General features: G+C 57.6%; 4 protein-coding genes, 2 long non-coding RNA genes and 1 pseudogene across 11 annotated transcripts in view; 4 read left to right on the top strand and 3 right to left on the bottom strand.

Moving 5' to 3' along the window:
* Positions 1-10,341: 10,341 nt before the first annotated feature.
* On the bottom strand, positions 10,342-122,257 carry ATXN10 (ataxin 10). Its single transcript, XM_084878145.1, has 12 exons — positions 121,925-122,257; positions 98,982-99,173; positions 95,999-96,081; positions 84,436-84,532; positions 82,481-82,639; positions 75,090-75,170; positions 71,521-71,686; positions 65,476-65,581; positions 63,711-63,880; positions 29,837-29,900; positions 11,616-11,800; positions 10,342-11,230 (listed from the first exon to the last, which is right to left on the bottom strand). Exons 1-12 carry the CDS (start codon positions 122,038-122,040, stop codon positions 11,228-11,230), a joined length of 1,422 nt encoding a protein of 473 aa, XP_084734271.1. The 5' UTR covers positions 122,041-122,257; the 3' UTR covers positions 10,342-11,227.
* On the top strand, positions 16,581-24,242 carry LOC311619606. Its single transcript, XR_014794541.1, has 2 exons — positions 16,581-18,076; positions 21,649-24,242. It is a non-coding gene; the product is annotated as an uncharacterized lncRNA (long non-coding RNA).
* A 639-nt stretch (positions 122,258-122,896) lies between the features above and the next one.
* Positions 122,897-128,971, top strand: LOC311619594 (small ribosomal subunit protein eS8-like; annotated as a pseudogene). The gene has a single exon. The product of its transcript is annotated as a small ribosomal subunit protein eS8-like (transcript).
* A 24,986-nt stretch (positions 128,972-153,957) lies between these two features.
* Positions 153,958-204,439, bottom strand: FBLN1 (fibulin 1). Of its 3 annotated transcripts, XM_084878125.1 has the most exons (17): positions 204,210-204,437; positions 196,023-196,128; positions 194,929-195,061; positions 192,556-192,727; positions 189,699-189,758; positions 188,528-188,629; positions 187,880-188,017; positions 186,633-186,770; positions 182,467-182,610; positions 180,890-181,018; positions 180,285-180,410; positions 180,051-180,170; positions 179,178-179,309; positions 177,467-177,590; positions 163,520-163,662; positions 162,557-162,688; positions 153,958-154,290 (listed from the first exon to the last, which is right to left on the bottom strand). In XM_084878125.1, exons 1-17 carry the CDS (start codon positions 204,277-204,279, stop codon positions 154,151-154,153), a joined length of 2,109 nt encoding a protein of 702 aa, XP_084734251.1. In that variant the 5' UTR covers positions 204,280-204,437; the 3' UTR covers positions 153,958-154,150. The 3 variants fall into 3 exon arrangements, with proteins under 3 accessions (XP_084734251.1, XP_084734253.1, XP_084734252.1); XM_084878127.1 differs by lacking the exons at positions 180,890-181,018; positions 182,467-182,610 and having other exon boundaries at positions 204,210-204,439; XM_084878126.1 differs by lacking the exons at positions 153,958-154,290; positions 162,557-162,688; positions 163,520-163,662 and adding an exon at positions 170,432-170,870 and having other exon boundaries at positions 204,210-204,435.
* Positions 170,879-173,642, top strand: LOC311619608. The gene is made up of 3 exons (XR_014794544.1): positions 170,879-171,295; positions 171,358-171,417; positions 172,986-173,642. It is a non-coding gene; the product is annotated as an uncharacterized lncRNA (long non-coding RNA).
* Positions 204,440-231,765: 27,326 nt separating the features above from the next.
* On the bottom strand, positions 231,766-244,926 carry RIBC2 (RIB43A domain with coiled-coils 2). 2 transcript variants are annotated; one of them, XM_084879950.1, is made up of 7 exons: positions 244,637-244,926; positions 243,840-243,921; positions 241,207-241,551; positions 237,931-238,049; positions 235,795-236,022; positions 233,233-233,387; positions 231,766-232,131 (listed from the first exon to the last, which is right to left on the bottom strand). In XM_084879950.1, the coding sequence occupies exons 1-7, from the start codon at positions 244,748-244,750 to the stop codon at positions 232,053-232,055; spliced, it is 1,122 nt and encodes a 373-aa protein (XP_084736076.1). In that variant the 5' UTR covers positions 244,751-244,926; the 3' UTR covers positions 231,766-232,052. The 2 variants fall into 2 exon arrangements, with proteins under 2 accessions (XP_084736076.1, XP_084736075.1); XM_084879949.1 differs by having other exon boundaries at positions 231,974-232,131; positions 233,221-233,387.
* Positions 244,927-245,067: 141 nt separating this feature from the next.
* The window catches only part of SMC1B (structural maintenance of chromosomes 1B), a gene marked incomplete at both ends in the record, with an annotated part of 45,615 nt that continues 41,497 nt past the window's right edge, over positions 245,068-249,185 (top strand). For both annotated transcript variants that reach the window (XM_084878121.1, XM_084878120.1), the window contains 2 exons: positions 245,068-245,176; positions 247,302-247,490. In XM_084878121.1, coding sequence (XP_084734247.1) covers positions 245,068-245,176; positions 247,302-247,490 — 298 coding nt within the window. The remainder of the gene's footprint in view (positions 245,177-247,301; positions 247,491-249,185) is intronic.

Here is a 249,185-nt window from a genome sequence, read left to right as displayed (position 1 = left end):
GGATGGGGCTGCGCGGCTGAGCCTCGGCCGCTGACAGGCCAGCCCCCTCTGGCCCCGAAGAAACGGAGCGAGTCCCGCTCCCTCCGGGCAGGGCCCCTGGGGGGCGGGCCCTGGCCCTGCGGGCCGGGCTGGGCTGCGGGCAGCAGGGGAGCGGCAGGAAGGCCCAGCGCCTGGGACTGATGGGGCCACCGTCCTGCCTGAGCCCCCGGGCGCAGGGGCTGCGGGGACCCCTCCCCGCACCGAGGCTGGGGCTCCCCGGGAGAGCGCCAGGTGCCATGGCGGGGTGGGGTGGGGGGTGGGGGTGGTGGTGGTGGTGAGGAAGGGGGTGCAGGAGCCCCCGGGCCGGTCTCCGCAGCCGGAGGGCTCTCCCGGAGCAGCACCGCCCGCCGCTCAGCCCTCACTGGGAGGTCCGCTCCGCAGCCCGTTCCCACTCCCGCCCGTCACACGCCCTCCGCGCTGAGCCGCTGCTGCCAGACCTCGGGCGGCCATGAGCACGGACCCCTCCTCCCTGCGGGGACGGCGGCCGCCCGAGGCCACAGCGGCCGGCAGCCCCCGCCCCTGCACAGGCCCCCTCAGCCTCGGGCACCGTGACCTTGTCACCCATCAGCCTTGGCCTTTGGCACTGTCCCGGGCACACGGTGGCCACATCTCCAGGGCCAGCCCACACGGAGGGTGTGCAGGAGGGGAGGGGGGAGGGTGTGCATGAGGAGGGAGGGGGGAGGGTGTGCAGGAGGGGGGAGGGGAGGGTGTGCAGGAGGGGGGAGGGGGGAGGTGTGTAGGAGGGGGGAGGGGAGGGTGTGCAGGAGGGGGGAGGGGGGAGGTGTGTAGGAGGGGGGAGGGTGTGCAGGAGGGGGGAGGGGAGGGTGTGCAGGAGGAGGGAGGGGGGAGGGTGTGCAGGAGGGGGGAGGGGGGAGGGTGTGCAGGAGGGGGGAGGGGAGGGTGTGTAGGAGGGGGGAGGGGAGGGTGTGCAGGAGGGGGGAGGGGGGAGGTGTGTAGGAGGGGGGAGGGTGTGCAGGAGGGGGGAGGGGAGGGTGTGCAGGAGGAGGGAGGGGGGAGGGTGTGCAGGAGGGGGGAGGGGAGGGTGTGCAGGAGGGGGGAGGGGAGGGTGTGCAGGAGGGGGGAGGGGGGGAAGGTGTGCAAGAGGGGGGAGGGGGGAGGGTGTGTAGGAGGGGGGAGGGGAGGGTGTGCAGGAGGGGGGAGGGTGTGCAGGAGGGGGGAGGGGGGAGGTGTGTAGGAGGGGGAGGGGGGAGGGGGTACAGGAGGGGGGAGGGTGTGTAGGAGGGGGGAGGGGGAGGGTGTGCAGGAGGGGGGAGGGGGGGAAGGTGTGCAAGAGGGGGGAGGGGGTAGGTGTGTAGGAGGGGGGAGGGGGGAGGGTGTGCAGGAGGGGGGAGGGGGAGGGTGTGTAGGAGGGGGAGGGGAGGGTGTGCAGGAGGGGGGAGGGGAGGGTGTACAGGAGGGGGGAGGGGGGAGGGTGTGTAGGAGGGGGAGGGGGGAGGGTGTGCAGGAGGGGGGAGGGGGAAGGGTGAGCAGGAGGGGGGGACGAGGAGGAGGTGCCCCCCCCCCCGGCCTGGGCACTGCAGCCATGGGGGAGGGAGCTGTGCGAGGCCCTGGAAGGCAGTTTTCCCACCTTTGAAGCCAAATCTGTGCCCCACGGAGCCCGCCCTCAGGTGAACGGTGGGGGCTGCGGTGACACCTGTGCCCAGGCCACCTCTGTGCCCGCCCTGCGTCCCCAGGGTCCTGGCCCCTCCCCGTGCAGGGCAGGGCAGCCAGGGAGAGAGAGAGGAGAGAGAGAGGAGAGAGAGAGAGGGAGGAGAGGGAGAGAGAGAGAGTGAGAGAGAGGGAGAGAGAGAGAGGGAGAGGGAGAGAGAGAGAAGGAGAGAGGGGGAGAGAGAGAGAGGGAGAGAGAGAGGAGAGGGAGAGAGAAAGAGGGAGGAGAGAAAGAGAGAGAGAGAGAGAGGGAGGAGAGAGAGGGAGAGAGAGGGAGAGAGAGGGAGAGAGAAAGAGGTAGAGAGAGGGAGAGAGAGAAGGAGAGAGGGGGAGAGAGGGAGAAGGAGAGAGGGGGAGAGAGAAAGGGAGAGAGAGGGAGAGAGAGATGGAGAGAGGGAAAGAGAGAGAGAGAGGGAGAGAGATGGAGAGAGGGAAAGAGAGAGAGAGGGAGAGAGAGAGAGGGGGAAGAGAGAGGGGGAGAGAGAAAGAGGGAGAGATGGAGAGAGGGAGAGAGAGGGAGAGGGAGAGAGAGGGAGAAGGGGGAGCAGAGTGGAGAGGGCGCAGCTGGCAGGGGGAGGGCGGGAGGCGCGGGCGCGGCCGGGCCCTGGCGGATCCATTCTTCACGGGGCCGCCGCCGCGAACAGCCTGGCGGGAAGCCCTCCGAGTGCCAGCTCGGAGCCTCGGAGAACCCGAGGGAGCGGGACTGGGAACAGAGCCCCACGCAGCACCCGGGGGGGGGGGGGGTCCCCGACTCAGGCCTCACACGGCCCAGGAGCCGGACGCCTGTGAGCCACAGGCTCCCCGCCCGCTGCGGGGGGGGGGGGGGGGTCGAGGAGGGGGGTGTGGGCCGTGGGGCCTGAGCAGCCGGCGCCCAGGAAAACGCCTGGTCCCCCTTGGTCCCCCCTGAGGGCGCTGCCCACCGCCCCAGCCCCATCGCGGCCCAGCCCCATCGCGGCCCAGCCCCATCGCGGCCCAGCCCGGGAAACCCGAGACGGTGCCAGCTGGGCCGGCGGAGGGCCCTGGCCAGGCTTCTCCTGGCAGAGCCGGGCGCCCAGCCGCCAGCCCTGTGTGGTCCCGGCGTGGAGGTGGTCGACACCTCACCGCCAGGACACGCAGGCCCAGCAGGCGGCCTGGCGGCGGAGGGAGCCGGGGGAGCCGGGGTGGGGGGTCTGGGTCGGCCACGTGCACCCCCTTGGCCACTGAATGGTCACCAGTGGGCCCTGCGCAGCCCATCAGCCTCCACGGAGCGGATGCCCGTTTTGTCGATGAAGTTAAGGGTCCGAGAGCTGCTCACCGGCTGCTCCCTCGGCTCCTGACGCAGCTCCTGCCCCGGGGCTCGCTGCCTGGTCACCCTGCGGGGCTGCCGCACACACATCACAGACAGGCACACCCGCACACCCGCACGCCTGCCCGCTGTGCCTGCAGACCTCGGCCCAGCGGGCGGGAGCGGCGCTGGCCACCCAGGAGCGGCTCTCCCTCCTAACCAGGAAGACGTGTTCTGGAGTAAGAACCGCATCAGCACTTTCATTTTCAAGTTCAGACAAGGTTTCTCTCTTCCTCCCCGTCCCCTCCGCAGGGCGAGGCCAGCTGCTGCCCTGCCGCCAGGCCGGGCTGGCGGGAGGGACAGGGACACCGCGCGGGGCCCCCTCCCGGCCTGGGGGGTCAGTGAGGCCACAGTGTGCGACCGCCCGCGAGAGCGACCCACGTGGCCGCTCGGTCCGAGACACATGCAAAGGCTGGTGGCTTCCCGCTTCCTCCCCGGGCCTGGCAGGCGAGGGTGTCCCCAGGGCCCGGTGCTGGGAGCCGGGAGCCGGGAGCTGGGTGGTGGGAGCTGGGAGCCAGGAGCTGGGAGCTGGGTGGTGGGAGCTGGGAGCCGGGCGCTGGGAGCTGGGTGGTGGGAGCTGGGAGCCGGGTGCCGGGAGCCGGGCTGGGAGCTGCGAGGGGACCCTGGCCACGCTGCGCCCTGGGGGAGAGAACTGGGAGCAGCAGTGCGGAGGTGAGGGAGGGGGAGGGAGGGACAGGCCGCGGCAGCCCCTGAGCCTGAGCTCTGGAAACCTTCCGGTCAGGGAGCCGGAGGCCGGGCTGGGGACAGACGGCCCGCGGGGAAGGCTGGCGTTCTGCCCCAGTGTTTTCTGTTTTCTTTATTTTGAACCTTCACTGTGGAGAGTACAAGAGGCCCCATTCCCCCATGCCCCTCCCAGTTCCATTCAGATTGGGTCTCTGCTCCGGGGTCTGAGATGGACCTCTGCTGGGCCAGGGGCTGTGTGTGTGTGTGTGTGAGGGGGGCGGGGCAGGCGCCCCGCAGGAACTGGCCTCAGGTTGGGGAGATCTCTGAGAAGCCACCGCGGCAGAGCCGGAGGCGGAGTCAGAACCCCAGGAGAGGACCCCCGGGGGAAGCCGAGGCAATTCCTCAGGCGGGACTCCAAGGGGCTCCCCGGCATCCCCTGCAGGGGCATCCCTCCTGGGCGGCCTGCTCCCAGCACTGCTGGATGTCTGAATCCCAGCCTCTGCCCATGAATGCCAGGGACACCCTATGGTGGTTGTGGCAATTCATGCTCCCACATTCCCAATGCCCCCTGGTGGGGGTAGGCGGTACTGCCAGGGTAGAAGTGGGGGGGTGGGGGAGAGAGAGAGAGAGAGAGAGAGAGAGAGAGAGAGAGAGAGAGAGAGAGAAAGGAAGAAGGAGGAGGAGGAGAGTCAACGAGTGGATGGATGGAGGGAGATAGAAAAAAAGAAAGGAGGAGGGGAAGGAAAGCAGGAGGAGGAGGGGAAGAGGAGGGGGGAGGAGGAGAAGAAGAAAGGAGGAGGGAGGGGAAGAGGAGGAGAAGAGAGAGGAGGGAGAGGAGGAGGAGGAGAAGAAGAAGAAAGAGGAGGGAGGGAGGATGAGGAGGAGAAGAAAGAGGAGGAGGGAGGGGAGGAGGAGGAGGGGGAGGAGGAGAAGAAAGAGGAGGGAGGGGAGGAGGAGGAGGGGGAGTGGGGAGGAGGAGGAGGAGAGTCAATGAGTGGATGGATGGAGGGAGATAGAAAAAAAAAAAGGAGGGGAAGGAAAGCAGGAGGAGGAGGGGAAGAGGAGGGGGGAGGAGGAGGAGAAGAAAGGAGGAGGGAGGGGAAGAGGAGGAGGGGGGAGGAGGATGAGATGGGGAGGAGAAGAGAGAGGAGGGAGGGGAGGAGGAGGAGGGGGAGGGGAGGAGGAGGAGGAGGAGGAGGGAGGGGAGGAGGAGGAGGGGAGGAGGGGGGAGGAGGGAGAGGGGGCGAAGGAGGAGGAGAGAGGAGGAGGAGGGGGAGGAGGAGGAGAAGAAAGAGGGAGGGAGGGGAGGAGGAGGGGGAGGAGGGGGGAGGAGGGAGAGGGGGCGAAGGAGGAGAAGAGAGAGGAGGAGGAGGGGGAGGCGGGGAGGAGGAGGAGAAGAGAAGGAGGGAGGGGAGGAGGAGGAGGGGGAGGAGGGGGGAGGAGGGAGAGGGGGAGAAGGAGGAGAAGAGAGAGGAGGAGGAGGGGGAGGGAGGAGGAGGAGGAGGAGAAGAAAGAGGAGGAGGGAGGGGAGGGGGAGGAGGGGGAGGAGGGGGGAGGAGGGAGAGGGGGCGAAGGAGGAGAAGAGAGAGGAGGAGGGGGGGGAGGCGGGGAGGAGGAGGAGAAGAGAAGGAGGGAGGGGAGGAGGAGGAGGGGGAGGAGGGGGAGGAGGGAGAGGGGGAGGAGGAGAAGAGAGAGGAGGAGGAGGGGGAGGGAGGAGGAGGAGGAGGAGAAGAAAGAGGAGGAGGGAGGGGAGGGGGAGGAGGGGGAGGGGGAGGAGGAGGAGGAGGAGGAGGAGGGGAGGGGAGGAGGAGGAGGGGAGGAGGGGGGAGGAGGGAGAGGGGGCGAAGGAGGAGGAGAGAGGAGGAGGAGGGGGAGGAGGAGGAGAAGAAAGAGGGAGGGAGGGAGGAGGAGGGGGAGGAGGGGGGAGGAGGGAGAGGGGGCGAAGGAGAAGAGAGAGGAGGAGGGGGGGAGGCGGGAGGAGGAAGCCAGGGGACATGAGTGGGGAAGGATGGAGGTTGGGTTGAGGCAGGCAGCACCGGGTCAGGTTGCCTGGAATGCCCCCCCAGGGAGCGAGCTGCTGAGGATTCTGGGTGCAATGACACCGCAGGGGTTGCTCTGGACAGATCCCTGGCGGCAGGGGAGGCCCCTTTGGAGGGTGCTGAGCCTGAAGGCGGAGGCTGGGACTGTCTGTGGGAAGGTTGATCACACATCCAGTTTGTTTTAAAGAGACCGAGCTCTTTGAATTCCCTTGATAATTCATGTCTTTCACAGAGAAAAACTCAAGCTTTTCAATATTTTTTGACAAAGTTGTTCATATTCCCCAGTCCCTTGTTTTTCTTTTAATATCTGTAGGGTTTGGCCGAAACTGGTTTGGCTCAATGGATAGAGCGTCGGCCTGCGGACTGAAAGGTCCTGGGTTCGATTCCGGTCAAGGGCATGTACCTTGGTTGCGGGCACATCCCCAGTGGGGGGTGTGCAGGAGGCAGCTGATCGATGATTCTCTTCATCGATGTTTCTAACTCTCTATCCCTCTCTTCCTCTCTGTAAAAAATCAATAAAATATATATTTAAAAAAATATCTGTAGGGTTTGTAGTGATGCCCCGTCTTTCGTGGCTGATGTGGATCACTGGGGGTTTCTTGAGCAGGCTCATTGGAGATTGACCTCCTTCACTGACCTTCCAAAGAGCCAGCTTTTCCTTATTGATTCCGCATTTGCTCATAACTGGTTTCGTTTGCCCTCTTCCTGACGCCCCTTCACTGGAAATCCAGATCATCGCTCTGAGGTCCCTCCTCTCCCAACAACGCGCCCTGGAGCTCCACATTCCTCAGCACCGTTCTAGCTGCTTTTAAGGAATTTTATGTGCTGTTTTCCTTATCATGCAGATAAACAGACTTTAATTTAATGCTCTCTCCTTGCACCCACAGGTCAGCTAGGAGTGCGTTTTTAAATTTCCCAATATTCGTGCATTTTCCCGGGTATCTGCTTGCTATAGATTTTGATTTACTTCTGTCGTGGCCAGAATGTAATTGTGTCTGTGCAGCCTGCGTGTCCTGAGTGATTTCGAGCGTAAAAATAACACATTAGGGTGAAGCTCTGCGAGAGAAAGGACGGGAAGGTGCAGATTCCAGAGGGAGAGTGTTCCCGAACGTTAAAGAAAAGCAGCCTCGTTTTTAAACGGGTGGAGGGGGCACAGCTGTCTGTATTTTGACTCCATGCTCGGTCACCGGAAGGACAGCACGGCTGTTAGAGTGTCTCTGACATCAGCTGCCAATGACAGGACCTGCAGCTGGGAAGACGTCCAGGGAGAACTTAGGGATCGACTGGACACGCTGGAGTCCATCTCCCCCAGTTCCATTCGGGAGATGGGCACAGAGTTTGAATGCAGCTGGGTCCCCTTCAGGGTGGGCAGGGCCCGTGCCTGCGGGGGGGTGGGGGGGGAGGCGGCGGCTGGGGACCTGGCCAAGGGGACGCGAGGGCGGTGGGAGGCGGGGAGGGAGCCAGTCTTGTTTGGGGAAGGTGGGGGCGGAACTGGGGTGGCCCAGCCCCGGGGAGCTCGGGGTGCTGCCAGGACGACGTACAGGCGCTGCGTTCGCCCGTGAACCTTGGTCTGTGTGCCCTGTACCCGGTGACCCCGCTCCTCCTCCGTTAACTCTCACCCCTCACGCCCAGGCTTTCTGCACGAGCTGCGCCGACAAGCCCGGAGTGCTTTGCAGGCATTTCCTCCCGCCTTTCTCCGGGGCATTTCACTGGCCTGTCCCCTTCCCTCAGGCCGAGTGGAAGTGAAGGTGACCGACCTCGCCCTTTTCTTAACGTCCGAGGAGCATTTGGGCACTTCCTCTCGCCGGACCCCGCTGTAGCTTAGACTCCATCCGAATGAGAACTCCCCTCTCCCAGCCCCAGTGACCTCCTCTGAAACTCACACCACAACTGATGCTGAATTTCCTCGTACTTCTGTCTGAATTGACCATGATTTTCGGTTAATGCTGTGAAGTTTGCTTTGAAATACCGCTCTGCCGACGTGCATCTCCAAGACGCATCTGCTGTGCCGTGCGCGGGCGGCCGGGACCCGTGTTCACAGGTGGGCCGGCCTCAGCGTTTTTCTCCTCCTCAGGAGCCTCACAGAGGCGTGTCTGCTCCCTCTCACTGGGAGACTGTGTGACGGGCAGGACTTCCTAAACGGGGGTAGAATTTGTTGATGAAACTGCGTTTAAGTCTTAAAGATTAAACATGGAAATATAACCACGTTTATATTGCCTTTAAGAGCAAAGCTGGGGACGACAAAGGCGCCATGTCCCTCATCTGATCCGCTCGCAGACAAAAGCCCAGGACAGGGCCAGCCTCCGCCGCCTTCGCCGGGGGCGGAACATGGTGTGTGTGTGTGGGGGGGGGGGGGCAGGAGGCGAGGAGGGAGAGGAGGCTTGGGGGACATGAATGGCGGCTTGACTCCAATTGCTGGGATGTTTGGAGGCAAAGTTGCTCTTTTTTAAATACATTTTCATTGATTTCAGAGAGGAAGAGGGAGAGATGGAAACAGATGATGAGAATCATGGATCGGCTGCCTCCTGCACACTCCCTACTGGGGGCCGAGCCTGCATCCCGGGCCTGTGGCCCTGACGGGGAATCCAGCTGTGACCTGACTCCTAGGTCGACGCTCAGCCCCTGAGCCACGCAGGCAATGTTGCTCTTTTCTAAATCAGACACGTCTCAGAAGAAAGCCCTTGGCCCTGACCTTCCCTGACCCCCGGGCGCTGTCTGACCAGACCTGCCGTGTCCACTGGAGCGCCCCAGGGAGAAGGACGGCTGGTGAGGTGGGCCTGGCCGCGGCCACTGCTTGGATGACGAGAAGGGTTTATAGTGGGCTTTCCACTCGCTGGCCATGCAGCTGGGACTATCAGAACCTTGGACAGCACCGTGGGGGGTTTCTTCTCCAAAGGACTGGTTTTGTGTTAAATCTTTTTAAAAAAATGTATTTTATTGATTTTTTTACAGAGAGGAAGGGAGAGGAGATAGAGTCAGAAACACTGATGAGAAGCATTGATCAGCTGCCTCCTGCACACCTCCCACTGGGGATGTGACTGCAACCAAGGTACATGCCCTTGACTGGAATCGAACCCGGGACCCTTCAGTCCGCAGGCCGACGCTCTATCCACTGAGCCAAACCGGTTTCAGCATTAGTGTTAAATCTTAAATGTTAAGGTTCGCCCTCAACTTCCCTGCATTTTAAGTCTCGAACGGATTCCTTCAGGTTCATGTGCAGAACTTCCCGAGGAGAGAACACACTTTCAAAGGCCGCCTCCTGTGTGTGAAACTGGCATTTTGTTCCAGCATCTGTAATTCATTTGTGGACAGACATTAAAAGGTAGTACAAAAACATTTAAATGACATTTAAGTCATAGGTGTTATAAGAGCCGTATGTCTATGCCTTCAAGATAACGGTAGAGACATACAAAATTTAAATTTTGACTGAAAATGTAGTGATTGAGCCTGACTGCATGGCTCAGTGGCTGAGCGTTGACCTATGAACCAGGAGGTGTCAGTTCTATTCCGGGTCAGGACACACGCTCAGGTTGTGGGCTCGATCCCCCGTGTGGGGTGTGAAGGAGCCGATCAATGATTCTCTCTCATCACTGATGTTTCTCTCTCTCTCTCTCCCCCTTTACCTTCCTCTCTGAAACCAACACAAATATATTTAAAAATTTTTTTAAATTAAAAGAATTTTCTAATTGGTAGCCCAAATGACCACAATCATTTCTCTATCTCCCATTTTGCAAGCAGACATCTCTGAGTAATTTGCAAAGCCATGTTGTTAGACTTATAAGTTATTGAACACAAGATGCATCTCAGTATTAGCATCCCTCAAAAACCCCAACCCAGGAGACATGTTAATATGGATCTACACACACGCGTTTATACATATACGAAGAACTCACTAGTATGTTACTAAAATCGTAACGAAACACCAGCGTCCGCTGTGCAGGACTTGGTGAACGTCACCTGTAGGGATGGGGACTTGATGGTGGGCAGAAGCCCCGCCTGCAGCGTCAGCCCTGAGTGGCCTCGCCGGTTTGCCCTTGGCAGCTCGGTCTATGGAGGCGGCCTGCCCCCCTTCTCCTCTCTCCTTCTCAATGGCGGACGGAGGCGGAGATGTAACCCTCGGCAGCGTGTGAAGCGAGGTGCTCAGCGCTGTCCCGGGCGGAGGGCGGCAGCTGCTGTGGGAATTAATGCGCCTCAGTATCCGCAGCCACAATGCGGTCAGCGGGCTCCCTACGAGCCCCCACCCCCCATTCAGAGCACACACCCCTCCCCCCCGTCTTCCCACGGCTCCCTTTATGGCCGTTTGTTATTCCCGCTCCACGGCACGTCTGTGCGGTGCCCGGGTGCACAGCCATGAGGGCGCAGTGTCTATTGCAGCCTGTTCAAAGGGAGGGACCCCGCTGGGTCCCCTCCGCCCGCCTCCATCCAGAGACCGTTTAACTCCTTGTGCCCCAGGACAGAACGCCGCTCTGGTTTGGAATTCTGCAATGGCTCCTCCCCTGGTGGGATGCCACAGACAGAGAAACGAGTCTGCTTGCCGATCGCCGATCCTGGAGGCTGACACTTCTCAGAGCGACACAGGACACGGAGCACAGCGGACAGCCTTTATTCATGCTCAGGCTGCTTACAAAGCGGCAGGGCGGGACAGGGGGTGCGGAGGCGCGGACTTCGGGACAGCGTGTCTGGGCGTCTGCTGGCTCTGCTGCTCTGATGGAAGGCCCCTCAGGCTGTGCAGGCGCTCTGGGTCTGCCTGGGATCAGGCTGGTGGGGGTGAGCTTCCCGCACACCACGGCCTCCCGGCAGAGGTCCCGACGGCCTCAGGCTGGTGCTCACTCACCAGCTCTACTCTACGAAGAAGACAGAGAAGGGAAAGCGGACGGACAGACAGGTCCGGGTCAGGTCGCCACCGGAGACGGGGCTCACGGAGGACAGCCGTCCCCGGACGCAGACCGCCCAGGGCACCACGGGCCGGCCAGCCAGCAGCGCTCCACCCGGGCCCGAGGAGCCTGTTCCCGGACGTCCGGGGCCAGAAGAGTTAACGGCCTCCCGGCTCCCGCGGAATTCCGAGGGCAGCGCGGTGCCGGCGCAGAGGGAGGGCGCGCAGAGGGCGGGCGCGGCGCTCTTCAGCATCTCTCGAATTAATTAGCTGGAAACGGTCTTGTCCGTGCTTGGAGGGGCGGAAGGGAGAGCGCGGCGGGAATGGATCGGTGAGCGCTGCCAGCTGCCGGGCTCGGGGGACCCGCGGGGGAACAAAGGGGGCAAACGGGACCCCAGCCCGCGTCTCCCCACCGCGGCCTCACGGAGCCCCAGTGCCCGTGGCCAGGGGACGGGCGGCGGACGCTAGGGTTTAAAGCACAGAAACAACAGAACACGTGTGTACTCTCACGTTGACACGGAAACACATGAACGCTAGATCTAAGCATGACGAGCTCCTGAATCGGGCCGAGTCTTCACACGCCAGGCTCCGGGGAGGCCGTCACTGCGGGGAAAGAGAACTGCGTGGAAGCACCCGTTTCCGAGTCACGGGTGTGTGTGTGTGTGTGTGTGTGTGTGTGTGTGTGCGCGCGCACGCGCGCGCGCAGCAGGAGCCGCCTCTGCACCATCTCCTTCCGGCCAGAACCAGACCGACAGGGCGACGTGGTCTAGAGTCGTGTGTGTCCCCCCCCCCTCCCCCCCCCCCCCCCCGTGAGCCTGACATTGAACTCGTCAGAAACGACAGCCAGAAGCCGGGAAACGCGGCCGTGGGTGTCAGGCCGCCTTCCCGTTCTGGGGGTGCAGCGCCCCCCCCCGCCCCCCCCCCCCGCCCAAGCCGGAACCCTGCTGTCCGAGGTGCCGGAGGGGGGACCTCCCTGCGGCTTACTCACCGGCGGGGGGGTGCTGGTGGCTTTCAGAACCAGCTTGTCGCCGCTCTTCTCCACTTCGAACCCCATCTTCTTCAGCAGGGACGTGTCGGCCAGGCCCTGCTCCTCCATCTTGGCGATGAGGTCCTGGTTCTGGCTGTGGTCCTCGGTGAGGTTCCGGATGGCGTACACCACCCACTGCGTCAGGACTGGCTCCGAGTGAAGGAAGCTGCCGCACGTGTGCGAGGGCCCCGCACCGACTCACGGACGCTTTTCTGGAGGCTGTGCTACAACTATGCATCCCAAGCGGAAACACACACAACAGGGCATCACACGTGTCCCGTGTGCGATGGCAACATGTGCTGATGAATGGACGCAGAAGCAAAGGCGCAGAGTAGCCACTCTGAAGTTTACGCACACGGGCATGTGCGCTCATGTACACTCACACACATGCACGCACACACACAGGGAAAGGACCAGACAAGGAACCCTCTCTCCGAAGGCAAGCCCACCGAGGAGCAAGGTGGCTTCCCAGGAGCCGCGTGGCATCCCCCTCCCGCGTCTGGTCCGCCAGGAGCCCTCCGGGTGTGCTCTCAGCCGCCTCGCGCCCCCCCTTCACATGCTGTGCACGCAGCCCCCACAGCGACAGAGCTGCCCCCGGAGACAGAAGCTGTGTGACCCCAGAGGCCTGCGCCTTCGTCCCTGAGCCGTGCACACCTACCCCCCCCACCTCCGTGTAAGGGCAGGGGGCCACACCTACAGATGCCCGTACCCCAGCTCTGGCTCAGTCCCCACACGGCACGGATCACGGATACGCAATGTGAGCTGACCACCTGTGTATGGCTGCCTGCCCAGCGCCCGGCTGGACCTCCTCAGCAAGGGGATCCCTATTCCCCCCGGCCCTGCTCCAGCCCAGTGCTGGCAAGTGTCTGCCCGTGTCCCGGTCACCGGGGAGCGTGTCTCCCACCCCCGGGGGCGGGGCCGGGGCACCACAGACCCACAGCCCTGACTCAGGCTCCGCAGGGCTGAGATCAGAGGAGAGCGAACCAGGCAGACGCTGAGCTGTGCCCATAAAAGGCCCTGACGACAACCTCAGGCCACGCGGACGGGCACAGCGGGGACTTGAATCATGTTCGTCTGGGAAGGCAGCGCCACATTTGTGAAAACACTGCTGCTTGTTTTCTGTCACGTTTCCCCGGCGGCCGAGGCGCCGGTTCCTGAGGACGGGCCTCCCTCCGGCGCCCGGACAGCCTCGCCTGGAAGGACGTCCGGCCTAATGAGCACACGAGCTTTTATTAGTGCAGATTGCTCTCAGAGAGGAAGGGAGAGGACAGAGGAGGAATCACTGATCAGCTGCCTCCTGCATCGCCCCTCACTGGGGCCTGAGCCCACAACCGGGGCCTGTGCCCGGACTGGGAATTGAACTGTGAGCTCCTGGTTCCTAGGTTGATGCTCAGCCACTGAGCCACGCTGGCCAGGCTGTTATGGTATTTTAATGGCATTTCACTCATGAAGGGTTTGGGCTAATTTCTGCTGAGCTGACCCGATCCCCACCTGGCTTCAGCAGGAGCGCAGAGGAGGTGAGAGCCGACCCAGCGCCAGGGCCCGGGGAGCGGACACCCTCCGAGCAGCCCTGAGCGCACCGAGGTGCGCTTCCCGCTCTGCCACGGCTGGTCTCGGGGGGACACGGGGGGCAGGGGAGGGAGCGGAGCTTCTCGGCACCTTGAACACCAGACGTGTCCGCATTCTTACCCACGTGAACTAACCCCGCTTCCTCTGTGAGGAGTCCGTGCCCTGGAGCGCTACGTGTGTGTGTGTGTGTGTGTGTGTGTATACACACACACAATGTGTATGTGATTTGGTATATGTGCTATTTTGTATTGACAGCAAGCTTCTAAACTTCCTGTCAAATTTGCTGAAGATGTTAACATCATAGATATTTTTATGCTTAAAAATGTTGAATTTTGTGCCAAAAAAGAGCATTTGTGGTAAGTCCTAATTCATTATTTTGAAGAAAAAGTTATCGGGAAGCTTATGGTGAGCATGCTCCACTTCAATATACTTGTGACCGCTGGTTTAACCACTTTAAAAGTGGTGATTTTGATGTGAAAGACAAAGAACGTCCAGGTCAACAGAAAAAGTTTGAAGACCAACAATTGCAAGCATTATTGGATGAAGATGCGTGTCAAACTCAAAAACAACTTGCAGAAAGATTAAACGTTGCTCAGCAAACAATTCCCAATGGTTTACAAGCAACTGGAAGGGTTTTAAAGGAAGGAAAATGGGTGCCACATCAACTGAACGAAAGACAAATGGAAAACCGAAAAGTCATCAGTAAAACGTTGCTTCAATGGCAAGAAAGAAAGTCTTTTTTGCATCTAATTGTGACTGGCGATGAAAAGTGGATTTATCTTGAGAATCCCAAATGCACAAATCATGGGTTGATCCAGGTCAACCATCAACATTGACTGCAAGGCCAAATCTCTTCAGAAAGAAGACAATGCTCTGCGCTTGTGGTGTATCATGAGCATCTAAAACCAGGTGAAACCGTTAATACTGATCGCTACTGACAACAAATAATCAATATGAACCACACTTTGATCGTAAAACCACCACAATGGGCCAGAAGACACAGCAAAGTAATTTTGCTTCATGATGATGCCATCACACACCTCAAAACCATTTGAAGATGCGTTGAAAGATCTTGCCTGGGAAGTAGGAACCCCCCGCCGTATTCACCAGCCTTCGCTCCTTCAGATGACCGCTTGCTCCGATCGATGGCACACGCACTTTCTGAGCAGCACCTCAAAACGTACGAAGAAGTGGAAAATGGGGTCTCTGAATGGTTTGCCTCAAAACAAAAGTTCTATTGGGATGGTATCCACAAATTACCTGAAAGATGGGGAAATGAGTAGCTAGCAATGGACATTACTTTGAATAAAGCACTTTTGATGTATCTCTTGAAATTACTGTGTTTTCTTTGATTACAAAATCCCCCATTATTTAATGGTACACCTAGTATATATATATAAAAAGCCAACGACCTGAACACCATAAAAGACAGGTCGCCATGACACCACTGCGGCCAGCAAACCAGCCCGATCTGGATGTGAGGCTGGCCAGCAACACCCCCACTCTCCCCTTCCCCAAACCCCATCAGCCCACCCCACCCGGATAGGCCCACAGCCCCCCCAACCTCCTGCAGCCCCTCCCCCTGGCCAGTCCCGCCCCTGATGCTCCCCACCACCCCAATTAGCCCACAGGCCCTCCCCTCAGCCAGCTCCACTACCGACCGGACACCGCCCCCCACAATTGGGGGTGAGGCTGGCTGGCCAACCTCCCACAGACCCTCCCCACAGCTTGCCTGCCCCCAACCAGCCCCCTCACCCCAAGAGGGGACAGGGCCCGCAAGCCAATCACCTGTGACCCTTCCTCCCAGCTAGCCTGGCCGGCCAACCGCCCGGTCTCCTCCCCACGACAGGCCCGCTAGGCAGCCGGAGCCCACCCTGCACGAATCCGCACACTGGCCTCTAGTTTATCTACAATGTAACCCCTCACGACAGAGGGATGAAGCTGATGCCCATGTGTCCTGATTGTCCCCACGTCAAGAGGACATTACAGAAGTACAGGGGTCTCCAACTTCATCGTAAAGTAAAAACCAAGCCTTAGTCGTTGTTCCTTTGATAAAACCAGCCGGCAAGAGAAACGGTGCGATAGAGCCGTTATGTGCTGCCCCCTCCCCGGCCCCCGCCCCCGCCCCCGCCTGGCTCATGGGAACGAGGCCTCTGGTGTCTGAAACCCAGACCCTCGAGTGTGACGGAGAGCAAAGCGGCCCTCCCAGTTAATATTCACACTGCCCTCTGTTCCCTCTCCACAGACAGCAGAAAGGAGGGGGGGATTAAACAGCTTCTAAAGCTCTAACCCACCGGGACTTCAAGCGCTTTCTTGTGTGCCTCGCTCCAGGAACAGCGCTTGGAACGTTGCCATAGCGACTGCAAACAGAGGCAGGGGCCTGTGTCACAGCCTCCGGGAAGCACCTGCAGCCAGGCTGGAGGAGGACACCATGAGGCCCCTGGGTGTCTCCAAACAGCCCAGACGACAGGGAGGCAGCCTGGGGGTGGCTGAGCCTGGGGGGAGGGTGAAAGCCCGGGGATGGCCGAGCCTGGGGGGGGGGGGAAGCCCTGGGATGGCAGAGCCTTGGTGGGGGGGTGAGAGCCCGGGATGGCTGAGCCTGGGGGGGGGTGAGTCCCAAGGATGGGTGAGCCGGTGGGGGTGTGTGCAGGAGGCAGATGATCAATGATTCTCATCATTGATGTCTGTCTCTCTCCCCACCCCTCTGAATTCATAAAAACATATTTTTAAAAAGTGCTCACTGAAAAATATGTTATTTAAATTAAAGACATTTAAATATTAAAAGACTTCACTCACTTCCCAGGATACATATGTATGTATGTGTATATATACCTTGTCTACAGATGTATAATGCATCTGTATTTAGTGCTTTATATAACATCTATGTTTAATTTCTGCTTCCAAGATAGGTTTTTTAGAATTGTTTTAGACACCATGCCCACTGCTGGCGAGGGTCTGCGTACTGCCCACCTTCCCCAGTGCCCGGGCCCACCGCAGACCCCTCGGTGAAAGGCCGGAGCCAGGCTGCTCGGTGCCTGGCAGCCCGGCCTCCCGGTCTCAGAGCCACGGGGTGACGAGCGGAGGGAGCTCATAGTCCGTCTCTGAACGAGTGTGCTCCCGGACCGAGCAGGCCTGCAGAACTTTCCAGAGCATGAAGAGGACACACACACACACACACACACACACACACACACACAGATAAACTGCCTGCAAATGCTCAAACCCCAATGCTCCCAGCTACGCCCATTTCTGTCAGCCAGAGAGAAGCTGTTCTTGGCCTCAGGATGAGGCTCCGCAGACACGACACACTCTGCCCTCCCTCCTCCCCCACCCCACCCCACCCCACCCTACCCTCCATCTGCAGGAGCCCTACCTGCCCTGCAGCGCAGCTGGAGACATGGGCTCTGAGGGAGGGAGCACTGGTGCCCCGGCTCTGCCCCGGGGAGGACCATCACCCACAGAGCAGGAGGAGGGGAGGGAAGAACGTGCCAGGCTGGGGCAGGGGAGGGCGGGCGGCTCAGGGTGAGCATGGAAGTGGGGCGGGCAGATGATGGTCCCATGGGGGAGACCTGGAACCCCATTCTGTTCCCCGTCACAGCGCCACACGCTCTGTTGGGCGGGTGAGCCCGTCTTTACACTCAGACTTCCCCTGCGCAGCTCACACCTCTTCTGCCTCCACCTGCCACCATCACCTTTGCTTTCCCCTCTCTGCAGGCCGTCAGCTAACCCGCTCCTCCGCTGCGGAGGGCCCCGCGGGGCTGCCCCCAGCCCCTGCCTGACGCTGAGCAGCATGTGTCAGCACCACCACAAACCGCCCATCTGGGCTGCTTCTTCCTTCTCCGAATTGCTGGTCTATGTGGTGTCTAGTCCCATGTTTTTGTAGTTAAGTCTGAGGGACATGTGTGGTTGGTGTGTTCCAGCTGCGCTGACGCGCACTGCTCTGGGCTCCGCAGGGCCCCCCGCACACCGGTGACCAGAGCCCCTGGAGCTGCCTGGGACGGCCGGCTGCTGGCGCTGAGCTGGTGAGAAGGACGGCCAGAGGCGGGACAGCGGGCCGGACCTGCAGCACAGAACGCCATGGGGACAGAGAGGAGGAAGCCGCTGAGGGCGCCACCGGAGGGCCCAGGGCACCTCAGCACTGCCGGGGGGTCGCCTTGGAAAACGGGTTCTTCAAACGCAGCCCAGCGGGTCTCTGCCTCTCACTCCCAGGAGCCTGAACGTCAAGACACACGTGGCAGAGGCCCAGCGCCGGCCGACACCGCCGCGTCTGCCAGGACCTGGAGCCTGCAGGGTCGGCCAGGAGGCCCCGTCCCTGCGCAGTCAGCACTGTCCACGCGACTCGCCCACGTGGCCACGCACTGTCCTCACAGGCAACTTCCTGCCCAGAAGCTGACCCCTGAAAGCAGGGGTGGGAACCTTCTTCCTCCCAGGGCCATCTGGATGTTTATAACGTCACTCACTCAATATAATCACTTCATGCACCCTCAGGCTGCTATAAAAAAGCTCCCAGGTTTACTGAATTCTGAGTCCCGCCTGTGGTTGCCGTGGCAGGGCCAGACCAAACGATTCCTCAGGCCTCATGCGGCCCGCAGGCAGGGTGTCCCACTCGTGTTAAAGGGAGAGAGCGGCTATGCCCTGGCCAGTGTGTTCAATGGTTAGAGCATCTGCCCATGCACCGGAGGCTCTCAGGTGTGATTCCGGGTCAGGGCACACACCTGGGTTATAGGTTCAATCACTGTCTCTGGTAGGAGTGTGTGTGGGCGGCAACCAATTGATGTGTCTCTCTCATATTGATTTTTCTCTCTCCCCCTGCACACCCCCCCACTTCCACTCCCTTCTCTAAAAATCCTCAGGTGAGGAGGATCCAAGATGGCTGCTCGGGTAGACACCTAGCCGCAGCAGCTCACAACAATTTCAATGGAATACAACTAAAATGTAGAGTGGACATTGCCCAGAGCTACAGGCAGTCGACTGACTGAAAACTCTACATTAGGAAGGAGGGAGAAAACCAGAACGAAAATCAGAGGAGCTGAAAAAAAGCCTAAGGTACGGAGACATGCTGCGCGCTCGCACGCACGGGCGCGCAGAGAGGTCGCAGCCGGAGAGGAGGAGAGGGCTGGGTGCTGCCTGGCGTTCCCTAGCAGGAAGGAAATAGAACCCCCAGCCTGGGCTGAACCCCCGAACCGGCAGCGCTGAGCCCCAAGTTATGGGCCAGAACCTGGGGACCCAGGCTCCGGCAGGGGGAGACGGGGCTGTGAGGCGGAATCCCGGCGAAAGGCGGGGCCCCCGGAGTCGCGCCCACATGGCGCGCAGAGGACTGAATGTTGACTCTGATGCTGGATTACCCTAGCCGGAAGAAACAAAGCCTCCGGCGGCGCTGAGAAACAAAGCCTCCGGCGGCGGTGCTGAGCCTCAGTCCACACCGCCCCGAACTCCAGGTCTGGGCCAGTCCCTGGGGACCCAGGCTCAGGCAGGGGGAGACGGGGCTGTGAGGTGGAGCCCTGGGAGCGCGGCGAAAGGCCGAGCCCCCGGAGTCACGCACACTGCGCAGAGGACAGTCTGTTGACCCTGATCCTGGACTCCCCTAGTGGGAGGGAGAAAGAAAGCTCCAGACTGGAGGAACGCGACGAGGAGCAGGAGCCCCTGCCGGACACCGGCCAGCCGGGCGCCAGCAAGGAGCCGGGCGACGGGGCCCCCGGGGGGGGGGGGTGCCCCTGAGCCCTCGACTGCTGAGCGCGGGCAACGGAGCCAAGGACGGGGGCTGCTTCCTGGGCGGCGCCGACCCCGGTAACAGGCTGAAGCAGCGCAGGAGCCTGCGGAGAACAAAGGGGTGCCACAGGCCAACCTGCTGAGCTCCCAGGACAAGGAGGAAGAAACCAAAGAAGTTCTCAATGTGAAGAAATCAAGTGAGAGCAAATGATAGTAAAATTACTTAAGAAAGAATACAAAGAAGATCTTGAAAAATCAAAGACTAAGTCAGAACTCAACGCACCAGCCAACATTGCAACATAAATGCGTTTTGTTTTTTTTTTAAAAAAAAGAAGAAAAAAAAAAAGAGAAAAAAGGGACAGAATGTTGGAACAGCGGCGACCAGGCCTAGAGTGGCCAGGCACAAGGCAGTGACAGCTGGGCCCGGAGCAGCAGTGGCCAGGCCCCAGAGCAGCAGCAGCCAGAACAAGAGCATCAACGGCCAGCACTGGAGCAGCCAGACCTGGGGCAGTGGCAGCCAGGCCTGAGGCAGAGGCGGCCAAGCCCAGGGTGGCCAGTCCAGGAACACCCAGACACGGAGTGGCCGGGCCCGGAGAAGACGGGCCCAGAGCAGCCGGGTTGGGAGCAGCCAGGCCCAGAACAGCAGTAGCCAAGCACGGAGCATCCAGGCTGGGAGCGGCCAGACTCGGAGCAGCCGGGTCTGGTGCGGCCAGGCCCGGAGCAGCGGCTGCCAGGTTGGGAGCGGCCAGGCCCGGAGCAGCAGCTGCCAGGCTGGGAGCAGCCAGGCCCGGAGCAGCCGGGTCTGGTGTGGCCAGGCCCGGAGCAGCGGCTGCCAGGCTGGGAGCGGCCAGGCCCAGAGCAACAGCTGCCAGGCTGGGAGCGGCCAGGCCCGGAGCAGCCGGGTCTGGTGTGGCCTGGCCCGGAGCAGTGGCTGCCAGGCTGGGAGCGGCCAGGCCCGGAGCAGCGGCTGCCAGGCTGGGAGCGGCCAGGCCCGGAGCAGCCGGGTCTGGTGCGGCCAGGCCAGGAGCAGTGGCTGCCAGGCTGGGAGCGGCCAGGCCCGGAGCAGCGGCTGCCAGGCTGGGAGCGGCCAGGCCCGGAGCAGCCGGGTCTGGTGCGGCCAGGCCCGGAGCAGCGGCTGCCAGGTTAGGAGCGGCCAGGCCCGGAGCAGCAGCTGCCAGGCTGGGAGCAGCCAGGCCCGGAGCAGCCGGGTCTGGTGTGGCCAGGCCCGGAGCAGCGGCTGCCAGGCTGGGATCGGCCAGGCCCAGAGCAACAGCTGCCAGGCTGGGAGCGGCCAGGCCCGGAGCAGCCGGGTCTGGTGTGGCCTGGCCCGGAGCAGTGGCTGCCAGGCTGGGAGCGGCCAGGCCCGGAGCAGCCTGGTCTGGTGCGGCCAGGCCCGGAGTAGCGGCTGCCAGGCTGGGAGCGGCCAGGCCAGGAGCAGCCGGGTCTGGTGCGGCCAGGCCAGGAGCAGCGGCTGCCAGGCTGGGAGCGGCCAGGCCCGGAGCAGCGGCTGCCAGGCTGGGAGCGGCCAGGCCCGGAGCAGCCGGGTCTGGTGCGGCCAGGCCCGGAGCAGCGGCTGCCAGGCTGGGAGCGGCCAGGCCCGGAGCAGCCGGGTCTGGTGCGGCCAGGCCAGGAGCAGCGGCTGCCAGGCTGGGAGCGGCCAGGCTCGGAGCAGCGGCTGCCAGGCTGGGAGCGGCCAGGCCCGGAGCAGCCGGGTCTGGTGCGGCCAGGCCCGGAGCAGTGGCTGCCAGGCTGGGAGCAACCAGGCCTCGAGCAGCGGCTGCCAGGCTGGGAGCGGCCAGGCCCGGAGCAGCCGGGTCTGGTGCGGCCAGGCCCGGAGCAGTGGCTGCCAGGCTGGGAGCAACCAGGCCTGGAGCAGCGGCTGCCAGGCTGGGAGCGGCCAGGCCCGGAGCAGCCGGGTCGGGTGCGGCCAGGCCAGGAGCAGCAGCTGCCAGGCTGGGAGCGGCCAGGCCTGGAGCAGCCGGATCTGGTGCGGCCAGGCCCGGAGCAGCGGCTGACAGGCTGGGAGCGGCCAGGCCAGGAGCGGCCGGGACCAGAGCAACCGGGCCCAGAGCAGCCGGGTCGGGTGCGGCCAGGCCTGTAGCAGCAACAGCCAAGTCCAGAGCAACTAGGTCGGGAGTGGCAGTGACCAGACCCGGAGCAGCTGGTTGTGGAACGAACCAGAGCAACAGAGGCCAGGCCCGGAGCAGCCAGGCCCAAAACAGCTCGCTCCTCGCCTGTACCTGCCCACGGCTGCCTCTCAGACATGGCTGGAAACTTTTGCGGGAACTTGAGGGACTGCTGAATCAAGTGATGAAGGCTTAGATCTGGATGTGTTGAGTTAGTATAGCGCTGGGGTGTTGATCTGTGAGTGCCTTGGGTGGGGCCTGGATGAGGCTGGTTGACCTATTTGGAAATGTCTTTTGTGTGAAGTGTATCATTGGGCATGTGGAGGTATTATTAATATGAGAAAATGCTAAGTAACAGATTTACTATCTGAAAAGGGATTTACTATCGGGGAAAGGGAGGGAGGAAGAGACTGAACATAAACTGTGCACCTATGGATGAGGACAATGGGGGATGGGGAGGGGGCGGAGGGTGGGGTGGGAACCTGGTGGAGGGGGGAAGAAATGAGGAACCTTTGTAATAATATGAACAATAAAGATTGATTTAAAAAAAAAAAAAAAAAAAAAAAAAATAAAAAAATAAAAATCCTCAGGTGAGAACACACACACACACACACACACACACACACACACACATAAAATAAAGGGGGGTCAGCCGTTCAGGTCATGGTGGGTCACCGCCCCATCAGAGGCCTGAGCCAGCTCTCCATTTCCCCAGGCCCCCACTTCCGCAGTGCCATCTCACGGGCACGGGAGGACCAAGGAGGACCAGGGAGGACCGGGGAGGACCGGGGAGGACCGAAGAGGATTGGGGAGGACCGGGGGAGGACTGAAGAGGACAAGGGAGGATCGGGGAGGACCGGGGAGGACAGGGGAGGATCGGGGAGGAAAGAGGAGGACCGGGGAGGACCGGGGAGGATCAGGGAGGACCGAGGAGGACCAGGGAGGACCAAGGAGGACCAGGGAGGATCGGGGAGGACTGAGGAGGACCGGGGAGGACCGAGGAGGATCGGGGAGGACAGAGGAGGACCCGAGGAGGACCGGAGAGGATCGGGGAGGACCCGAGGAGGACCAGGGAGGACCGGAGAGGACCGGCAAGGACTGAGGAGGACCAGAGAGGACCAGGGAGGACTGGAGAGGATCGGGGAGGACCGAGGAGGACTGGGGAGGATCGAGGAAGATCGGGGAGGACAGGAGAGGACCTGGAAGGCCAGGGAACTGCTGCCCGCCCTGGGCCTGGGTGGACTGTGCGCGAGTCCTCTCCAGCCCCAGTTGTGCACGGTGCACACACCCAGATGAGCGGGCACAATGTGGCGCTGCTGTCACCCGATGCGCACCCACAGCTGGGGAGTGACGTCATGGGGAGGCCACACGCACCCCCACCCCAGAATCCCTGTGGCCGAGCGGCCACACTCGCAGGCTGCTGTGAGGGATCCCGCGCCCAGAAGCTAACTCCGTGTGTCCCGCTCTGGAACCGTTTTACCAACCACTTCAAAGCACGGCGTGGCCGGGCGGCCGCCGCCTGTTATCCCTGTCCCCCAACAGGTTTCGGGATCAGAAACAACCAAGACCACTTCTGACTCTACCACACGAAAGGCGGGGCCACAAGTGCTTCCGTTTGTTCCCGGGGCAGCTCTCCAACCCCTGCCCAGGGGCAGGCCCAGCGCGGGGCCGCTCGGCAGCCGCCCGGGGCTGGGCAACGGGAATAACCCTCAGCCACCATGCAGGGCGTCTCCCTCTTGCCGCTCGTCACCCTCTGTGACTGTGACCCCGACTCCTCCCAGCGTGCCGGCCGGGAGGCCCGGGAACTGCCGCTGCCCTGGGCCGGGGCCTGTGCGCGATCCTCTCCAGCCGATGTGCACGGCGCACGCGCCCAGAGGAGCGGGCACAACGTGGTGCTGGCTGCCTCCCGGTGCGCAAGCCCACAGCAGGCAGTGCGCGATCCTTGTCACTGCGCACACTCGGGTCGGCATGCTTCCCGCGTCTGCTGGGGGGCACCCCGCTCTCCGCTCCCCTCTCCGTGGACGGGGCCCAGCCCCCGGTCAGCTCCGGGCTGGCGGTGCCCAGTGCTCCGCAGCGCCTCCACGCCACAGGGAGGAAGCGCTGGCAGAGGCGTCCGGACGCCAACTTCCAAAGCCAGCGCCGCTGCCCGGTGCCCGGTGCCCCGGCAGAGGGCTGTGGGTGCGGGCGCCAGTGGAGGAGCCCAGAGCCAGGCAGAAGGGTGGCCAGCGATCGGGGAGGCCAGCGATCGGGGAGGCCGAGGAGGATGCACCTTCTCTGGGCAGGGGCGACCCATACAACGGTCCGACGGTCAGCTGGTTTGCCCGCAGGGAGCACCCTGCAGCGGAGGAAGCAGCCCCAGGGAGGGTGTCCCCGGCTCTGGGGGCACACGGGAGAGGTTCTAGAGGTGAGGCTGGGCTCCTTCCTCCAGGGGAGCCGAGTGCCTGTCCCCACGCCGGTCTCACGCTGGGCCCGCCCCAGGAACACAGGCGGTGCCACAGCTGAACAGTGCCGCGCCGCACAGATGCTCAGAAGAGCAGAGCGGAGCATGAGAGTGGCAGACAGAGATCGACCCCGGCCACACGGGGACAGGACACGCACGAGGCTTTAACGTGGAAAGGCTTCACCCTCGGAGGACAGTCACAGGAGCACGGAGAGCAGGCGGCACGGATCGCCACGGGAGCAGAGCGCACCGAGCCGGCAGGGCCACGCCCGCGGACAGCGGGGACGGAAGGGCTTGCAGAGCTGGGGAGAGCCAGGGCTCGGCATGGCAGGGACCGCAGGGCCCACTGGACACTGCGCCTCCGCTGTGCACCCGATGGAAACTAACTTCCGGGAGATCACAGACCCACAGGAAAGGCGGGCACTGCAGCGTCCAGATGAAAACACAGGCCCGGCCATGACCTCGGGGTCTTGGTGAGACACAAAACCACTCACCACAGAGGGGAGAAAACTCATCAAAACACCAGCGCGGCCAGAGCAGCGTCAGCTGTGGGCCCGGTGTGGGAGGAGGGCGGGGATGCCCGTACCCAGCGGGGTGGTGGCGTAGGGGTGGACCATCTTGCATTTTACTATATGTAAGTACCTCTCAATAAGAAACACATGCTATAAAGAAAATGAAAAACAAAACAAGCCACTAGGATGGGAGGGACTATGTCAACCCAGAATTGATATCCTGAACATAAAAGTCCTCAATTAAATACAGGCAACAAAACTGAACAGCTTTTTCATGACACAGGAAACCCAAATGGCCAATAAACACATTGCTAATTAGAGAAATTAAAATTACCCTCACAACAGCAACACATGCTCACCCGACAGGCAAACCTCCACAAGCCGGACCGCACCACGGGGGGCCAGAACGTGAGCGCAGGGCACTCTGGGCCCCGCCGGAGGGGTACCAGCGGGCACAGCGGACTCTGGGGAAGTTCGGCATCGTCGGGAAGAAGCTGGAGCTCCACCAGCCGCACAAGGTCCACACCCAGGACACGCACGCTCACGCCCAGGACACGCACGCAGAGTGCTCTCGGCAGCATCAGCCCCAATGGCCCCGAAGTGGGCATAAGCCGAGCGTCCGCCCGCAGCTGAAGGAACAAGTGCGGAATCCTCTCGCCACGGACACGTCACCGAATCGCAATCATGGTTCTGAGGCCGATGACAAAAGGGGAGCGGTGACGCCGTTCACACGTTTAAACACGGGCCTCCCCGCAGCACGGCGGGCGCGGGCTAACAGGCAGGGCGGGCTGGGCCAGCCGGTTTCGGAGCGGCTGGACGGGCAGGGCCCTGACCTGGGTGGTGGCTCCTTTGTGATTCTTTGCAAACAGTGCACACACCCCTTCGCTTTCTGGTGTGCGTATGGTGTTCACAGTGAGTCGCTGTGAGGACCTGGGTGACGAGGGGGGGGAGACCTGAAGGGCGGGCCAAACGCAGTTCCCGGCCCCGCGCTGGGAGCGCTGCCGACACCGGAGCGCCCGGGGCCCGGGGCTCAGAGACGTGCGGCCCATCCACCGCCAGCACAAGGTTTCTGCTGTCTTAAAAAGCCTGCAGAGAACACGGCACTCCCGCAGAGAATGAGGATCTCAGAACACAGCAGCAGCTAAGAGTTACTTAACGTGCTGTAAGGGTTGGATGCCGAGGTTTTGCCCAGGCCCTGGCTGGCATGGCTAAATCTGGCCAATGTCATTTTAGGCAAAAACACTGACATTAGTCAGGGTCGCCCGGAACTTGTCTCTCCGTGCCAGGCTCCGGCGACCCGGCCTCTCAATGTCTTACAAAATACAGATCCTGTGGAATGGTATTTGAAGAGACAATACGAAAAAGTGAACACAGCCGAGAGGCACCAGGCTTTTTAATAAAGCAGAGGCAAAGAGGGAAACTGGCAAATAAGAAGCTTTGTAAGGAAATACACACATCTCAGCACAGCCCGGGCCGGGCCACACCTGCTCTGCACGCAGCCGCGTCCTGGCCGCTGGGTGAGGGGCCGAAGGCCACGCCGCGTGCAGAGCGAGCCGGCGAGGGATCGGCGAGGGCAGACAGGGCCGCCGCACGCTCACCGCGCACAAACCGCTACGCTCAGCTCTAGCTTTAGACGCGACACTGGGAAGCACAGAACTGAAAGCCACGTGGACACAATTGCAAGCATTTCATTCCGTGTCATTTTAAAATAGCCCGACTTCCACCCAAACACCTGGACAAGGAGACATTCCCTGTGTGAAAGCCTCACGCGTTACATCACATCTGATCCTCCCAAGTCGGCTCAAGCCCTGGAGGAGTTGTTCATCCTAAAATTCCTACGTTCGCCGAGACAAGGTGCTAACGCCGGCACTCCCACACGCACAGGGCACGGGGAATCTAACTCCCGCAGGAAAGACTGCTCGCCCTGGCCAGGCGGCACCGCGCGGGGCACGCCCTCTGATGGGCACATACCTGGGGGTGGGCTGCTGGCTCCCGGGGCAGGTGCCAGGACGTGGCACGCTCAGGCCACTCTGGGCCCCACCAGCACCCCTTTTCCCTCTGGGCCCACTGGTGCCGCTGCACCTCCGATCCTGCTGCAGCCAGCTCTCCCGCCGTCACCGGCACTGCCTGCCCGCGCGCCTTCCGGCCGCTCTCACCGTAAGCCGAGCCGGCTCTGCCTGGCTGTCGGGCAGGAGCCTTTACCCGCTATGGCTCTGAGGCCTGTCAGCTTCCGAAATGCAATTACCTTCTCATAGGTTTTTCTCTCATGGTTAGTGCTTCTCCGTTACAATTCTCCCATTTTGTTTTAAAAGTCTTCAGCTAACCCAAGGTAACAGCCTTGTTCTTCTGACTCCTCACATAAGCTTTTTGGTTTTCCCCTTCACGTTGAGGTCTAGGATTCGTCCTGAATTAACGTTTGTGAAAGGATTGAGGTATGGGTGATGAGTCTTTTCCATTAAGGATTTTTTAAAAATCCTCACCCGAGGATATGTTTTTATTGATTTTAGAGAGAGGAAGGAAGGGAGAGAAACATCAACTGGTCACTTCCCATATGCGCCCCAACGGGATCAAACCCACAATCTGGACATGTGCCCTGACTGGGGATCGAACCCACCAACTTTGGGTGTATGGGATGATGTTCCAGCCCCTGAGCCACCCGGCCAGGCCCAGCATACACTTTTAACTGGTCTCACACTATTGATGGGAAAAACCTGTCCTTTTCTCGCCAAACCACACCGGCACAGCGACCCATTTGTGTCGCTGTGCACCTGTGTGCGAGCTCACCGTTCTGTTCTGTGACATCACCACCACCATCATCATCACCACGGGAGCTTTCACACTGACTCGGCACCACCAAGAGGGGCATTTACACCTCTCTCTGAGGGAGCAAGAGTTACAATAGGGTCTCAGTACAAGAAGATCTATTCGTTGAGAAACTACACGCTGGGCAATTTACTAACACCCACCACACCCTGTGGGACAGAGGCTAGAGCTCAGAGGGCTCAGCGAGGTGCTCAGACTGTGAGAAGTGGCAGAAGCAGGGCTGTCTGCTCCTGAGATGATGCTGTGGACACCACGCTATCTGACTCTGGAGAAAGAGTCCGCTTGTTATTCCCACAAACCGTTACATTGCTGTCTGCAATACAAACAACAACAACAACAAAAAGGTAAAGAAAAAAAGGAAGGAAGGAAAAAGAAGAAAGAAAATAACAGAAAAAAAACAAAACCCTGTTTGGACTCTCCTTCTGTCCCTGTCCCCTCCCCCTCCAATAAAAACAACATAAAAAAAGCCACATCAAGGATGCTGATCAAAACAGATCAAAAAAAGAAGGAAAGGAAAACATTTCAAATAAAGCTCAGCTGTTTCTATTTGGAAACAACAACAAAAGTCCCCTCGCCACAGACCTGACCAATAGGACGGCCTCCGCGGCCGGGCTGGAACTTTCCCATGGCATCTGCCTGTGTCATTACTGGGGCCCACAGTGCGGGAGCGGACAGCTGGCCGCTGGCTGGTGCCGCGAAGCAGCAGCCCCGGCTCGCACCCGCCGGCCACCCGGGGACGATGTCTTCCCGACCCTGGGAATCCCTCAGCCTCCAACTGCCCCGGTGGGGGTCAGTGCCTCCCAGCCCGTCACCAGCGGGACAGCCTCTCTGACATGCAGCCTGGAGTCCCCGGGCCCCGCGGTGACCAGTCAGTCCCGGGGGGTGGCCAGAGGCCGCACAAGCCCTCCCCTCCCAGGGAGGAGGCTGATGGGATGGCCGATGACCCGGATGACCCGAGAAGGGAGGTACTGTTTATTAACTGGTATCAACACCAGAACTGCTCCGAGTCTAAGCACACCCAAACATCTATTGCTTTTTAACATAAACGATTGAAGTTAAAGTTCACTAAGAGCTTGCCTGTTGTTAATTATCTGAAGAGGTTAAACCAAACAAATCTGAAAAAGTATCGATGCCAAGCCGCGCTTAATGAAGTGACAACAGAAACAACTCTTGGGAGAAACTTCTTTTGGCAAAACACACACATGCACACGTCACCATGCCGCCATGCCGTGTCCATTCCTCCTTTCACCGGCAGGAACAGCGCGGAGAGGCGCCCAGGCTTCCGGCTGCGGCCCCTGGACGACGGAGGGTCCCCGCTGGCCAGGACAGGCGGCTGGGCGGAGGCAGGAAGTCTCACCGGACATGTGAGCTTGGGACGTTGGTAAGACACAGGCCTAATGGTAGCAGGGAGCTGGGTACACGCCTGACACTCGGCAGCGAAGCCTGTCTGGAGATTCCGTTCAGGTGACGCTATGAAAGCCAGGAGAATGCTCAGAGCACAGTCTCCCACCGCCAGGTCCCCAGGGCTCCAGCAGAAAGGTCACTTCCTGCCCGGAGGACGGCACAGCCCCGGCAGGTTCCGTCAGTCCCGGCCCAGAAGCGCCCGGGAGCAGCTCCTGCGGCCTCTGCCTGGGCCTGCCTCCAGGGGCTGGTGAGGAGGCCGTGAGGCCGGTGGCTAGGAAGCAAGCACACGGCACACACCTAGCTCAAACCCGGCCTGACCCTTAGGGCAAGTGGCCGGGACTCGCAGTGCAGTGCTCATCTGCCAAGGGCAGGTGAGACGGAGTAAGGAGGGAGGTGTGCAAATGCTCAGCAGGGCCCGCTGAGGTTCCCGAAGGAGCTCAGGGAGGAGGGAGGGAGGAGGGAGGGAAGAGGGAGGGAGGAAGGGAGGGAGGATCTGGGCAGCCGGGCGGAGACCTGCGCAGGAGCCCCGGGAGCTGGCGTGCTGTGGGCAACAGCCTCCCGCCGGCGGGTCTTGGCTGGAAGCTCCAGGCCACGAGACGGAGCTGCTCAGGAGAAGGGCGGTCTGGGCCGGGGGAGTAGCCTGGCGAGTGCTTCTCTGCCGGAAGCCGCTTCCCTGCGCCCGCTCGCTCCCCGCTCCGGCAGAAAGCGGCCTCTCCTCCCGCCAGGAGCAAGCGAGCGGGCTCTGGGCCTGCCTCCCTGCGGAGCGATGGCTAATCAGACAAACGACAGTTCTTTAGCATAAGCAAGCATTTTTCGTCCACTTACTTTGAAACGTGTGATTGCCATCAGCTCCTTTTCGGTTCTTCTTTTTTTAAATATTTTTTTTACTGATGTCAGAGAGGGAAGGAGAGGGAGAGAATCCATGATGAGAGAATATCATGGATCAGCTGCCTCCTGCATACCCCCTACTGGGGATGGAGTCCACAACCTGGGCATGTGCCCTTGACCGGAATTGAACCCGGGACCCTTTAATCCACAGGCCCATGCTGTATCCACTGAGCCACACCAGCTAGGAGTCCTTTTCTGTTCTTGACAGAAACCACTGTGCAGGGTTTTACTTTAAATTTAAAATGCCCTCCCCCCATCTCCTCCATCCTCAGACAGCCCCTCACTGTCCCCTGGGGTTCCACTCTCCAGTCCCCACAGCAGCCCGTCTGCCCTCCCCCCGCTGTCAGCGCCAGGCCGTGCGGAGAAGGGCCAGGACGGGGCTGCGTGCGGCTCTCACCAGGAAAGCTCCAGAAATTGGTTTCTCTCTCAAACCGAAACGGCGGCACGGGTCTGGGGTTCCTCACTGCACCAGACCTGCTTCCTATAGCACCGCTCCTTGGGGACACGAGTGCCAGACACCCCGGAACACACCTGGACTAGAGGTGAGGACAGGAGCCAGGCCCGGGCCAGGCCAGCCGCCGAGAAGGGCTTCCTTCTCAGGAAAAGCCAGCGGGCGAGCAGGCAGCTCCTCAGCCCAGGAGCGGCAGGGCGGACGGGCGGGCACGCCGAGGCGCGGGGTGCGGCCTGCGCGGGGCTCCCATGCAAGGATACAGGGGTTGCTGTCGTCCGGGCGGCAGCTGTCCAGGATCAGGGGGATGGCGTCCAGCTCGTTGACCTGCAGAGAGGAGAGCACGGAGTTACACACGGAGTTACACCGGAGCAGCCGGAGCGCCGGGGCCACGGGGAGGGGTCTGTCTGTCCGTTCTCTTTCCCTGCTCGTGCTGTGCTGCCTCCCCCTCCTCCCCCTCCTCAGAACCGGGTGCCCGGAGCCCACAGACAGGAGCAGATCGCCTTCCCAGGACGACGCCAGCGGGCCGAGCGCGGCCTTTCCTAGGTTCGGAGCAGGAAAAGCTTCTCGAACTGGATTCGAAAGCCAGAAGCCGCAGGAACAGGTTTGACTGGGTTTTTTAAGAGGGCAAATGGAAACTGGGAAAATGATTCGTAAGCTATCATAGGCAAAGGTTTACTATTGTAATACGTATTATTTTAAACTTCTAAAAATTGAGAAAAGACCAACAATCCAATAGAAAAATGGATGAAATACATGAACAGAAACGACCCTGAGGAAAAAAAAAAGAAATGCAGGCGGACCATAAAGATACCAGAATATGCTCAACTGCCGTCAGAGGAGGGCATGCTCCTGCCGGGGCCCAGTGCTGCTGTGACACCAACTGTGGGAGGGACAGGGACGGGAGCCAGGCACACGGAGCGGCGCTGGGAGACTAATCCTCATACCAGAGGAGGCACCCTTTTAATCCAGGGGACTTAGTATGTTCACCAAGCGTGTCGCCGTCACCTCTCTCTAGCTTTAGAACCTTCCCATCCACACCCCCAGCAGCCCTCTCTCCCCCTCCAGTCCGTCTTCAGGATGTGCAGGACCCGGAGGGTCCACGCCATCGGAACCACAGCGCGTGGCTCCTGTGTCCCTGCCACTGAGCACAGCACCCGAGTCCTCGGGAGGTGGCGGGCGGAGTGCTCCGTCCCGTGATGGCTGAACCACATGCCCCTGGTGCTGTGGCTGCACCACATTCACTTGCCCACTCGCCTGGCAACGGGCACTGAGCTGTTTCCACCACCTGGTGTGACGGTGTTGGTGAACGCCGGTACGTGGTCCTGAGCGGACCTGAGCGCTTCCTTCCCCTGGTGATGTAGCTCAGGGATCCTCAAACTTTTTAAAGTGGGGGCCAGATCACGGTCCCTCAGAGAGCTGGAGGGCCGGACTATATGAACTACTAATTCCTACTGTAACACCTCGGCTGCGCTCACTGCCCAAAAAACCTGGCGGGCCGGATCAGACTCCTCTGCGGGCCACATGTGGCCGGCGGGCCGTAGTTTGAAGACCCCTGAATTGTAGCTGGTAGCAGCAGCATCGCCAGGTTTTTAGGAAGCTCCGCAGGGAACAGACTCTTCCAGAGTGGCTGCCGTTTCCATCCCCCTCCTCGGGAACAGCTGCCGTGGCCTGTCTGCTGGGGTAGCCGGCCTGGGTGTGAGGCGGATGTCACTGCGGCCCATGTGCACGTCCCTGATGGCTACTGGCCGGGGGGGAGTGCCGGCATCGGGCAATGGCCAGCACCGTGGGGCCGCCGCAGCCGCCGCAACCCCGCTGGCCAATAAGCGAGGGAGGGACACGGAGGACGCAGGGAGCTGGGCAGTGCACGGAGGTCACTGCGTCTGCGAAGGGGTGGCCGGACATGAGAGCATGCGAGAGCGCAGGTGCAGGGAGGGAAGCGCGAAGCTGCGCTGTCTCCCGGAGGCACAATAAGCACGTGTTCTTGCATCCGAACACCACAGCGGCTCAGTGAAAGCAGGGCTACCCAGCGCGGAGGAGAGGACGGAAGACACAGATGGAGGCAGCCTCTGCGGTGCCCTGCTTGTGCACTTCTGGCTTTGGAATCCTGGGTGTGTTTTACATAGTTTTAAAAATCAAACTTACAGCTAGAAAAACAAGTTAATCTGACGACATATGAAAGGAAGAAAACTTGCTTCACAGGATTAGGCTGGTGCTGGGACTTCACATCTCGGTGAGAGGCGCCCTGAGCTCACAGACCCCACACAGGGGTCTTCAAACTACGGCCCGCGGGCCACATGCGGCCCCCAGGGGAGTCTGATCCTGCCCGCCAGGTTTTTTGGGCAGTGAGCGCAGCCAAGGTGTTACAGTAGGAATTAGTAGTTCATATAGTCCGGCCCTCCAGCTCTCTGAGGGACCGTGATCTGGCCCCCACTTTAAAAAGTTTGAGGACCCCTGCCACAGGACCTTCCATGCACTCGGCCTCTGAGCAGACCGCGGTGGCACTGCTGTCTGGACCGTTCTTTTTAAATTTTAAATAAATCTTTATTGTTCATATTATTACAAATGTTCCTTTTTTTCCCCCTCCTTTGCTCCCCTCCACCAGGTTCCCACCCTACCCTCTGCCCTTTCCCCACCCCCCATTGTCCTCATCCCGAGGTACAGTTTATGTTCAGTCTCTTCCCGCACCCCCCACTACCCTTTCCCCCCAAGAATCGTCAGTCCACTCCCCTTCCATACCTCTGATTCTATTATATTCACCAGTTAATATTGTTCATCAGATTTTTTAATTCCCTTGGTTTTTAAATTCACTTGTTGATAGTTACTTATTTGTTGTTCATAATTTTTATCTTTATTTACTTTCTCTTCCTAAAGAACCCCCTTAATTCTGGTTTGGGGGTTATGAACTCCTTTAGCTTTTTTTTATTTGTGAAGCTCTTTATCTGGCCTTCAATTCTGAGTGATAGCTTTGCTGGGTAGAGTATTTTTGGCTGTAGGTTCTTGCTACTCATCACCTTGAATATTTCTTGCCATTCCTGTCTGGCCTGCATGATTTGTTGAGAAATCAGCTGACAATCCTATGGGTGCTCCTTTATAGGTAACTACCTGCTTTTCTCTTGCTGCTTTTAATATTCTCTGTCTTTTGCTCTTGGAATTTTAATTATGATGTGTCTTGGTGTGGTCTTTGGATTCCTTTTGTTTGGAGTTCTGTGCGCTTCCTGGACTTGTAAGTCTATTTCTTTCACCAGGTGGGGGAAGTTTTCTGTCACTATTTCTTCCAGTATGTTTTTGGTATCTTGCTCTCTCTCTTCTTCTGGGACTCCCATAATTCTGATGATGGTTCGCTTGAAGTTGTCCCAGAGGTTTCTTACATTATTTTCAACTTTCTGGATTCTCTTGTCTTCTTGCTTCTGCGGAGGAGTGTCTTCTGGGTGATCTTCCAAATCTTTGACTTTTATTATTTTTTTTTTGGTTTGCAAGTAATTTAAAACTTTCATTTAAATAATGACCAATTTACAAGGGATGTAACTACATTGTTGAAATACTTAAGCTGGTGATACATAACAACTGAATGCAATGAATGAACCTTAAGTAGATCCTGAATAAATTTATTTATTTATTTTTAATATATTTTATTGTTTTTTTAAAAAAATTATTATCTGTGTACATATTTTACCACTGGCCTCCCCTCTCCCCCCCAAATCTGACTTGATTCTTGTGATCTTCCATTCTGTTTTTAGGACTCTGTATAATATTTTTTATTTCAGACACTGTATTTTTTTTTTTTTTAATTGATTTTTTACAGAGAGGAAGAGAGGGATAGAGAGTTAGAAACATCAATGAGAATCATCGACCAGCTGCCTCCTGCACACCCCCTACCGGGGATGCAGCCGCAACCAATGTACATGCCCCTGACCGGAATCGAACCTGGGACCTTTCAGTCCGCAGGCGGATGCTCTATCCACTGAGCCAAACTGTTTTTGGCCAGACACTGTATTCTTTATTTCTAGTTGATCCCTTTTTATTTCTAGTTGATCCCTTTTCATATCCTCATAAGTCTCGTTTATCGGCCTTTTCTAGGAAATTCTTAAAAAAAACTTATAAGCGTGGTTTTAAGCTCTATATCCAGTTGCTTGTTGTCCTCCATTTCTTTCGTTTGTAATCTGTTTCCTTGTCTCCGTATTTTCCCAGCTTCCCTGAGTTGGTAGGGTGGCTTTGTATGCTAAGGTCTCCTATATGGTTCAGTGGGTCAGCCTCCCCAGTTACCTGAGGTGGGCACACTTGGTGCACCCCTTTGTGGACTGTGTGTACAGCCTTGTGGTAGTTAAGTCTTGATTGTTGTTGGTATCGCTGGGAGGAACTGACCTCCAGGCCAATTGGTTGTGAGGATCAGCTGTGTCTATGCCGGGAGATAGCCTTATTCGACTAGACTTGGAAAATTGCAAAAGCCTCTGTGTTCAGCTTGGATGGGGCGGAGTTTCAGGGTGGAGCCTACAGCCTTGGCTTCCTGTCAGCCCCGCCCTGTGAGTTCCTGAGTCTCAGTGTCCCTCAGTGTCCTTTGGTACTCGCTGCAAGCACCTCTGAAAGGTGCCCTCAAGTTTCGCACACTACTAGACAGTCTAGTCTCTCCCCCAATGAGCCCGGAACTAGGGTTCAATGCAGTTGGAAGTGGGGTTGGAAGTAGGATTCAGTGCAGCCCGGAGCTTTTGTCTCCTTCCCGCTAGGGCAATCCAGTGGCACAGTCAACAGTCCATCCTCTGTGTGCAATGTGCGCAACTCTGGGGCTCTGCCTTTCGCCGCTCCCCTGAGTTTCCACCTTACAGCCTAGAATCCCTCTGTATGAGCCTGGGTCCCCAGGGTCTCGCCCAGAACTGGGGTTCAATGCAGTCGGAACTGGGGCTCAGCACAGTCCGGAGCTTTTATCTCCTTCCCGCTAGGGAATGCCAGCCAAGCACTCAGCTGCCCCTCCTCTCTGACTCCGTCCTCTCCCCACGTGCACTCCGTGTCTCCGTACCTTAGGCTTTTACAGCTCCTCTGATTTTCCTTCTGGTTTTCTCTTTCCTTCTAGTTGTAGAATTTCCAGTCAGTCAACTTTTCTCTAGTTCTGGAAATGTCATTTTGTATATTAGTTGTATTTTTTTTGAAATTGTTGTATGAGGTTGCAGTTAGGTGTTTACCTACGCCGCCATCTTGGTTTCTCTCTGGACCATTATTTCTATGTTCAGGCTAAAGCAGCAGGCAATTCATCATTAGGAACCAAGCTTTTCAGCATAAAAGAGTTAATTTTACATTTCAATTAGAAACGTTTAGCATGTATTCACGAGACATTTTTTTTTTTCTAAAAGCATTTGCTCCCGAGCTGTCACTCCCCTCTGAAAGGCCCAGAAGCCACAAGCACCAGCTGCACGGTCACAGAGCCCTTGTCCCGAGGCCAGCTCTCCAGGGCCTGTGCGCAACCTGCCGGCGGGGTCTGCCGGAGCACGGAGGGGACACACCCGCTTCCTGCCGCTCCTGGAGCACCGAGGCGGTGGGGACGAAGGTCTGCAACAGGCACTGCGGGTGCTCGGGATGACAACCCGGGGCATCCCTGGCTCCACGCACAGACCGGAAGTGAGCCTCCCTGTCGAGCGCTTCCGGGCCACGTACCAATGAGAGTCACTGGACCCCTCAGACTTAGTTTTCTCCTCTGTAAAATGGAGATGACAGGGCCATTCCAAGGGTGATTGCGTACAGCTGGCACACAGGGACTTCCCGTGGAGGCACGGGAGTGATGGCGACAGTCGGCAGCGTCCTGCTGCTCACTGCAAGAAATCAGTGGCCACAGCAAAGAGGGAGCAATGGCCCCTGGACGCCGAGAAACTGAGGGAGACTGGCCACAGCCCAGAACACAGTCCTCCTGGGAATGAGACAAAACAGTAGATTCCTTTAAAAAACCAGGTTTCTTTTTTGGGGGGTTGGGGGGTAAGGATCCAGGACCTTTATTCAATGCAGGAGAAGCATCTCATTTTCCTGGGAGAAAGAATTCTCAGATATACTAAATGGGCAAGTGTTCGCTGAAGGAAGTAAAGTCACCGCTGAAAACCGAAGCAGAAGCAGAAATAAGAGACGGTCACCCGGGCGCGGTGGGACTGCATATGCTTCCCTAGATAAAGCTTGTCATTCACACCGATGAATTAGGAAATGAGACAAATAAGTTCTTATAGAAATTCATTTAATGTTAAGTGACCTATGACAAGCAGGTCACTTAAGAATGACACAGGGCAGCCCTAGCTGGTGTGGCTCAGTGGATAGTGTTGGCCTGCAGATTGAAGGTTCCTGGGTTCGATTCTGGTCAATGGCACATGCCCGGGTTGTGGGCTCAATCCCCAGTGGGGGGCGTGCAAGAGGCAGCCAATCAAAGATTGTCTCTCATCATTGATGTTTCTATCTCCCTCTCCCTTCCTCTCTGACATCATTAAAAAAAAAAAAAAAAAAAAAAAAAGGAACGACACAGGACAAGGTCACGTGGAGGGCAGGGCAGAGCGGAACCCTGAGGAGTGAGGGGGCTCGGTGACTGCAGCTCGCGTTCACTGCTGCGCGGAGCTCTGGGGGCAGGGGAACAGTAGGGCATTAACCGTTCCTCTGTTCGCACTTCGTAAAACACGTTGTTTTTTCACGCGGCGTGTTGGGAACGGCGCCAGCCCTGGTGAGTCACGGCGGCAGCTCCGGTGAGGAGCGAGCTCTCAGGCCTCCCAGCGAGCACCCGGCCAGCCAGCCACCGCACAACGCACACGCACCCAGGCAGGTGTGCCCAGGCCGCCGGCTGGTCGCTAACCGTCCTCCCACCCTGGCCAGCAGCCTCAGAGCGCGCCCCTCCCGCCTCTGAGCTCCTGGGCCACGGGAGGGTGGAGAGGAAACAGCCTCATTGTCCGAGCTGTTCTCCGGCCGAAAGGAAACCAAAGGAAAACCAAACCCGAAGAGGCGCCGGCCCCGCGCACACAGGACACACGGGACGGAGCCTGACCCGTCGGGTCCAGCCTGACACCGCGCCTCCAGCAGCACAGAGGGCCCGGCGTCGTATTGACGGGGTCCACGGGGGCGGCAGGGCAGGCTTCTTGGGGACGAGGCGTCCTCGGACATGGCCATGCTGGGCGCTCCGCACCCTCGGGGCACCCCCGACTCCTCTGCGCCTGCCTGGTGCCTGCTGATGTGGAGCTGTGTTCAGGGCGCGGCCACCCCACCTTTGGCAAAGTGCTCCCCACGCATTCCGCCACGGCCACTCTGAGCAGCGATTCCTCAGATAGCAGCGTCCCTGGGCCTTAATTTTTGTTTTCTCCACAGTGTTTCCTAAGACGCTAACTTTCCATGCAGACGGAGAACAGTTTTCCAGTTTGACCACGCGCAGCGCTCGGTGCAACGCCGGGGTCTGAGGCCGCGCTGTGCTGGGGCCAGGACCCAGCCGGGGATGTGCCTTTCCCTCGCCGCCTGCTGTCCGGGTTCACTGTGAACGTCACTCTGTCAAATGCCTCCGCTCTGCTCACTGAGCTCATCCTCTCTCCATCCCCTTTCTTCCGTTAACGCTCCCTGGTGCTTGATTTTGTGATGTGGACTCAACAGCGCCATTGTTGTTAGCAATGCACTTCACTTTATATAGGACACGTCAGTTAATATTTTGAAAAAATAGTTTTCGTTCATGATTCTGTTAACGCTTATGTTTCTGTAGCTTGGTTTTCCTTGTAAAGCTTTGTCTGGACGATACACAGACCGATGCGCCGCTGGCTGCATAAATGGGTTGGGAAGTGTTCCCTCCGCCCTTGTTTCTTAAAGAGAAACACCGGCCCGTTTTCCTTCTCAGGTGATTCAGAGACTCCCACCGAAGCAGGGCGCCCGGGGATTTGGTGGTGGGCGCTTTTAATTACAAACCCATTTTCTAACACGTTGGCTACGGAGATTTCCTCTTTACTCTTGATTTGGTGCCAACGCTGTGATGTGAGGACTCACCGGAGACCACTCCCTACGCTGTGCACGGCTGCCAGCTGCACACGCCGCTGGCATCTGGGCACCTGTGCCCTCGTGCATTTATTCTACACCCATGTAAACCTCCACATACACGCCTGTCATGAATGCATCAAAGAGCCAATCATAGTTTAAACAACCAAAAAGCGAGGGGGAAGGTGTTTTATTTTTACCCACATATTTGATTTCTTCGTCTGAATCAGATTCACCGTTCGTCCTTGAACGTTTATTACAGCACAGTTCTGCTGGCACATTCTCTTTCCCTCTGACGCCTGGGAATCTCTTTATTCTGCCCTCAGCAAAGGAGGGGTAGGGAGGGCCGGAGCGACACGCCCAGAAGGGAGAAGCCAAGGGCGCAGAGGTTGAGTTTGTGCAGTAAATGCAAGAAGGCGTCCATGTTTCAGCCACCAGAGCTCAGCTGTGAGCAGGCTTACAACAGCCAGGAGGAAAGAGAGGCCAAGGAGAGTGAGACCCAATGCCACAGCCACCACCTGCCACAGGTGCACCGCAGACCCGGAAGCCGGAGCCAACACCTCCCCGGTGCCAGGCCGCAGCGGCCTGCTGTGGTGACGTGCGGGCGGGCTGCCAGCAGAAGCCCTGGGACAGCTCGGTCCCTGACTGGGGAGCAGGCTTACAGCAGCCCGTGCCCCGCTCACTGATTTTAGGAGGTGAGGCACAGCAGCGACCTGTCCTGGGCTCCTGAACCCCGACAGGCCGCAGCTGCTCCGAGGACCCGCCGAGCAGGCCCAGGTGCGATGGAGCAGAATGAAGGTCGAGAGAGCAATTTCTTCGAGTTTCAGCTCACACGGGCAGAGCACTTGACTTTAATTTAAAATGAAATGTCATCCTTGGATTTTAGTATTTCCCTGGGAATTTGATTAATGAGATAGAATTAATATTCAAATATAGAGTATCTCTTGTGGGCATTTTATTACTACAGTGAATTTAGGCCTTTCACTGCAGTATCTTAATATGGAATGAATCCTGCCTTGAGGTCAAAGTGATTTGGGGGTTAATTTGATTCATGTATTTGTCTGACCCACTTAGGAGCCCTCTGGGGGCGGCAGCGGCCGGGGAGGGTGGCTCCTGGAGGCAGGAGCTCCTCTCCCCGCACAGAAAGGATGCGGAGGCAGAAGCTGTGGATGGAGCTGAAGAACACACTGCTCCTTGGTCCAGGGGTCCCTTGGTCCCAGCTCATGGACCTTGGGGTGATGGTCCAGGCACATACACGCATGTGCATGTATGTACTGTAAAAGCTCCGCAGGTGGCCCAGTAGGGTAGAATATAGCCTTGAAGTCAGGAAAATAATTTCGATCTTTTCCAAAGTGTAAAATGAGCCTCAAGGCTTTATGCAGGGGAATGAAATCATCAGCCTGGACCTTTAAGAAGATGCCCTGCTGCCCAGTAAAGAGGCTGGAGGAGGGGCTGTGGCAGCGAGACCTGCAAGGCGGCGCCACGGTCAGAGCTGAGCGGTGGCTCGGGCCAGGCCCGCGGGTGCTGTGGGCGGAGGAAGCAGGCGGCGTGAGATGCGGTTACGGTACATCAGGAGGAACTGGCTTCAGTGGACGCAGACACTGGGCGGTGGAGCTTGCCCGGGGTGGGAATGGCTGGGGGTGTGGGGGGGACAAATGGGGAGAAAGGAGACTGATATAAAGGAGAAAATAAAACAACAAAAAACACACACCGAGTTCCCGCTCGGCCCCATCTTACGGTCCTGGCACAGCTGCTTCCTCCAGCTCAGCTTCCGGCCAGGAGCTGCTGGAGGCTCGGTCTGCTCAGGCCTCCCCATCAAATTCACTGCCAACACCTCTTACAGCACCTGTCTCCCCGAGCTGTGACACTCTCCTCTCTCCAAAACAGAAAGAAAATTAACACCTGTCTTAGAGCACTAGTTATACAATTTTACCTATATGTTCCCAAAAATTCTCGGTTAGCACTTCCTAGGCGGGATTCAGGAATCTGTATTTTAACAACTCCACCAGGTGATTCTCACGAGAGAAGTTTGGGAAACACGGCACTAGAGGATCCAGTCCCGAAACCTCCCGAGCCCAGGCGGGGGGCTCCCGGGGAACCGACCCCTTTCTTTGGAGGCGAAGCACACCCCCCCCTCCCCCCCGCCCCGAAGTAGGGACGGCTCTACCATGCACACCTTGTCTCTTTCCTCAGACCGAATATCACACACACACACACACACACACACACATTTTCAAAGTATGGTATCATTGTCAAATGTCCGCTATCGCATATCTTTCCATATAATAAAAATTCTTTGAAAAAGTGGGTTTTTTTAATGGCATACACTATTCTATTCCAAGCCACTGTGATTATTTCACTTTCACCTTCTCAGGACATTTGAATCCCTTCTAAATTTCAGCCAACAACATAATGAATATCCTTACCAAACTTTTCCTTCTATCACTGATGGTTTACTTTGGAGAAATGCCCAGAAGCACCACCAGGTGAAAACTCTTAACAATTCGCCCGCCACACGTGCCAGGCTGCCCCAAAGGGCCTCTTCCAGCTTCCTGCCCCCGCCGAGCTGCCCGCCCTCCTCAGCAGAAGCACGGGGTCTGGGAGCGGGCACTGCCCACCTGCCCCCGCAGGGGAGGTCTGGGGATCAGGTCATCCGAGCTGCGCTCAGACTGCAGGCAGGAAAGCCTCGCCCAGTTTCCCGGTGACAGACTCACAGCACCTCGGGCCCCCATGGTCACTGCAGGGACCAGTGAGAGCCAGCACAGCCCGCCTCGCTCAGGCTGGAGCCGGAAGGACCGAGGAAAGTGTGGCTCCTCAGTAACCGGGGAGCCGGGGCTGGACTGCTCGCGGAAACACAGGGGCTTCTCCAGAACAGCAGGGCGAGCCTCTGAGGCCCCCCCAGGACAGGGACAGTGATCATACAAATGTGTTCAGTCCAACCACCCATGGTCCTGGAGCATCTGCACCTGAATTCGGTGCAATTTCCTCATGACTTCTTCACCAGCAGATAAGATCTGTTTAAATAATGAGTGAAGCGAGATGGTTTTAAACAAAATGGTCTATTCTGCTCTCCAGACGGAAAGAAAGGTGTGTGTCCCTGTGAGGGGAAACTGCCTCCCACAGGAGGGGGGCAAGTGGGCACCGCGAAATCACCTCGCTCCGAGCCACACCTGCTCCCCAGGCCCGGGGCGCAGCCAGGCCCGGGGCCACCCGGTGCTCCCGCTGGAATGTGAAGCATCCCCAGGAGCCGGAGCTCAGAGGCGGCGGAGCGTGTCCCTAAGGGCGTCACACCCAGTGCAGCCCTGGCTCCCGCCCCAGCCTCCTCAGCTCTCACAGTCGGAGCCCCAAGCGGGCCGGCTCTCCTCTCGGCCACTGGCCCGGCTGCAGGGGCAGGAAGCGGGCACAGTGAGGGCCCTCCGGGAGGACGCTGTGCACACCGGGCTCTGGCCAGTGCTCAGTGAGGTGGCTGGTATCAGCCCCGCCCCGCTCTCCCCTTCCTGGCCCACAGCACGTCTGCTGCATTCTTCCTAAAAAACCTTGAAACTCGCTGAACCTTATTTAAGCAAAATGAGAGAAGCTGACCAGTGACTGAGGAGCTAGATGAGACTGTTTTTAAGCAGAAAATACGGATCCCAAAGTGCATTTATCGCGAATGCGCTCACAAGGGGTGACTTGAAGCCTCCCGAGTCCCATGAGGCCAGACAGGATGCCGGGACCCCCGAACCCCGAGTCCGCAGGGAAACGAGGGTGCTCCCCCGAAGCGGCGTCGGCACGTCTGCGTCCACGCAGAGCTCTGTGCACTCACAGAACACACGTCACATTTCCAGAGAGGCGCACGTTTACCGAGGACATGATCCCGCCTGGACCCTCCTAAATCTCTACTTCTATTTTTTGCCAAATTTGGTACCGTTTTTTTGGAAACATTTTCTGGCCGCATTCTCTTTCCTGTCTCCTCCGGGAGTCTGGTGACAGACCACCTATCCGAGCCCTAGTGTTCCCGGCCCTGCCAATCTCCCCTGTGCCTGCCCGCACGGCCAGGGTGAACCTGAGGGGAGAGGGTGGCGGCGAAGGATCAAAGCAGACAGACAAGAGAGGAAAGCTGGGGCTTGGTAGGATGCTGCCCTGAGTAGAGAGACAGCGCCAGGGCCTGCGGCCGAGTCTTTATTTTTTAGCCAGATTCCAGGAGGCAGAGTAAGGGCGTGAGCAAGATGTTTACAATGTTCTCCCGGGCTTCAGATCTACTCAATCCCATGCACCTGAGCTCCACCCAGCCCGCATCACAGCCTCGTGGGCCCACAGGTTCGGGCCCTGAGGACCTTTGGCTCGAACTGGCTGGGACTTGCACGAGGCTTCGCCAGGAGGACCGTGCCCTCTCCTTAGCCCGAGGCGCGACCCTGTCCAGTGCGGCAGCCGCTTTCCACACCATCTGCCCGCTCTGTCTGAGGCTGGTGCTTCTCCTCCGCCCGCGCCCGCCGCCTCCTTCCTGTCCTCTCGCTGGGCTGCGGAGCCCGAGACAGATTTTAAATGTTAACTCGGTTACCACATTGTTCAGCCTAAAATGTCCATGTGGCTTTCCTTTCCATCTTGTTTCTCTGCTGAGATTTCCCATTTGTTCCAAGTTTCAAAACTGCTCCCTGAAACCCCCCGCCGGTGTCCCGCATCTGTGCCACCCGGTGCGGCGTGCGGACTGCCTCCACATCGGGGTGAGCTCCCGGGTCCTTGGTCTACCCCGATTTCTGACTGCACCCCGCATTCTGGGTGCGATGGCAGGAGGCTGGACCTTGTGCACCCTGTTCCTGCCACACGGGGTGACAGTCCGGGCCGCTCTGACCCCCGAGGTGTGCGGCCGGCCGAGGAGCCCCTCACTGCTGGGAAGAAGCAGTTTTACCCCCTCTCCCTCCCACAGGCGGTCCGGCTTCCCACGCGCCTCCCTGACAGCTGTGCCGGGAGGGCGGGCGCCTGGTTACAAAGGAGCGGATGCAGGTCCTGGCTCCCCACCCAGCGGGGTGAGCGGCGCCTCACTGTATGGGGTGAGGGGTAGCCTACGCTCCCTTTGCTGATGTGGGGCTACATCCTCCGGGTGTTTGTCTAAAACAGGGTGGGCACCGTCTACAGTCTGTCTTGACAAGATGCCTCTTAGTTCTTGACCAGCTTCTGATGCGTCTTCCTCCCACCCCCACTGTGTTCTGGGTCAATGTTCTGGAACATCAGCCAGAGGAACCTGCGCTCAGGCTGCCTCCGCCGGGCCCCCCTCGGCCTCGCTGTCGGCTTTAAGCAGGGCTCAGGGCTGTGGTGCGTGCCCTCGGCAGTGGCGTCCAGAGAGGCATCTATGCCATCTGGATCCGGAGCCCGAAGGGCCATTCTCAATGTGCTGTTTCCAAGACGCCACCGGACTTCCATCATTAGTTATTAGCAATATGTTTTTGAAAAATCACTGACTGAGAAAGAAGAAAAATATAATTTACCTCAGTGGTTGGAGAGGAGGAAGTCAGCGACGCAGGCTAGATCTCAGAAGGAAGACCAGATGCACTTGTGCAAACAATTACGACAGTTAATGTTTACTAGGCTTCCCCCGCTGCTCACACGCCATGAACCCCTGACTTACCCCTCCGGAGAGGCACTGAGGCAGGACTCCTGCTGCCCTGTTTTCCAGGGGCAGTGGGCTCACTGCGGCCCAGAGCAGGGCAGGGTGTGGGCCTACGTCACTGCCCAGACTCCTGACCTCCATAGTGACGCTCTGCAGGCCACACTGTCCAACAGGCAGAGGCAGCCTGGCCTCACGTGAGCACTGCCGGCTTCAAACACGCCCTCAGCTCAGGCTCACGGCCCACAGCTCCACACAGAGCCTGCCCTTTACCTACGCACCCTCGCTTGCTGGAGTTTCATTAATTGGGAACCCTAGAGCCATTAAAAATAGGTAATATTAAGCCTAGTAATGTCATAGACAGGTAAGATTAACTTTACACTTTTAAAGGCACCGACTCCTGATTGGTCCAACCACTGAGGTAAATTATATTTTTCTTCTTTCTCAGTCAGTGATTTTTCAAAAACATATTGCTAATAACTAAGTATTTTAAAAATGAAAGTTCTAGAAAAATGGCATGTTTTCATATAAAATACAAGTGATTTTTATTTTCAAAAGTATATAACTCTTATTTAATCTCTACCAGATCACAAGCTACAGTTCCAAGTCTTGGTTTTCCCACTGTGATTACGTGAGGCGGTCCGAAGGGTCACTTTCCACCCCGTATGCTTCGGGGTAGATCTTTCCCAAGCTGCGGCCCAGGGCAGGCGCTATAGAAAAAGGCGCCGCCCAAACCACAGGAAGACCACGGGGCCTGCGTCACTGCCGGCACAGGCGCGCACGCGCACAGCGAGTCCAGCCTCGCCCGGCTCTGGAGGTTTCCCTTTTCCACCTTAAACAAACAAACCGACAAACTAGCCTCAGCCCTCTTCCTTCCAGCCCGTCTGTAGTCTCCTGACCGTGACCCTGGACCCCAGGCCGCAGACTGGAGTGCCTGTGGCCCATCCAACGTCCTCTGCTGCAGGCAGGTCAGGGAGGCCGTGCTGAGCAGGGAGAGGACGACGCTGACTCCTCGGCAGACCAGGGCCTGCTCTCCCGCGCTGTGCTCTGGGCTGAGAGCATGGGTCCCACAGGTGCCGTCCTTCCCCTTGCTCTGAGCCGGGCCCAGTGACACCATTTCCTTCATGGAGACCACACGCTTCCACGAGCTGTTCTCTCGGGGCTAAGGCGCCGCACAGTCCTCTCAGTTCTCCGGCTACCCAGGCCTCAGCCCAAACCTCAGGGCCAGTAACAGGGAGCCATACGGTTCCAACCCAGCACTGAGGTTCCCCTCTGTCTGCACATGGGGCACAGTCCCCTCAGGATCGCTGTGCCCACAGGCACTCCTCCACGCTGCCTCGGAGCACTGCTGCCCTCCTGAGCCCAGAACAGTGCCTGACCCACAACCGGCACATGCTATTCACTGACTGGATGGGAAAATGACGTTTGTGGAGAAGAAATTAGGGCACAAAGAGGTCACAAATCATGATCACGGCCACAGTTACCAAGAGGCGAGCTGAGACTCAATCACTGTTTTAAACCATCCTATCAAGGGCCACACACTTTCCTCTATAGGACAGGGAATGAATACTTTCGGCTGTGTAAGCCAGGGGGGTGTCTCTGTCGTAACTACCCAACTGTGCTGGGCAGCATGCGAGCAGCCATGGGCAAGACTACAGGGACGGCCATGACTGTGGCTAAATGCAGTTTTACTTTCAAAAACAGGTCCAGTTTGTAGTCTGCCAGCTGCGCACTAAATCCTCAGAACAGGCGAGCAAAGTAGATCATGGAAAGCACACTCAGCTACTAAGGGCTCCGTCCACGGTCCCACACGCTCATCCACGAAGCCCCCGCTCTCACTGCGGAGACGGCAGACCTGCTTCCCTCAGAAGCTGCTTTGGGCGTTTATGCTGCGAAGCGAGCCTCCCCTCTGGCCTGGGAATGAGCCGGGGCCGGGCCGGGCCAGAGCTGTGGGACAGGCAGGTGTGAAGGGTGCGCACTAGCACAGCGTGGTTAATCCACAATCTGCCTTCACCAGAGAAGCTGACCTTCCGTGAAGCACCGTGATCTGGAAACAATGGGGAGACCCCACCCAGGGGGCGGCGGCCGGGGATTGGCCGTTCTGTTCTCGCAGGAAGCGGCCCGACCGCAGCTAAACACTAACCTGGTTAACCGTGAGGCTGAGCACGGCGGGCGCATTAATCATCACACAGGATGAGAAAGCCAAGTATGCAGGCTCGCTCCCCACTGTTTACTACTTCTGTTTTTCTTGGAACAGAAGCGCATTTTATATATTATGTGAACCTGTAAAAAACACATACCTGGTGAAATATTTGAACACATACTCTGTACCAAGAATATTAAACATGAAACAGTCCCTCATCATAAAAGAATTGAGTTCACAGAAGTTTAAGCACTCCGGCTATGGTAACCTCTCCATACCGAATCGGAAGTGCAGGTGATGCCGCCTGGGTGATGACCTGGATCATCTCAGGCAGTCTCCTATGTAACGAAGCATGGAAACGGCTCCTTTTAACTCAAAATACACTCACCCAGGCCGTGGTATTTTGTGGAAGAGCCACACTCAAGGGGCCAAAGAGCTGCAAGTGGCTCGCGAGCCACAGTTTGCCAACCACTGTTATAGGGGAACCAACTTCCGTTTATGTTGCTTTCCTGTCAGCATGGCTCTTCAAATTAATTCCTCCCAGGGATTCACTTTTCCTTAAGAAAATGCATCTTGTAAAAAGCAGCTTGTTAGAATTAACTGGCCAGTGACCGCCATGTGATGGTCCAGGCTGGGCACAAACAGTCAAGTGTAAAGTGGACAGCGCCTCGGAGGCCGCTCGCCCCACGCAGGCGGACACGCTAGCCATGTGACCCGGAGAACAAGACGTGTGAGCAGCGGAAGTGTGTGCAGTTCAGTGACTGCGCAGCTTCTAAATATGTTTGTGGTTCTGGGATTGTTATTTGTTCCATCCAGAGTCTCATTTTAACAGTTCTGAATAAAGTCTTTGCTTGTTTAAAAGCATGCTTAGCTCCTCTTCACCAAAGCATGCAAGGTCTGATACCAAAAAAGAGAAAACCCTATCTGAGCTTCAATCTACCCACAAAGGCTGAGGGGGGAAAAGTCAACACAACGGCCACTGGCGCAAAGGCTAACGAACAGCGAGTCCAGTTTGGTGCGGGAAGAGACAAGGCCAGACAGGCCTGGGTCAGCCAGATGCAAATAGGTGCCCGCGAGCTCCGGCCCCAGGCGGAGGCACACACAGGCCGGAGAGCCTGGCTGAGAAACCCTCCCACCAAGCCCTAACTTGGCACTGACCAGTGGCGAGGCCCTGGCGTGGGGCACGGCTACAGCGTTCGGACCGGTCCAGCCTCGGACTGATGAGAGGGCACAGTCCTTCCGTGGCCACGTGCAGGGCCCAGCCTGGAGGGCAGAGCCTCCCAGCACCGTGATAGCCAGCAGCTGTGGTTGTGAGCTTGACCCTGTGGTCCGAACACGTGGCCCCCGCGCCTGAGTGATAGAGGCAACAGGTAAACAAAGCGTGATCAGGTGCGTGTAGTTGAGTAGGATCGAAACCCAGGAGAATGCTGTAAACATCTTGGCCACACCCCCTCCTTTGTCTCGTGCATCTGCTGTAAAATAAAGGCACGGCTCGTGGGCGTGGGCACTGTCTCTCCATGAGGGAGCAGCGTCACGCCGAGACTCAGCTTCCATTCTTGTCTGTCTGCTCTAAGCCTTCCCGTCGCCCCCTCTCAGGGTCACCCTTGGCCATGCCAGCATCAGGCCCTGGACTGGGAGGGGGGGGGGCTGAGGAGACCTCTGTGCAGAATGGGTGCTTCACGTCAGCGGGGGAAGCTGCTGGAAGGGATGGAAACGAGCCCAAGTGAAGCGGTGCCGCCTCCTCACCAGGGTCCAGAGGAGCTGCAGAGGGAGGCCATCTGTCCGGCGGGCGGAGAGGCGGGGCGGCCACTCGGCGCCGTAAGCGGGAGGAGGAGGAGGCTGAGGAGCAAGGAGGCCAGGAGAGCAGGCGGAGGGCGCGGGGAGGTTGTGGCCTTGCACACCGGGCAGCTCTGCGTCCTGCCGGCTCGGCCAGGGCCTGGGGTCCCGCAGCTCCTGCCCAAGGTGCCGTGCCCACAGCAGTAAGCAGGCCTTCACTCACCCTCTCCATGGGCTTGGGGCCCACGGTGAGACGCTGCCAGGGAAGCCCACTTGGCCACAGGCTAATGGCCACGGCAAGAGGCCTGCTCCTGAGCTCAGCAGCGCCTACAAGCCGCGTCTGCTCCGAGCACCAGAAGGAAGAGGCCCGACGGACCTCCAGCCACCGGGGCCGCACCTGGTCACGGCCGAGCCCAGCGGAGTGCGAACTCTTCCTGGGAAACTAGTCAGTGTGAAGACACATTCGAAGTGTGTGCGTGTGTGCGCGAGCACACGTCCCTGCAGGTGTGATGAGCAGCCTAAGCACAGAACATGCACAGAACATGGTGAAAGGAGTCTGTGCTCCTGCCGGACATGGTGTCCCCACGGCGGTCACTGTCACGGAGGTAAGGACAGCGGCCCTCCTCTCGCTCCGGCAGGGGCCGCGCTCAGAGCCGGAGGGCCATGCACACACACAGGGAAGGCAGCGGGACCTGCCCTGGGCCAGGCAGACAGGCCCATCGCGGGACACACAAAGGGAGGCTGACCCAGAACCGGCTCCGAGATGCTCAGCCAGGCCAGCGCGGATGAGGCCATTACCTGTTTACCTCAGGAGCCGACACGGTGGTAGCTGGTAAGAGCATAATGCTGCCCTTTGTGCATACGTTCTGTTGTTCGGCTCACTCAAACCACACACTGAAGGAAGAACATGTGTTTAAACAGGACTTTTTTTAAATGAGAAAAACCTGGGAGTCAGAGACTCTTAAAGGCTTACCTGGCCCTCCACCTGCTTAAAACCGGGACCACACCTACCCCAGCCCAGACAGATGTGGTTTTGTAAAAAGCCAGATCAGACTTTAATCCATTTAAGTACAGTTTCACCCTGACTGCACTTAATCAGCCTTCTGTTTTAGAGAACATTTAAAAACTATCTCCATCATCGGGGCCTACATTTCCCCCAACTTTAATTAAAGACCACTTAGACGAGCATCCAACTCCTGCTACTCCGGGGGTGTAGCTTTAAACAGGTTTTTATGTAATTGCTAATAATGACTGGGCAAAAGCAGGAAGAGGTGTATGATAACAATAGAGCAATGAATTACATAAAATATTCTATGCCCTGGATTCAGGTTCACAGAAGGGGAATGTTTCCTAGCACCCATGATTCCAATGCTTCACTACACTAACCTGTGCCCTCTAGAGGGGTTTGTAGCTGTTCTATTGCATTATCCTCTCAGCAATGATCCTTTTTGCGCCACGCTTCCTGTAAAGGTTACAGGGAAATCAGCAGCCGCAGTGGCATTGCATAGGAACACAGACATGTGACTGAGAAAGGATCCGGTTCGGAATCCTCACTGACCTGCCTAAAGAGGCACAGAACACGGCCCAGGGCCGGCACTGCGCTGGGCCTGGGCCGGAGAGGGAGCGTGAGGAGTGAAAGCAGGGCCGCAGCCTCGGGGTTTGAAATGGTTTTTAGTCTCTGCTCTCAATCACCAACATAAAGAAGCTAAGTAGTAGGCAGGCCTTGAAACATTGAGGCAACAATAAGAATCGAACTTCCCCAACAGGTGACAATAATCAGGGACACAGCCCCAGCCCCAAGTCCCAAAGAGAAAAAGGCTCACGGGTTCCTGTCTTCCTCAGTCCTCCCCCTGGGTTCCTGTCTTCCTCAGTCCTCCCCCTGGGTACCTGTCTTCCTCAGTCCTCCCCCTCACCCGCTCTCCCGCTTCCCGCCTCCTCGCCCAGGGCCCCTCGTCCACTCCAATGGTTCCCCTCGGGTGCTTCCCATCCCTCCCACCCCCTGCTCTGTCAGGATAGGCTAGTTCATGCTGCAGCAACAATCAACCCACAAAAATGCCAGTGGCTTGAGGAGGCTTATTTCTTGCTCAGGCCACGTCACAGCAGTGTGCTCTAGAGCACATGATTTACCTTCTCTGGCCCTCAGTTTCCCCATCTGCAAAATGGAGACAGTAACATGAGGCCCCAATGAGCTGAGAGAGAGGTCCGAGTGCTCAAAGCACTCCTGAGCGGTGACTCTCAGCCCTTCGCTGCTCCTCCCGAGGCCTCTGCCGGCGCCATCCTGATGAGCAGCTGCCGGGCTTCCTCCCTCCCTCTGACCGCACCGCAGCGCCACGCGCAGCTGTCTCACAGCGGAAGCTGCTTGAGCATACGGAGAGCTCCTGACTCCACTGTGAACTCAGAGCTTAACAGAGTCTGGCAAACAGTGGACCCTAAGGAGGGTCTGCTAAGCTAAAGGGAGAATGTGGAATGATCACTGTTGCTTGAGTAAACCCCACGGGAGCTGGGTCTACGCGCGCACACACACACACACACACACACACACACACACACGTGCTGGCTGCAAGGGGGCTGACAGAAAGCACGTGACGGCGGTCGGATGTCGCTGAGATGGCCAAGACTTGCTGTTGCCTGTGAGGCACCGAGTCAGGCCTGGAGGAGCCGGACCTCCAGGACCTGCTCCCTCCCAGGGAGTCCCAGCAAAGGAATGCGGCGTATCAGCACCCAGCCATCTCCACCCGCCACCCTCTCCGCCTCGGAGAAGAATGTGCCGGCTCCACCCTGTTCCTCATTCCTCCCCGGCCACCAGCCCCGCACTGTGGGGCAGCCCCGGGGCCGCGGACTGAGGAACCGAAACTGTGGTGCAGACCTTGGCCGGGCAATGGTCACACAGTACGTGCACATGCTGGAACTTACCGAAACATCAGAACCTGTGCATTTTATTGGATATAACGGGGGGAGGAGTGGTACCAGCCACGGACACTACCAACTGCTCTATACACCTGCGGTCTCTGTGCCGTGGAAGGAGGAAGGGGCGCGGTGACCTGTGTGAGCAGTCAGGCAGCCGGCCTCTGCGCGTTCCTAAATGCCACTCACGCTGCAGGCCTGCAGCGCCACCTCCTGGGGGCCCCTCCTCCGAGCTGCACAGGCCCATGAAGAGGGGATCTCTGCCTGGTCCACCCATCACCTCCCTCTGAAAACACTTCCCAGACGCACACCTCCACTGGCCTCCATTCCGCCTGGCCTTGGCACTGAGCAGGGCGCTGGGCACAGGGCGTTTCTCGGCGCTGGCTTTGCAGGCTACCGTAGACACGAACCCCACTCCTGCAGGGGATCTAAGTGACACCGAACCTCAGGCGCTTCGTGAAGGCGGGTCTCCCCTCTTCCTCGGGCCGTGCAGACTGTGGTCCTGGTGGACTCCGAGTCATTAAAGCCGCAGAGGCAGCCTGGCCCCGGCAGCACTGGCACTCCCGCTGCAGAGGGCTGGGCCTGGCCTGGGAAGTGACCGCGAGAAGCCGCATCACAGCAGGGCTGGCCCCGGAGCAGTGACAGCACAGCTCCCGCACTCTGCTCAGTGTGCACCGCAGCACAGGCCGGGGCGTGCTACACGAACGCTCGGCAGCCCCCAGACATCTCACAGGCCACGTCCCGAGCAGGACACGCTGCACAGCCCCGCACTCCAGGCTGTGGATGGCAACAGCGACAGCCAGCCGGGAACCAGCGATGCTCCCGGAACTCAGGCTTTAAAGATCTGGAACTGGAGTCTAATGTTTGGGCCAGAAACCCTGACGCACAGCCCACATGGAGGCACCTCCGGCCGTAGTGTGCCATCTCAGAAGGCGGGCTTCTCCGAGCCCGGCCCGGCCCTGAAATGGCCGGAGCCTGCAGCGGCCCGAGGACCTGCGGCGTGTGGGCTGTGCTGCCACTTGGGCGGTGAGGCGCCCCCTCTGGCAGCAGCCTGACTGGGACCCGGCACCCCCATTGCAGATGAGGGAGCCCAGGCCAGGCAGGAGCAGCGGCAGCTCAGGGCGATGGGGGGGGATATATTGGGGGGGTTGGGTGCAGGATGCGCCAGGGTCCCTCACTACTACGCGGCCTTCCCCGCGCCACTGCGCTGTCACCGCAGCTAAGCAGCACCAGCCCTGCGGCCCCAACTCTGGTGACTCTGCATCTGGTCACAAAGCTCAACTCTGTTTCATCTTCTTATAAATTTAATGAAGTTACTAAGCAGCACTCACAGACACCTAATAAATGCCAAGTTAAATGTGGCCTCCATGAGTATGACTGACTGGAGGAAGTGTACCAGAGCTTAATTTTCTAATAAATCCGAGCTAAACTGTTTACCAAAACTACAAAAGATGATAATGCATAAAGGAGGACAAAGTACCAGTTACTTCCCAGGAGAATGCTGAGCAGTCTGACCACGGGGTCAGCAGAGCGAGCCGGGACCCCGTAGCCGTCTCCACAGCTGCCCCGCTCTCCTGAACTACCACTGCCTTCCCCAGACCAGGCCAGCTCCGCCAGGGAGAGCACGGGAAGGAACCGGCGAACCCACCTCCCTTTGGGAACATTCTCCAAGGACCCCCAGGGGAACGGTTCTTAATCTGACTAAGGCCCTGCCCCGCCCCAGCCTCGGCCTCAGTCCCAGCCTCCGGCTTCCGGTGCCTCTCCTGGCGCCGCTGCTGTAACTGCGGGGGAAACAGAGGCAGCGCCTCCATGGCAGGAACAGAGCAGCCGGCGCTCCCCCGTGGCACTGGAGCCGAGGTGCTGGGTGGGGGCTGGGAAGGCGGGTGACGCTGGAAGTTGCCAGGATTGAAATTCCAACAGGCAAGACGGGCCCGCAGGGCCTTGCTCTGGGCCTGCCAGCCTGATTCTTCCTGTCAACACCCCCACCCCGCCCTGCTCAGCCGCCCCGCCGCCTCCTCTGCACCCCACCCCCAGGCCCCAGGCCGTCCACTCCGGCGCAGGTGCAGACCAAAGCCATGGCGGCCAGGGGAGCTCCGCTCAGAGCGCTGCGGCCTCCCTCCCTCCCAGCACTGACCCTCCCAGCACTGCCCGCGGCTGAAGAGAGCAGCTCAGCTCCAGCCCCTCCGCACCCCTTCTGCCAAGAAATGATTCTTTCTCAGTTACCTGTTGGGTTTTTCCAGTGGGTGAATTCACTGCCACTGATCTACGGAGTAAATAGCGATGAATCATCCCAGAAATTAGTCTCATGTTAAACCAATTATTCAAATGCTGGAGAGAAACACGAGCTGAGGGCCACATGGGGAAGGATTTGTAACATAAGAGGCACAACAACACAAACAGTGCAGCCACAAAAGGACAACTGCACCTGCCTCCATGCGCGCGCGCGCGCGCGCGCACACATATACACACACACACACACACACACACACTGCACACCGCCTCTACACATACACACACACACTCTGCGCCCAGCCTCCACACACACACACACTGCGCCCCGCCTCCACACACACACACACACACACACACACACACACACTGCACCCCGCCTCTACACGCACACACACACACACACTGCACCCCACCTCTACACACACACACACTGCACCCCGCCTCCACACACACACACACACACACACACACACACACTGCACCCCGCCTCTACACGCACACACACACACACACTGCACCCCGCCTCCACACACACACACACTGCACCCCCGCCTCCACACACACACTGCACCCCGCCTACACACACACTGCACCCCGCCTCTACACACACACACACACACACACACTGCACCCCGCCTGCACACACACTGCACCCCGCCTCTACACACACACACACACACACACACACACACACAGTTGCTGCTGATGCCACTCGGCGCTGCCTGTAGGTCTACAGAGGGCCCGCCCGGAACGCGGCCCAAGGCCTCCCCAGAAACCGCCTTTACGAAGTTCGTCACCGCCAGTTGGCTGTTTTCTTCTTCAATTAAAGAACATACATTCATTCCTGCTTACACATGTACGTATAGTGTATGTTAGCAGACACCATCTTAAGAAAGGTTTTTTCTGACATCAGCCAGGCTGCACAGCGTATCCGTTAATGACAGGCAGTCCGGTTGCAAGGAGAATCCCGGCCCGCTGTGTGCCCGGGAAGGCCGGAGCGGACATGCTCCGCCTTCGTGTGCAGCACGGAGCCCAGCCTGCGATGGCCGAGAGCTGGAGGGACCCTCGTGCCGTGGCCGCCACGGCCCCGAGGAGCATCACCGGGCCTGGCCGAGCCCGTGTGCCAGCAGGGCGAGAGGGGCCTCCCTGAGGGTCCGGAGGGAGCCACGCACACCAGGCACTTTTCACGCCCCTTGTTCTACTCCCGGAGACCATCCTTTTCACACCTGCCCCCCCCCCCCCACGGGAACTCTGGGGCAGCCTGGCAGACCCCTTTCCACTGGCCGTGTCTGGGCCTGGCTGGCACACAGCACACGCAGACCCTGATCGCTGAGCTGGACTGGGGGTTCATTCCTATTGGAGTTGGACTTGTCCCCGCTGTCGCTGCAGCTCAGCTCAGACTTAAATTCACACCGGAAGCCGCAGCTTGAGACTCAATCTCACTCCTGGTCCCCCAGGATGCAATGGATGACATTAAACCATCAGAACAAGAAACAAGAGGCTTTAGGCGGGAGGGGGAGAAGGGATGGGAGCGCGATTCTGACGCTGATGAAAAAAGTCTCACTGGAACGTGACTTTGATCCTCTTAATAGTCAGCGCTGCCAGGGAACACACACACACACACACTAACTATGCTAGAGGTCAGACCGTGTCAGATGTGTGACAGGCAGGCCCGTTCCGTTTCCTCAGAAGAGGAGAGAATCTCCAGCCTGTGAAACAGGAGCTCCTTCATTAACCGAAGCAATGCGCCGGGAGGCGGGAAGACACTCACGTGGCAGAGCGCTCGGAGGGCTCTCCACACCCGCTCAGCGGAGCCAGGCTCCCGCAGCACCCCTGACCGTGTCAAAGGGTCCCGTTCAAACTCCGCTCCTTTAAAAGGGAAAATAACGCTGTACCACTGCCTCCTAACCTCTCTCTCTCACACCACCACCACTTACCATCCCCAGCTCAGCTGCTGTTTGTGAGCAGCTCTTATGCTAATGTTTTCATTTTTAAAATCTTTCAATTAAAATGTAACTACAGTTACACCTGCCACAGCCAGGCCTTGGCCAAGGAAGGTGGACTACAATGGAGGCAAAGTAAAGAATTCCTCAGTCACTAATGAGCCAGCAGTTCTCTTCCATCCCAGAGAAATGCGGGATTCTAGACACAGTCCCCTTCCCCTTCATTAGTATCTCCTTGTTATTATTAAAGTGACTCACAGCCACTACAGAGACTGCGAAAGGCTCACGGAAAACACCCCGACCCTCAGCCTCACCAGCAGCGAGGCCGCCGCCGTTCTCACCGGGCGCTCCTCTCGGTCACCCAGCTGCACCCACACACCTGCGGACCGTGAACAAACATACAACACACACACGAGTGGATGAAAGCAGGCTTCCTGGCAGCGTGCCGTGCCCGGCTCTGCCCTTGGCACCATGAGCCGGGCAGCAGCACAGGAAGTGCCCCGGACCCTGCTGCCGTTGCTGGGACCTTTCCAACGAGGAAACGAGGCTCTCACTGACAGGACTGCGTGGGCACGTCTCACACCCTGACATGACCACTGAAATGACTGTTCTGGTTGAGTACACGGAGTCACGCAGGGGCTCACTAATCCGCTCAAGGCTGCCCAGCTATTGGGTCGGCAACTAAGTAATTGCGGGTTTCACACATATATGGCTTCAGTTGAATTTTTAGGTTTGCAGACGTAGTACAAATGTAAAACACATTTTGTATTTGATAGTTGGCTATTCAGCTGTTAATCAGTAAAAAAAGTTTTTTGATCTGTTTTGTAGTTTTTGTTTGGCGTTCGTTGAAAAATGGAAAATCAAAAGGAACATTTTCGTCATATTTTGCTTTTTTATTTCCGCAAGGGAAAAACGCATCACAAGCTCATAAAAAGTTATGTGCTGTTTATGGTGACAAAGCCTTAAAAGAACAGCAGTGTCAAAATTGGTTTGCCAAATTTCGTTCTGGTGATTTTTCACTCAAAGATGAAAGACGCTCTGGTCGTCCAGTTGAAGTTGATGACGCCCTAATCAAAGCAATAATCAATTCGGACTGTCACAGTACAACACGTGAGATTGCAGAGAAGCTTCATGTATCACATACATGCATTGAAAATCACTTAAAACAACTTGGCTATGTTCAAAAACTCGATACATGGGTTCCTCACGAACTGAAAGAATCACAGTTAACGCAACGCATTAGCAGCTGCGATTTGCTAAAGAAACGTAATGAAACTGATCCATTTTTAAAACGACTGATAACTGGCGATGAAAAATGGGTTGTTTACAACAATATCAAGCGGAAAAGATCGTGGAGCAGGCCAGGTGAACCAACTCAAACAACATCAAAAACTGATATTCATCAAAAGAAGGTTTTGTTATCAGTTTGGTGGGATTACAAAGGAATTGTCTACTTTGAACTCTTACCACCCAACCGAACGATCAATTCTGATGTCTACATTGAACAACTAACGAAATTAAACAATGCAGTTGAAGAAAAGCGGCCCGAATTGACAAATCGAAAAGGTGTTGTATTCCATCATGACAATGCAAGGCCACACACATCTTTGGTCACTCGGCAAAAATTAATGGAGCTTGGTTGGGATGTTTTGCCACATCCACCATATAGTCCTGACCTTGCACCATCTGATTACTTTTTGTTTCGATCTTTACAAAACTCCTTGAATGGTAAAAATTTCAATAATGATGATGATGTCAAATCGTACCTGATTCAGTTTTTTGCTAATAAAAACCAGAAGTTTTTTGAACGTGGGATTATGATGCTGCCTGAAAGATGGCAAAAGGTCATTGATCAAAATGGGCAATACATTACAGAATAAAGTTATTTAGTTCCATGAAAAAATTGTCTTTGATTTTCTTTAAAAAATCCGCAATTACTTAGCTGCCGACCCAATATTATTTAATAGAACCAGGCTCACACCTATTTGGGCAGGTTTAAGCCCAAGTCCCCCATTTATTTATAGTCAAATCTATGATAATCCTTCAATTTTTTAAAATATATTTTTATTGATTTCAGAGAGGGAGAGGGAGAGATAGAAACACCAATGATGAGAGAGAATCATTGATTGGCTGTCTCCTGCTCGGCCCCTACTGGAAATTGAGCCCGCAACCTGGGCATGTGCCCTTGACCGGAATCAAACCTGGGACCCTTCAGTCTGCAGGCCAATGCCCTGTCCGTTGAGCCAAACCAGCCAGGGCATCCCTATTATTTCTAACTTATAAAACATTCTTGCTTATTCTGAAAACCCGATGAATGCCGTTCCAGGTTTCAGGCTCCATGTCTGACGTTCTGTCTGACTCAGCCGGTCTCTGGGGGCTGTGATGGGTGAGGGGAGCTACTGATACGTCACCTTATAACCAGCCTCCTCTGCTTTGGTCCCGGGGCAGCCCTGCAGCGTCAGCTTCTCCGCAGACTGCTTCCCTCCGCCAGCCTGTCCCCTCTGTGCATCGTAGACTGTTCAGCTTTAAAAATTATTTAATACTGCTGAAGCCATTCCCCAATGCTTTCCGTTTTTCCGAATGCCTGTGTTTTTGCCTTCAGTAGATTTTGACAGGTCTAGCAACCAACAAAGACTGAGACCAAAAATAACTGACACCATGACAAGAGTCTGCACTTCCATCGGGACAGATGCGGCGCCCCGATGTGGCCCGCCTGAGTGTCGGGCACTTCTTGCCGAGGATCCTGGGACATAAGCACTGTCCCTGTTAGATGCCACCGAAGCCTGCTGTCCACCGCTCCCCACGCGGCACAGCGAAGAGCACGGAGCGCGGCTAAGAAAGGGGCTCCAGGCGCTGACCACTGCCCCGTCGCCATGGTCCAGGGACTCTGGGGCGTCCTCTGGGCACCGGGACCCATCACTGTGCTTCTCAGCAACGTGAACGTCCCGCCGCGTTCCCTCCACACCTCGGGGAAGGCAGACCCCCCAGAGGGTTCAGGCCGGAGGATAGCCCAGCAGGAACTGAGATGTGATCGCTGTCAGGACCACTCCGGCCGTCCCGCGCGCGCTGCTTTACAGGCGGTGTCCGGCCGCGCTAAGAACTCAACCCAGCTGGTCAGAGCTTCCGCAGGGCGAGCCTGGATGTCTGTTTTGGTGAAGGCGCACACAACAGGGAAAGCCCGGGCTCCAGAGTCAGCATCCCGCTTGATGTCGCTCCCAGCCAGGAGCTGAGCCGCTGGAGGCGTGGGTCATCAGTGAGGGGGGCGCTCGCCCACTGTCCACACCAGCGCGGCAGGCGCTGGGCCGGACCCGTGTCCCCTTCACGGAGCCCACAGCCCAGTGAGCGAGCGGGGGGAGGGGGCCGGGAGCAGCAGTTAGTGCTTTCAGACTGAAGCCTGGTCAGCAGGCAACAGGCACAGCGATGACAGCTGGACCTTGTTACATTTCATCCCCATACCGGTATTTAGTATGTTCCTTCCTTTTAAATAATGTTACACCTTTTCTGCAAAAGAATAAGCTGATTCCTCCACCACCAGATACAGTCTGTGGGTCCTTAAAAAAAATTTACAGCTGCAACAAACACATCCCTCCCCCCAGATGTGTCCTCCGATAGGAATTTTAATTTCATTTACTGTAACAGGAACTGCAGGTTCAGGAAGCAAATGGTGACAGGTTGATGTATGAATTTTGACATATTTCTTGAACTGGGATTACATTACAAAAGAAAGTGGAATTTTCAGCAAGTCAGATCTTGCCTGTACACTCAATCTTCAAATCAATATTCTGAATTCTATGCAGCTTGCCTCTGACAGGAAAGCAGCCGAGAGGCCACGGCCTGCAAGTGCGAGCTCCCCGCCTGAGGACCGGCTGGAGCGGCGCTGGCGTCCGCGCAGAGCACTCCACTCCTGACCAAGGCCAACAAAAGAGAGAGTGCCTCAGAAAGCACTCCTGCTGAAGCTGACAGGAAAAAAAATGATTCTCCCCGAAGAAAGTGCTCATATTTGCTTTCACTCACTTCCTCCGAGAAGCCGAGAGGAGGAAGGCAATGTACACAGACCGGGAATGTGAGAGCTACTTGAAGCTTTGTGAGTGCCCAGAGCTAGAGGAACATTCATTTTCACTTTAAAAAGTGACTTTATTTTCACCACGTCTTTGTTTGCAAACGCAGTCAGGATATTTTATAGTAAAATACAGACTACTTGAAAAGGGGGGCTGTGTCTTACCGGCTGTGTATTTTCAGAACCTAAAACTGCGTTCAGTATGCACCAGACACTCAACAAATATTTTAAAACCAAACTCTCATTCAGGAAACCTTTACTGGATGCCTACTGTGTGGCAGGCACAGTTTAATGCTGGGGACAGCACAAGAGGTAAAACATTTCTGATGAAAATGCTCACAGAGATTTCCCACGTCTATAAATGGACCTCCTTTATACAGACACTTTTGGATCAAAGTGGACAAATAGCTGTTTACACAATGACTTCTCACACAGCACCAACTTATTTCTAAAATAAAGCGATGCCATACTGGAGGCTGTTGTGTGCATGTTTGGACACATGGGATCCAACACACATGTGCATGCACAGAACCTTTCTATCGGGAGGAGGAGACCTGAATGGCACCTCCATGGAGCCTCCGGCGGAGGGGACTCAGCCCAAACCTGGTCAGCTCATCTCAGCCCAGTCAACCGTTCTGGGAAAACGAGGTCCCTGCCTGCCCACGGTGAAAGAACGCACGCAGTTTTATGAAGAAAAGTTTGGTCTATTTCCCTAATAAAGCATTCCCTTAAGAATCTATGACAACAGCAAAGAAAGTAGCATGGGGAAGGAAAGAGCAACCGTGCGTTCCTATTCGAACCAAGAAGCCGGAGAACACCTCTCCAGGTGTGCAGAGGGCACACCCCTGGGCCTCTCCCACAGAAACCCCGTCAGGCTCTCCATTCCCGCCACAGGGTGCACTTTAAGGAAAGCCGGTCCCACAGATGGCCAAGGAGATGCGCGGGAGTGGAGAACAGCACAGAGGAGCAGAGTCAGAGGGAGCACCTGCCTGCGGGACTCCGGCACCGGCCGGGCTTACACCTCAGGACGACCCAGCCTGCCGTGTGCCGACCTCCAAGCTCACGGGGAAGCCGGGGAGACCACAGCCCAGCTCCCTCCATCTGGTGCCGCACCCCCACGCCCTGAGGACAGCCCGAGGGCACAAGCACAGGCAGGGCACCCCTTCCAGGCCCGTGGAGCTCCGGAGCCCGCTCACGCGGAGGCTGCTCCTGGCACAGCCAGCAGGGGAGGCGGCGCTCACCTGCTCCGCCCGACAGGTCCCATCGGGATGTCAGAGCCGCTCGCACTCCTGCGGGAGCTCACTGCGGGTGCGGTCCGCTCCGGAGCACGCGCCCGAAGCAGCTGCCACTCAATGGCCGGCAGCCGAGTCACATCGCCGCCTGTCTGGTGTCTTCCTTTAAAGAGGGTGATGATCACCCTCCCGGCCTGGTCCAGGGCGGCCCCAGGGCTCCAATGGACTAAGTGCTGAATGACAGGGTGGGCACCACACTCCGTGCAATCAATGAACATCCAGCACAGAGACTGCGCTGGGCTAAACGGACTCCCGACCAAACCGCAGAGCAATCAAGTAATGTGTCATAGATAATGCAGGAATTCCAGTTGCGAGGCCAGGGTGGCGTCTAGATGCTCCTGCAGTGACAGGCTCCTGATGGAGACGCCCGCCCGCCCCATCCAGCAAAGGCCCCCACGCTGGGAACGGCCCTGCGAAGAGGGAGGAACCGGGACAGAGACGTGCACAGATGTGTCCTCACCAGAGCGCAGCCCTGACCGAGACGGGACTGGAGAGGCCTGGGGCCCACGCACACCACTCAGCACGGTCAGTCTGAGGTCCGTGAGGAAGTCCTCCCGGAAGCTCCCCAACGGGAGGCCATGGTCTGGGCGGGGAGCAGGCGCAGTCACGCTCCCAGGCGAACGGCTCCCTGAGTGCGGGGAGAAGCTGCTCGCAGGGCCAACTGCGAAGCCTAAAGACAAACCCTGTCACTCAGCGAGCACAGCAGGGACGCAGGGCACTGACCGGGCCCTCGGCCGTCTCCTCCGGGTGAAGGAGCTAAATGAGATGTACAAGCCCTCGCTCACATCTGTCTCAGAGCAGACAGGGCTCCGCTCCCGTTAGGGCCTCTGTGGGCAGGAGCAGGACCATCCCTGCAGGCGATACAATGAGAATGAGTAGACAGGCTATGCCAGTGGTCGGCAAACTCATTAGTCAACAGAGTAGCAAACTGAGGTTCACAAGCCAGTTTGCCGACCACTGGGCTATGCAATCACCGTTTCTCCAAAACCAGAACCAAAGGCACCGGGTGCCAGTGAGCTCCTTCCTTTGGGCAGAGCCAGGACCTGCAGCGCGCGCTGAGATCAGGATCTGACTGCGAGAACAAAGCAGCTCCAGGACGATCAGAAAAGACTGCCGCTGTCTGACTCTAGGAGGAGGAAAACGCCCAAGGGCCTGCTCTCAGCCGAAGGCCTTGTCGCTCAGGTAGGAAGGGGAGACAGGCATTCCGCTCCTCAGAGGAGCTCCTTCACCGCCGAGTGTTTGCTCAGAACTCACAGAGCCATTAGCAACAGCCGCGGAAGGAGCACGGGCCTTCCTGGGCGCCCGACCTCGCGGGCGGCCGCGGGCACACTCCCTGTTTGCTCAGGGCGCAAGCCTGTGAGTCACTCCGCAAGCCTTTGAAGGGTAACTGCATTTATTCCATAAGAGCCATCCAGAGAGCAACAAAGGACAGCCAAACACGAGAAAAAGCGCCTCCTTTGTGCTCCGAGAAAGAAAGTCTTGGTCATTAAGGAGGTAAAGAGTTCTATTCTGTGTGAACTTTCTCTTACAAACACCAGCCCGGTAATTTTCCAAGGAGGATTAGTGGTCTTCCTGCTTGAAGGTGAGGAGGAGTGGAAACCGTGTACACACACAGTGAAAAGCAGGTTGCCAGGCACTGGGTTCTGTGCCATGTGCTGTAGGAATTACTCTCATTTTCAAATGCTGCACACACGGCCCCCAAATTAAGCATCTTAACATCAAGATTTTATTTTCAATCTTTCTCTCCTCTGTTCTTTAGACTAGATGATTTCTACTGATCTATCTGCACGTACACTAACATTTGTTGTTGTTGTTAATCCTTACCTGAGGATATTTTCCCATTGATTTTTAGAGATTGGAAGGGAGGAGAGAAAGAGAGAAACATCGATGTGAGAGACAGATAGCGACTGGTTGCCTCCCGCACGAGCCCCAACCAGGGTCAGGGATCGAGCCTGCAACCGAGGTATATACCCTCACAGGAATCGAACCCAGGACCCTTCAGTCATGGATCAATGATCTATCCACTGAACCAAACTAGCTATGGCCAGACTCTTTTACTCTGTCATCTCTATTGAGTTAAGCACATTCAGTAAAAATTTTTAAATTTTAGTTTGGATGCTATATTTTTCAGTTTTAGAATTTCCAATTGGTTCATATTTTTATAGTTTCTATTTCTTTGAATCATACTATCTTTCCCTGCATTAAAAGGATATTTTCCTTTATATCATTGCACACGATTATAAATGCTTTAAACTCCTTGTCTGCTAAACCTAGCATTTGTGTTATCACAGTCAATCTCTGTTAATTATCTTTTTCTCTTGAGAATTTCCCTGTGTGTTAATGAGTCTGGATCCTGGATGCTGCAAGTGCTATGTTGTGGAAACTCAGCATTCTAGTGCTCTAAAACACTGTTATGCTTGTTTTAGCAGGCAGTTATCTCAGTTGGACCTTAACTGTAAATTCTTTAGGATGACCGTTCAAATCTCAATACAATTATTCCATCCTTCGCTTAGCTGCGTGATGCCTGGCCCACACGAGTGATTCCACATCAGCAGGGGTGAGCCGTCAGCACTGAGAACTGGGGCTTGCTTTATCCTTCCCAGGATCACCTCCCTCACCTTCCAACGCTGTGGCTGCTTCACACTGTCCTTCATTCTTTAAGCAAAAGGTCTAGAGATTCCCATCCGAGTTCTAACTGCCCTGCATCTCACACACCTCTCTCTCTCACACACACACACACTCACACACACACACACACTCACACACTCACACTGTGCCTTCTTCCGCCTCAATTCAACTCAGAATCCGCTATTTGGGTCAACTTTGAGTGTCTTCATGAAGCTGTCTTTTGCCCAAGTTTATAATTATTATACAGGGCCATTACAAAAGCAGAGCTTACAACTTAATTCCCTGCCCCATTTTCCCTTTTTCTCACAACGCTGTGGGCGGGGCACTCAGGAAGAGCTTGCTGGGCTGGCTCTCCTGGTTCCCGGGCATCCGCTGGCACCGGGACACCGAGGTCAGTGGCTTCCGAACTGGTGTCTCACATGTCTCATGCCTCGTTCCTGAACTGGTCTCTGTCCCCATACTGCCTCTCCTCCTCTCGGCACGGTGAGCGCAGGGCGTCCGCTCTGACATGCTGACGGCGTCTGTGAGGCAGGCAGCGGGCCCGCCAGGCAGTGTGCGCCACCACCGCGGTGGCGCTGGGCCACCCCTACCACATTTTGTTGTTCAAAGTGGTCAGAGCTCTATCCCCCAAATTCAAGAGATGGGCAGTGGCAAGGTCACATGTAGGAAAACAGCAGATGATAGGTCTTTGTGTGGCCATGCTGGAAAAGTGGAATCTGCCACACACATATTCACTATTTGATGAAGCAAAGTGTGAGGAAGATACAGGCAGTAGTTCAACATGAAGCCTGCGCTCTAATTCTCCTGCCGTCGTTTTTTATCACCTTCTCAAATTACTGATATGATTACCTCTAAGTTATTCAGCACAAAATAGGTTTCTAATGCAATCTACGGAGTTTCCAAAGAATTAATATTATATCCATTTCAAAACTCCTAGAAGAAATGCTTATGTTGTATAATCCAAAATGAGGGTAAAGATACAAATTAAAATGTATCTGTTTTTCTTAAGATAATGTCAGTAACTGCGGTGCCTCGCCAGAGCAGCTCAGTGGTTGAACATCGTCCCATGCACTGAGAGGCTGCCAGCTCGATTCCCGGTTAAGGCACATGCCTGGGTTGCAGGTTTGATCCCTAGTCGGGGGAGCATATGGAAGGCAACTGATCAGTGTCTCTCTCTCCCTCCCGTTCTCTCTCTAATCATGTCCTCGGCTAAGGATTAAAAAATAACTAATGTTTACTGTGTCTACTATGTGTTTGACGGTTTCTAGGCTTTTTAAATACCTGCTTTTATTGACTATTGGCTAAGGACATTAGGTTGTTTAGATGCATAGGCATAGGACGAAGATCAACAATTTATAAGAAAGGAGACTGACTCAAACACACTAAGGACAAATACAATGCAAATAACAAAAATACAAACCCTAATACAAGTAATTGTGGCCTTTGATGTTTATCTGTGGGAATACATATACACACATACACATATCTGAAACTACTTTCTAAGCGCTGTAAGCTTTCTCGCCAAAAAAAAAGTGATTATTTTCTGATTTTAAACATTACATTCTAAACGAAGTCACATATGTCTGGTGCACAGTAAGAAACAGTCTTACCTTGTCTTGGTTATCTTTGTTCTTGTAGCACATGTTTCCGATCAGACGGATGAGATGAGACCGAAAGCCCTCAACCATGTTGGCGACGTCCCCGTCCGCCCTGATGCTGGCACAGGTGCTGAAGATGTTGGTGGTGTCATTGGCAGTTACGTGGATCAACCGTAAAAGATCTATGAGGAAAACAACAAACTTCATTTGCCACAGGAAAATTTCCAGTAGGTGGTACCAGTTTCCCACAAACGAATCTAATTTATGTTGATGGATTAAAATCAAATGCAGGTAGAGTGCTGAAAGCTGCTTTTAAATAATGATTAAAAGGCTCTTCTAGATTTGCTCTACATTTTTCATGACTGGCTTTGGAGACAGAAGCCATCATGACGAGCCCAACTTGGCTTTCCATTTATCCACAAGGAAAAGTCAGCTGCTCATTCCCACCATCTTGTTCAGAAAGAGGTGTCCAATCTCAGCTTCCTGTGTAAGAACGGCTGAGGCCACGGTCAGCTGCGTTTGCACACCTGCTGTCTGTGAGGAGCCACACCACACAGCCGGGAGCACGGTGTCCTCTGGCCAGGCGATCAGAGGTGGCACGTGCTCTCCAGGTGCTGTGTGACTACATGAGAAGAGCTGATTAATGCTGTTAGACTGTATAGACACCGTAAGAGCCTAGAAAAGAAGCTGTATTTGAGTGTTGGCACATTATCTCATTTAACCCGCTCAGCCAGCCTATTAAAGGCAGTTAGTTGTCTCTCTCCCAATTCATAAGATGGTATCAGGCTGAGAGAAGTTAGTAATTTCAGAGCTGAGATGGCAGCCTGTGCGTGCCCTGACTCCAAATGCCTGCTCTTCCACAATGACTCGCTGCCCAGGTCTGTGGTATTTTAATGATCACTAAAAGCAATTTATTCAAAAATAAAACACCGATGTGAGATTCTAGCTATTGTCTACAGCTCCCTAAGAGCTCGTCTACCCATCTAGATCCAAATTCATCTCTCTTGGCATTTGAGTTTCCAGAATAATTACCACCTTTTCTAAAGAAACACGCAGCAGCCAGGGAATGGCAGCAGCATGGCTGACCACAGGAGCAGGCTCCACTGGAATTATTCCGCAAACAGTTTTTTGGCAAAGAAGGTAACATTTCACACACTGGCTTCTTGCTTAAAAACAATCCTATTGTATATAATAAAAGCATAGTATGCAAATTGTCCCCTGGACCAGGGGTGGGGCTGGCCGGGGAAGGGAGGGAGGCCCCGGCCAGCAGCTGTGGTGACAGGCAGCCAGGGGAAGCGAGGGAGTACCGGCCAGCCGCTAGGGACCCTACCAGTGTATGAATTTCGTGCACTGGGCCTCTAGTTTTCTAACAACATCAAAGACACAGTAACTATGTGTAAGGCACTATTCTTCACGCCCCATACATGTAACTAGGAAAATTTTTAAAAACCGATTTGGTAAAACTACAGTGATATTAAAAATGCTATCATCATCAAAACCGCGCCCTTCATCATTGCAGGCCCTGGCAATGAAACCCCCCAGAGCAGTGCGGCAGGCACTGGACCTCACAAGCTGCTGAGGCAGCCTGAGTTACACAGCAGGGCAGGGGCAACAGCCTGAGCTGTCACCAAAGATATCCCTCTAGAAAAAATAGCCCCTCAAATCTCAGAAATATAACAATGCCCTGAAAATTACAGACCCGTGTTTGAACTTACATGAGAGTATGAAAGTGAGAGATTTCTCGATTAAAAACAATGGTGTGCACTGGCTCACTCACCAACGGCTCTGTCCAGCAAGCCGGGGTAGCCCTGCAGGTAGCCGAGCAGATCGGTGTTGGCGGTCATCTCACACAGGACGTCAAGGAGCCGGATTGTAGCGAGGGCCTCGGGAGGAGAGGAGGAAACACACATCTAAGTCAGGCTAAGTGATCTGACTGCTTTGACCAGCTGTGAGCTCTCACCGTAAGTACTGAAGTCAGTGCTTCTCACACATCGAAAGAGAGAAACAACTATCAAAACCAAAAGCGAAGCATCAGAAACGGACACGAACAACCGGCTGCGCTACACGGCCATTGAGAAAGCAAGATCATGTGTCTTATTGGAGCAAAGAACCAGAGCAACTCTGATCCAAGCAAAAACCCCTTCCAGCAGTGGGTGACTGTTCAAAATTACTAGCTATGTACAGAACATTAATGCAGATCCTTTCTTTTTAAAGCGTTCCCAGCAAGAGTTCTACTTTACAGATACAAATATACCATGAACTACATTAATTTCTTGCCCACAGGAATCCTATAAAACGCTGTGGTGGAAAGAGCATTGGCAACAAGAATCTGCATTATTTCTGGATAAATACAGACCTATATACAATATCTTGGTAAGCTGGAATTTATCGTTTGGAAATGCTAGTTCACATAGCTACTGAAGAGTTGATTGCCAAATAGACTACATGCCCAAGAAAATACCAACTACCAATGACATTGTACTAGAGAATCAAAATCTTAAAAAAAAAAAAAAATATATATATATATATATATATATTTCTATTGGTTCAGAGAAAAAGGGAGAGGAAGAGATAGAAACATCAATGGTGAGAAAGACTCATTAATTGGCTGCCTCCTACATGCCCTACACTAGGGATCAAGGCGGCAACCCAGACATGTGCCCTGACTGAGAATTGATGTTCAACCACTGAGCCACAACAACTGGGACAAAATCTTAAAATGCAATTTTTGTATAGATTTTGGGCCTCATTTTTAAAGTGTACATTAGTTAGCAAAATGTAGTAGATGCTATAAATTTAGGTCATAAAGATAATATTCTTTAAAAAAATGTCTTCTTTTGTTAATTCTAATTGCATTTACTATTCTGTAATTCAGAGATTTAAAATACTATTTGTGTTGCAATCTCAACATAAACAGCAAGAAACAACACACATTTTTAATGCTTGCATTTTAATTTGATTTCATAGCTTCAATTGCTAGTTAAAAAGTTAGGGGGTAATACTTAGATGAGAAGTCTGACATTACACCACGTTTAAAAGACTCCAGCAAATCCGTTAACTGCACGGCTTCAGCTCCCTCTTTGTTAAGTGCGTAGGTGCCCACAGTCATCTCCCAATACCCTTTCTCCTTCAAGAAATGGCTGCCTGGTGCCGGGTGCGGGGCAGATTCATACAGGGTAACCCAGGACATCTGCAACACCGGGTGGCAGAGGCGCTAATGAAACTCCTAGGATCAGGTCAGGAGAAACCAGAGCGACCCGAGAGGCCCCGCAGCAAGCGTGCATTAGGACATGGGAAAGAACCACGCTGAGGTGACGGAGAACAAATCAAGTGGGCATAAAGCCATCTATATATATAAAAGCCCAGCGACCTGAACGGCCAAACAACCAGAAAGACCGAAACAACTGGTGGCTATGATGTGCACAGCCTGATCCAGACCCCAATCGGCCTCCAACCCCAGCCAACCTTGCTCCCGATGGGCCCCCAACGGCCAGTCAGGGACAGGACTGGCCGGCCAACTGCCCACAGCCCCTCCCCCACCAGCGTGGCCCAATGTGCCCCCATCAGGGAGGGCTGGCCGGACCCCACCCATGCATGAATTTGGGCACCAGGCCTCTAGTGACTGCATAATAATGAAAGCAAAACAAGGCACGTGTCATGGCTAGGTGGCATCACAAAACCAGCTCCTGACTCTGAATATTGGTTATCAAGGAGGGGAAATGAAATGTATCTTGTACACTGCTCACCTACTCACTGATTAGGGAGAGACATCTTTAGAAAATACTATAGCTGACAAATGAGAAGTGAGTGCTATTTCACAGCCCCTAACTACCGATGGATCTAGGTAACAATCATTAACACTGGCTAACCTCACAAAAGAGACAACCAGACATTAGGAGCCTCTTGATGAATGAACGTGTCACCAACAATGAAACGCAACTAAAAAAAAATCACAACAAAAAACAAACCGGAATCTGAATAAGCGTCTGGAGCTAATTATCATTCACAAGAAATTCAAAGAACAAAAGGCCACATTAACCACCACCATGGAGATCCACTCATCCAAATCGAAACTGTAGAAAATGCCACAGGTCACACAAGCCAATGTCTCCAACAAACAATGAGCACAGGAGAAAGGAGGAAGAGGGATGGGGTGGGGTAACCTGCACAGGAAAGGAGGTTTGAGACCTATCAACCTACTGCAATGTATGAGGGCCCTTATCTGTATCCCAATTCAAAGACATGAATTTTGGGGGAAAGTAGACAATGGGGATAATGTAAGTACTGTTTGATACTAAAATTTAACATTTTTAAATGTGCTCATTGTACTTCACTTATGAGTGAAGACTCCTTATCTGTTAGAGATGTATATAAAATTAACTGATGGCCCTAGCCAGTTGTTCAGTGGTTAGAGCGCCGGCCCAGGGACCAAAGGGTCTCGGGTTCAATTCCTGGTTAAGGGCATATACCTCGGAAGTATGCAAAAATATACCAAAAGACAGAAACAGGTATATTAACATCATAATCTAAGACTATTTTTATAAAGGAAGAGATATGGATAAAATCTTAGGATCTTAAAGCCAAAGGAATACATAAATTAAAAACCAGATGCTATACAAATGACTATTCTTGCTGAAACCGGTTTGGCTCAATGAATAGAGCGTCGGCTTGGGAACTGAAAGGTCCCGGGTTTGATTCCGGTCAAGGGCATGTACCTTGGTTGCGGGCATATCCCCAGTAGGGGGTGTGCAAGAGGCAGCTGATGGATGACTCTCTCTCATCAATGTTTCTAACTATCTCCCTTCCTCTCTGTACAAAATCAATAAAATATATTTAAAAATACTTCATTCCGATTTTTCAGACATAGTATATGAGCAGTTACTGGTTATCTCATTCTTAACTATCACAGGTGGGTAAAGGCAGTGGTCTGCTGGGAAACTGGCCGATTCCCACGGCACAGATACTCCACGAAGGCCGCTCACAAGCTACCCATCAGCTCACAAATCCCGACCCTCAGGCATCGGCGGCAGCCACACCAGCACACCGGTGTGTTTAAACGCTAAGGCAGGGGATCTTGTTAACAACGCCCATAGCTTTTTAAACTTGTAAGTGAAAGGTTACTATATGTACACTAATATGCACAAGTCATGCATGTAATGGACCAATACATTATCAAAAAGTGAACTATTGGGGCTTTTCAAACGAAACTGTCTACAGTTTTCTATCAGTTAACACAGCGTTTTTCAACCGCTGTTCCGCGGCAGGTGTGCCGTAGGTGCAGACAAGACAAGAATTTTATAATTTTTCACTATTTTGTTTACTTAATATTTCATAATAAAGTAATTATAAAATACTTTCTTTGTGTTTATTTGATTCCTATTCAAGAGAATTACTTTATATATAGTCAATATAGGCACAGAGTTAAATTTTTTTAACATTTTCTAATGGTGGTGTGCCTCGTGATTTTTTTTATGAAACAAGTGTGCCTTTGCCCAAAAAAGGTTGAAAAACACTGAGTTAACACATTAAGTGGCCTGTCAGTCACCAGTAACTGACACTTTCCATCCAGGAGACAACAGGCTGGCATTTAGCATGTTAATATATAATAATTTCTCCCACTTCAGAGAAAAACCTCTTTGGAGGAAAATGTAAAACTTCCTAAATACAGTTACCTCAGGTCACTGATTACAATATGAACTCATCTACACTACAAATAAAGAGCCAGGAAAACTTAGAGCTGAGCTGTAACAAGCACTGAGCTCCCCTCTTCCGTCCTGGAGGTTCTCTAACCTCCTAGAAGCTCAGCTCGCTGCTTCTCCTGCTGGAGCTGCTCCTCCTGCTGCAGCTGCTCCTACTGCTGCAGCTGCTCCTCCCGCTGGAGACACGCAGCTCTGTCTCCAGGAGGGACAGGCGGCCTGGAAGAGCGGTGCTCTCTCCCCCCATCCCACCAAATGGCACCGCTCACACTGGCTTTCTCAGGGAAAAAGAAATAGATAAAAATAAAGAGACTTTCTAAAGCAGAGAGGAGGGAACCAGAATCAGCGTAAGCTAGCCAAGCAAAGGAAAGCCGGGAAGGACGTAGGTAGGGGCTTGGAGAGTGGAAATGCCTGACGGAGCCAACCAGGTGGTTGTGAACAGGAACCTCCTGCCATGCCAGAAGAAACACGCTCTGGCAGGCAGTTTACAAACGTGCACCCAAAGTTTCAACACGGGGTAACCGCTTCCGCCAGCAGGCCACTCCGTCCGGGGCTGCGCCGGGTTAACGAGCACGGAGGTGTGCAAAGATGCTGCTGCAGGGACAGTCTATAGCTCTCCTACAACCAACGCACACACGGACCGACCCCTCAACGTCCAACTCCCCGTAGCTGGATACGTAAATGCTGATAAATTCTTTACTGAGAGTGCTACACTGGCACTTAAAAAGCCATTAACAAAGTATTGTTCATTCAGAAAATATTTGCTAAATGCCCACTATGTACATAGTACTGCAAGCTTAGCCAAAACTTCCGTATGCATGGAGCTTACATTCAGAAGAAACAGGAATTTACAAAAAGATGGCATAGAATCATTTCATTTTTAATGTTTGTGTGTACACATGTGTACATAAGCATGTGTCTATTTGATGTTAATATATTTATCAGCTTAGATAAATATATTAACTGGAACTGTAGTCATTAACTCTGAATGGTTGTGAATAAGGATATTGTTTTCCTTTATCTGTACTTTCTTTACTGTTCTAAAATAAGGATGCAGTTTTAGTCTATTTAAACTGCTCTAACAAAACACCATAATCTATATATATAAAAGGCTAAGTGACCGTCCGACTGGCTGGTTCCTATAACGTGCTCTGACCACCAGAGGACAGACACTCAGTGCAGGAGCAGCCGAGCTGTGGTGACTTGGCAGTGGCAGTTCTCGGGTGACGTACCCCGGGAACCAGAGAGGAGGGAGCCCGATTCCTCTTGGGGCCACGTGATTCCACCGTCGGCTGTGGGTTATGTTGTTTCGGGGGCACTGTCGGCCCGGATCTGGATTACTACTCACTTGTGTTTGCGTTCCACACCCTGTACGACAGCAACTTTGCAGAGTGCCCTCTAGCACTCCGAGACCCCTTGGGGGATGTCAGAGGAGAACTGGTTTTGGCCCGATCCCCGCAGGCCAGGCCGAGGAACCCCACCTGCCAGAAGGACCCCGCTCACTCCACAGATGACCTTTGAGCTGCCCCAGGTGAGGCTGGCCGGGAGGGGCCCCGGGAGGTTGGCTCCAGGGTGTGTCCCGCCCATCTTGCCCAGTCCTGCCCCGCGGCCACCACCTAGGACTGCTTCACTAGTCCCTGCACTGGAACCAGCACCGGAGCCAGCAGACCCGAGCGTGAGTTTTCTTTTTCTCCCCCCCTCACCCCACGCAGATGCCCTTCAAGCCTCAGCGCTGCCCCGAGAATTCTAATTAATTCCCTTTCAATGTGCACGAATCCGTGCACCGGGCCAGGAGTATGGCTTATAAATGAGGGAAATTTATTCCTCACAGTCCTGGCTATTGTATGTCCAAGGTCAGGTGCTGGCATGGCTGGTTTGGGGAGGAAGTCTTGCGGGTTGCAGACTGCCGGCTTCCTGCTATGCCCTCACGTGGTGGGAGGGGGGAGGGGTCTTTCTGGGCACTAACCCTATCCATAAGAGCTCCATCATGACATGATCACGTGCCAAAGCCCCACCTCCTGACACTATCAACTCTGTCATTAGGTTTCCAGCCTGTGAAGGGGGAGGACTGTGACATTATGTGGAAGATTCTCCTCGGGGACCGTGGAGGGAAGTCTGGCTCTCACCTCGTCGTCGTCATGCTGCCCGTCAGTCAGCTTCAGCACCACCCGGCACTGGTCCACGAAGGTGCTGGCCACGAGCTCGGCGTGGCCCAGCAGCGCAGTCGTGTCATCCGTGGTCAGAGGCTCCTCGCCCGCCAGCTTGGCTATGAGGACGTCCAAGAGGGTGACCCTGTGAAGCAAAGACTTTCCAGGAACACGCAGTACCGGGACGCCCGGCACTGAGGGTACCGAGAGACTGCTGTCAGAGGACATTTTACTCTAACTTCCCGGACTCTGCTCACAGCGTCCAGCTGGGGAAACAGATTTGTGAATAAAATTAACCCTCAACAATCATCTGTTTTCCACAAACATCTTGATTTCTTTGATATGGTGAGGTTACAGAAAGAAGCGCCTTTTATGCATTACTTGGAGCTCTACAATAATTCCAGCTTCAGCACCGCTGCCAGTTTTCTGGTACATCAACAACAATAACAATAGCAGAGTTAAATGGGCAACATGCACTACTTATTTTTTTAATTTTTTCGGGAAATATATACTCATTCTCTTGAGTGATCAGAACTATAAAACCAACACTCACTACTCACTACCGCAAAGCGCTCCCACCACGTTCTCACTCGGTGCACACAGAGCTGCGAGGCAAGCCCCTCACGCACGGCGGGAGAGGCTCACGCCGGCGCCGTGCCCAGGGCCCCACCCTGAGAGCCATGGCTCCGCACCTGGGTCGGAGGCCTCAGCTTTCATTCTACTGTATTTCTTGGGAAGGTTGGCTTTTTTGTTGTTTTCATCCTTTCAGTTTACAAAAACATCAATCTGAAACCCAACCTATGCCATTTTTTACATTAGTATTTAAATTATCAATAAATATTTTTATTCAACAATCTTTTTCCTTTTCCTAGAAAAAACAAATCATACACAGGGCAGTCTACCAGCATAAACCAAGTATGTTCCTCAAAGCCCCATTCTGCCCCGGGATTGTGTGTGCAAGTCTTTATTTCTGCGCCAGCCCCGCTCCTTACTCCGAGTGGCCAGATGGATCTCAGTGTGCTGGCTGGCCAACCTGCTTCCACGTGTGTCCACGTGCCACTCGGAGGGCATGAGGGACAGAAGGACAAACCTAACAGCAGGATATTTATGCTTGATGTGTCTTGAAAACCAAGTTCGCAGCAACTAGAAATCTGGCTGAGGCCGTATAACTACATGTAGTATGAACCTCAGACCCACCTCCAGCAAACCTGCCTTCCAACGGAGCGGAGGGGAGGCTGTCACTCGGGTCTTCATTCACTCACGGAACTAGTAGCGGCTGTCTGGTTATGACGTCTAAGCCACCACGGCTGACACATCAGTGTTGGAGAAATACATGGTATTCAGGAGAAATAAGCCGCCGACGAGAGAATGACTATCTTGTCGTAAAGGTACCACTTCCAATGTTCTCGGACAGAGCACTGCTGGGTGTCTTTTACGTTTTTACACCCAGCACCAATGTCACCCTAGCCCCATGGTCGGCAAACTGCAGCTCCAGAGCCACATGCGGCTCCTTGGCCCCTCAAGTGTGGCTCTTCCACAAAATCCCACGACCTGGGCGAGTCTATTCTGAAGAAGTGGTGTTAGAAGGAGTTAAAGTTTAAAAAATTGGGCCCTCAAAAGAAATTTCAATCGTATTGTTGATATTTGGCTCTGTTGACCAATGAGTTTGCCGACTACTGGCCTAGCCAATGGCCTTCCAGAGGCAGCACAGGGCAGTGTTACTAAGACTGACTCCAGAGCCAAGCAGCTGCCCCCTGCAGTGAGGCCCCCTGAGGCCTGGACAAGCCACTAAGCAACCTCTCTCCCTGCGTGTGTGCACCTGCCACGCAGGACAACGGGCGAGCCAGCCTCCGAGCTGACCGTGCCCGCGCTGCCCCGGTGGTGCTGGCGACAGGGCCTGACTCACCTACAGGAGCTGCGTCCAGATTCGGAGGAGAAAGAACTGTACATGCCTCCCCTGACCACGTACTCACAGTAAAAGCAAGGCCTCCCCACAATGCCCAGTGCAGACGAGGGGGGGGACGCTTAGAGGCATTTGCAGATTTATTCAGGATGAGGTCATTAGGGGCTAACTGTCTGACACACCTTCTTGTGTAAACAAGCTTTTTGGTAAGAGCCAGGGCTCCTCCCAAACGCCACCCCCCACTCGCTGGGCCTGGGGGCGGTCACGGGGTGTCCCGCAGAGGCCAATGCCCCGGAGAGTGAGGCAGCGCGCAGAGACCAGGTTCTCTCTCGCACCCTCACCAGCTGCTAGAACCCCTCCTGAGTAAGCAAACCCCCCGACACTCAGGCTGTCATTCAAACCGTGTTCTGCACCTGTCTGTGCCGGGCAGCGTGGAGCAGAAACTGACGCGCAGGAGGGAAGCAGAGGCTACTCTGTCATATAAATAAAAAGGAAGTGCTTGGTCTGTCCTCCTCACTTGCTTAGCTAATGATTAGGTGAAAAACAGATTACTTGATAGCAACGCAAAAAATACAAATGTGAACATTAAATCACAATTAAACTATGGATTCGTGTACTTGTGTGTTCCTTACTGCAAAGCAATAACTAATTTCTAGCAGTGCTCATCAAGTTACTTATTTTAGGTTAAAAAAACCCACAAATAATTCTCTTTCAGGAATAAACATACATATGTGGCAGTAACAGGAATCATGGATTTATAAACATGGCATTTAAACTCACTTTATGAGCATGAACTTTTCTTTTTTGTTAACGACATTAAAGAAAAATCACTACTTAACACGACTCCAAAGGAGTGCATAAAGCTTAACGCTAGACCCAAACTCACAGGCAAACTTCCAAAACCACAGCAAGTATAAAAATTGTGACTACAACCAAGAGAGTAATGTTTTTCAAGTTTTTAACCATTATATCAGTTTCTGATCATCAGATTTCTCAGTAAGTTTTATTTTCCTAAGGCAGCATTTCCAATAAGGTTTGGAAAAACACATCCTATTGGAATGGAAAGAGAACTGTGAATCACTGTGTTTAATCCTCTAATTTTATAGGTCAGGGAACCGAATCCAAACATGATAAAAACCTGACCACAGGCACACAGGATTGCTATGGCCAGGCAGGCAGGGGCGGCTCGCTCTCAGGGCACTCTCTGCTCTGCCCTGCAACAGAGATGGCAGCCGGGCTCCGGCTTCCTGGGTCTGAATTACCGACCGGCAACTGCCCCCTGGGAGAGTGTGCCCCAAACTACCGTGTCAGTGAGGAGGACGGTGTGCGCCCTTCGCACACACAGCGCCAGCATCTGGCTGTGAGTTCCCAGGATGAAGCCCGGCGCAAGCACAACCTTTGCCCGGACAGCTCTGAACATGGCTCCCGGACAATGGCGCCAACCTGGCTTCGGCAGCCCGCGCTCACCACTGCCTGCTGTGGCCAGGCTGTAATGTTAACCAGCCAATTTAAAACCATTACTGACACAGAAACATGTATTTAGAGATGCTGTGCCAACTAAGAAACCACACTGTTTTCAGCCATGTGTACAGGATACCCTGTATGGAATGCTACAGACTCAAAACCACACTGGCTTTGGGGTTACCTTTCTTGATTGCTCATTTTGGCATACATGGCTCTCACCAATTCCGGACTTTTCAGAAAATGGTCTGTAATAATCAAGAACCTAAGAAAAAAGGAGAAAAACGTTTGGTTACCAAAACATAGTCAAACAGACACGGCCTTATCAACGTGATAGGCGTCTCTTACACATAAAAGCACTCCTTTTCACTGAATTCCGGACTAGCTGTCATCTTAAGATGTGTTCAGAGGTTCACATACTATTTTCTATTAGCAGCTAAAGGAAAATTAAAGCTCTCAAAATATTTCTCTCCAGTTTCATTTCTGAGACGTTCACTGAGCCGATCCCGCTCTGCCAGCTGGAGCAAGGCCCGCTCGCATTTGTCAAAGCTGAGGCAGGAAGACACTTCACGGAGTCAAACAGCGAATGGATCTAGCTACCCGCTCAGGAACAGACAGAAAACCTGTTAGCTGTTTTAGCCAGAAGCTCAGTGTTAACAGAACCGAGAAGTAGCACATGCCAGCGCGCAGCAGTGACACTGGCTCCCGTATCTCCTCGGGGAAGGCGTTCAGGTTACCAAGAAAACATCCTCACTGCCAGGCTGCGAGAACCCCAACTCAGAGATCAATGTGCTCAGCCCCGGGCACAGATTAGAAGCATATTCTTCAAAGTGCCACTGTGACAGCTCCAAGACGGAGCGGCTTATTAATGAGTTCTGAGTCGTAGTTGCCAGAGGGCATCTGAAGACTGAACACACTGTCTATTCCAAGGCCAGAGCAATCCAAGTGGCTATTAGACAGTCAATATATTTACAGTCATAGTTCATTGAATTCCTTCCTAACAAATAAAGCATGGCTCTCAGAGGATAGCAGGATGAAGCACATCAGCTACCACCGCACGCTGTCACTTCCCATAAAAGGAAACCCAGACCCCTGCTCTGCTCCTCCGCAGTCCACGCGGCAATGGGGAGGCAGTGCTCTGGCCGCCACTGGACATGGCCGTGTAAGTGGCTATCAACTCTGCAGAAGTTTTTCTGTGGCAGATGCTCAGAATATTCTTCTAAATATAATATATGCACTCTCCTCGCCAGGGTGCTGCATAAATTCTCTATTTTCAGTCAAAATTCACTGTCTTTACTTTCTTTTTAATATATTTTATTGATTTTTTACAGAGAGGAAGGGAGAGAGAGAGCTAGAAACATCGATGAGAGAGAAACATCGACCAGCTGCCTCTTGCACATCCCCCACAGGGGATGTGCCCGCAACCAACTACATGCCCTTGACCTGAATCAAACCTGGGACCTTTCAGTCCGCAGACCGACGCTCTACCACTGAGCCAAACCGGTTTCAGCTGCCTTTACTTTCTTACCAAATACCGACTCCAGAGAAACCACAGGTGAAAACTTTCACAACAGAGACTCAATCACGCTCCATCTTTGCCAATCACACACTTTAACTTGTGATTAATTTTTCTGCAGAACTATTTCTGTAAATGCAGAAATGTGGTGGTGATTCTGTCACAGGAGGCAGGGTCCCACTAATTTACAACCCAACATGCGAAGGACAGCTCTCAGAGACTGTGAGGAAGGCTCCGGTCGGCCTCCCCGTCTGTGCACAGAGGAGGACAAACCGCCTCGGGGAGGGTCACAAACACATCCTCTCCACGAGGCAGAAGTCAGAGCGGAAGGGGCACCGAGAATCCATCTTTATTTCACAAACAGGAAAAGCCGGAACTCTCCCTCAGGTCCGCTGCCGGCGCTTTGGGGCCTGTTTTCCCTCCCACCAGAGTGGACCCCAGGCAGATGGAGGCCGAGCGCGGTGAAACAGGGAAAGTCCTCACTGAAATGTAATTACAGACACCAGTGTTCACAAAGCAACTTGTTGATGGCACAGCACTGACCAGTTTTACAGTCTCCACCCTGGCTGCCAGCCAAAGCGCATGCAGGCCCCTCCCTCCTCCCTCATCTCTCCCGTTTGTAACTGGTTCTGAAGTATGAGACCAGCTACAAAGAGAGGGACCACGGTCCGCGCTCGGTGCTGACAACCCGGTAGAAGGCGGCTAGGCCAGCTGTCCATCGGGGCACAGGCAAGGACCGGGGACAGTGACTCTGTCATTGAGGAGGTCACCCTAAAGTCAGCGTTTGAGGGAATTTTCTGAAAATGAGAGCCACTTGTCGCCATTTCCATACACAAGTCTACAATGTCAAAGCTTACCGTAACATATATAAATCCATTTCATTGACTGCAAAAAGCCTAGAAAATGTTCGCACCGCTCACTGGCTGAACAAGGATCTGGTGTAAACACGCTCTTGGAAACGAGTGCCGCTCTATGCTGCTTTGGGACCCGGGAACTCCCCCACAGCGGCTCCCCAGCCACCGGGCGAAGCTGCCAACGCTGCCACACACTCAGCCCCCCGCTCCCGGTGACATTTCCAGGCTCCCGGAAGCACCCACACACAGCGCCCATCGGCCCGACGGCCCGGCAGAGCTCCCTCTGACAGGCTGGCACCGGCTGGGCCCGAGTGCCGCCGGGCAAGGCCGGTGCCGGCCGTTCTCCCACACACGCGTGTTTCTGCCCCCCTCTCCTGCCTCCCGAGAGAAGCAGACACTTCAGTCGCAGAGAGAAGTCCTCACCCCCTCGGTCTCAGTCCTCACCCCCCCGGCAGCGGCCACTGGACACGGGACCCACCTCTCAGCGCACAGCGTCCTATTTCTCCAGCTGCTAGTAACAGCCTCAGAATGCAGCCAGCCAAGTAAGAGGAAGGAAACACTGCACTTCGAAAGCAGAACAATGAAAACGATTCACACATGAGACACTGACTGAGTCCTGGTGGGTGTCTGCCATCCCCCTCATGTCCCTCACCTGCTTCAAATAACGAACTTCCTTTCAAGACAGACCCACGCCTGCCAGCGGGGCGCAGGCACAGCTCCGAAAGCTCCCCGGAGTGAGCACGGGCCCCGCTGGACAAAGGCGGACCGGCCAGGACAGGAGCCTGAAGGGCCACGCGCACCCTCACAGACTGCGGAATAGCCTCCTGCTGGAGATTCCCTCCTTATCCCACACTTCTCAGCACAGTGCCAGCCGGGCGACAAAGAAAAGTTTTCACTTACACCCTGTGCACACAAACCACCCCAAGTTGCATTCCACATGCGACTCCAGGTCAGAGCTGCGTGCAGACGCCGTGAGCAGCACAGACTGCGGGGCAGCGTCCACAGCCGTGCGCGCACGGGGACACACAGGGCTCCAGGGGGGCCAGCTCGGTCCTCTGGGCGACTCTCGGTGGCACGAGAAGCAGACAAGCCTGAGGCCACTGGAGGCCAAGGACACCACCATCACCAACTCCTCCCACAAGCCCGACACAGCAGCGCTTCTCCTGGAGAGCCTGGCGCTCACCATGGGAGACCATGGGGCCACGTCTCTGCCCCTCCGTCTGCCGTGGTGGCGAGAAAGCAGCCCGAGGCCATGAAGACACAAGCTAATGAGTACAGCTGTGTGCTGAGGAATATTTATAAACTCGGGCCCTGCCACTCCACGCAGGGGAGGAGCACGCCACTCAGAGGAGGAGCACGCCACTCAGGGGAGGAGCACAGAGGGAGGGCAGGTGTCAGGATTCAGGAGAGAACAAACTCAGGCAGTTCAGAGAAGCAGAGAGCAGCGGGAAGGAGCGGGGAGATAAAACGACCGGAAGTACATGAGCTCAGCCGGAGCGGACACGGCAGCTACTCCCACGGCTCCTGGAGCTGGAGCCCCGGAGGGCCTCCCGAAGCCCCTGGTGTGGCCGGTGGCAGGAAGCGAGAGCAGGTCCCACAGCCGCTGTCTCCAGGAGGCGCTGCCGAGCAGAGGCTGTGAAGCAGGGACCTTGGCAGAGGGCCGGTGCGTGCAGCGGGGACAGGAAGAGAGGCAAGACCAACGCTCAGGTTCGGCCTCAGCACCTCAGCACGAGGTGAAAAGGGAAGGGGGTCCCAGAACCAGTGAAGACGGGAGCCCTGGCAGCTCCGAGGGAGGGACTGAGGTCTCCGTGGGTGTGAGACGTCGCTACAGGCAAGCCAGGGGAAGGAGCTCTGGCCAGAGGTCAAGGCCAGACACGTACATTTGGAAAATATCAACTCAAAAAGGAATCTTAAGCTGTGGCACTAGGCAAGGTCGCCCGGGAATGAGCATGACAGAGAAGGCGGCTGAAGATGGCCATGGGCCATGCCATCTTCGGGCCAATAAAGAACAGGCGCTTGCAATGCGGGCGGCATGGCGCCTGAGAGTGACAGGGCAGAGGAAGGGGAGACAACGGGCCCGCACCGCCGGTCTGCAGCCCCGCGCCCACTGTGCCTACAAAGCCGGAGACTCCAGGGCGGTCCCGGGTACAGGCGGTGAGTTCTCTCTGCGCACTGCCATCTGAGCTGGACTCAGAAGCCTCAGGACCAGGCTCAGGCCTGTGCCAGGCCAGGGTCATCCAGGCTGCCAGAACCCACAGCGCAGCGCCCTGCCGAAGGTGCTCCCGGCCTCCCGGACAGGGGCACCGCTGAGAGGAGAGTGCGCAGGAGAACAGAAGAGGGGCAGCGGAGTCCAACCTCGACGGGGAAGATATTACATTTATCTCCCTAATAGCTTTATAGCGAAGGAAATAGTGAAATTTATGTCCGAAAGGCAAGAAACATCCCTTGAGCAAAGGAGATAGCAATCTGGGAGTGAAACTCTGTCATGCAAAATAAATCAACTAGATAACCCAAATATGACCCAAAAGTAACCCTCCACTCTCAGTTATAAATTCATGTTTGTGGTGACACCGCAGGGTCAACAGAAAGAGAAAGTTTGTTCTGAAAGAGGCCAAGCTGGAGAGCTCATCACTCACCTTTCAACTCGGCCTCCTCCCGAGCTGTCCTCCCAATGGCGCTGGCACAGCCAGGAAGTGCGGGCCGACACGCACCTGCGTGAGCCTCAGGCTCTCATCTGTCCGCGGGGGCAAAATAATTCCCAGGATGGCAGCAACAGGAAAACAAGACCCGACACACTGCACCCCTCAGCACAGGGCAGCCCGTGGCCGCCCCACGCTCTCCACTCCGCAGTGCCATCCTGACCCCCTCCCCCCACTACCCTGTTTCCCCGAAAATAAGACAGTGTCTTATAATTATTTTTTCTCCCAAAGTTGCGTTAGGTCTTATTCTCAGGGGATGTCTTATCTTTCCATGCGCTAGGTCTTATTTTCGGAGGATGTCTTATTTTCGGGGAAACGCGGTAGTAACGCACATTGGTGGGCTGTCAGGTCCAGATAGATTCAAAGGCCAAGCTTCAAGCCTGGACTGACTCCTCCAGGGCTGTCTGAGCAGAAGCACATCTTTCACACCAACAAGCAGAGAAAGCAGCACTGCTGGAGGAGCCCGCCACGCAGCAGTAACGATCACTGTCCCACTCACTCAACGGGGAGTGCCAGCCGAGGCCTCTTCCCTCCGCTCCCGTGTGAACCCAAACAAAAAGGCCCCCATTACTGAAACCGCACATTTGTCCTTTCCCAAGAGAAGACACTAAGCCTATGAGTTCTAACGCATGTCCTTTTGTGCTCCCTGTAAAACATCACTCTCAGAATTTTAAAATTAGGTATAACTTCAATACAACAGCGACAATCGTGCTCAAGAGGCCCAAACTGGGCGAGTTCCTGCCTGTGGATGTTCTCGCATGCTGCGAGGTGAGAGGACAAAAAGGAGTTTTTTCTCTAACACCCAGGGCTGGGCTCATACTGAGCGGTGAAAGTAGCCATCCTGCTGGACATCTCTGGGTACCTGTGCCCCGTTTCGTTTACCGAATACAGAGTTCCGCTCACGTCAGTCAGAGACCGTACAGCAGACAGCTAGCTACCACTGCCCACCCTCCTTGTCTCAGCCCCGCTAGTGACCTTTCATAACTCTAACTGGAACTGTCCTGAAGTAGATCTTACATTCTGCCATTTACCATCCTTTTCCCTTTATTCCATGCTGCTAAAAAATTACAGATGGTTAAAATGTAGATTGCCCTGGTCAGTGGGGCTCAACCGGTTGAGTGTCGTCCCATGCACCAAGAAGTCACTGGTTTGATTCAGGTCATGCCAGGGTTGCAGGCTCCATCCTCCATGGGAGCACGCAGGAGGGCAGCCGATCCATATTTCTCTCTCTCTCTCTCTCTCTCTCTCTCTCTCTCTCTCTCTCTCTCTCTCCCTCCCTCCCTCCCTCCCTCCCTCTCTTTCTCCTCCCTTCCTCTCTAAAATCAATAAAAAATATATTTAAAAATATTTACATAAAATATAGATCCAAGATACTTACCAGATGAAACAGAATTAGACTACAGAAAATGTCTCTTAATAACCTGACTAGTGATTCCCTGTCATGTGAAAACACCTGCGTGACTGAGGGAGCTTTTCGAAGTCCAGCACGATAACAATTGTCCATGAACCAACTTCTGTTTGTGTGCAAGTGGCAATGCAAATAAAATAACTGCCCATACATAGAAATTATTTTACAATGCCGTACACCTTCAACAGAACAGTAATGTTCATACTTAAAGAGGCCAAACTGGGAAAGTTCATGCTTGGGAAATGCAAGTGGGATGGCTGGCAGCTCGAGGCTACGGCCCAAGACAAACTGATCCGCTTTGTGGAAAACAGAAGATTTTAAAGAAAGCAGGACACTAATAAAGAAAAACAACGAAATGTCTGATGAGTTTATGATGATGCAAGAGCCCATTCCTCAGAAGACATAGCAATTACAGACTTTATAGCAATTATGGACCTGCCGCCACAGGCTGAGTGAGTGAAGCACACCAGACAGAACTGAGGAGAAGCAGCAATCCTTCAGTAATGAGTAACACACAGCAGACAGTCAGGGCGCAGCAGACAGAACACTGAGCCACCAGACCTAGCGGAGCGCTGTGCCAACTCCATCAGAAACGACGCGTGCTCTTCTCAAACACGGAGCATCCTTCACGACAGGCCCGGCGTGGGCCATGAAACAAGCCTCTGTATATTTAACTGAATGAAATGACAGTGAGCGTGCTCACCGACCACCAGTGTGACAGGACAGTGAGTCTCTCTGAGCGCTGCCCACAGGGCCCGTCCTGGCCTCTGACCTTCCAGGGAGCACCCGCTGCAGCACAGCCATCTGACCACACGCTCCGCAGCAGCTGCCGTTTGCACGTGGCGTTGCTTCACAGACTGAGTGCCCTCACCCTCCTCACCCCTTAAAAACTTGCCACCCCTCAAGGACCTGCTCAAACCTCACTCCCCTCTCACAAAGCCTCCGGCGGCTGCTGAGGAACTTCTCTTCTTTTGTCAACACGTGTCATTTTAACTTACTGTCCAATTACTGTAATTCAAATTTTTACTTAAAATCTCTATTTGGAAAGTGATCTGTCAGAATGTTCCTAAGCAATCTAATTCCTAAAATGATACTCACGGCCATTCTGATTCAGGCTGCTTTTGGTGAATTTCTATGACATCGATTGCAATATTGAGGTTTTCTTCCAGTTCTTTCATTCTTTCAGAATTAAGGGATGTGAACAAAATCATTGAACAGTAGGCAACAATTTTTTTGTCTGGATGATTTAAGCAAGACCTTCCAAATAAAGAAATGAAAGTGTTAGCCCAATTTAACATGATAAAATACGATTGAGCAAATAAACAATAACAATCTCAATAACAGCCGAAGCCGGTTTGGCTCAGCGGTAGAGCATCAGTCTGCGGACTGAAAGGTCCCGGGTTTGATTTCAGTCAAGGGCACGTACCTTGGTTGCGGGCACATCCCCGATGGGGGGTGTGCAAGAGGCAGCTGGTCGATGTTTCTCTCTCATCGACGTTTCTAGCCCTCTATCTCTCTCCCTTCCTCTCTGTGAAAAATCAATAAAATATATTTAAAAAAAGCAACAATCTCAATAACAAATTCAGTACATACTGAATTTTTAAGAATTTAATAAAGAATTACAACACTTTGAAACAAGTACATTATTTACTGCAGAAAAGGCCAATGTAAAATTAGTCTCAACTTAAGTATCCATTAGCGGCCATGAAGAACACACTGTCTAAGGTAGGGGTGTCGAACTCAATCAGAGAAGGGGCCAAAATCTAAAATCCAGCCTAAATCGCGGGCCGAATGGTTTACTGAACAGTCATAAACTGACAATGTCATAAACTGACAGCGGAGTGCAGTGATGACAGCGCGGTGCGGGCCACATTGCAAGGCCTGGCGGGCTGGATTTGGCCTGGGGGCCTTGTGTTTGACACATGTGGTCTAAGGGAAAGGTGTCTACGGCAAGAAATGAAATGTGGATCCAGAGCCCACTGTACGCCCTGGATCATCGGCCGGATCCTAGGAAGGTCTCAATTTCGCTCTCGTCAATTACGTCATGGGTCATGCATGTGGCAGAATTTTATTTTTTCATTTAAACTTTATAAGACTCTTCTGGAGAAATTATTAGCATTATACTTCTGTAACATGAGTCCCACAATTCTTTCCTTCCACCTAAGCTCAATTATTATTAATCATACAGATAAGAGATATATATGCCTTCTACTCTACTTATCTTTGAGTGACAGTTATACTCAGGGCACCATAACTCTACAAGTGATGCAGAAACACGTACGCAGCTAGGGAAGGATTTAGGCAGCGAGGGGGTTACGTCTCTCAGGGCTGAGCTCCAGTTCCCGCATCTGCCCAAACACGGACAGACGTGCCCCGGGGCCGGGCACAGAGCAGCTCGGGGCACGGGAACAGCAGCTGTTCCGCTTCCGTGTCCCACCCCGAAGTCACCCCCTCAGAGCAGCACAGCCGGGATGAGGACCAGGCCGACTCCCAGCATGCCCCTCCTCTCCCTTCCTCCCGCACTGCTCCCCTTTGTACAACGTCCACTGTGGTGAACTAGCGGAGCTGCTCACGCAGAGGAGGTCACCCAGAAAAGTACCCGACCACGCTGGGGGCGGGCGGAGTCCACACTGCCTTCTCCACCCCGGCCAGCCTGGCCGCGCACACAGGAAGTGCTCAGTGCACACATGAGCGATGACCCGCTGCCCACAGCTCAGTGTTTTATGGCCTTTTCTTGTAAATTACAGTATCCGCTAAGGACAGTATTTCTCATTTTAACCAAACTTTTAATTTCTTAAAGTGAAACTGACATACAACAAGACACAAATCAAAATTTTAGACGGAATGAATACAGCCACGCAGCTGCCCGATGAGGATGCAGAACGTCTGCAAAGCCCAGAGACTGGCTCGGTTCAAATGAGGATAATGAACCCAAACCACTATCCTCATTTCTATGAGCAAAGGTTCGTTTTTCCTGCTTTCGAGCTTCATGTAAATGGAATGATATAACCACAATTTTCTCAGAAATTAGAAAAACTCAGCAATATACTCACAGGAAGAGTTCCGGGAAAGCATGCACCCACACGATGGCCTGGGACGCTTCATTCCGTGAGGCGATGTTGCCTAAGAACTGCAGGCCACAGCGGAAAGCTGAGGATTTGAGAGTGAAGAAGATGTATGATTTTTAAAAATTTTAACATAATGAATAAATTCATCGTAATAAGAAATATTCCCAACGTTTTTACATAAGAAGTTTCTGTTAGCTTCTTTTAACTATGAAGGTCTCTGGCCCAGGAAACGGCACATGACCCTAACATTAAATGCCTTATCAAAACAATTGCTATACAAAGTTAACTAACTTCTGGAAAAGATTATAAATATAAACACATACACCTGTAATTAAATTAACTATGGGATATGTGCTCCAATTTTTTAAAAGCTATTCTTAGACTAGAGTTTTTATAAAGCATAGTAAAAAAAGAAAAAAGAAAAAGATACACTAGGCAAATACCATCCTAAAGAACATCACAGACCATATAAAATCAGACATAATAAACCTTAAGGCTAATGCTTAAGGCAAAAAGCATTACTGAAGATTTTTATTAAGTCATTTCAGAATGAGTTAATTCACCAGGAAGATATAACAATTTTAAATCGAAATGACCTAATAACATGGCCTCAAATATGTAAGTAAAAGAAAGATTGGCAAAATATAGAGAAAAATCCACATTAAATTGGGCAATTGTAATACAAACAAAAACATCAGTATGTTTAAAAGAAATGAACATGGTTTATTGACAACCTTGCTGATGAGTTTGAATATTTTATCAAATAAAAGTGCAGAATGCCGCACAAAGTCTAGAATGCTGACGACGGTGCTGGTGAGGATGGAGCAGCAGGCACTCCTTCGGTGCTGGGGAGATGTACACGGTGCAACCGCTTGGGGACCGTTTGGTGATTTCTTACTAAACGAAACATACTCTTAGCATGCGATCCAGCAATCTGCTCCTCGGCATTGGCCTAAGGGAACTGAAAGCTTACGTCCCACAAAGCCTGCACACCAATGTTTATAGCAGCTTTCTCTGTAACTGCCCGACTGGGAAGCTGCCCAGGTATCTTCATAGGTGACCTGATGAGCAATGTTCCATCCGACAGTGGAACAGCATGAGAGCTAAAAAGGAATGAACTATCGGGCCGAGGAAACATCACTGCATGTGACTCCATGACGAAGCCCATACATGCATCGTGTATGTTTCCAACTACATCACGTTCCGGAAAAGGCAAAACGATGAACACGGTGAAATGATCAGCGGTTGCCAGGGGCTCAGGGAGGGAGGGAGGAGTAGGTGGGAAATAGAGAACTTCAGGGCAGTGACACTGTCCTTTATCACACCACTAAAGGCCCGGTGCACGAAATTCATGCACGGAAGGATGGGGGAGGGGGTCTCCTCAGCCCAACCTGCACCCTTTCCAATCCGGGACCCCTTGGGGGATGTCCGACTGCCGGTTTAGGTCCGATCCTAACTACCCCCTGGGCGGCCTGGCCCCCCTCCTGCTTGCTGAGTTACCCCCAACTGCCCTCACCCCCCCTGCCAGCCTGGTCACCCCTAACTATGCCCCCTGCTGGCCTGGTCACCTCCAACTATCCCCCCTGCTGGCCTGGTCACCTCCAACTGCCCCCCTGCTGGCCTGGTCACCCCTCATGGCCCACCCGCCAGCCTGGTCATCCCAAGCAGCCTGCTGTTCAGTCATTTGGTCGTCCTTCACTAACCCCGATGGCCTGGTTGCCCCACACAGCCTGCTTGTTCAGTCTCTGATCGTCCCTCACTAACCCCCCCTGCTGGCCTGGTCGTTGGCAGTCATCTTGTGAGGGTATGATGGTCAATTTGCATATTACCTCTTTATTATATAGGACAGTGGTGGGTACATATCATGACACATTTGTCCCCACCCACAGAATGTACTGCACCCAGAGCGAACCGAAAGTAAACCTTGGACTCCAGACTCCGGGTGACATGATATGTCACTAGAAGCTCATCAACTGTAACAAATGAACAACGACTCTGGTGCCAGACGGTGGTGGAAAAGGCTGTGCAAGTGCGGGGGCAAGAAACACATGAGAAATCTCTGTACCTTCTCTATTCTGCTGTGGACCTAAAACTGCTCTGAAAGATAAAACTTTATTTAAAAGAAAGAATAACAGTAAATAAAACTATTTAGTGACACACGAAAAAAGACGGCCCGAGTTCGATTCCCAACTCTCAGTGTGAGCCTGCACAAGTTACTCAACTTTCTCAGATGCATGTCCTCACCAGCGGATGGTGCTGACAGAGTACTGTAGGTATGAGCTGTGAGCTCACTAAATGCTCACCTGGCCACCCTCTCTACCTGCACATAATATACACGTGACAAACGGCTTAAAAAGTCAGATTTTCAAAATTCAAATTAAGACATGTTTGGGTCTATAGTCAGACTCTCAATGGAACCCTTGAGTATTTGATGTGTAAATCCTTATAAGAATCTTACTGTTGAGACAGGTATGTTTATACTCATTAGAGAGCACAAGAAACCAAGACCCCCACAAGTTATCAGTAACTTGATCAAGTCACACAATTAATTATAAAGAATCAATTCTGGATGAACCCCTGTGATTCCAGCAACCCAATATGGTCTGAGTGTTACCTCAAGCTTATCCGAAGCTCCTAAACTACTTCGTAGTTATATACGAATTTAATTAATAAAAAGGGAATTTAAAAATCTGCAGCATATGTAGTCTTCCCAAGGATATCTGCATGCTGGAAGACAATATTCCAACACAGGGGTCCTCAAACTTTTTAAAGTGGGGGCCAGATCACGGTCCCTCAGAGAGCTGGAGGGCCGGACTATATGAACTACTAATTCCTACTGTAACACCTCGGCTGCGCTCACTGCCCAAAAAACCTGGTGGGCCGGATCAGACTCCTCTGCGGGCCGTAGTTTGAAGACCCCTGTTCCAACAGATAACAGGAAATGACAACCTCAACACATTTAAAGAACTAATACATGGACAATGCTCACTGTAAACTAAAAATAAAACCCCCAAAGAATTAAAACATCTCATAGTTTAAAACTAAGAGAGATAGTTCTAAATAACCCATAGGGACAAAAAAGAAATCATAATACAAATAAAATATTTGAAACAGAATGTTAACAAAAATACTACACACTAAAACTTTTAAGATGCAACTAAAATGGAGAAGGGCAATTTGTAGCTTTAAAATGCATACGCTGGGAAAGATAAGCAATGAAGATAAATAAGCCAAGTAAGCATTCTTCTCCAGAAACTAGAAAATAGCAAAATAACACCCCAAAATGAAGAAAATTAAAGATGAAGAGAAAGAAATTACTAAAATTGAAAACAATAAAAAAGAAGAGAATATCAACAAACCCAAAACTGACTTCATCAGGAAGCTCAATGCTGACCAGCCTTTGGGAAGACTGATCAAAAGAGAGAAAGGGCACAGATAACAGAGGAAACTTTTCAGAAATGAAAAGGACGATGCAGCCGTAGCTGGTTTGGCTCAGTGGTAGAGCATCGGTCTGCGGACTGAAAGGTCCCAGGTTCGATTCCGGTCAAGGGCATCATTGGTTGCGGGCACGTCCCCGGTAGGGAGTGTGCAAGAGGCAGCTGGTCGATGTTTCTCTCTCATCGATGTTTCTAACTCTCTATCTCTCTCCCTTCCTCTCTGTAAAAAATCAATAAAACATATTAAAAAATAAAATAAAAAAGGAGGATGCTGCCATAGATCTTGCAACATAAAAAAAAGAAAATTATAAGATTATTACAAATAATATCTGAATATCTTAAATAATATTTGGCCAAAGTATTTGAAAATGTAAATAACATAACCAAAACCCGAGAACATAACTAACAAAAACTGACTCTGTAAGAAATTCTGTAAAATATTCAGGAAAAACCTGAAGAGTCCTCTAACCATTAAGGAAACTGAATCAGTAGTCAAATATTTTCCCAAAAAGAAAACCCCAGACCAGACTGTGGCCAGTTCACATTCAAGGAGAGAGCAATTCCAGTCCACACAGCTCTTCGGAGAACGCTTACAGAAAGCGGGCGGAGGCTCCACGCCAGCCTTCTGAGCCAGCGGAACTGCGACCCCATCAGAACGAGGACAGTATCAACAAGGGAACCAACACCCGGGGCTGACCAAAGGGCTCCAGAAACATGTCACATGACCGACATGTATTCCTGCCTTAAAGGCTGCTTTAACATTAGAAATCCAAGTTTATAACTGACCACGTTAACTGTGAAAGACAAAATCATCTGATCATCTCAGATACTGAGGACAACAGATTGGATGAAATTTAACACCCACTCATAATTTAAAACAAAACAAAACCCCTCCTGGGCACCAAAGGATAGAGGGGCCTTCTTTAACCTAAAAATGGGTGTCAACAAAAGCCCAGGCACACGCTATAATTAACTGCGCTGCAGACAAAGGCACTCCTTCTGGAGGGAGCGAGTGCCAGCCTGCTGTTCCCGCTCCTGTCAACGCCGCCCTGAGATCTGTCAGCGAGACCGAGGCATGGAGGCCACGGAGTGAAGAGGAGAAACCGAACTGTCACTTTACCCAGAGGTGAAATGCCATTTCTTTCTTTTTTTAAAATATATTTTATTGATTTTTCACAGAGAGGAAGAGAGAGGGATAGAAAGTCAGAAACATCGATAAGAGAGAATCATCGACCAGCTGCCTCTTGCACACCCCCGTACTGGGGATGTGCCCGCAACCAAGGTACATGCCCTTGACCGGAATCGAACCTGGGACCTTTCAGTCCGCAGACCGATGCTCTATCCACTGAGCCAAACCGGTGCCGGCTGAAATGCCATTTCTAATCTGGAGAGAAAATATGAAAGTGGAACTATGGTTATACCATGTTCACAGACTATAGGACTAGAAAGAATATACAATTCCGGGCTGAATCACCACAGGTGTGTATGTGTAAGTGTAAGTGTAATTCTGTGTCTATGTAATGTGACAACACGATTCTAAAGGCTGGGTGATGACACAAAGGGCGGAAGCACACTTGTCTTCACCGAACAGCCAGCCGGCGGTGGGCCAGGGTCTGGCCAGAGGGGACACAGCGATAGGACAGAACGGGTCCGGAAGACGCAAGCCTACGCTGACGTGGGACTGAACAGGGATGTGACGGCAGGGGACGGGGAGAGACAGTCTTTCCTACAATGACACGGGGACAGCTGGCTCCAGGACCAAAGAACCCAACACAGAGCATCCACTCCAGGTACTAACCTACGTGCAAAAAAGCCCAAATAGGAAGGTTTTACAAACAATAACAGTTAAGAAAGATTTTAAAAACCAAACATAAATAATATCCATAAAGGAAAATATTAATAGACTGCATCAAACTTATATAATAGACTGCATCAAACTTAATAACATTTTTTCCTCAAGACACCTCAAAACAACAAAGAAAACAAGCCCTAAAATAGAAAGAGATGCGGAACACAACTGAAGCAGCGTCGTGTACAGAGCACATAACGGGCTCTTAGGAAGCATTCAAAAGGACAGAAAACCCATAGAAACACAGGCCCCAAACCAGAACTCAAAACACACTTACTGAAGCCGGACAGGACAGCCCAAGGCAAACACACACGGCGCACGGAGCAGTGCTCGCCCGGGGAAGCACGAGGCTCTCCCCTCCCCACGGCGGGGAAGGCCGGCAGGAACCCCGCACAGCGCGGGCCTGAGGCCACAGGAGCCCCCGCACCCCAGCTCCCAGGAGCCTGCTCCCCGGCTGCGGGCGCCGTGTTTGTGAGTGGGTACCGGCACCAGTGCCTCCGGCGCCCGCTCAGCGGGAGAAACACTGGGCCTTCGACGCCTCCCCTGGCGGGGGCACGGCCAGCCTTGGCGACAGAGGCACAGGGGGCGGGGGGACAGAATTTCCTCCGGGCTCCTGAGTGTTTCCTGGTGACAAGCTCCCGCACAGGTGACAGCCAGCCTGTCCACACAGCCCGTCCCAGGAGCACTTGAAAGCGGGCCCAGTCGGACCCCTCCCTGCACCCTGACAACTGACATGGGGGGTACTAAGAGCCTCCCCCTTTCCGCAGAGGAAACCGCAGTTCCAGGGTCCGGGCTCACTCGGACAGGAGCTGCCCTGCTGGGACGGGAGCTGCGGCTGCCCAGAGGCCACAGGCCCCCGAGAATCGGAGGGGGGAGAGTTTGCTGCGTTAAAGGAACCCCCCAGGCATCAACCAGGAGACGGGCCCAGGGCAGCGAACCCCAAAGCCCTCCGCTTTCTAGAGCTCTGCTTTGCCAGAAGAGAGGAGCTGCCTGCCACGCCAGCCCGAGCTGCATCCTCTGACCTCGGACCCCGGGCCGGCCTGGGCCTTCCCTTCTCACCCTGCGGCCCGAACCCTGGCCGCACCTGGCTCCGGCTCCAGCCGCCGCGGCAGGGCGCTGGCAGGGTGGAAGGCGAGGTGAGTAACGGCCACACCACTCACTCACTCACACTCCCCAACCGCCGGGGTTCAAAGAGAAGTGCAAACCCGTGGCCAGAAATCAAAACACTGACACGTACACAGTGGCCCGTGGAAACGGTGAGCCAGAAACCTCGAAGCCGAATTCGCCTGCTGTGACCGTCACGGCAGCACGCAGGTCCGGAGCGGCACACGCCCTGCCGCCCGCCGCCTGAGAATGCCGGGAACCAGCCCGGGTTGTCTCATGTAGCCTGCATAAGATCATTAGTTTTCTTTCCACTTTCCGGAACTTCTTAGAATTACTCTATAACAAAATTATAAAATGCTTATAATAAAAAAAAACTCTTCATTTTTAACCTTAAGATAAGTTATAACTTAAACGGCATATTCCTCCTGAGTGTTCTAGAATATGGACACTCAAACTTTGTGAAAGTGAACACATTAAATAGGGCAACAACGTAAGCTGGTCCGAAAGCCAACTGACCCAACAAGCCACCGGGAGCCGGAGCCGAGCGTGTGAACAGAACTCAGTCCGGGAAGGCAGGGTTTACAGACGGCCCGGAGACCGAACAGAGCTCCAGACACGGACAAATGACAGTTTACTTTACCAAACAGCTTACCAAGTGATCTTTATGTAAATACTGCAAATGTTACCGAGTCCCTCAAAAATCCCAACATTATTTTTACAGATTAGAAAAGAATAAAAGCCAAAAATAACACCAATAACTCAATTAAAATAACTCATGCTTGTGTTTACACAAAATTTGATGAGCATAATATATTCGTCACACCACTGTAATTATTCTCTGAAAATAATACTCTAAATATTATTTTGACAATGTAATTATAGTTCTTACCTCAAAAGTGGTTACAAAACTGGCACAGACACCCTGCTAAAATCCTACCACGCATAAGGTTCTCACAAAGAAATAGTCAAAAAATAGTGTAAGAACTTTATTAGCAACCAGAACACCTTTTAAAAGATTTGCATTAGGTTTGAACTAACATACTATTGCATAAATACTTTTAAAGTTTCATTGTTGAATACAAACTTCATTCTTGAATGAAATTACTTGGGATAAAATTCAGTAATATTGGTAGCTGCCTTTTCTCAGGAAGAGCGAGAAAACTCAGCTTGCTTTCCTCTTTGCCTCTAATATCCTTGCAACTTGGCCTACAAGCGTAAATTGTCTGCTTGAAATGGATACAACTACAATATTAAAGACCTAAAACAGCACATGTTCCATACTCACAGGCTGGAAGACACTATCGTTAACATGGCAATTCTCCCCAAAATTCCACACCATTTCTACCCTATTTCCCTGAAAATACAACAGTGTCTTATACTAATTTTTGCTCCCAAAGATGCACTAGATCTTATTTTCAGGGGATGTTTTCTTTTTCCATGAAGAAGAATACGGTACACATTTATTGTTAAATGAAAATAAAGGAAATTTATTACCTGTATACGGTACGGTAGTACGGTAGTTGTCAACACAAACCAGACAAACTGTGAATCCTACAGTATCAAGAATTTACTCATTTATTCAATGACAATCATGTCATCATCTTCTGGAACATAATCATAACAATCCAATTCCTGAGTTTCCTGGTGAATTTCTTGTGACTCCATTTCTTTCAGAATCAGTGGACCAAATCTCTCGTGTGTAGCCTAAGGGGGGAGGGCTTATTTTCGGGGGATGCCTTATATTTTACTCAGAAGGAAACCTGTGAGTAGGTCTTATTTTCGGAGGATGTCTTATTTTCGGAGAAACACGGTAGTATCTGTGATATATAAGTAACTCCTATAATTTGACAAAAAAAAAAAAAAAAAAAAAGGCAACCCAATAAAACCTGGGCTAAGGGCTCGAAGAGACATTTCCCCAAAGAAGACTGACAGCCAACAAGCACAAAAGGTATTTCACATCATTAATCTTAGAGAAATGCAAATCAAAACCACAATGAGGACCAACAAGCACATAAGATATTTCACATCATTAATCTTAGAGAAATGCAAATCAAAACCACAATGAGGACCATTTCTTAGCCACAGGATGATTACAATCTAAAGAAAAGAAATTTTGGCCAGAATGTGGAGAAACTAGGACCTTGAACATCATTGCAGAAAGTGTAAAATGGCTCAGCTGCTGTAGAAAAAGTCTGGCAGTTCCTTAAAAATCCTATATAATAAAAGCTTAATATGCAAATTGACCAAACAGCGGAACGACTAGTTGCTATGATGCGCACTGACCCCCAGGGGGCAGGCACTCAACACAGGAGCTGCCCCCAGCCTGCAGGCCCCAAACAGCAGCAGGGGATGGGGCTGGCGAGTGGGCGGCTCCAGGCCAACCAAGGTGGGTGCCAGCGGGGACCCCCCAATTGCCCCACTGGTCGCCCCTGATCACTGGTCAGGCCTAGGGATCCTATCTATCATGAATTTTGTGCACTGGGCCTCTAGTTTAAATAAAATCAACCCAGCAATTCCACTCCTAATATACCCAAAGGAATTGGAGGCAGGAACTCAGACAAGTACATATACATGCATGTATTTATAAGTGGCACAACAGTGAAATGGTGGAAACAACACAAACAGTCATCAATGAATGAATGAATGGCTAAAGAAAATGTGATCTGAGCATTCAATGGAATTATTCAGGCATAAAAAGATAAAGTTCTGATACATGCTGCACTATGAATGAACCTCAAAAAAAAGTATGCTGAGAAAAAAAGCCAAACACAAAAGATCCCATAATTGTACGATTCCATTTGTGGGAGATATCCAGAACAGGTGAAGCCACAGACTAAATGCAGAATGGGGGGCCAGGGGCTCAGGGAGTAGGAGATGGACCACAGCTGCTCAGAGGGCCCGGGGCTGCCTTTGGGGTCATACACATGTTTTCGGGTAGAGTAGCACATGTACAGCCCTGCGAATGCACTAAGGCCACTCAGCTCAGTGGTTATTTTTCTCTTCTGTCATGTCACCAAGAAAGTACTTAAGTTGATACAACTGCAGCTACCTCCACTGTGGCCAGCTCTCAGACCTCTCACAGACAGGTCTGTGAAGATCCCGTCTCTCCAGCCTGTGGGTATCAGTGAGCAGCAAGCCCAAACCAAACAACCAATGTCCCCATCCATTCCAAACCAGTTCCTAAAGTCTCACAAATCGCCTCCTTTAAATCTGTTGATAGATCATCCGCTGGCTTCCGTGAAGAGAAAATGGATCCTCCGAGAAGGATTTGTTATAGACAATGAAAAGCGATCCGCAGCAGGTGTGGGAGAGCAGAGGAAGGGATACGGACTAGGAGACTGGGGAGATCAGGAGATGGGAAACGGGGGCACGTTACACTCGGATGGAAACGAGAACAGCGAACAGCTGAAGAGGCGGCGAGGGCTAATTTCAGGGCAGAGATCTGCGTGTGGAGGGAGGCCTGGGCCGGCTGATGGCCGTTTAATCGCAGCGTCTGCTCCCAGGGCACTTCCTGCAGCGCCTTATTTCGGGCACAGCGTCCCGGGAGAAAACTGCTGCCACCACAGCTCGCGGGATGCCAGGGCCACACTGCCCACCTCGCTTGCATCTCCCAGCCATCACAGAGCTCAGCGCCTCCTGACCGCTCCCTGAACCACAGGCCAGACTTCCAAAGCGGCTGCCCTTCCCGGGAGACAGAGAACCGTCTCTGACTGCCGTGCTGAGACCCCCACGAGCACCGGGGCTCCTGTTTTATGAAAAAAACAGAGCAACCAACAGAACTCTGTAACATCTCAAAGGCAAGCCACAGCCACACCCCACAGCCTGCCCATTTCTTGAGGATATGTGAAACATTCGTGCTGTTTAAAACACTGAGAGCAACCACTCTGGAAATTCTTAACTTAATTCAAAACCATGCCCAAAGGAAGAATTCAAAATCGAACAGGAAATGCAGGAATTTTAACAAATGAGCTTTAGATAAAAACACTGATAAATCACAGACTAGAATGAAGCTGAGACAAGCCAGGCGGCATATGTAGCCGCGGAGTTAGCCCAGCTCACTGCGCGCCTCAGCCTCTTGTCCGTACAGACCGGGACCTCCGTTCTCTGCCCACTGGCCACGGCGCATGACACCCTCACGAAGGGGAGGGTGCTCACTCATGTAAGTGTAGGCTTTAAGAACTGTATGCAAGTCAGCTTATAGATCAAGTCATTTCAAGTATGGCTGGAGATTTCTCACTTTAAGAAGTATCTGTTGAATTATGTTATACCTTCTTTACTAAAAAGAATTTTAACTACAGCTTTTTAAAAGCCAGATATTTACATTGGAATTTTCTTATTAAGTGACTTGGGTTTAGCCATCAAGTATTTTAATTCTGCGTAAATACGTCATATATTAAAATTCTGTTTTTTAAGCATGAGGTTAAGATAATAACCCTCACTCAAAGACAAGTGTTGATGCCAGTAGTTCAAGAACCAAAAACCTAGAGAAGCTTCCTGGCCTTCCATGTAAGAGGCGTGGTTCTCCTCCAGTCCCACAGCAGCTGCCACTGGCGATCGGCGCTCACCTGCCATTCTGTCCCCCTTTCTCTCTCTGTCTGACAGCATCTGGCTCTCCTCCATGGAACGGAAGCACCTGAGGGCAGGGTGTGGGGTCCCTGTTAGGCTCACCCCAACACAGACTGGGGCCTTGAACAACCCAAACGCCTGTCTCATGGCCGGGAGGCTGAAGAGAGAGGAAGGTGTGGGCAGGGCATCGCTCCGGAGGCCTCGCTCCTTGGCTGACACATGGCTGTTCACGCCTGTGTCCTCACACGGACGGCCCTGATGTCCTCTACTCATAAGGACACGGTCACTCCGGATCAGGGCCACACACGTGACCTCACTTTACCTCCATTAACCTTCTTAAAGGCTCCGTCTCCAAATACAGTCACATCTGAGATACTGGGGTGAGGACTCCACCATGGGAATTGGGAGGAACCCAGCTCAGCCACAGAGGTAAGAAAGGAAGTTGCTACAACTTTTTAAATAATTCTTAGTACCACTAATAAAGTCTCTCTGCACCGTCACAGAGCATTTGCCTGAATGAATGATTAATACCATGTTAAGTTTGTAAACCTTTTCCAAATATATAAATAATTCGTGAGTCCACTGGGCGTACCTGTCAGCAGGGCCTCCTGTTCCACTCGGAGTTCCCGAAAAAGAAGAATCAAGTCAACAGCAATGCCGATTGTATCCAAGTTCCTGTACCGTGATGTTAAAGAGACAGAGTTAGGGACATTCCCAAGCCCACAGGTCACGTGATCCAAAAGCAGCGCGGAGCCTGCCGGGGACAGTGCCTATGGCCAGCGGAAAGAACAATGTTTTCCAAAGGAAGAGTTCAGAATGTGCTGCTTTCTGTGACTGAACCATCAGCCCATCAGCTCCCAAACCTGGGAGTGTGACCTCACGGGGCCTGGAGAGTACGAAGGGCCTGGGGTGGGCAGTGTCCTGGAGTATCAGGCGGGGCCACGGAATCACAGGGTGCTATGCGAGGAAGAGGGAGGGGCAGGGGCAGGGGCAGGGAGGAGGCCACGAGCCCAGAAATGCAGGCAGCTTCTCAAAGCTGGAAGACGTTCTCCCCAGAGCATCCAGAAGGAACCTCCTGTCACCTCAGCGGGCCCAGCAGACGCATTACCCAGGAAGCTCCAGGGCAGCCCCTCCTGCCTGCTGGGAATCCCTGACACCCATCGAGGCCCACAGGACTGAGGATGTTACACAGGAGAAGTGCTGCAGCTTGGACAAAACGCGCAGAGAAAGAATGGAATGAAAGGCAGGCAGACGCCCAAAACCCTACAGGTAGGCAGCAGGCTGATAACCACTCAGCTGCCAGCAGGTGCTATCCTGAAGAGAAGGAAGGATGACCAAGGGCGGGACTATGGGCAGACCCAAGCCGCGGAGGCTTAAAGCACGGCCTTGACACTTGAGTTTGCCCAACTGGATTTTGAAACCACCTGGGGCCAGTGCCACCCCTTCCCATATTTTCTCCGCTTTAAGGGCAATGTCTAACACTGCTCTCCCATGCCTGTTACACGGACGGCAGTCACACACACAGGCTGTTACAGGGACGGCGGTCACACACACAGGCTGTTACAGGGACGGCAGTCACACACACAGGCTGTTACAGGGACGGCAGTCACACACACAGGCTGTTACAGGGACGGCAGTCACACACACAGGCTGTTACACAGACGGCAGTCACACACACAGGTGTTACAGGGATGGCAGTCACACACACAGGCAGTCACACACACAGGCTGTTACACGGACGGCAGTCACATACACAGGCTGTTACACGAATGGCAGTCACACACACAGGCTGTTACACGGACGGCAGTCACACACACAGGCTGTTACATGGACGGCAGTCACACACACAGGCTGTTACACGGATGGCAGTCACACACACAGGCTGTTACACGGACGGCAGTCACACACACGGTCAGGGATGTCTCGGGCTCGTCATGGTGGCTGCTCTGAGCTGAGCTGCAGTCGGGAGTCAGAGGGAGGTCCGGGCCGGAGTGATGACTGCCTGTCGGACAGGTTCCTAACCTGAGTCCCCAGCTCCTCTATGAGCAGATGGAAGCAGCAGCACACTCTTACTTTTCTTCACGTATGGAGCCATCGCACAGGCGATCCAATAACTATCAGGCCCCGCCAGCAGCAATCACGTTGGATGTGGGCTGCCTGTGGCTGCGCCGTAGCATACCATTGATGAATTTGTTCTTAGGGTTACACAGGGCAATGCAGTCAAGCCCGGGGGTTACAAGCCCGGTGGTTACAAGCCCGGTGCTCAGGGCCGGCGCCCAGAATGGCCGCTTCCCTCCTGAGAGGCTGCCGCGCGCTGGGCCAGCCCACCAGCCCCGCCAGTGTCTGCTCTAACTCCCCTCCCTCCCCCGGCGCCCGGAGCTCCTCCTGGAGAGGGACAAAGGACCCCTTCCAGCACACAGCTACCCTGTCTCCCCGAAAATAAGACAGTGTCTTATATTAACTTTTTCTCCCGAAGTTGCGCTAGGTCTTGTTTTCAGGGGATGTCTTATCTTTACATGCGCTAGGTCTCATTTTTGGAGGATGTCTTATTTTCGGGGAAACGCGGTAGTTATGTTTTTAAATGCTGACTACTATTATCAAGGTTATAATTGTTTCTATCCATTTGTCTGCAAGAGGATGGCAGGCCTGGTTTAGAACTGAAGTTAAACAACCCCGGCTCTTCCCTCTCCTTTTATCTTAAAAAGCCATTCATCACAGCGAAGCCTCGGGTGGCAGAGCTGTCTGGGCAGCGCGGGCGGCCCCTCAGGTGGCTCGGGCCCAGCCCGCCTGCACCCGTCACGGAGTGACAGGAGGCCCGGAGGCTCGTCTGCACCCAGTCCGGACAGAAAGGCGAGCTTGCTCTTTGAGGCTCTGCCTTCATCTCAAGTGAAAATCTTTCATGAAAAGCAGATTCCATAAAATCAAAGAGGAAAGGTGCTCCGTGCTGGGAGGAGAGAGCAACAGGTCAAAGAAGGCGCACAGCGCCGGGCAGTTTCTGCTCAGCTTCTAGCCACGTTACCAAGCAGGCAGACCGGCCAGCGTGGCCCAGGGGGTGACAGTTGACCCATGAACCAGGAGGTCACAGTTTGATTCCTGGTCAGGGCACAGGCCCGGGCTGTGGGCTCAATCCCCAGTGTGGGGCATGCAGGAGGCAGCGGGTCAATGATTCTCTCTCATCATGGATGTTTCTATCTCTCTCTTTAATCCTTCCTCTATGAAATAATACAAATATTTAAAATAAATAAATAAATAAAACCGGTAGAAGTGGAGTCTTAAGACAGGTCACCTTAGGCCTTTACAACACCTGCTCCCTGTCCAAAGCGAACACCAGCGCCGTCACTAATAAGTCTCTGGAGCGAATGGAAGCACTGGGAGCTCAGACACGCGAGGCCCAGGCTGCACATGCCGTGGGCAGTCCGGGGTCAGTGATCAGAAGGCAGTTCCCTCTGTGCTGTGGGAAACCAGTGCCTCACACACGTAAGTGCCAGGGAGACGCCTGAAGACCCCGGGCTAACCGCCCTCCATGCGGGCCCCCGTCCCCGTGTGCCCACGCCCCTCCCGCGCATCAGCCGCACCGGATGGCGTCCTGGTTGGCGGAGCACTCGATGCAGGCGTTGCGCAGGCAGCGGAAGCACTCGGTGATGAGCTGCAGGCTGGAGGCCAGGTGCTCCACGCGGGGCGGCTCCCCGCAGGCCAGCTCCACGGCGCGCGCCGACCGCTTCAGGATGTCCAGGACCCTCGGGAAGATGGTCCTGGGGGCGGTTTCTCTGGAAGACGACAAAACTGTCACAAACCAGAAAAAAGCACCCTGACCTCCCGACGCCCCGTGCGGACACCCTGTACTGACTTCCGGAGGGGCGGGGTACCTGCTGTGCCAGCTCCTCGTTCCCACACGAAATGGAGGGGCTGCCGGCACGGAGCCCGCACGCCAGGCCCGGCCTCACCGGCATTTCACGTGCTTAGCGTGTCGCCTGGCCCTGAGGCAGCACCGGCCTGTCCAGTTTACAGACAACTGAGGAGAGGGGCTGTGAGCACCGTGCCCAGGGCAGCCCCGGCAGAGCCCAGTTCCGGGGGCAGTGTGACTGTGCTCCCCTCCCAGGGCGGCCCGCACCCACTTTCCAGCTGTCCGCGCTCTGGCTCTGCCCTCAGGCCAGCGGCACAGCTGCACTGTGTCCCGGACGGAGCGCGGAGCCAGGGTGCCTGCAGGCCGCCGCCGGGGCCCAGTGAGGACGGAGGGGGAGGAACAGCCGTCGCTCTGTCACACCGGGGAGAGTGTGTGCGGGCACGTATTCACTCAGCCCGCGGGGGGAGTGGGGAGGGAGAGACCGAGCCGTGCCCAGAGGGGGGGCTATGCTGTCCCCTCGGGCCCCCGTTCCCACATGCCTCTCATGCCAGGAGCGGGCCTGCCCCGCTCTCATCCCGAAGCTATGCAGGAAGAATGCTGTGTACAACAGGCACCTAAACGCCCGCCAACTTCCTCATTCCGCCCGAACAGCCTCCACTCCGGCCTGAGAGGGAGCGCTCCCACAGACCCATCTGCCCCGGGCTTGTCTCCTTTCGCTCTCACCCACAATCACAGCGCCCCACGTCACCCCGGGCCCTGCCAGCGCCTGGGGAGCTGCCCGCTCCTGCGAACTGTGGCTGGAACACAACGCAGCCTGTCCCCTCAGCCCCCCTGCCGCCGGGGAGACCCCCCCGAGCCTCAGGGCCGCGCTGGTGCTCCAGGTGGTGCGTGTGCGTCCACAGGCGGCTCGTAACCACCGATGCCCCCGCTGCCCCTTAAGGTGCCCGCAGCCTCCGGAGCAGCCTCCGGAGCTCACCTTTAGCGCTGAGTCCCAAGGCGTGACTTCAAGTATTAACCTTATGTTGCCCCAACTGGCTTTCCCTCTCGCCCTTTTTTTTATTTTATTTAACTGTTTTTGTATTTTCAGGTGCTTCGAATCTGTTTTTGGAAAGAGGCAGAGTGTAAATTAACCCATTAAGAATTGAGAAATCGGGCATAAAATAAAATAATCTGCCGCATCTCCGCGGCCAGCGGGGTTCAGCAGTGCTGAGTGCCCCGGTGACAAAGCTGAGGGCACACAGTGCCGCCTCCGAACTGGGGCAGCAGGGAGGCGGTGCCCACCTTCAGTGACAACATGCCACGGGACAGTCACTAACTCTCTCCAGAAGCTTTAAGGAATACAAACCCAGCGGCGCGGACATCACTGTGCTGAGAAAATACCCGAGTCAAACCTTCAGAGCCTGCTGATCTCCACAGCCAAGCACACATGTACCACTTCTCCCGTCCACAGGGAGGAGGTGCCCCTGAGCAATCTGCAGGCAGCTCCGCTCCAGGGGAAGCGGGACGGTGCTCACACCCGGGAGGAAGGAGGAGAAGCGGACGGTGCTCACACCTGGGAGGAAGGAGGGGAAGCGGAGGTGCTCACACCCGGGAGGAAGGAGGGGAAGCGGAGGTGCTCACACCCGGGAGGAAGGAGGGGAAGCGGTGCTCACACCAGGGAGGAAGGAGGGGAAGCGGAGGTGCTCACACCTGGGAGGAAGGCGCCAGTGTGTCTTCTCTCCACGGGGCCTCTGGGAGTTCCTCTCCGCGGGGGCCAACTGCCCACCGCGAAGGTCTCCCCGGAGTCACTCCGAACCCTTCACCTTGGGTTTCCTCAGAACTGGTGTCCAGCACAGCACAAGCTCCAATCAAACCATGGCGGACCACACACAACGGGAGAAAAGCAGCTTCCTAGGGAAAATGGATAACTGATGTCCCAGCAACGGAACAACTCATTCCTGAACCGCCCGTGAGGGTCCCCATGTCACAGGTGGATCTGTCACTCATGCGCCACGCCTTCTTCTTTTCTTTCATCCTCTCCCAGGGGTACGTGTATTGGTTTTAAAGAGAGAGGAAGGGAGAAACATCCATCGGTTACCTCCCATCCACACCCTGACCAGGTGTGGAACCCACAACCTAGGCATGTGCCTTGACCAGGAATCTAACCAGCAATCTTTTAGTGTTAGTGAACGGGATACGCTCCACCACCTGAGCCACCGGCCAGGGCCAGGCCTTCTGTATTTATCACACTTTCAACCAGAAGGAAATGTGTAACTGAGCTAGCCAATCAAAAGGCTCCTGAACCAAATAGCTATGGCCAGCAGCTAACGAGGAGCCCTGGCGTCCATCGGCACCCAGTAATTCCCACCTGCGGTCAGAGAGAAGGGAGTGGAGCTCTGACCACTGCCCTGTCCTGCCCCGGGTCGCACACCCACCAACTCCTGAGCATGCCCAGCCCCTGCCCCGTGTCTGCTCACAGTGCGCCCGCCACCAGAATGCCCTCCACACCTTCCCGGCCAGCGCTCTGCCTGCGAGTCTGTGGGTCCCTTCACTCTCAGCCCGGGGACTCCCCACTGGTCCCGTGAACCAGTCCCACCCACACACACTGGCACTCCGGCCAGATGCAATGGCACCAACATCCAGCCTATGAACCCCCATAGAGCCTATCTTATTTATTTCTCTTCAGCCCCAGGGCCCGGAGCTGGCATTCATTAGCTGCTGTGTCCAAGTCTAAAGTTAGTGATGAGACTCTCTGCACGCAGAGTGCCTCTGACTTGTGACCCAAAGCCCGGGAGCCAGGCCTGAGGCCCCAGTGGAACCAGCGCCCGGGAAAGGGAACTACGAGGCATCAGCTCCCCTCTTCCGTTTCCATTAAGAAGCCACATACCCTGGACCCCAAACATGAAAAATGCCCCATGATAAGAGGCAGAGATCTGGCTGCAATTTAACAAACACCTCCTTTCTCTCCTACACTGCGCCCTCAGTGGATAAGTACAAAGGGGGAGGGAGAGGAACTGTAACCCGATTAACTCCATTTATAATTTCTCGAGAGCAGAGACGATTTCTTAGACATCCGTATCCCTCCATAAAGGGGCAGGGAGAGGCTTTCTGGACTCCGGGAATACCCGGCTATGGGTTTTAGTCACAATACTGTGTACAGTGTAACACATTAACAGCCTCCATCAGACTGGGACAGGAGCTTTTACTCACCAACAGTACAACTCCTCCACAATTCCTTACCTTCTGAACGGCCTTGACAGAAAGCGTTTTTGGCATTACAGACCCAAAGTAGTTAAAATGTACTCGGTCTGCAAATTCTAAGTTCACTGTCAAGACAGCACAGCTAAGTATGTGTAATGATTAATGACAGTGAAATAACTAATAACGATCAGTCAATCGTTCCTATATTACAAATGTTAATAACAAAAATTGCTGTCATTTCTGCTTTAACCAAAGTAACACAAAATATTCACAAGGACTTAAAAAAGCTTAGCTACTTCATTCACAGAAGGCAGAAAGTACTTAAGAGGACAATTAAATTCAACCGTTAGACATTCCTATTAGGTAGGAATGCATACCCTGAAGACAACATATAAATGAAATGTTACATTACACACACACACACACACACACACACACACACACAAAAAAAAAAAGGCCGCAAAAAAAGCCTTTGAATTATACAAAAGGTAGAATTTCATTTCCTTCAAGTTTGAACAGATCGGTAGGTATAATCTCGGCAAGTCCTGTTTGAGCAAAATTAAAGAAAACTACCCATGATTACATGTAACAGGTTGGAGAGGTCTAATAAACTCTATGTATACACATTTTACAGGCAATTCATCAGGTGGAACCTCCTACTGAAAGGAAGCTAAATGCTAATCATTGTAATGTATAACTAAGACTCTCACACTTGCTAAAAGATTTATTCTAATATCTTAGATTTAATTAAAAACTGGCATATGCGGTTTAGAGTAGTTTAACCACTGTCACTAAGAAAAACTATTAAAATGCATACAAGTTCAGAGATTAAAGGAACAATCACTGGTTGTTATTTAAAACCATAAGTGCTGCCTCCTGATGTGCCTGGGCTGAATGAGCAAAAACAGAAAATAAAACATTTCTCTCCTGCCAAACGCAGCCCCGGGCAACATTTTGCAATTCATCTCTGCAGCCTCAGACTCCCCTTTGACAGACTTTTCCCAGCTTGTCACACCCAGGACTCCCCAGGTGTCCCCGTCAGCCCGACCACCCCTGTCCCTGGGCCGGGCTGGCAAACTCTTTCCGGAAAGGGTCAGGGACTCCCTTCAGGCTGGGAGGGGTGACAATCTGTCACAACCTCTCACCTCTGCTGCTGGGACAAAGGCAGTCTTAGCCACACTAACCGGCTGTGTCCTCAGGAAACCATTTTTATGGCACCGACACTTAAGAGTTCACATAATTTTCACATGTCATGAAATTTTATTTATTTTCCCCAACCATTTAAAAATGTAAAAATCATTCTTTTTAAAAATATATACCTATATGGCCGAAACCGGTTTGGCTCAGTGGTAGAGCATCAGTCTACGGACTGAAAGGTCCCAGATTCGATTCCGGTCAGGGGCATGTATATTGGTTGCGGGCACATCCCCGGTAGGGGGTGTGCAAGAGGCAGCTGGTCGATGTTTCTCTCTCATCGATGTTTCTAGCTCTCTATCTCTCTATCTCTCTCCCTTCCTCTCTGTAAAAAATCAATAAAATATATTTTTTGTAATAAAAAATAAAAATAAATATATATGTATATATATTATTGATTTTTTACAGAGAAGGAGAGGGATAGAGAGTTAGAAACATTGATGAGAGAGAAACATCGACCAGCTGCCTCCTGCACACCCCCTACCGGGGATGTGCCCGCAACCAAGGTTCATGCCCTTGACCGGAATTGAACCTGAGACCCTTCAGTCCGCAGGCCAGCGCTTTATCCACTGAGCCACACCAGTCAGAGCTGTAAAAATCACTCTTAACTCAGAGTCCATAGACCTAAACTGTATTAAGAAGGGACTTGTTGCCGAAACCGGTTTGGCTCAGTGGTAGAGCATCGGTCTGCGGACTGAAAGGTCCCAGGTTCGATTCCGGTCAGGGGCATGTACATTGGTTGCGGGCACATCCCCGGTAGGGGGTGTGCAAGAGGCAGCTGGTGGATGTTTCTGTCTCATCGATGTTTCTAGCTCTCTATCTCTCCCTTCCTCTCTGTGAAAAATCAATAAAAATATATTTTTAAAAAAAAGAAAAAGAAGGAGGGACTTGTACCCTGGCCAGTGTGGCTCAGTAAGTTGAGGGCTGTCTGTCTACCAAAAGACCATGCACCAAAAGGTCGCTGGTTTGAGTCTGGGTCAGGACACGTGCCCAGTCCAGTCGGGATGTGTATAGAAGGCAATCGATCGATGTTTCTCTCTCCCTTCCTTTCTGTTTAAAAACAAACAATAACAAACATTTTTAAAAATCACATCGTTGAAATGCCTTGTTGTTGTTTAACTGCAGTAATGCTGAGTATACGCCGCAGTCCTTACACAGAAAGAAGGGAAATGAGAACATGAGGGGAAAGGGACAGTAAATAGGAAGCAGAAGGTTCAACGGTGTAAATGAAAAGTTTTAAAAAGGGGGGGAAAATAGAAAACCAGATTGTGAATTTTAACAAAAACCATGTAGAGATTTTATTTTGAAGGTCACTGAAACCATAGCTCAGTTTTGGGAGAATGGATGTCTTTATTTTTTAGGTTTCCTATCGTATAATGGTAGATCTCACCATCCCAGTGTTCTTTCCCATGTTTTGATAAAGTTTTCTAACACTCTCAATGGTGGTGACAGCCACTGACACTGACCTTGTACTGATCATGTGCCCTGCACTCCACCACCCTCCTGGGCGCTCTCCTCAGGGCTGTAGGAGTGTTGGTTGTTTACACACCATCACCAACTCTCATAGGACTTGTCTAGGCTCGAGGCCTTCAGAGGGTTGACTCAACCTAGAGCTGGCCCCAGGGTTCCTCTGCCTTTGAGTGAGTCCTTGCCCACAGTTCCGTGGCCACACCCGTGGGGCCAGAGACCACTACAAAAGCCTGGAAGAATGAGAGACTGAGAAACTCCGCTGAGGTTACTACTGGTCACAATTCTAACCTTATTTATTTTGATTTGCTGGCTCTAACTTTTTCCTGTCTACTGTGTCCATTTAAGATAATTGAATGTGAGGGGTGGCTCACCCTGACCACATCTGTATTTTGAAGTTGAGTCAGAACACCTTACCAAATAGTTCCATATGGTCTTCCAGCTCATGGCACAGATAAAAATAACGGAAATTGTCATCACTCTAGAAAGTTCTTTTTATAGTGTAACTTAATTGATGTTCTCTCTCAACAAAGCTGATCTGAATCATGTTGAGTCAAGATGATATGGCATCCTTAACTAAGCTGACAATTGGTGTGGGTTTTTGTTTTGTTTCGTTTTTTGTTTTGTTTTCGGTGCATCCAAAGACTGCTGGCCAGAGGCACAGTGCTGTTTGGGGGAACCTGGTGAACGTGTACACAGAGCCGGCCAGGTTATTTGTGAGTTCTGTATATGGTGAACTCTGAAGTGTTCACTCAATTCCCTTATGAAAGTTAGTCAAACACTTACACAGCAATGAGTAACACTGAGACCTTTTTTACCTCTTGAAATCACAGTCATCGTCATATTTCATAATTTTTCTATACTTTTCTTACTAGTCTTTCCTCTGTGCTTTCACTTATAAATCCAACGACTCAAGAAAATCAAACGTTCAGCCGAGACCAGTTTGGCTCAATGGATAGAGCGTCGGCTTGGGGACTGAAGGGTCCCGGGTTCGATTCCGGTCCAGGGCATGTACCTTGGTTGTGGGCATATCCCCAGTGGGGGGTGTGCAGGAGGCAGCTGATCGATGACTCTCTCTCATCGATGTTTCTAGCTCTCTATCTCTCTCCCTTCCTCTCTGTACAAAATCAATAAAAAAAATATATATATATATATATATATATATATATATATATATATATAAAAGAAAATCAAACGTTCAAAGAAATACTACTACTCTGCAGTGGTCATTGTGTGCTAGGTCGTAAGGTAGGTACTGAGAAGAGGGGAATGGGAAGAATCCCGCCTCCAGATTGCTGTCCTTCTAGGAGGATTGGAGGGTGACTGAGTGGTTATAACATCCTCCATAAAGTTCTTTGAAAGAGGCAATAAGCATAGAGTATCTTGGTTCTTCCACGTCTAGGCACAACCATAAACTACAGCAACCAGCCTGACCCAGTGCGGGCAGAAAGCGATCTAGACTGGAGGGTGGGGAAGGACTGACCCGATTAGACTGACGGCTGCAGCAGTGGCGAGGGCAGCTTGCTGCACTGACACTCCTGTCCAAACAGCCCTAGAACAGCGAGTGGCAGAGTGCCCTGCGGAGCGCAGCACACTGTGACTGCCTGTGCCCCTCACTCCACACCCTGGCCTTCACCATCCCGTTAAGGACCCCACGGGCATTCTCCACCAACAGCACATGTCAATAGAGCAGGGCCCAGCCGTCCGTCAGACAATTCAGAGCTGCATTCCTCAGAGATGCCCAGTGGGACTGAGCCCCCGTTGCCCACACAGCTACCAGCTCAGTAAGGACAGTATCTTACAGAGCTGTCTCTCCATCTGGTCCAGCTTCCCTCTCCCGCACTCCTCATCGCTGGGGGTCACTTCTGATTTAATCACCTCATCCAAGTCTTTGCCTCAAATTCTGCTTTGGGGGAAAAACTACTAAGGCTCAGGTGGACAAGGAGATGTGTATAAAGATGGTCTCTGCAGCACTGTCTGAATTACCAAAAATTCAAGCAAGCCAAATAGCCATCAGTAAGAGAAAAGAAAGATAAATTATGATGTTTACAACAGCTGAAGTTAATGATCTAGCTCTCCAGTATGAACACGGGTAACACTCAAAACAAAATGTCCATACAAACAGGAGCTGCAGCCCTGACTGCTTTGTCTTAGTAAATAGAGTGTCAGCCTGTGGTCTGAAAGTCCCAGGTTCAATTCTGATCAAGGGCATGTACCTTGATTGCGGGCACATCCCCCATGGGGAATGTGCAGGAGGCAGCTGATCAATGTTTCTCTCTCATCAGTGTTTCTAACTCTCTATCCCTCTCCCTTCCTCTCTGTAAAAAAATCAATAAAATTCTATCTAATAAAAAGGGAATATGCTAATTGACCATCACACCCTCAAAAATGGCGGCGCCCACAGCCACAAGATGGCAGTACCCAGATCCCTCAGCCCTGCCAGGGCACCTACCTCTGGAGTCCCCCAGTCCCCTCAGCCCCAGTCACCCAGGGCTGGCCCAAGGCACAGGCAAGCCTTGGATGGTGGTTGCCCAGCCACCCAGGGCCACCAGAGGCTCAGGTAACCAGGGCTGGCTGAGGCTTGCGCTGCTGGCAATGGCAGCAGCAGAGGTGTGATGGGGGTGTCGCCTCACACCCCTGAGGGCTCCCAGACTGTGTGAGGGGCAGGCTGGGCTGAGGGACCCCCCCCCCTCCAGTGCATGAATTTTCATGCACCGGGCCTCTAGTATATTTAAACACACATACACATACACACACACACACACACACACACACACACACACAAAAAAAAAAAAAAAAAAAAAAAAAAAACAACCAGGAGTTGCAGAGCTTACAAGCATCCATTTATGAATAAGGGAGAAATGGGATTGCAAAGTGAAACACAGGGGACCCTACCCGATCCCCACCTCCTGGTGTGCACACCCTCTAGGTGACCCCTCCCGGGCTCCCGCTCTGTGACCACTGAAATAGGAAGGAGTCAGGGAGTGCCGTTTCCAGGATGAGGTTATAAAGGCACCACAACTTCCATGCCAGCCGCACGCTCTTGGATCATCTGGCTTTGGAACCAGCCAGCTGCCAGGTGCTGAGCGGCCCTACCCAGGGGTCCATGTGGGAAGGAACGGATGCCACCTGCCAAAGCCACGCGCCAGCCTGGAATCCCAGGCTCAGCCCCAGGCGGGCCTTCAGGAGGCTGCGGCTGGTCCACAGCTTGACTGCAACCTCGTGAGACACGGAGCCAGACCCACCAGCACAGCAGCCCCGGTTCCTGACGTGCATCAACTGCACAACAATAAATGTTTGTGTTTCAAGCTGCTAACTCGCGGGCAATTTGTTCTAATATGGAGGACATGTATCAGTAATGTTTTGGACTTTGGGAGAACAAAACACAATTTTAACACTTGTTGATTTTGCAAGTGAAATACATGGTACTGTTAGATTATATCATCTTCCAAAAATGCATTACCATAATCATGGATTTGTACTTTCACCCAGAGTTTAAAAACAACACTAGATGACAAAAACACCAGGATGAAAGCTACAGATAAGCATAAATTCCTTTTTCCTTAGAGTATACAAGGATGTTTTCTTAAAGGTCTGTTCCTAAATGCAAAATCATCTAAATTCCTCCAGTTATTTTCAAGTAGTCTCTTTTGCTTGTTTGTTTATTTTTTAAATTGATTAAAGTATTACATATGTGTCCTTATCCCTCCATTGCCCCGTCCCCACTCAAATAGTCTCTTTTTTTGTTGGAAATTCTCATAGCTTTTTAAAATTGTTTAATATTGCTTTAAAAAACCTTTCAAGGAATTCAAATATTGACAAGAAATTACTGCCCACAACTTTTGGATCTAAAAACCTATTTTTCTTCCACTGAGTTATTATATGTTTCTTATTCTAAAGTTTCAGAAGTAGTTTTAAAAGCCTCTTAAGACCAGAACCTGATCATGGGATTGAGATAAAATTAAACAGTTAACAAGCACTATTTTAAAATATGCAAAACTCTCAAGAATGGTCACACATTTCACTTCCTTTCACTACTGACTGGAGGCTGCACTGATAATACTGGTGTTTGTGGGCACCAGCCATGTGCTGGCTCCATTCGGACTCTACATAGAGCACATCACCCTGCAAGGCAGGCATTATCACCACCGCCCCCCGTGAAAACCGGCCGGGAGAAGTTCAATGCCTGCCAGTTCACACCGCCAGAAGCGGCAATACTTGGATGTGAAACTAAGCTTATGCCTCATAAGAGCCTTTTTCCTGGGGACGAGTCCTTGGGAGCCAGGCAGCTCTGAGCCGGTAGGCCCATGCATAGGCCCGGAACAAGCCCCAGCCACTTGGGGCCTATGCTCGCAGGCACTGAGCGGCCAGGGGCAGGGCAAGAACATCCCCGGGACCCAGGCGCTCGGGGCCGGCATGCGCACAAGCAGCCAGGGGCGGGTGGGAACGTCCCCTGCAGTGAGCGAGCAGACAGAGGGCCCTGCTTGCCGCTGGCCATGGCAGCGAGGGGCAAGCAGTCCCCTGCAGGGCCCCCACAGAGAGCAGACACCAGGGCTATGGTGGCGTCACGCAGGCAGGTCTGCAGAGAGCAGAGAACCATGGGGAGCAGGCCTAAGCCTCACATCCCCTGAGGGCTCCCAGATTGGAGTGGGTGCAGGTCGGGCTGAGGGACCCACTCCCCGGTGGACAAATTTCATGCACCGGGCCCCTAGTCCTATATAATAAAAGCCTAATATGCAAATACACCAAACAACAGAACAACAGGTGAACGACCGGTCACTATGACACACACTGACCACCAGGGGGCAGACGCTCAATGCAGGAGCTGCCCCCAGCCAGCAGGCCCCAGGCCAGCCAAGGCAGGTGCTAGTGGGGCTCCTGATCACCTGCCAAGGAAGGGGCAATTGAGGGTGGCTCCAGGTTGGCCAAGGCAGGTCCAGTGGGGGCCCCCAGATCACCCCACCGGTCCCCCCACAGATCAGCCCTGATCGCCAGACAGGTCTAGGGACCCTACCCGTGTACAAATTTCATGCACCGGGCCTCTAGTGAGTAAATAATATTCCACTGTATTCCATGTTCTGTTTATTCATCTTTGATGGACATGAGCTGTTTCCATCTTTTGGCTATCCTATATAATAAAAGGGTAATATGCAAATTGACCCTAACACAGAATGACCAGAACAACTGACTACGATGCACACTGACCACCAGGGGGCAGATGCTCAATGCAGGAGCTGCCCCGGTGGTCAGTGCACTCACACCAGGGGAGCTCTGCTCAGCCACAAGCCAGGCTGACAGCTATGAAGGCAACAGTGGTGGCAGAAGCCTCTCCTTCCTCCTCAGCAGTGCTAAGGATGCCCGACTGATGGCTTAGGCCTACTCCGCACAGAAAGTGGGCCTAAGCTGTCAGTCGGACCTCCCCAAAGGGCTCCCAGGCAGTCATAGAGGTCTGAATGCCAGGTTAAGCCTGATCTCCCGGGGAGCAGACCTAAGCTGGCATGTGGACATCCCCCAAGGGGTCCTGGACTATGAGAGGGTGCAGGCTGGGCTGAGGGACCCCCCTTCCCCCCCACCGAGTGCACAAATTTTTGTGCATCGGGTCTCAAGTTGTAAATACTGCTATAATGAACATCAGCACACAAGCATCTGAGTGGCTGCTCTCCATTCTCTTGGGCATATACCTAGGAATTGCTGGGTCATATTCTATGTTTAGCTCATTGTGGAACCACCAAACTATTTTCCACAATAAAAGCATCATTTTACATTCCCACCATCAATGCAGAAGGGTTCCAATTTCTCCACATCCTCACCAAAACCTATTTTCCTTTTTATGGTACTAGTCATCCTAAGAGCATAAAGTGGTATCTCACTATTGTTTTAATTTGCATTTCCTTAATAATGCTATTGAGTACTTTTGTCATGTTTTACTTGGCCATTTATATATCTTTCTTTATAAATCATGTAAGTTTTTTGTCCAATTTTTTCTTTTTATCATTGAGTTGTAGGAGCTCTTTATATATTCTAAAACAAGTCCTTTGTCAGATATAGGTATTGCAAATACTTTCTCTAACTTTGTGGTTTGCCTTTTCATTTTCTTCATTTCTTTTGATGAGCAGACGTCTTTAGTTTTATAAAATATAATTTGATAAAGTCCATTTTTTCTTGCATGGTTAGTGTTGTGTCCTGGATAAATGTTTGCCTACACTGAGGGCCACAAAGATATTTTCCCATGTTTCTTCTAAACATGTTATAGGCCCAGCAGTATGGTTCAGTGGTTGAGCTTTGACCCAGGAACCAAGAAGTCACTGCTTTGATTCCTGGTCAGGGCACATGCCCGGGTTGCGGACTCAACCCCCTAGTAGGGGGCATGCAGAAGGAAATCGAGTGGTGTTTCTCCTCATCGATGTTTCTCTCTTTATATCCTTCTCCCTTCCTGTATCTCTAAAAGAATAATAATAATAATAATAATAATAATAATAATAAACATACGTTAGAGTTTAGATCATGTTTAGATCTATAACCCATGGTGAAATATTTTTTTGCAAATGGTGCATAATGTGGGGTCAAGATTCACTTTAATTCCATTAGCTATTAAGTCATTTTTAGATTGTTTTGATTTTGAGTTTTCAAATATTTGCAAAGGTAAGATACCTGAAACTGACCTCAATTTTTTAATGCAACATTCAGCATTCAAAAAAAAAAAAAGATATAACCAATAACTAAACACAAGAAGACAAAACCGACAATAGAAAGTTATCAGGCACATTCTTAAACTATAATTAATACTAGTACATTCAAGAAGGTAAATGACAAAATGAATTCAACAGTGTAACCTATTTTTAAAATCAAACAGAAATTCTACAATACAATGACTCAAAAATACAACACATGAGACTAAGAACACAATAGATGACAGCAAATAAGACGCTGTCAGAAAAGAGGATTAGAGAACTACAACAAATTAGTACAACGTTTTCAAACAGAAACTCAGAGAGAACAGGAACTAAAGAAAGGAGCCTATGGGCCCTGTAAGTAGAATGTGCAATTGGAGTCCTAGAAGGAAATAAAAGAACAGAAGACAAACAACATTTGAAAAAATACTAGCTGACAATTTTCCAAACTGAAAGAAGACATCAAATCAAGCAGCATTATCCAACTAGGATAATCATGAAAAAGCCAAACATCTCTGCCCTGATGGGCCTTCCATTCTGGAAGGAGATAGAGAATTAAAAAATGCTGTAAATTATTGGATGGTACATTAGAATGTAATAAGTGCTTTCTTTAAAATGAAAAATAGAGTGTATAAGTAAAGGGATTCAGAAGTAGAGGGACGTACCTATGCTATTAAATAGGATGTATAAAACCTTGAAGAAAGTAAACAGAAAAATTATCTTAACTAAACACAGACAGAAGAGGAAAAATAAGCCATCTTGACCAAAGGCTTAAAAAATTATTATCTACATGGGTATGGAAGAAAAAGGCCAATCACACACAATGAGTAGTAAGTTATACAAACAGAAGCTATTCCATGGGAATGTGTTAAGTACCTACAATTCTCAGACTCCATGTAAATGCTAGGCATACAGGGAATGTGAAATGCTCACTTCATTTAGAAACTTAGCTGATGGAGGAGCAATGAAGGTATCAGTTAAGCATGAGAAGAATGTATAGAAAGTAGAATCCAAATGTTACTTGATTTCATGAATATTCAAGAACTGGAACATAATCTCTATAGAAAAAAATTATAGAGCAGCACTATGCAACAGAACTTTTCGCAATGATGGAAATAGTCTATATCTGCATATCAATGAGGTAGTCACTGGCCACTTGTGGCTAATGACGACTTAAAAAGTTACTAATGCAAGTAAGGAACAGAATAATTAATTTTACTTATTTCTAATTAACTTAAATAGCCACATGTAGCTAGTGGCTACTTAATGTACAGCAGTGGCAGAGTATGACAACCAACCTCACTTGGTTCCACATTTTATTTATTTTTTTAAATATATCTTATTGATTTTTTTACAGAGAGGAAGGGAGAGGGATAGAGAGCTAGAAACATCGATGAAAGAGAATCATCGACCAGCTGCCTCTTGCACACCCCCCACTGGGGATGTGCCCGCAACCAAGGTACATGCCCTTGACCGAAATCAAACCTAGGACCCTTCAGTCTGCAGGCCGACTCTCTATCCACTGAGCCAAACTGGTTTCAGCTGGTTCCACATTTTAACGGAGTGGATAAAATGTATTATCTGGATGTATTTCATAAAGATAGATAATGTAGAGACAGGGATATATCACAAAGGTGACTAAAAAGTTGGAAAATAATACTTCTAGGAAAAAGCCAAAAATTGACTTTTTAATACATTTGTATCTTACTTCATCCCAAAAAGAATTTATCAAGACTTGCAAAGACTCAGAGCACAGCAAGAAAAATCACTTGTTAAATGTTAAAAAAGCATATATAGCCCAGCCAGTGTGGCTCAGTGGTTGAGCATTTGACCTATAAACCAGGAGGTCATGGCTCCATTCCAGGGTAGGGCGCATGCTGGGGTTGAAGGCACAATCCCCAGTAGGGGACGTGCAGGAGGCAGCCAATCAATTATTCTCTCCCATCATTGATGTTTCTCCCTCTTTCCTCTCTGAAAGCAATAAAAAATATTTTTAATGCAGATATGTACATTTTAAAAAAGTATAATACTGCCGAAACCGGTTTGGTTCAGTGGATAGAGCGTCGGCCTGCGGACTGAAAAGTCCCAGGTTCGATTCCGATCAAGGACATGTACCTTGATTGCAGGCACATCCCCAGCAGGGGATGTACAAGAGGCAGCTGATCGATGATTCTCTCATAAATGTTTCTAACTCTCTATACCTCTCGCTTCCTCTCTGTAAAAAAATCAATAAAAAATATTTTAAGAAAAATTAGAAATTTTTTTTAAAAAAGTATAATATAAACAAAGTAAGTTTAAAAAAAGAATTAGCTTCTGAGAAGAAATAGTAGGCAAGATCTTAATACTAGTAATTTATGACCATAGCAGGTTTCCCTGAAAACCCCAAAATTAGAATTATCACCTTTTTAATAGCATCCATAGCTTTCTAAAAGGCAGATTAAGCACAACTGGGTTCTTGGTCGCTTACAGCCCAGTTACCTAATAGCAGGCGCTAAATGGCACCTACCAGGCATAAACACCGCGCTACACATACAGTGTTACAGATCCTCACAGTAACTACAAGTGAGAGGTGTCAACCGCATTTTTTTTTAAATAAATCTTTATTGTTCATATTATTACAAATGTTCCTCTTTTTTTTCCCCTCCATTGCTCCCCTCCACCAGGTTCCCACCCCACCCTCTGCCCTTTCCCCACTCCCCATTGTCCTCATCCATAGGTGCACAGTTTATGTTCAGTCTCTTCCCGCACCCCCCACTCCCCTTTTCCCCCGAGAATCGTCAGTCCACTCCCCTTCCATACCTCTGATTCTATTATATTCACCAGTTAATATTGTTCATCAGATTTTTTAATTCCCTGGGTTTCTATTTTATTTATTTATTTTTTAAATATATTTTATTGATTTTTTACAGAGAGAAAGGGAGAGAGATAGAGAGCTAGAGAAGAACATCAACCAGCTGCCTCTTGCACACCCCCTACCGGGGATGTGCCTGCAACCAGCGTACATGCCCCTGACCGGAATCGAACCTGGAACCTTTCAGTAAGCAGACCGATGCTCTACCACTGAGCCAAACCGGTTTTGGCTAATTCCCTTGGTTTTAGATTCACTTGTTGATAGTTACTTATTTGTTGTTCTTAATTTTTATCTTTATCTTCTTCCTCTTCTTAAAGAACCCCCTTCAGCAATTCATATAATTCTGGTTTGGTGGTTATGAACTCCTTTAGCTTTTTTTTTATTTGTGAAGCTCTTTATCTGACCTTCGATTCTGAGTGATAGCTTTGCTGGAGAGAGTATTTTTGGCTGTAGGTTCTTGCTATTCATCACCTTGAATATTTCTTGCCATTCCTGTCTGGCCTGCATGATTTCTGTTGAGAAATCAGCTGACAATCGTATGGGTGCTCCTTTATAGGTAACTACCTGCTTTTCTCTTGCTGCTTTTAATATTCTCTCTTTGTCTTTTGCTCTTGGAATTTTAATTATGATGTGTCTTGGTGTGGTCCTCTTTGGATTCCTTTTGTTTGGGGTTCTGTGCGCTTCCTGGACTTGTAAGTCTAATTCTTTCACCAGGTGGGGGAAGCTTTCTGTCACTATTTCTTCCAATATGTTTTCGGTATCTTGCTCTCTCTCTTCTTCTGGGACCCCCATAATTCTGATGTTGGTTCGCTTGAAGTTGTCCAGAGGCTTCTTGCACCATCTTCAACTTTCTGGATTCTCTTCTCTTCTTGCTTCTGCGAAGGAGTGTCCTCTGGCTCTTTGTTTCCAAATCTTTGACTTGCTTCTTGCATTCTTCTAGCTTGCTGTTGGGTGTCTGTATAATATTTTTATTTCAGTCAGTGTATGTTTAATTTCTACTTGGTCCTTTTCCATATCCTCGAGGGTCTCTCTCATATACCCAAGGGTCTCGCTAAATTTATCAGCCTTCTCTAGAAAATTCTTGAAAAACCTTATAACTGCAGTTTTGAACTCTATATCCAGTTGCTTGTTGTCCTCCATTTCTTTCGTTTGTGTTCGTTTCCTTGTCTCCGCATTTTCCCAGCTTCCCTGAGTTGGTAGGGTGGCTTTGTGTGCTAAGGTCTCCTATATGGTTCAGTGGGTCAGTCTCCCCAGTTACCTGAGGTGGACGCTCTTGGTGCACCCCTTTGTGGACTGTGTGTACAGCCTTGTGGTAGTTAAGTCTTGATTGTTGTTGGTATCGCTGGGAGGAACTGACTTCCAGGCCAATTGGCTGTGAGGATTAGCTGTGTCTATGCCAGAAGACAGCCTTATTCGACTAGACTTGGAAAATTGCAAAAGCCTCTGTGTTCAGCTTGGATGGGGTGGAGTTTCAGGGTGGAGCCTACAGCCTTGGCTTCCTGTCAGCCCCGCCCTATGAGTTCCTGAGTCTCAGTGTTCCTCAGTGTCCTTCGGTACTCGCTGCAAGCACCTCTGAAAGGTGCCCTCGAGTTTCGCACACTACCAGACAGTCTAGTCTCTCCCCCAATGAGCCCGGAACTAGGGTTCAATGCAGTTGGAAGTGGGGTTGGAAGTAGGATTCAGTGCAGCCCAGAGCTTTTGTCTCCTTCCCGCTAGGGCAAGCCAGTGGCACAGTCTACAGTCCATCCTCTGTGCGCAATGTGCGCAACTCCGGGGCTCTGCCTTTCGCCGCTCCCCTGAGTTTCTCGCCCAGAACTGGGGTTCAGTGCAGTCCGGAGCTTTTATCTTCTTCCCGCTAGGGAACACTAACCAGGCACTCAGCCTTCCTCCTCTCTGGCTCTGTCCTTTCCACACCTGAGCACCGTGTCTCCATACCTTAGGCTTTTACAGCTCCTCTGATTTTCCTTCTGGTTTTCTCTTTCCTTCTAGTTGTAGAATTTCCAGTCAGTCAACTTTCCTGTAGTTCTGGATAATGTCCATTTTGTATTTTAGTTGTATTTTTGAAATTGTTGTGCGAGGCTACAGTTAGGCATTTACCTATGCCGCCATCTTGGTTTCTCCTCTCAACCGCATTTTCAAGTAGAAAAATAAGAAGTCCAGAGAGACAGAAAATCCCAGGTCCTACCTGGTTCCCAAGTCAATATTCTTTCCACTACAGGACACTCCGTCACTCCAGTTATCACAGACAGAAGCTAGTTTTATAGCATCAAATCTTCGATGGTGCACAAAATACATTTTTTTAGCTAACATGCAAATCTTGTCCCATCAATTACTTTCTTCTTTGTCTGATGTTTTCTATCTGCTACTAGCGGCCTCACTGTGCTTCACCTCTCCCATCCAGCTTCTGGCATTGAGGCCGTCCTTCCTCTGGGCTCCTCTGCAGTGGAGGGACCCTCTCAGAGCACTGGATCTGGTCTAAACCAGGAGACCCCCCTGAAGGCAGCTAGCGATCTGTCCAAAGACACACAGAGAAGCAGTGGAGAACCAGGACCAGAAGTCCGTCCTTACGAACTCCCATCAAGTCTGTGCCTCAGCAACAACCGCTCCCCGCCCAAGACCTGCACATCAGCTCACATCCTGGTCTCCACACCCTGCCTGGAACAGGCCAGGCCCCAGAAGAACTGGAGCCAAATGTGGGCAGCACCTGTGTCCTGCTTCTCCCCTAATAATCCATTTGGTCCCTGTCCATACAACTTGCAAATATTTTCAACGTTTATCCTGTCCCTCCCCACAGACCCTGGCCTGATTCAGCACTGTTCTCTTTCACGGGGGCTTCTGCAGCACTCCTTCAGAGGCCTCTGCCTCCAGCCTCCCCTTCTAATTTAGCGCCGAGAAGGGCAGCCTGAGAGCTCTTTGTAATATGCAGATCTTATCATGCCACTCCCTAGAGGGGACCTTCCCTGTTCCCCATGAACTCCCCACAATGGCAGGATAGGAAAAGGCCTTGAACACTGACTCTGGGTCTTGGGTTTTATCCAGTTAGAGAGGGGTGTAATGGCTGAATGTCTCCTGTACCAGATACCTCCCTGTTATTTCATTTAACCCTTTTGGGAACCGTGCAAAATCAGCCTGTGGTCCCTCCGCATGTACTGTTCTTCCTAGTTAGCCCTCTCCCCTGTCAGCCAGGCAGCCAATGTCATCTAAAACCTTTCCTGGCTCGTCCATGATCCAACCAACCCATATGGTCCCCTGCCCCACCTCTTCATGCCTAGATCCTCCCATTAGTTTGTTTACACAGCAACTTGCCTAATATGCTTGGAAAAAGGGATGTCACCTTCACCTTTGTACCTGACTCCCAGCACAGAACCTGTTTCACATGGGTGCTCAAAATGGCTGGCAACTAACCAGAGGTTCATCTGGTTCAGATCTGCTGAGGCATTAACTCAGCCAACACATCTGCCATCAGTGCCACATCAGTTAACATGACCTCCCAAAAAGCATCCAGCACTCTCTCAGCGGACACCCACCACTGTGAGCTGAGGCAGGAGTGCTCCAACTACAGCGTCCAGGTTAAGGACCTCCAGGGAGCATTTGGGCCCACCCACCTCCATCACCCCTTTCTTGTGTGCCCGCTCCACCCTGTGTGTGCAGCCCATGGCTACACAACGGTCCGCTGGCTTCCCAGAACAGGACCTTTCACAAAACCTGGCATTTGGGGAACACAAACATATGAAGAAGTGACAAGATGAGCTACTATTTACTTAGTACTACTAGGTAGGTGTACTAGTTAACAATGAGGATTTTTTTCAATAGATGAAGTTATACATATGTGTACGTATGTGATTTGATATTGCGCTGTTTTGTTGTATTCACAACAAGCTTCAAAACTTCATATGTCAAATTTGCTGAAGGTGTTAACATCATAGATATTTTTATGCTTAAAAATGTCCAATTTCCTACCAAAAAAAAAGAGCATTTACCGGAAGTTTTAATTCATTATTTTGAAGAAAAGTGCGCTGATGGGGGGGGGGGGGGGGGCAATGGTATATGTACACAGATAATAATTTAATAAAAAAAAAATTTTTTTTAAAGGGGCTGCTGGCGGCTGCCAGGCGGGGAGCGGTCAGGCCCGGAGCAGCCGGGTCTGGTGCGGCCAGGCCCGGAGCAGCGGCTGCCAGGCTGGGAGCGGCCAGGCCCGGAGCAGCCGGGTCTGGTGCGGCCAGGCCAGGAGCAGCGGCTGCCAGGCTGGGAGCGGCCAGGCCCAGAGCAGCCGGGTCTGGTGCGGCCAGGCCCGGAGCAGTTGCTGCCAGGCTGGGAGCGGCCAGGCCCGGAGCAGCAGCTGCCGGGCTGGGAGCGGCCAGGCCCGGAGCAGCCGGGTCTGGTGCGGCCAGGCCAGGAGCAGCGGCTGCCAGGCTGGGAGCGGCCAGGCCCGGAGCAGCCGGGTCTGGTGCGGCCAGGCCAGGAGCAGAGGCTGCCAGGCTGGGAGCGGCCAGACCCGGAGCAGCAGCTGCCGGGTTGGGTGCGGCCAGGCCCGGAGCAGCGGCTGCCAGGCTGGGAGCGGCCAGACCCGGAGCAGCAGCTGCCGGGTTGGGTGCGGCCAGGCCCGGAGCAGCGGCTGCCAGGCTGGGAGCGGCCAGGCCCGGAGCAGCAGCTGCCAGGCTGGGAGCGGCCAGGCCCGGAGCAGCCGGGTCTGGTGCGGCCAGGCCCGGAGCAGCGGCTGACAGGCTGGGAGCGGCCAGGCCCGGAGCGGCCGGGACCTGAGCAACCGGGCCCAGAGCAGCCGGGTCTGTTGCGGCCAGGCCTGTAGCAGCAACAGCCAAGTCCAGAGCAACTAGGTCGGGAGCGGCAGTGACCAGACACGGAGCAGCTGGTTGTGGAACGAACCAGAGCAACAGAGGCCAGGCCCGGAGCAGCCAGGCCGGAAACAGCTCGCTCCTCGCCTGTACCTGCCCACGGCTGCCTCTCAGACATGGCTGGAAACTTTTGTGGGAACTTGAGGGTCTGCTGAATCAAGTGATGAAAGCTTAGATCTGAATGTGTTGAGTTAGTATAGCGCTGGGGTGTTGATCTGTGAGTGCCTTGGGTGGGGCCTGGATGAGGCTGGTTGACCTATTTGAAAATGTCTTTTGTGTGAAGTGTATCATTGGGCATGTGGAGGTATTATTGATATGAGAAAATGCTAAGTAACAGATTTACTATCTGAAAAGGGATTTACTATCGGGGAAAGGGAGGGAGGAAGAGACTGAACATAAACTGTGCACCTATGGATGAGGACAATGGGGGATGGGGAGGGGGCAGAGGGTGGGGTAAGAACCTGGTGGAGGGGGGAAGAAATGAGGAACCTTTGTAATAATATGAGCAATAAAGATTGATTTAAAAAAAAAAAAATAAATAAAAAAAAAAATAAAGGGGCTGCTGACAGTTATCGTATACTTCAGGAAACTTATGGTGAACATGCTCCATCTCAAGATACTTGTGAACGCTGGTTTAAACACGCTTTAAAAGTGATGATTTTGATGTGAAAGACAAAGAACATCCAGGTCAACAGAAAAAGTTTGGAGACCAACAATTACAAACATTATTGGATGAAGATGGATGTCAAACTCAAAATCAGCTTGCAGAAAGATTAAACGTTGCTCAGCAAACAATTCCCAGTGGTTTACAAGCAACTGGAAGTGTTTTAAAGGAAGGAAAATGGGTGCCACATCAACTGAACGAAAGACAAATGGAAAACCGAAAAGTCATCAGTAAAACGTTGCTTCAATGGCACGAAAGAAAGTCTTTTTTGCATCCAATTGTGACTGGCCATGAAAAGTGGATTTATTTTGAGAATCTCAAATGCGCAAAATCATGAGCTGATCCAGGTCAACCATCAACATCGACTGCAAGGCCAAATGGCTTTGGAAACCAGACAATGCTCTGCGTTTAGTGGGATCAGGAAGGTGTGGTGTATTATGAGCTTCTAAAACCAGGTGAAACCGTTAATACTGATGGCTACTGACAACAAATAATCAATTTGAACCACACTTTGATCATGAAACGACCAGAATGGGCCAGAAGACACAGCACAATAATTTTGCTTCATGATGACGCACCATCACACACTTCAAAACCAGTTAAAGACACGTTAAAAGATCTTGCCTGGGAAGTATTACCCCATCCGCCATATTCACCAGACCCTGCTCCTCCAGATGGCCACGTGTTCCAATCGATGGCACACGCACTCTCTTTTTTTTTTTTTCTTTTTTGCACACGCACTTTCTGAGCAGCACTAAAGTTCTATTGGGACGGTATCCACAAATTACCTGAAAAATGGGCTAATGTGTAGCTAGCCATGGACATTACTTTGAAGACAGCACTTTTGATGTTTCTCTTGAAATTATCGTGTTTTCTTTTATTACAAAATCCGTCATTACTAACCGGTACAGCTAGTAAGTGTCTAGTCTATGTACTAAGGGTTTAATGCCTAATCTCATATGTTCCTTACAACAATCCCTCCAGGGAGGTACTACCCTGTTTCCCCGAAAATAAGACACCCTCTGAAAATAAGATCTAGCGCATGGAAAGATAAGACATCCCCTGAAAATAAGACCTAGCACAACTTTGGGAGAAAAAATTAATAGAAGACACTGTCTTATTTTCGGGGAAACAGGATAGGACTGCACAGCGTTATTCCTATTAAACAGATGACAACACTGAGGCCGAGATTAGAACAAACTCAAACACGCACTGAGGGCATCACAGACTTGACACTCTCGCCTGCTACTGCATTTATTCCTCTGCCCCGCCCAGCAACGAAGTGATGTGTCCACTCCCCTCGTTTAGAAAGGAGTCCGAGGCTTCTAGAAATCCGTCACCTGCGCAGCCTCTAGGCCAGGGAGCACACCCGGTCTGCGGGCTCCTGGGCCTGCTGGCCGGGCTGTGGTGCCCGGCGGCGGCGTGTCCTGCCCAGTCTCTCCCAGGGCCGTCCCGCCCGGGGGGCCAGGCCTGCTGGCAGCGCGGACAGGCGGTGCCAGCCTCGGGCCCGCCTCGGGCCTGACGGTGACCCCAACGCCCTGGGACCCCGCGCCCTGTCCCCCGCTCCCGCCCCCAGCCCCGCAGCTGCAGGTACAGGAGCTCCGTCCCCAGCGCGGCCGCGGGCGGCACAGGCCCGGGCTCCTCAGGCCCCGCTCCGCGCCGCCCCCGCTCGGCGCCCCGAGGGCAGGCGCGGGGCAGCGGGCTGGGGCCCGGCGGCCCGGGGCCCGAGCGCTCCGCCCGCCCGCCCAGGCCTCCTCCCGCCCCCCCGCCAGGCCGCGCCCCGCCGCCCGTTACCGGTTCCGCTGCTCCTTGAAGAGCGCCGTGAGCGCGCGGAGCGCCTCCAGGTCCGGGATGGGCGCGGGCGTCATGATGCCGGACAGCCCGGCGGGCGGCGGCCTGGGCGCCGCCATCTTGCCGAAGCCGGGGCTGACGAGGACGAGCGGTGGCCGAGGCGGAGCGGCGGCGGGAAGGCGGGAGGAGCGCCCGCACCTCAGGCCACGCCGCTCCGGCGCCCGAAGCCCGGCCTCAGGGAGAGCGCGCGCCGGCCCGGATCGCCCGCGGCGGAAGGGCTGTGCGCGCGGGGAGGGGGCGGCGGAAGTGCGGCCCGAGGGGAGGGGGCGGGCGGAAGTGCGGCCTGAGGGGACTAGGCTCGGGCGGAAGTGCGGCCCGAGGGGAGGGGGTGCGGGCGGAAGTGCGGCCCGAGGGGAGGGGGCGCCGGCGGAAGTGCGGCCGAAGGGGAGGGGGCGCCGGCGGAAGTGGAGGGGGCGCCGACAGGTTCACCTGAGGGGGAGGAAGAGGGGGCAGTTCACCTGAGGGGGAGGGGGAGGGGGCAGTTCACCTGAGGGGGAGGGAGGGGAAGGGGACAGGTTCACTGAGGGGAAGGGTGGGGAAGGGGATAGTTTCACCTGAGCGGGAGGGGGATGGGGAGGGGACAGGTTCACCTGAGGGGGAGGGAGGGGAAGGGGACAGGTTCACTGAGGGGAAGGGTGGGGAAGGGGATAGTTTCACCTGAGCGGGAGGGGGATGGGGAGGGGACAGGTTCACCTGAGGGGGAGAGGGAGGGGGCAGTTCACCTGAGGGGGATGGGGAGGGGACAGGTTCACCTGAGGGGGAGGGAGGGGAAGGGGACAGGTTCACTGAGGGAGAGGGAGAGGGAGGGGGCAGTTCTCCTGAGGGGGAGGAAGAGGGAGGGGGAGGGGCAGTTCACCTGAGGGGGAGGGGGAGGGGTGAAGGGGCAGTCTGGGGAGGATGAGGGGGCCTGCAGACTGAACACCATTTCCTTTGGGTGAAGTGATCAGTGCCGGACTCCAGATTACTGGGAGCTGTCTGTCACCTTGCAAGGCTCAGGCCCTGGAAGCTCAGTTCCGCTTCCCCAGACGTTTACCAGGCACTTCAAACAGGGCCAGAATACATTGTTCCAGCTCATCAGGGGCTTAAAATACAATTATAAGTCAAGGAGCTAAATTCTACAGCCATAAGCTAAGAATTATTTTTTTCCTAAGGGAAATGAACATTTTTTACAGGAATCAGACAAGGTTCTCTGGAGGGTGTTTGTAACTCATCTATTTTATTTCCATGCCCTTGATCATATCGTGTTGCTTCCAACAGGCACTATTGCCAAGCACTGTGCTAGGTGAGATGATCCCAACCCTGAAGGAACTCAGACTATTGGGAGACAGGCAGACGTGACCGAGGACAGTTAAGGACTGTAGGGGACTGTACAAATGGCTGTGGAACCACATAAAAGACATAGATACGTGCCCCCTACGATTTCATTTGAAGAGTAGGAGTGTTTATATCATGTGGTGTTTTTTATGTTTTTTCCTAAATAAATGTAGACACAATAATAAGCACCCCCAGAGTATGCAGGAGAAATGAATCGTGCACAAGCAACTTACTTGGTATTGTAATTCAGCCTTACCCATTTAACTGACTACATAATCATTTCGTTCGACTAATATTTCTATGTGCCAAGCATTAGATCACCTAGCAATGCCTAAGACAATTCAAAATGCTTAACAATCCTTAGAAAATATTTCCCCTAAAGTTTAGCCTAGATCAGTGATCAGCAAACCGCAGCTCTGTTGACTAGTGAGTTTGCCAACCACTGGCCTAGATCATTGCAATATAATCCTGATTGGTTTCTTTGTTTCTATTGCCTCCCAATATTCTAGATCCTTTAAACATGCAAGTCAAATACTTGCAGGATTTGCTTCCTTATCTGCTCAAAGGATCTAATGAGTTCCCCTTATCAATCTCTTTTTTTGAATCCTTACCTGAGGAGTGAGGATATTTTTTCCATTGATTCTTAAAGAAAGTGGAAAGGAGGGGACAGGTGGAGGGAGAGAAACATTGATGGGAGAGAGACACATCAATTGGTTGTCACACACACACACACACCCACACCCCGATAGGGGTGGGGATTGAACCTGTAGCACAGGTATCAGCCCTTGATCTGGAATCAAACCAGAGTTTGATTCTGGTACACATCCAATGCTCTAACCACTGAGCTTGCCGACCAAGGCTCCCTTATCAATCTTTAAAATTGTAACAGTAACACACCACCCAAATTCCTGATCCTCAGGAATTTTTCTCCATAGCACTGAACACTTTCTGTGTCATAGTTTATTTCTAACTATAGGCCTGATGCACGAAGATTCATGCAATAATGGGCCTTCCTTCCCCTAGCTGCCAGCATCGCCTTTCACTCTGGCTGGAGCCGCCTTTCAGCCTTCCCTTGCTGCCTAGAGGCCCAAAGGAACTGGGGTGGTGTGGAATGCCTGCGTTGTCGCCAAGGCAATGACACAAGCCGATCTCCTTGTCACCTGTCTGAACACCATTTCCTTTGGATGATCAGTGCCCAACTCCCGATTACTCAGCACCTGTGTATGCAAATTAACCCACCATCTTTGGTGGGTTAATTTGCATACTCACTCCTGATTGGCTGGTGGGTGTTGTGAAGGTACAATTTGCATATTACTCTTTTATTAGTGTGGATTAGTTTATTGTTACTTATCTATTTTGTTTACTGCCAGAATTTACTCCATCTCCTAGAAAAGGACCTACTATAAGGTAATTGTTCAATAAACATTAGTTGAATTAATGAACAAAGAACATTTCTGAAAGATATATTTTAGGACTGTGATTGCATTTTCTCTTCCCAGTAGGCACCAAGCCATGGGCATCTCTCAAGACAACTGGCACAAGTGCCACGGATGAGGGACAAGAGAAAGCCCTATCAGAGGAAGCAATTATATGAGCTGGGCCGCCCTGCTGCCAACAGTAAGATCAGCATCCACTGAATACACACAGTCAGAGCGCGAGGAAGCAGCAAAAAGTACAGTGCCTTGAGGCTAGATATGGGCAACTTTTCCTGGGGCTCTGGAGTTGTACATGCAAAACCAGTATTACTGAAGCTGTCTACAATGTGTCTAACAATGAACTGGTCCACACAAGGCCCTAGTAAAGAATTGCATCCTGCTCATTGACAGCACACCGAGCAGACAGTGGTACGAATCCCACCATGTACCGTCTCTGGGCCACAAGACGGGTCAAACTGACTCCTAAGGATGAAGAGACATTTGAAGAACATTGAGAAGGAATGTGATAAAAGGGGAGAGAATGCCACAATCAGCAGTCTTCCAGAGGAACAGTTCCAGCAGGGCCAGCTTCTTGCACACACTGCTTCAAAACCAGGCCAGTGTGGCTGTGCTGCAGGTGGCTGTGTGCTGGCGGGCAAGGAGCTGGACTTCTCTCTGAGGAAAATCAAGGCCCAGAAAGGGCCTATTAACCCGTGTCACAAAGGGGGTCTACAGTCTATGGAAAAAGATAAAAGATATTTTCAGAAAGGAGAAAGAAAATAACAATCAAAAAGAATACAGGAAAGTGGAAGGTTGGAGGACAGGAAGACAAAAAGTATAAGGAAGATTAAAAGAGAGAGATAGGCTAGAAGTGTGGGCAAGGAAGAGAAACAAGAATACTAAATTGGTTAAACAGTGGAGTGTTATTTACTGCCAGGAATCGGCTGGAGGATTTTCAACCTTGACTGAATTGACAAGACTAGGTTAATATTTCACTTGGGCTAAAAGGCATTTTTTTAATGTTATGCAATCTTATGTAATTGTTTACCTTAGATCAGCAATTTTCTACCAGTGTGCTATAAAATTTTTCAAAGCATGCAAAATGTGACTATTGAGTGAGGGGCCCTGACTTCTTTTTAGATTGTCAAATTAAAAAATTACAACAGCCAACACAACAATTGCCATCTGATGTGAATGAATCAAAATTATATCTATTTTTTGTCAGATTGGCAAAAAAAAATTTTTTTTTGGTGTGTCGCAGAATTTTAGTTATTAGTTTCTGTGCCATGAGATGAAAAAGGTTGAAAGTCATCGCCTTAGGTAAACATGCCATCATGTTGATGCACCTGAACGAAACTTCAGATGAAATCTGTGATCTCAGTTTGTCCTGAGCCTGCTTCAGAAGACCTAGATCAGCAATGATCCAGTAGTCAAGAAGTAAAAGTAAATAAAAAGAAAGGAAAGGAAAAATAGAAAACAAAAGAGAAAGGTGAGGTGCAAGCAAAATTTGGACCAAAGTGTATATGGTTTTTGTACAGAAAAGAGAGAAAGAATACTGTTAAAAAGAATGGAAGATGAATGATGGAGAGAAAACTTCTTGCTTGTGCTTGCTCCTCTATCTCACTTTGATTCTCTCACTAGAAAGCTTATGCCATGGCTGCCTATGCCACCAATGCATCATGTGTCAATCAGGAAAAGCTCTGGTCAGTCTAGACCTCTCTTGGCTCTGACTTTTCAAAGACAGCTTTGGGCTGTCAGTGTGTTTATATACCACCTTCCTGCATCTGAAGGCCCTCAAGTCACGGATTTTGTCTTCCTCATTTCATCCAGGACCAAGCTCAGTGGCTTGCACTTAGAATCTATGCTATAAAAATGTACTGATGCCCTAAACTGTTTGGTTCAGTAGATAGAGCATCAGCCTGCTGAGTGAAGGGTCCCAGGTTCGATTCTGGTCAAGAGCATGTACCTTGGTTGAGGGCACATCCCCAGTAGGGAGTGTGCAGGAGGCAGCTGATTAACGTTTCTCTCATCTATGTTTCTAACTCTGTATCCCTCTCCCTTCCTCTCTGTAAAAAAAAATTTTTTTAAATATATTTTTAAAATGTATTGAACTGAAAACTTTGGAGCCTAAAGGAAAAAGTAACAGAATAGTGTAATTGTTAAGAGCAGGGATCAGCAAACTGCAGCCTGTGAGCTGGATCTTTCCCACTACCTATTTTTATAAATTGTATTGGAAACTGTCACAGTCATTTACTTCATATTACTTATTTGATGCTACAGTCAGAGAGTTGAGTAACTGTGGCAGAGATTGTATGGCCCAGAAAACCTAAAATATTAACTATTTGGGTTTTTGTAGAAAAGGTTTGCCAACCTCTGGTAAAGAGCATGAGATGGTGTGAATCCTGCTCTCCTTTCTTGGACAAGAAAACATCTCTTTAAGCCTTTTCTTTTATTTGTAAAATGAAGCAGTACTAATACCTACTTAATTTGTCTCAAGGTATAATTGGTAGTAAGTGACCAACAATAGACTGCTGGTATTTAAGCAATAGTTCTGATCTTTCTAGAAATGGTTGCATTGTAAGGATCAATGATTGTTATGTAATTTGTAAAGATAGCAACCGAATTTCCTATTATTGCTACCAATCCATTTTAAATGTAATTTTTGTATTTCAATTTAGCCAACATTTTTAAGCATCTATCATGAACTATATTGGAATCTACTATTACAAAGATGAATAACAGAACGCCTCAACCATCAATCAGATCTCAGTCTATTAGAGAATCCAGAAATATAAACTTATACTGATGAAAAAAATGTAATAATACCAGAAAGAATGTACAAAGAGCTAGGAAACTGGGAGATGAGAAAGGGAGTACAAAAGAAGACACTTAAGCTGAATCTTTAGATGTACACTGGACAAGAAAAAAAAATGAAAGTACATTCCAGAAAAACGGCCTAAGCGGTTGGTTTTATATCTGAATTCTACCCAACACAAGATATAATCTCTGTCTTACACAAGAAGTTTCACAAGATGGAAAATGTTTCACTTCTAATAATGACAGGCTAGGTTATTTAAAGCAATCCTTTGAATAAGAAAAACTTAAAAAATACTGCAGGAAAACCCTCGCCAGTTTGGATCAGTGGATAGAGCATTGGCCTGCAAACCGAAAGGTCCTGGGTTCAATACCTCGGTTACAGGCTCCTCCCCAGCCCAGGCCCTGGTCAGGGCTCCTGCAGAATGCAATTAATCGATGTGTTTCTTTTACATTGATATTTCTCTGTCTTTCCCTTTCTCTTTCACTCTAAAAATAAATGGAAAAATATCCTCAGGTGAGGATTAAAAAAAAAAGGCAATAAGAAAGGTGAGCATTCAGCTTCATCTATATGACCATCCGAAGTATAAAGCAATAATAAAGCAACCATGTGTCATGAGTTTAAAACTAAAGAATTGGAATGTTTATGGCATGGTTCTGCTCCAAACCGTCATGAAACCACCTGGAGACTTTGCCTCCTCTGGCATCCAAATTCATGTTCCCAGGTCTCTCAGAATGCCTCTTCCGCATAGGCAACAAAAGAAAAAATAAGCAAATTGGACTATATGAAAAATTTTAAATTTTGTACATCAAAAGAGACTACACAGAGTAAAAAGGCAGCTCTCAAAATGGGAGGAAATGTTTGCAAATCACATATCTGATAAGTTATTAATATCCAGAAAAAAACACAAAGAACGCCTAAAACTCAACACCAAAAAATAATAATAATAATAATAATCTGGTAAAAAATGAGGAAAGGATTTGACTAGACATTTCTCTTAAGAATATATACAAATGGCCGAAACCGGTTTGGTTCAGTGGATAGAGAGCATTGGCCTATGGACTGAAGAGTCCCAGGTTTGATTCCGGTCAAGGGCATGTACCTTGGTTGCGGGCACATCCCGGGTAGGGGATTTGCAGGAGGCAGCTGATCAATGTTTCTCTCATCGATGTTTCTAGCTCTCTATCCCTCTCCCTTCCTCTTGGTAAAAAAATCAATCAAATATATATTTTTTTAAATATATATATATATATATATATATATATATATATATATATATACACACACACACACACACACACACACACACAAATGTGGCCCACAAACATATGAAAAGATATTCAACATCACTAACAAGCACAGAAATGCAAATAAAACTAGAAGACCACCTCACGCTCATTAGCATTGCTATTATTTAAAAAAAAAAAAAAAAAAAGACACCAGAAAATAACTAACATTGATGAAGAGGTGGAGAAATCAGAACGCTTGTGCACTGTTGTGGGTGAGGAAGTAAAATGGTAAAACCACAATGAAAAACAGTATGGAAGTTCTTCAAAAAAATTAAAGAGGGAATTACCACGTGATCCAGCAATTCCACTTCTAGGTATATATCCAAGAGACTTGAAAGGATCTCAGAGGGATATTTGTACATCCCTAGTCAGAGCAACATTATTCACAAAAGCTAAAATGTGGAAGCAACTCAGTGTTCATCAGTGGATAACTGAATAAGCAAAACACGGTTCGTCCACATAGTGACTATTATTCAACCTTAAGGAAAGGAAATTGGCATATACTACAACATGGAGGAACCTTGAAGACATTAAGCTGAGTGAAATAGACCAGAATGTGTGATTCCGCTTACATGAAGTACTCAGAGTAGTCACATTCATTGAGCTAGAAAGTAGAATGGTGGTTGCTAGGGGCTGGGAGAGAGGAAGGAATGAAGAGTTTTTAAAAGATGAAAAGAATTATAGAGATGAATGGTGGCGATGGTTGCACACTGTGAAAGCACTTAATACCACTGAACTGTATACTTAAAAATGATTAAGATAGAATAGAAAAACTTTATTTTATGTATATTTACTACAAGTGTAAAAATTGGAGGAAGAGGAGAATCCAAGATGGCTGCTCGGGTAGACACCTAGCCGCAGCCGCACGCAACAATTTCAATAAAATACAACTAAAATATAAAATGGACATTACCCAGAACTACAGGAAAGTCAACTGACTGGAAATTCTACAACGAGAAGCAAGGAGAAAACCAGAAGGAAGCACGGAGGAGCTGTAAAAGCCCAAGGTACGGAGACACGCGGCGCGCGCGGAGAGGACGGAGCCGGAGAGGAGGGAGGCCGAGTGCCTGGCGGGCGTTCCCTAGCGGGAAGGAGATAAACACTTGGACTGTGCTGGGCCCCCAACTGCTCTGAACCCCCGTTCTAGGCCAGACCCTGGGGACCCAGGCTCATCCAGAGGGAGCTGGGCTGTAAGGCGGTACTCGGGGAAGCAGCGAAAGGAGGTCCCGGAGGCGCACACAGCGCGCAGAGAAGGGCCGGCCGGCTGTGCCGTAGGACTGCCCTGGCGGGAAGGAGACAGGCTCCAGACTGCTCTGAACGCCACCTCCAACTCCACTTCCAACTGAACTGAACCCCAGTTTCGGGCCCATTGCGGGAGAGCTTACACTGTTTGGTAGCAGGCGAAAATCGAGGGCACCTTTCTCTCAGAGGCTCTTGCAACAAGTACTGAAGGACCCTGAGTCTCAGGAGTCGCATAGGGCGGGGCTGACGGAAGCCAAGGCTGTAGGCTCCACCCTCAAACTCCGCCCCATCAGAAAAGCTGCCTGCGAAAATGCCTAAACCAAATAGATCACAAACGAAAGAAATGGAGGACAAAAAGCGACTGGATATAGAGTTCAAAACCACACTTATAGGGTTTTTCAAGAGACTCCTAGAAAAGGCCGATAAAATAAATGAGACCTATGAGGATATGAAAAGGGATCAACAAGAAATGCTAAGGGATCAACAAGAAATAAAGAATACATTGTCTGAAATAAAAAATATTCTACAGAGTCCTAAAAACAGGATAGAAGATCGCAAGAATCAAGTCAAAGATTTGGAACATAAAGAGCCAGAAGACACTCCTCTGCAGAAGCTAGAAGGCAAGAGAATCCAGAAAATTGAAGATAATGTAAGAAACCTCTGGGACAACTTCAAACGATCCAACATCAGAATCATGGGGGTCCCAGAAGATGAGAGAGAGCAAGATATCGAAAACATACTGAAAGAAATAGTGACAGAAAACTTCCCCCACCTGGGGAAAGAATTGGACTTACAAGTCCAGGAAGCACACAGAACTCCAAATAAGAGGAATCCAAAGAGGACCACACCAAGACAAATCATAATTAAGATTCCAAGAGCAAAGGACAAAGAGAGAATATTAAAAGCAGCAAGAGCTAAGCAGTTGGTTACCTATAAAGGAGCACCTATACGATTGTCAGCTGATTTCTCAACAGAAACCATGCAGGCCAGACGGGAATGGCAAGAAATATTCAAGGTGATGAATAGCAAGAACCTACAGCCAAAAATAATCTACCCAGCAAAGCTATCACTCAGAATCGAAGGCCAGATAAAGAGCTTCACTAATAAAAAAAAGCTAAAGGAGTTCATCACCACCAAACCAGAATTATATGAATTGCTGAAGGGGGTTCTTTCAGAAGAGAAAGTAAATAAAGATAAAAATTATGAACAACAAATACGTAACTATCAACAAGTGAATCTAAAAACCAAGGAAATTAAAAAAAACAAATCTGATGAACAATATTAACTGTTGAATATAATATTGTAGAATCAGAGGTATGGAAGGGGAGTGAACTGATGATTCTTGGGGAAAAGGGGAGAGGGGAATGTGGGAAGAAACTGAACATATAAACTGTGCACCTATGGATGAGGACAATGGGGAGTGAGGAAAGGGCAGAGGGTGGGGTGGGAAGGGGGGGGGAAAGGAACACTTGTAATAATATGAACAATAAAAATTTATTAAAAAAAAAAAAAAAAAATTGGAGGAAGAAAAGGCACAGGCCAGGCCCAGGTATATCTCTTGCCTGGAAACTTCCTCTGCTTTACACTTCCCAGCAGCTAAGATCACAGAAGGAAAAAAAATAAAAATAAAAAAAATAAAATAAAAGATCACAGAAGGTTGAAAATCAGTAAAGAAATCTAGGGGGACAAGGACACATATATAATACCTTAATCAAAAAGAAAAAATAAATAGATAAAAAGACTGACCACTCCCAAAAAAAGAAAGGAAGGAAAGAAGGAAGAAACCTATTGGCAGAAAAGAGGAATTCATTGAGAACAATCTGCAAAGGCCAGAATTGCTTTATATGAAGTGAGCTTTGTCAAGTCAATCAGTGCCAAACAATATTCAGATATTATTAGCACTCCTCCCACCTTCCCTGCCTGAACTTGGAATTTCTCCACTGGCATTGACATTGTCTGACATTGAGCCCTTAATCATAAACATTGGGCAGAAAACTATGGAAGAGAAACTTACAAATGCTATTCTGAATGTAACTATCATTGGTCTAACAGTGGTTTAGATCAATGCTATTCAAAGTGTTCTTTGTGGACCAATTTGCAACAAGATTACCTCTGAGTAAGATGGATGAAGAACTTACCGTAAGTATTTTATTTCAAGATTTGTAAGTGACAGTCATCAAGACAGTGGAGATGAATGTAATAGAATAGAGAGATCAGAAATTAACCCACACTTATATGGTCAATTCGTTTTTGACAAAAGCACCAAGGTAATTCAAAGGGGAAAATAGCCCTAGCTGGTTTTCTCAGTGGATAAAGCGTTGACCTACCGACTGAAAAGTCCCGGGTTCGATTCCGGTCCAGGGCACATGCTTGGGTTCGGGCTCCATCCCCAGTAGGAGGGATGCAGGAGGCAGCCGAACAATGACCTTCCTCTCTCATCGATGTTTCTATTATCCCTCTCTCTTAAAAAAAAAAAAAAAAAAAAAAAAAAAACCAACAACAACAACAACAAAAAACTCATCCAAGTATTAAAGTAAAAAGCTCCTGCCTGGCATGCTCCTGGGCCCTGCTGATAGGAAGCACCTGACCATGATGTCAAGTCACATGAGGCCAGTGCTGCCCATCATGAGCTGGATTCTTCCAGACCCTCCTCGCATGCAGCAGCAACTCGTCCTGAGACGGGAGTAGCCGGACTGGGACCGAGCACCAGCAGGCAGGGGCAGCCAACACCAGCGAGCAACCCGGCTATGACACCCCCGTGTGGCACGGCCACGTGTCCCGAAGCGCTCACTACCTCTGGCCACACACATGGGCGTCGCTCACAATCTGATGGACAAGGGACACCAGCCGGCCTGGGGCACAGGCGGGATTGCTGGGTGTGACGTTGGTTCCTGCCGGCCGCCACCGCAACAAATCACAAACTCAGCTGCCTGAAACAACGCAGACAGTGTCTTACAGACGAGTCTCACACATCCTCACAGACTGCGTGGCTTGAAGGGACTCAGTGTCTCGCTGAAATGGAAGTCACTGGGCAAAAACGAGATGCTGACAGAGGCAGGCCTGGGTTCCGCCAGAGCCCTAGGGGAGAACCCAGCTCCTGGCCCGTTCGAGTTTAGAGGCCACCGTGCCCCTGGCTGTGGCCCTCTCCGTCCTCGGAGCCAGCAGCCCCCGGCTGAAGGGTGAGTCCTCCGCACGCTGCTCTCCCTCTGGCTCCGGCTTCCCCTTCTCTAACCTCACCCGGACCCGCCCTTGGCTGGCACTTTACTGCCCATGTCCATTTCAGGTAGCCATGTACTTAGTGATGGTGTCGGTCCTTTAACATGGAAGCTTCCGGAGGGTGAGATCCTCGCCTACCTCATGTCCCATGCTCTCCTTAGCCTGTGGCATAGCACCCGGCCCTGGGTCCAGAGTGCACATCCGAAGACACTCAGTCTTCTCCCCCCCCCTCCTCTGCCTCCAGGCTGTGGGACCGGGAGCGGCCACTGAGCCTCTGGCTCCCAATTGCCAGTGAGACCAGAGGGGTTGCTGCGAGGAGCAATGGGGAGCACGGTAACAGCACAGTGTGATGCCACAGGGAGCATGCGTGTGTGGGGCTGGGCTGCAGAGCCCACGGCATCCATGCCCTCCTCTTTCCCGTGTGAGCCGGGGCAGAGCCACCTGCTGGGGACACTGGGGGCCTGGAAGGGCGCTGAGGAGGGAGGGAGGGGAAGCCACGGAGGAGCAGCTGCCTGGGCAGCAGGCTGTGGGCAGCGCACATCCTTGTGTGGGATTTCCTCTCTGGGCGCAGGGGCCCGGCGGGCGGACAGGACAGGTGCCCGGGCAAAGCGGGCGGAGGAGCAGGGCGGAAGGGCGAAGGGGCAGCGCAGCGAGGGTCCTGGTCGGAGAATGGCCGCGGCCTGGCCCGTGTGGCCCGGAGGCCAGAGGCAGGGACAGGAGGTGCGGGCCCATCGGGAAGTCAGGGGCCAGGAGAGGAGGGTGAGGTCACAGGGGCAGGGCCGGAGGCGTGAGGGGCCTGGCAGCTGTGGTCAGGGAGCGGGACCGTGGGTGCAGCTGGAACTGTCCACGGGGGACCTGGTGTGGGCGGCCGGAGGGGAGCGGAGGGGAGAGTCACCAGGGAGGAGGAGGTGTGGGGCGGACAGACATCTGGCAGCTCCTCCCGTCTCTGGCCTCGGGGCCGGTTTCTGGGGGGGCTCAGTCTGTCCTCCAGATGACTCACAGAGGCCCCCCCTCCCCCCACAGCCCGCAGTTCCTCTGTGTTTTCCTTCTACCTAACTCGCGAACCAGGCTTCCACCACCGATGGCCAGACAGCCCTCAAACGGAACTCATTTTCCTTATACGAAACCCTGCCCTTTCCTAACCACCCTATCATTGTCTGCCCAACCCCCCAATTTTAATGTCATTCGTTTCCGCTCCTGTGCTGTTGGTTTGGTCCCATTGGCGTGTCTGCGATGAATCCTCAAGAATTATTATGTCCGAAACACAGCGCTCAGCAAGCCCCTGGGCTCCGTTTTCAGAGCGAAAGCCCTGCCCGCGCTGGCAGCACAGGTCGGGAAGGCGAGGCTGAGTCTGGGGTGGGTGCCGGGAGCCGGGGGCAGAAGCCCTCCGATGGGCGAGAAACAGCACAGCTTCGCAGCCAGACACACGTGTCCGGGCCAGACAGACAGACAGATGGGGGTTCCGGGCCGGCTCAGGGGGGACCTCGGACGAGTCACTTCTCTCAGCCTCAGTGAATGGAGGAAAACGACCCCTAATGGGGATATTATCAATACTCGCTGAAATCAGCTGTGAGCCGCCCTGGCACACAGTCGGCGCCTGCTGGATGCTGGTCCCCTTCCAGTAGAGCCACTGGCTGCAGGCACACCGCTGGATGGAGGATGAGGCTGCTGGTCACCCAGCTGGCCTCGGAGCCTCCGTTTCTTCATCTGCTTTGCCCACTGTTGGGAATCCAGTTTTCTTTAATGAAAGGGTAATATGCAAATTGACCAAACTGCAGAATGACAAGTCGCTATAATGCACACTGACCACCAGGGGGAGGACATTCAATGCAGGAGCTGCCCCCTGGTGGTCAGTGCACTCCCACAGGGGGAGCACCACTCAGCCAGAAGCTGAGTTCACAGCTGGCGAGGGCAGCAGTGGTGGCAGGGAGTGGGCCTAAGCCATCAGTCGGACATCCCCGGGCCTCCGGGACAGTTATAGATGTGCAGATGCTTTGCAGATGGCAATGTTTCCATCTCAAGTAACTTAGTAAGTCATCGCCCAGACACTGCTGCCCACATAAACCCGGTGGTCCAGGCCCACAAAGAACGCTGTCCTTCAAATGCTGTTTCACTCACGTCGCTCGGAATGGTCACGGTGCAGGCTCGTTATGGTGGACTGCGACTGAGGGAGTCCCAGAGCCTGGCTGCCTGTGCCCGAGGCCCTGCCCGTGGCCCTGCCCGTGGCTCTGCCAGCCATGTGCCCGGGACACATAAGGCAACCATCTCGTTGGGTGACATGGGCGCCTGAGGGCCTGGGACGCGGTTAGCACAGTGTCTGGCACAGAGTAAGTGCTCAGTAAGTGTGAGCTTATGCCTTCACCCCACTACCCAAACGCCCCGCAGGCACGAGGTCTCTGTCACTCTCTCAGGAAGGACCCAGGCTGAAGGCCCCCAACGCTAGGCACTCTGCAGGGTGACCCTCCCTGGGGGTCAGGATGGGGGAGAGGGAAAGGGACAGCGTGAGAGGGCAGCAGTGTCCTCTGTCAGGGCTCCCGCTGTGCTGTCTGTTCTTCCTGTGCCGCCCACAAGCCGCCCGCACTGGCAGCGCCGCCTGCAAGCAGCAGAGGGACGTGGTCTGGGCGGTTCCACCTCGGCTCTGGGGGCCTTTAGGTGACCTGGGAGGGCAAGCGAGGCCCTGGTGGGAGTGGGTCGGAGCAGCTCTGACAGCTTACAGGAATCTCTGGCTATTGTCTGTGCTCCGTGCAAGTTCTGTCTCTCCTTTCTGCACCGCCCCCCCCCCCCCCAGCACCCCGCCAGAGCACAGCCTCTCCCCGCCAGGGCGCTCTCCACCACCCCGCACCCAAGCTCTCCACCCTCCCCAGCCTCCTCTCTCCTCGGGCGGACACACTCCCAGCTCCCTCCCTTCCACGCGGGGACTGTTGCTGGTTTTCATGTTTCCTTGGCTCCGGGTTTAAATGTTTCCTTTCCTTTCCTTCCCCTGAGCGGTAGCAACCCGACCCCGGGCGCTGCCCTGTGCAGGGAAAAGGAAGTGGGAGCCATTCGGGCTCGCCACCCAGAGGTGAGGCCGTGAGCCAGGTGTGATGCCGGCCGGGGAGAGGGAGGCGGCAGCGGTCGGAGACCTGGGTCCCAGGCGATGGTCCCCAGGCCCCGCTCAGGCTCCGGGGGGCTCACAGGGGCTTCCAATGCCCCCCCCCCCAGCACACACTCTCTCCCCCCCCCCAGCACCCCCCACCTGCAAGGAGGTCCCCGCAGGAGGGAGTGTGTGGAGGAGCAGGGCGGGGGTAGGGAAGGCCATTTAGCAGGAAAGCGAACTATCTGTGAGGAGAACACTGGAATGTTGTGCCGCAGGCAGAGGGAGGGAGAGTAAGTCTGGGGGAAGCAGCGGGAAGAACAGCCACGCCGTCCGCGGCCCCGGAAGCAGCCATTCGAGACCCCAGAGCGACACCTAGCGGCCACCTGGGGAGAGGCTGCTGCGCGGTGGCGGGGGCTCCGGCCTCGGGGCTGGGCAGGGCGCTCACCTGCACAGCTCGCCTGCCTCCCCCGGAGGAGGGGGAGGGCCAACCCTGGCTTCAAGTCCTGGCACAGACACCAGCTGGGCACTCTCAGGCCAAAAACTGTCGGGAGGGCTCCTTCTCCTGCCCCAGCGTCCCTGGGCTCCCGGCCGCCCTCCCTGTGGAATTGGGGCGCCCTGGCAGGACGCTGGCTGCTTGGGGCACGAGGCCACCTTAAAGCCCTCAGATTGCTCCTGACACAGGATGCCACACAGCCAGCACAGGGCTCTGCCGGCAGGGAGCTCTAGAAAGATCTGCCGGGAGAAAGGGCCAGGGTTCTAGCCTGGAAGCTGCACGGCTCTTCCAGAAAGTTCTCCCTGTGAGTTAGTCAGATTGGCCTCTACAATTCTGCCCCATTTGTTCTGTTCAGCCTTCTGAAGCCACTCAGAGCCGCTTGTGTTAATGCGATGCCAGCAAACGGCTTCTATGTTCCCGGAGACACTGACCTATGGGACTAACTACGCCCACCTCCTCACTCCTTAGGGCGGTGGCTCTCCATCCAGGACATGTCTGTCCCCCAGGGGACCTGCGGCCTGGTCTGGGAGCTTCTGGATGCCACCCCAGGAGCAGAGAGGCCGCTGCTGACACCTGGTGGCAGAGACCAGGATGCCCAGCCTCCGAGGATGCTCAGGCGGCCCCGCCCCAGGGCACACACAGAGCCTGAGGAGCCGCTGCAGGCAGTCCCCGCTCCCCACACCCAGCCCCTCGGGAACACGCTCCAGGGGTCGCTGCCTCTGCTGTGCGCTGTGGTCCTGAGCCCGGCCCTGACCATAGGGGCCAGCCCACCGGAGGCCTCTCTGGGGTAGAGTCCACCCCCTCACCCGGTGGCCTGACCTTCACGGCTCTGAGCAAAGAACACGTACACGCCAACGTGCGGCTACGCAGCACAGGACATGCAGCAGTAGAAACACCCGTGTTGTTCCCACACGTGAAGGTGTTGGGTACAATGACCGTTCCCACCAGGCAGATCCCATTTGGAACCGTCGCTGCCACATAAATACGTTTTCTGAACCGCGGCCGGCGGCAGAGGGAGGGAGCAGGGGGACACGGAAGGCGGCCGGTCCCCCACGCCCTCTGGGGCCGGAGCCCTGCCCTCCTGCCACCCGGGCCCATTTTCCACGCGCTCAGGCCGCCCCTCGGAGTCTTCAGGAAGCTCCGGGATACGGGGCCGCGCTGGAAAGTGGCCGCTGAGGTCTGCCCAGCGACCGGATCCGGAGACCAAACCGCCCCGCCCAGCGCCCCAGCCGGCGCTGGCGGGCCCCGGGCTCTGTGTGCGGGTCTCACAGAGGGCCCCCTGGGCTCTGTGTGCGGGTCTCAGAGGACCCCCCGGGCTCTGTGCGCGGGTCTCACAGAGGGTCCCCTGGGCTCTGTGTGCGGGTCTCACAGAGGGACCCCTGGGCTCTGTGTGTGGGTCTCACAGAGGGACCCCCTGGGCTCTGTGTGCGGGTCTCAGAGGACCCCCCGGGCTCTGTGCGCGGGTCTCACAGAGGGTCCCCTGGGCTCTGTGCGCGGGTCTCAGAGGACCCCCCGGGCTCTGTGTGCGGGTCTCAGAGGACCCCCCGGGCTCTGTGTGCGGGTCTCACAGAGGGTCCCCTGGGCTCTGTGCACGGGTCTCAGAGGACCCCCCGGGCTCTGTGTGCGGGTCTCAGAGGACCCCCCGGGCTCTGTGTGCGGGTCTCAGAGGGCCCCCTGGGCTCTGTGTGCGGGTCTCAGGGACCCCTTGGGCTCTGTGTGCGGGTCTCAGAGGACCCCCTGGGCTCTGTGTGCGGGTCTCACAGAGGGACCCCTGGGCTCTGTGTGCGGGTCTCAGAGGGCCCCCTGGGCTCTGTGTGCGGGTCTCAGAGGGCCCCCTGGGCTCTGTGTGCGGGTCTCAGAGGACCCCCTGGGCTCTGTGTGCGGGTCTCACAGAGGGTCCCCTGGGCTCTGTGTGCGGGTCTCAGAGGACCCCCTGGGCTCTGTGTGGGGGTCTCACAGAGGACCCCCCGGGCTCTGTGTGCGGGTCTCAGAGGACCCCCTGGGCTCTGTGCGCGGGTCTCACAGAGGGTCCCCTGGGCTCTGTGTGCGGGTCTCACAGAGGACCCCCCGGGCTCTGTGTGCGGGTCTCAGAGGACCCCCTGGGCTCTGTGTGCGGGTCTCACAGAGGGTCCCCTGGGCTCTGTGCGCGGGTCTCAGAGGACCCCCTGGGCTCTGTGCGCGGGTCTCACAGAGGGCCCCCTGGGCTCTGTGTGCGGGTCTCACAGAGGGACCCCTGGGCTCTGTGTGCGGGTCTCAGAGGGCCCCCTGGGCTCTGTGTGCGGGTCTCAGAGGACCCCCTGGGCTCTGTGTGGGGGTCTCAGAGGACACCCTGGGCTCTGTGTGCGGGTCTCAGAGGGCCCCCTGGGCTCTGTGTGCGGGTCTCAGAGGGCCCCCTGGGCTCTGTGTGCGGGTCTCAGAGGGCCCCCTGGGCTCTGTGTGCGGGTCTCAGAGGACCCCCTGGGCTCTGTGTGCGGGTCTCACAGAGGGTCCCCTGGGCTCTGTGTGCGGGTCTCAGAGGACCCCCCGGGCTCTGTGTGCGGGTCTCACAGAGGGTCCCCTGGGCTCTGTGTGCGGGTCTCAGAGGACCCCCTGGGCTCTGTGTGCGGGTCTCAGAGGGCCCCCTGGGCTCTGTGTGCGGGTCTCAGAGGGCCCCCTGGGCTCTGTGTGCGGGTCTCAGAGGGCCCCCTGGGCTCTGTGTGCGGGTCTCAGAGGGCCCCCTGGGCTCTGTGCGCGGGTCTCAGAGGACCCCCTGGGCTCTGTGTGCGGGTCTCACAGAGGGTCCCCTGGGCTCTGTGTGCGGGTCTCAGAGGACCCCCCGGGCTCTGTGTGCGGGTCTCACAGAGGGTCCCCTGGGCTCTGTGTGCGGGTCTCACAGAGGACCCCCTGGGCTCTGTGTGCGGGTCTCAGAGGACCCCCTGGGCTCTGTGTGCGGGTCTCACAGAGGGTCCCCTGCGCTCTGTGTGCGGGTCTCAGAGGACCCCCTGGGCTCTGTGTGCGGGTCTCACAGAGGGTCCCCTGGGCTCTGTGTGCGGGTCTCAGAGGACCCCCTGGGCTCTGTGTGCGGGTCTCACAGAGGGTCCCCTGGGCTCTGTGTGCGGGTCTCAGAGGACCCCTGTGGCGGCCTGGCTCAGGGGCAGGTGGATCCCCGACACCCAACATGTTCACTCTGCAGGCGCCGGTGTGGTTTTTACGGAACAGCAAACACGGTTTGTTTTTATAAGCTGGGGGCAGAGGAAATAAAGCCCCCTCGCCAGCCCCCGGGTCTTCCCCGCAGAACAGAAAGCCCTCAGGTACACGGTGGCTCCCCCTCCGTCCTGAGCCAGTGTCCGCTGCCCGCGTCATGGCCGCACCGATGCGCTCACGGGCGGGGGGCCGGGCAGCACCTGGTCTGGGCCCCGCAGGCGGGAGCGGGCTTTACGGGGCTCGGGGAGGCAGGGCACCCCTTGTTTCTGCGCGCAGAGGCCCTCATTCCTGGGAGCTGAGCCGGGCGGAGAGGAGCAGATTGTAAATCAGGTTTCTGCGGGAGTGACGGGCGAGCCTGGCCCCGGGGAAGCTGTCCGATCTGTCAGGCAGAATGCAGCCTCCGCGGAGCGGCTCACAGCGTGCCCGGGCCGATTCCCGGGGAGGAATCTGCTCGGAGCTGTCAACAGCGCGGGGGCAGCGCGGTGGAATGCGGGGACCCCTGGGGGACTGGGTGGGGTCCCCTCGTTTACCACCCTGTCCCTCCACCCCTCACCCGGCAGGCAGGCACTCTCCGGCCCTGGAATCACCGGGTCCCGCCCCTCGCGCGGAGTGTCTGCTCGTAAAGTCAGCACAGACCGCATCTGCTCGTTGATGAGCAGGAGGATGGAACACTGACTCTGAAAGCAGGCAGCCGGCCGCGTGGCTCCGTGGTTGAGGGTTGACCTAGGAACCAGGCGGTCACAGTTCAATTCCCGGTCAGGGCACACGCCCGGGTTGCAGGCTCCATCCCCAGTAGGGGGCGTGCAGGAGGCAGCCAATCCATGCTTCTCTCTCATCATGGATGTTTCTCTCTCCCTCTCCTTCTCCCTTCCTCTCTGAAGTCAATAAAAAATTATTTTAAAAAATAATAATATAAAAACATAAAGACGCAGGCAGAGTACCAGGCGTTTCATTGAGAGGAGAGGGTGCATTCCGACCCACTTCCGTCCCCACGGGGGTCTAGACCGGACAGCCCCCTGGGAGAAAGGGGCAGGTTTTGACGTTGAGCCCTATTATTTGATGATTCTGAAGGGTCTACAGCCCGGAAGTATAAGGCCCACCTAAGGGCCGAGCAGGCAGCAAGTGACAGGGACGTTATTCTTAACGTCGCCCGGTGCGGGGAGAAAGAGGAGGCAGCCATGTGGCTCCACACCCGGACCCAGAGCCCCGCCCGTGCCCTGTCCTCCCAGGGCCTCCCAGCCCCTGGCACCCCGGCTGCAGGCCCGGGGCAGGTGTGGGTGTCTCAGAGCAGGAGCCGAGGCTCAGGACGGAAACTCGGGCATGGCTCTCCCTTCCCCTGGGTCATGGGGACCCTCCCCAAAGCTCCCCCCCCCCCCCCACCGGGCCCCAGGACCTGCCCCACTGACCCTGCCCTGCCCTTGGGACAGGCCCCTCGGGACCAGGGACCACAGGTCCCACAGGCCATGTCACCGACGGACCCCAAGGGCCAGTGCTGCCCCCAGCGCCCCAGGAGAGACACCCACAGCCCTGGGTTAGGGTTAGGGTTAGGGTTTAGGGTTAGGGTTAGGGTTAGGGTTAGGGTTAGGGGTTAGGGTTAGGGTTACAGTTTAGGGTTAGGGTTAGGGTTTAGGGTTTAGTTATAGGGTTAGGGTTAGGGTTAGGGTTTAGTTATAGGGTTAGAGTTTAGGGTTAGGGTTTAAGGTTAGGGTTAGGGTTAGGATTAAGGTTAGGGTTAGGGTTTAGGGTAAGGGTTAGGGTTAGGGTTAGGGTTAGGGTTTAGGGATAGGTTTAGGGTTAGGGTTAGGGTTAGGGTTTAGTTATAGGGTTAGAGTTTAGGGTTAGGGTTAGGATTTAAGGTTAGGGTTAGGGTTAGGGTTAGAGTTTAGGGTTAGGGTTAGGATTTAAGGTTAGGGTTAGGGTTAGGGTTAGGGTTAGGGGTTATGGTTAGGGTTAGGGGGGCTCACCTCAGAGGCCACAGGACCTGGCAGGGAAGCGCTCTCCTGGCCTTCCCAGACCTCCAAGGACTGAGGTGTGAATGGTGGGCTCGCTCCCTGGACTTCGAGTCCCTGCCAGCTGCTCTCTATTCAAGACCCACCTCAAAGGCCACCTCCTCCAGGAAGCCCTCCTGGTCCCACCTTTTGAATTGCAATGCCCACACCCCTCTGCTCCCGCTGGTGCCCGGCAGCTCTGACTCGTGTGCCGTGGGCCGTGCTCCCTGCCTCCCTTCCCAGCAGCTTCAGTCTATCAGCCACTAGACTCTGTGCCGTCTCTCCGGCCCGCACTGCACCCGTCCTCCCCGCGCCTGCAGCCGAGGAGCGGCCGGGGACACGCCTCTGGGCCTGCTGGTGCGGAGGCCGGTCACCCTCCGGGGCCCAGGGAGGGACACTGCCTATGCAGGGCCAGGGAGTGGCTCCGTCACCCACCAGCCGCCCCCCGGGGCCTCTGCAGGCGAATCCTCCCGGCCCTGCCGCCCTCGGGCTTGTGGGAGGAGCAGTGGCTGGCTGGTTATGGGGTGGAGACGAGGCCCAGAGAGGGCCAGCAGCTGGCACAGGCCACACAGCTCGGAAGGTGGGGCCGGAGCCCACGTGGCACGTGCACCGGCCAGCGTCCTCAGCCACACCCTCAGCCACCTCCCCTCCCGCTCCCTGGCAGCGGGGCTGTGGACCCTTCCAGACTGGCACTGGCGGCCCGAGAGAGGAAGGCGGCTGGGGGAGGGGGGCAGCCAGAGCTGCTGGGAGCACCCACTAGGAGCAGCGGCAGAACTCGGGGTGCAGAGGGAGAATGCCTGGCTCTCCACGTCCCTCACTAAGGATGTGAGGATGGCCTGGCCCCTGTGGAGGGCCAGAGCAAGCCCCGCGGGGACAGGCCACGTCCCCATCACTCTGCGGGGCCTGTGGGCACCCGCGGGCACCGCGGGGACTCCCTCTCGGCCCTGGAGCCGGGACACCCACTCCTGTGGCCACAGCGGCCTCCTGGGCGCCCTGTCCCTGTCGACACCCAGGAGCTTTCCGGCCCGGCATCCAGCGGCGGCGACCCCCCCGCCCCCGCACCACGAAATCGTGGGCCGACCGGCGTGGCCTGCCCTCGCCGAGACCTGTTTGCCCACCCGAAGCGGCTTTGTGTGGAAGTCAAACTGCCCTTAACGCATTCTCCCCTCTCCACAAACCACCGCCGCCAGTTAGACACAGCCAGACCGCGCCCCCCCCGGCCGCGCCCGGCTCCTTTGATCCATTCGGACCCGCGCGGGGAGCGGGTAATGGCCGTGGAGTGGCCCCGAGTGTTTGCTCGGCGCTGAAAGGGGGCTCGAGGACGCGGATAAGAGGAGGGAAACGCCGGGAATATTAACGAATTAATGGCTCACTCGCCGCAGATGTCTGTTTGCTCTGCTGCTCGGAAGCCACGGCGTTTCCTTAGCAACCGCGCCCTTGGCCGCTCCACCTCCCCGAGGGCGCGGGCCTCTCGGCGCTCCGGCTCCGTGGTGTTTGCCGAAGGGAAGGTGATGGATGGAGGCGTCCTGAGGGGCCGTTTTTCTCTGTCCCCCTTCCTTCCCGCTGCCATTGAGACCTGACGTGGGGGACACCTCCTGAGTCAACACCCAGCCCCCGGCCGGCCGCCCGACGGACCCCCCTTAGCCAAACAGCCCGCGCCCGCCGCGTGCGCCCTCGCTCGTGTGTGTGTGTGTGTGTGTGTGTGTGTGCATACGTGTGTGTGCGCGCGCGTGTGCATATGTGCGTGTGTGTGCGCATGTGTGTGTATGCGTGTGTGTGTGAGCGCACACATGTGCGCCGCCTCCTGCAGGCAGGCGGCATGTGGACATGTTTGCTCCGTTAAGCCCTTCGGGGCCTCGGGGCCTGTGCGCGGGCCGAGCCGCCAGCTGAGTTAGCTCGCAAAGGGCCGGTGGCCGAGGTGGAAGGTTCTGGGTTTGCAGAGTCACGAGTTCCCTCACCCACACGGCTGGGGGGGCAGCAGGTCGGAGCTCCCCGCACAAACACACACACGGGGATGGAGCCAGACGGGCCGGCGGCCTGGACGGCAGAGAAGGCACTTCAGAGAGGAAGAGCCGCGCCAGCTGCGGCCACGTTCTCCGGCCCCCGCCGCCCGGCCGTCCTGGGCGAGGGCTCTGCCACGTCTCGGGGACAGGGTCTGACGGGCAGAGGCAGGGAAGGAGCGGGCAGCACAGGCAGCGGGTCCCAAGGGGCACCCGCCCGGAGTCAGCGCGGAGCGCGGGTGCGTGAGGCCTCGGGGTGTCTGTGAGCCTCCCTTTCTGCAGGGGCTGCTGCGGCGGAGCGGAGAAGCAGGGTCACAGGAAGGGCCACTCAAGGAGGGAGCCACTTCCGGCCGCGTGGCTCCGGGTGGAGTGGCGACCTGGGATCCAGGAGGCCATGGTTCCATTCCCGGTCAGGCACAGGCCCGGGTTTAGGCTCGATCTCCACTAGGGGGCGTGCAAGAGGCAGCGGATCCATGATGCTGTCTCATCACTGATGTTTCTATCTCCCCCTCTCCCTTCCTCTCTGACATCAATAAAAATAAATGAGAAGGAAAAAAAAAAAAAAAAAAGGAAGGAGCCATTTGCCTGCCCCCAAGGAGGGTGCCCTCGGAGGTACCTGGGTTGGGAAGCCCTGTCCCGGTGGCTGGCTGCAGGTGGCGCTCACACAGGTGCTGTCAGAGACGAGCACAGAGAAGTGGGCTCCGTGGCCCAGGGCATGGGCAAAGGCGCTACCTGGATGCAGGGTGAGCAAGGCCCGGCGGGCGCACAGGCCGGGGGAGCAGACACCCTCTATGGCGAGTTTCAGACTCCAGCCTATCACGCCCTCCCCCTGTCCCCACAGGCCACCCTTCCCCCTGTCCCCACAGGCCACCCCTCCCCCTGTCCCCACAGGCCACCCTTCCCCCTGTCCGCACAGGCCACCCCTCCCCCTGTCCCCACAGGCCACCCCTCCCCCTGTCCCCACAGGCCACCCCTCCCCCTGTCCCCACAGGCCACCCCTCCCCCTGTCCCCACAGGCCACCCCTCCCCCTGTCCGCACAGGCCACCCCTCCCCCTGTCCGCACAGGCCACCCCTCCCCCTGTCCCCACAGGCCACCCCTCCCCCTGTCCCCACAGGCCACCCGCCCTCCCCCTGTCCCCACAGGCCACCCCTCCCCCTGTCCGCACAGGCCACCTCTCCCCCTGTCCACACAGGCCACCCCTCCCCCTGTCCCCACAGGCCACCCCTCCCCCTGTCCCCACAGGCCACCCCTCCCCCTGTCCCCACAGGCCACCCGCCCTCCCCCTGTCCCCACAGGCCACCCCTCCCCCTGTCCCCACAGGCCACCCCTCCCCCTGTCCGCACAGGCCACCCCTCCCCCTGTCCGCACAGGCCACCCCTCCCCCTGTCCGCACAGGCCACCCGCCTCCCCCTGTCCGCACAGGCCACCCGCCTCCCCCTGTCCGCACAGGCCACCCCTCCCCCTGTCCGCACAGGCCACCCCTCCCCCTGTCCCCACAGGCCACCCCTCCCCCTGTCCCCACAGGCCACCCCTCCCCCTGTCCGCACAGGCCACCCCTCCCCCTGTCCCCACAGGCCACCCGCCTCCCCGTGTCCGCACAGGCCACCCGCGCAGACCCCTGGCCAGGTCCCTGCATGCCCCCTTTGCTCCTCCCGACCTCACAGCCTGGAGGACACCGGTGCTCACACACCGGCCAGCTGGTCGTGAGCATCCGGACCATCAACTGGGGGGACCCTCCAGCTCCCCGCTCAGAGGTCACGGCGGGAAAAGGGAGGTGAACTTGGAAATGGCCCGTTTAGCTCAGGGGGCAATGCACAGACACAGACAACAGGGCGGTGAAGGCCTGGGCAGGGGCCGGGGGCGGGCCAATGAGGGGAGAGAGGGAACATATGTAATACTATCAACAATAAAGATTTTTTTTTTTAAGAGAAAGAAACGACCCGTTTCCCAGCCAGCCAGGAGCTGGTGTTTCCTCGAGTCCCCGAGGTGGGAGCTGTGGGGCGGGAATGTGAGTCCCCGAGGTGGGAGCTGTGGGGCGGGAACGGGAATGTGAGTCCCCGAGGTGGGAGCTGTGGGGCAGGAATGGGAATGTGAGTCCCCGAGGTGGGAGCTGCGGGGCGGGAATGTTGGAACCTCCCTGAGACACCACAGAAACTTTCCACTTGTTTTTACCAACCTTGGCGCTCACTTATCTGCAGCCCGACCCCGGCTCTGTGGGCGGAGCCCGGCCGGCCGGTATCTGAGGGGAGCGTGAGGCCGACCGTCCGTTTCCTGTCCGCTCAGGTTTTCCAGAAAAATGTGGCCGACAATATCTATCAACTGTTCCCTTGGCCACCGCCTACCTGGCCCAGGAGCCGGGCGGCAGGGCTCAGAGCCGGCAGGTGGGTCCGGAATAGCCCACCCTTCTTCGCAGGCATTCCCGCCTCTGAGCAAAGAAGCGAGGCCTGGGAGCGTGTAGAAGCTTCTGGAATAACCACGGCCCCAGCTTCTGACCTGGAGGCTCTGCAGGGTGCTCAAGGGCTTGTGAAGAACCAAGGTCTTGGCCTGGCCGGGCCAGCGGGCCCAGAGGGTGAGCACTGGCCTATGAACCCGCAGCCACAGTCAGATCCCCGCTCAGGGCACTGGCCCGGATTGAGGCTCAGTCCCCAGTGGGGGGCAGCTGATCCATGATTCTCTCATTGATGTTTCCATCTCTCTCCCCCTCTCCCTTCCTCTCTGACATCAGTAGAAATATATTAAAACAAAACAAAAGACGGCTGCCGGGCACGCTCAGGGCAGGACAGTCCTCCCTCCTTCTGGTTGGGAGGGAAGAGTTCTCCCTCCTTCTGGTTGGAGGGAAGAGGTGACCTCGGACGTGCCTGTGCGGGTGCAGGGACACAGGCAGGAGGGCCGGCTGCTCCCGCAGGGCCTGTCCCCGCCGACAGCATCGCGTGCCCCGGGCTGCCTCCCGAGCTGTCTGGGTGGCTCAGGCCACAGCATTTACTCCCCCGTTTTCCTCCGGAGCCTCTTTCCCTCCGGCCCCTCCTGTCCGGCACCGGGAGCGTAGGAGGGAGCAGCCCCGTCCCCAGCGGGCGGCTCCGTGCGGCGCCTCCCCTGAGCCCATCCGAGGACCCGCCTCCTCACGTGGGGAGAGGCCTGGAGCACAGGAGGGGGGACAGAGTCTGGCCCGAGGGCCCCCACCCCGCCCCAACCCCCCAAATCCTGGTGTTGCTGCTACAGGCGTGGGACCTCAGCTCCATCATGCAGCCCCTCCATGCCTGTTTCCCCTCCGCTGGCTCTGCATGCTGGTGGCCTGGGCTGGTGTGACTCCAGCCTCCGTCTGTCACGGGGCCTAGTCCGGCGGAGGCGGCACTCGCTCTGGGGAGGGTGATCCCCAGGCGCTATCCGCGGGTCCCGGCGGCTCAGTTTCCGTGACTAGAACTTTCCAGGCCGCCCCGAACCGCAGGCCAAGGCGCTCCGGAGACAGAGCAGCAGCAGCGCCTGCCTGACGCTGGGAAGTTGGGGCTCCCAGCCGGCTCCCCTTAGGAAGTCAGGGCTCCCGGCAGTCTCCTGTTAGGGAAATACGCAGGGCGCCCGCCGCCCCCCTCGGAGGGGCCTGAGGCCTGGGGCCTGAGCACGGCCTCGCCTGCTGTTTGCACCCTGCACTCGGGGATAAAGAGTCATGTGCGAGGTGGGGCTACCCAGACGGTGAACAGCCTGCCTGGCCCTGGGGAGGGGACCGGCTGCCCCCTCGGCTGGTGTTGGGGACGGCCAGGAGCCTGTGGCAGGACCCGGCCTGTCCAGTGGGGGGCGGTCCGTTCCCAGGGCCTGTGGGCGGCACCAGCAATCCCGCTGCTCCTCACTGTCCCCTCCTGGAGCTCCCTCCTTCCCCTGCCGCCGCTCCTGCGCCTCCTCTTAGGAAACACGCCGCGCCTCTGTTTCCGGCTGTTGGTCACAGGGTGGGGTGGACGTGAGAGGGGGTGACGCCTCCCGGCCGAGTCCTCGCCCCGCTCAGGGCCTCTGTTCTTGTTTTAGGGACCATCCTCTCGCCGCCCCCAGCGCCCTGGGAGCTCCGTGGCCTCTGAGCTCACCGCTCCTCACCCTCCGCGTCTCGGGCCTTGGTTTCCTGTCGGTTTGCTTGGGTCCCGGCGCCAGAGGCTCCCTCCGCGTCCTTGTTCTGGGGGGTCCTCACCTTTCCAGGGGCCTCAGCCAGCTGACGGAGCCCTGGGCAGGGGCAGTGGGCAGGGGCAGTGGGCAAGGGACAGGGAGCAGGGGGCAGTGGGCAGGTGATCAGGGGGCAGTGGGCAGGGACAGTGGGCAGCGGGCAGAGGGCAGTGGGCAGGGGGCAGCGGGCAGAGGGCAGTGGGCAGGGGGCAGAAGGCAGTGGGCAGGGGGCAGCGGGCAGCGGGCAGGGGCAGGGGGCAGAAGGCAGTGGGCAGGGGGCAGCGGGCAGCGGGCAGGGGCAGGGGGCAGTGGGCAGGGCCGCATCCCGCGTCTGTTGGGAGGGATCTGGGGGTCCAGCTCCCAAATGTCAGGAGACGGGAGGTGGGTCCTCGGAGAAGAATTTGGGGGGGAGGAGGCAGATGCTACCACCTGGGAGGGGTGGCTGCCGGGCCTGGGGCCAGCTTTTGGGTTTATCTGGGAGAGATGGGCCCAAGGAGAGGGTCCGAGGCCCTGAGGGCTCGCCCTGTCCCGCCTGCCTGTGCGGCGGCTGCAGGGTCTGAACTGGGAGGAGCTCCCCACCCCCCCACCCCACCCCCCACCCCCCACCCCCAGCTGGAGGCACCCCCAGTCCCAGGAGCCCAGGCCGGTGGTGTTCCCCCACGTTCCCACACACCAAGCCCGCCTTCCCCCTCTCCTCCTTTGTCTGCTGCGGATCCCCCCAGACCTCCCTCCCAGACCCCCCCCCCCCAGTGCCTCCCCAGGGCGGGCTGGGTGCCATTCCCGCTAATTGCAATTTGCCTCATTTGCATGTGGCTTGTTCATTATAATCCGTGAACCTCTGTGGCTGTGTTGCTAGGCAACGGGGAGCAGACTAGCTGGCTCACCCCCTGGCTGGCAGGCGGGAGAAGTGGGTGCCAGCCCCGCAGCGGCACCCCTGCCGTGTCTGTGTGTCTGTCCGCAAGGCCTGGCGACACGTGACCTTGCCTGTGCCCAGGCCACTCCGTGTCCCTGGCTAACTCGGAGGTCACAGCCCGCCTCCAACACAGCGAACCCTGCCTTTACTACCCTCCCCCGCCCGTGGGGTCCCCCTCTGGGGTTCTCGGGGTGCTCCGGAGCCTGGGCAGGAAGCACTGAGCGCCATCAGTCCTCAGGACCGGCTCCCAGCGCTGCCTGCTCCGCCCCCCCCCCCCCCCCAGGAGCTCCGGGCCTCGTCTCCCGCCCCGTCCAGCCTGTGCTGGGCTGGCAGGCTCCTGCTTCCTTCCTCTGGTCCCTCCAACTTTTCTTGTTTTCAGCGACAAAGGGAGAGGAGAGAGAGAAAAACAGTAAAGATGAGAGAGAATCATCGATCCGCTGCCTCCTGCACGTCCCACATTGGGGATCAAGCCTGAAAACCGGGCAGGTGCCCTGACCAGGAATCGAACCGTGAGCTCCTGGTTCCTAGGTCCACACTCAACCGCTGAGCCACGCTGGCCAGGCTCATCCCTCCAACTTATAAATGGCGGCCTCAGGTGACTCTAACTGAATGTGGCTCAGTTACTATCCTCGGTTCAGGACACGCTGCAGAATGACCACGTGAATGAGTGGACAGGTGACCCTCCCCCATGCTCACCCCCCACAGTCTGACTCAGGGACGGGTGTTTAGCTGTCTCCGGCATCACTGGGGCAATCCGTGTGAGGGAACGAGGACAAAATTCCGTCACCAAGTCCATCACTGACACCGTCCTCTGGGCCCGAGGTCCACACCGTTCCTTGTTGTTAGTAAGTAGCTCAGTGGTCGGCAAACTCCCTAGTCAACAGAGCCAAATACCAACAGCACAACGATGGAAATCTCTTTGGAGAGCCACATTTTTTTAAACTTCAACTTCTCCTAATGCCACTTCTTCAACATAGACTCGCCCAGGCCGTGGTGTTTTGTGGAAGAGCCACACTCAAGGGGCCAAAGAGCCGCATGTGGCTCGCGGGCCGTAGTTTGCCAACCACGGAGCCAGGAGGGCATAAATCAAGGGCACAAGCTGTAGTGTGCCGGGCGTGGCCGGAAAAGGGGCCACACTCGGGGCCCCTCCAGCCCGGGGCAGCCCGGGTGGCGGCCTCGGAACCTCAGGGACGCACTCGGACGGCCTGCACACAGCGCCTCACGGAGAGCCAGGCACGTCCGCGGCGGCTTCCCGGACACAGGCCAGCGGTCCCTCGGGGCCTGGCGCTGTCTCTGCATCTAAGACGGCCCCGTGCGAACGTCAGGCCGGGGGCTTAGCCTCCCCCGCCACCCGCCACAGGGCTCCCGCGTCACCCGACTGCCCACACTCCGTCTCCGAGCTGTAAGCGTGCCTTCCGACAACCTGGCCTCCCCGAGGAGAAGCGTGTGTCCATCACTGCACTCTTTTTTAAAAATATATTTTATTGATTTTTTTACAGAAAGGAAGGGAGAGGGACAGAGAGCTAGAAACTCTGATGAGAGACAAACATCAATCAGCTGCCTCCTGCACACCCCCCACTGGGGATGTGTCCGCAACCAAGGTACATGCCCTTGACTGGAATCGAACCCGGGGCCCTTCAGTTCGTTGGCCAGCGCTCTACCCACCCCCGCTTCCTTTCTCCCACCTCAACCGCCAATGAGTTTCATGCCCCTTCCGGGGGAGGGGCCTGGTGCCAGGCACCCTGCTGGGAGCGGTTGTGGGCAGCATCCTGTCCTGTGTCCGCATCTGCCTCAGAGAGGTTTAGCAACCTGGCCACCTCACACAGCATGTCAGTGGCAGAGCCGGCCATCCAGCTCTTCAGTCTGAGCTCTTCCCCATGCAGTCTGGCTGTATTAGGGTCCCTGCCCAGCCTCAGGGTGGCCACGGTCCCCTCCGGCTGGGGAGAGCCCCTGAGGCGGGCACCGGTCAGCGGGGGCCCAGCCACAGGAAGCCTTTCCCGCCGTCTGTCACCAGCCGAGCTGCGGCACAGGACGGGTCCGCTCCCCTTCCTCCCCGGAGAGCTGGCTCTCTCCCCACCGCTGACAAGGGAATTGAGGCTGATGATATAATGTGACTAATAACGGGCGGCAGTGCGAACGCCCCGAGGCCGGAGATACAATAACCGCGATGACAGTGGCGGTGGCTGCTGACAGACACATTTACGGTGCCCTCCCCAGCCCGTGGGCCGGCGGGGGGCGGTGGGGGCGGGGGGTCCCCCTGCCCTGAAGACGCCCCTCTGCTCGGGGCCAGTGGGAGGGCCAGGGGCTGCGCGGCGGCGAGTCAGCCCGGGCAGGAGGGGCCCCTCGGAGAGGCCCACACCCAATTCCGGTGCCGGAGGGACCGGGAGCCAAACGGAACCACCACCTGCCCCTCCACCAGGGAGAGGGCGGAGGCGGGGCCGCAGGGTCTGTGTCCATTCCCAGGGGCGCCTTTTTCTTTTTCTTTCAAAATCTTTCTTTAGTGATGTCAGAGAGGGAGAGGGAGAGAGAAACATCTATGATGAGAGAGAGACACTGATCAGCTGCCTCCTGCACGCCCCCCACTGGGTATGGAGCCCACAACCCGGGCATTGACCTCCTGGGTCATAGGTCAATGCTCAACCGGCGCCAGGCCGACCTTTCTCATTGCAGTAGATGTGTGTTCTGTGACATTCGCCATGTTGGCCATTTTTAAGAGCAGTCCAATGGCACACGTCCACTCACACTGCTGTGCAGCCACTACCTCCGCCATCTCCAGAACTTTCTCTTCTTCCCAGATGGCAACTCTGTCCAAAGAAACACTCCCCCCGCCCCCGCTTCCTGGGGTCACCTCTCTGCTCTGTCACTGCGGAGCTGACTCTTCTGCGTCCTGCCGAAGTGGACTCACCTTGCTTTGTGTCAGGTCATGGCACGGGGCGTGCGTCCTCCAGGCAGGTGCCAGGGCTCCGCCTCTGCGGGCACCGCTGCTCCCGGGCCCACGCCGCCCCTCGCCCAGCGTTCCCACGCGCCAGCGCCCGCCCCCAGGAAGGCCTGATTGGCCTCTTAGGTCACGTGCTCGCCCGAGAGCCAATCCACGGCAGGGGTCTTGGCTCTGCCGCCAATGGCAGCTCCCACCCTGACGCCCATGGAGCACGGGGAGCGTCTGTGTTCCCACCGCCCCACTGAGGTCCAGTCCAGGCCGCTCCTCGGGGAGGAGGAGGAGGCTTCGGGGAGCTGGAGCCCCATGGGGCCTCCCCCTCTCCTACCCCTCATCCCGAGGCTTCCATTCTACCATCAGACCGAGGCCCCCCACCCCTTCCCTGCCAAGACCCCAGCCGCTGGCAGGGAGCTGCTCCGATGGCCCCTGGGCCTCCGTCCCAGGAACTGGTTCCCGGCTGTCCAGCCGCACTGGTTCACCCCCTTCAGGCCCCAGCAGCCTTGTGCCCGGTGGCCCAGGCCTGGCTCTGATGGACGAGGGGCCCACTCGAGTGGCTGCAGACACGTTTCCACAGGCCTCAGTGACAGAACCCCGGCCCGAGACCCCAGCGAGGCCGGAGTGGGCACAGGCAGAGGGAGGCCCGGGGGCGAATGGCACCGGAGCAGGTGGGATAGGCGTGGGAACCAAGGGCTGGATGCTGAGTCCCTGGGGGTCAGAGTGGGCCTCGGGGGTAGGGTGCTCAGGGTCCCACCCCCTGGCTGAGGGTGGTGTTGGGACACCCCATAAACCCAGCCTGTCCACCTCTCGTCTGGCACAGGGTTTCCAAGGGGAATGGGGTTTGGAGTCTGATCAACGGAATCTGAATTCCATCTTGGTCTCTAAAAAGTTCTGCGACCTTGGGCAGTTGAGTTCCTCTCTCTGAACCCAATCTGCTCATCTCTGATAGGGCACGGCCACGCCCACCTCGCTGGGCGGCAGGAGGGTAAGCGAAGGCCCACCTGCCAATGGCAGGCCCCGGAGCTCGCTGCTGGAGAGGACGGCCATTGTGCCCAGGGGGCCGGGAGGGGACACTGGGAAGCTGGAGGGCCTGGAGCGCCCGTGGGGCTGGCCGCGGGACCGGAGACGGTGGGCTGGTCGGTAGGAAGCATTTCCAATACACAGGCCAGGCCCCGCCCCAGCCGCTTGGCAGGCAGGAGGCTCTCTGAGGAGACTGGGGGACACCCTCAGGCCCTTTCTGATGGACTCCCAGGCGCGGTCCATCGGAAGAGCCACAGAACTGTTTATTTCCCGCCTGCCATCAGAGAAGATGATGGTGCTGGGAGCAGAGAGAACACTGCATTTCCCCCGTGAACACGCCGGGGCCACGCCCGGACCCAATGGCCGAGTCTTTACCAACAGAGTTTCTCTGGCCGAACAGAACCCCAACTGACCTTCCCAGTGTCCTGTGGGGCGCTGTGTCCGCTGCTTCGGGCAGGACCTAGTGAACCTGCCAGGCCAGTGGTCGGCAAACTCATCCGTCCACAGAGCCAAATATCAACAGGACGACGATGGAAATTTCTTTGGAGAGCCAAATCTTTTAAACTTAAACTTCTTCAAACGCCACTTCTTCAAACGTCACTTCTTCAAAATAGACTCGCCCAGGCCGTGGTATTTTGTGGAAGAGCCACACTCAAGGGGCCAAAGAGCCACATGTGGCTCACAAGCCGCTGTTTGCTGACCACTGTGCTAGGCTACAGCAGCGTGTCCTTGGGCTGGGGCGCACAGAATCTGATTGGCACGCGAGTACCGGATGCCATGAGGGCAAACTGGTCTTTCCTCGGCATTCTCAGGAGTTGCCCCCTGAAAAGGGCCCCTCTTTCCTTGGTCCTTAGCAATGCCCAGCCCACAGGGGAGTAAAGGCAGCAAAATGTGACGTATGCGTTAAAAAATAAGGAAGGTTTTCAACCAAACAGTTGAGTAATTGCATTCATTATTTCAACACCAAAATACACCGGTGGCTGTATTCATCTGGCCCGGGTTAATCCGTGCCAGCCCACCTCTACAAACAAATACATAAAACCAAGAAATGTCTGGGTGGTACAAACAGTCGTCGGCAGCAATGACTTGGCCTGGAGGTGCAGACGTGGCTGTGCCCTGGACCGGCCCTCAGAACCAGTACTCAGAGACGAAGATGTGGACGTTGATGATGCTGCGTTGGGACACCACGCCATTGACCACGTATTTCATCTCCAGCTTCAGGACGGCGTGGAACGGGCCCACGACGGGCCGCACCTGGCGCACCACACCTGGGGGAGAGGGGGTGTTTGGGAAGTCAGCAGGGGCTGTAGGAACACGGAGGTCTGGGGAAGGACCTGCCCCCGAGGATTTTGAGAACTTGAAGGGGCTTTGGACCTCATCTCATCCCACTCTGAGCCAGATGGTCCCCTGCACAGCATCTTCCTCCAAGGTCACCCCGGCTCTGCTTCTACCCCCGGGGAGAGGGACAGTGAGCTCAACAGCCTTTCCACCGTGCGCAGCTCCGGCTGTGCGGGATCTGGGTGGTGGGCTTCGGAGTCAGACGGTTCTGGGGCCACACCAGCTCCTGCTCTCCCCCGGCCCAGGTTCCTCCTCTCCCTCACTCCCCAACAGAGGATTTAAGAGCCCAGAAAAGGGGCTGGCATGGGGTACATGCCCAGTAATTACCTGCCCCTCCCTTCTGCCCACTGTGCCCAGTCCGGACCCTGAGGACTCCTGTGGGGACCGAGGTCCTGGGATCCCCTGATGACTACCCCCCCAGTCTGGCATGGGCTCCCCTGTGGCCCCTTATGGGGCAGTCCCAGGCTCCCCTGCGCCTGTGTCCCCTCAGCACCACCTTCTCCCTCCCCCGGTCTCAGTCGCACATGGTGCCCACCAGCCTTGGTGCCTCGGTTACCCCTGACTTCACTCAGCTCAGGGACAGAGATGATGCTACCATGACTCCAGGCTCAGAGGGACGGAGGGAACTTAATGGAAAGAGGGGCAGGCTGGGGGTGCTTATCTCTATATGTTATTATTATATTTAATGTGCCATGTAATGGTCACGTAAAGATATAGTATAATCATAAATACAAAATGTATACAGCTACATAAAATTTATACTTGAATACAAATAATACTTCATTATAAAAATACTTGAGGCCCGGTGCATGGATTCATGCACAGGGGGGTCCCTCAGCCTGGCCTGTGCCCTCTCGCAGTCCGGAAGCCCTCAGGGGATGTCAGAGAGCCGGTTTCGGCCCAATCCCCACAGGCCAGCACACAAACCCAGGACCCCACCAGCACACAAACCAGGCACTGGCCTCTAGTGTGCATATAAGATCTTTGGTTAATCTCTTCCTGCCCTTCCCCTCCCCCTTCCCCTCTGCCATTCATCACTCAGTTCCCTGTTTCCACGCCTGTGCATTGAGTGTCTGCCCCCTGGTGGGCAGTGCACGTCATAGCTCCCAGCTGAATGGTCTAACAGTCCAACAGTTGCTTAGGCTTTCATATATACAGACTAGAGGGAGAAAGGGGAGGAAGAGAAAGGGAAGACGGGCATCAGGCCTGGAGCCCCCCTCAGGCAGGAAGAAGGCCCGGAATGACCGTGGGAGGGAGAGGGCAGTGGGCATGCCGCCTCGTCCGCCGCCTGCTGGGCGCGCACCCCCGCCTGCAGCGCCCAGGACACGGAAAGGCCTGGGCGCCGAGTTCACCACGTTCGCCTTCCAGCCCTCGAGCTGGCATTCCTGCTCCGGCCTCAGACGCGCTGGGACTCCTCGGCTGTCTGTGCCGCTTAGGGTATAATTAAGCGTGTTTTCCCCTTGAAAAATGTGGGCCCCCAGGCACCTCACCTTGTCTGTCTCTGCTTGGAAAATTGCTGCTGATGCGCGGGGGGTCGGGAGCCGCACAGGGCGCCCTGGGCCAGCGGGGGGCGCTGTCGCCTCTGGGGTCCGTGGCTGAGTCCTGGGCCCGGAAGCCACCCCCAGGCTCCTGCCGCGGAGGCTGCGGTGGCCGGCCGGCAGGCGCCGAGGTCAGCCCGGCCCCTGGGACACGGGGCACCGATCGGGCCGGGGCACAGCCCGGGCTCCTCTGTCGCGTCCTCCCTGACCCCGGGTGACCCTGGCCAGTGACCGTCCATCCTGGGGCTCAGCCTCCGCCTGGAAAGGCGGGGTTCTGACCGGGAAAGCGTAAGGGTGTGGACGGGGCGTCCATGTTCTAACAAAGAAGGCGGTGGGGGGTTCCGGAGGCGGCGTGCACCTCCTTCCTGCAGGGGGACCAGCTGAGCTCCTCAGAGGCGGAGGCTGGCGTTAGGACAGGCAGGGCCGGAGGCCACACGCTGGCAGCATAAAAAGGACGGGACCCACCGCCGCCACCGGAAGTCAGGTGCCAGCCACTCCCCCCGGGTGGTGTGCGGCCAGAGGCCAATAGCTCCGTCTCTCCTGGTCACGCTTGAATTTCTGGTCTGGGCACACCATAGGTCATCAGTCCTACCACCGTGTTTCCCCGAAAATAAGACATCCTCCGAAAAAAAGACCTAGCGCATGGAAAGATAAGACATCCCCTGAAAATAAGACCTAGCGCAACTTTGGGAGAAAAAATTAATATAAGACACTGTCTTATTTTCGGGGAAACAGGGGATGTGCCTGACACATAGGAGCCAGGAGACCGGCAGCTGTGGAGGGAATGAGTGAACTCTGTCAGAGCACAGAGCGGAGGTGGAGAGGCTGAAAAGGACGTGTTGGTGAAGAGCGGACCGGAGGCCAACCGGGTGTCACTGAAGCGCCCGTGCCCTCGGCGCACCTGCCTGAGAGAGAGGAGGCCCCGCAGGCCGGGGCAGCACGGGCCACGCGCAGGAAGACAGCGCTTACAGGGCAGAGCCCCCGGGGACGAGGCGGGGGGCTGGGAGGGGGCGCCTCGGGGGGCCCGTGCCCCTGCCGCAGCGAGGAGGGAGGCTCTGAGCGCCCGCGGCCAGGCCACACGGCTGCCCGGGCACCGAGAGCCCGGCCCAGAGCCCGGCTCTCCTCCCCCCTGCGCCTCCTCCCTCCTCTCGGGGTGACGTGGGGGGGGATCTTCCAGAACGCACTGCCCTCGGCGGAGCCACAGCACGGGGCGAGCGTGCAGGAGGATCGCTGGAGCGATCACGTCGGTAACCGGGGGGAAGGGGCCGCGCGGGCAGACGGCAGGCGGGGGGAGGGGGGGTGAGGGGGGCGCATACTTAGAATGCCGCCGTCACCAGCGTGTCCCGGCAGAGCTCACCCCCCCTCCTCGTTATAGATGTGCCCCCCGCATGCCGCTCCGAGGGCAGACCAGACGGGGCGAGGGAGGCAGCCGAGTCCACGTGTCCCCTCGAGCGGAGGCAAGTGTCAGCTTCGCACCGGCCCGCCTCCTCCCACGGGCACCGGGGTGCCTCCTCCCCTCCCCTCCGCCTCCCCACAGGTCAGGCCCGAGGACACAGCTGGTGCGGCGCCTGGGCCTCCGCCCACCACCAGGCCACACGGCCTCACGGAGGAGGCAGCCTGGGCCGCGCACTGGAAGGAGCCGCCGCTGGTGCAGCTGCTTTGTGCACGGTGCTGGGTGGCGGGGCGGGGGGGAGCCCTTTCTCCCCCTCCCGCCCCCTCCATCTCCCTCCATCTCCCCCGCCTGTGCCAACCCCTCCACCCCCTGCTCCTCCCGCCACAGACCCAACCGCATCGCCCACTCATCCCTCCGATGCCCCACACAGGCAACTGGCACTCCATCACCCTTTCCTCCGCACAGGCTCCCGCCTCGAGAGCCGGGAGCACCCTCAGGGCCGCGGGGCGCCCACCTCACCGCAGCCCCACGGAGGCCGCTGAGTTCTGTCCTCAGAGGGTCTAGTCTCCTCTGCTCCGCACCCACCCTGCCTCTCGTCAGCCTCACGGACTCTCACCTCCGCCTCGCACCCTCACCCGCCTCGCCCTCGCCATGCGGCCAGAGTCCCCCTTCTGAACTCAAATCCGATACTGGGTCCGCGGTGGCTCTACCCAAAACTCTCCGCACCGCCCAGCGCCCAGCGCCCAGCCGTGAGGGCACAGCCACGGGGAGGGCACAGCCACGGGAGGGCACAGCCACGGGGAGGGCACAGCCACGGGGAGGGCACCACGGTGGGGAGGTCACAGCCAGGGGGAGGGCACAGCCAGGGGGAGGGCACAGCCACGGGAGGGCCACCACAGCGGCCGGACACCGAGGACCGCGGGGAACGCTGGGCTCGCTGGAACCCGGGCGACGCTGCGGTCAGCAGTGCCTCCCTGCAGCCTGCGGGCTGGGCGGGTGGGTGGGGAGGAGGGGGGGACAGTGAGCACACACGAACCCCCGCGGGCTCCTGCCTCCAGGAACGCAGTCAGTGGGAGAGAAAGTCAGGCTCAGACTCATGGCCATGACCGCACACCCGCCCACTCCGCCCCCGCCCGGCGCCCGCACTCCCGGGCCCCCCTCTTGTCCGCCCTCCAAAGGGGGCGCTGCTGCGTCTGAGGGCGACACAGCGGCATCTGACCAGACTCCCAGCCGCATCGGCGTGGCCACTCCGCTTCCCCCCCGACACCTCCTCCTCGGGCGTCAGGGCTCCCAGCTGGGCCTCCCCCCACCCCCACCCACACCTCCACCCCCACCCCCGCACCCGCACCCGAGACCCCGCACCCGCTCGGCCCCTCTCCGGCCCGCACCCCAGGTGAGCTCACCGCCCGCGGCTCTAAGACCATCCACACGCCGCCTCCCAGGCCCACTCGGTCTCCTCCGCCTCCTGGGGTGGGGGGTCTGACGAGGCTACAAACCTCGTGGCCAGCATGGACTTGGGACCCCCCAAGGCTGCCTCGTCACCGCCTTCCTGTCCCAGCTGGCCACACCCCAGGGTCACCCTGGACCAAACCCAACCCACCAGCAAAACCAGCACTGCCTCCCCGTTACAGCCCCGGCCTGCCCGCTGCTCACCGCCCGCCGGAGCCCCTCCCGCCGGCCACCGCGGCCACCGCAGGGCTCCCTGCTCCTGGCCCAGCACCCAGAGGGGCCTTTACAGCACCCGCCGCTTCCCTCGGCGGGAAAGCAGAGGCTCCCCACAGCCTCAGTCCCTGCCTCTGCCTCGGCTCAGGCTGCCCGGCCTCCTGGCTGCAATCCCAGCACACCAGCTCGCCTCTGCCCCAGGGCCTTGGCACGTGCCTTTTCCTCCATTCCCTCCCCCCATCCCCCACCCCCCCACGGCTCAGACAAATGTCTCTGGCCACCAGACTAAAGCTGCTCCCCCTGAAGCCTGCACACCTTGCCTCCCCCTCCTCTCCGGCCCCCTAAACAGCACTCTCCACCGCAGACCGTGCACACATTAGACCCGTTTCCTGTCTCTCCTGCCCTCGGGAATGAAGCAGGCACCAGGCGGCGTCCGTGCTGTCCGGTCCCAGGGACGGCCTGTCCGCACAGGACACACGCTGCGGCCGGGGGCGTGAGTGTGGAGAGTCCAGAGGGGTCCGTGGGCACAGGATGGGGCTGCGCCTCAGCCGGGGGAGCGCGTGTGGAAGGGCTGGTGGCTGACCTGGGCTTTGAGGGATGGCTAGGAGTTTACCAAGAGGAGGAGGAGGAGGAGGAGGAGGAGGAGGAGGAGCAGGAGGAGGAGGAGGAGGAGGTCATGGCTCGAGTTCAGAGGAGACAGGCCCCGGCTCTGCGTGGATGCTGCTCAGGCCCCTGCGGGGGCAGCTTGGGCCGGGGGTGGGGCCGTCCGGGCAGGCGCTCGGAGACGGGCCTGTGTGCCTCCCTCAGGGGCTCCGGAGCGGGGCTGCTCCCCACCCCGTCCTCTGAGAGTCCAGTTCAGATGGGGGGCTGCCTGGGAGTTATCAGATGTGTGCCTGGGGTGACCCCTGGGAATTCCTGCATCTGTGAGGGGTTCTGGAGGGACAATAGCTGCCATCTCAGGGGGCTGGTGTCCGACACGGCATGGGCCTGCCACCTGCAACCCCACCCCTGCTCCGTGGGCCCCCGGGAAGCAGGAGGGGTTTGTCCTCCCCCCACCCCCTCCGAGACCCCGCTGACCTCTACCTCCCCCACCCCCGGGGGCACGGCCAGCCCCGGGGAAGCCAGCCTCGGCCCCTCCCGGCGGGGGCAGCGCTGTCGCCGGGGAAACGCTGGCTGCCGGCCGGGTGCGGCGGGGCGAGGGGCTGTGCGCGGAGGAGGGGGCCCTAATCCCCGGATCTGCCGTGAAAGCCGGGACACGGGCGTCACTCAGCGCCCGGCAGGGCGGCCGCGTGTTGTTTTAGGTGGAATTTCTGAATCTCTGCCCAGCTCTGTCGGAGGCGGGATGGGGTCAGCGCGCGGGTTAACCCCTTACGAGGTCACGGCCCTAGAGAGCGGATCTGGGCCCGGCGCCCTGGACGCCTGGCGGGGACCTGACGCCGGGGTCTGGGCAAGCACGCCCGTGGCCAGGCCAGAGGCCTGGCCTGGGGGGCGCGGAGGGGCAGCTCGGCGGACACCCTCCCTCACAGCCCGGCCCGGCCGCACACAGAATGTACCTGGTCCGCACGGCCCAGCCTCCTCAGCGAGCACAGGGCCCTGCCGCTCGTGTCCCCCCCTCCGCCTCGGTCCTCCACCTGGGGGTGGCCTGGGCCGGCTCCCTGAGCCCGACCCGCCGGGACCCTGCACCCAGCCTGGGGGCGGAGAGCCGGGCCCAGGCAGGACCAGTGCCCCGGGGGGGTCCCCTCCCCAGCACCAGCCCAGAATTCCCGGGCCAGGGCACTCGGCCTGCACCCTGAGGGACACCTCTCTGCCCTCTGCCTCGGGCCGTACCCACATTCCCTTCCCAGGAAGCGGGGTGGCCCAGTCCCATGTCCCACTCGCCCCCGAATCGCCCTGGGAAAACCGGGGAGCCCTTTGACCTCTCTGGGCCTCGGTCTCCCCTCTACAACACAGGAGGTAGCAGCGGTGGTCCCCAGGAGGCTGGGCCACCCCAGGGAGGATTCAGAAGCCGGCGTACCACAGGGACACCCCCACCCGCACCCCAGGGGAGCCCGGAGCCTCGTCTCTGCTCTCGCCTGCCTGGGAGCCGTGAGCTCCGCCCCCTGCTGGACCGCAGAGCCTCAGGGGCAGGGCCAGTGGGGTTCACCCATCTCTGCATCCACAATGCCCAGCCCAGGGCCTAGGGCCGGGGCTCACGGAGGTTCTGTTCGGACTCCTAAGGTTCCGGTGCTGGGACTGCCCCAGGGCGGCCTGGCCTCAGCCCACCTGGGCTCCTGGGTGTGCCTCAGGGTGCCCCCCCCAGCACACACGCCGGGCGGGCGGCACAAACCTGACCCCGTTTCCTCCTGCCTGTCCTCACCCCCACGTGCCTAAAGCCCCCAGATCTCCCCCTTAACCATGGGGGACACTGAGGCCCGGCAGCGGCTCCGGGCAGCAGCTGCTGGCGGCTAACAGGGCCCTGCACCGCCCCCGGCCGAGGCTAATGGGACGTTAATTGTAATTAACTAATTACACCTGCTGCCAGCCGGCGGGGAGGAGCTGGGTGGGGAGCCCCCGTGACTCAGGCGTGTTTACAGCGCGGGGCCGGTGAGGAGCTTGTAAAGCTGCTGCAAACGGCCCTTGGGCAACGGGCATAACTGCCATTCCCAGAGCCGGCCGAGCTGGGGCTGGGCTGGGGCCCGGCCGCCGCGTCTGCGGTCCCACAGCGCCACCTGGCGGCCACGGCCCGAAGCGCTGCCGGCCGCCGCGGGGCCGCTGGTTCTGTCCCGCCCAGAGGGTCCCGGGCCTGGAGACCACCAAGCCCTGGCCCTCCCCGATCCACTGGGGAAACTGAGGCGCAGGGGAGGGCAGGGCCGAGCCTTTGTTTGCTCAGCTGCTTTGAAAATGTTCAGAGCCTCTTCCAAGCTAAGGGGACCAGACGTCCCAAAAAGCCGCCGGACACGGGACAAATTGTTAAAAACCGGGACTGTCCCGCCCAAAGCGGGGCATCTGGTCACCTTATTCTAAGCCCAAATGGCAGCTACGACCGTTAAATTCTGTAAAACGTGACAGTCCGGGAGGTACCGAGAGCGGGGTTCCCAGACTCACACGGGGGCCCCCTCCTGCCGCTGCTGCCGCCTCCCTGCCGTCCCTCCCCAGCCGTCCCCCTCCTGCCTCCTTCCTGCGCCCACGGCCCTGACTCTGGGGGCTCCGGCACCCCCACCAGAGGACTGTGCATATGGGGCTCCATGCCGCACACTCCGACGGACACACAGACATCGGCCAGGCTGGCCAGGTCCAGGCGAGACCACAGCGCAGGCCTGACCCCCCTGCACAGCACCCCGAGATAAACCACATCGCTCACAGGGAGGGGGGCTGTGTCCAGCCTGGGACAAGCCCTTCCCCCTGACCTGTCTGACGTGCATGGTGTGTGAGACGCCCCAGGGAGGCGGGCCCTGCCACCTGGGCGCCCAGTGGGTGCTGATCGGCTGGGGTCAGGGTGCCGGCCGGGCCCTGAGGGGCAGGCGGAAGGGACTTAGGAAGGGCCTCAGCGGGTCCAGAAGCTTCTGCGCCGTTAGCACACAGGCTGGGGGTGGGGGTGGGGGACACGGCGTCTCGGCCACTCACCCACCACCATGCCGTCCACGTGGCGCTTGATGATGTCGAAGGAGTCCCGCAGGTTCCCCTCCGTGATCTCGAAGACGAAGTCGGCGTGGTTGTCGGGGAGCGCGGGCATGACGGCGTGGAGGAAGATGATCTCTGTGGGGGAGCACAGTGTGGGGAGCACGGTGAGAGGAGCACACGTGGGGGAGCACGGTAAGGGGAGCACGGTGAGGGGGAGCACAGGTGGGGAGCACAGTGTGGAGGGAACACAGAGGCTTGGGCCACGCTTGCTGAGTGACAGCCCTCGGAGGCCGAGGACGGAGACCGCAGAGGCAGGGGTGGCTGAGACCACACCAGCGCGGGCACGTGGGTCACCCCCCCAAAGCCAGGGTACAGAGCAGGCCGCACTCCGTCTGCTGGGCATAGTGACCGGGTGGGCAGGCCAGGAGCTCCCTGCGGGCAGGTGGGCACGGGACCACTGGCTCCCTGGACCCGTCCAGCTGCTCCAGCCCCTCTGCCCCCATCCAGGGCGGGTCCCTGGCAGGCTCCCCTGCCCTGCAGCTCAGGCCTTGCCAAGCCTCCGGCTCCAGCCAGGACACCAGGCCGGTTCCTCAGGCGCCCACACTCCCCGCTCACCACAGACCGTTCCAGGCTCCGCTCTGCTCAGTGCCCTCCTCTCCACTGTCACCTGATTCCCTCCTAGTGACCACTCCGGCCCCAGAGGGAACGTCACCTCCTCCTGGAGGCCCTCCCAGATTCCCCGGCGCTTGGCACCGAATCAGCCCTTCACCGCTATTTGCTGAGTGACTGACCGATGAGAGCCGGGGAGGGTAGGGGTGGGCCGCCTGGGGCTGTGCCGTCTGGGGACACACAGGAGACGTGGGGGCGGGGGAGGGGGCCACATATCCAACCCCAAACCCACAGGGAGCTTCCCTAGACCATGGCCCCGGGACCCCCGAGCAGCTCCAGGCAGTGGGTGCCGCTTACCCTCCGGGCGGGCGAACTCGCGGAAGGTGGGCAGCGAGACGACGGTGTGGGAGACTGTGTGCACTGGGTCCTGCAGGCAGCTCAGGTCGCGCGGGCGGCAGGACTTGAAGCAGCGGACGGTGTCCGTCCTCTCCCGGCGGAGCCTGAGGGCGGCACAGGAGGGACGGGGGTTGGACCAGCCCGCGGAGGATGGACCAGCCCGCGGAGGATGGACCAGCCCTCGGAGGATGGACCGCCCTCTCGGAGGATGGACCAGCCCTCGGAGGATGGACCGCCCTCTCGGAGACGGGGCCAGGGGGCGGCCGGGGCCCAGTGGGGCCGCGGGCCCACAGACGCTGCATCAGGGCCTCCACAGCCCGGCTGCTCCATGAGGACGCTTCAGGGCCCCTCCTACGGCCCAGACAGGCCCCAAAAGGCAGAGCCACGCCCCGTGTCTCTGGATAGCCAGGCTTTGCTCTTTTTTTAATTATTATTATTAAATATATTTTATTGATTTTTTACAGAGAGGAAGGGAGAGGGATAGTTAGAAACATCGATGAGAGAGAAACATCAATCAGCTGCCTCCTGCACACCCCCCACTGGGGATGTGCCCGCAACCAAGGTACATGACCTTGACCGGGAATCGAACCCGGGACCCTTCAGTCCGCAGACCGACGCTCTATCCACTGAGCCACACCAGCCAGGGCCAGGCTTTGCTCCTATGAACCAAGCTCATTCCTATAACAGAGTACACACACCTTCATTCACTCCCACAGCAAGTCTGTTCGGAGGGCCTGCAGGTGCCAGGGAGTCCTGCCTCCACGGCGCCCTCAGCAGGCGGGCCCCGGGGCCACACACCCGGGAGCGGGTATAAACCAGCTCGGTGCTCACGGAGGGCAGGAGGGAGGAGAGGCGCGGAGTGTTCCAGGCCAATGCTCCAGGCCTCGTGCTGGGCGTGTTTTTAAAACCTTTTCAGTGTAAAATAAAACACCAGCGTGATGACACACAACGGGAAGCTGTAGTGAATGAGTTTCGTAAGGCAAACGCTCAGTCCCCACTCAGGCCACCGACAGGTGCCTCGCCGGCCGCCCGAGGCCTCCCTGCACCCCGGGCCCCCTCCTGCGCCCCCAGCAAGCCCCGCCCTGACCCCTGGCGCCGCCTACCGGGCTTCACCATCGTTTCTATCACATGAGTGTGCACCTTGAGACACCTTCGTCTGGACTTGTCCGGTAAAATTTATGTCTTTTTTTTCCCCCTTTTTTATTGATTTGTTAGAGAGAAACATCAACATGAGAGCAAAACACTGATCAGCTGCCTCCTGCACGCCCCCTACTGGGGACCAAGTCTGCAACCCGGGCGTGTGCCCTGACCGGGAATCCAACTAGCAGCCTTCAGGTGCACAAGATCATGCCCAACCCACCGAGCCAGGGCAAAAGGTGTCTGTCTTTTAAGTCCTTTTTAATCTCCAGGCTTCCTCTCCATCCCCGTTTCCCAGGATTTATCTGCTAAGACAGTGGTCGGCAAACTCCTTAGTCTGCAGAGCCAAATATCAACAGCACAACGATGGACATTTCTTTGGAGAGCCACATTGTTTAAACTTAAACTTCTTCTAACGCCACTTCTTCAACACAGACTCGCCCAGGCCGTGGTGTTTTGTGGAAGAGCCACACTCAAGGGGCCAAAGAGCCGAACGTGGCTCGGGAGCAGCAGTCTGCCGCCCACGGTGGTAAGGACCAGAAGTGTCTGAGCAGCAGAGCCTCTGACGTCAGGCCTTGCCTACCGCGGCCTCCGGGCCCCGCACTGCCGGCCCGCTGGCCGCTGGCCCCGGCCCAGGCCTCTGGCGGATGGTGGTGGGTGGCGTGTCTCTCATCGGGGCGCGTGTCGCCTGCCGCCTTCCTGTCCGTGACATCAGCCGCTGTGCGTGCTCGGGGCCGAGACCACGGACGCACCGGGGGTTGAAGCGCTGACGTGCTGAACCCGGTGTTTCTCCTGCGGGAGTGGCTGGGGAATCCCGCCATGAGACGCTTCCCCTCCGATGCGATCCGGCTTCCGGGGAGTGTGGTCCGCGGGGCCAGACCGGTCCTGTGCCCGATTCTGCCCCGCGGGGACCAGTCCTCAGGGTGAGGCCAGCGGCCGCCACCCAGGTGTTACAATGGGCGACGTGGACATCAGCGTGAAATCAAGGACTTGAGCTCTCCGATGCCTTTCAGCCCACCGCAGTGATTACCGTTTGTTGGGGCCCAGGGGCTCCGGGCAGAGGAGAATGTGAGGCTCTGCTGTGACCAGGTGCCCAGCTCAGCTTGTGCCCGTGTCGCCCCAGCGATTTCTCCAAGAAGTCTTGGGTTTGGCTTTTAATTCTGTTTCTGTTTTTTTGGTGGAAATGGTATTTCAACCTCAGAAGCCGGATACTCAATGCCACCGAGCAGGCCAGTTTTTAGGCCTCTGCAGTGGACATTTTTAAAAAAAAGATTTTTTAAAATTGATTTTTAGAGAGAAGAAGGGAGAAGGAAAGAGAGAAACATGGATGTGGAAGCGAAACATCAATCAGCTGCCTCCTCCACGCCTCCTGCTAGGGATTGAGCCCACAACCCGGGCCTGTGCCCTGACCGGGAATCCAACTGGTCAACTTTTGGTGCACAGGAAGATGTACAACTCACTGAGCAACACCGGCCAGGGCTGCAGTGGACATTGTAAAAGATAAAGTACATCAGGAGTTCATACGGACACTTCTGACTCAAAAACAAGGCCCAGGGTTACTTTCCTTAAACTCGACCCTTTACAAAGGAATCTGCTCTTCCATATCAGAATCCTGGCTCTTCAGAACGCAGGCCTGAAGGTCCTGAAATTAGTTATTGAGTTTCTTCCACACAGCAGTCTGGGAATAACGGTAGTAAAGTCGCCACCACTGATCACCTAAAAAGCATATTTGGGGACTATGCTCTCTCCAGATATCCAATAAATTTAAATAAATGCGCTACATCTGCATTGTCTGAGCACACAGCGATTCTACTGTGCTTTTCCCGGTAACACCATCTTGCTGTAGTGCTATGAGTACCTTTTTATTTTTTTATTTTATTTTTTTAAACTAGTTTTTCTTTTTTAAAAAAATATACTGTTTAGAGAGTTAGAAACGTCGATCAGCTGCCTCCTGCACCCCCCCCCCCCCCACTGGGGATGTGCCCGCAACCAAGGTACATGCCCTTGACAGGAATCGAACCTGGGACCATTTGGTCCGTAGGCCAATGCTCTATCCATTGAGCCACACCGGTTTTGGCCTATGAGTAACTGTTTTTAATGCTTGCATATTGATAGTAGTTTGCTCTCTCTGTGCACAGAACAGTTTATATTGGACATAAGGTCCTAGTCTTCTGTTTTCCTGAGCATTCTAATTCTTCATATTTTTTCTGCCAAACGTCTTTCTGTGAAAAAGCCTGATGACGATGTAATTTTTCCCTTAGCAGTTAGTTGCTGTTTTTTGCCTAGATGCCCATAGTTCGTTTTCTCTTTTCTTTAAAGTCCAGTAATTCTATTAACTACGCTATTTTTAGTGGTGGTCCTGATTGGATTATTTTTACTAGGCTATGTCACCTTCCCCACGCTCAAGGCAAAGAAATAAAAAAGCGTGAAGAAATAAGTCTTCATTATTGTTCACAACAAAAAGGATCCGCTTCGGGCGTCCACCAGGGGGCGCTCTGTGGCTCCAGGGACCCCAGGGCCATTCATATGCAGAGCTGGTGGCTGCAGGAACTCCACAGGGACCGTGGTGAGCAGAACCATTTCTGCCGCACCCAGAAATAACACCTCCGTGAGGAAAGATAACCATCCAACTGCCATCAGCGGTGCCTGGAGACTCCTTCTTCAGGGAAGTCAGAAAAGGGGCCCTTCCTGGAGTCTAAGGACACGAGTATTGCTGTGGTTAGAGATGGATGGCGTGCCCAGCTGGTGTGGCTCAGTAGATAGAGCGTCGGCCTGCGGACAGAAGGGTCCTGGGTTCTATTCTGGCCAAGGGCACATGCCAAAGAGTGGGCTTAATCCCCAGTAGGGGGCGTGCGGAGGCAGCTGGTCAATCATTCTCTCTCATCATTGGTGTTTCTCTCTCTCTTTCCCTTCCTCTCTGAAATCAATAAAGAAATATATATATTTTAAAAAGCTTGATAGCATGTCTGTTACAATGAAGGTGAGGCAGACATCAAAACCAGTCAGATGGAGAAACTTCTCCAACCTGTCTCAATTCTTCACCCTGGAGCCAGCGCATCTCCCAGGCCAGTGGGCGGCAAACTCATGAGTCAACAGAGACAAACATCAGCAGCACAACGATTGAAATTTCTTTTGAGAGCCAAATTTTTTTTCTTTTTTTTTTTTATTAAATTATTATCTGTGTACATATTTTAACATTGACCCCCCCCCCATGCATACCCTCCCTCCCCAGAGTTTTGTGTCCATTGGTTGTACTTATATGCATGTATACAAGTCCTTCGGTTGATCTCTTATGTCCCCCAGATCTCCCTATCCTCCCCTGAGAGTCAAATTTAAAAAAAAAATATTTTATTGAATTTGTACAGAGAGGAAAAGAGAGGATAGAGAGTTATAAACATCAATGAGAGAGAATCGATCAACTGCCTCTTGCACACCCCTTACTGAGGATGTGCCTGCAACCAGGTACATGCCCTTGACCGGAATCGAACCCGGGACCTTTCGGTCCGCAGGCCTGCGCTCTATCCCCTGAGCCAAACCGGTTTCGGCCTGAGAGCCAAATTTTTAGACGTAAACTTCTTCTAACGCCACTTCGTCGAAATAGACACGCCCAGGCCGTGGCATTTTGTGGAAGAGCCACACTCAAGGGGCCAAAGGGCCGCATGTGGCTTGTGAGCCACGGTTTGCCAACCACGGTCCTAGGCGGACAATGAGCCCTGTATCGGCAATGCTGCTGGCTATGGGACTCACAGCCCAAGGTAAACCGTCCGATGGGCCCGCCTGGCTGGTGTCAGAATAGCAGGTGGTACTGGTGTTTTTGGGAAGTCCACGTCTGCTCTTTGGCCTGTTGCAAAAACGGCAAAGGAGGTGGGAAGCCAGGTCTCCGGGCGGCTCTGGAGCAGTGTCATCGCCGCCTTCATAGCAGGCTCTCCGCCTCGTCAGACACAGCAAGAGCACAAGCTTTGCGGTAACTTCTCACACAGGCGTCACTTAGGCCGCCCGCATGACGCACCCCCCCCTCTCTCTCGGGTTCAACAGCCCCGGCCCGTGTGCCGGGCTGCCCCGCTCTCTGGGCAGCAGGCTCATGGCGGCCTCCTGCCACTCAGGGGCAGCCTCAGAGACCTGGACTCTCTATGTCCTGATGCTGGTTGCTCTGAATAGGTATGTTCAGGCATGTAATATGGAATTTCAATTTTTAAAAAAATGTTTACATCAAGTTTCTTGAGTTGTCATTTCTTAGTATTTGTTTTCCCCCTTAGTATTTGTTTTGCGTTAGTTCCTTAGAGATTTCTGTGGTTGGTATCTTAGGATCCTTTCTTACGGCTCAGTGCAGTGACCTGGCCAGAGGGATGGCAGCGCTGCCCACCAATGACCTTCACGCCCTGTCTGTATCAGGATCCAAACACACACCCTTCCCAGGGAGGGAAGAAACCGGCAGGTGGATGACTGCCCTGAACCAGACATGGCCTCGGGCGCAGCTTCATTCACCGCCACCGCCACCCGTGGACCGAACCCCCGCTCTGTGCTGGGCGTCTCGCTGGGACCGAGGGACAGGGGCTGAGAGAGACCCCCGTGGCCCCGCCGAAGTGAGCTTTATGGACAGCGGGGAAGAGCGGGAAACGGGGAAATGGCAGCTGCAGACCTCGATCACCGTCGTGAAGGAAGTACCACGAGGAAGCCTGACAGGAAGCCTGAGCCGAGGGGTCGGGGAAGGCCTCTCCGAGAAAAGGACGCTCAAGCTGAAGTTTAACCAACACTGAGACCGAGGGTGCAGAGCACGTGCAAAGGGCCTGAGGCAGCAGAGAGCTGGTAGTGCGGCCTGCAGGGCGTGAGCGAGGGGAGAGCATGGGGTAAGCCTGGGGATGGCACGAGAACTAAGCCATGCAGGATCAGGCAGGCCCCGTGGGGACTGGTGCTAGCGGTTCGGCTGGAATCACGGGGAAGGGGGGGGGGGGCATGGGGATCAAAGCCCACGGTGGCAGGATTGTGACAGAATGGCACAGAGCTACGGAGTCAGCACCGGCTGTGTGATCTTGGACAAGTCACTCGCCCTCTCTGTGCCTCCTGAGGATGAGGCCGCCTGGCAGGGCTGGAGGCAAGGCAGCCGAGACCTGATGCGACCGGTGTCCTCATGGGCAGCGCACTCACTGCCCGCCCCCATCCCCCGGGCACAGGGCATGTGCTCTGCGGGAGGCACGGGCTCCCTGAGGCAAGAGCTGCGTCCAGATGAGCAGCCGAGTCCAGGCTTTTCCCCCTCCGGCCAGGCTGCTGCTCCGGACAAACAGGACGCCCGCCAGGCCGCCCCCACCAGACACGCTCTTTCCCGACTTCCGTTCCTGCTCAGCTCCAGGCGGCCCAGCCGGGACACCAAGCAGAGCCTGAGCCCGGCCTGGCCACGAACAGGCCATGTCGCCTTGGCCAGGACCCTCCCCTTGCCTGGACCTCAGTTTCCACATTTGTAAGACCAGAGGGGACGGAGCTCAGCACTCCGGCTCCGAGGCTCTGAGGGGCCTTCTCCGTCAGCACCCGGGCTCAGAGGGGCAAGAGCATTCGTTTGCAAGGGCATCGGCGCCGCCTCCGCCCTCGCTGGGCTCCGGGGGAATGGCCGCCATGGACAGCCCCCTCACAAGGTGCCCCAGGCGCCCCGGAACCCCCAGGCCAGGGCAGCGACCCGCTCACCCTGATGATTGCACCCCAGACACGCTCCGCACGGAATAAAGCCAGGCTCGGAGGCATGCGGCGGGATGTCCTGCGGAACTTTATTGAACCGGCGAGGGGGGTGAGGGGGGGAAGCGATAGGAGGGGCCCCCCAAAAGCGCGTGCTCAGAGCTCTGCGGACACAAAGATGAAAAGCTTGGCCACAAAGGAGCTGACGGTGCCGTGGCGGTACAGGTCCATCTTGACGGTCAGGAGCAAGTCCCGGGGCTCGGGGACGGGCTTGGTGAGGGCCACCACCCCGCTGTGCGGGTTCAGCTTGCGCGTGGTGAAGAAGCCCTCGTCATTGCCGCCGGTGATGGCCAGCTGCATGCTGTCCCCGGGCACGGAGCTGGAGGGGCCCATGCGGAAGACCACAGCGGGCACTTGGATGTTGGTGGGGAAAGAGAGGTGGTAGTAGGTTATTCGCAGAGGCAGCGCGTGGCACTCCTGATTCTCATGGCAAGGCAAGCGCTCGCAGCGGCTGCAAGACAAGTGACAGACGGTTAGGGCCGGCCCGGGAGCGGGCAGCGGGGCGCGGGGCGGGCGGGAGGAGGCCCCTCACTCACCTGCGGAGGGGAGAGGCGCCCGTCTCCCGGGCAGAGCCCCTGAGCACCAGCGCTCCCGGGGGCTGAGGGAGGACCCGGGGAGGATGCTCTGCCCCCGGCAGCCCTGGCCGCGGCCATCTGCCAAGTGCCACACCTGCCCTCCTCACCGTCAGCCGGTGCCATGGTCCAAATGGGGAAACTGAGGCTGGGAGAGCATGCGCCTCCCCAAAGTGAGGGTGAGGAAGCCAGGCTCAGGCTTGGGCGGGAGGTCTATGCCCTGTTTCCCCTCGAGGCCTTGACACCAGGCTTCCTGCGACAGGATGGGGGCAGGTTCTCACTTCCTGTGACAGGATGGGGACAGGTTCTCACTTCCTGCGACAGGATGGGGGCAGGTTCTCACTTCCTGTGACAGGATGGGGACAGGTAAAGCTTCCTGTGACAGGATGGGGCAGGTTAAAGCTTCCTGTGACAGGATGGGGACAGGTAAAGCTTCCTGTGACAGCACGGGGACAGGTAAAGCTTCCTGTGACAGGATGGGACAGGTTCTCACTTCCTGTGACAGGATGGGGACAGGTTTTGACTTCCTGTGACAGGATGGGACAGGTTAAAGCTTCCTGTGACAGGATGGGGACAGGTAAAGCTTCCTGTGACAGGATGGGGACAGGTAAAGCTTCCTGTGACAGGATGGGGACAGGTAAAGCTTCCTGTGACAGGATGGGGACAGGTAAAGCTTCCTGTGACAGGATGGGGGCAGGTTCTCACTTCCTGCGACAGGATGGGGGCAGGTTCTCACTTCCTGTGACAGGATGGGGCAGGTTAAAGCTTCCTGCGACAGGATGGGGACAGGTTCTCACTTCCTGTGACAGGATGGGGACAGGTAAAGCTTCCTGTCACCGGATGGGGCAGGTTAAAGCTTCCTGTGACAGGATGGGGACAGGTAAAGCTTCCTGTGACAGGATGGGACAGGTTAAAGCTTCCTGTGACAGGATGGGACAGGTTAAAGCTTCCTGTGACAGGATGGGGACAGGTAAAGCTTCCTGTGACAGGATGGGACAGGTTTTGACTTCCTGTGACAGGATGGGGACAGGTAAAGCTTCCTGTGACAGGATGGGACAGGTTAAAGCTTCCTGTGACAGGACGGGGACAGGTTAAAGCTTCCTGTGACAGGATGGGACAGGTTTTGACTTCCTGTGACAGGATGGGGACAGGTAAAGCTTCCTGTGACAGGATGGGGACAGGTTTTGACTTCCTGTGACAGGATGGGACAGGTTAAAGCTTCCTGTGACAGGATGGGACAGGTTCTCACTTCCTGTGACAGGATGGGGATAGGTTTTGACTTCCTGTGACAGGATGGGACAGGTTAAAGCTTCCTGTGACAGGATGGGACAGGTTCTCACTTCCTGTGACAGGATGGGGACAGGTAAAGCTTCCTGTGACAGGATGGGGACAGGTAAAGCTTCCTGTGACAGGATGGGGACAGGTAAAGCTTCCTGTGACAGGATGGGACAGGTTCTCACTTCCTGTGACAGGATGGGGACAGGTTTTGACTTCCTGTGACAGGATGGGGCAGGTAAAGCTTCCTGTGACAGGACGGGGACAGGTTAAAGCTTCCTGTGACAAGATGGGACAGGTAAAGCTTCCTGTCACCGGATGGGACAGGTTCTCACTTCCTGTGACAGGATGGGGACAGGTAAAGCTTCCTGTGACAGGATGGGGACAGGTAAAGCTTCCTGTGACAGGATGGGGACAGGTAAAGCTTCCTGTGACAGGATGGGACAGGTTCTCACTTCCTGTGACAGGATGGGGACAGGTTTTGACTTCCTGTGACAGGATGGGGCAGGTAAAGCTTCCTGTGACAGGACGGGGACAGGTTAAAGCTTCCTGTGACAAGATGGGACAGGTAAAGCTTCCTGTCACCGGATGGGACAGGTTCTCACTTCCTGTGACAGGATGGGGACAGGTAAAGCTTCCTGTGACAGGATGGGGACAGGTAAAGCTTCCTGTGACAGGGTGGGGACAGGTTAAAGCTTCCTGTGACAGGACGGGGACAGGGGTTTCTTCTGCCACCTGCTCAGGCCCATGGTACCGGAGAGACAGCTGCCTTAGGGACCGGAGTGGAGGTGGAGCCCGGAGGCCTTGGCCGACCGCCGGGCAAGTCGCACCGCGTGGACTGTTGAGCGTCTACCGCCCTCGTCTGCCATCATGGCCCCACCTGCCTGTACGTTCCACCCTTGTGCCAGGTGACGTGGGCTGATTGTGCACTCGCATGGAGCGGGGGTGGGGCTCCTTTCCCCACTCAGCCCGGCCTCTCCATCAGGATGGATGGCAGCCCTCTCGCCTGGCCAGCGGGGGCGAGGGAAGGCCGGCCCTGTGGCGGGCCAGGCGCTGCGGGCACGTGAGGATCGGCGCCCTGAGGAGGGAGCCGCGGAGGGGACGGAGCAGAGGAGAAGCAGCAGAGGAGGTGGCCTGGGCACAGCCAGCCAGCCTCAGGGGCAGCCCGGCCAGGCCGAGGGGAGTGCTCCAGGCAGCGGGGCAGCTGAGGGCAGTGTGGTTCATGCAGCGCATCCCAGCAGCTCCCTCCTGCCGCATCCTCTCCTCCCTCTGCTGGCGGAGACAGCTCAGCGCGGCGTGACTCCACCGCCGTCAGTGGCTTAGGGGCCAGCCTGTCCCAGTTCGAAGACTTTACATTCTCTCTCTCTCTCTCTCTCTCTCTCTCTCTCTCTCTCTCTCTCTCTCTCTCTCTCTCTGTCTCACACACACACACACACACACACACACACACACGTGCACACATACGTGCACACATATGTGCACACAGACACACATGCACACAAGGGCAGGCGCAGCTGCTTTAGAAAGGGCCCAGTGAGCCTGGCCAGCAGGTGGCGCTAGTCTCCTTCATGTGACCAGGCTTTCCCACCTGTGTCTCCCAGGACAGGGCTTTGATTCGGAGACTCTGACCCAACACGTGTGGATGGAGGGGCTCGGGGCGGGCATGGCCTCCTGGTACAGCTCCCGCAGCCATCACACACAGCCAGACAGACACTGGTCCCTGCAGCCCCAGCCCCACAGAGTCAGTGAGCCCCGCCCTCCTGGCACTGGGCATCTCTCGGCCTCCCTCCCAGGCCACTGGCTGCCACGGGCATGGCGGGCGCTCTGGCTCTGTTCCCACACCCAGCGTGGGCCCGGCCCTCCTGTGTGCTGAGAAATGCACACTGGTCAGCACGGCCCGGTTCCCTGATCGGATCCAACACCCCCGTCTTGTGGAGCGGCGCCTGGACGGCCGAACCGCCTGGAACACCGGCAGCTTCTGGCAAACCTGCCGCAGGCGGGCGAGGGCACGCGGGTCCAGACTGAGGGGGTCTGTCCACACCGATCACAGAGCAGAGGAGAGCGGCGCCTGGTCCCCGCGCCGTGGTTTCCACCTCACCACGCACACGAGGAAAATGTGCCCCGTTTTTCAGTCACATCACCGCGCATGCTGTGAAAAAGTCATTTGGAAAGCCACCACAGACCAGAGAAAAACGGTCCTCAAGACCCAGGCCTTCTCCGGGACACAGGGCCCTTCTGGCCCCCCCAGGCTGACGCTCCCGCTGCCCCTGACGTTCCCGCTCCCAGAGACAAGTCTCAGGAGCCGGCTCCGCTGCGGAGAGAGGGTTTCCAGTCCCACCCCAGGCTCCGGGCCCGGGGACACCCCTCTGCGGGCAGGGGGGACCGTGTGGTCAGGATCTGAACAGCCTGATCGGTCCGCGAGACCCGGCCCTGTGGTCTGTGGTCTGTGGCCAGCGCAGGAGGCCGCTGGGGCAGGGGCTGAGGCCCAGCGGGAGCCAGGCCTGAACAAGCCGCTCTCGCTGAACGCTGCCCCTTCGGCCTTTACAGCGGGTGGGCCCACATCCTGCCCTCATTCATGAAGAATGATGACCCCCCCTTTTCCAGCCCAGGGAGCAAGCGAAGAATCTGTGAGGTGGGGACGGAACCGAGTTCTCGAGGTCATGGAGCCAGTTCTTTAAGAGGCTTGGTGTGGAGGAGGAATTTGGGCCGTGAAACGGGAAATTCCACGGATGCCGCTTGCCAGTTACTTGTCACTATGAGCCCACTAAGGAATTGGGGCTCCTGTGGCCCCTACAGACCCGGCGGCCCTGGACTTGGACCCCAGGCAGGTCAGTGGCTCCTCAAGAGGGGCCCAAGTGGGAGGAAACTGTCACCAGGCAGATTCCGGAGCAGCAGTGGCGCCCGTGACCAGGTGGCCCTGCAGGAGCCACGCCCTGTCCTCCCGTCGGGGGGCCGAGGGACCCAGCGACCTCCGGCCTGACCCCGGAGCGAGGCTGCGGAGGCCACAGAGCCTCTGCGTCGACGCTGGGTCCGAAGGAGACCCGCCGGGTGACAGGATGGGGACAGGTTCAGACCTCGCTCTAAGACCAGCACTGCCCGGCCAGGCGCCTGGGCTCGTCCCTGCTGGTGCCCACTAGTCCCCAAGGCCTCGCCCAGCAGAAATGACAGATGCAGCCGAGAGCCTGCCCCGAGGAACAGGAGAGCCACAGACTGGCAGTGAAATAGGTCTTGGGGTGCCCACCCACACCCCGCAAGAGGTGAACTGGGGCGAGCTGTATGGAGTGGGCTCTGCCCCACAGTCACAGGTCATCCTACAGGAGCCCAGGAGGGGGCGTCCCCACTCCCTGTACCACTGAGGACACGGAGGACATGAGGGGACCTGCTTTGGGCCAAGGTCAAGGGGCCTGCCTGACCATAAAGCGTATCAGCATCCAAGGTGGGAAGAAGCCATGGATGGGCCTTGCCTGGCCTCCTCAGCTCAGGTCTCAGCTCCATTCTCCACCTGAGCCACTGGGTGGCACCAGTGAGCAGGAATGGGCGTTTATACAGCAGCCACCTTCCTTGGAGGAGCCACCGGGAGTGCCTGCTGCCCCTTTGGCCTTTACAGCGGGCGGGCCACATCCTGCCCTCATTCATGAAGAATGACCCCCCCACCACCAGCCCAGGAACAAGCGATGACTCCATGAGGTGGGGGCAGACCAGGCCTTCGGGCATCAGCCGCTCAGTTCATTGCTGGGAGCTCCTTCCTTCTCTGTTTAGTGGCGTCCACACCCCACAGTGACCGTGCCCTCCCCCCCCCCCCCGCCTGACCCAGTTCTTCCTGCTTCATTTAAGCATTGCCTAAGCCAAATGCCCCCTGACATCACCCCAGCCATGGGCCCTCCGTGGCCTCCGCATTCCTGAACTCCGGCCAGCGCTGGTTTTGCTGTGCTGGGGACCTCCCAGTCCAGGTGCCTGCATACAGCAGGCCCCCGAGCAAGTCAGGAAGTTCCTCCTGCACCCAGGGTGGCGGGGGCGTGGGGAGCACACAGCAGCTCGGGGGAGGTCGGCGCGGCCAGGAGGCGTGGAGACCCGCACGGGGCAGCCTGCTGCCTCTGGCTTTCCTGGCTGTGAGCTAGGGCCGGCGGCAAACAGCAGAGGCGGACGGAGCTGAGGACGAGGGGACTTACATGGCCAAGGGCGGCCCAGCCTCCATGAAGGACTCGGGCTTCCTGACGGGGGGGAGGCCCCCGCCGCCCGCTGGCCATTGCGTAACCACAGCCTCTTGGGAAGGCCGCACACTCGCCAGCCCGGGAAGAAAGCAGACAGAACACGCCGGGCACAGAGCAGACTTGGGGAGGGCGCGGCTGCCGGGGACTGGCTGTCTGGGTCTGGCTGGAACCTGCTCAGAATTTCAACACGCTGGCGGCAGGGCCAGCACCAGGAGCCAGGGCCCCGGGGCCGAGCGAGCGGATGCAGGGCCTGGAGCACCATCTAAGAAGGCAGTGATCCTGCAGCGGGAGGCGGGCTCAAGGTCAAGGGGCCCTGCGCACAGTCAGCCTGCCTGGGTGCCGGCTGGAGCCGTGCCCAGCGGCGGGAGGATGGCTCTCGTCTGCACATCCTGAGACTGTCTCCCACCGGGAGCTTCTCCCGAAAGCACGGACCGGTGCTGACCGAGACGCAACGAAACCAGGGGGAGGGTGTGCGGGGAGACCCCGGCCTCACTGCCCTGAGGAAGGGGGTCCCTGACATCCTGCCGGCAGCCAGGGGGCCTGGGACGCGCGAGCTGACAGTGACATATGGCCACGGAGTCTTCCGCGCGATTCCCACAGTCCCTGGGCCGGACACAGTCCGCCTTTCAGACGGATTCTCCTAATAACGCCGCCCCCACCTGTCAGGTGGGCCCACCCGGCGGCGCACCACCTTCCTCTGACTCAGAGCCTTCTGACGTTTGTGTCTTACAGATGAGGAAACTGAGGCCCAGAGAGCTGTCCTCAGGCCAAGTTTCCCACTGGGAAACCAGGGGGCTGGTCCTGCCTGGCTCCACACACAGGCTGCTGGAGAGCAGGCCCGCCGACCTCAGCTCCCGGGAGACCTTGGTCTCTGTGACCTGTGTCCAGGAGAGCCCGTGGGGGGGCACAGCTCATCCACCGCCTGCCCAGGCTGGGAGGCGGCCCCCGGTGGGCCGGCGCAGACAGACAACGATGGCCCAGGGACTTACGTGTCCGCGGAGCGGCGGTAGTTCTCCGGGCACTCGAAGGCCAGGCAGCGGAAGCTGCCCTGGATGTTGAAGCAGGTCTCGTTGATGGAGCAGTTGTGGATGCCGGTCACACACTCGTCAATGTCTGCAGGAGACCCAGGCGGCACAGTGAAGGCAAGGCCGCCCGAGCAGGCCCCCCCTCCCACGGGGGCGCTGGGGCCCCCGCCGGCCAGGGTCGGGGTGGGGTTCGGGACATCCCTGCCCTCTGCTGACCGCTCTCCGGAGCGCGCCCTGCGCCGGCTCTTTTATTTCCAGCTTAACTCATAGCGTTTACTGATCATTCACAACCCCCGGAACGATCATAGCTAACACTGAGGGCTGGAAATGCTCCAACGAGATCTCTTAATTCTCCACAGTTCACTGAGGCAGGGACTGCTCCGCTCACTGCGGGGGAAGGCGGAGGGCTGGCCTAAGGTAAACATCTTGTCAGTGGCGGAGTCGATCTTTGGAGCGGACAGGCTGGCGCCAGGTCCATGCTCTGACCCCCGGCCTCTCCGCAGCTCCCGAGGCTCCTCATCCTCACCTCCCGTGACTCAGAACCCCCGCGAGGACACAGGGCGGCTGCGAGCCCCATGGGACAGGTGAGGAAACCGAGGCCCCATGCGATTCTATGTGCTGTGCCCAGTGCCCAGGGCCCACGATGTCTGGGCAGGTCATGGGGAGCCCTCCCCCTCGCCCCCTCTCTCTGGAGCAGCCAGATGGCGGGCCCCGGGGCAGCACCGAGCCAGGAGGCATCCCTTAGGGCCGAATGCCCGGCTCAGCGGAGAAAGGGACACTTCTCATCTCACAGGGGGAGGCTCAGGAATGTGTGCTCGCTGCAGCTGGCAGGGCCCGGGCTGCGATGAGGCCTCAGAAACGGGAGGACAGCCCGGACCAGCTGCAGGGCCTCCCGGGACATGCCCAGCTGCTGCCGGGGTCAGAGTCACCTTCTTCACCAGCAGACATGACATCTGCAGACCAGAGCCTCTGGGGCCCAGCCCATGCGGGCTCAGGAGGAAGGGGCGGGGCTCAGGAGGAAGGGCGGGACCAGTCTGACCCCTAGATTCAGCCTCGGGGCCGATCCCGGAGGTGAGGCGGTGACCCCTGCAGGCCGCTACTCTGCACCCCGTTACCGAAAGGACAGGCACAGTCCGCAGGCTGACCCTGGGAGCGCATCACATGTGGGAGCCCAGGGTCCCCTCAATTAGTCCAGGCCAGAGCTGACCCCCAGTCCAATGGACCCTCACAGCCCAAGATCCTGCAGCTGCCACACAGCCAGACCACACCCTCCCCGGCCTGGGCAGGGCGGGCACTCAGCTCCACCCTCTGCGCACCGTTTGCCCCGAATGCCTAGCAAGGTCTGGCCCTCGGCAAGGGTTTGCCGAACGAGTGAGCGTGGACGCCACCAACGGCACTGCTGTGGGACGGAGTCCTGGTGAGGGCTCCCCCCTCCTCCCGGCGGGCCTCCGCCGACAGGCCGCCAGCCCCTGGTCCGCCCGGGGCGCCAAGGGCAGGGCGGAGTGCTCAGCACCCTCTGTGGACGGGGTGCTGGGGGTGGGGCAGGTGTGGGGGACCAGGGCACCCGTGGAAGCCTCCCCTCCCCTTCCTGAATGCACCCCGCTGGAGGGGTGGCCCGTCAGCCCGACGCCCGAGCCCCAAGCGTGCCCGCACCCGCGGAGCCCAGCTCGCTCACCCTGGCAGTTGCGCCCGTTGGGGGCCAGCCGGTACCCCGTGGGCGGGCAGCTGCACTGGAAGCTGCCGGGGAAGTTGATGCAGCGGTAGGAGCAGATGTGGCCGCCCGTGGGCAGGGCGCACTCGTCGATGTCTGCAACGGCAAAGCCCCGCTCAGCGCCGTGGGCCCGGGCCGGCTGCGCGTCCCCGGGGGCCAGGCGGGGCCGGGGAGGGCACCACACAGGCCAGCGGGACACGGGAGCCCGCCTAGTGCCGGGCTGGGGTGGCTCGGACAGCATCGCCTCGGAAGGGGAGACAGGCCCAGAGAGGAAGGAACTAGCCTGGGGCCACACAGCGAGCTCCAGGGGGGGACGGAGGCGGGACGGGGACGGGCGGACGGGACAGGCAGGGCTTCAGAAGGACCCGGGGCAGGAGCCCGGGCACCGGTCAGGAGCCTGCGGCGGGCAGAAGCCTGCGGCGGGCAGGGCCCTGGTGCCGGTCACTATGGACGTGCCGATGGAGACCCTCCCGGGACGGCCGAAGCCCTGCTGCGGCTCAAGCACTCGCGGTGCCAGGCGCTACAGGAACTGCTTCTGACACGTCACTGGGGTTCATCCTCCAACTCCTGAGGAGTGTGGGGTGCACCCCATGCTGAGGGAAAGGGCTCAAGCCAGTGAGGGGGCCTCAAACGTCAGGGGTGTGGGTGGCCCCGAGGGGTTCCGGCACACACGGCGATCACCACCGTCCCGTGTTTACTAACGACAACCGTGGCGAGTGGCTCAGCTTCTCCCCACTCCTCCCTCTCAGGGCGGGCCGAGGACCCCGGTCCTCTCAGGCGGAGGGGCCGCCCCGGCCCGCCCGCAGGGGCCCGCACGGACGCACAGCGCAGCCTCACCCTCGCAGGTGACCCCGTCGGCGTCGCTGAGCTGGAAGCCGCGGCGGCAGTAGCACTGGAAGGAGCCGTACACGTTGGCGCACTCCTGGCTGCAGGGGCTGCTGCTGCACTCGTTCACGTCTGGAAGAGGCCCGTCAGCTCAGAGCACGGCCGCCCCTGGGCCTGCACACAGGCGCTCCCCAGCTAACAGCCGTCTCAGACGGGACGGTCAGCCGCCCCGGGCCCGGCCCTCACCTTCGCAGGAGCGGCCGTCGGGCGCCAGCCGGAAGCCCGCGGAGCAGCTGCAGTGGAACGACCCCAGCGTGTTCTCGCACTTGTGGCTGCACAGGCGCCCCGAGTAGCGCCGGCACTCGTTGATGTCTGCAAGGCAGCGGCGGCTCAGGCCCGGCGCCCCTCAGCTCCCCTCTCAGGGGCACAGGTCAGCACACGGGGGCCTGCCCCCCACTGGGCCCTCCCTCTGCTCCTCTGGGGGGTGCCCACCCGAGTTCTCTACCCAGAGCCCCGAGGGCGGGTCCAGGACTCTGACCAAGGCCCCTGGGGTGTCCCTGCTCCTGGAGGCCATGGCCATGCTGTCTGTCCTCGCTGCCCCGGCTGCCCGCCCCGCTGCGGCCCTGCGTTTGGGAGTGAATCTCCAGGAGATGACTAACGTTTGGGGCCTTTATCCAGAGGCAGAGCCTCACAGACACCAGGGGTCTGAGGGGAGGGGGCGCCCGGTGTGCAGGGGCGGGGGCTGCAGAGCCGGAACCAGGAGTCTCCGGACTCAGGCCTTGCTCTGAGGAGCAGACACTGGGAAGGAGGGGCTGGTTCTGCGGGTGCCACCTGGCCAGGGCCCCACGCACCCACACACGTCCTGCTGATGCCGTCGAAGTAGAAGCCGGCCTTGCACTCGCAGCGGAAGCTTCCGGGCGAGTTGACGCAGAGGTGGCCGGGCCCGCAGGGCTCCGAGGGCGGCGCGCACTCGTCCACGTCTTGCAGAGAGAAAGACACGTTGAACATTTTTAGAGCGTGTGTGTGTGTGTGTGTGTGTGTATGTGTGAGTGTGTGTGTGTGAGTGTGTGTATGTGAGTGTGTGAGTGTGAGAGCGTGTGTGTGTGAGAGTGTGTGTGTATGTGTGAGTGTGCGTGTGAGTGTGAGAGTGTGTGTGTGTGAGTGTATGCGTGTGTGAGTGTGTGTGTGAGTGTGCGTGTGTGAGTGTGAGTGTGAGTGTGCGTGTGTGAATGTGAGTGTGTGTGTGTGAATGTGTGTGTATGTGTGTGTGTGAATGTGTGAATGTGTGTGTGAATGTGTGTGTGTGTAAATGTTTGTGTGAATGTGTGTGTGTGAGTGTGTGTGTGAGTGTGTGTGTGAATGTGTGTATGTGAGTGTGTGAGTGTGTGAGCATGTGTGTGTGTGAGTGTGTGTATGTGTGAGTGTGAGTGTGTGAGAGCGTGTGTGTGTGTGAGTGTGTGTGTGTGAGAGTGTGTGTGTATGTGTGTGAGTGTATGTGAGTGTGCGTGTGTGAGAGTGTGTGTGTGTGTGTGTGAGTGTATGCGTGTGTGTGTGAGTGTGCGTGTGTGAATGTGAGTGTGTGAGTGTGAATGTGTGTGTGTATGTTTGTGTGAATGTGTGTGTGTGTGAGTATGTGTGAGTGCATACGTGTGTGTAAGTGCATGTGTGTGAATGTGAGTGTGAGTGTGTGTGAGAGTGTGTGTGAGTGTAAATGTGTGAGTGTGTGTAAGAGTGTGAGTGTGTGTGTGTGCGCGCGCTCTCCCGGATGGTCAGAGGGCGGAGGCACAGAGAGGTGCATTACAAAGCAGCACAGTTTATGCTTCAACACGACCCCGAGCACCCACTGTGGGGCCCAGGCTGGGGAACAGCTCCCACCCGCAGGGACGCCGGTCGAATGACCTTCATGTCGGCGGCCGTGCCTGACGGAGACGCTGAGGGAGTCTCCGGTGACGGGAGGAAGGCCCCGTGGGCAGCAGGGCCGGGCCTGGCTCCGGAACGTGGGGGCGGGGGCAGAGGGGCGATGTGAGAGGGAGGGAGCTGTTTGGGAGCAGCAGGACCCACGGTCCGGACGGGCCGGTGTGGGAGGTCAGGGCCGCCAGGAGGATGGAGCTGAGCAGCACCGTGTCCTCTGTCCCCCTGGGGGCGGGCCCCGAGGGGCAGGGGCGCGGGAGGGACGGAGCTGGAGCGCGGGCAGCGGGCACGCTACTGCCACGGCCAGGCCACGCTCCAGGTCTGAGCCTGAGGTCAGCGAGCGCCGGAGGACAGGCAATGGCCACCTCGGGGACCTCTCTCCCCGCCGAAGGAGGCAGAGCGGGGCAGCAGCCCGCCCGTTAGATACCCACCCACACAGCGGGTGCCCTCGGGGACCTCTCTCCCCGCCGGAGAAGGAGGCTGAGCGGGGCAGCCGCCCGCCCGCCCGGATACCCACCCACACAGCGGGTGCCCTCCTCGTTGAGGTGGTAGCCGCGGCCACAGTTGGGCACGTTCTTCTGGCAGGCGTAGGAGCCCTCCGTGTTGATGCATGTGTGCCCCACGGGGCACGTGGGGCTGAGACTCAAACACTCATTGATGTCTGCGGGCAGAGACAGAGACAGAGAGGCCGCGTGAGACAGCGCTCCCCGAAACCACCGCCGGCTGCCGAAGGAGCCCCCTCCCCGCCTCTCTGCAGTCCACAGACAGGTGCCACGCCGCCTGCACACCGGCGGCCTCTGCTGGCCCGGATCGCCCAGCACACCCCACCCCACATCCTGCCGCCTGAGCCCAAGTCCCCGGCACCTCCTCTTCCTCAGCACCGCTCTGAGCCAGGGCCCCTCTGAGGCCCGCCGTGGGCCTGCCCATCTGATGCCACCCGTGTCCCACTCCACAGGTGTACCGCACCCCCTGAGCGGGCGCGGGCTAAGGGAGACGGCGGCCAGCCCCTCGGCACCAGCACCCTGGCCCTGGGGGGGCTGTGCTCCGGCGACCGGCCTGGCCCGCCTCCCACGGTCCCTCCTCCGGGTCCCTCCTCTGGGCCTCTAAGCTCACAGGCCCCGCCCAGGAAGCCACCTCCCTGGCTGCCCAGCTTGGTGCCACCTTGAAGGAGACACCTCCTGCCCGCCCCCACCTGTGTGTGAGTGTGTATGTGTGTGTGTGTGTGTGTGTGTGTGTGAGAGAGAGAGCATGTGTGTGAGTGTGTGAGACAGTGTGAGAGTATGAAAGTGTGTGTGAGACTGTGAGAGTGTGTGACAAGTGTGTGTGAGAGCATGTGTGTGTGTGTGTGTGTGTGTGTGTGTGTGTGGACTCCCTCCTGGCTGAACACACACCTCCACAGGGACCTGGGCTGTTGGCCTGGGCTGAAGCCACCAGCAGAGATGCAGCAGCAAACAAACAAGGAGGCCACACACACACCCCCCTGCGCTCACTCCTCAGCTCTGATCAGTGCCAGACCCACTGCCGGGCGTCCCCCTGGGGTCCTCTCAGAGGCCCTCCATTTGTCAGGGTCAGGCAGACACTCACAGGCCAGGGCCCCCAGGCCGAAGGCAGAGAGAGGGCTCAGCCCAGCCACGCCCCCTCCTAGACAGACAGCCGGCTGTTGCCCACTGGCAGCCTCCTCGGGCAGCCTGCACGGAGCCCGCCCAGCCCTGCCCGCGGCCACCAGCCGCCCACACAGCAGGGCTGGCTCTCTCTTATCAGCGCCGCATAAACAGGAAGCTCCCCGCTGGAGGCTAGAGCCGGCAGTCTGGGGCGGGGTCTCAGCCCCCACCCCACTGTGAGTGACCCGCACTGGACACAGCCGGCTTCCTCTGCCCGGAGGCTGGTGCCCACCACCGAGGCCTTCCCGGAGCAGCGTGGCCTCACCCGTGGGAGGAGGAGAGCACGCTGAGCAACGGCAGCGCTCCCTCCCTGCTGAGCCCTGTGCTCTCCAGCAACACCTCCCGTTCCCAAACTCTGTGCCATGGAACCCGGGTGCCCCTAGAGGAGTCGTGTGCCCCAGAGAGGGGGTGCCAGCCTGTGAGCTCCACGACAGAGGACCCGGCGGCCCCCGAGTGAGTGAGCGAACAAAGACCCGACACGTGGAAAACATCTGAGCCACTGGGAATGCTGTCCCCCCCCCCCCTCCCCGGGCCCAGGCTCAGAGGGAAAGGGCCTGTTCACGCTGTTCAACCCGAAGACCTTGGAGCCTTTCTCTGTTCTCTCCCCACCCCACCCCCCGGGTCCAGGACCATCGGAGACCGGCCTGCCCAGCCCCTTCCCCGGCCCTTCCCCCGCCTCGGGAGCAGAGACAGATGGCGAGCGCGTGGAGGGCCGGGACGGAAAGGAGACCGACCCCACAGAGACCCAGCCTCACGGTCCTCGAACATTCTACGCTCTGCTCTAGGGAAAGCGGCCCCTGCTCCCCAGGGCTGTCCGCCCGCCCTGTGCCCTGGCCGGGGGCGAGCTCCGCAGCGGACGCTCTGGGCCGTGTGGCCGGAGGGGCGGCCCATGGGCTCCCAAGATGCATTGTGGGTACGTACGAGAGGTCAGTGCTCCCACCATGGCCGTGGGCAGGGGTGTGCGAGCAGGAGGCTCAGGGCCTCCAAACCTCTGCGCTTTCCTGGCGCTTCCGGCCCTTGTGAGCGACGGAGGCCGGACACAGGCGCCCAGCCCGCCCCCGGGAGCACTTGCGGCCACCGGCCCGTTCCACACACACAGAGCGCCTCCCTCCTGCGGGCGGGCTTGCTCCTTGGTCCGTGAGCGTGCACACGGCTTTCACCATAAAACACCATTTTAAAACGGATGCTAACCTGGGAGCGGGACGTGCAGGGCAGAGGCTGACGGGGCCTCTGTGCCCACAGAGTGACAGGCGCTGGCCGCGGGCCTCGCCATGTCCTGGGCCCTGGGCCCTGGAGGCTCTGCGCCCCCTTGCCCGGGCGCCCCATCGAGGGACGGCCCCATGACTGTCCCCCCACTGCCCCCTGCCCCCCGGACCGCACTGCTCCCCTGGAGGGAAAGCAGGGTACGCGGAGACCGGACAGACCCTGCCTTGTGGGACGCGGCTGGCCTTGCCGGAGTCAGGGCTTCCATCCTGGAGCCGCCACGGGCCTCCCCCTGCCGGCCGGAGAGCGGCCTCTCCCACCCCCTCCGCCGCCACAGCTGGACTGGCCCGGGGCCAGCCCCAGCACTGAGGCCCCGCAGGAGGGAGGGAGCTTCTGGAACGACTGGGGCCGATTCCGGGAGGCCCTGTCCTAAGGGGCTGCCGCTCCATTTCTCCTGCCATATCCGGAGGGGAAGGCAGTTAAATAAAACGGTTTTCCATGCAGACCACCATTTCCACACGGATCGGCTCAGGTTCATCAGGGAGGGGGATGGAGCTGAGACAGACGTGTAGCCTTCGCTCAGGGGAAGGGGCAGCCGGGGGTGGGCTGTGACCAGCGGCGTCTGCGCTCGGATAGGGGAGCAGGGTCCGACCCGCAGAGGCCAAGGGCAGGCAGCCGAGCTGGGCTCCGGTGCCAACACTGACCGGGCGGGTGTCCACCTGGCAGGTGGCTCAGCAGCCTCTCCCCCCCCCCCCCCCGCCCCCGCAGCTTCTCCATCTCCTCCTCCTCGCTCTAAGCTCGCACGGATCGCCTCGCAGGCCCCCGGGTCTCCCCCGATAGCAGCACGGGCTTCTCTCTCTTGGTGAAACACGCGTAACAACAGGCACCACTTCACCACGTCTGAGTGCACAGAGCGGTGGCACTGAACACGTGACAACTGCTGCGAGGCCACCACCACCGTCCCCCCGCGGGCCGCTGCGGCGCTCCCCGGCTACAACTGTGCCCCAGCCCCCGCCTTCCACTCCGCGTCTCTGAATCTGACGACGAACACAGACGATTTTTTAAACATTTTTTTTAACAGACCAGACCTTCAGCCACCTCTCCTGTACCCACAATGCATCTTGGGAGCCCGTGGGCTGCCCCTCTGGCCACACAGCCCAGAGCGTCCGCTGCAGAGCTCAGCCACCTTGCTGAGGCCTGGCCCCACGCCACAGCCAGACGCGATCACCCCCATGTGACCCAGGAGGAATGGAGGGTCGAAGGGAGAAAGTGAAGTGACTCAGGTCCCTTAGCGCCGTGGTCGGCAAACTGCGGCTCTCGGGCCACACGTGGCTCTTTGGCCCCTTGAGTGTGGCTCTTCCACAAAATGCCACGGCCTGGGCGAGTCTATTTTGAAGGCGTGGCATTAGAAAAAGTTTTAAGTTCAAAAAATGTGGCTCTCCAAAGAAATTTCAATCGTTGTGCTGTCGATATTTGGCTTTTTGGACCGATGAGTTTGACGACCACTGCCTTAGTTCAAACCTGACTCTAAAATTCAAGTGCTTTGGCCCTGGGGCCAAGCCCAGCCCGACAACGGCTTTTGACAATGAAGTTTTATTGGGACACAGCCCTGCCCCTTGGTTGGCATATGCGTTGCTGCTTTCCCACAGTTGCAGCAGAGACAGTCTGGCCTGCAGTGCCGGACACGTTTGCTACGCGGCCCTTCCCAGAGAAAGCCGGCCGACCTCTGTCCTATCCACCGGAGCCCCCACATTCTCGGGGGGCCCAGCGCCGGTGGCTCGCCCCGCCTGCGGCCCCGGCAGCCTGGCGGCAGTCTTACCAATACAGTTGCCTAGAGCATCTTGTATAAAGCCGCTCTTGCACTGTAGCTTGGGTCGGCAGCGGAAGGATCCCAGAGTATTCTGACAGATAAAATCGGGGAGGCAGTTATGAATACCACTCTCACACTCGTCAATATCTGGTGCGTCATAAAAAAAGGAAATGGTTAGCAAGAGTCCTGCCAGAAGCATCTCACAAAACACTTTAAAATCACAAGCAAGTTAAAAAAAAAAAAAAAAAGACACACAAAAAACGCTCATTACTCAGGCTCTACCCCGGGACATTCCGATAGGGAGGTGGGTCACGTGCTACAAGGGCCGGGGTCAGCCAGGCGGTGCTGGCTCGGCTCGGGGCTTAAAAAAACGCTGCCTCCCCCGGGGCCCTCCGGAGACAAACGTTCTGTTACAGAATAAATAGCCCGGCCGCCCTCCTGGCCACATGTGGCCGCTGGTTTCGTTTCAGGCTGCACACATGTTCTGCTTAGATCATAACGTGATGATCCCCGTGGCAATAAACACCGTCTCTCCGCGCCCATCCATCCCGGGCTTGTCATAATATGACAAACATGAGCGATGGGGAGGCTCGGGATCTGAGCGCTGGCTGCCCTCCCCTGAAGTTCAAGGCTGTCAAACGCTCAGAAGTGTGTACTCCAGCCGGCCAAGCCCCTGGGTTCTCAGGCTCCGAGCCACCCAGCGCGCCTGCGCGGGGAAGGGGGTGGCGTGGGCGGGCGGCCTCCAGGGGGCCACGGCCTCCGCCTCCATCCGGGAGGGCGCGCCCCGCTTTTGAGCCGCCCTCATAATTCAACCGCCGTTCTGACACACGCGGTTTGCCGTCTGGAGGGCTGGAAGCCCTCAGCACTAAACTATGCTCCGGCAGGTCCCCATCAAAGCCTGCGCTGCCAAAGAGCACCGCTCGGCGGGGGAGGCCGGCGGCCAGGAATGTCATGTTTTTTATTCCCGGGAAGGCGCTTTGAACTTCAAGGCAGCCCGCGCTCAGATGGGAGCCAGCTGCGGGGAGAGGCAGGCTCGGGCTTGGGAACCAGCACATGTGAGCGCCTGGAACGCACCCCTGGCCTTGATCTGAGGGGAGCGCTGAGCGGGTTCAGAGCCCGGGCGCTGTCACTGACGCATGAGCGCCAGGCCAGGAGGTGACCCGGGGCCCAGCACCCCAGCCCGGACCCGGGCGCCCAGGGCCCGTTCCCACCCCCGCCCCGCCCCGGACAGGGGGCTCCACGGGGCCGAGCCGCACCTTTGCAGTCATTGTCCTCCGTGAGCTCGTAGCCCGTCCCGCAGCTGCTGTCGCGCTGGCAGCGGAACGAGCCCACGGTGTTGACGCAGGACTCGCCGAGCCGGCAGCTGTGGGTGCCCGTGATGCACTCGTTCACGTCTAGGAGAGACGGTGCTCGGTCAGCGGCGGGCAGGAAGGAAGTGCCAGGAGGCAGGGTGCGTGTGGGGGGTCCCTGCCTCCACCCAGTCCCCGGCCCGCACCGGAGCGGGAACCCCCACCCCACGGGACAAAGCCGTGTCCTCCCTGGCGAGTTCTGAGCAAAGACCAGGCCAGGCGGTGGCCTGTGCGCCTTCAGACGGCAGAAGGGGCCGGCTCCTGTCGGGCTGAGGGAGCTGAGGGAGGCTGGGGGGCGGAGGGGGACTTAGGGGCTGTGGGAGGCTGAGGGGGGTAAGGGCGGCTGAGGGGGCTGCAGGGGGCTGCGGGGGGCTGACAGAACCCAGATTCAGAGCCTGATCAGACCCCACACCAACCCCGTTCCCAGCAGGGGTTGATGTTCGCCTGGCACGTGGTACAAATGCTGGGAGGCCAGTCGGGCTGCTCCCCGTGACGCTGAGCTGCAGAGTGGGACCTGCCGCGTGTGGGAGGAGCAGAGGCCCGGGGCAGGGTTACCTTCACAGGAGACGCCGTCGGCCAGCAGCTGGTAGCCCACGAAGCAGGAGCAGACCACCTCCTCGCCGGTGTCCCGGCACTGCTGCTTGCACGGCCCGCCGCCTGCAACGGACAGACGTGAGCGGCCGCGCCAGACCCGCCTCCCAGCTCTGCCCTCGGTGCCTGGCAGACAGGCAGGCTGCAGCCCCCGCCTCCCCGCGGGGCACCCCGGGGTCTGGCTCTGGGCACCCCCAGGCCGCTGCTCCAGGTCCCAGCCCCGGTGCCTCCAGGGCAGGCTCTGTGGCTGCAGCAGAGCTGGGAGGGGCAGGGCAGACAAGAGGGGGCACTGCCCCCCCCCCCCGCGCGCACCGATCAAGGATATCCAGGGCCCAGGCCACACAGGGGGCGGACCCTGGAGAGGCCCCCACATCTCCGAGGCCAGCCAGGCCCCGGTCCCACCCCCCTGAGCTCAGCCCTGAGCCCGGACCGCCTCCGCCAGCAGGAGGCCCCAGAGCGAGTCTCCTGAGGACGACCCTGGACCAGGGACAGATGGTCCCGTACGTCTGACTGCCCAGCACCTGGGCCGCCACTGCGCCAGCCTCCCCCACCCGTCTCCACGCCGACACCGCACCCCCTGGCGATGCTCCTTCCCCTCTAACCTACCCTCACCCAGAGCAGCTCCCCCTCCAGACCCTCCGATGCCCCCAGCAGATCTGAGGCTGCCTGGGGCCCGGCCCCCACCCCTGTACAGCGACTGCACCCCTTGTTGGTGCGCTGGCTCCCTCCTCAGCGCCCTGGCCTCGGGGCTGCCGCTGCGTGAGCCGGGAGGCGGCCTGCCTAACGGTCCAGGAGAGAGGATACAGCACGTGCAGCGGGAAAACAGCCTGCACGGCCGGCCGGCGGCTCTGAGTCTGCAAGTGTCTCCCCGGGAGGCAAGTGGGTGCTATTGATGGCTCCGCGGGGCCCAGGGACCCCGCTCCCCGAGGGCTCCCAGCCGCAGGGCAGCTGTGTGCCTGCTGCGCCTGCTGAGACCTGAGAGGTGGCTCATGTGCAGGCGGGCGCCGTGGGCGGAGGGTTCTAACCCCAGCACCCCTCCTCCTCCTCCTCCTCCCCTCTCCCCCGCCCGGGGTCAGCTCCTCAGGAGACTGCGCTGGCTCTGCTCCCCGGCCATGCGGCCCGGGGGACGGCTCACCTCGGCAGCGGTCATTCAGGTACGGGTCCTCCTGCTCCTCCTCCGCCTCCGTGAGCTTAGCTGCGGGCAGGACAGGCACAGACATGTGACCACCCCAGCGCCCCCACCCAGCACCCCGTTAACCCACCCCAGCGCCCCGTTAACCCACCCCAGCACCCCGTTAACCAGCCCCAGCACCCCACCTTCTCTCAGACACTGAGTAGTTTGTCTTCTGCAGACATCAGGCAGTAACGCCCATCGGTACCACCCATAACAGCTCAGTATTCACTTTTTCCTTTTAAAAAGAGAATGGCAGCCTTGGCTGGTTTGGCTCAGTGGATAGAGCGTTGGACTGTGGACTGGAAGGTCTCAGGTTTGATTCCGGTCAGGGACACAGGCTCGGGTTGCGGGCTCAATCCCCAGTGGGGGGCGTGCAGGAGGCAGCCGATCAATAATTCTCTCTCATCATTGATGTTCCTTTTTCTCTCTCCCTCTTCCTTCCTCTCTAAAATCAATAAATATATATTTAGAGAGAGAGAGAGAGAGAGAGAGAGGGAATGGTGCTCAGATTTGGCCAAACAGGCGACCAGATCTCCAGCAGAGCTGTCCCCAGAAACAGCATGGGCCGAGGGCCTGGGCCCTCCCGCTGAGCTGCCGCCTGTCACCCTGTCCAACAGACTGGGACATCCAGCAAAGGCACCTCGGCCTGTGTCAGTCCGCCCGCCCGCCCTCCACAGCGGCAGCACCTCCGCCTGGGAGCCGCCTGCTGCTGCGGGGACGGTGCCCCCGGGGCCGGAGCCCTAACCCGCCGGAGCGGACTCCCTGGGGAAGGGTCTCTGCGATGACCAAGGAGGATGAGGTCACTGGGGTGGGCCTCATAAAGAGGGGGTGTGGACACGACACCGACAGGGAGACACGCAGGCCTGTGTGAGCCCCACCGGGCGCGGTTACTGCCGTCCCGGACATGGAGACTCCTCTGCGGCAGTCGCCTGCAAAGCTCCACCTGGGGCCGGCACCCGCCTCCCCCTCGATTCAGGCAGTGAAGGCGCGTGAGCGTCTGCTCTGGGGCCGGCGCTGGGCCCAGACGGGGGCCGTCTGGGGCAGCAGCAGAGCCAGAGATGTTTGTCGAAACGAGACACAGACCAACAACAGCCTCCCCAGAGGCCAGAGGAATCCCCCCCCCCCCCCCCCAGGAAGGGTTCCGGTTTAAAGGAAAAAGTCCTCTCTGATTTCAAAAGCCAGGAGCGGCTGGAATGCGGGTCCGCCTTTACGAGGAGATCAGCCCGGGCAGCGAGGAGAGAGGAACCCGCTGCCCCGGAAGAATGGAAGACCCGCCGTCTCCCCTCACCGGGCCGCCGGCTCCGAAAGCCCAGCGATGGGCGACCCAGTCAGCTCCTCCGGCTGCGAGTCCTCTTTCCTCCCTCCTTCCCGCCTCCCCCACTTCTCACTGGGGGCCGGGGGAGGGGGCTCAGGGAGAGAAGGAAGCGCAGAGCCGCAGCAGGGCTTGCCTGGCCGGACCGATGGCCGGCGGAGAGACAGAACCGGTGGGCACGGGCAGGGAGCCCTCTCACAGCTGCTCCCGCTCACTGGCCCCTCGCTGAGTGCGGGTCTGTCGTTTGAAAGAGCACAGCCTATTGGCCAGCGGCACCCGGCCTGTCCATCGCGTCCAGATGGAGCGAGAGGCCAATCCTCGCTCCCCTGCCTGTCGGCCACGGGACCCTGAGCATCAGGTCCTCACTCGGGAAGCAAGAGCCAGGCCGGCCACTCCCCCTGCCCCGGGCTGCCGGAGGGGCCGGGAGAACTTGACAGCCAATGTGTAAGGAGCCGGGCAGGCACATTCTCCCTTTTCCTCCTCCCAGCAGCCTTAGGGAGCGGGGCTGTCGTTGTCCCCATTTCACAGATGAGGAAACTGAGACCGGATAAAGCAGTTTGCTGAAAATGCAGGTTAGGACAGGGACATGAACCCGATCCCAAGCCCTCCGTCTTAAAATTAAAACCATTCCCTCTAAGAATAGGAACAAGACAGGGATGCCCACTCTCACCACTCCTGTTTGACAGAGTACTGGAAGTACTAGCCATTGCAATTAGATAAGAAGAGGAAATAAAAGGCATCCAAATTGGAAAAGAAGAAATAAAGTTGTCCTTATCTGCAGATGACATGACATTGTACATAAAAAACCCAAAAGACTCCATCAAAAAACTAATAGACTTAATAAATGAATTCGGCAATGAAGCAGGATACGAAATTAACCCCAAGAAATCTACGGCCTTTCTATACACCAACAGTGAACTTACGGAAACAGAGACTAAAAAACCAAGCCCTCCGTCTTGCTCCAGGGCAGGGGAGGGGGTCTCGGAGGAGGAAACGAACATGAACGGCTCGGACAACCTAATCTGTCTGCAGCGGAGTCACCGGCACCGGAGACGTGTGCTCGGACCCCGCCTGCGGCGACGGTTCATTGTATGTGTCAGCTCGGCGGGGCCGTGACACCAGACATGTGGTCAAACACCGTGCCGGTGTTTCCAGATGAGACTGGCATTCAAACAGGCAGACGTTCAGTAAAGCAGATTGCTCTCTGTCACGTGGGCGGGCCTGGTCTCATCAGGTGAAGGACATAGAGGACGCCTAGCCTCCCCCACAAGAGGGAATTCTGCCGGCCGGCGGCCTTCGGACCTGAGCTGTACGGCCGGCCGGCGCTCCGGGTGCCTGCCTGCGGCCCCCCTGCACTGGCACCGCCCGTGCCCACGCCGAGCGCGGCAATCCCGGCAGTGACTCAGCCTCTCCCCGCTCTCCTCTGCGCACGCACACACGCACCACCGCCTGTTCCTGGCGGCCCTGGCGGACGCGCTGCCCGGGGCGAGGGCAGGGGATAGTTACCTGGGTCCTGGAGGTGCCCGTTGTCTGCGGGGGCCACGTCCGGGGCCTCCTGGCCCTTGACGCAGCAGGCCCGGAAGACCAGGCCGCACTGGTAGCCGACCATGAGGTTGTACTCGCAGCTCTGGCCCTGGGCCTGGGCCGCCCGGCCCAGCAGGCAGCAGTGGCAGCACCTCTGCAAAGGGCGGGACGGAGGGGCAGTCAGACCCCACACCGAGTCCTCTGGCCCTCTGGTGCCCTCCCCTCCCGTTCCCATGCTCCTCCTGGGCCGCAGGCCACGTGCTGACCACCTCTCCTGGGGGCAGCAGACAGCGAGGCAGGCCGAGCCCACACATCTCCCAGGCCCCCTTCTGAAAGGGACCCTCACGGGGCTGCACCCGGACCGGTTCCATGGCCCTCAGCACCCTGGCCCTGCCGGCCCCACGCCTCAGGGAGAGGTCACACGGGCTCCTGCAGCTCCTGCGGGTCTGAGACCTCCCCTGGGCCGGAGCTGGGGCCGGAGCCGGAATGTGCACGTCTCCCTGGGGGGTTGGGGGGGGGGGGTTGGGCCCATAAGCAACTCATTTGAAAAGCCCAGGAACCTCAAACAAGCGTCAGGGAGAGGCAGAGTCGCTGCCTGTCCCCCGGGACCCCTGCACACCCCAGAGTCACACCTGAGCCCGGGGACAAGGCCCCTGACAGATGGAGGGCCCCTCAGTCTTTACTCTTAGAGGAGCCCCTTTCCAGAGGCCCACGAGGGGCGGGGCGGGGCCTCCAGGAGGGGCGGGGCCTCCACAGCCAGGGGGGGCAGACGGAGGCCCCTCCTCCACCTGGTGCCGCGTGAATCACCCTCCTGGAAACACACATCCCTCATCCGCCAGCCGGCCTGTTCCGCTCCCGCTAGAATGTTCCGTGCTCTCTTTGGACCTCCCTTTCCGTCTGGGGACACAGCGAGCTGCCTCTATCTGCCAGGCAGACGGCCCTGCCCCGGGAGGGGCCCCGGCCAGACCGCACCCCCCGCCCCCCTCACACACAGCCTCCTCCCAGGAAAGCGCACCGGCCGACAGGCTGGGCGGACAGAGGGGCGCCGGGCCCCCTCTCCACGGAACGCCGCTGGCCCAGTCCTGTGCAGAGGCCCACACAGCTCCCCGCGGGGCGCAGGCCCCACTTCCATCGCCTCCCCACCCCTCCCTCCTGGCGGGGAGCAGGAAATGCCTTTTCCAGGGCACTCAGCTCCTCCCTGGGCACCTCCAGCCATGCCCCCTGGCCAGCACCTCCCCAGCCCAGCTCAGGGCCAGCCCGGGCCCCACCCTCGGGAGCGGGGAGGGCGGGGGGGGGGGGGGTCAGCCCGGGCCCCACCCTCGGGAGCGGGGAGGGCGGGGGGGGGGGGTCAGCCCGGGTCCCACCCTCGGGAGCGGGGAGGGCGGGGGGGGGGGGTCAGCCCGGGTCCCACCCTCGGGAGCGGGGAGGGCGGGGGGGGGGTCAGCCCGGGTCCCACCCTCGGGAGCAGGGAGGGGGGGTCAGCCCGGGTCCCACCCTCGGGAGCGGGGAGGGGGGGGCAGCCCGGGCCCCACCCTCGGGAGCGGGGAGGGCGGGGGGGGGGGGTCAGCCCGGGTCCCACCCTCGGGAGCAGGGAGGGGGGGTCAGCCCGGGTCCCACCCTTGGGAGCGGGGAGGGGGGGGCAGCCCGGGCCCCACCCTCGGGAGCGGGGAGGGGGGGGCAGCCCGGGCCCCACCCTTGGGAGCGGGGAGGGGGGGGGGCAGCCCGGGTCCCGCCCTCGGGAGCGGGGAGGGCGGGGGCAGCCTGGGCAGCGCATCGTTTATCGCCGGGGAACGCGGTCTGGAGCGCCCACGCCAGGCAGAGGTGCCCCTTCCGGCCTGCAGCCCCGGGAGGTCTCCGCGTCCACGCCCAGCTGAGTGTCCGCTCAGCGCCAGCCCTCTGGGCCTGATGGACCCCTTCCCGCTCTGCCTCACGAGCCCTCCGGGGGCTGAGAAGCCACTTAGGAATGTGGTCCTCTGTGACCCTCAGTATCCCCTTCCTGTGGTTACGAAGGCCACATTATCAGAGGCCGGCCTGGGGGCCATTCTGAGCGCTGGGCCCTAAGGAGCCCTGGAGGGAGAGAGGCTTGAGGATCCTGTTCGGGGCGGGGGGACGGGGAGGACGGCCTAGAACTGAGAGGAGGTTCAGAAGGCCCGGAGCCCGGTGACCCCTGCTTGAAGGCCCAGGACTAGTCCTCAGGGCAAGCCGGCCCCTCCATCCGCCGCCCGGAGCCGGGCTGGGCTCCGTGATGACACGGGGAGGCGGTCCCTGCTGCTCCAGAGGGGCCGCAGGGGGTGTGGGGTGCCCGGCCGCGGCTGACGGGCGGCGCCGAGCGGGGGCCCGTGGGCAGAGGCTCACCGTCACGAACACGGCCTCCAGGCTGCCGTTGGCGGCGGGCACCGCGCAGCCGTCCTGCTCGTTGGCCAGGTTGATGCCCGTGGCGCAGTGCAGCTCCTCCAGCTGGCTGTGGCAGCACTGCTCCCGCACCATCCTGCGGAGAGGGCGCCAGACTGCTCTGCCAGGCTCCCCACCCTCACCCACACCACACCCTGACAGACACACACACACCCCCAACCCTCACCCGACACTCACACACACACACCATCACCCGACACACACCACACTCACCCCGACAGACGGACAGACATACACACCCCCCCCACCCGACACTCACACACACACACCATCACCCCAACACACACCACACCCTCACCCTGACAGACACACACACACACCCCCCACCCGACACTCACACACACACACCATCCTGCAGAGAGGGCGCTGGAGACTGCTCTGCCAGGCTCCCCACCCTCACCCGACACTCACACACACACCCCAACACACACCACACCCTGACAGATACACACACACACCATCCTGCGGAGAGGGCGCTGGACTGCTCTGCCGGGCTCCCCACCCTCTCCCGACACTCACACACTCACACCCTGACAGACACACACACACACCCTCACCCCGTCAGACAGACAGACACACACACCCTCACCCCGACAGACACACACACACACACCCTCACCCCGACAGACACACACACACACACCACTACCCATAACATACACACACAGACACACACCAAACACACACCACACACATATTCTCACCCCAACCAACACACACACACACACACACACACACACACCCTCACCCTGACAACACATCACACACACATCACACACACACCACACACATACCCTCACCCCAACACACACACACCAGACACACACACACACACACACACACCTCCCCACCCTGACACACACACATACCCACCCACTCACCCTGACCGACATACACCACACACACACACACACACACACACATAACACACACATACACACACACCCCCCACAGGGTGCACGGGGCAGCGAGGCCGTCAGGCGGGGGCAGGCGGGGGCGGTGGGCTCCTCCCCTCGGGGCCCCGGCCGGGGACGCACCTGCACTCCTGGGACTCGGAGGCGTAGGGCAGCGAGCAGTCCCGGTGCTGCGTGGCCGTGCGGTGTCCGTCCGCACAGCAGGCCTCCATGGGGACGTCTGCGCGCGCTGCGGGGAGAGGGGCTGGTGAAGGGCGACCCCCACCCCGTGCGGCCCTCCCACAGCGTCCCCCGGAGGCTCCTGCAGTCCCCACGCCAGCACCAGCTGCTCTCTCTCTCTCTCTCTTTTTTTTTTTTTTTTTTTTAAATATATTTTATTGATTTTGTACAGAGAGGAAGGGAGAGAGATAGAGAGCCAGAAACATCAATGAGAGAGAGAGTCATTGACCAGCTGCCTCTTGCACACCCCCTACTGGGGATATGCCCGCAACCAAGGTACTTGCCCTTGACCGGAATCGAACCCAGGACCTTTCAGTCCCCAAGCCGATGCTCTATCCATTAAGCCAAACCGGTCTTGGCTGCTCTCTCTCTTTTTTTAAATATATTTTTATTTAGAGAGGGAGGGAGAGGAAGAGAGGGAGAGAAACATCAATGATGACAGAATCGTGGATCGGCTGCCTCCTGCACGCCCCCCACTGGAGATTGAGCCCGAAACTCAAGCAAGTGCCCTTGACCAGAATCAAAACCAGAACCTTCAGCCCACAGGCCAAAGCTCTGTCCAGAGCCAAACCGGCTAGGGCTATTTTTTTTTCTTTTTTTTCCTCTGATTTTTAGAGAGAGGAAGGGAAAAGGAGAGAGAGAGAAACATTGAGAAGAGAGAATCATTGACCGGCTGCCTCCTGCACGCTTCCTACTGGGGACTGAGCCCACAAGCCAGGCACGCACCCTGACTGGGAATCGAACTGGTGACCTCTGCATTCACGGAACGTGCCAACCACTGAGCCACACCAGCAGGGCCATGTCCATTTCTTTAGTCACTCGACAACTCATACTAGAAACCCACTGACCCCCGGCCAGAAGCACCCCCCCCACTCCCTCCCTGAAAGGCCTAAACCCCAACCAGGACCTCCCGAACCCGGTTCTGAGGGCCCCGCCCACACGCTGGACACGCAGACAGGGACCTGCCCGGGCGGGGACCCTGGCTCCACGGCCCAGAGGGCGAGAAGGACGGGTGCTGCTGACAGAGGCCTGACTGAGCCGCCGTCCACGACTGAGCCCCTCCAGGCCAGAGATGGTCTGTGCCAGGAAACATGGCTGGTGCAGAATGGAGGAGGGGGGACATGGGGGTTCCAGCGGGGCTGGTGCCAAAATGGGGGACAACCGAGGACGGCCCTCACGGCTGGACCAGGACTTGGCGGCGATGGGACAGGGCTCTCCAGCCCCCGGCGCACCCCTCGGGCCGCTGACCCCATCGTGCGGGAGGAGCAGAGGTGGCAGGTGCCCTCAGCCAAAGGAGCTTGCGTGGCTGGAGTGTTGGCACCGCAGCCTGTGCGGTCGGGGGGGCCCCGGGCTCTGAGAGACTTGCATCCTGGGCACCCCGGGGCGAGTCCTGCCAGGCCGGGTGTGTTTCCTTCGGGCTCATTTGTCCTCCAAGGCCGGGCCCTCGGGTGGCCCCGGAGGAGGATCACTCCTGGGCTTAGCAGGAGGCCCAGCCCCAGGAGCCCTGGCCTGGATGCCCTGCGGTCGGCGCCACGGCCCCTGCAGAGCACCTGGGCCCGTCCCGCGGGCGGAGGAGGCCCCGCAGCTGCCCGGAGACCACCGTCAGCGCCTGGGAGGTTTCGGCTCCAGCTCGGACCTCCAGGCCAGGCCGGGTTTGGGGCAGTGGCTGCACCGGTGTCCAGGGGGCGTGTCCTGCGGGCTCCAGCCCCCGCTGCCCCAGGAGCACTGTCTAAAGCGGCAGCTAAAAGCCAGAGGGCCCCCACGGTGCCAGCACCACACAGCCAGGAGGCCTGAGAGGCAACGGGGCACCACACCCAGAGATGCCGACGGGAAAGCCTGACCCAACAGAACCGGGCGGCCCGCAGAGCCTGGGCAGCCAGCATGGCCAGCCTGGCCTTCCCGCGCTGCCCAGCTCCTGCCCGTTCACCATGCCAGGCTCGGAGGCGGGGAGGGACGCAGCGGAGACGGGGAGCCCGGCCAGGGAGACGCGGGGCCATCAGCGCTGGCTGTGCCCGGTGGGTCTGCATCCCTCGCAGGTGTCACGTGAGGGCACCCAGGAGGGGGCAGGGGTCGGAGGCGCGGGGCCCTCGCACCCGGGAGCCGGCACCTGCCCCAGGCAGACGGGGTCCAGCACAGAGAAGAGTGGGCGGGCATGAGAGCAGCACGGCCCGGGCGGGGGGGGGCGGGGGGGGGACACGCTGAGGGTCCCCACGGAGCTCTGATGAGCCCACCCGCCCAGTCCTTCCCGGCGGAGGCCTGAAACGCAACCAGTGGCCACCACCCACCAGCGCTCAGGCCAAAACAGCGGGGTCAGCCTGAACCCCTCTTCCCCCTCCGCATCCCCACGCCCAACCCCTCGGCATGTCCTGCCCATTCTCCCGCCAAAGGCCCTAGATCTGCCCACTCCTCGCCGCCCCCGCTGCCGCTCCTCCAGGCCTGTTAGCCCCGGGGCCTCCCTCTGCTTCTCGTCTCCCTGGGACCCACCCACACGGCAGGCCAGGGACTCCTCCCTGCGTGAGGCCCGGTGCTCCCGTGCAGCCCACCGTCTCACCGACGCTTCAGCCCCTCGCCGCCCACCCCTCCGCTCCCCCGGGGCACGCTGGTCTTCCGTGTGCCAATCCCGAGAGGAGTCATCCCCCCAAGTGCTCCTCCTGCCACCATGAACCCGGGCCTCTGGGCCCCGAGGCTGGTTCTGGGGTCTTTGCCGCTAACCAGGACCCAGCCCTCCACCCTGCCCGATGGTGTCCCCGCGGAGTGGCCGGGAGCTGGCAGTCGCGCACAGCACAAGTCCCAGCCCCTCCTCTCAGGGCAAAGGCCCCGGGCCCGTCCCCAGGAACGAGCAGGAACAGGACCTGAGCAACGCCCGGGCGTCCGCATGGGGAGCTGGGCCGGCCCTGCTGCACCCGGACCCTGACGGCCAAGCGCACCCCCTCCATGGAGGTGCCAGGAAAGGGTGACTCTACCTGTGGGCAGTTCCAGAGCCAGCAGCAGGGGAGGCCACATGCCAGGAAACCACGTGCTCAGGAAGCCACGTGCCCAGGAGGCCCACGTGCCTGGGAGGCCCATGCCCGGGAGGCCTATGTGCCCAGGAGGACACGTGCCCAGGAGGCCCACATGCCTGGAGGCCCACGTGCCTAGGAAGCCACGTGCCCGGGAGGCCCACATGCCCAGGAAGCCACGTGCCCGGGAGGCCCATGTGCTCAGGAGGACACGTGCCTGAGAGGCCCACGTGCCCAGGAAGCCATGTGCCCAGGAGGCCCACATGCCCGGGAGGCCCACGTGCCCGGGAGGACACGTGCCCAGGAGGCCCACATGCCCGGAGGCCCACATGCCCGGGAGGCGCACTGCGGCCTCCGGGTCCTTGGGGTGAGGGTGGGGGGCTCGGTCCCCCCAAGCGGCAGCGAGGAGGGCCGCCCCAGGCCACACTGAGGAGAGGCAGGCCGAGCCCAGTGCCGGGCTGGATGCCCGCCAGCCGCCCTCCCACCAGCACAGAACGGGCTGGGCTGCTGACCGCCACCACGGCAGGTGCCGCCACCCTGGGGACCCGCCAGGCCAGCCGCCAGCCCGCAGAGGCCCAGGCGGCTCCCCTGCCGGTGGGACCACGTGCTGACAGCCCCGGCTCAGGAGCCCAGGTCCTGTGTCCTGGTCCCTGTTTACGCCCCACGGTGGCCAGGAAGCTGTGTGGCACGCTGGGCCTCGGTGTCCGGGCCTGTGACAGGAGTGATCGTGCTCCTGCTTCCAGTGGTGCTGAGGAGCCCACGGGTGACCGCCAGGGCTGTCCGACGTCCCCGCACAGAGCACGGTCCCTCCGTGTCCGAGGAACCGGGTGCAGAGGGCGTGGGGTCGGGCAGGCTCTCTCAGTCACCCTGAGAATGGCTGTCTCCAGCCCCTGGAGTGTAGGACCTCGGACAGCAGGGGGACAGCGGGGCAGCCGGCCCCCCTCCTGCCGCCCAGCCTCGGCTGAAGCCCTGGGGGTGGAGGAGGCGGGCGGGGGAGGAGTGGCGGCCAGAAGACGCCAGCCCTGGCCCCCCACCTGCCGCACAGGGTGTCGTGGGACCGATGACTTAGCCTCCAGCCGCACCCCCTCTCCTCTGAGCTCCCTCCGGGGTCTCGGGTCCCAGAAAAATGACAAAACGGATGCCCTCCCCGCACTGCATTCTGCGGCCACACTGCTGATCATGACCAGAAGCCATACCACCCACACAAGCACTTGTTCATGAAACTCTGATAGTTCACTGTTCTGCAAAAGGAAAAGCTTTCTTTTTATACATATGTAAGGTATCGGTTCTTCACGGAGAGGAAGGGAGAGGGGTAGAGAGCTGGAAACATCGATGAGAGAGAATCATCCATCAGTTGCCTCCTGCACACCCCCCACTGGGGATCTGCCCGCAACCAAGGTACATGCCCTTGACCGGAATCGAACCTGGGACCTTTCAGTCCGCAGGCTGACGCTCTATCCACTGAGCCACACCGGTCAGGGCTGGAAAAGCTCTCATTGTACGAAGCGCACTGGCAAAGTAACTGCCCCGAGGAGAACTGGCTCCATAAAACTTCTTCACCTGCAAAGTTGCCCGCACCCATCGCTCCCCAACGCCCTGAAGGAAGGGGCTGCTGGTGCCGCCCTCAGCACTGCGTGCTCCCCAGGCTTCAGGAGGGGGAGAGCTTCTGGAAGCTTCTGGGAGTCCCACTCTCTCTCTCTCTCTCTCCACCCTGGGCCTTTGCCCATGCCATTCCCCCTGCCTGGAGCACCCTCCTCCCACCTCTACCCACCAACCCAGCCTCTGCCTCTGCTCTCCACACCCCCGCTGGCAGGCTGCTTCCTCCAGGAAGTCCTCCGGGACTCTGCCAGTTAGACTGGATTTGTAATTATCTGGATGCGCCCCCGGGAGGAAGGGCCAGGCCCAGCCTCTCCCCTGCTCATCCCCTAGACCAGTGGTCGGCAAACTCATCCGTCCACAGAGCCAAATACCAACAGCTCAACGATGGACATTTCTTTGGAGAGCCACATTGTTTAAACTTAAACTTCTTCTAACGCCACTTCTTCAACATAGACTCGCCCAGGCCGTGGTGTTTTGTGGAAGAGCCGCACTCAAGGGGCCAAAGAGCTGCAGGTGGCTCGCGAGCTGCAGTTTGCCGACCACGGCCCTAGACCTAGGATGGCGTCTGGCAGAGCTGGTCCTCGGTGGGTATTTAGCGACAGGGGGGCTTTGCGTGGCTGTGGCATTGACAGCTGCCAGTTCAGTGGCCTGTGGGCCTCTTTTCGTGGCTGGAGAAGGTCAGTGTGAGCGCCGTCAGAGCCAGCTAGGGGGACAGGAAAGGGGACCACACAGCGGAATAATAACGCAGCCCCGGGCAGGTGGCATCCCCTGTCCCCTCCCACCCAGGCTGCCTGTGACTCTAGTTTCCTTCCTCTCCGTGAACCAGTGAGAAAACCTCCAAACCGCCCCGGGGGCTTTTGGCTGTGGTGCCCGCCAGCACCCGGAGTCCGGAGCTGGGGAGGCCGGCAGTGCCGGGAGGGGCGTGCTTGGAGCGGTGAGCCCCACAGCAGAGGTCCTGGGCTGCCCACAGGCCCGTCTCCTCTCCATGCACTCGGTGCTCCTGGGGCGCCCACGGCCCACTCGCGCCCCCCCCCCAGGAGCCGTCCAGGATCAGCAGGGGCCGCCCCGTGTGTGCGCCAAGCCCTGGTCCTTTGTTCTCCTTCCAGGCGCTGATTAGGGACCTGCTCTGTAATCAGCGGAGCCAAAGGCCAGGAAAGTCTTGGAAAAAGCAGAGCCCCCTCTTCTCCCCTCCCTCCCACCCGCTCTCTCTGGGTAAATCCCCACGAGGAGGAGCGCGGGTGTGTGTGTGTGTGTGTGTGTGTGTGTGTGTCTCATGACCTTGGGCATGACCTTTGTCACGTGGCCAGGTCACCCATGAGTCTCAGCAGATGGGCAAAAGGACTCAGACCTGCTGGCTTTGCCCGCGATTGCTTTTAAACTGCTGGGAGGGGAGGGGGCCCCTGGACCCCCCCAGCTCCGCGGCTGCAGCTGCAGAGAGGGGGGCCCGGGCCCCGGCCGCCCAGTGCCCCTGTCCCCCAGCCAGCGCACACCTCTAAACACAGAGCCCCCCGCCCCCGGGACACAGCGGCAGCAGCCAGGGTCCTCATGGGGGCCACGGAGAGGGCTCCCTGCCCACGGAGGTCAGGGCCACTGTGCAACCCCAGCCTCAGAGCCTGTGCCCTCCGCACCGGCACGGCCAGGCCGCAGGTGCGCCCGCGGGCACCGCAGCAGGGGGCGTGGCGGTGGAGGCGGGGCCTCACCTGTAACACAGGGGTCTCAGGCCCCTCCCACTTCCCACAGGAGGCTCTCGGGGGCCCCCAATCCGAGCCCCGCCCCCCGTGAGCATCACTGCAGTTGGTGGTCCCCCAACGCCCGCCTGCCCGCCCGCCTGCCCGCGCACTGCTGCCCACACGGGCTCCTCCCAGAGGCCCCTGGCCCTGCGGGGTCAGGACGGCTCTGCTGCGGTGCCGAGCCCTGCTCCCCTGCGCCATCCCCCCTGCAGCTGCCCAGGACACGCCCAGGACGGAGCTGGTGCCCCAACAGCCAGAGCTCCCAGAGGTCGAAGGTCGGACAGTCAGTGAGCCAAGACACTCCTGCCAAGCGTGCCCCCTCCAGCCCCTCCCTGTGCCCTCCCTGCCCCTCCCAGCCCCTCCCTGCCCCTCCCTGCGCCCCAGGCCAGCACAGCCGGGGCCAATGACCTTTGACCTAGGACAGGGCGGTCACCTGGGAGTTACAAGGAACTCGGCACACTCAGAGGTGAGGACTCTGGGACTCGGTGGCCTCTGACTCCGGAGGGCTGGGGCGGCCACCAGAGCCCCACAGCTCAGCCCCCGAGATAAGGGGCCTGGTCCGGGGTGGGGGGCGGGGACAGCCTGGGCCTGGCTCCGGGGAACAAGCTGCTGGAAGGCAGGCCTGGCTGATCACTGATAAGTCAGCAGAGAGGTCAGAGGTCATGGCTCTGATGGGAAGGGCACTGTGGTTCCCCACCCCCACCCCTACCCTCAGGGGCGAGGCCTAGAGGAATCCAGGAGAGATGAGGGCACCGCACTGCGCTCCCATCCCTAGGGTGTCGGCCCTGGGGGCCTGAGCCAGGGGCCTGCTGCTGGAGACTCCACCCACGGGCATCCGGTGGGCTTGGTGTCAGGTGCCAGCCGGGCTGAGAGGGAGCTGGCAGAGCCTCAGTCTGGGCCGGTGCCCAGGGAGGGCAGGCGGGGGTTCCCCCCCACACAGCTGTCACCCTGACACCCCCGATCGCCCTTTCTCTCTGACGTCTTCAGGCCCCCCTGTCACCTCCACCCCACCCCCACCCCTGTCACCTCCACCCCCACCCCCACCCCTGTCACCTCCACCCCCACCCCCACCCCCTGTCACCTCCACCCCCACCCCCACCCCTGTCACCTCCACCCCCACCCCCACCCCTGTCACCTCCACCCCCACCCCCACCCCCTGTCACCTCCACCCCCACCCCCACCCCTGTCACCTCCACCCCCACCCCCACCCCCACCCCTGTCACCTCCACCCCCACCCCCACCCCCTGTCACCTCCACACTCCCCCCACCCCTGTCACCTCCACCCCCACCCCCACCCCTGTCACCTCCACCCCCCCCCCACACACACACACACAGGTTTCGTCAGTTGGACAAGTCCCTGTTCTCCACCTCCGGCTCAGTGTTCTCATCAGCAAACTGGGTACAACCGCCCTCAGCTGGTGGAGGCGGGCGCAGCGCCCAAGATATGCCTCCCTCCTGGCACCCAGGGAGCCAGGGCGCGGGCAACCCGCTGGGCCTCCTCTCCCCACCGCTCCGAGCCCGGCCGGTGGGTGGCACTGGCACAGGGTGGGCGTTGTGGGTGCCAGCTGGCCTGAAGGAGGGGGTGCCCCTCAGACAGCCGGGTGTGGGGAAGAGCTGGGGTGAGTGTGGGGAGGGAGGGGCCCGGGCACCGCGCAGGGCACCGCGCAGGGCGTACCAGCTGGGCGCCGGCAGCTCCCGGACCTCCGGGGCGCGGGCTGAGTTGGGGGACACTCACGAGGGGCGCTCCCGGGCCCCCCTCCTACCTGCGGCGGCGGCCAGCAGCCAGAGGCCGGCGAGCAGCGGCAGCAGCGGCCGCGGGGCCGGGCGCTCCATGGGGCCGGCGGGCGGAGGCGCGGGCTCCGGGCGGCGCGGGGACTGAGCGGGGACTGAGCGCGGGGAAGCACGGGGTGGAGACGGTGCGGGGACAGGGCGGCGCGGTCCTCACTCCTCCTGGAGCCTCCGCTGTCCCGGAGCCGCCGTTCAATTATCCCGCCCCGAGGAGGCGGGCGGGGCGGGGCTGCGGGAGGCCCCTCCTCCCCCCGCACCCCCACCGGGTGCCCAGGGCGCGGGCCCTGCTGGAGGGGCGAGGACCCCAAACTTCCTGGAGGGCCAGGGGGGACGCACTGGGGAGGCACCCCCGCCCCCGGTGCAGCCCCCCACCCTCCGGCCAAAGGTCAGCACCGGGGCTCCGGAGGGAAGGGCGGGTCCCGGGGTGGAGGCGCCCTTTGGGGCGGGGATAGGGGCGGTGTTCCCTGGGGGCTCCCCGCAGGACAGGCCCTGCGCACCCTGTCTGTGTCTGCTGGTTCCCGGCCCCCAGCCCCGCGTGCCCATCGCCCCCAGGTCTGATCTCCCCCAGGTCTGATCGCCCCCAGGTCTGGTCGCCCCGAGGTCTGGTCGCCCCCAGGTCTGATGCCCCCAGGTCTGGTTGCCCCCAGGTCTGGTCGCCCCCAGGTCTGATGCCCCCAGGTCTGGTCGCCCCCAGGTCTGGTCGCCCCCAGGTCTGATGCCCCCAGGTCTGATCTCCCCCAGGTCTGATCGCCCCGAGGTCTGGTCGCCCCCCAGGTCTGATCGCCCCCAGGTCTGATCGCCCCCAGGTCTGATCGCCCCCAGGTCTGGTCGCCCCCCAGGTCTGGTCGCCCCGAGGTCTGATCGCCCCCAGGTCTGATCGCCCCCAGGTCTGATCGCCCCCAGGTCTGCAGGGCGGCGGCCCCAGGTGCTCCCCGGACGGTGGGACGGTGCCCGGGAGAGGCAGGCAGACTGGCTGGCACCCCCCTAGGAGCCAGGGGGAGCCACGCCCGCGGGGAACAGAGCTGCATTTGGTGTGGGGAGCAGCCTGCCGGGCACCCAGGAGGGCCACTGCTTTGGGTAGGAATCCACGGCTGCAGCCTCCGGGGGTGACGTCTGTGAGGCCATGCATAGATTTATTTAAAAACACACAAACAGGAAAGGAGTGCGGTGAAAGTGCGGAGTGAGGGGTGCGATCCACAGGAGCCCCCCCACCCCCAATGTGTGGGTCCCCGGCCGGAGAGAGGCCGCGTGTGCAGGAGGGCAGGGCCTGGCCCAGGTGCTCACACTGTGTCCCGGGCCCAGTGTCAGGCGGCGGGTGGAGGCGGGAGGGCGGGGCAGGGCAAGGCAGCCTGGCCCTGTGCTCAGTGGACAGAGCCTCAGCCTTCCGGTCCGATTCCGGTCAGGGCACAGGCCCGGGTGGTGGGCTCCATCCTCAGTGGAGGGTGTGCAGGAGGCAGCCCAGCCATGACTCTCTCCTCATTGATGTCTCTCCCTCTCCCGCTCCCGCTCCCTTCCTCTCTGACATCAGGGAAAACGAATTGAGGAGGAAAACAGGCAGTGACACTGCGCAGAGCTAGAGCAGGGCGGCCTCCTGGACGCCTCGGAGGCTCCAACATGGAGTCACTGTGTCCAGGGCTGTCAGGCCTGAGCTGGGGTGTGACAGGAACGCCCCAGACCACGCTGGAGCGAGGCTGTGTCCCCAGGCGCACCCCGACCTCAGCCGGCTTCCCCCCCGGCAGGTGAGGCCCACCCTCCGCCACCTGTGGACCCGCCTGGACCCGCCTGGGCCCAGACGTCCCGCCAGACACTCACTCCGCTGCTGCTGCCCCCCCCCCTCCCAGCGGCTCCACTGCCTTCCCCGAGGCCTCCCCTCGCACCCGGCACTGGACAGCCCCCGCGGGTGCAGTGGCTTTTTCCGGGGCCTCCGTGGCTCCCGGCACGCACCGCGGAGCGCCCACGGCTCTGGAGCCACAGCTCCTCCCCCCGCACAGCCTCAGCATGGCCCTCAGGCTCCGTGTCACCGCACAGCCCGTGAGAAAGAACTCCCTGTGGAATCCCGTCTCTGAGGACAGACAGGTGCCCCGCAGCGGACGGTGGCCGTGGCTGGGTTGACCTGCATAAGGAAGCTGGGGAGGGTCTGTCCTTTTTAACTCTGGCTGTTGGTTACCATTGAGAACGTATCAAGCTGTTCACATATGGTATGTCCCTCTTCTTCCTTTTTTTTTTTTTTAAATATATTTTATTGATTTTTTACAGAGAGGAAGAGAGATGGATAGAGTTAGAAACATCGATGAGAGAGAATCACCAATTAGCTGCCTCTTGCACACCCCCTACTGGGGATGTGCCCGCAACCAAGGTACATGCCCTTGACCGGAATCGAACCTGGGACCTTTCAGTCAACAGGCCGACGCTCTATCCACTGAGCCAAACCGGTTTCGGTTCTCTTCTTCTTTTTTAAAAATATATTTTATTGATTTTTTACAGAGAGAAAGGGAGAGGGACAGAGAGTTAGAAACATTGATGAGAGAGAAACATCGATCAGCTGCCTCCTGCACACCCCCTGCTGGGGATGTGCCCACAACTAAGGTACATGCCCTTGACCGAAATCGAACATGGGACCCTTCAGTCCAGAGGCTGGTGCTCTATCCACTGAGCCACATCGGCTAGGGCTGCCCCTCTTCTTTTTATTTTTTTAAAATATATTTTTATTGATTTCAGAGAGGAAGGGAGAAGGAGAGATAGAAACGTCAATGAAGAGAGAATCATGGATCGGCTGCCTCCTGCATGCCCCACACTGGAGATCGAACCCGAAACCCGGGACGGGCAGTGCCCTGTCCTGGATGCATGTTAGATTTAAAAATCAAAGGCAAGCCGGGACCGGTTTAGCTCAATGGATAGAGCATCGGCTTGGGGACTGAAGGGACCCGGGTTCGATTCCGGTCAAGGGCATGTACCTTGGTTGCGGGCATATCCCCAGTAGGGGGTGTGCAAGAGGCAACTGATCGATGACTCTCTCTCATCGATGTTTCTAACTCTCTATCTCTCTCCCTTCCTCTCTGTACAAAATCAATAAAATATATTAAAAAAAAAAAAAAAATCAAAGGCAAGTCCTGGCTAGTGCAGCCAAGTGGTTAGAGCGTCGCCCCGCGCATGGAAGGGCCACAGGTTAGATGGCTGGTCACGGGCACGCTCTGGTTTCCAGGTTTGATCCCTGCCCCAGTGGGGGAGGCAACCAACTCATGTACCTCTCCCACATCAACGTTTCTCTCTCTCTTTCCCCCTCCTTCTCTCCCTTCCACTTTCTCCGAACATTCCATGGAAAAAACACCCTCGAGTGAGGATTAACAAAACAGCCCCCAAACCAAAGGCAAACAGCTCCTCTCCCCACAGGAGCCTCAGAACCTCGGGGCTCCCTCTGGGGCGCCCTGCTACCTGCCTCCTTCCCCCAGGAGAGGAGGCCCGGCCTGGCCCCTGAAGGCGAGCAGAAGGGCGGGAAGGGCTTCCTGGCAGAGGGAACAGCGTCTGCGGAGGGGAGGGTGGCAGAGGCCCTGGGCCGCGTGGGCCGTTGTGACGGGGTGGGGTTTGGCTAGGGTCCCGGCGGGGTGAGCCCTGCGGGCAGCTGGCTGTGGGATGGAGACAGACTGTGTGCTGTGTTTGGGCCTGTGAGGAGGCCGGCCTGTCCGAGAGGGAGCGGGAGGCACTCAGCCTTATTTCCTCCGCCCGCACGCGGCTCTCGGAGGCCTGTGACCTCTGCAGGGGAGGAACTGGGGCTCCGAGAGGCGAGGTCACGGGCAGACTCTCATGACGAGCGGACCCGGGGTTTGAGTCCAGGACATGGGTCTCCCGGCCCCGGGCGCCTGTGGGGGCTCTGTTCGTCAGGGACCCCACGGCAGGCCCGTCCCCGTCCGTGAGGAGGCGGCCTCGCACGTCTGGCCGGGGGACTGCACCGGGGCTGTGCCAGGCGGGCTCTCCGGCCCGGCCTCGGGCTCAGGCACACAGCTCCGCTCCGCCCGGAGACCCACTGCCCAGGACTGACCTGGCGCTGGCAGGGCCTCCCCCCCGGCTCCGGGCCGCGTCCCGGCTAATCTGGGCCGTTTCACGGGCAAAGGAAAGGCGTCTCGGGGCTCGGCGCCGCGTTAATCGCCGCCCAGGCGGCCCGCGCGCTCCCCACGCGCCTGTGAGCGGTTGCCTCGCTCTCTCTGTGATTCTCTCGTGACCTGCACTCGTGTGTTTCCATAATAGCAGCACTATTTATCACAGAGGAAATCCAAACAGAAAACAGAAAGCCGCTCCTGCCATGGCCGGTTTGCGGTCCGTGTGATGGGGCCCTTGTGGAAAAGACTGAGTAGGAAGGAGGCCGAAGTAGAAATATGACCTTCGTGACCTGATGTCACGGAAAGAAAGAATAACAACAAGGAAAACAAAATGGCACGTGAGTGCCGGGTCCACACAGCGGTCATGGTAGGAGCCGCATTCCTGTAACTAAAGGTCAGAAGGACCCTGACCGGTGTGGCTCAGTGGATAGAGCGTCGGCCTGTGGACTGAGGGGTCCCAGGTTCGATTCCGGTCAAGGGCATGTACCTCAGGTACCTGGGTTGCGAGCACATCCCCAGTGGGGGGTGTGTAGGAGGCAGCTGATCGATGTTTCTCTTTCATCGATGTTTCTAACTATCCCTCTCCCTTCCTCTCTGTAAAAAAATCTATAAAAAATATATTTAAGCCAAAACCGGTTTGGCTCAGTGGCTAGAGCGTCGGCCTGCGGACTGAAGGGTCCCAGGTTCGATTCCGGTCAAGGGCATGTACCTTGGTTGCAGGCACATCTCCAGTAGGGGGTGTGCAAGAGGCAGCTGATCGATGATTCTCTCTCATTGATGTTTCTAACTCTCTATCCCTCTCTCTTCCTCTCTGTAAGAAATCAATAAAATATTTTTTTTTAAATAAAAAATAAAAAGATCAAAATGAGCTAAATGGCAGTGGGTGTTGTTCGGTGAAATTCTTCTTTTTCTCTTTCATGTCTTCTTTTCTGAGGAGCAGTTGAGACGGGAGGAATACGTGGACCAGAAGGCTGAGGGAGGGACAGGGCTCCTGCGCCCAAACTTGACCCTGACGCTCTTGGCAGCCAAAGGTGAATCGTGTTCTGATTCCCTGGGCGCGAGGGTCCCCCGGCTCTGCGCCCTCGGCAGCTCTGCGCGGGAGTCCGAGCCGAGAGGCCCCTCTGCGTGCGTGTGCAGAAGCGGACTGATGCTCAGAGAGGCCCCCGCCCTCTGAACCCCGGTCCGGGCCAGGGGACCCCCGGGCCTCGGCTTCATTTCCGAGCAGGAAGCCGTCCGTCAGGTCCCGCGTGACAGCCCAGCTGCCCCTCTCCCCGGGGCCGCCGCCGTCCTCCGGACAAGCAGCCTCTGTCTGTGTGAAGGACGGCTCTTGGCTCCGGGGCCTGTTTTTCCCCAGAAAACACATGGCTGTGGTGCCGCCTGGGGGGCGGCGGCTTCCTGCGGCTCCGTGTGCGGCTGCGGCGCCGTGGGTGGTCCTCCGGGCAGTGGCTGCCCTGGCCGTGCCACCCACACCCCTGGCTCACCGGGCAGCCCCCGGCCTGCCCCGGCTCCCAGACACCCAGGCGGGCCCGGCGTTCCCTGCCTCCCGGCTCGGCCGCTGCCTGTGCCACGCCCTCTCTTTCTTTGTTAAAGAGCTGGCGTCCCCTCCGCCCCGGGCTCTGGGCTGCCAGGGGAGAGGGCAGCCCCGCCCCTGTGGTGGCAGCTGTCCTCGTGGAGGGCGGGCGGGCGGTGCAGTGACAAGCGCAGGGCTCACACACCCCTCGGAGGAGCCTGGCTTAGGGAGGGCAGAGCCAGCCGTCCCTGGCACCCAGGTGCCCCCGGGTCCTGCCCTCTGCCGGCCCCAGAGCTGGCCCAGGGCTGAGAGCCAGCCCGCTCCACTCCGGCCGCGGGTGGAGCTGACCCCGGGGAGGGCACGCGGCTCGGCTGTCCCGCGGGCATGGCAAACGTGGCTGACAAAAAGATGAAAAGCGCCGGTCTGTCTGGCGTGGCTCCGGGGTTGAGCGTCCGACCCATGAACCAGGAGGTCAGGGTTCGATTCCCAGTCAAGGCCCAGGTCTCGGGCTCGATCCCCAGCATGGGGCGTGCAGGAGGCAGCCGGTCCATGATTCTCTCATCACGGATGTTTCTCTCCCTCTCTCCCTGTCCCCTCCTCCCTCTCTGAAATCAATTAAACACACACACCCCATTTTTTTAAGGAAGGCATTGGCGCTCCTGGGTGAGGAGGAGAAACGGTCGCATAGCTGAAGGGAGAGTCACGCTGTTTTGACGGAGTGAGAGCCCTCTGCTCTGGTTCCGGAGACGCCGCCCGAGCCCGGGGCGGTGCCGGCGGGGACGGCCACGTGTGTCTGGGCCTCCGTTCGCTCCGTTCCCTCCGGTGTCCGCCCGGCGTGCGGGAAGAAGGCCGGGGGACAGCCGACACGCGGACAGTGAGCGGCTCTCCGTTTTCCCGCCTCTGGGTGAAGAATTCCCGCCTGGGAACCTCCCTGAATCCAGAGTCTCCCTTCCCCCACCCCCGGGTGCTGGCCGGCCCCCGGGCGCTGGCCACGGGCTGCGGAGAGGGAGCGGTGACCGCCCGCGGCAGGGCCGGTGGCGAGTCGGTTTGCTGCTGGTTAGAAGCAGCGGCAGCCAACACCTAGGATTCCCGGGGTCTGTGCTGGCGGCCCAGCAAGCCGTGGCATCGGTGTTAGTGGCACGTGGCACGTGGCAGTGGTACCACCAGATGGCTTTGTGGCCTGAGTTGGGCTGTGGCCCTGGCTCCTCCAGACACCCCTGTGCTAGCCCAGGTCCAGGCTTGGTCTGCAGTGTTCCCGAGGACGCCACCGGCTGCCCAACGCCATTTCAGGGCCTTTCTTGCCGGTTACGTCCTGCAGAGCGGTTTCCGGTGCTCACAGCTGAGGGCCCCGGCGGACTGGAGACTCAGAGGCTCAGAGGAGGCCGAGGTCCCCTAGGATGGAGGACTCACTCCGGGGACGGCGGCCCGCGTTCACGGCCCCTGGGGGAGGGCCTGGCGTGGCTGCGGTGCCTCGGGGCGGTCACGCAGTCGCCCTGTGGGTGAGATGTCTGAGCTGAGTTCAGCGGAACCAGGTTTATACAGAGAGACAGGGTATGTGGGTGCCCTGAGCACCCCAGGGGGGCAGGGGAGCGGGCACTTTGGGGAATTAAGCCCAGCCCACGACTCCCGCTCCTCTGAGAACTGTGTCTTTTAGTAAAATGCTGCCTTTTTAAAAATATAATTGTATTGATTTCTGAGAAGGAGAGAGAGAGACAGAAAGATCAATGATGAAAGAGAATCATGGATCGGTTGCCTCCTGCACTCCCCCTACTGGGGATCGAGCCTGCAATCCGGGTATGTGCCCTTGACCAGAATGGAACCGTGGACCCTTCACTCCACAAGCTGACGCTCTATCCACTGAGCCACACCAGCTAGGGCAAATAGATTTTTTAAAATAAAGTGCAGACCTTTTGCATCTTATTTAGTCCTAAGCACTTTCTATTTCTTATTATAAGTCTGAATGGAGCATCGGATCTCTTAATCTGTGAATGCTGGGAGACGGGAAAGCTATAAGATTTTCCAGACTCAGTGTGCACGGCCATGGGTGCTGTGTGTACAATTCCATGTATCGCCCGGAGATTTATGACGGAGACACACAGGCCCGTGGGAACACAGCAGCTAGCGTGCGACGCGGAGGGACGCGGAGGAGCCAGAAGGCCCGGCCCCAGGCGGGATGTCTGTCTCGCCTCACGTCCGTAAACACGACGGCTGTGGCCTCAGAGGTGCTTGTTTCCCCCACAAACTAACAACGAGAGGGAGACGCAGCGCCGCCGCAGACCAGCGCTGGTCAGACACACGCTGCGCGGGCGGAGCGGGCGGGAGAAGGCCCTGTCCTTGGGGAGGGGAAGGGTGATCTTCCCGCCTGCGTGTGTTTTGCTCTCTGCCAGCCTCACTGGCTCGTAAAGGGGAAAGGGTCTAACCAGGCCGCGCAGAGCGCGTTTGTACAACCGGCCGTCGTCTCCATTCCCACCGTGGGGCGTCTGAGCCGCTTTTAGCCGTGACCACGTGCGGAGAGCCGTGTGCCGTCACCGGTCCTCCGGCCGTAGCTGCAGTCCTGGCGGCCGAGTCGCGGTATTTCACGTGCAGCGTCACAGCCTGTCGCAGGGCCCACACCGTCCCCTGACTTCGTCCCTGCGCATCCGGCCAGGAGCTGCTCCGGAGCCGATAAATCACCCGGCGGCGGGGGCCTCTGCGCAGCCGGGAGAGGGTGTCTGCGCTCAGGGTCCTCAGAGGAAACGTTGCCTGGACCGTGTGTTTGTCCTGAGCCCCTCCACTGGGGCCATTCCCTTAGGACCGAGTCCCGGAGTGGGGCGCACTGGTCAGAGGGCAGGTGCGGCTCCCGGGGCGCCTCGCTCAGTCGCTCAGCCGCCGGCCTCCTGGACGGACCGGGCTCTGCTCGGCCGCCGGCCTCCTGGACCGACCGGGCTCTGCTCGGCCGCCGGCCTCCTGGACCGACCGGGCTCTGCTCGGCCGCCGGCCTCCTGGACGGACCGGGCTCTCCCAGTGGCCGAAGGCCCCTCGGTCCGGCCCTGAGGCAGCGGGAGCCGCCCCGCCGACGTGCGAAGCGGCAGGCCGGCAGGGAGGCCCCGTGGCGGTGTTTTGTAAGAGGAGCTCGCAGTCTTTCGCGTTGAGTCATGTTTTAGGAAAGTCTGCGTCGCTGGGAGCCTGACGGAGCGTCTGCTGTGCTTCGCCGGGAGCGGGCCGGGCCTCCCCGGGCTGGGATTTGGGGGCCGCCCTCTGCCCACAGCGCGGCACCGGGAGTCTATGGGGTGCCCCGTGGCTCTGGGCCTCACGTGGCCCCATTCTACAGACGAGAGAAAACCGTGTCCCAAAGCAGGGAAGAGACTTGCAGGTGGCAGACCCTTCAGGAGCTCAGAGTCGGGGAGACGACACTGGCCGGCCGGTGTCAGGGAGGCCGAGGGCCACGGGAGCAGGTCTCTCCGTGTGGCCGCGGGAGTGCGCCCGGCGGCAGGGAAAGGAGCGGGCAGCACGGGGGCCTGCGGTGCGGTCAGGCCGGCGTGAGCACCTGAAGGAGCCTGACCAGGCCTCCCTGTGCCCACGGAGCCAGGGCCTCGCCTGCTGGGTGGCCCCTGGCTCTCCTGGTGGCTGAGCTCAGCCCTCAGAGGCCTCCGCACCGGCAGGGGACCGTAGGCCGGTCCCTCGCCTGCTCTGGGCCTCGTTCTGGGGCTGGGGGCTGGATCAGGGGGGAGCGGGGGTCTCTCAGCACAGGAGCCCCTGAGCCGGGGAGGGCGGCCGGCGTCTTGGGTTTCGGTTTATGAGGCTGACTTCAGCGGGACCACATTCCGTGCTCTCGTGTTTCACATCACCAACACCTCTCCCGCCCTCGGGCCCGGCTGGGTGGTCTGTGGGCACGTCGGCTGCTGGCCTCCCCTCCCGTCAGCCCGTCTGGTCCCTGCGGGCCCTCTCCCTGGCTCTCGCACGTCTCTCTCTCTTTTTCTCTCTCAGCCAGGCCTCCTTTCAACTCTGGCCCCCAGCTGGGCTCGCCTGGGAAGGAGCGCCTTGGTCCTGCGTGCACCCACACAGGGTGTCCCGGACACGCGTGGGGAATGCTGCAGGCCTGCCCCGTGCACGTGTCTGATCAGATCACGGCCTGCCCGGCCACGTGCGTGTCCCTCCAGCAGCGGCCTGGCTTCCGAAGCCACCATGGGCTCACACCAGGGAGACCAGGCTCAATGCAGACCCGCTCGGAGGCCTCCCACGGCCCTGAGACAGGAAACCAGCCCCGGCGCCGAGGAGAGGGCTCAGCAGGCCCGTGGGGTTGGGAGGGGGGCAGGTTTGAGGTCAGGCCTGCTCCCCTCCCGGCCTCCAAGCTCCCCGTCTGGAGTTCAGCCTGCTGAAGCACAGAGTGGCCAGGAGGCTGGCCTGGGTCCGGGGTTGACCTCCCCTGTGTAAGGCCTCAGCGAGGAGGGAGGCGGGCCGGGCGGGCCAGCCCGGGTGTGGGACTCTCTCGAGAGCAGGGCATCATGGGGGTGACTCAGGGTGCACAGTGGGGAGCAGGGGCCAGTAGCCCCTCAACCAGGACCTGACACCGCACTGCAGGCCGGGTTTCCAGAGTGACGTTTGTGGAAATGTGGTGAGCCTCACCGTGATCACATAAAAGGAAGCAAACCACGAGGACGGTGCCACCCACCTTAAAAAAGATTAAAATATATATATATATGTTTTATTGATTTTTTACAGAGAGGAAGGGAGAGGGATAAAGAGCTAGAAACATCGATGAGAGGGAAACATCGATCAGCTGCCTCCTGTACACCCCCCACTGGGGATGTGCCCGCAACCAAGGTACATGCCCTTGACCGGAATCGAACCTGGGACCTTTCAGTCCACAGGCCGACGCTCTATCCATTGAGCCAAACGGTGAGGGCATTTTCCTACTTTTCAAATTGGAGCAAGCAGCAGATCGCCCATCCCAGGTCAATATTCCCGTCCTATCCATTAGATAAACCTGGGTCCGTGGCAAACACCCTATGTTACAGCCTCACAGAGCCGTGGAGGCACCTGGTATTAGGGTAGGCGACATTCTAGTGTGGGATGACCTTGAGCTGAGCGGACACCCTCTAGCCATCGCTTGTTCTGAGCACTGAGGCCTGGGCTGCTCTGGGCCAGGAGCCTCTGCCGGGAAAAGAGAAGGCGGCGGCGACCTGCGTGGGCACACGGCAGTGTGGCAGGGAACAGGAGGGGGTCCGGACGCACGGCCCCTGTTCCTGGGGGCGCAGTTGCTGGTCCTGGCTCTGTGCGGGGACCTGGGAGCCGGGGGATGGCAGAAAGGCAGAGTTGGGGCTTCGGGCACAGGAGACCAGCCTGGGAGGAGACCTGCCTCAAACCCATGGCCAGTTGCCTCTCCATTTATCTGCCAGAGGTTGAAGCTACATGGACAGGAGTTGGGAGAGCCAGGGGGGATCTCGTGAGGACAGGGCTGGCTCTCCTGTCCTCTGTCTCAGGAGGGCACTGCCCGGGTATAAATATTTCTCTCTTTTCCAGGTCCAGCGTGGCTGAAGAGCAGTCCAGTTCCTGAGTAGGGGTGGCTGGGGATTGAGAAAATGAAAGAAAGAGATAGACACAGAGATAAAAGGAAAACGGATGGAGAGACAGAGACCCAGCTGATACACAGCAAAAACCAGGAAGTTTTACTAAAGGTCAAGACAAAGGAGATTATGTGCAATCTTGTGACTTCTTTGTAATCGTCACTTCTGGGTGGGCCTGGATAATCGTGCTAGTTCCTGGTTCTTGGCTGGATTTGGATTATGAAATACACACACACACACACACACACACACACACTCACACACACACCCCCGCCTGAGCTGAAGGTCAGGCTGACAACACACCTGCCTCTGGCAAGGTGTGTTTCCAGGGTATGGCTCTGCTGGGCACTGCTGCCTTCAGTGACAATCAGCTCAGGGGTCTTCCCAGACCCTCTCTACACCTGGGGACAGGGGTGCCCCAGAGACAGACAAGTATGCCTGCAACTGCACCAAGCCCCTCCCCCACTCCATCTCTGGTTGCATCGAGATGAGAAGCCCCTCAAATGATTCATTCACAGGGACAGTTTTGTGTTTAGATTTTTGTCACTTAAGCAGGAATATTTTCAGGAGGTAAGGAAGTACCAGCTCCAGAGGGGAAGAGGGTCACCGGAGCCTCCTGTTTTCTGTGCACAATGTCCAGCATTCAATCAAAATTACTAGACATGAAAGGAGTCCAGGAACTATGACAAGTGATGAAGAGAAAGACAGGAAGGATGCACAATCACAGCCAACCCAGGTGCTGCAGTGAGCAGACTAAGGCTCTGAAATAATAATGACTCATATGTCAAAGGGATAAAGGAAAGTGTAAGAAAATAATGAAAGGTAGTTTTTCCCAATTGGAAATTGGAATATTCAGAGAAAAAAGAACCAAATAACCAAACGGATGTTCCAGAAAAGAAAAATTTAGAACCCAGTGGAGAGGTTTAGCGACAGATTCAGACACAGCAGAACACAAGAAAAATGAACTCAAAGCGAAGTCAATAAAAATATATGTATCTTCACCGAGGCTGGTTTGGCTCAATGGATAGAGCGTCGGCTTGGGGACTGAAAGGTCCCGGGTTCGATTCCAGTCAAGGACATGTACCTTGGTTGCGGGCACATCCCCAGTAGGGGGTGTGCAAGAGGCAGCTGATCGATGACTCTCTCTCATCGATGTTTCTAACTCTCTCTCTTCCTTCTTCTCTGTACAAAATCAATAAAATATATTATATATATATATATGTATATATATATATATATATATATGTATCTTGAGACAGAAAAAAAATGGATTAAAAAAAAAACAACTACAACCAGAGACTAAAAGGCCTGTAGGACATAATCAAAAGGCCTAACTAGGATACATATCATCGTGGCCTCAGAAAAAGAGGTGCAGAGGGGACAAAAGCAACACTCAGATTATGGCCAAGAATTTCCCCCAAACAATGAAAGAGGCCAACCCACAGATTCAAGAAGCCCCATTGTTCCCAAACAGGGTAAACACAAAGAAAACCGCGTTTTAAGCACAGACGAGCAGAAAGACAAACATACAGAAAACCTTAAAAGCAGCTGCGGGTCGGAGGGGGTGAGGAAAATGCTTTATCTTCAAAGAACCTTTGCAAAAGCCCCCGCCCCGAGGGTAGCCCTGGGGGGGGGGGCACAGGCAGGGCGGGGGGCGCCGTGGGGACAGGGACACCCTGTGCTGACCACAGGGACACGAAGATGCTCCAGACACGATCCCTCCCACAGGAGCTCACAGGCGAGGAACAAAACAGCTGCCATTCTTTTTTAAAATATATTTTATTGATTTTTTACAGAGAGAACAGGAGAGAGATAGTTAGAAACATTGATGAGAGAGAAACATCAATCAGCTGCCTCCTGCACACCCCCTACTGAGGATGTGCCCGCAACCAAGGTACATGCCTTTGACCGGAATTGAACCCGGGACCTTTCAATCCACAAGCCGACGATCTATCCACTGAGCCAAACCGGTTTCGGCAGAGCTGCCCTTCTTGTGAGTTCACGCCAGGTGGACACACGGGGGACAAGGAGAACCACAGGAGGAGAGAAGAGTGGGGTGCAGAATACTGGGGGGCAGTATAGTCTTCCCACGGCGAGCCTCTGCCTGGAGTCCTGAGGAGCGGGTGAGGGCCACCTGGGCAGAGAGAGGGTGCCCCGACCGACACCACCAATGCCCCCCAGATTGCCCCCTCCGCCCCGCAGCCTGGGGCCCCCCGAGCAGAAGGCCCCTTTTCTCGGGACTCCCCAGAATGTCCCCTGGGAAGCCATGGCCCCAGCCAGCTCTGCGGGCGAGGGCGGAGGCACCGCCCGGGCACAGCCCGGAGCCCTCTCCTCCGGCTCTGGCTCTCGCTGCAGCAGGAGCTCCTGGCTCGGAGGCCGGCCCCGCGCTGAGTCCCCACGGTTGACTTTGGAAGCGAAGGCGGGCGGCGGCATCCTTGGCCGGAGGCGCGGGCCCGGCTCCAGGAGCCGTCAGTGTAACACCTCTGACCGCCAGGCCGCTCCAGAGGAGCCCGTAGCTGACCGCCAGGGAGGTGTTTCCTGAGAGGGATCTGGGGCCCCCTCGGGCTGGGGGCTTCGGCAAAGCCCTTTCTTTGTCTCCTCCCCGCAGGGCTGACCGCAGCAGCAGGCTCCCCTCACTCCGCTCCCCTCACCCAGCCTGTCCCGCTCCGGAGGGCTCACTGTCCTGATGAAAGAACACGGGCCCTGCAGGTAGTCTGGTGGTTAGAGCATCTCCCCCTGGACACCAGGGTTGCAGGTCGGATCCCGGGTCAGGACACACACAAGCAGCGACCATTCAATGCATACATAAGTGGGACCGCAAATCGATGTTTCTCTCCTTCTCTGATCAATAAAAAGCAGTCTAGCCCTAGCCAGCTTGGCTCAGTGGATAGAGCATCGGCCTGCAGACTGAAGGGTCCCGGGTTCGATTCTGGCCAAGGGCACATGCCTGGGGTGCAGGCTCCATCCCCAGCGGGGGGATGAGGGAGGCGTGCAGGAGACAGCCGATCCATCCATGATTCTCTCTCATCGTTGATGTTCCTATCTCTCTACCTCTTCCTTCCTCTCTGAAATTAATAAAACACACACACACATATTAAAATAAATAAATCAATAGCAATGTAAACAGCAGCGTTGGATCCAGGGAGATCCGAAATGTACGACACAAAGCTGGCATCCAAGCTCCTCCTCCGACGCCTCGTTTCAAGCGAAGCATTTCCCAGGTTTCGGTTCTGGCGGTTCAGTGTCCTGGTGGGGACAGAGGCCGAGCCAGCGGGGAACAGGCCCCGCTAAAAAGGGGGATGTGTGTGCGTAGGAAGGTCTGTAGCAAAGCAAGACTGAGCCCCAGGCCCAGTCCGAGGGGCCCCGGAATGGCGGGTGCTGCTCAGGACGGCCCCACGCGGCCTGACCTTCCTCCGGGCACGCCCGCCACTGCGGGAAAGCCGCCCCACGCGCACGGCCGCCGGCGTGTCTGCTGGCCATGCCCGGGTCTTACGGCCCCCGTGGGGCCGGGGAAACGCAAAAACACACTCTTTACGCTTCGCTGGGAGGAGGAAACGGCCGTGCGAGAGGAGGTGCGCTGCGGAGGGCCCAGCGGCATTGGTCCTGGTCACACAGGGTTCCTGGGCCCCGGAGCCGGCCCGGAGAGGAGGGTCCCGGTCACACAGGGTTCATGGGGCCCCGGAGCCGGCCTCCTGGACGCGGTCTGCGGCGGAGGGCCGGGCCCTGAGCCGGACAGAGCGGCCGCACCCGGGAAACAGCCGCGGGAGGCCTCCGCTCCACCCAGATTTCTCCCCGAGGCTAAGGCTCGTCCTGCCAGCGACGGGCCCTCTTTTTCTCATTTTGACAGTTTTAGGTGAAAAGTTCCAAAACGTGGAGGCATTCCCAGCCTCCAGGGACAGGGTGTGCGCTCTCTGCCTCCGTCTTTCCATGCGTGGTTTCCTTCTTTTTAAAAAAAAATATATTTTTACTGTCTTCAGAGAGGAAGGGAGAGGGAGAGATAAAAACATCGATGACGAGACAGAATCATGGATCGGCTGCCTCCTGCAAGCCCCACACACTGTGTGGCCACGCCCGCAACCCCAGGCATGTGCCCTGACTGGGAGTCGAACAGCGATCTCCTGGTTCCTAGGTTAACGCTCGACCACTGAGCCACACCGGCCAGGCTACATATTTTTTTATTTTATTTCAGAGAGGAAGGGAGAAGGAGAGAGAGAGACATTGATGATGAGAGAGAATCATGGATTGTCTGCCTCTTGCACACCCCCCACTGGGGATCGAGCCCGCAACCAGAATCAAACCTGGGACCCTTTGGTCTGCAGGCCGACGGTTTATTCGCTGAGCCAAACCAGCTAGGGCAATTTCCCCCGTATTTTTGCTTATTTCCCTGATTTATAAGGTTTCTTCTTTTATTGTTTCCTTTCTGTTCAGAAAACTTACTTTAGTAATTTTTAAGGACAGAGCTACTGACATCTCCATTTCCCTTAATGTGATAATGTGCCTGCTTTCCTTTTGTTCTCTAAAGAAGAGTTTCCGAGTCTGGAAGTCTGAGTTCCCTCCCCCAGCCCTGGTGAAATGTCACCGCTTCCTGCCGCCCTCCAGGATTGCTGAGCAGCAATCTGCTGTCACCATCCCTGCTCCCCTCTCTTGCTACTTTCAGGGTTTTATTCTGTCTCTCGTGTTCGGAATTTGGGCTCTGAGGTGTCAGGGGGGTCTTTGGGTTTATGATTCTTGGGATTTACTCAGCTTATCGACGCTATAGGTTTCTGTCTTTTGCCAAACTCGGGAGGTTTCCCGTTCTGATTCCAGCTCCACCCGCATTCTGCCTCCTTCCAGAGCCTGACATCACACACATCGGCTCTCAGGCTGTGGCCCGGGTCCGAGGCCCTGTCCCTTCTCCCCGGGGTTGTGTCCGGGCTGTTTGCGGGCAGCACTTCCTGCTGCTCCATCCTGGGCGCGTGGATTCTCCCGCTTCCTCTCCCGGGTCTCCTGAGACTGGCGCTTTCTCCCCGAGCTTCCCGCGGCTGCTCCGGGGTCTCTGTCCTCCCGCCCCCTCCTCCCGCGAGGTCTGCTCATTGTCCCATTCCCTCCGGCAGACCCTGCCGGTCCTCGGTGCGATGGGTGATTTCCAGCCGAGACCGGATGTTCTCCGAGGACCGAGACGCGGTCCCTCTGGCCCTCTGGCCCTCTGGCCCGCTTCCTCCCTGCGCTCGGGCGGACGCGGCCCTGCCTCCTGGGGGACGCGGGAGGCGGGTGTCCTCCGGCCGCTGCACTCAGGAAGGGGTGGGGTGGGCTCTGGCTCCCGCAGGGGCCCCCTGACCCCCGGCGGGAGAGACAGAAGGGCTCTGTCATTGCTGCCACCTGAGCCACGGGCAGGGGAGGTGACAGCTGGGCAGCAGGGACCTGGGCCTCCTCTGATCCCGTGGGGGCGGGGGTGCCACGGCCACGCTGGGTACAGCCTCCCCTCCCCCCGCGTCTCTGCTGAGCCGTGGGAGAGGGCCCTCGCGCCCGGCTCCCCACCCAGCCCCCTGCCCGGAGGGGGTGGGGCCCTGCTGTGTGCGCCCCGAAGCGGGCCTGAGCTGGGGTCCCGCGGGGCCGCCCCCGGGTCCCCGGCTGCGGACCGGCTTCCGGCTGCTGCTCACCCACCTGTGGGCGCTCGGGAGCCACGTCCTCAGCCCCCGACCGGCCCCCGGGGGCAGCGGGCACCCCAAACGCCCCGAGCCTGCTCTGAGGGCCTGGAGTCAGCCCACCCGCTTCCCTCCGCCTTCCAGAACCTTCTTCCATTTGTTTTGTACAAAGTGTGCAGACTTCCTGCTGTGCCGGAGGGAGGAGAGGGAAGGGACTTCTGGCCAGAAGCGGACAGGGCTCCCGGGGGGTTTGGGCTTCCTGTGACTCTGTCACCACGCTGGTTCAAAGGTCAAACGAAGTCACAACATCAGTATCTCCCCCAGTGTCTCACCTCTTTGTTCCAGTATCAGCGTCTGAGGAGGGTGTTTACCCACAGGCGGGGCGGGCGGGAGAGGGGGTCAGATCTGAGGGGGGGGGGGTTTTTGGGGGTTCGTGCTGGCCTCCCCATGAGGGGTATCAAGGCAGCTGGAACCAATAGCAGCGGACCCCCCCCCAGCCCCCGCAGCAGGGGCTGGCAGGCAGCCTGGCCGGCCCGGTGGGTGTTTCTGAAGATTATGAAGCACTTTTCAAATTGAAGGCTCAGAGCGGCTGGCCCGGGGGGAGCCGGGGAGCTGGGGGGAGGGAGGGGAGTGGGGGCTCCGTGCCTGGCTTTGATTCAGGGCCTCGCACGCCCCAGCACATGTGGAATGCTGGAGCCGGAGGGAGGGCCGGCCCCTCCGCCTGGCCCGGGGCCCAGCAGGAAGCGAGCGGAGGGGGGAGGCCGCGGGAGCGGGGCCCTGGCTGCGGGGAGGCCCATCTGGAAAGCATCATCCTCCCGCCAATCCGCGTCCAGAGCCAGACAAAGCCAGCGAGACGCCAGGCGGCGGCTCCCCGTCCGGGCGGCGGGCGGGCGTCCGGTGTTCGCTCCCCACTGTGGGCCTGGGGGGGGGGGGCAGGCTTTTGCAATCACAGGACAGTCACCGTGCTTAATCCCAGAGGGCAGCTGCTCCTGGAGACAGAGATTCTCACCCGCCTGTCTCTTCGGCGCCCGAACCCGGAACCCGCCCGGGTGGTGCCCGGGACGCGGGCAGAGCATCGCGAAGCCTCCAGTCCGACGCCCGCTGTCCTGCGGCATCAAGAAACGGGGTCACCCCGATGGGAAAAGGCACCCCCAGGCAGAGGCCATGCCCGTGGCCACCACGCCCTGGGCTCCATGCCACCCCTTCCCGGAGCCCCTGGGGGACCCACCCTCCCCAGGTTGGGTTCCGGGTGCTCGGTCCTGGACCTCTGCTCTTCTCGCCCACCCTCTCCCGGACCGGCTCCCCCGCGCCTGGGGCTCCACTTCCCATCTCTGCCCCCGTCTCCCCAGCCCAGCCGAGCCCCTCCCTGCACCCCGACACATGTCCAGCGTCGCCTCTCGGGGTTTCCGGGGTTCTCAGGACTCGCCCTCCTCACACTGCAATGCATTCTGGTCGGGGCTGAGCTGGACACCACACCCCGAGCCTGTGCTGCAGCCCCAGCCCAGGACCTCAGCGGGCGCTGTGTGTGTGTGTGTGGGGGGGGGGCCTCTGAGGGGCACCTGAATCAGCCCTGCCCGGCGTCCTCATAGGAAGAGGAGACAAGGGCACGGAGGGGCGCCCCCGTGAGGGCACAGGGAGGGACAGGGTCTACACACCGAGGGGAGAGGCCGGGGAAGGAGCCAGCTGGACCCACACTGCGGTCCTGGACTCCCGGCCTCCTGCTGGGACTGTGAACGTGTGCTGGTCGGGGCACCCGGCCGTGCTCTCCATGCAGGCGCTGTCAGTGAGCACACGTGTGGCCAGCTTCCCCGCACCGGCTCCCCCGCCCATGCTCCCCGCCCCGGACCCCGCCTGGGCCCCCGCCTGGGCCAGACCCCACCGGCCGCCGCCAGGCCAGAGAGGAGCTGAGATCCACTCCCGTGGTGTCACCACAGTGAACCAGAGCCGGCCTGCGACCTGGCCGGGCTGCGGCCCCGGCCCCGTCTCCCTGGACGGTGCTGACTCCGGCCGCACCCCCAGCCCCGGGACACAGAGCTGGGGGGGAACGGGCCGCGGGGGTCGCTAGTGAGGCACAGAGCGGACACCCCGAAATGCCACCATGTGACTCGGCGGTGGCGGGAAGTGTGGGTTCGGGTGTGAGTGCCTGAGGCTCCTGGACGCAGGGAAACGAGGAAACAGCACACCCGGCCCCACGGCCGGAGGGAGAGGAGGGTCCCGGGAACGGAGAGGCTCAGCCTAAAAATAGCCGCGGGCCCGTCTGTTGGCTCCCGCCGCCCGCCCCGAAGAAAACACGGCTTCGGCCCAGGGCGCCCGCCGGCTCTGGATCCAGGTGGCCTGTCGCCCGGAGGCGCCCGCTGAGGGGGTGTCGCCCCATAAACCCAGGCGCCTGGCGCCGAGGCCTGAGGTGCGGAGGGACAGACTCAGTGTTCCCAGCCCTCCCTGTCCACCCAGCCCCGGCCCCCAGCCCTGCAGTCCACCCAGCCCTCCCCGTCCACCCAGCCCCGGGCCTCCCAGCCCTCCCCATCCACCCAGCCCCGGCCCCCAGCCCTCCCCATCCACCCAGCCCCGGCCCCCAGCCCTCCCCGGCCCCCCAGGCCCCGCACTCCCCCGCCTCTAGGGCCTGGCTCGGTGCACGTTCACAAAGGAAGCCGAGCAGGGCCCGCCATGGCGGAGCCGGGGTTTGGTCGCAGGAAGCGGCCTAATTGGGACCAGGTGTGGAGGGGCGTCCGCGGGGAGGGCCACGTGATCTCCGCCTGCGGGCCTCCCGCATTCTTTCCTGGACGTGGACATAAACCAGCCGGCTCCATGCAGAACCAATTACACCCCCTCCCGGGGCCTCCGCGGGGCGGGAGGCTCCTCTGTGAACGGGGGAGGGGAGAGGGGATGGGGCGCCCGGAGACCGCCCGCGCCCACGCCTGCCTGCCCCACACAAGCCCATCGTTTATCCTGAGGTCACGGGAAGGTCCCAGCGTGTCCTGGGTGTCCCAGAAGTCACTGCCCGGGGAGCGGAGCCCGTGTGAGCTTAGGGAAGGGCGAGGGTCCGCTCACAGCACACTGAGAGGGGGCGAGGCTGCTCCTCCAGGCACGGCTCTATGCCACCCAGGGCCGTGGTGCCGGCTCCGGGGAGGGCAGCTGTTGGGGGGCGGGAGCCATCAGCGGGGAGGCGGTCGGGGTCTGTGTAATGCACGCTCCTAGCTTTCAGCAGAAGGCTGCAGAGTGCCCGAGGATCCCGACCTGGCAGGCTTGTGACCCCGTCCCGGGCCCCGTGACCTCCTGCCGGGCCCCGTGACCCCGTGCCGGGCCCCGTGACCCCGTGCTGGGCCCCGTGACCTCCTGCCGGGCCCCGTGACCTCCTGCCGGGCCCTGTGATCCCATGCCGGGCCCTGTGACCCCGTGCCGGGCCCCGTGACCCCGTGCCGGGCCCTGTGACCCCGTGCCGGGCCCCGTGACCTCCTGCCGGGCCCTGTGATCCCATGCCGGGCCCTGTGATCCCATGCCAGGTCCTGTGACCCCGCGCTGGGCCCTGTGACCTCCTGCCAGGCCCTGTGACCTCCTGCCGGGCCCTGTGACCTCCTGCCGGGCGCTGTGACCCCGTGCAGTCTCTGTCCCAGGGAGGAAGGCTCAGGTCGGGCCTGCAGGGCTGGGACAGGAGAATGGGCAGCGCACACTCCCTGCACTGGAGGCCACACAGGACTCACATGTGCTCGGCCTGCCCTGCCTGGTCCCCGCTGACCAGCTCCCGGCGTGGGGATTACAGGGCCGAGCAGGACACAGCCAGCCCATGCCCGCTGCTGCCCTTTGAGGAGGGTGATGCCCGCTGAGCACTGTCAGTGCTCCCTTTGGTGCCTGGGACGGGCTGGGGGGCAGGCTGGGGGGCAGGCTGGCGGGCAGGCTCGGGGGCAGACTGGGGGGCAGACTGGAGGGCTGGCGGGCAGGCTGGGGGGCAGACTGGAGGGCAGGCTGGGGGGCTGGGGGGCAGACTGGGGAGCAGACTGGAGGGCTGGCGGGCAGGCTGGGGGGCAGGCTAGTGGCGCTGTGCTAGGGAAAGGAGCGTCTGCGCTCACCCAGCAAATGTTTACTTCCCGGGGCCTCCGAGGAGCAGGGGGCACAGCAAACACACAGACTGCCATTCACCGCCCCGGCCCGGCCGGCCTCCCAGCGCCGCCCGCCCGCACAGCGGCGCCTGGGCCCAGCGCCGTCCCCGGTGAGGGGTGCACCCAGGGTGTCCCCCCATCGGGATTCCCAGCCTTTGGAACGGGTGCGGGGGAGCGTGGCCTGCTTTAGGGGCCTAATGCCCGGCTGTGCCCACCGTGGTCCTGGGAAGGCCCCGCCCCCCACGGGCCTCCTGGGCTCAGGGTGCTCCTCCGGTGGCCCTGCCCCTCCCGCCCCTCCTGCTGGTAACGTTCCCTTCTCGTTGCTAACTACCACCTCAGAGCCCCTGGGCCGGGGCTGCGTCTGGGTCACCTCCATGGCCGCCTCAGTCTCATGACCGGGAGGAGGTGGGCAGAGGGCGGGGCACAGTCCCACCGGATGCCCTGGTGTCGGGCAGGCCCTGGGCGGTCACTCCTCTCACTAGACCCTAGATTGGGTTTACATTGTTGTTATGTGCGTTTTCTTGGCAAATAAAGGGGGAGTTCGGTGGAGAAATGGTGGGTTTGGGCTCCAATTCAGGCCCCAAACGGGCCGCAGCCCGGGGGGGGGGGGGGGGCTGGCTTCTCCGGGTCCCAGCGGCTGAGGGAGGGGAGCGGGCCGTCCGGGGCGGGCGGCAGGAGGCCGCAGGGAGTGACCAGACTCCGAGGAGGCCCCGGAACGGGGACGGGGCCAGGGAACGGGGACGGGGCCAGGGCACACGGATGCCAGAATCTCATGGGGTGAAGGGTCCGCACTTGATTGACGGGGCGGCGTGGGGGCGGGAGCCGGGAATGGCTCCCAGGTGTGGGCCCCGGGGCCAGGTGGGGCCTCTCTTCGCGGTGGAATGTGCGGGGAGCGCGGGTTCGGGGAGATGTGAGAGCAGTTCGGGCACGTTGAGTCCCGATGCCCGAGGACATCCAGGTGGGGATTCCAGCGGCGGGAGGGGCGCACGGAGAGGGGTGGGCTGGGGGCCTCATGGGCTGCTGCCCCAGCTCCCCCCCCCCCCCCCCGCCTCCCCTGTCCCCTTCCCCTGCCCCCGCCCCATGCCTGGAGAGGGGCCTGGAGAGGGGCCTGGAGACCGAGTGTTGCAACATCGATCGGGGAGATTTATGGCAGGACGTCCTGTTTGCTTCTCGGCCTGCCTTCCAGGAGGCAATTCAAAACCCCACATTCTCCTCCTCGGCGCAATTTCCAGTCATTTCCCCCGGCGACATGTGGTTCTCGTTACCCCGCCGCTCACCCAGATGCAGCATCAGCCCTCGGCCTCCCGGAGAGAAACTGGCTCAGCGGAGGGATCGCAGCCGCCCGGCCGGTCCCGGTTCCAAGAACTGGCTGTGGCCGCCCCCGGAGCGCTGGCCCCTGGAGGGCCGCGTTTCTGGGGCGAGAGCCGGCCACTGGGTACATGTCATGGGGCCTGTCACGGGACGGCCCAGGGCCTCCTGATGGCCAAAGCCTCGGGGACAAAGCCCCGGGCGCCCCTCCGGCCGCCCCCAGACCCGCCCCCGGCCAGGCTCACAGACGGAGCTCGCCCGGGGTGAGCGGGATGTCCCGAGCCGAGTGTCACGAGGAGGACACACGGGGTTTCCTCACTGGCAGCTCCCCCGGAGGGTCCCGGACTGTCGGCCTGTCGCCGGGAAAGGGCTTCTCTGAGCGGGAGCGGAGACGCCCCGCAGGTCTGCCTCTCTGAGCTGAGACGGAGCGGCTCGCCCCCCTCCCCCGGGGCAGGTTCCCGCCGGGCCTGGAGCCTTTCGGACAACATTGCCCGGGTAGGGCCCTCCCCTCGGGAGTCCCGGGGTGGCCCCGAATGTGCATTGTTTGCACATGAGTCGCGGACATTTAGGAAGGTCATCTTGTATTTCAAGCACTTTAAACAATTATCTCGTTTAATTCTCATGATTCTGGGATGAGAATGCTCTTACTATCCCCGGTTTACAGACGTGGAGATGGGGCCTCGGGAGACGGCTAGTGAGGGCAGAGCGGGGAGCTGGGCCCGGGATGTGGCCACGCACCCCTAACCTTTCCCACGATTCCTGAGTCCTTCTGAGCCGAGCCAGGGCTGGTGGGCTGGGCCCCTGCCTGTACCCACGCGCCCACTCCTCCCGGGAGCCCTGAGGGCAGCTCAGTGCACGGCCCCGTCACAGCAGGGGAACGAGCCTCACCGACCGAAAGCCTGTCTGCCGTCCGGGGAGGGCCGCCCGCCAAGCCTGGGCGGGAGAGGGTGCAAGACTGCCCTCTGACCCCCCAGGCCCGGCCTGCTCTCCCCTCTGCGGCCCCGCCCTGCTGGGCATGGGGCACACGGCGAGGACAGACTGCAGTGAAGTATGGCAGCAAGCACACTGAGGTAAAAACCTCTGTTTGAATTTTAACCCGCTGTTCTGGCTCCGGCACTCGCTGACTCGCTTAAACAATAGGGTAGATGCCTCAGCTTCTGGGTGGAGACCCGGAGGCTAAGGCAGTTTTCCTGAGCCTGGGACCAGGCCCACAGGAGACTGACTCCCACTGACTCAGCAGCTCCAGGAGCAGAAACTGCAGATAACCTTTAGAGATTAACCGCTGAGCTCTGCTTCCGTGCTATCAGCTATCGCCAGACAGGGCCACATTCCAAGGTCCGGCAGAATTTAGAATTTGGAACAAAGGAGATTCCTGTGGTTTGGACGTTTAAAAGGACTGCCTACCCCTGCAGCAGCGCGGCCGTGTGGACTCCACCTGCGTGTGGTGCTCTCGCGACCGTCCTGGCCGTTCAGTAAACCCCTGCCTGCTCTTTTTAATCATAAGCCTCCGGTGGTCTTACTTTGAACCCAGGGTTCGACCCACAACAAGCAGGTCTCCATCCGGTCCCGGCAGTCCCAGCCCCGGAGCCTCCGCGGACCCCGTGAGGTCGTGGCTGCGCCAGCACGGCTCCGGGCCCTGGGGAGGGGCAGGGCACTGAGCACGTGCGGCCGAGTCCCTGCAGGGAGCCCAGGGCCGACACCGATGCCCTCCCCCATCTCCCAGCCCCTGCGCCCCCTCCTGCCCGCCCCCGGGCTGGCTTGTCTGGAGAGTCCCAGCACAGGTCCGGGTCCGGGTCCGAGAACAGGCCCCGGAGGCCTCCACTGACAGTGCCCCTGGCAGCTCCTCCGTCATTACACAGGGCCAGGTCCGGGGGCTGGGTCCTCTGCAGGCCCCGGGGGCCGGCCCCTTGCTGTCCAGATGCCCTGGGCTCTCTGAGCCCGGTGGGCTCCGGCTCCCTGGGAAAGGTGGCTCTGTTCTTGCCTCCCAGCCCTCGTCTGGGAGGAGAGGGGCAATGGCACATCGCAGAGCTGGGCTCAGCCACAGGCACACGGAGTCCGGAGCTGGGCAGTGAGCTGCTGCCACAGGGGCTGAGATTCCGCTGGGCCTGCTGGGTGTTGCTGAGGCCCCCACCCCCACCCCCACCCCATCACTAACCCTCACCCGAGGGCGGTTACCTATTGACTTTTAGTGAGTGTGGGGGAGAGAGAGGGAGACAGAGAGGGAAACATCGAAGTAAGAGAAACACAAGCTGAGCAAGCCGAGGACAGCACGGCCCAGAGTGAGAGAGAACGCGTGGCTGGAGGGTCCCGGGCCGTCCCCGGAAGGCCCCTGGGGCCAGGCCTGTCCTCCCAGTGTCTGCTGAGCCCTGGGACCTGGGCTGATTCCTCCGTTGGAGGGAGGGCCCGGCAGGCGCTCTCCCGGGGGCTCTGGGCTGCCCCATCCCCAGGGGTGGGTCGCGGTGGGTCTTCTGGCCCTGTCAGGGCAGACGTGCTCAGCTCAGTCTCTCCTGCCCCCTCTCCAGGGCAGAGGCGGGTGCACGCGAGGCCAGACAAAAAGGCCCACTGACTGGCGCCCCCCTCTGGCCCGGGCTCAGGTCACCCTCCTTCATTTGGCAGATACGAAAGGCGGGCCGCTGGACACAGGACGGTGACAAGGACATGCCAGCTCCGGCAGAGGCGTGGCCAGGTTTCAACGAGGGGGCAGTGCGAACCTGGGGATGGGGTGGGCAGAGCGTGGGGCAGGCCTGGGCCGCTGCTGGGCGGGGTGAGCCCAGAGGAGGGCCCCCTGCCGCCTCTCCCTCCCCCTCCCACTGGGCTTCCTCCAGCTCCCTTTACCCCAGTCTTCCGGACCCAAATCGGTGCAGATGGCGGGGAGATGCCTCTTCTGGAAAATGCACTCTCCATTCCCCCACCCCACCCCACCCGATGTCCCCACACGTGACATGAGAGCAGCGTGGGCCTGGTGGCCTCCCTGCAGGACACTCGGGGCCCTGGCAGCAGCCACAGCCTCCTCCACGCAGGCCTCCTCTCCGCCTGCAGAAGCCCGAGGCGCCCGCGCAAGCAGGATGGCTGGGGCTCTGGGGCCTCAGAGGCGGGTGCACGCAAGGCGGAGACGCCACCTACTGGTGGACAAGGGCACGGCAGGCAGCGACACTTGCTGGTCGCAGGGGTGTTAGGCCGGCCTTTGCTGTCAGGACGCGTGAGGGGGATGGCGAAGCATCTGTGATTTTTCCTGCACATCCCCATCGGGCCCTGCGCGTTACCTCAGGCTCCACGCAGTCAGCCCCGCACCCGACCCAGCAAGCCCCTCAGCGGCGCCCACAGAAGAGTCCTGTGCGCCCGGGGCAGGCGCCCTGTCTGAGTCCTGCCATGGGGCTGGCCGGCGGGTGCTGGGTGCTCACTGGGGGCGGGATGAACGGGGCTTGGACTCAGGGTTTCTCCTTGTGAATCAGCCCCACTCCCAGCCGCGTGGCCTCGGAGCCAGGAGCGGCCCTCGCTCCAGCCTCCTCCTGGGAAAGGAGGGGAAACACGGGTTCTGTGCCGCCTGCTTAGGTCAGTGGTCGGCAAATTCGTTAGTCAACAGAGCGGCAAACCGTGGCTCTCGAGCCGCAGTTTGCCGACCGCTGGTTTGGGCGTCCTTTGTAAGCAGCGCATGCCTGGAATCTTAAAGGGCCCGTCTGCAGAGACAGCAACGAAGCAAACATTCACTGCGCCCTCCGGGAGTGCGTGTTTGGGCGTAGACTGTGCCATTCTTTCCGTTTTCCTGCAGGAGTGAAACTTCTTGTAATAAAATGTAAAAAATTAAAAAAAAAAAAGAAACAAAACGGAGCCTCTGGGCGGCGTGTCTGTGTCAAACCGTAAGGGGGTGACCGAGGAGGACGTGGAGGGCGGACACCGGACGCCGGCTCTGCCGCCAGCCAGGCGCGGTCCCTCCCGGAGTGGCCGAGCCGCCCACACCGGCCTGGGAGGGGGTTAATCCCAGAACCTCAGTGACCAGCAGGGGGCGCCTCGCAGAGCGCCGGTGTTCAAGCCTGGCTTTCCTTTGGAGCCCTTTATATAAAGATGCAAATCTTCCCGGGGGCAGCTAGCCTCACCCCGCCAGCCGGCCCAGCGATCCCGGGTCCGGGTCCGGGGATCCCGGGGGGACGGGGCTCCTGGCGCCCGCAGCGGCCTCAGCGTCTCTGTGCTCCCCCCTCAGGCCCGGGCAGCGCCCGGGGTGCGCAGGGCAGGGCCAGAGCGGCGCTGAGATGGGGTGGGGAGGGGGGGAGGTGGGAGATGGGGGGTGGGGGGTGGGGTCAGGGGGTGGGGCGCTGAGTGGCCAGCACTGGCCTATCGGCTGTCCCAGGCACCAGCCCTGTGCCTGCGGGCCCTCAGGAAACCCGTGGAGGAGAGGTGCCCGGCAGAACCCAGCCATCCTGGGCCTTGGAGCTGAGACCCCATGACTGCAGACACACACACACACACACACACACACACACACACACAGTGCAAAGCACCTCCCTCCCCGCCCTCTGGCAAACCCCAAGTCGCTCCTCAGGACTAGCCTGAAATGCACTCGTCCATCTTCAACCCCATTGCACACTCACCGCCCAGGGTCCGCTGCCGGCGGGCCTCCCAGCCTGCACCGCGGCGGTGCGGTCACGTGACGGAATGCCGCCGGTGGGTGTGACGGAGGGACACTCCCCAGGTCTCCCCGCGGGAGGCAGACCCCTCATCCTCCCTGCTGCCGAGCGCCCGGGCGGGCAGCCCCTTCCCGGGGCGATGGCTGCTCCCCTTGGGGGGTCGGAACTGACCCGCTCCCGCCTTGGGTCTGTCACCGGGGAGGGGTGGGGCGGGTGGGTGGGGGGCTCACCCCAGGTCCCCGCAGCCCGAGGCCTGAGCTTGGCCATCACCCAACACGCATCTCCGGCTCCGTCCCTGGAGCACCGGGGTGTCCGATCCCACCCCGGGCTGCGGGGTCCCCAGGGAGGGGTCCCGGGGAGGAGTCCCCGGGGAGGGGTCCCAGGGACGGCCCCCGGGGAGGGGGCCCCAGGGGGGGAGGCCACGCCCATCCCGGCTCCCCTCGCCCAGCGCGCTCTGGAGCTCGGAGCCGCACGGACCCGAACCATCGCTCCCCTCCTGGGGAAGGCAGGGAGGGGAAGCTCCGGGGACTCTGGACCAAGCAGTGTGTTTGTTAGCCCTCGCCTGGGGTTGTTTTTATTTTTTGAGAAAGGGAGAGAAAAAACACCAGAGAAACATCAAGGATCGAACCCTCAACCTAGGTATATGCCCTGACCATTAGTCAACCCTGCAGCCTTTTGGGGTACGGGACCACCCTCCAACCAAGCGAGCCACTGGCAGGGCGAGTGTATTTTTAAAAGAATATATTTTATTGATTTTTTACAGAGAGGAAGGGAGAGGGATAGAGAGCCAGAAACATCGATGAGAAACATCGACCAGCTGCCTCCTGCACACCCCCCACCGGGGATGTGCCCACAACCAAGGTACATGCCCTTGACCGGAATCAAACCTGGGACCCTTCAGTCCGCAGGCCGACGCTCTATCCACTGAGCCAAACCGGTTTCGGCAACGAGTGTATTTTTTAATGAATGACTCTCCAGGGTGACGGTGTCTATATGAATGCAGGGGGTGGGGTGTCTTTCTCATCGACTCCGGGTGTTGAACTGGGTGAAGAAGTCGTCCGAGGCCTGGTTCGTACAGACCTCCTTCATGTACTGCCTCCTGGTGATGGAACAGGGAACCTCAGCACAGGCCTGGCGCCCCCTCTGGGACAGAGCCGCCCCTCGTTAATCCTCACCCCGACTGTTTCCCTTGTTTAGAGAGGGTGGGAGGGAGGGGGCGAGTCAGAGAGAAACATCGATGTGAGAGAGACACCCAGACTGGCTGCCTCCTGCACACGCGCCAACTGGACTGGGACAGGGATCCAACCTGTGACCTTCCAGTCTGAGGGCCGGCGCTCTAACCACTGAGCAAACCCAGCTAAGGCAGAGCCCACCCTCTTTTTATGCCCAGGCTGCCTCCGGGCTGGCTGCCGCTGCATCTGGTCACCGCGGAGCATCCAGACTACGGGCCCTCGCTGATCCCAGGGTCCCCTCTGCACAGCGTGGCCGGGGAGCACCTGCTGGTCCCCGAGTTCTGCCAGACTGTGTCTCCCCGCCCCGTCAGTCACAGAAGCGACCGAGGGACCCACAGGTCTGACTGGAGGAACACAGGCGGGTCCCTTCTGAGTGCAAGCCAGGAGCGTGGAGGGCGGACAGAGGCCAGTCATCGGCACTGGGTTTGGGGACAGTCCTCGTGGCCGGTGTGTGCCCGGAGGAGCCCTCCCCGCAGTGGGCGGTGGGCGCTGCCTCCTCCATGTCTCAGACCCTCCCAGCACCCCGCCCTGGGCTCCTGGCGCCCTCCCAGGACCCATCACCAGCGCCTGTGCCAGCCACGGGGGTCCCGGGCCCAGGCGAGGACCCCCGGGGAGGGGTGTCGGCAGGACACCCCGACGACATGGCGGTCCCTGGTCTGTGGGGCCTGTGCTTGCCAAGCCCTGAATTTCTGGCTTCCGCTCTGGGCCTGTCCCCCTTGCGGTTGGCACTCTGTGCCAGGAGGCCGTGCCACAGCCAAGCTGCCACCGCCACCACGGGGCCTCCTGTGGAGGACGCATCTCGGACCCGGACCCTCTGGGGAAAGATCTGGGGCGGGGGGGGGGGGGGGAGACGGGGGACAGGAGCCCAGGGGAGCACAGAGCCTGCTCCATGCCCTGCCGCTCAGCACCCTGCCCCCCGCCCCGCCCGGCACCCCGCCCTGCAGCCGGGCACCCACTGCAGGCGCTGCTCGGCGGCCAGGCTGCGGTTGCTGCCGTCCAGGGCTCTGCGCAGGAGGCGCTGCTGCCGCCGCTGCAGCTGCTCGCACAGCAGGTCGGCGCGGGCCTTCTCCACCCTCTGCCGGTCCCAGTCCTCGTCCCGCTGGCGCTCTTCCTCCTGGAGCCGCTGGAGAGAGGTGAGGCGTCCCCACCCGTCCCCAGAGGGGCCCGGGAACCGGAGAACCGCCTCTCCCTGTGCAGACGGGGAAACTGAGGCTCCGGGGGCGGGTATCCTGGTCACAGGCAGCTGCCCTCCCCCGTTCAATCCAGGTGCCCGGCCCTTCCCACACTTGGGAGGCACCGGGCACACAGGTGGGCGGGCTGCTGCTCCTGGCTGAGCACTGGGACCACCTGGTCGCTTCTAGAACTTTCTGATGCTACAATGAGTTCATGACCTCAGGGGTAGATTTCTGAATCTTAGCTCATTTTTCTTTTTAATCCTCACCCGAGGTCATTTTTCCATGGCTTTTTAGAGAGCGGGAGAGAGAGAGAGAGAGAAACATCGATTGGTTGCCTCCTGAATGAGCCATGAGGGCCCAGGCCTGGGGAGGAGCCTGACTCCGAGGTCGTACCCTGGGCCCTTGGGTCCGCAGGCTGGCTCCCTATCCACGGAGCCACACCAGCGAGGGGTCTCTAAAGCCCACTGGCTCCGAGGAGAGGAAACCGGGTAATGCAGCTGGGGGTGCCAAACCCTGCGCGTGGGCAGTGTCGTCTGCCAACCTGGGTTACTGCATCAGCCCCGCTGGCAGGGGCTGGGGGACCTGGGCCTGCAGCGAGCCCTCCTCCCTCCCTGGGCTCAGGGGGCCCCTCCCGCAGAGGGGCAGGGCGGTCCGCGGCCACAGGGCCCAGGCCTCACCGGGGACGAAGGCAGGCGGGGCCCGGCGTGGCCAGCGGCAGGGCGAGGACGGTGGCCACTGCACCTGTTCCCTCACCTGCACGAGGCCACTCCCCGCCCCCGGCCTGGCTCAGACGCTTCACCCCCATTCCCTGCGGAGGGCGGAGGGCTGGGGCGGGGTGTCCTGTGTGGTGAGACTTAACGTGTGTGTTTTCCCTTTTGTGCTTTCCTGATGGCCCGTTTTTCACGAAATCAGGGAAAATGCTGCTCTCAGGACAGCGGCCGCCTTCCCGCCAGGCGGCTGGGCCGTGGAAGTGGCCCTGGCCCCGGCCACTCAGCTGCCCGGTGTCCTTCCCCGGAGTCCGCATGGCTCACTCACTCCCCCCACTCCGGTCTCCGTCCGTGTCACCCCTCAGGCTCCTGGCGACCCACTGGGCCCAGCAGCCCGCTCCCAGCCTCACTTCCTCCCAGGACCCACCACCCTAGCATCTGGCCCTTGTCACCGTCCTCCTGCAACGTGAACCCCTGGAGGACAGCTGTGCTGGCACCCGGGAGGGAGGGGTGGGGAGGGGCAGGGGCTGTGGGGGAGAGGGGACAGGGGAGGAGGGAGGGGCTGTGGGAGAGAGGGGACAGGGGAGGAGGGCGGGGCTGTGGGGGAGAGGGAGGGGCTGTGGGGGAGGAGAGAGGGGACAGGGGAGGAGGGAGGGGGTGGGGGAGGAGAGGGGACAGGGGAGGAGGGAGGGGCTGTGGGGGAGAGGGGACAGGGGAGGAGGGAGGGGCTGAGGGAGAGAGGGGACGGGAGGAGGGAGGGGCTGAGGGAGAGAGGGGACAGGGGAGGAGGGCGGGGCTGTGGGGGAGAGGGAGGGGCTGTGGGGGAGGAGAGAGGGGACAGGGGAGGAGGGAGGGGGTGGGGGAGGAGAGGGGACAGGGGAGGAGGGAGGGGCTGTGGGAGAGAGGGGACAGGGGAGGAGGGAGGGGCTGTGGGAGAGAGGGAGGGGCTGTGGGGGAGGAGAGAGGGGACAGGGGAGGAGGGAGGGGGTGGGGGAGGAGAGGGGACAGGGGAGGAGGGAGGGGCTGTGGGAGAGAGGGGACAGGGGAGGAGGGAGGGGCTGTGGGAGAGAGGGAGGGGCTGTGGGGGAGGAGAGGGGACGGGAGGAGGGAGGGGCTCTGGGAGAGAGGGGACAGGGGAGGAGGGAGGGGCTGTGGGGGAGAGGGGACAGGGGAGGAGGGAGGGGCTGTGGGAGAGAGGGAGGGGCTGTGGGGGAGGAGAGAGGGGACAGGGGAGGAGGGAGGGGCTGTGGGGGAGAGGGGACAGGGGAGGAGGGAGGGGCTGTGGGGGAGAGGGACAGGGGAGGAGGGAGGGGCTGTGGGAGAGAGGGAGGGGCTGTGGGGGAGGAGAGAGGGGACAGGGGAGGAGGGAGGGGCTGTGGGGGAGAGGGGACAGGGGAGGAGGGAGGGGCTGTGGGGGAGAGGGGACAGGGGAGGAGGGAGGGGCTGAGGGAGAGAGGGGAACGGGAGGAGGGAGGGGCTGAGGGAGAGAGGGGACAGGGGAGGAGGGCGGGGCTGTGGAGAGAGGGGACAGGGGAGGAGGGAGGGGCTGTGGGAGAGAGGGGACAGGGGAGGAGGGAGGGGCTGAGGGAGAGAGGGGACAGGGGAGGAGGGAGGGGCTGGGGGGGAGAGGGGGCGCCGGGGGCAGCACCATCTTCTCCTGCATCTGCTGCTGCTGCACCAGGCGGATGTGGCCCAGCTGGTCCCGGCTCATGCCCTTCCAGCGGTCGGGGACCACGCGGTGGGGCCCGAAGGAGCTGGCCGCCTGCTGCGGGTCCTCGGAGAGCAGGTCCCCGCGCAGCAGGTTGGTGATCTGGGCCATGTCGTCCTCTTGTTCCTGCTTTTTCTCCAGACTTTTCCTCTCCGCTGACTCCAAGGCCTGGGCGGGAGACAGGGAAGATGCTCCGAGTGACCCAGGGAGAGGCACCGCCCATGTCCCCGGGGCCAAGCAGGACAGCTACAGGCGCCAGGGAGCAGGGACAGGACATGCTGCCAGCACTGGGCCTGCGAGCTCAGCTCAGGGGCGCCACCTGCTGGTTGCGCGTAGAGTTGCTTCAGGCCTTGCACTGTTCTGCTGCACGTTGGCTGGGCCTCACTCACTGGAGCCCCACCCTGTGGCCTGTCGCCCTGATGTGGCCGCAGGCCGCAAAGAACACCCCCGAGTGCCAGCAGCAGCAGTGCCTCAAAGGTGAACACACACTGCCCCCTCAGAGCGCCCGGTGCGGCCCGCACAGGCCCGGGCACCTGTAAGCGCCTGGCCAGAGCCCTGCTCCCAAGGGGGCGATGGAGGGGCCGGGCGGCCCTGCCACCTGGAGCCGCTCCCCCTCTCCGGGCTGCCGTCATTTCTCTGCCAATCAGGACTGGACCTTCCTCAGCGTCACCAGGTCTCTCGGTGATGGGCAGGCGGGCACTCGGCAGGGCGGGGGCATGCTGTGGGCGCCCATGAGGTGGCAGCTGGATGCACCACATGAGCACCTGCTGCTCAGGGAAGGCTGATCAGACCCTGGGCTCGCTGGTTTGGGGGCCCGTGTCCGGACTGGCCAGAGCAGGCCCGATCAGCGCTGGGTTCCCTACGAGGCAGGCCCCCCAAGACCCTCTCTCTCAGCTGCGTGGGCTGGCCCGCCCCTCTGCAGGGCTGCTGAGCACAGTGACGGAGGGCAGCTGCCTGTGGCCAGGATACCGGGCTTAATCCCACCCCCTCCCGTTTTACAGAACGGTACCATGAGACCACAAACTAGCCTGTGCTTCATAATCACACTCAGGCGTGCGCGCACGTGTAAAACAATGACCAGGTTGTCCTGGCCAGCATGGCTCAGTAGTTAGAGCGGCAGCCCACACACCGAAGAGTTTCGGGTTCAATTCCCGCCAAGGGCACATGCCTTGGCTTGGGCATGTACAGGAGGCAACACATTGACGTGTCTCTCTCTCCTCTTCCTCTCTCCCCTTCCCCCCTCCGCCCTCTCTGAAAATCATTGAAAAAAATCTCACTGGGTGAGGCTTAACCGAACAATAGATTAAAAGACGAGTTGAGAATCCATGTGAGCAGCGCTCCGCTTCCCCCTCCTTCGGGCAGGGACCATCTCCCATGTCCCACTGCAGACGGCGGCCTGCTCATGCATCCTCCCTCCCACCCAGGAACAGAGCTGCGTTTGAAAAGAAAACCTGGCCCCAGCTGGTGTGGCTCAATGGATGGAGCGTTGGCCTGCGGACTGAAGGGTCCCGGGTTCGATTCCTGGTCAGGGCACCTGCCTGGGTTACAGGCTCGATCCCCAGTGGGGAGTGTGCAAGAGGCAGCCGATCCATGATTCTGTCTCATCAGTGATGTTTCTCTCTCTCCCCCTCTCCTTTCCTCTCTGAGATCAATTTTTTTTTAAAAAAAGAAAACCTGAGGGAAGTCTGATTTCCAAAAGGAACAGAGAACCGAAGCCCCTCAGCGTGGGCGGGCGGGGAGGGGAGTGTTGTGAGGATCCGGCTGCGCTGAGGGGGAGGGGCTGTCAGGAGACCCCCAGGGGGCACCCTTGTGGGCACAGCTGCCCCCTGCCGAGTGCTGTGCGCCTGCTGCTGGTGAGGAGGGACCCGAGGCGGGGCAGTGCCCGCGGGCACCGTCTGGGCAGAGGTCGCCGCCCTCGAGGGGAGCTGACCCCACCCCAGTGCACAGGCACCCCAGTCCGTCTCTGTGGCTGGGCGCCCCCTTCCTGTCGGGTGCCGGTTTGTGTGAACGGGCTGCGCCCGGGACAGGGGAGCTGGGCGCCGGGGCGGCGGTGGGCCTGCCCCCCAGCCCGGTCACCTGCATCTTGTTGAACTCCTTCACGGCGGCGCAGACCACCTTCCTGGCGGCCAGCTCCTGGTTCTGCAAGTCCTTGGCCGTCTGGTCGAACTGCAGCCGGGTCTCCGTGTACAGCTCCTCTGCAAGCAGGCGGAGAGCTGCGGCCGCCCCCCCACACTCCCCCCTGGGGTGTGGTGACCGTGTCCGCCCTCCTCCGCCCGCACCCACAGACCCCGGTGCCTGCGGCCCAGGGACACCCCAGGAGTTCATCCAGTAAAGCTCCCACTCAGCGCCTGGCCCCGAGTGCTACCAGTTCTACTGGATGGGCACCGCCTCCGTGGACGGGCACCGCCTCCGTGGACGGGCACCACCTCCCGTGGACGGGCACCGCCTCCGTGGACGGGCACCACCTCCCGTGGACGGGCACCGCCTCCGTGGACGGGCACCACCTCCCGTGGACGGGCACCGCCTCCTGTGGACGGGCACCGCCTGCCGTGGAAGGGCACCGCCTCCTGTGGACGGGCACCGCCTGCCATGGACGGGCACCGCCTCCGTGGACGGGCACTACCTGCCATGGACGGGCACTGCCTGCCATGGACGGGCACCGCCTCCGTGGACGGGCACCGCCAGCCGTGGACGGGCACCGCCTCCGTGGACGGGCACCGCCTCTGTGGACGGGCACCGCCTCCGTGGACGGGCAGTGCCTGCAGTGGACGGGCAGTGCCTCCGTGGACGGGCACCACCTCCCGTGGACGGGCACTGCCTCCGTGGACGGGCACCACCTCCCGTGGACGGGCACTGCCTCTGTGGACGGGCACCACCTCCCGTGGACGGGCACCGCCTCCGTGGACGGGCACCGCCTCCCGTGGACGGGCACCGCCTCCGTGGACGGGCACCGCCTCCCGTGGACGGGCACCGCCTGCCGTGGACGGGCACCGCCTGCCGTGGACGGGCACCGCCTTCGTGGACGGGCACCGCCTCCCGTGGACGGGCACCGCCTCCCGTGGACGGGCACCGCCTGCCGTGGACGGGCACCGCCTCCGTGGACGGGCACCGCCTGCCGTGGACGGGCACCGCCTCCATGGATGGGCACTGCCTCCGTGGACGGGCACCGCCTCCGTGGACGGGCGGTGCCTGCAGCGGCTTGGTGGTGTGGGCTGTGGTCCTGGACAGGGAGCAGCGGGCTGCTGGGCATCCACAACGTCTCGGGCCGCCACCTCCTCGCAGCCGCAGGGCGACGGGAGCCCAGTGAAGAGGGAGCCTGCGTGGGGACAGCTGGGCTCCGGGGGAGGGTGCCGGGGCAGCAGCGCTCGGACAATGAGGAGGATAAGGAGGAAAAGGGGTCGGCAGTCCAGGAAGACTCTCCTGTGAGGCAGGGCGGTGCTGCCGGCAGGGCTGTTACATTTAAAAGTCGGTCATAAAGAGGTTCTGCCCGCAGCGTGCCTGAGGGCCTCTGCGTCTCCAGAAACAAAGGCCTCTGCAGGCGATGGGTTATATCTACAGGCGGTGGGTTATACCTGTGCCCCTGAGCCCTGCATGGCTGTCCTCACCAGGCCTCCCCAACAAACTCACTTAAAGGAAAAAAGACCAAACTCTTGGTGAACGCTGGCCTCCGCTCTCCGCCGGCTCCCCCCTCACCGGCGTCACCGGCTGTTCAGTCCACACAGAGTGTGGAGCGCCTCCCTGGGCCGCCCACACCCGCGGGGAGCCGGGATGGAGGGGTGCCATCGGGAGCTTACAGCCCAGGAGAGGAGCCAGGGAACCAGCAAGCAGGCGCGGGAACAGATGCATCGCTGCCGACTGCTCAGCGCTACCGAGCCCGGGAGAGGCCACCGGGAGGGCGGGGGGCACCGGACAGGCGGTGGACGGCGGAGTCCGCCTCTAGGAGGCAGCGGCACTGAGCTCAGCCCTGAGGGACGGGGAGCTGGTGCGGAGGGGCGGGAGTGGGGAAGCACCGGTCGGACCCCGAAGTGCCAGTCGGCCGGAGAGGCTGGGGCCCCGGGAGGTGACATCAGAGGGCTGGGCCGCGGGCCGCGGGCCACGTGCAGGGCTCTGCAGGCTACGGCAGACTCTGCCTTCTATTCCAGAGGCAGTGGGAGCCACGAGAGGGTGTCAGCGGGCGGAGGGCCTGGGGGACACCTGGACACTGTTCCTAGCAGCACTCTGCTGTGTTGAGAATGCAGAGAGGAGCAAGGCAGGAAGGGAACGAGAAAGCCTCGGTGTGGTCCCTGCAGACCGGGAGGCGGGCTGGCACGGCCGTGGGGACAGCGGATGGGAGATGTGGACAGTCCATGTCTGCGGGAGGTGAGGAGGGACAGTGAGGAGGCCCTGGAGGCAAGACGGGGTCCAGGGGGACCCCAGGCTCTGCGTGACTAAGGGGAGGGGGCGTCATTGTGTGAGGGAGGAAGGGGGAGGAGTCCGGGGGACACGCAGGTTTGTCCCCAGGGTGTGGGAGGTGGGCTGTGGTGTCCGGGGTCCAGCTCGAGGACCAGGCCCAAGGCGGAGGCAAAGGCCCAGCCGGAGACGGCCGCGGGGAGCTCCTGGGGACGGCTGGGCCTCCCACAGCCCTGTGAGCGTCATTCCCGCCGATATTTACCGACGGGCTGGCGGCGCTCCGGAAGGAGCAGAGGCAAAACCGACACAGCCCCGCCTTCACGGCCTTAGGACCTGGCACCGGGAGAGGAATGGCACACGCACAGCCAGACGCCTGCCCTGAGCATCGCGGTGGGAGGTAAAGGAGGAAAGGGGTGGGAGGCGGGGCGGGGGCTGGAGAGACAGGTTCCCCGGGGACGGCAGCAGGGAGGGGGCAGAGGCCACGGCAGCACTCCGGCTGGGACGGCCGGCCACTGAGGCCGGCGCGCTGACAGCAGAGGTGGGAAAGGCAGTGAGATGTGGGCGGCGGCCTGCTGGGCCCGAGGTGGCCTTTGGGGTAACGAAGGGTCAAGGTGACTGGGCTGGGCCTGGGCGAGTGTGAGAACTCCCCTGGGCAGAGGGGGAGGCCCGGTTCGGACTCGGACTCGCCCTGACAGAGGCTGCACCCCGAAGACAGTAAACAGCCCGAGGGCAGGGGCTGGCTCTGAGTTACGAGGGGCCCGGCACCCCCAGGAGCTCAGACGGAGCCCGAGCTCAGGCAGTGTTTCCTGCGTGACAGCCGAGTGGCCGGGGACGTGTCCGCCCTGGACCACAGGTCCTGACGCCTGTCTCCCTCCACGGCCCCAGCAGCGCCCAGTAAAACTCAGACCACAGAAATGGGGGCGGATCTGCGCGGAAATCAGCGCCTGTGCTCGGTGCCCTCACCTGCGCGCTTCTGCTCGGCCCGGGCCTGCTCCCGCGCCCTCCGCTGCTGCAGGGCCCACTCTCGGTTCTGCTCCTGCTGGAGCCGCCGCCGCTCCCGGCAGTGCAGATCCTCCCCCAGGAACCGCTGCATCCCCGACACTGTGTTCCGCACGTCGTTGTCCAGCTGCCGTGCGGGGAGCTCTGCCTTGCGGGCCAGGGGGTCCGACAGGTCGAACTCCCGGCGCGTCTCCGGCCGCTGCGAGCCCCGCTGGAAGTCCACCAGCGCCCTGCGGAGGCCCCGCCGCCCCCGCTGCTCCCGGCTCTCCAGGATGCACGTGGCTTTGTCGTTGTGCCTCCGTTCGGCAGCTGGAAGAGACACAGATTGTCCGCGAGCGTCAGGTTCGGTGGGAAAAATCGATTGGACTCCACTTTAAAAAATAGTTTCTAGTGATCCTAAAAGGAATACCACCCTCCTGCAGCGTAACAGCCACTCAAGGATTAGAATCCTGAACGTACCAAGCGCACCTATAAAGCAACAGGAGAAAGCACGCAGCCCAACCAAAAACGGGCGAAGGACAGGAACAGGCAAATAAAGAAACTCCAATAATCAATAAATTTGTGAAAAGATGACCAGCTCTACATGGTGGTTAGAAACACCACAAAATTGGCAAAATATTAAAAACGCTAATAGCACGTATCCGCATGAGGGGAAGTGAGATTCCTCATTCCCGGCTTGCGGGAGTGTAGCCTGGTACACTGATGACTTTGGAGAGCCATTGGCCAATGTCCCATAAAAATGAAAACACGTTTATCCTGTGACCTAACACGCTCACTTCCCAGGTCCCTTCAGCCAGGCACCCAGGGACATACGCATGGGTAGTCATTGCAGCGGTGTTTGCAATTATAAAACAAACAAAAAACCCCACACATAAAAACAAACAACAACAACAAAAAACAGGATAAATCTAAATCAGCCATCCATGGGGGGAAAGGATAAAGAAACTGTTTAATTCATATAAAACAATAGCAGAGAACAATTAAAATGAATATTCTATATGCAGGTCATGGATTACATTTTAAAATACAACACTAAGCCCTGGCTCGGTTGGTTAGAAGGTCCTCCCATACACCGAAAGGTGTTGTATTTTTAATTTCTTTATTGATTAAGGTGTTACATATGTGTCCTATCCCTCCATTTCCTCCCCCCCTACCCCTCACTCATGCCCTCACTGGTGTCTGTGTCTATCGCCTAGGCTGATATGCTCGCATACATGTCCTTTGGTTGATCTCTTCCCCTTACCTCCACCCTCCCCCACCCTCTGAGGTTTGAAGCATTGATTAGACTGCCAAAAGGTTTTGAGTCCAGTGCCTGGTCTGGGAACATGCCTAGATTTCAGATTCAAAGCCTGGTCGGGGCTCAGCTCATTTGGGATGCAACTGATTGATGTTTCTCTCTCCCTCCCTCCCGCTTCCTCTCTCTCTAAAATAAAAACCCCAAATCAATAAAAACATATCCTTGAGTGAGGATTTAAAAAAATACAAAATTGAATATTTTTAAAGGTTAAAAAGGATCCATTCAATATTACACAAGTTATGTAAAATTGTGAAACACACACAAAAAACTTTCTGATGGTCGTGGGTACATACATAAATGGCACCAGTACAAAACACAGGCGTGGGCGCGGGGCGCCCCTCTGAAGAGGGGAGAAGAGCAGAATGACAGGGTGGGGAATATACAAATATTTTTTAAAACATTCTTAAAATATATCTAAAGCCCATTTGGCAAAAAGATAACATCTAATCTAGTGGTTGGTGCATATGTGTGTGTCACATCATTTTGTAAGTTTGACTTATTTTTAAACTAAAAATATAAAAGGTAAAATATTAAAGCATAGAACTGTATAAAGAAAATAAACTTCACTCCTAATTTAATCACCCCAACATTACCACATTACAACATTTTGGCATATTTGCTTTCTTTTTCTAAGCATATCTTTCATATATTTCAAAACTTGAGTACCCACTATATATAAAATTTTGTACCCTTTCCCCCCCATTTTTTTAACAGGAAAAAATAACCAAATTTATTACTTATGTATAGATGGGAGGTCTGTAAGAACATGGGGCCCTCTCTTCTCCCTATTTTAAAAATTCTTACAGTGCTTTACTAAAATAAACTCAAAAATGTTGCACATGATGAGAATGCTGTGAAAATTTTATCTAAAAGCTAGAATACCATTATGTGAACTATGTCTACTTCTGACTCAGCTTGAGGGCTCCAGCTGGGAGTCTGAGTGTGCCATCTAGTGTAAAGGGCTGTCCCTGGCAGAAGACCTTGAACTCTTGGAAGAGAATGTTTGTGTTTAAGGTTTTTCATATCCAGTTGGTGTGGGGGTGTTTTTTTTTTTTTAAGAAAAGAGAGGAGACATACTTCATCCTCAAAATATATATTTTTAGAGCTCACAAAGAATTCAATAGCTGATTTTCTTTTAACAGAGGAAGAATTGGTGCATTAGGTTAGCTGAGCACAAGCAATTGTGAAATTTCAAAGGAGGAAGAGAGTAAAAATGACCAGCTTCCACACCGGTGAAGGAGGGCTGGAGTCTGAGGCACGCGGTCCTACACTGCTAGACAGACATTCAGGCAACGCTCACCAAACGTCTCGTGTCTGGCTTTTTCAGTTGCTTCTCTTATCTTCTGGTCACACACCTGAATATCCCAGGTCTTTTTATCTCCCTGGAATGGAAAATGTATCCCGTTATTAACAATCCTACTTACCTCTTTATCCTCGCCCCACTGTCTTAGCTTCACACCAGGTCTTTTCATACCTGAATGCCTTTGCTTATAGCTGGTTCTTCAGCATGTCTTCTTAACTTTCCTCAGAACTTCCTTCCTTCTTACCATAGTTAACAGGTACTCATCCTCATAGCACATCACCTCCTCTGGGAAGCCCTCTCTGATTCCCTCTTCCAGCCCCAGTCTGTGTTCCCCTCCTTCACTACATTTAATGCCTCCACCGGGCCATAAACCCTGACGGTCAAGAATTGCCTTACTCCTCATCTCCGGGCCCTAGTTCAGGCTTGTCACAGAATGAGAATTTTGTCAAATGAATGGACTGGAAGGAGCCCCTGACAATGTAGAAAATCTGGCCCAGAGAGAGGAGAGCTCCATTCTAGTCTCTCCTTGGCCACAAACTCTGGGCACCTCCTTCCCACTGCAGGACTCCATTTGCCTGTCTGGCAGGTGGGACGGAGTATAACTGTTCTATTGAGGTTTCTCTCATCTTCAGCAAAGTCAATGTATCCTCAGCTTGCTGCTATTTGCAGCTGGGCCTGGATCAAGTTTCATTCGAGGGATGCATCTCTTCTTCTCTCCCACGCCCACTTCTCACTCCCACCTGCCCCTCCACGTCCCCAGTCCCTTTCCCTGTGGGGACAAGCGAGCGTCTTACCCCCAGGATCCTGTTCCTGGCGTTGAACATCTGGTTCTGCCTGCACAGCTCCGCATGTCTCCTCCTGGCCAAGCCAAAGGACTGTGCCAGGTCGTCGTCCTGCACTATATCCATGACTGGGAATCTTCAGGAAGCTCCAAGAGCCTTAAAAACGCACGAGTTTAAAAGAAGACCACGAAAATCGAACAACTGCAGCCCGATCGATCGATCGAGACTGGCTCCCTAGTGAGCCAGTCGGGATGAACCTGCTCCCAGGCTTCCCACACAGCCTTCTGCGACCGCGTTTCCTCGGCAACGTAAACAGCCCGGTTGCTAAGGAACGGCGTGGCTCCCCGTGTTCTCGCTCTCCTCTCGCGAGACGCTATGAAGTCCTTCCCGCTCTTTTCCCGCCGAGTGTGTGAGGACGCCGCCGAGGCGCGGAGGACGCAGCCATGGGCCGTCTGGAGCTGCTGCTCGTGGAGAACTTCAAGTCCTGGCGAGGCCGCCAGCTCATCGGCCCTTTCAAGAGGTTCACCTGCATCATCGGCCCCAACGGCTCCGGTAACTGCCCCGGGCCCCCCCGCCCGCCGGCGGCGTCCGGGCCTCCTGTGGCCTGAGGGGACCTGAGGGGCCGCTCGGCCCGGCCTCGGTCTCAGCCCGGCACCCCCTCGACCGCAGCCCGCACCCCTACCTCACCTTCACCCGCCCCTACCTCACCCCTACCTCACCTTCACCCCTACCTCACCTTCACCCGCCCCATGGTTCTCCTGGGCCTTGAACAGCACTCAGGGCCCACCCCAGGGCCCGCCGGACCCCACCCCGGGGCCCCCGGCCTCGCCGTGGCCCGGCTCCTGCCCCCGGCCCGGCCCGCAGGCCGCCCTCCGCCGCCATCGCCCGCGCGGCCCGCCTTCCTCACCATCGCCATCGCCTTCCTCACGCGGAGACGCGGGCGGACGGAAGGCCGGTCCCGCGGACGATGGCGGCGGTGACGCAGTTGCTGCGCTTTGGCCGAACCCCGGCGCCTCCGTGCTTTCGCCCCACGAAGGGCAGCTGTGCGGCCGCCTTTTTACCGCTGAGGCCGCCGAGGTGACGGCTCCCGGGCCTACGGGGACGGCAGGCGGTGCCCCGGGCCTCTCCGCACCGGCCTCCGCGGCCCCGGCCTGAGCGGCGGCACATGGGCACCCCCGCCGCTGACTGCGCGCCGGGCGGGCCTCGGCGCCGGCGGCCTGCGCGGGTTATGGCGGGGCCTGTGCGCGGGCTATGGCGGGGCCTGTGCGCGGGCTATGGCGGGGCCTGTGCGCGGGCTATGGCGGGGCCTGTGCGCCGGTTATGGCGGGGCCTGTGCGCGGGCTATGGCGGGGCCTGTGCGCCGGTTATGGCGGGGCTGCGGGGTTATGGCGGGGCCTGTGCGCGGGCTATGGCGGGGCCTGTGCGCGGGCTATGGCGGGGCCTGTGCGCGGGCTATGGCGGGCCTGCGGGGTTATGGCGGGTCTCAGAAACCAACGCTTTCGCAGTTAGAACCGCACATTGCGAGCTGACAACCTATCCTGAGGTCACTGCGAAAACACCTTTACCCCCAAAAAGAAAACACCTTTACCCGACCCCCGGACCCCATCCCGGGAGGCTGCACCCCTTTCCGCACCCACGAGCGGGTGGCGGACTGTGGGTGCTGCCTGCAGGGCCCCCTCCCGGCAGCCGGCCCGGGTTACTCACCGCGGGGTCCCCCGGAGCTGGGCGCCGTGTGCCCTGTGAAGGCCCAAACTCGGTGTGACCCCATCCCCGACTCACTGACGTTCATCTGAGCGCCTGTCGTCATTGTTTTTAACCTTAAAATCACGGAAACGTTCCACAGCTTTTATGTTTAGACACACGTGTGGGCGCAGTGAGACCTTCTTGTCAGAGTGGAAACCCTCCCCAATGCAAACCCAGGTGCCCACAGGCCTGTCAGCATGGCAGCCTCCGACTTTCTTCCTTTTTTTTTTTTTTTTTTATATTTTGTTGATTTTTTACAGAGAGGAAGAGAGAGGGATAGAGAGTTAGAAACATCGATGAGAGAGAAGCATCGACCAGCTGCCTCCTGCACACCACACCCCCTACTGGGGATGTGCCTGTGACCAAGGTACATGCTCTTGACAGGAATCGAACCCAGGACCCTTGAGTCCGCAGGCTGTTGCTCTATCCACTGAGCCCAACCGGCTTCGGCAGCCTCTGACTTTAGATATAATGTTCCTTGACCATCAACTCGTACCAGTCACAAATCTCCTAGCAGCCTTCGTCTAGCGCTGGGGAGAAACCCGGATATAGTTAGCTCTTAAAAATATGACAGTTGATGTTTATAAAATGGGTATAACTGAAATTAGGGAAGTTAAATGATTTGCCGTGGCTTAATGCTTGAAAAATGGGGAGAGTTGGGGTTTAGATCTTCACATTAAGATTCTTAAATTTAGGCTACTTAATACATGACCATAGCTGCATGGAAGAAACCAGTGATCTGCGTCAAGTTCCGTCACATGCAATTTGAATGTAGACAAGACAGCACTCTTTAGATGTGTACTGGCTATATTTCACTTCCTTTGGCGGCCTAGCTTCTTTGCCTCTGGGCAAGGTGGTTTTTTTTTGGTTTTTTTTTTATCATTAAGTGAATAACTCCCCTCTCTCCTCTCCTTTCCCCTCTTTTTGTCCCCAGGAAAATCTAATGTAATGGATGCTCTTAGTTTTGTAATGGGAGAGAAAACAGCTAATTTAAGAGTGAAACATATTCAAGAACTTATTCATGGAGCACATATTGGAAAGCCTGTTTCTTCTTTTGCAAGTGTAAAAATTGTATATGTGGAGGACAATGGAGAAGAGAAAACATTTGCAAGAATTATTCGAGGTATATTTTTGTAGATGTTTGCTTATGAGTTACTTGATTTTTCCAGAGTTAAGTCAGATTATCTGTTCAACTAACATAGTGAAGTAGGTTTTTTTTCTCTTGGATAACAATTCTCACAAGTAAGTAATAGAACCTCTTTGGTTCTCCACTGGGACTCTTCTTTAAGCAGATATATTTGTTCAAACTTCTCCGTTGTCAAATAGCATTTTTCTACCTGGTTATTAGGTTAAAATAAAAGAGAGCCCACCTTAAAGATAGAGAACTTAAAAAAGTCCTTCCTGGGGTTATTTACACATATTCATCTTTTTCTTAATGGTGAACTAATTATGTGCATATTTTTGGTTTGTATAGAAAGCTTTTTCTACCATCGAAAAGCAACTTCAGTGAAATATTTGAATTTGTATTTTGTGATTTACTCATGAAATCCCTGTTTCCTGAGTAAATAATATGTATAAGCTAGGAGTTTACAGAGCCTCTATAAGTGTTTCTTGGTGGGTTTTGTTGTTGCTTTTTTCATTCTGGCCTACTAGAACTTGGTTTTAATATTATAATATATAAATGCTGTTTTATTTCCCCAAATTTAATCACAGGTAATTTTAGAAATACTTATATACTTGTACCTTAATATCTAATTTAAGCATTTCACCACTTTATTACCTAAATATTTTCATTAGTTTGATCACTTTCTTTTGGATTTTACTCAAGTTTCCCACCTCACTAAGGAGTCCTTAGTCTACTCAACTTATTTAATAAGCCATCATAAATTTATTTTTCCCATCTTTATTAAGGTACAATTGATAAAATGTGTATATATTTAAGCTATACAACTTGATGTTTTAATAAACACTGTGAAATAGGCGACATAATCAACCTAATTAACATATATAATATATCATCTCACTTGGTTACTGTTTTCTTCTCTGTGTGTATGGTGAGAACACTTAAGGTCTGCCTTCTTAGCAAATTTAAAGTGTGCAATATGTATTGGTAACTGCAGTCACATTGCTATGCACCAGATCTCCAGAGCTTACCATCTTGCATTCCTTGACCATTTCCCCATTTTCCTCTCCCCGCAGCCCTGGAAATCACTATTCTATTCTCTGCTTCAGTGAGTTTTAACTATTTTAAATTCCACAAATAAGTAAGGTTATGCAGTATTTTTCTTTCTGTACATGGTTTATTTCACTTAGCATAATGTCCTCTGGATTCCTCTGTGAAATTGCAAATGACAAAATTTCCTTTTTTTAGGTTGAATAATATTCTCATGTTTTCTTCCTTTACTTTCCCATTGATAGACATTTAGATTATTAGCTATTGTGACTAGTACTTCAATGAACATGGGAGTACAGGTATCTCTTCAAGGTTACTGATTTTATTTTCTTTGAATATATACTCAGAAGGGATTGCTTGATCACAAGGTAGTTCTGTTTTCTTTTCAATATATATATTTTTTTTATTTCAGAGAGAGAGAAAGAGAGAGAGAGACACCAATGATGAGAGAGAATCATTGATTGACTGCCTCCTTCATGCCCCCTACTGAGGATTGAGTGGGCAACCTGGGCATGTGCCCTTGACCAGAATCAAACCTGAGACCCTTCAGCCTGCAGGCTGACACTCTTATCTGCTGAGCCAAACCAGCTAGGTAGGTCTGTTTTTAATTTTGAAGAATCTTCATATGGTTTTCTATAATGGCTG

The sequence above is a fragment of the Pipistrellus hanaki genome (genome assembly GCF_964339955.1).
Source record: "Pipistrellus hanaki genome assembly, chromosome: 3".
Taxonomy (NCBI): domain Eukaryota; kingdom Metazoa; phylum Chordata; class Mammalia; order Chiroptera; family Vespertilionidae; genus Pipistrellus; species Pipistrellus hanaki.
Note: the sequence above shows the minus strand (reverse complement) of the source record. Positions and strands in the feature narration are given on the sequence as shown.

What these genes read in the sequence shown, in the direction of transcription:
- ATXN10 (XM_084878145.1), bottom strand. Translation starts at nt 122,040, where the DNA reads ATGGCGGCGCCCAGGCCGCCGCCCGCCGGGCTGTCCGGCATCATGACG. An exon ending in TTCAAGGAGCAGCGGAACCG is followed by an intron (nt 99,174 to 121,924) that starts GTAACGGGCGGC and finishes GTCGTCTTCCAG; the next exon opens with AGAAACCGCCCCCAGGACCA. An exon ending in GCTTTCCCGGAACTCTTCCT is followed by an intron (nt 82,640 to 84,435) that starts GTGAGTATATTG and finishes TTTATTTGGAAG; the next exon opens with GTCTTGCTTAAATCATCCAG.
- FBLN1 (XM_084878125.1), bottom strand. Translation starts at nt 204,279, where the DNA reads ATGGAGCGCCCGGCCCCGCGGCCGCTGCTGCCGCTGCTCGCCGGCCTC. An exon ending in GGAGGACAATGACTGCAAAG is followed by an intron (nt 186,771 to 187,879) that starts GTGCGGCTCGGC and finishes ATGACGCACCAG; the next exon opens with ATATTGACGAGTGTGAGAGT. An exon ending in CGTGGACGGCATGGTGGTGG is followed by an intron (nt 154,291 to 162,556) that starts GTGAGTGGCCGA and finishes CCTCTCCCCCAG; the next exon opens with GTGTGGTGCGCCAGGTGCGG.
- RIBC2 (XM_084879949.1), bottom strand. Translation starts at nt 244,750, where the DNA reads ATGGATATAGTGCAGGACGACGACCTGGCACAGTCCTTTGGCTTGGCC. An exon ending in AGCCAGACACGAGACGTTTG is followed by an intron (nt 241,552 to 243,839) that starts GTGAGCGTTGCC and finishes TGTCTCTTCCAG; the next exon opens with CTGCCGAACGGAGGCACAAC. An exon ending in GCCGCCGAGCAGCGCCTGCA is followed by an intron (nt 232,132 to 233,220) that starts GTGGGTGCCCGG and finishes TTCCATCACCAG; the next exon opens with GAGGCAGTACATGAAGGAGG.